General features: G+C 41.8%; 9 protein-coding genes, 2 long non-coding RNA genes and 1 pseudogene across 45 annotated transcripts; 7 read left to right on the top strand and 5 right to left on the bottom strand.

Moving 5' to 3' along the window:
• Nucleotides 1-30,471: 30,471 nt before the first annotated feature.
• GJA8 (gap junction protein alpha 8) lies at nt 30,472-31,799 on the top strand. Its single transcript, XM_008528211.2, has one exon. The coding sequence runs from the start codon at nt 30,472-30,474 to the stop codon at nt 31,795-31,797; it is 1,326 nt and encodes a 441-aa protein (XP_008526433.2). The 3' UTR covers nt 31,798-31,799.
• Nucleotides 31,800-48,078: 16,279 nt separating this feature from the next.
• GPR89A (G protein-coupled receptor 89A) lies at nt 48,079-100,311 on the top strand. Of its 6 annotated transcripts, none has more exons than XM_008528212.2 (14): nt 48,079-48,345; nt 56,514-56,573; nt 57,568-57,671; nt 62,114-62,220; nt 62,651-62,752; nt 69,552-69,672; nt 70,946-71,026; nt 79,440-79,549; nt 81,446-81,534; nt 82,445-82,537; nt 96,651-96,746; nt 98,434-98,523; nt 99,465-99,530; nt 99,674-100,311. In XM_008528212.2, exons 1-14 carry the CDS (start codon nt 48,304-48,306, stop codon nt 99,878-99,880), a joined length of 1,368 nt encoding a protein of 455 aa, XP_008526434.1. In that variant the 5' UTR covers nt 48,079-48,303; the 3' UTR covers nt 99,881-100,311. The 6 variants fall into 6 exon arrangements, 4 of the variants coding, with proteins under 4 accessions (XP_008526434.1, XP_008526435.1, XP_008526436.1 ...); XR_011536655.1 differs by having other exon boundaries at nt 48,090-48,345; nt 99,417-99,530; XR_011536654.1 differs by having other exon boundaries at nt 48,090-48,345; nt 99,357-99,530.
• A 429-nt stretch (nt 100,312-100,740) lies between these two features.
• On the bottom strand, nt 100,741-149,410 carry PDZK1 (PDZ domain containing 1). Of its 14 annotated transcripts, none has more exons than XM_008528218.2 (10): nt 132,634-132,987; nt 132,080-132,163; nt 115,431-115,642; nt 114,434-114,683; nt 112,538-112,674; nt 111,284-111,479; nt 108,710-108,906; nt 103,685-103,906; nt 102,735-103,025; nt 100,741-101,400 (listed from the first exon to the last, which is right to left on the bottom strand). In XM_008528218.2, the coding sequence occupies exons 3-10, from the start codon at nt 115,638-115,640 to the stop codon at nt 101,347-101,349; spliced, it is 1,557 nt and encodes a 518-aa protein (XP_008526440.1). In that variant the 5' UTR covers nt 115,641-115,642; nt 132,080-132,163; nt 132,634-132,987; the 3' UTR covers nt 100,741-101,346. The 14 variants fall into 14 exon arrangements, with proteins under 14 accessions (XP_008526440.1, XP_008526441.1, XP_070463670.1 ...); XM_008528219.2 differs by having other exon boundaries at nt 132,769-132,927; XM_070607569.1 differs by having other exon boundaries at nt 115,431-115,668; nt 132,769-132,908.
• On the top strand, nt 146,685-164,940 carry CD160 (CD160 molecule). 2 transcript variants are annotated; one of them, XM_008528217.2, is made up of 5 exons: nt 146,685-146,962; nt 156,594-156,738; nt 157,433-157,759; nt 161,941-162,078; nt 164,252-164,940. In XM_008528217.2, exons 2-5 carry the CDS (start codon nt 156,657-156,659, stop codon nt 164,257-164,259), a joined length of 555 nt encoding a protein of 184 aa, XP_008526439.1. In that variant the 5' UTR covers nt 146,685-146,962; nt 156,594-156,656; the 3' UTR covers nt 164,260-164,940. The 2 variants fall into 2 exon arrangements, with proteins under 2 accessions (XP_008526439.1, XP_070463691.1); XM_070607590.1 differs by having other exon boundaries at nt 146,827-146,962; nt 156,594-156,735.
• A 931-nt stretch (nt 164,941-165,871) lies between these two features.
• Nucleotides 165,872-239,466, bottom strand: RNF115 (ring finger protein 115). Its single transcript, XM_008528230.2, has 9 exons — nt 239,123-239,466; nt 219,006-219,064; nt 214,735-214,792; nt 206,030-206,241; nt 177,511-177,582; nt 176,248-176,320; nt 175,213-175,306; nt 173,016-173,131; nt 165,872-172,313 (listed from the first exon to the last, which is right to left on the bottom strand). Exons 1-9 carry the CDS (start codon nt 239,222-239,224, stop codon nt 172,182-172,184), a joined length of 918 nt encoding a protein of 305 aa, XP_008526452.2. The 5' UTR covers nt 239,225-239,466; the 3' UTR covers nt 165,872-172,181.
• Nucleotides 178,883-185,884, top strand: LOC139081509 (uncharacterized). The gene is made up of 3 exons (XR_011536657.1): nt 178,883-178,941; nt 181,546-181,683; nt 185,719-185,884. It is a non-coding gene; the product is annotated as an uncharacterized lncRNA (long non-coding RNA).
• On the bottom strand, nt 188,904-199,035 carry LOC103556236 (large ribosomal subunit protein eL15-like; annotated as a pseudogene).
• Nucleotides 238,515-252,603, top strand: POLR3C (RNA polymerase III subunit C). Of its 5 annotated transcripts, none has more exons than XM_008528227.2 (15): nt 238,515-239,002; nt 240,756-240,922; nt 241,464-241,719; nt 241,830-242,015; nt 243,082-243,170; nt 246,425-246,529; nt 246,660-246,752; nt 247,679-247,759; nt 248,006-248,057; nt 248,683-248,743; nt 249,196-249,346; nt 250,076-250,177; nt 250,306-250,355; nt 250,784-250,933; nt 252,434-252,603. In XM_008528227.2, the coding sequence occupies exons 1-15, from the start codon at nt 238,903-238,905 to the stop codon at nt 252,513-252,515; spliced, it is 1,725 nt and encodes a 574-aa protein (XP_008526449.1). In that variant the 5' UTR covers nt 238,515-238,902; the 3' UTR covers nt 252,516-252,603. The 5 variants fall into 5 exon arrangements, with proteins under 5 accessions (XP_008526449.1, XP_008526450.1, XP_070463667.1 ...); XM_008528228.2 differs by lacking the exon at nt 252,434-252,603 and adding an exon at nt 251,054-251,759 and having other exon boundaries at nt 238,539-239,002; XM_070607566.1 differs by lacking the exon at nt 238,515-239,002 and adding an exon at nt 239,127-239,987.
• Nucleotides 252,604-254,179: 1,576 nt separating this feature from the next.
• Nucleotides 254,180-257,567, top strand: NUDT17 (nudix hydrolase 17). Of its 4 annotated transcripts, XM_070607588.1 has the most exons (8): nt 254,180-254,544; nt 254,746-254,929; nt 255,162-255,187; nt 255,336-255,428; nt 255,679-255,777; nt 256,008-256,137; nt 256,744-256,900; nt 257,011-257,567. In XM_070607588.1, the coding sequence occupies exons 1-8, from the start codon at nt 254,353-254,355 to the stop codon at nt 257,114-257,116; spliced, it is 987 nt and encodes a 328-aa protein (XP_070463689.1). In that variant the 5' UTR covers nt 254,180-254,352; the 3' UTR covers nt 257,117-257,567. The 4 variants fall into 4 exon arrangements, with proteins under 4 accessions (XP_070463689.1, XP_070463688.1, XP_070463686.1 ...); XM_070607585.1 differs by lacking the exon at nt 256,008-256,137 and having other exon boundaries at nt 254,209-254,544; nt 256,751-256,900; XM_070607586.1 differs by lacking the exon at nt 255,336-255,428 and having other exon boundaries at nt 254,211-254,544.
• A 266-nt stretch (nt 257,568-257,833) lies between these two features.
• Nucleotides 257,834-266,244, bottom strand: PIAS3 (protein inhibitor of activated STAT 3). The gene is given in 15 exon segments (XM_070607565.1): nt 257,834-258,283; nt 258,286-258,300; nt 258,850-258,887; nt 259,070-259,203; nt 259,371-259,539; nt 259,620-259,753; nt 261,078-261,238; nt 261,371-261,444; nt 262,008-262,113; nt 262,331-262,465; nt 262,972-263,062; nt 263,312-263,362; nt 263,585-263,669; nt 263,829-264,246; nt 266,101-266,244. Coding segments are annotated over 15 exon segments (1,887 nt in total). The 5' UTR covers nt 266,125-266,244; the 3' UTR covers nt 257,834-258,031.
• Nucleotides 266,245-270,915: 4,671 nt separating this feature from the next.
• On the bottom strand, nt 270,916-287,817 carry ANKRD35 (ankyrin repeat domain 35). Of its 8 annotated transcripts, none has more exons than XM_070607560.1 (15): nt 287,412-287,786; nt 282,080-282,179; nt 281,432-281,562; nt 280,559-280,647; nt 280,150-280,214; nt 279,265-279,322; nt 279,002-279,072; nt 278,627-278,733; nt 277,828-278,012; nt 277,154-277,191; nt 274,964-276,982; nt 272,655-272,744; nt 272,346-272,411; nt 271,663-271,763; nt 270,916-271,122 (listed from the first exon to the last, which is right to left on the bottom strand). In XM_070607560.1, exons 8-14 carry the CDS (start codon nt 278,713-278,715, stop codon nt 271,701-271,703), a joined length of 2,550 nt encoding a protein of 849 aa, XP_070463661.1. In that variant the 5' UTR covers nt 278,716-278,733; nt 279,002-279,072; nt 279,265-279,322; nt 280,150-280,214; nt 280,559-280,647; nt 281,432-281,562; nt 282,080-282,179; nt 287,412-287,786; the 3' UTR covers nt 270,916-271,122; nt 271,663-271,700. The 8 variants fall into 8 exon arrangements, with proteins under 8 accessions (XP_070463661.1, XP_070463663.1, XP_070463659.1 ...); XM_070607562.1 differs by having other exon boundaries at nt 281,428-281,562; nt 282,080-282,292; nt 287,412-287,536; XM_070607558.1 differs by having other exon boundaries at nt 282,080-282,292; nt 287,412-287,536.
• Nucleotides 271,116-280,015, top strand: LOC139081510 (uncharacterized). 2 transcript variants are annotated; one of them, XR_011536659.1, is made up of 4 exons: nt 271,116-272,513; nt 272,623-272,818; nt 273,108-273,311; nt 279,760-280,015. It is a non-coding gene; the product is annotated as an uncharacterized lncRNA (long non-coding RNA). The 2 variants fall into 2 exon arrangements; XR_011536658.1 differs by having other exon boundaries at nt 272,377-272,513; nt 273,163-273,311.
• Nucleotides 287,818-288,358: the final 541 nt, after the last annotated feature.

Here is a 288,358-nt window from a genome sequence, read left to right as displayed (position 1 = left end):
CTGCTCACTGTCCCCAAACATGTATCAAGCCCCGTCTCACTCCAATCCTTCCTTCTCTTCTCCTTCCACATATTCCCTTCTCTTCCTTTCTGATTAGCAAGTTCTTCCCCATGGGTCCTTGACCCAGAGCATCTCAGCCAGAGTTACCATCTCTCACTTTTGAATTCCAACAGCATTTCCTGTCTAAGTCAGTGCTTCCTGATCTATGTCACAGGATAAAAGATGATAATATTTGTATGGCACCCTGGGATAAATACATGGAGCTGATCTCAGCCAGGGCAACTAGCCCAGGGACTCCAGATGCCTATAGGACAAGGGGGATCAATACCCTAGGCACGCCTGCAAACTATTCAAAGTCACTGCACACAGGAGTGGTGATCCAGCTCATGTTTACAGACTGCCTGACTCTGTTCCAGAGCATTCTGCAAGCCAGAACTGGGATGGAGGTATATATATGAAAGCCCTTGCCTTTGAAGAGCCTCTACACTAATTGAAGAAACAGAAGATGCCTGCATGGATAAATAATATACACATACCATCATTTTTAAGCTCTTTGTGTAACAGAAAGAACATGGGCTTTGGCATCAAAGATATATGGTGGTTCAAACTCTGGCTTTTCCATGTACTCACTGTATGAACATAGACAAGGTAATATCGCCTCTCTGCACTCACTTTTCCCATCTGTAACATAGGGATAATGCCTATCCTCATGTGGTTGTGTTTTTAAATCATCTTTAGTGCCGTATAATTTACACATAACAAAGTTTACCCATTAAAAGCATACAATTCACTAAGTTCCCACTGAGGTAGAAACTAGTGTATAGCCATGTAATTACCGCTGCAATCAAGATATAGAACATTTCTATCACCCCAAAAAGTTCCTCCATCCTCTTTACAGTCAATGCTCCCACCCCCAACCCCCAACCCAGCATTACCTGTCCCCTGGCAACTGTGGACCTGATTTCCATTACAATAATTATGCCTTTTCTAGTTTTTCATATAAATGGAATCATGCAATCACAGTCCTTTATGCCTGGTGTCTTTAACTTAGGATGATGCTTTTGAAATTCATTTACGTTGTGTGTATCTGTAGTTTGTTCCTTTTTATTGTTGAATAGAATTCTGTTGTATGGGTATACCACAATTTGTTTATTCATTCTCCTGTTAATGGACACTTGAGTTGTTTATAGTTTTTGGCTTTTATGAATAAAGCTGCAATGAACCTTCTTGCACAAGCCTGTTTGCAGACATGATTTTGTTTCTCTTGGGTTAATACCTAAGAGTTAAATTGGGAGTTATAGAGTAGGTGTATATTTAACCTTTTACAAAACTTCCAAACACTACCTCAAAGTGGTTTTACCATTTGGCGCTCCCACCACCAATGTGTGGAAGTTCAAATCAATTTCTCTTGCGACTTCTTCCTTGAGACATGAGTTACTTATAAATATGTTGTTTAATTTCCAAATATTTGGAGATTTTTCTAGATACCTTATTGTTATTGATTTCTAATTTAATTTTATTGTAGTCAGAGAATATACTCTATATGTAAGATGTTAATCTTTTGAAAGTATTGAGAGTTATTTTATGACCTAGCATATGGTCCAAGTTGGTGACTGCTCCCTGTGCACTTGAAAAGAATGTTTACTCTGCTGTTATAGGATGGAATGTTCTATAAATATCAGTTAACTCAAGTTGTTGATTGTGTTGTCCAAAGCTTTTGATCCTTACTGATTTTTTTATTTACTTGTTCTATAAATTACTTAGGGAAAGTTATTCAAATGTCCTGCTATAGTTGGATATTTGTCTACTGGATGTTTTTCCACTTTTGTTCTGTCACATTTTGCTTCCAATACTAGATGCATTTATATTTAGGATTGTTGTGTCTTCCCGATGAATTGACTCTTTTATCATTGTGAAGTGCCCCTCTTTATGTCTGAAAATACTCCCTGACTTAAAGTCTACTGATATTGATATAGCCACACCAAGTTGCTTATATCTATTATTTAATCGTATCTTTTTTCCATCCTTTGATGATGAACCTATATGTATGTTCTTTGTATTTAAACTGCATCTATTCTAGATATCATATACTTGAGTCTTGATCTTTTTATCCCATCTGAAAAAATCTATCTTTTAAATAAAGTATTTAGTCCATATTCATTTAATGTAATTATTGAGATCATTGAGTTTAAGTCTACCATATTGCTATTTCTTTTCTACTTTTCCCGTCTGGATTTTTCCCCCTCTTTTTCTTCTTTCCTGCCCTTTAGTTTTTTAGACTAACTGAACTTTTTCGGTATTTCATTTTATTTCCTCTGTTGACTTTTAAGCTATATCTCTTTGGGTATTTTTTTCTTAGTAGTTGCTCTAGATATTACCATAGGCATCCTTAACTATCATAGTCTACTTAGAACTAATATTTTACCACTTCACATGAAATGCAAGGATCTTACAACACTATACTTCCATTTACTCCCCACCCTTTGTGCTATTATTGTCATATATTATACTCCTATCTATAACATATACCCCACGATATATTCCTGTTAGTTTTGTCTTAAGTGGACACATCTGTTAAAGAAATTAAGAAAAGAAATAAGACAGTGTTCTATATTTACCTACATTTTTATGCTCTTCATTCATTCCTGTTGATCTGAATTTTCATCAGGTATCATTTTCCTTCAGCCTAATAACTACCATGAGCATTTCTTGTAATGTAGGTCTGCTGGCAACAAATTCTCTTAGCTTTTGTTTATCTGAAAATGCTTTATTCCACCTCATAATTTAGGTATATTGTCACAGAATATTGAATTCTAGGTTGACAGGTTTTGTTTTTCTTTCCATCTATTGCATACGTCATTCCATTTTCTTCTAGCCTCCGTTATTTCTTTTGAGAAGTCAGCTCTAATTTGTTTCTTTTTCCCCTGTATATAATTTGCTCCCTCCCCACGTCTTACTGCTTTTAAGATTTTCTCTTTATTTTTGATTTCTAGCAGCTTGACTATAATTTCCTGAACAGGCATTGAATTGATGAACATTGAAATTGGATCAGTGTGTTGAGATTGCAGATTAAGTCTCTTGAAACATTTCATATTATATTTTGGTCTACTTCACATTTTCCCAGCTAAAGAAGGCAATAAAAACCTTGGAGAATATTGAGATTAAATATCCAGAATAAGGAGGTAGAAAAATAAAGCCACGAGCGAAGGTTAAAAAATTATTATACTAGAAGATAAGAAATCTGGAGGGACTCATGAAGAGAAAATACCCCGATATCTAACAATAATTAAGTCAGTCTTTTAGCGCCACCTAAATAAAATTCATTTTAATGACCACAGTTGTTTAATAATGAAACAGGCTGCCTCAAAGAAGTCAGTTACCTGTCATTGCAGTATTCAAATAGCAGCAATAAGATTCCTCATCAGGATGCTGGAGAAGATGGTCTCGCCTTAGGTACGAGGATGGGCTAGCCAACATCTATGTTTTCATCAAACTCTGATGTTCTATAATTCAATTTCAGAATTTGGGGTTTCTCTTTCATTTATTCATTTATTCAACAAAAACCCAATGCCCATTATGTGTCAAGTGCTAAGGATACCATAGTGAGCAAAATAGACATGGTTCCTGTCCTTGAGGAATTTACCCATCTAGCAAAGTGATGAGAAGAAATAAATCTGGCTCTAGCATAAGGGATTTAGATTCGCTCTAAGAAAGGGAATGCTCAGTTGTTAAACACGGAAGTTTTGTAATTTGTATTCCTTTCCTATAAATCTTTTAAAATAGAATAGATTCTCATCTATCTGGGATGTTTTAAAATATAATCAAGGAATGTTTGTAGACAGAGGAAGGAACTACATACTCACTTGAAATCTTTTCTGCTTTGGTGAACCAATTATCATCTGAGCACATTTGGGAATATATTATGTCAATACTTAGAACATTTCATTCAAAATCTCCATGCTACTTCTCAATTTCAATTAAGCAGATCTCTTTCTCACTCTATTTAAAAGGGAAACTGAGGTGAAGCATGATGAAATGATTGTCCAGAACCAAAAGCCAAACTTAGAAAAGAATACACTTTCTTACCATTGATATTTATTCAATATCTACTGTGTGCTATACATGCACTGACCTAGGTGCCTTAAGCATATTACATTATTTATTCCTTCCAACAACACTCAGGGCTATTATTATTCACATTTTAAAATGAGAAAACTAAAGCCCAGAGAGTAAATCTAACTTGCTAGTAAGCAGCAAGATCGGGGATCAGGCCCAGATCGATCTGATTTTAAAGGCTCTGCTCTTAACCACTGTACTGAACTGTGAGCATACACAAAGTATATGTAGTGATTGGGTTTGTAAGTAATTCCCTAGATTCTGCTGGCCGGGAAACATCCATGACATGCTCTCTCACTCAGTGAAGACGCATCTTGCCCCAGAACATGGAGGATCCTAGCTATACAGGTTAGAGAAGAGAATGGCAGGATTCTGGGCCTTCAGGGCCAAGGAGCATGTCCCCAAATGACAGAGCTGCAGCGCTGCTGATGAGGAGATGGACACTACTGCTGATTAAAGTCTTCTTTCTGACTGGGTCCAGCCTCCTCCCAGGGCTGTGAGGCGATACATGAAGTCCCTGACCAGGGTGAGGCTGATTTGCTTTCTGATGCCAGGATCACCCTGTGATTTCCTGGGGAAGAGCTTTTTCCACCTGTTAATTGGATATTAAAGGGTTATCCCTCTCTCTACTTCTATAGGACACCATTGACGTGATTACGTTTATCATACTCTTCAAAATGTCCTGGAGGAGACATTCTATAGGAGAAGGCAGAGGTGGCAATCCCTCAGAAGTCAGATACCAAAGCACTGCCGTGTCCATCAAGAAGCCTTCCGTAATCCAGGTTGTGTTCTGTTATTACATTTAATCTTGTGCTGGTTGTAATATAGTTATTAGTGTACATTTCCCAGCCACTTTACTAAAGTGCACGTCCTGGTGAAGCAGCCTTTGGAAACAGATGCACCTGGGTTCAAATCCAGGCTCTGTCACTTACTACTTCTGCTTGGAATTGGACAAGTTGCTGAATTTCCCTGAACCTCCTTTTCCTTATATTAAATTTCAGTTAATAATGTCCCCCATTGGAGAGTAATCCTTAGGACTAAAAGAGATGACACATTTAAGTCACCTGGCAGTTAATAGGCATTTGGCCTAGGTTTCTTTCCACCTGGAGAGCAGGGACCATATCCTTGTCATTTTTGCATCCCTCCAAGTGCCTAACTTAGCATCTTGAACTTGCAAGATATTCAGTCACTGTTTGCTGAATGAGGAAAGTGCTCTGGACTTGCATTGAAAAGACGTGAGTTTTAAATCAGACTTACTGGCTGTGTAACCATGAGCCAAATGCTTCTCCTTGATGGACCTCAATTTCCTTACTTATAAGATAGAGTTGGTAACACTTACCTCACCTGGTTGTTGTGAGGACACAGTAAGCATCACTGTGCCAAGCACAATTGTTCTCAACTCTGATTATCACATTAGAATTAGAATGTGAGGGCTTTTGAAAAAGACTAACACCCAGCCCCCCCTAGGTCATTAAAAAATCTCTGGAGATGGGGTCTGAGCAGTGTATAAATTTCCACAGGAGTTTCTAGTGGACAATGAAGACTGAGGATCACTAGTCTAGCTCAGTGCTTGACACACAGCAAGCACCTAACAAGTGTTCTTCCTTCCAGGTGGAAGTGATGATGAAGGGAGCAACTTCCCAGGGGAAGGACTCCCTATCCAAAATCATTCTACACATATCCTATCGCTTAGAAATTCATTTTTTAAGTTATTTTTAAAATAGAAATACTGTTAGGATGGTTATATTTATACATATTAACAATTTAAGCTGGAAGAACTCTAAAAAGCATCTAGTTCAAACCTCTCATTTTGTAGATGAGGAAACTGAGACCCAGAGAGAGGAAATGATTTTCTCTGTGTCACATAGTAGCAAGAACACAAGTCTGCAGACCCCCAGACAGCTGTTGTTACACTGGATAATGGCATTTTCCTCAAGCTACTAAGTAACAGAAAGCAATGAAGAGGCAAGACTCAGTCACTCAACACATGAAGACACCTTGTGCAAGATACTATGTTAAGTGCTATGGTGCCAAGGATAAGTAAAGCAGGGATCCTACCCCAATGGAGAGATTGTGCATTTCCTGAAAAGAAGATACAGAAAGGGAAGTGGTAGGATTCTGACTTCTCTTTCCCTATCGTATTGCCTTGGGTCTGTGGAGGCAAACCAATCACTGGATCATGAAAAACCATCCTCATGCTACCCTGGCACCTAACCTAAAGCAAGTTGTCATTCTTGTTGTTTATTCTTAACACAATATGAGCATTATAAGCCAAGTACTGCACAGACCAACCTTTTACTGCTGAGCTCAATAAAGACTGACCACATGAGAAGTATCTGGAAAATTCGTTTGAAATTGGCATCATTGAGACTTCCAGCTGTGGCAGACTAACTTGTTACAGTCCAATTTTCCTTCCAAGAAGAGCTAGAAAGTCTGGATAAGATATTTGAAAGAAAAACATCAATTTGAAGGTTAAGAGAGCTACCAAGGCATCAAATGCTTGAGGACAAGGATGTTTGACAAGGGAGAGGTGAGCAGAACATTCAGCTTCACTCTTCTCCTAGACGTTTGTTGATTCAGCAGAAGTGTCAGTGAGGCTGGGAAGCTGAGAAGAGTTGTGGGCAGCCTTAAATATTAGAGAAACAAGAATTGGGGTCAGAGTCCACAAGGAGGAGCAGCTCTGGTAACGCCCTGAGCTTTCACTTAGGACCTCTGAAAGGCTAGCCTTAGGAGTAAACGTGAACTAGAAATAGATCAGCCCTTATAAAGGGTACATTTTAGTTCTCAATGAACTCAATCACAGATTGGATTGAGATAATTTGCCTCTAGACTGATGGCTTACTAGAAGCAAATGTATGTATTCTCTGAAGCAAAACAATGTTACTAAGAGCTTCAAATTCTCCCTATGATATTTTATACACAATGTCTAGCAGTCAAACAAAAGTTGCTGGTGCATCAGGAGACAAGACCAAATGTCCGAAAAACAAGAGGAGCAAAAACAGAAAATCAAGGCAGACTCATGGGAGCTTCAGATCTTGACATTATCAAACTGAAATAACTGTAAATAATATGCCCAAAAAATAGAATTAAGATGGAAAACTTTCTCCAGAGAACTGGAATCTCTTTTTAAATGAATCAAATAGAAATTCTAAAACTGAAAGCAATACAATAAATTAAATTAAGAATTCATTGGAGAGGTTTGACAGTACTTTAGACGCAGCTGAAAAGTGGATTTATAAACTGGAAAAAAGATAGGTCAATAGAAAGTAACCAGACAGAGAGAGAGAAAGACACACAGAGAGAGAAATAGAGAAAAGAGCATGAGACATATGGGACATGGTAAAAGGTCTTACAGACATGTAATTTAAGTACTGAAGGAAGTGAGAGAGTGAATGGGGAAGAAGCACTATTTGAAGAGATAGCAGCTGAGAATTTTCCAAAACTGGTTAAAGGTATCAAGCCACATACTGAATCTCTATGAACCCAAGCAACATAAATACAGGGGAAACCCCCACAACGCGACACGCTATAGCTAAACTGCTGAAAACTAAGAAAGTATCTGGGGCAGGAGGCGAGAGAAGGGGCTTGGAATCACATTACCTACAAAGGGGCAAAATAAGACTGACAGAAGACTTCCCAACAGAAACTATAGAAACCAGAAGGCAATGACATATTTAAGGTGCTGAAGGGAAATAACTGTTAGTCTAGAATTCTGTAACCAATAAAAAAAAAATCCATCATCAAAAATGAAGTTTAAATTAATACACTTCCAAACAAAAACAGAAAATTCATCAAAGGTAGGCTAACACCAAGAAAAATACTAAAGTCAGTTTTTTAGGAAGAAAGAAATTCATTCTGAATGGAAGATTGGAGATGCAAAAATGAAAAGAAGCAACAGAAATGGTAAATATGTGGGTGATTCTAAAAGAATATTCTATACATTGATAGTCTCATGTAGAGAAACCCCAGTTCCCAAAGCTTCTTGCCTGGTAGAGGCAAAATGACTATAGTCGGCCAGGAGATCATTGTAAACACTTCCACATTTCTCAACCTTCACTTTTGTGCTGGCTTCCCTTTTTAAGCCACACATAATTTACCCTCTAACCATTAATACTAAGTTTCATTATTATTTGTTAGATTAGTCCACCTTTGACCAGGATTTGTATCTGTTATGATGACTCTGTCCAATACATCCGAACATGCTTTCTCCAACACATTATATACAAATGGCTGTACAATCTTTTCCAACATAATTTGATGAACTCTGTGGCACCAGAATCTAATGATATATATTCAAAAATTAAAGGTCTGCTGTCTCCTTCATCACCATTTATTTCCTGCTCCTGCCATTACCCATGTTGGATGCTCTGGTACATTTTGCTCTATTTCAGCACCAGTTATGCCATCCTGAGTCACAACCACAGCCATTTCCAGTTTCACCCAAATGCGAGCATTCCTTTAGGCTAGAATTAGGCACAGTTTTGACTATGGAATTTAGGCGAAACTAGTATATATGCCATGCAACTCTTTCACTTTTTAAATCTAGACTTCCTAGTAGGTCATTGTACATCATGACTAGTCCATACTGTAGATACCCAAGATTTAGTGGGACTAAACAGTGATCCCTTTTATTGGTTATTTATACATTTTGTTGTCTGACTTTCCAAGAAGTTCAAGTCACTGCTTGGTGATGTTGAGTGAGACAAATTATATTTATTCATTCATTCAACAAACACTTTTTGAGCACCTAATACAGTAAAACTCCTGCAATGGCAATGAGTTAGAGGTAAGACAATCGGAGATTGGCTCGTATCCTACATCCAGCCCCCATTCTCAAATGTGGCAGTATAACTTGCTTATTATTTGAGGAAGAGAGAGGGAATGTGAGAGGGAGGAGAAGACAGGATGGGAAAGAATTAGGGAAATTGTAGACACATTTGTCTTTGGAAGCAGAGAAGTAGAAGGTGAATCCCAGCATCCTCAGTATCTTCTGGACTTATCTGCTTTAATTGTGCCACCAAATGGGTACCACTAGCCAGGAGATTTCCAGAATCATTGCTTTTGCCCTAGAAATTCCAACAATAGGACCCAAAAGTGTCCCTATCAATATTTAAGCTAGAATAGATAACTGCTACCAAGAGTTGCCACAACACAGCCAGGTGGTGATAAATTTAGATGGGGACTCTCTGCTAACTAGCTGTGCCATCCAGCCCCAGTTATTTCACTGACCCAATTAATTTGACCCCTCATTTTTTGTTAGTAAATTTTTGAATACTACTTAATCAAGGATTAGCAAGATTTTATTAATATTAAGCTTAGTTAATATGCCTTCAAGGAACTTACATTTTATGGGATGAGCCTACCAAGTTAACTAGTAATTATCATGCAATTTAATAAATTCCATAATAGAGGTATGGGTAGGACGGAATCATCCCAACCAAACTGAGGATAATTAATTGTTTTTCTTTTTTTATGTTTTTCAAGAGACTAGTGGGATGATCTTTGTTGTAAACACTTTTAGACTATGAACAGATTGTCAAGAATGATGGATTTTAGATCTTTGTTGGACCAACAGATAAGTGTGTTGAAACAAATACTACAAATGGATCAACAACCATCCTCTATTGCAGCACAATTTTCTTTCATTGATTATATTCAGTGTTATCAGTATTGTGGTTATTATTTCAGTTGTTCTGAAGTTAAAGTTAGAGCCACATTAAGTTCATTCTTAAACTAAGCTAATTAACTCCCAAGCCGGCATAAACACAAACTCCATTTGACTATGCTAGTGGAAAAAAGACCAGTTTAAAGAGGTTATGAAAATCATTAAACTTAAAAGTACCATGAAGGAGAAAAAAGATCCCTTTGAGACCAAAGCTTTTATATTTCCAAGAATAGAAGTAAAGGCAACAGGCAAAATCATACAATTAGAAGTTTAACGTTTCATAAGGCAGCAGAGCGGACTCAGAAAAGGCTGTCCAAGGTTGGTTTCTTACGGACAGTACAAGATGAAGGAAGATTGGAGATCAAAACCCCTGGACGCTAATCTTCTCAATGTTCTTACCTTGCTCTCTCTGCACGCTTCTTCTACTGCTTCTACTTCCAATCTACTTTAGCAGTCAGCCAACAGCAGCCAACTGGTCTGGTTATAAAGGAATTTCCCACCCCAGGAATTGCTACAATAGGGTTTCAAAAATGCAATTTATAAGCAAAAATTTACAGCAGGAAACATGAAAGGAACTGGGTTATGCATAAACCATGAGACATATCTGCCGGAGCCCTCTTCCTTAAAAGGTTGGATCTAAAAAATTATACAGGGAGCCATAAAGAGGACAGAGTTAGCATGAATGGCCCCCAAAGCTTCACATTACCAAGACTAAGGGACAAGGGCGAGGAGAGGACTTTGGTGTCTCTCTAAACAGAAATAACTCCAGCTTGGTAACGAGCCACGTGTCCTTTTCTCTGTGATCCTCTGGGATCATACCTTGCCAGGTATGTATCTCAGTTTCTCCTATCCAAGCCCTCTCCTAACTGATTATATTTTATCTCTCGCTTTAAAGGGTATGTGAAAGTACAGGATCTTCCACTCCCATCTCAGAGCAGACATCTTATTTCCTAGCCTTTCAATCCAGGGCCCGCCAAAGAAAACATGCTGACCTTAAACGATGTGAGATCTGCTCCCACTAATTGGTTAAAACTCAGTTATAGACCCTTTACTCCCCTCCCCTCCTTGTTTCTTTATCAAAAGAAAGCAAATAATGTTACAGGAGTCTTGAACTCCAGCTGCTATCTCTATCTCTGCGTTCTCCAAAGGACGGCTACCACGTAATGGAAAAAACACAAGCTTTAAAGTTCAGGGAGGCCTGGGTATAAATCCTGATTCTGTGCCACTTCTTAGCACCATGACCTTGGACAAGTGAATTAATATATTTAACTTTCATTCCCCATCTATAAAATGGGAATAAAAGAGCTACTTTATAGAACTTCAATGATGATTCAATGAAATGATGTATGTAAATGTGCAAGCTATATCAAATGGATGAAATAAGCGCTAACTATCAGAAAAGAGACTCTTCAATTTCAGGTATACTGCATAATGTTTTCATGTTGCATAATAGCATTGACCTTCACATGCGTGTGTGTCTAGCTCAGGATATGATTGGTAAATGAGAACCACTTTGTGCCGGTCCCTGATAGCATGAGAAACGGACAGTAGCAGACCTTCCTGCTTATAGTTTTGACCAAGAAGTTGCTGTACTTTTATTTCTTGTCATATTTCCAACCAAAATGGATGATGAATGAATGGAGCTGAAGCAATCACTCTGCTCCAGCAATTGACAGAACCATTTCTCAATCTATTCCCACTCACCTCTGGGGCCTTTCCCACTTACCATGGAGAGTTTGGAGAAGGAAGTTGGTCTCCTTCGAGAGAGAAAGTTCTGGCAGAAACAGTAGCCCAGGCTTTGGGCAGAAGCAACCTTGTGCTCATTCAGAAACTAATCACAAATCCAGACGAAGCATGCGGTAGGGGGTTGCTCCATCATTTAGTTAGCACTTCACAGCTTTCAAAGGGCTTTCATATTTCTAACCCTTTGAGAAGGCCAGCTCTTCATTGTACGCATATTTCACTCTGTAAGTCTCCTTCACTGAGACAATATTAATTAAAGAATTACTTATGTGAATTATTTGTTCAATGTCTATCTCCAGGAGAATGGGGACCATGTCTGATTAGTGTGGCATTGTATTTCCAGTTCCTAGCCCAATGCCTAGCACAGAGTAGGTATTCAATAAATATTTGTTGAATAAAAAGATGTTACAGCACTCATGTGCCTGTAGCTCTCTAATAAAATATTCTTAACTGAGCTAACAAGTTTAGTTGGAAAATTAATCTACTGCCAAAACAAACATCATGACATTTTCCAAAACCAAAATAAATGTCTTTTTGGATAATCCAGTCTACTGCTCCATAGATAATCAGAAAAGGACTACAGACACCCCTAACTCTCATGCTAATGAATCATTATCTCATTTAAGAAGTCAGGAGAGTATTTTCTTCCCAATTCCATTTCATCAGTTTTACTTAAACAATTGTCAGCCCTAATAGGTTGTTTCTCCAGATTAATTCTTCTCACTTTTTTAGAAAGATTGATGGCACGTCCCCCTCACTCTGATCTTTCTATTCTTCAAGATTCTCCTCCTAGAAGATAGCAAGATATTTTAGAGATTGTCTTATCAACCTGGCCCAGGACCTAGAAATCATCCTAAAATTCATAATATATATTTTGAAAGTTTCAGATTTTTCTGGATTGCTCTTTCCTGATTCCTACTCACAGTTTTGTTTTGTTTTTTTTTTTTACTTAAAATTTTCTTTTTGGAGACTCTAAAAATAAATAAATGATCAGGGAGGTGTGATAGAAGCCCTGAGATGTGCTTTATTCCTGGCCTTACCCTAGATGCACTGTGGCTGCACCCGAGGCTGCCAACACAGTGGAATGACATGTCAAACACACTGTCCATGACCTGTCCTGTCAGGCAGTGCCAAAAGCTGCTTTGATTAACTTTTATTTTTAAACACAACTGGGGCGTGGGTGGACAGATCCTGCCTTTGTGAGCTCTGGACGGGGCACAGAATCTGTCTCTTTCATCTATTTCTCCACCTGCAAATTGGTATGACAATAAAATCTTTCTCTCCACATTGATATACAGTAAAACACAAACTATACAAGACCTGCTGAAAAAGTGCCACGCAAGCACCTCAAAATGATCTGTTTTCGGACTCCTTGTAGCATATCTTGCATCTCTAACGAGCCTCCCTCAGCCGTGTTCTGAGCCCCTAGCCCAGCATTTACTGCTTGTACAAGCAACAAATACTACAGACTCATCTTAGTGCAAACTAAGTCAAATGAGAAAATAATTCTCCTAAAACACACATCATGGCATTCCAGAGCCAAATGCAGATCACTTTTCGATAATCCAAGCCAGAGCTCCACGGGCAACGAGGGCTGGCCTTCTTTGGGTACTTACTATGTGCCAGGAACTGTTTTCAGGGCTCTACATGCATTAGCTAATCAATCCTAACAAGTACCCTATGACGTAGGTGCTATTATTAAACTGCATTTTATATATAAGAAACTGAGGCACAGAGAGATTAAATGGTTGCTTGATATCACACAGCTACTGAGTGGTAGAGTCCAGATTTGAGCCAGCTGGCTTAGCCGCTACACTCTACTGCATTTCAAGATAACAATAGTGACCATTTATGTGCCAGCCATTGGGCCAAGTACTTTACAGAGATTATCTCATTAAGTCCCCATGACAATCACCCCCATCTACAGATGATAAAACTGAGACTTAAAGAGTTAATTTGCCAAATATCACATAGCTAATAAGCGGTAAGTTCAGAGCCTGGCTGTCTGATTATAGAATCTGAGAGCAAAGAAAATACTAAACCATGTTGAGAAAGCCAACAATGAACTCCAACTACAGTCTTCCACGTAAGACCCCTTCATCCTTTAGAAGGACATGAAAATGTGCTTACTGGATCTAACGGGGAGAGAAATTCCTCTGATGTGGCAGGCTCTAACACTGACTTTTTATCAATAAGTAGGCTTTTAGAAGGCAAGCCCAAGGGTAGGCAGCTCACAGCAGAGCAGGCCCCCTTCCAACCACCTTCCATGGTCCCAGGAGCTCCACTAACTCTCTCCCCAGCAACAGGGTCTTCCTATAGCATGCAGGTAGATGAGTTGAATTCACACAATCTCAGCCATAACTCTTCGAATGGGCTTCCGTTACCCTAACCAGAATGGCCCCAGAATGCTCATCTCCTGTGCCTCTAATCTCCGAGGTCAGGGTCTGCCATCTGCTGAAGTTTACCCTTTACTTTGCCATCACGTGAACCAACACTATCCAATTTACTTTTGCCCTTTCGTGATCAAATATTGCCCCTGGTGCAATCAGGGATACAGCAGAGTTGTGTGGGACCAGGGAAAACAGGGGCAGGCCTGGGAGAGGGAAGGAGAATGTAGCAGAGAATGTGGAGACTCTCAGGTTTGGCAGTTTGGGGTCTTGGGGACCGTGAGAGACAGGGCGAATATTTCAGTGATGAATGGGGCTAGTGAGTAGGAAGAGAAGGAAGACGAGAATGGAGGACATCCTCTGGGGCATCGCTCCACCAGTGTAATGATTATTAAATGGAATGAGAGGAGGGCACCAGAAGGCCCCCCAGGAAATGTGGTCATACAGTAAACAGTCCTCCAAATTAAGGACCAGGTCTTGCCGCTTTGCATTTCTCATCCTCTCAGCCCCTCTCATCTAGACCATGCTCGTCTATTCCTGTGTGATAAAGAGAGTTCACTTGACTCCATTGCAGACCTGGAATTGGCCTCTGCTCAGTCTCTGAAGATATCCTAAAAACTGTACATGGAGCAAAAGAGAGACAGCATCGCCCCCTAGTGATGCAAGACCTATCTCCATGGTGTTCTGGAAGCTTTCCTGGACTGCCCAGGCAGAGTCACACTGTTGGAATGGAAATGGTTTCCTTACAACCTCTGACTGTTAAATGACTTATGTTTTGTCAGAATGGCGAGGTCTCCACACGTCATCACCCTGCTCTCCCTACCCTCCCAGCCAATTTCCCACACGTATGAGCCAGACTTGCCCGCAATGTCTATTTTGAAGACAGTTTGCCCCTGCAAGAAAACTCATGGTTTGCAGATCACAGATCAGGACAGGGGAGGAAAATAGAGTTCTGATCTCTTTGTTTCTATTTCGGTCCATTCTGCCAAGTTGAAGCAGACTGATTTTCATTTGTCTTAAATCCAAGAGGGGGGAAAATCCTCTCAAACCAAACACCATCACAAATGTACCCCTAAGGAATAATGAATTACCTTTTTAGGCAAAGAAAGGCCCAAGGAATCATAGCCAAGGCTGGGGTGGGTGAAGAAGGCAGGGAATGAATTTTGTTGACTGAGTAAACGTTTGGGCCTTGAGCTCAAAAGCCAGGACAGAAGCATCGAGCTCTGGGTGCCCAGGTCGGCACTGTCCCCACTGAGCTGTGCTGCCTGCTTTCTCTGGAAACCTAGGCAGACAAACAATCTTCATTCTGCACTGTCTCTCTGGGACTGTCTGAGGCTTTGCCACCACACTGGGGTCACCCCCACCCCAGCACTTCCTCTGCCTCTGGTAAGAGGAGGTAAGAGGTAGGTGGCCGCCAGAGGGTGGTCAGGGCGTGGCTGAAGCAGCCCCTCTATCAGAGTGCAGAGTCTGGAGTCCAGACCCATCCTGGCCAGCACAGAAGCAGGGAGAGAGAGAGGCAAAAGGAGCCAGCCTGTTTCCATAGATACGGATTTCAGTTGCATTTTCTGACAACCATGCCAGGCTGCCTGGAGAGCATTGTTTGGATGCCTGGGGACCCACTCAGAAGGAAAATGAAGTAAGAATGAATTCAAAAAAACACTCTTCTCTATCCTTTGCAAGCTCTGAGACATCAGGTAAAATGGGATTTGCTACCAGGATTGTCCCCTGTGCAGTTTGGGGGAGAAGGTCAAATGCCTCAGTGGGTCCCCAGGGGGCGCATCTGAAGTCCTGTAACTGTGGTAATGTCAGGAGGGTTACAAATCCCTCCTCAGGGGCTTCCGCACCCTCCCTGTTACATGCCTAGAGTCCCTTAATGCCTGTGAGAGTGTGACCTGGCTTGACCTGTTTTGGTTGACTGTCTGGTACCTACAGAGAGGCTGGCCTTGGCAAGTCATGTCAGAAGCACAAAAGTTGAGGGAAATCCCAGCTTCCTCAGTAGCCACAGGAAGTACAGAACCCTGAGGGAGCAAGTCTTCAAGAAAAGGGCAGGCCCTTTCCCAGTGTTACCCTGGAGGGTGGGATGGGGCATGAATTGACCAGAGACCTTCAAACCAGGCTTTTTCAGTTCTTTATAACCTCGCAGGCATAAGCAGTAAAGCCCCAGCTTCAGGGGGCAGATGATTGGACACTGTGGTGCCATTCTTATAGGAAAGACTCAGGACAAGGCAACAGGAAGCCGACATACCACCTCGAAAGTCTGACCCAGAACACCTCGGCAGAGCAAGTCTGCCGCTTAGTAAGCTGTCAGGGTCAGGGAGTGCAGAGATTCCATTGCTGTTTTCAGTAGGGAAGCAAATCTCCCAGTTTTTTGAAGGCCTTATGCCCTACAAGTTCAGAGACCAAAGGCTGACAGCTTTGCGGTCAGCTCTCTTGGTTCCCAACACAGTGCTGGCTCAGGACTGATTCCGGTGTCTCAAATCACAAGGAACCAGAGCCACCTTCCTGCTTCCCTGCCCTTTTGTCCCTGCAGCTTTCTCCTCCTGGGATGACGTGGGCTGTTCCACCTGTATCTGCTCATCCAAGAAAAGTCACCTTCACTAACCCCAACGGCCCTGTCCTACCCTTCTCAGGGACCCTCAGTGGACATTCTCAGATATCTTCCTGACCCGAAAGAGGAAGAAAACAGAGAAAGAGAAGACTATATATATGTGCAATTTCTGGCAGGGTCCTTGCCTTTCGGTGCAGCCTGAGCAGCTCTAGACTCTCAACCCCAGGTCCCTAAAGGTCATAGTCAAAATGATTCTTAGAAGGAGGCCACTTCGGGGGCTTCTCTTACAGCTGCCGTAAGGTTGAAGGAGCTACAATCCCCCACCCCCTGGTGACCTCTCGTGAAGGCTGCCACTGGGACTTTGAGAGGAGAGGGCTCACCCTGGTCTCCTGTGGTAGGCTCAGCCCGGAGCCTGGGAAGGATGCCCCTTACTCCCAGACTCAAACCATCCACTTCCTGAAACACTCTTTTCTCTTTTCAACTTCTACATCTTCATCTCCTGCCATCTCATCTACCCTTCTCTCTATTCATGACTCGTTCATTTATTCATTTAACAAAAACACATTGAGTTCTTTCATTTGCCCAGACTTCCTAAAATAGCTATGAGTAAGACACATTCCCTGTACTCAGAAATCTCATAGACTAGTAGGGGAGACAGACACATAAACGAACTATTAAAATCCAGTTTATGTTAAACTATCAAACTCCTGGAGAAGGTAAAGCCCAAACTGAGCCTCAATGGATGAGTCAGAGTTAGGGGAGGGAGGTTCAGAGCAGAGGGGACAGCATCGACAAAAGCATGGAGGCAAGAATCAGAGTGATGTCCTGGGGAACTCAGGAGATTGTGACACTGGGGGTCAAGTACAAAGCTATGAGTGTCAAGAGATGGGTGGAGGAACAGCAGGCTTTAGATGGCAGAGGGTCCTGTGCGCCGTGCTAAAGGCCTCAAGCTTCCTCCTGCAGTGTTTTTCGAGCCTAGATTCCTGGAGGTGCAGGGCTCCTCTCTGGTGCCTGAGAGGCAGGACTAGGCTCCCCTTGCCTTCAGCCTGAGTGACTTGTTTTATATACACTCAATTCCAGAGTAAGGTTTAACTTGAAATAAAAACGTTGAACAATACCTCTGTGCATAGTGAACTACAGAAGGGTTTCAAGTACGGGAAAGACACAGTCAAGTTTGTATTTCAGAAAGACCACCTGGCTGCTGGTCCCCACTTCCAGCCATTCCTCAGGGCAGTCTATTGCCTAAGAAAAGCTCTGACGGTAATAAATGATTTGCAGCAAAAATGAAGGCTTCTTCATTGCACCTGTTGCTGAAGTTATTTCATTCAGAGAAAAGAACATGAAGTGAGGATCTCCTTTCCCCCGTGCTCTGACTTCAGAGCCATCTTAGCCAGCTGGCTGTGTTGATGACGCCATCTAGTGGTATAAGTGCAGCATGACCCCAAAAGGAACCAAGCTCGCTTGGCAAAGAACCTTTTGTGTCACATTGATTTGTAAAATTCTATATTCTCTTATTTAACCCTCAAAACAACTCAGCAAGGTATGTCTCATTGTTTATCTATGTTACAGATCGGGAAACTTAGAGATGGACAGGAAACAATATTTGTTTTGAGTCTTCTTTGGACTAGGAACCGTGTTAGATGATTTTCATGAGATTGGCATTGTCCCTTCTTCAAAGATGATGAAACTGAAGTCCTTGGTGACTGAGACCAACCAGATTGAGCCATAAACAGTGAAGTTTTCCTGCTGCCAGAACCATGTTCTTCCCGATGAATCTGGTCAGATTCAATCCCCTTACTTAAGTCAAAAAGAAAGTAAGTGGTAAAGGACTGGGAAAGAGACAGGCTTTTTTGGAATTTGGGGTAACTGGCCCGGACTACAGCTATTTTCTTTGTCACAAAGAAAATGCAAAGGCAAAAAGAAAAAAATCTCCTCCCCATAAAAGGGTAAAAAATATGCCTCTAAAAAAGAAAATAATAACATTCTTGCTCTCTCTTTCCCCACCCACACATGATATCACAATATAAGTACAAATCAGGCATCCAGAACCATAAAGAGGCAAAACAAAACCACCTACAAGAAGCAAAAGGACACAGATGATCCACAGGTTGGTTTGCTGATTTGCAAATCAGAATAGGCCCTTGAAAATGGTGATGATGATGAAATCTGTTGCCAAATGCACCAAGATGATGAATAAAATTTACGTAATTCCCCTATTAGTAAAATTAAAAGGCCAGTAGGAAAAAGGAGCTAAAAGGAGAAGGAGAAGAGGCAGTATTCATAGTGCTCTGACAATTCAGTTTTTCAAGGATCCAGGCTTAAATGCTAAACTGAAACAGAATCTGCTCCGGCAGATTTTTTTCCTAACTGTTTTCCTGAATTTTAATGAAATGTAGAGGCCTTTCTAAGCCAGGCACAAAGTCAAGAAACAACGAATTTTTAAATGACAGATCTGATTAAATAAAAACATAAATCCTCTATACAGCAAAACACACTAAAATCAAAGTTACAGGTGGTAGTTTGAAAGAAATTTACAACATACAGGACAGAGAAATAATAGGCAAAGTCTATTAAAAGACCTTATAAATCAACAAGGAAAAGGCAAGTAACCCCCAAAAATGGGCAAAGGATATGAGTGGGCAATTCAGAGAAAAAGAAATGCAAATGGCTAGTAAACATGTGATGAGTCATTCCATCTCTCTAGTAATCAGAAAAGTGCAAAGTAAAATAACAGGATACATTCTGCCCATCCTATTGTCAAAAAATGTAAAGATGGACAAAAGCCAGTGATGGTAAGCATATATTATGAAGTGCCCTCTCACAAGCTATGCTGACAGTGTAGTCTGGTGGAGTCTATTTTGACAGTTATTGGTAGCACCTACCAACTTAGAAATCTTACCTATCTTTTGAACAATCAATCTACTTCTAGGAATACATCCTCCAAAAATATTCCTACGTGTGCTCAAAAACATGAATGTACATGTGAATATGACATATGTACATATGAATGTTTATTATAAAAGTTTGCTATAGCAAAAAATCAAAATGGAAGCAGCCTAAATGTCCTTCTGTAGAGAACAGACTGAATAAATTGACAGGATGTCCTGATTATGGACTACTACTGCAGACATTGAAATCGTGTGGTTGATCTGTACGTATACTGCAAAGATACCACAACATATTAAGTGAAAAAAGTAGAAAGGGTCTGGAAGGGCGCACCCGAGACTGTTAAGCATGGTGACAGTGATGATGGGATAGGAAGAAGGGGGAAGGAGAGATCTTTACTTTTTATCCTACGTGCTCCTATATTATTTGATTTATTTTCCATGTGTAAGTATTCGTGCCATACATTTGTAATTTTTAAAATATATGGATATGTGCAAAGTGAATCCATCTATTCAGAAAATATTTGCAGCTCCGTTGGTTTTTCAGAACAAAAAACACACATTTTTTAAACACTCAAGTGTTAACTGATTAACACAAAGTCCAGAGACCCCAGTGCTCTGAAAGGTCAGCACTGTAGGATTGGATCTCATAATTAAAGGAGACAGCATGGGCAGCCAGAGCAAACACAGGCTTTGGAGTTGAGTGGATCTGGTTCCAGGTCTGGCCCTGCCCCCTCTCTTTCTGTGACCGGGAGCAAATTACTTAACCTCACTGAATCTCGATAAGATGGAGATAAAAATGTCTCCCCTCGCTCTCGATGTACACACCATGTATGTAGAAAACTGTTTTCTCCCCTTCTGATTTATGATATTATATATGTAGGGTGGGCTAACACGGCAGCTGAGACTGCAGAGACCTCCACAAAAGTTGTTCGTTTGTGTGTTTCTGGATGGACCCAAAGAAATGTTTCTAGGGTCTTGTCTTGGTGGCAGAGTGTCAGTAAGTGCAGTAAGGTGTGGGGGAGGCCTGTAATACAAAAGTTTTGGGCACGGGAGCCAGGATGACCAGTTTCAGTAGCTGGGGCTTCTTTGAGCAGTGGTTCAAAAATTTTAGCCTGCCTCAGGAGGGCTTATTAAAACAGTTGGCTGGTCTCCATCCCCAGAGTTTCTGATTCAGTAGGTCTGGGGTAGGGCTTGAGAGTTTGCATTCCTAGCAAGTTCCCAGGCAATGCTGATACTGCTGGTCTGGGGAACCACAGCTTGAGACCCACTGACCTAGAGCGTCAATAAATGCTCCCACCCCGGTGAATTTTAGGCTACAGAAGCCTCTTTCCCTTCCCCCTTCTGAGTTCTCTCTGTACCTCCCCAGGCACCTAGAATGCCAGGGCACTCCCTAGTCTTGCCCCTAGCCAATGGCCAGTTTCTGCAGGCTGTGCTTCTCTAAGGCAAGGGGGCAGCTGAGGAGAACCCAAGATTTCTAGTGGGGAGTGGGGAGGAGTCGGGGAGACATGCCTAGACCCAGCCCTAGCCTGGGTCCTGCCTGCTCTGTGCACTCAGCACAAGGACGGGAAATGTGCCCCCCTTCTGCCTAAGCAGATTGGGAAAGATAACCTCGTTAGCAGGAGAAGCCAGGGCCGAGGGGTCGTGCTCTATAGAATTGGCACAATCTGCTCTCATGCATGAGCTGCTCCATTCAATAGAGAGTGCCCTTGTCCTGACAACTCGTCTGTGCGGGAAATCCTCTCCCCAGTGAAAGTGCCCCTCGTTCCCCTTCCAGCCTACCCTTTGCCCCTCAGGGCACGGGAGCCCTTGAACCTCAGCCAAATGGTTGTGATGAAGAAGAATCTCTGGCCCACAACCAAATTGGCCAGGGACGAGGGACAGAGAGGGCCACAGCTCACCTCCTGGGCCTTTTCAGGTTATGCAAACAAGAAAAACCAGGTATTCATCCCCATGCTGTGAAGCAAAGAACCCTTGATCTCGCTCTGGTCATATCCAGCCCTTCTTCCCAAGAGTGGTAATAGCAGTTACTATTTACCAAATGCTTACTGAATGCCAAGCCCTGAACTCAGTTTCAAGCAATTGTTTTTTTTGCTCACTACAACTCTTTGAGGTAGACACTGGTTCCCATTTTTCACAAGGGAAAACTGAGGCAGAGACAAGGAAAGTCACTTATACGGGGTCAGCTGGCTAGTGGTGATGCTGAGCCAATCTCACTCCAAAGCCTGGCATCAACTGCTTCACTGTTCAGTTTCTACAAGATGAAGGCCCAGGCCCTAAGGCCAGATCTGAGGGTTGGGGCCTGGGACACCAGATTCCCCACAGTCCCCTCTCCTTGAGTAGATGTATGGGAGGCCTCTTTGCACACTCCATGTAGTCACACTTGAACCTGCGCCTTATCCATCTTTGTTTTCCCACTACTCTACCAGGCACACAGTGGCTGCTCAGCAAAAGTCTGTGGTGGAAAGGAAGGGAAAAGTTGCACGTTGGATCCTGGGTATCTCGTTTCCTGGTGTCGTCGGAGTTTCAAAGTCGTGCGGGTGAACAAACCATATGTGGATAAATCATCAAGAGAAAAAAATTCTATTTTCCAACAGTTTTTGTCCTCGCCTGCCCACTGCTTCAGCCTCTCTGGCCTCCCTGCTACTGTGAGACTTGGCCACAGGACATTGTCCTTCCCCCTACGCCCACACGGCTCCCTCTCTCCCTCTGCTTCTTTAGTCTGCTCAAGCCTCACCTTCTCAGCAAGATGTGCATGAGCACCACTCCCTGTACCCACCATACTTTTCCACTTTTGGTTACACCTTCTAAGCTATTATACAATTCACTGGATTATTGTGTCTAATGAGAATCATTGGCCTCCCCTCCTAGACTCTAAGCGCTGCTCTAGCAGGGAGATTTGTTTTATTCACTGATGGTCCCAAACACCTCAAAGGGAAGGAGCTCAACAAACGCTTGTTGAAGGAATCTCCAAGCATTGCCACTACATCAGAGCCAGGCCTGAGATACTCAGAGAAGTGACCCACTTCACCTACAGCCATGGTCCTGGATTTCTCAGAGATCTATTCCCCCCATACACCTCAGCGTCTAGAAGAGAGAGATTCTGCATCTCCTAATTCTAGTCACCACAGGGATTGACTGAGGATGCTCCCCTTGGGCCCCATATATCTGCCTGCCCTTCTACTCATGCTAGTGCTCACCTGGTTCTCTCTAAAGAGCATTGCTGCTTAAGTGGAGTCTATGCCACATACATGGAGGCACCCAGGGTCATGGAAAGTGCTGAGGCCTCAGAGCTGCACCATGACCTCAGGGTGTCATTTCCACCCTGAGTGTTGGTTTCCTCATCTATAAAATGAGGAGACTGGAGCCATGATTTCTTCTGGTCTTTCCCATTTCTGACATTTTCCCTGTGTGAAGGGAGGAGTGTGTGAACTTGGTCAGGGCACACTTAGAAACAAACCAACCCATGACCCCGGGGCATGGGACACAGCCATACTCAGAGGGTATGGAGATCATAGCAAGATAACCAACAGGGATTCAGAACATTGCATGGGTTAGATTGGTAGCCACCACCGTTGTGAAAAGTCCTTTCACAAAACAGGAAAGGCAATTATTATCATCTTATTTCACCTATGAGAAAACCGAGACTTGGAGAGGCTGAGCAAACTGCCCACAAATAGCAAGCAAAAAAGCCACACCCAGAGCCAGGTCTTCTGACAGCAAATCCCAGAATGCTTCCACACAACTGCTTCACCGTTTCCAAAATGCATCCTGGAAAAGAATGCCACCATTATATCATTTAAAATGTCAATAATCTATTCTACATGATCACAGAATATAAAACTGGAAATTGCATTTGAATGTGATTATGTCTCATGTTCTAGAGATTTATTTACATCAAATAAAACAATAGAGCCACTACCAGAAGATATCCCTCTCAAAGACCTGAGAAACTGACTCTAATCCCTGGTAGGAATAAACAACTCATCTCTGAGTGACAGCTAAAATGAGTCTGTCTCCCCATCTCTCCAGTGTCAGTGGAGTAAATAAGCAAAGAAAGTGCTAAGTTAGAAAGTTAGATCTGTCCAACCCTGGGAGCCTATAACTGGTTCAGAGCTATGTTGACATTCCTTGTTTTTCCAGATTCAAATATGTGCTGTACTACATCTCTTACACAATGGTGTCAGGAGATGAGGCCACTCTACCACATGAGCCAAGTTGGACTGGGAAGCCCCGGATGGGAGAAGTCCATTTGAAGAGAAGCTTTGTAGGCGCTGGAATATCTCTGGGAGAGCACAAGCTTCAGGAATCAACAATTACTGAATGTTCTCAAAAGAAAGAATGATTGGGTTTCTTTCCCTCTGTCCTCTGACTTCTTGCCTCATTGACATTGGGGAACAGCCTTGATCAGTTATTTTTAACTGAAGCATTTACCCAGTTAGAGTGGGCCTTCAAACTTGGAAGTTCGAGAGAAATCAGAATTCTGAAACAAATAAGGCTCTGAGCCAGTGCACATTTTAATAAAATTGGAATTTGAGACTCCTACAACTTTGGTACCATCCTCCTTCAAACTGCCACCATCAAAATGCACTATGCCCCTGACGCCAGAAAGGACAGGAAATGTGAGTAGGAAGGAAGCAGGTGCTTAGATTATTTTTTTCTGGTTTACCCTCAAAGTTGCCTTTATTTTGGAATCATACAATGCAGACTTCCTAAACCAATCCCACTTTCAACTATTTTTTGCTCTATTGTTTCCACACATAAACTGGTAGAATAAAATGCCCCAACTTTGGGTTTGGAAAATGTGGTCAAAACAACCATTTTTTATATCAGTGCAATAGTCAGTCCCAGGCAGTGGGAAGGGACTGGGCCTCAGAAAGGCAGAGAACATGCATTCATGCCCTCCACACTAGCTTCCCAAGCATCGCTCCTCATTAAGCCACTCTGGTATTTCATCAGAGAACCTCTTGGTGAGCAAAAACATGGCACCCCATTTCACAGATGGAGGCACTAAAGTCTAAAACTTTAGCTGACATTGCATAATCCCCTTGATTCTGCAGCTCCTCAAAAGTATTTGTAATTATGAGTGAAACAAGATGAGAAATGTATTACCTTGAGAAATGGTGCTAGAATTCTTTGGACTATTAAGACTCCTTTTCAAAGAGGGAGACTGCCCTGCTGAAAGTTATGAGACACAAGAACAAACCACCAATGGAAGATGAAATATCATCTTTTGAAAGGGGCCAACCACTCTCTTTCTGGGGTGGCTTTGGCACAATCTGACTCAAGGCAGAGGGATGCACTCAGGTGTCTCTACATCTGTAAGAGTCTCTAAACTGATGATAAGGCACTGGGAAAATACCTCTGGGCTCATAACCTCTGGAGAGAAGCCAAAGATTTCCTGTTGTAGAGGGCCAGTCTGCTGCTAAAAGAAACTTTTGGAAGCTACAGAAGCCCCATCTAAGCTTTCCCACATCAGCTTTCCCCCACCCTCCTCCCCTCAGTGCCCAACACAGCTCTCCCATTCTCTCTCTGCTATTGTTTTCCAAACATCCCTCTCTTCATAAAAGCTGTCTGGCTGGGAGCTTAAAATATTGCTGGACAGTAAAACCTACCCATCAGGGCCAATCCAGTCATATCTGCTCAGTCGTGCAGCACAGTAGGGGCGGGGTAGGGAAGTGGGAGGTGGGCTTTTAGGTGCCAAAGGAAAGAGGCCAAAGTTGCCATTTTGCTGCTGAGCGCCAAGAGAGAAAGAGAGCACGTATTTCTCCGGGGGACCCTACTGCTGTTGGCAAGTTTTCCTTGGATGATATTAGCTGGTAGGCTTCCCCTCCCCTTCTTTCTCAGCTTAATCTAAGGGCCATATCCAGCCTTCTCCAAAAGAAAAAAGGTTGCTGCTAAAGTTCAGTCTTCGGTTGAGACGGCTGGACTTAGAGTCCAATTCTGAAAACCCTCTTGGAAATAGCCTAAGAGTTGGCAGCAGTTTGGAAGGGAAAGGAATGCAGGAATAGTGGTGATGAGGGAGGGGGTGAACAGAGATGTTCACATTCTAAGTACAACTTGACTTCCTAAGATGTTTTCACTTTTCAGAATGAATTAACATGCCTCCAGGAGTCGCAAGGGACCTAAACCTAGTATTTGACGTTGGGGAAAGAGTTTTGGACCTTTTCACTCAGACTCTGCAATAGGAGTGACAGTGATAACTTTTGAGTACTGTGGGTGTAAGGGAGGCTTCATGCTCAGCATTTTGGATGTTGGAGCATTTAATGGAGCACACGAACAGTCTGGCTAAGGACCGTAAAACTTCCTGGGAGCAGGTTCTGTTGTCAATCTCCGAGAGCTGCTGGTTAAAGTACCTACTCTAGAAACATGAATGGAGGCACATTTACACTTTCTTACCAACCGGAGTGGTAAGTGGCCGTCTAATCCTTTGGGGAACTTGTTAACACAGATGTACGTGTGTTCTGCCTCCTCAAAGCCAGGAGAAAGCTATGCTATACTGGAAACCTCCCTGAGCTTGAAGCCGGAAGACCAAGGCCCACAGCCTGGCTCTGCCCTCACTAGCCAAGCCCCCTTGGGAGACTGACTTAACCTTCCAGTCTGTCTCCCTATCAGGTAATGCGAGCTGATAACGCCTAGGTCACCGGTTCTCAAACTTCTGTCTGTGGACTTGTCAGTTCTGTCCAAGATGAATTTTTCAGCAGCAAAAATGTGACAGCGATATAGGAAACAATGTAGGGAATTTTTCACCCAAGTTAAATGTGTTTGGTTTAAAGGCTTGTCTTTTATTCTGAAATTATATCCTTTCTAGTTTTGTGGTATTAAAATTCCCTTTTATGAAATGACAGTGAAAACAGACTGTAGTCAAGTGATTTAATCAGTTTTTTATTTTCATGTCCTTGCTTGGCAGAATAAGGAGTTGGTAGCCCCATGTTGGTCACCCTATTTTGTTGTTATCACACTAGTCTGTGAAATCCAAGCCTGAGGACCACTGGCCTAGTTCACAGGTTGTTATGAGGACTGAACAAGATATGAGAAAGTGTATGATCTACAAATAGGTAAGGGCTACCCAACCATAAGGTGGTATTTTAATCATTACCTAAAACCATGATCCTCTGGGGGGATGTTCCGGTGGATGGCCTGGGGGTGGAAGCTTGAACTCTATCGGTTTGTTTTCCATCTGTAATAGCCCTGTGCTATAAATTTTCACAAGCAAAAGTAAACAGAGAATTGTCTCTTTAAAGAAGAGAAGAGAAATATTCTTCTTTTGGTTTAGACTTCTCCCTGCTCCATGGAACAGTTTGCTCAGACATACTCTGATCTGACTTATTTTAAATATAATTTTCATTGTTAGATGTCAGGAACCCGAGGCACTTTCCCTTAGCACCTCTAAAAGCTTCTCTCTTTGACAGCATAGTTAGCATAATTCAAAAGCATGGAATTGGAAAGATTTTGTCCTAAGTTACAGTTTCTCTCCTTCTATTATTATAAGAAACTTTGTAATTAGACATTTAAAAAAACCCACTCAAACAACCCAAGCATTGCAGAGTGGGGTGTGGAAGGACATACTCCTGTTTGGCTTCAGTTTGGAAATTACTAACGGAGTGATCAGAAGGGTCTTTGTGTGTCATGAACAGGTGTCATGACACTCATGTGTCAAGAATCATCGGCCTTCCAGTTTATATCTTTGATGTTGTACAAAACGGTGTCTCAAAACAGCTAGTTTTGGATCAATTTACTATCCTTTTTTGGTATTTACCATTTCTTCGCAAGTTCTCAATCTTCCTACTGCTAGATGCAGCAAAGAGGACTGGAGTTCCCTAGACTCGAAGTAATACTGGTATGACATGCACTCAGGGATTGAGAATTTCAGATTTCAAATTACTACTATTGGTCCCACCCACTGGTGTCTATGGACACCTTCACTCTGTGAAGGCCTTTGTTCTGTGTCATGATGGTTCATGGAGGATGAAGACAAAATGGTCCCTGCCCTCCAGGAGCTTTTGATCTTAAAGGCGAGAAACGAGACTGGTAGATATTCAGTGCTGAAAGCTTGTACTTGCCACACACATTCATGTGAGTACATGAGTGAAACACACACAGAAATCCAAAAAGACCAATATGGCCCAGTACAAGTAAGATTGTCAAAACTGAGTTGATATATCAATGGTGTAATACATTAGCAACACTAGATTTAGAGTACATTAAAGCCAGAACTTGATGTTATAGGAGTAAATTACATAAATTGCTGTTTTAACATGAATGTTAGATTGAACTGTTCAATAAGTAACTTGGATTTTCCTGGCTCTGCCACCAATAGGATTTATGCTTGGGCTGCTTGCCTGATTGTGGTGTTTCCCACCTTATCCAGAAGGTGATGGGAATGGCTGCCACTCTACATAGCAAGCACTAGATTTAACTGTGCTTTGAGGAGTGTTAGCAGAAGTATAACTAGATACATACAACTGGGATTCTGAACTGCTGGTTCTGAGTAGAGAACCCTCCATTCTCAAATCTCCATTCCTACATAGAACTCTTCCCAATACTGAAGTCATGACTGAAGATGTCACAGTTGCTCCCAGCTTCCCAGAAGGAGAGAAGGTTTGATGCCTTACCTCATTGGGAGTTTCTGGGGCTCCAAGAGGAGCAACACCCTCCACTCTCCAACAAGAAGCAGACAACTGTTGTGCATACCCTGAGAGCATAAGATGGGCATTACTCATGCCTGAAATCAGCGTCTGCCACGACGTACTGTCTGGTCAGGCTCCAAACCACAGTTTGGAAGGAACTTTTGAGATGCCATTTTGTTTATCCTCTCCTAGGGATGAAAATCACACCCAATTTTTTTTTTAAGATTTTTTTATTTCTTCATTTTTCTCCCAAAGCCCCCCAGTAGATAGTTGTGTATTTTTTTCAGTTGTGGGTCCTTCTAGTTGTGGCATGTGGGATGTCGCCTCAGCATGGCTTGATGAGTGGTGCCATGTCTGCGCCCAGGATTCAAACTGGCAAAACCCTGGGTTGCCGAAGCAGAGCGCGCGAACTTAACCACTCGGCTACAGGGCCGGCCCCTACACCAAATTTAAGATATCACTTTTCATCACTCATTCAAATATTTAACAAATATCACTGTCATTAAAAGCAATGAGCATATTCCTTTGGTCCCACGAGCTTCTGATCCTATAAGGTAGAGGATAGCTGAAAGAAACCCAGAGCAGCATCTCTAGGTCTAAGGGCAGTGATGAGAAACTTCACAACTCTAGAGATGCTCAAGCTGGAGGAACATCTGCCCTTGGTTGAGGTGGAAGTTTTGATCATAATCCTTCATAGGTTACCAGTTTGCACCACAGTTTTGCACTGGATGAATGTCCCAGTTTGCACACATCACCCCTGTCAGTTCAATCCCATGTCCATTAGTCATTGGTGTTGCTAGGGGCATTATATACTATCATGTCCAATGGCATTTTTTTTTTCTATAGACCAATTTTTAGCTCTATTAAAACAGCCACATGTTACAGACCCTAAAACCTTTTCATTCTGTGGAACACTAAAAATGTCTCAGTGGACCTTCCTCACTCTGTAACATGACTCCTTCCCAAAGCACTCTCCCCATTCTTTGGATTTGAAAGAGTAATAATTTTTTTAAAATACCACTCTCAGGGCCAGCCCTGGGACCAACCAATTAGGTTTGTGTGCTCCACTTCAGCGGCCCAGGATTTCACCAGGTTGGATCCTGGGCACAGACCTAGCACTGCTCATCAAGCCATGCTGAGGTGGTGCCCCACATAGCAGAACTAGAAGGACCCACGACTAGAATATACAACTATGTACAGGGGGACTTTGGGGAGAAGGAAAAAAAGAGAGGAAGATTGGCAGCAGATGTTAGCTCAGGGCCAATCTTTAAAAAAAAATACTGCTCTCAATTTGTAAAACTATTAAGAATAGTTTCCAGGGGCTGGCCCAGGGATGCAGCAGTTAAGTTCGCACGTTCCACTTCGGCAGCCCAGGGTTCACTGGCCCAGATCCCGGGTGCAGACATGGCACTGCTTGGCAAGCCACCCTGTGGTAGGCGTCCCACATATAAAGTAGAGGAAGATGGGCATGGATGTTAGCTCAGGGCCAGTCTTCCTCAGCAAAAAGAGGAGGATTGGCAGCCAATGTTAGCTCAGGGCTAATCTTCCTCAAAAAAAAAAAAAAAGACTAGTTTCCAGATTTTAGCCTAGAGAAGAGAAGACATAAATTAAGAGTACAAGAGTTGCAGAATTGTGTAGCTCCGAGGGCAGGCAATGTATCTCAATGGTGTAGTGGAAAGAACCCAGCCTTTGGGATCAGGCGGACAGAACTGCCTGCTTTTAAGCTCTCTGATCTTACACATTTATATAACCTCTCTGAGCCTCAGTTTTCTCGTGTGTTGGAATCCAATTACTTAAACACTTCGAGCTGGCTCTGCAACAGGCATTGAGTATATAGCAGTAAATAAAAGAGACACGGTCCATCCTCATGAAGATTACAGTCCAGCAGAATCAAATTAAATGAAATAATGTAATATCAAAGGTCTGTCACAAAGTAGAAATTCAAAAAATGTTATTTCCTTCCACTTCTCTTCAAATATACAATCATTATATATCCCAACACAGTCAAAAGTAAGAAGGCTACAGACAGTTTTCTACATAGAAGAATTTTGTTGGTGCCCAGCCCCCACGGAATTGGGTATTCTCTCAGCATTATACCTTGTAAACCTTGGTTCAGCTTGTGGTCTTGATTCAAGGCCGTGTAACCCCATGGTTTCTATTTATGGTCAACAATGAATCCTTATTCCTAGTGGAGTTCAAGGAATTACACACGTATTGCCTCATTTATTCTTTTAGTCCACTTGTGAAGTGAGAACAGGTATTACCATTAAACTCATTTTACAAATGAGGAAGCCAACGGAAACAAAATTCTTTTATGCCTCTTTTGTCCCCTAGTCGTAGTCTGCACAGAGGAAGCACTCAATAGATGCTGCTTACACGCTGACTGTGGCGGCAACTCAGAAAGGAGAGGCACCCCAAGAGTTAGCAGAGAGACTGACTCGGGGTTGCACTGTGGTCGCTCAGCTTTTGCCTTCTCCCTCCTCCAGGTGGGTGAGAAATGGGCGACTGGAGTTTCCTGGGGAACATCTTGGAGGAGGTGAATGAGCACTCCACGGTCATCGGCAGAGTCTGGCTCACTGTGCTTTTCATCTTCCGGATCCTCATCCTTGGCACGGCCGCAGAGTTTGTGTGGGGGGATGAGCAGTCCGACTTCGTGTGCAACACTCAGCAGCCTGGCTGCGAGAACGTCTGCTACGACGAGGCCTTCCCCATCTCGCACATCCGCCTGTGGGTGCTGCAGATCATCTTCGTCTCCACCCCGTCCCTGGTGTACGTGGGACACGCCGTGCACCACGTCCGCATGGAGGAGAAGCGGAAGGAGCGCGAAGCAGAGGAGTTGGGCCAGCAGCCCCCGGGCAACGGCGAGAGGGCGCCGCCTGCCGCAGACCAGTGCAGCATCAAGAAGGGCGGCGGCGGCAGCAAAGGCACCAAGAAGTTCCGGCTGGAGGGGACTCTGCTGAGGACCTACATCTGCCACATCGTCTTCAAGACCCTCTTCGAGGTGGGCTTCATAGTGGGCCACTACTTCCTGTACGGTTTCCGGATCCTGCCCCTCTATCGCTGCAGCCGGTGGCCCTGCCCCAACGTGGTAGACTGTTTCGTGTCACGGCCCACGGAGAAAACCATCTTCATTCTGTTCATGTTGTCTGTGGCCTCTGTGTCCCTCTTCCTCAATATTCTGGAGATAAGTCACCTGGGCTTGAAGAAAATCCGATCTGCCTTGAAGGAGCCGGCAGAGCAGCCGCTGGGGGAGGTTCCTGAGAAATCCCTCCACTCCATTGCTGTCTCCTCCATCCAGAAAGCCAAGGGCTACCAGCTCCTCGAAGAAGAGAAAATCGTGTCCCACTATTTCCCTCTGGCTGAGGTCGGGATGGTGGAGACCAGCCCACTTTCTGCCAAGCCTTTCAGTCAGTTCGAGGAGAAGATGGGCACAGGGCCCCTAGGGGACCTGTCCAGGGCTTACCAAGAGACACTGCCTTCCTATGCTCAGGTGGGAGCACAGGAGGTGGAGGGAGAGGGGGAGGAGCAGCCTGTGGAGGAGGCAGCGGAACCAGAGGCAGGAGAGAAGAGTCAGGAAGCAGAGAAAGTGAGCACAGAAGGGCAGGAGACCACGGCAGTGCTGGAGGGGGAGAAAGTGGAGACCCCGAAGGTGGGGAAGGAAGCTGAGAAAGAAGAGCTGCAGGCCGAGAAGGTATCAAAGCAGGAGCTGCCGGCTGAGAAGGCACCTTCTCTGTGTCCAGAGCTGAGCGGGGATGACACTCGACCCCTGAGCAGGCTGAGCAAAGCCAGCAGTCGGGCCAGGTCAGATGATCTAACCATATGAAGTGGTGCTAAAGAAAGAAAGAAAAGAAAACACCCAAGCTAACACAGCCCAAGATGAAACATAAAGATGCCAACATGATTTGAGTCTTCTGTCCCCCTTCACACACACCCCTACCCCCACCCCTGGTTGGACAGGCACTGCAGTGGAACAGTGCATGCTGGACAACTAGGAGGCTGCCTTTCCCATATATAAGGGCTATCAAGATAAACCCATTGTCCCATCAAAGTTCCCAGTCTCATATGACTGACTACCCTGCCCCTCTACCCCAACAGCTATGAGGAACTCAGCTTTCATCCCCATTTCTTCTCAGAAATCCTTCCAGTCAGAATTGCGGCTTCCTCATAGCTTTTTACCAGTCTTGTCTCAAGCTCACTAATTTAGCCAGACTTTATCACCCAGCACTTCCCTAGCCAACTCCATGTGACCCTATATCAGGGGTCCCAAACTCAGATGCCTAAAGGATGCAGGCAGGTGATTTAAATTGGTGAAGTGGGCCTGTTCTAATGCCGTGGAAGAGCCAGGACTATGAAAATTGGAAAGCGGAGGGCAGATGCTGCTCAGTTCCAGGCAGTGATTACTGGGCAGTGTTACTGGCCATCTGATTTTTCAAGAAAAGCAAGAAATCCAAACTTTTAAGTGAAATTTCCAACATTTTTAATGTTACCAATCAAATTTTAAATATGCCATGTGTGCAAGCCAAATTTAACCTGTGGGACACCAGTTTGCAAGGTCACTTACACTAGTGAGCCCAGCTTTCCTATGGAATTGGTCATATTGTTTATGGCCTCAACTTGTTTCTGTGGTTTCCAAACCTTATTTCACAATTTTGGGGTGTTTGGTTTAAATCATCAGTCCAAGGGATACTCAGAATTCTCACTGGCTATTCTTTTGGGTCACTGTAGCCCCTGGGTTCTGATGCAATTACATCCTTTATATTGGTGGGAATTCTGACCCTAGCAACATGAAGGAAGGAGAGCAAGACCCCATACCTCTCCCTAAACTGAAAAGGCTTTGAGGCCTGGTCACAGTTTTCTTCCCTGAAGCAAAGAAGGTCCTTTTCTTTCCTTTCCTGTTCCAACATCAGTGCTCAGCCTGAAATCTATACCTCCTTTCTTCGGGGGCTGGGAGCAAACCCAGTTCTGAGCTGGAGGATACCTACCCACTGGCCTGTCTTGAGGAGAGTCAGCTCTCAGGCCCTGCTCAAGCACAAGACATGTACAAGGACCATGAGACTGGCATTAGGGGGAACCTCTTACAAAGTGGGAGCTCAAGCAGCTAGAGTCCCAAAGTTTGGTCCCAGGCCAGGCTTTGTCCCTAGAAGGGACACAGAGGCTGAAGGGGACAAGAGGGATCTTGAAGGTCTCCTACCCTATATCCCCACAGCCAATAATCCTCAAACATAGAGTCCAGTCAGAGGAAATCCTCAGGTACAAGTACATATTTCACACAGGGAGCAATTTTACCTAGAGCCATGCAGTTCCCAGAACAGAGGGAGAAATTGATAACCACTATGTTTCATCTGTACCAAACCTGTGCTTCATGGGCTGCGGTGCCAAGGCTAAGGCAGGAGCAATAGAAACCAAGTTGACATGGCAGGAATCTGGACAGGATACCACCAGGGGACCCTAAAAGAGGTACCTAGAAAAACTGCCTTTATTCTATCTTCCCCCAACAAGCACCATCCCAAAGTATGAAAATCCCCTGTGCTGCCCTCTTTACCACCCTTCCTTTTAAGACATTCATTCTAGCTATGCTTTTCCAGAGCAAAGCCTCCTCCAAAACTATTCCTCCCCTGTGACACTATTCCCATTCCTTGGTGCCCCCTTCTAAAGCAAAGTGGTCTAAAAGTTAAATTCATCCTAAGTTATGATTGATAATTACTCTAGGGAAAATTTACATGTTAAAAGAGAAAGCCTAAAATATATTTTACCTACGTTAATCTAAAGTGACAAACTTTCGGTGAAGGAATGTATCATGCAATGGACGGTTGAATAGAAGAGGTATACTTATCCTGTAGACACTTGAGTGTCTGGCTACTGCTTGAATCCTCCCTTTGCAGTCAAAGCTGTTCCACACATACCTTCTTCTGTGTAATGAGAGAAGGAACAAGATCCCAGGCCTGAGAACCAGTAACTGCATCATTGCACTCCCCTCAATGGCTGCACAATTGCTCCTGAAGACCCATTTTAAGAAGATATAAACTCAGAGCCTGAGGATAGCTTGATCATTACCAGAATAAAATGTTTATCTCAGTGAGGACCTAACCCCAAAAAGAAAAGAGAAAGAAAACTATGTCCTGTTCTAATTGAAAACTGCTGGTGCTGTCTGGACCCGGTTGCAGAGGTGTAGGTGAAGGCTGCTGGTCTCCCTGTCTCAGCTGGGGCGTAAGTGGTGAGTGTGTTTCCTTAGACGAGGCAGCACCCTGCTTCAATGTCTGTACCTACCCTCCTGCCATGGAAGCTGCCATTTCCCTTCTTAGTCTTCCCAGGGAAAGAGGAAGCCTATTTTGAAAGAAACAAACACAGGCATCAAGGGACCAGGATTTTTCTTCTACTTCTGCCATCTAGTTACTGTCGTCCCTTAACCTCTCTGTACCTCAGTTTTCTGTCTACAAACTAGGGTGGCATTTGCCACCAACCTACCTCCAAGGGTATCATAAGGATGGAGTTGGCTGCTGAGACTGGAGCCTGCTGAGTGGTGCCACTCCCTGAAAGATTCCTCCAACAGCAGGGAGACTGGGAAGAAGGGCAGGTGGGTGGTTTCCATCTGACCCTCCCAACCTGCCTTGCAGTTAGCTGGTGAGTTTCAGTGTGGAATAGACACTCTGGAGATCAGTTTTCTCAGAGAAGACTCAGAATAGAATTTTGATCCCATATGTTTAGTAGGAACCTGAGGCTCTGTGACCTTGAGAAATGACTGGAAACAGATTAGCAATTACTTCCATCCTCTGGAAAATGTCCCTTTGTGCCCCATCTTAAGCTGCCACACAACTGCTTCCAGGTTCCATCCACAGGCAGCTGTGCATCTGTGGAGGCCCTTACTCTATAGAACTGGATCCCTCAGTGTCTGTTTTGAGGCAAATAATTATGCCTGAGACAGGATTACAATCCTCCCTGGGCTTCATTAGGCCCAGCTTTAACTCCTACTCCTGGTCATTCCCTTGTTAGATTAAACCTTCAGGGCCCACAGACCTACCAACACAAAGCAGCGTTGAACAGCAGGACATCCAAAGTGCAGCTCCCTCCAGAGGAAAAGTGCTCATCGCTTAAGAGCAGTTATACACCTCCATCAAGGGAGATCTGTGACGAAGAGGGACACAGTTACTGAGAGTTCAATTAGAAAGTTTCAAGCCTGGCTCTGTGGCCCCTGGGCCTAGCACCTGGGGCATTATAAAAAGGCCTAACTGCTTTCCACCGTGACTTTGTTACTTGCCAAACAGGTGTGCTTGCAACACAGAATTGGACAAATATTCCTGAAGGTCATTGTGACCTGGGGATCAGATTTTCCCACAAAGAACACTGAAGTTCAAGTCAGAACTGTTGGCTGCACCTTGTTAACTCTGAGGACCCCAAGATGTCACTGACACACTCCAAAGATAGTTTTCCTTAAGTTAATTGGGGAGCAACAAGTTCTGACCCTTCTTTACAAGGTGGATCAAGAGAATTGATACCCATAAAACACCATGAGCATACTAGAAGAGATAAGTGGGTTTTGAAAAAAAAACACCTCACTAATTTGCAAATAAAAGACAAGGGAGGAAGGCCTTATCCAGATTTGTCAGGAGTTCTTATTGTAAAATGTATGCTGAAGCAATGACAGTCACCACTTTCAAATACTGAACAGATTGCTAACTAAGATACTGCTAAGAAGTGAGCCAATAAGTAAAGGGAAGGAATTAAACAAGGTGGGGGGAGTCAATATTTCTGTAGTCATGAATTCCTAAGAACTATACTACAGAAAAAAAATCTTTAATCATGCAAGAATCCCTTGCTGAAAGTGGTGCTGCCGATACTCAGCTTCCTAGGGCTCGTGTATAGAGATGCGCCAGCCCCTGAGGCAGTCTCTGACTTGTGGCAGAAGGGAGTCAGTCCATGGATAGTGAAAGAGCTGCATGCTGGAACTCTTCAATCCAAGCCATGTGGAAGGCCTGGGACAAGGCTAGTGCACACAGCTGCTCTTCATGAGTTCCTGAGGAGGGTGATCAGGGCATGCTCAAGTGAGAGTGAACGTACCACCCAAGCAGCATCTCTCACCCCACTACCTCCTCCCTTCTCCTTCCCTTGACCCTGAATTATCCCTCTATGCATAATGCGTGCAAATGATTGCACAACCCAAGTTAGCAAATTTTAGAAGAAAAAGGTTTGCCTGGTTGGATGGAAAACTCCCCTGGGCATAAATACGACCTGTAAAATGAAGTAAGTGTGTGCCTAGAAGTGATAGTGAAATAGATAGGGAGATTTTTCTTTCTTGTAATTATTGTATTATAACTAAATATGTAATTGGGGTAGGAAGGAGAAAAAGGAAACAAAATTCTAGATTCAGTAGTTAGATAAGAGGAAAGAAAGATTTTTGTGAAAGACAAGTCACTCTCCACTGCCCTAGACATTGGAGCTCCCAAAGCCAGCAGAGAGTGGCATTTGGCTGTGGCAGTGGCCACCAAGGTAGCAGTTGAATATACTGTAGGCTCCAGCCCCACTGCCTTCAGGAAGTTCTCCAGGGCAAACAAAGAGAATTCTGGAAGAATTCATAAAGGTTCCTGGAGGGAAAAGCAGATGATTTCATTGTGTTTTTATGCAAATTCTTCCTTCTGCGAGACACGATTAGTAGAGACTCAGCTAAGAAGCACATTTACAACAAACTTCAAGGGGAAATCTCTGACAGAGGAGAGTGGCATTATTGGGAGTGTGTCCTGAATTCTCCAACCCTCCATGTCCTTATGTTAGAGCTAATAGTCACATGTTAGACTATTACAAAACAAATAAAACTAACTTGACTTTTTGCCATCTTTGTTTTGTCTTTTGACCTGTCAGCCAAGCTAGATTGTGAAGAGACTACCCCAGTTTGTGGTTCTTCTTCCTTTGGAATTAAGGGGCTGAAGAACAAGAGGCCTGGGGTATGGTGTGGGGGGCAGTGGTATGCTAGTGAACGTTTAACAAGCAGCTCTCTCCGGGGTAGAGAGGTACTGGTTTGTAGTGTTTGGCAATTTCCTTGCTGTAAATTCTCCCATTGTCACCAATTTCGAGCTACCAACATAATGTCACTGAACACAGAGATGAGAAGAGATGTACAGTAGCACAACATTATAAAATATTTCCACCATGCCATAGATAGAAACAACCTCAACAGCATAGATAATAGTAAAATAATTAAGAAGTGATGAGCTTTGAGTATTTATTACGTTTGTGTTTCACATTTTTTATTTTAAGTTTATGTAACTTAATTGTTAATAATGACTGTACTTAAAAAATTGCTCACAAAATTCCAGGAAATTTGGCAAATGACTCTTATGAGCCAGCATAAGCTAGCTCCAGCATACCCCTGGGTGGAAACATGAAAACTCTCCTTATCAATCAAGAATTGGTCCATTTCTTTCTTCCCTTTCTCTACAGAAACCTCAGGAAAAGTCAAAAGTATACTTGTCTGACCTTATAGGAAGAAGCAAAAGAATAGGATTCGTTCTCTTCTGTGTCATTGTAGAATTGTAGAATTGTAGAAAGAGTTAAAGTTACTCCTTACAGATAAAAATAAATAGATAAAATAAAATTAGCCAAAATAAAATTAGTCAAAATCTGCTTGGGATTTATCATGTCACGTCTCTGTTTAAAATCCTTCAATGGCTCTTTGTTTCTTACCCAATAAATTCTAAATTGCCCAACATGGCTTACAAAGCCTTTATAACTGACTTCAACCCACCTAGATAGGACGTCTGTTTTTACCTGCCCAGAATCTAGTCTCCTTTCTTTTATAATAATGTCTCGATTTTATCTAGGGGAAACATCCTTCCTCAACTGAATATAGTCTTGGTGGGACTCTTAGTAATGTTTACCTGACTTTCCCTGGTCAAGAGTCAGGTTTTTTTTTTTTTTTACTCAAATGGGCCAGTCATGCACTGTCTCCCTGGAATGAAACTCTTGAGTAGAGTAACAGAGAGACTGAACTTGGTTGGAATTCATTCATCTGGACAGGAGCCCCTGAAGAGACTTACAATTAGTTCCTGCATACCTGGATTTCTGGGGCACACTTGGTTCCTCCTTTTTTCAGATCCTGGTTCGTCAGCCTTCCTTCGGTTTGCTGAGCTATCCCAGTGTTCCCACCTTTATTTATTTATTTTTAAGATTTTATTTTTCCTTCTTCTCCCCAAAGCCCCCCAGTACATAGTTGTATATATTTTAGTTGTGGGTCCTTCTAGTTGTGGCACATGGGACGCCGCCTCAGCATGGCCTGATGAGCAGTGCTAGGTCCACGCCCAGAATTCGAACTGGTAAAACCCTGGGCTGCCAAAGCAGAGCGTGCAAACTTAACCACTTCGCCATGGAGCTGGCCCCCCCACCCCTTTTTTTTTAGTTTAACATAGCCAAAATTATCTCTATTGTTTGCAAGCCCCCAACTGATATACCACCTTCATAGGCTCATCTCACACATCCATCCACAAGCATGTGCCCCAGGCTTGGGGAGCCATGGGCCGATCCCCAACATGGGCAGGCCTGGCATACAGTGATGAATGAATTCCATGTTGTTTCAGGAATCTGCCGTGTCCTGCCTTTTTTCCTGTGGTCAGCTCCTTCTCATCCTTCAGGATGCAACTCAACTGTCTCCTTCTTTATGAAATTTCACAAGCTTCCCAAGACAAAGTTAGTTGCTCCCTCCTTTGTGATCCCTCAGTACTTGTGTGCACTTCTATCATAGCACTTATCAAATTGTTTTATTTCTTGCTTTTCTCCCATCCCTAAAGTTGCATGCAACTTTAGGATAGAGATTTCATCCTATATATCTCTGAATATTCAGTACTTAGCACAGCACCTGGAACATAGTAATGTTTGGTGAATGAATGAACGAGTACTGAGACATCTCCCAGGGCAGGAAGAGATAATTGGCCAGCACTCCCAGCACCAGAGAAGGCTGACACTACACAGGAATACATCTGAGGAAGAGGTTCCCTGAAGGTCCCAGGAGTTTCAGGCTTGAAGGCAAGCTGGCTTGCTTTGTCATGAATAATGGAAGAAAAAGAGATTTTCATATGAATTGCTGGGCATCATCACCCAGAGCAACCTTGGAAGCCATGTGTTGGAGATGGCAGTCAGAGTTTTTGAATGACTGTAGATCAGCGGACACCCCTACCCCTACAAATTCCCACTAATTAGATTTTTGGCCTTTACATGAAATAAGAAATAAACTTCTAGTGTATTAATCCTCTGAGATAATCCAAGCTTTATCTGTTATAGGATCTAGCATTATCTTATCTATTTACAGAAATTGAGGTTAGATGTAGTTATCACAAAAACTTAAAATATGTGGCTCTGGCGGAACAGCTGAAGAGTGAGTAATGAAGAAATGAAAATCAAAGGCTACAAGGATAGAGCCCCAGGCTATGCCATGCAAATATTTAGTAAAAATGTCGCCTGTGATGATTTGTGTATTAGTTATCTATTGCTGTGTAAAAACTCAATCCAAAACTTAGTGGATTAAAACAACAATGAGCATGCATTATCTCTCGTGGTTTCCGTGGATTAGGAAATCTGGAGGAGCTTGGGATCTCTCATGAGGCTGCAGTCAGATACTGACAGCTTGCAGTTACAGAGTCTTGACTAGAATGGTAGGATCCACCCAGTCATAAGGCTACATGACTAGCAAGTTGGTGCTGTTGGTTTCTCCCCCACTTGGGCCTCTCCATGAGTTTGCTTCCAGGTCCTCATGAGCTGGTGGCTGGTTTCCCCCAGAGCAAATGATACAAGACATCAAGGCAGAAATTTCAATGTCTTTCATGACCTAACCTTAGAAGTCACATACCATCACTTTCATCCTATTTTATTGGTCACTTTCCCTCAGACTGCTCCAACTACTGTGGAGAGAATAAACTAGAGAAGAACGTGATTTAAGGTAAAGACATCTATTTGGGCTCCTTTTTTTTGTTTTAATGATTTCCTTGAATCTGCTCCAAATGCTTCTTGGAAGTAGGCAGGATTTAAACAACAAATGATAATTATGATACAAATTCCAGATTGTTGTACAATTGCCACTATCAAGGAAGCCCTCAGCCAAGAATAATGTCTGGTCATGATTCCTTTGGCCAGGATGGAGTTTTGGCTTCTTTTTGTTTTTCCTCTAGCTTCTGTTTTCCTCTAACACTCAGCTTTTCTGAAAACAGTTCAGTTTTTCTAATTCATCGAAGTTTTCCAGTTGCATTTTTCTATCTTTCTCATTTGCTACAGTTATCACCTCTACACTGGCTAGATCTGTAAATTGAAGAAAGAATGAGGCACCTCCAGAATTGAGTTAGACTAATAAAATCAACAGAAAATGGATGAGATCCAATAAATGTAAGTGAACTGAACCAAGAGAATATAATGTAACAAAAAATGCTCAATCACACCTTTAAGGCAGACATAATGACAAGGGGTGTTCTTATGGTATGACCATAAATATGGACATCTGTAATGTCCCTCAGATCAGAACCTCAACTTTCTCCAATTTCTCTTTTCATGATTGTATCAGAGTGAAGCAATAATTTCTAGGACAACTCTATATCTTTCTTGAATTACAGACTAGTTGTCTTCTCTTTAAATATTTTTTAGATACTTACTTATCCAGTAGTCAAAGACCCTTCTTTTGACTTTTTAAAAATCCTGTTGACCTAATTACCGTCTCTAGTTAGGTCCTACACATATACCCTGACAGATAAGACTCTCATCTTTACAGATGAGTAACAGACAAGGAAAATAACAACAGAGACTGGAGTCTATGAAAGGTTTCAGAGATGTGAGAAGAAAACAATGGACATCAAAAGTAGAAGCACAGAATAATTTCAAAAGATATTTACTTAGAAAAATAAAGTAAGCATAAAATCTGTTTTGTGCTCTCGAAAAAAATTTGAAGAAAACATGAATTCTGTAAAATAAGAGATGAAATGCAAGGTAATAAGATAATAGACTGAGTTGGAAAAGGAGCTGGCAGAGTTAGCAAACAATGTCACAGCAGAATTTTAGAAGAATAAAGAGTAGAATTAGCAACATATAAACCCAAATGAGTTTTGTAAAGAATCAACATCAGAAATTCCTCCCAGAATGTCAAGAGGCAGAACAAACAAATGAAATTATCATAGAGGAGATAATAGATATGGAAAGAAGGCAATAGAAATCAATCACATAGATATGGGTGTTCCCGAAGGAAAGTCAGGACAACTGAACCACAAGCGTGAAAGATATAATGGGAGGAAATTCCTCGAGCTGATAAAAGACCTGAAACTGCAAATTGGAAGGAATTCACCATGTACCAGAAAAAAAAAAATCTAGATAAATTTTGATTCAAGTATAAAGACGTAATCCTACAATTTTAGAAATATAAGAAAACAACCTCTGCTATGGTTTGTGTACTGCTAATGAACAATTATATTTTCACATTCTTGTCCACTTGTGAACACAGGGTGGGATCACAGCCTGTCCATAGGAGGTGAAGTTTTCTGTGAAGAGAATGGCTATTTCAATGTCAAATCCTGAAAAGAGAAAGATTCTAGGATGAAAAAAGAGCACTTGGAAGGTGAGCCTTAAATAGGAAGAAAAGGGCATTCTTTTCTCTGTCTGAGCCTTGTCTCTTAAGCCTGAATTCCAGAGTCCCAGTGTGCTCAACAGCTTCCAAAAGATAAGGGACCGATAGCATCTGCCATATGAAGGCAAGTCAGGAACTAAGGGAGTTAGTGAGTTGGTACGTGTCAAGATCGTAGAACAGTACCTGGCACATAATAAGTGCTTTGTAAGTATTAGCTACTAGCTATCATCGCCATCATAAATATTATTCTATGTGATGTAATTACTGTCATTTAGCGTAGTCTTGTTATTAAACGATGTGCCTTAGACTCAGCTGGGATACAGAGATTTAAGGGAAGGATTTGAGCACTTGGTCTGGAGGGGTAGAGAGGAGAGATTCTTCCTCCCTCTCAGATGCCACTGTTGGTCATGGGGATTAGTAATAGCTCTAAAGGAAAAGAGAAGCTAGGCAGAGGACAAGAAACCAAAAACTCATGGCTCTCAATTTCATCCATCTCTCTCAATATGGAGTTAGTCCCTCTGTGCCAACTGTGATGAACAGGATGTTTATTGTTACCTACAAAGGAAAAAATATCAGGCTGGCTTCATACTTCTCCATAACATATTAAATTTCAGAGGAGAATAGCTCATCTGTAGAATATTGAGAACGAAAAGTTTAAGCCAAGAACTCCACAACAAGCCAAATTTCATTCATGAGTGAAGGCAATTGAAAGGCATTCCCAAGTATACAAAAACTCAAAATATCTGCAAACTTTTCTTTAAAGAAAAATTTATTTCATGATCCACTCAATCCAAAAGAGAAAGAATTTTTAAAAAGATCTCAAGAAGGCAAAGTATAAAAAAGGCTGGCAATGAATACTGAAGACATTAAGCATAAAATGAATTAAACTTAACTGTAGTAAGTAGAGTTATGAAACAGAATACAAATGTCGTAAATAATTCTTAACACACTGTAATTTTTTTAAGGCTTAAAATCCCAGATTATACCAACATAAACTTGGGAACTGTGTGAGGTGGAAGAAGTAAGGGAGAAAGAGAACTATGAGGACGTGGAAGTGCCCTGAGATACTGAACTTACAAAGAGATTATTTTATTCTCTATGTCAGTAGTTAGAAAAATATAGGGTTGCACGTGTTATTTTAAAACAAAATGTATGCCTTGCAAAGTACTAGGAAAAAAATTAAGGAACACTCAGTCCACATAGCAAAAAAAAAAAAAAAAAAAAACAGAAAAAATGAAAAATTAAAATCAGACTTGCAAAATAGGAGCGTAGAATCATTAAACCAAAAAAAAATTTTATTTTTATTGATATAAAATATAATGTGCAACAAAGACATAATGTGAATCATTTGCACTGAAAAATAAGGCATCAGATTATATGAAGCCTTCAGAAATACAAGGAGATATGGACAGAAAAATAATAGTAGTAAGAGACTTTAATATGCCTCCTTCAGTCCTTGACAAACAAATAGAACACAAAAATATAGAGGACCCAAGTATGATTTACAAGTCTGACTTAATGGACATGTAATGGAAAGTTAAAATGAAATATTTCCTATGTCTTGGCATTTCAGTCAAGGCCACAGAACCAAGGACAATGGATACTCAGTGCCTACATATTCTGAAGAGTAGAATGAAGAGCAAACAATTCAGAGTTGCTATATAGAAAAAAAGGGGTCCCCAAAACATTCTTGCAGACCCTTAGTCCACCATTTACCTCCAGATTATTCAAGAGAAAGATAAGGTTTGACTGAAAGCATTCTTTGAAGAGAGCTGTCAGACTAGAATCAAGTGCTATGATGTTTCCCCTCAGGTCCCCTCCAAGTGAGGAGCTCAAGCAAAACCTCTGAGATTTTCTGGGAAGCATTCGCTAGGAGGGAGGCCTGTTCTCTTATTAGTCATTAGCCACCTGCTAATCTCCAGAAGTTCTCAGACCCACCTCAGGCTGCCACTGGAGCCACAGTCCCGCTTCAGGCTGCTGCTGGAACCAACCTTGGAAGAGCTGGATGTGTGTCTCCAGATTTGCTGGGTCACAGACATAGTGACTGCCCCTTGCCCAGGGAAACTTAAAGACTTAGATAAATGTGTCTTGAAGGCCAAATTTTTCATCACAATATTATTATAGCAGAAAAGTTTTTGAAAAGAAGACTGGTTAAATAAATCATGGCATAATCATATGATGGAATACTACTGAGTCAATGAAAAAGTTGTAAAATCTTTGGTATGAGAAAATGTTCATGATATATTTCTAAGTGAAAAAGTATATAACAAAATATTATGCTACTTGTATCCATTTTTGAGAAAATAAAAAAGTATATATACATGGGTGTGGGTGTGTAACAGAGTAACCAAGAATAAGAATGAATACCCCAGAGTTTGGAAATACACCAGTATAGAGTTCCTTTGTGAACATCCTACCAAAGTCATGGCGGTAAATCAGAACCAGGGTATAAAGGCAGGAGCTTCTCTAATACGAGGGGATGTTCCCACTGTTAGTCATCCCAAGAAGAGGTTAGGCCTAAAGAAGGAAATGGTGGAGAGGTAGAGAGAACTTTCTGGCTAGCCTAGGACCAGAGGGCAGGAGACCCAAATTTAAATGTGGAGAAGTTCAGAACAGTTCTTATGGTAAGAGTATTCACACCTTTTACTTTTATTTATGAATTTCAATTTATATATTCAATTCTAAATTTCCTCTCTATGTATTCTTCCCTTTTACTCACAAATTACATGGATCAAATTAATTATGTATGATAATTATATTAATAAGAATCCCCAAATTAGTTTTAATAAATGGAAAAATGTTTTAATGTTATATATTTTAAATAATGCCTCTGAGTCTTTCCAAATTTGGGATATACAGTCATCAGTCTTTTTAGTCCAATTTGAATAATTGGTGACAAGAAATTTTAAACATACATTTAAACTGATTGATGATGAAAGGAAACTGAATGTAAATTCATAATAATAGATAAAAATAATTACATACTAACTATAAAGTACTTATTTTTCCAAGGGCTTTAAGTGTATTACTTATTTAATCCTTGTAATAACTTTATGAGATAAGCTACTATCACTATCCCCATGAGGAAAATAAGGTACAGAGAGTTAAGTAACTTGCACAGGGGCGCACAGCTGTTTGATGCTTCTGCATTCCTGAGGAACACGGCCTCAAGGACAACCAAGCTCTTGATTCAGAGTTATCTCTAACTCGTCTGAACCAACCAAGGCCCTGGACAGGGCATCCTAGGTCCATATCAGGTCAGTGCCAAGGTCAACATATCCAACATGAGGCTGTGTAAGAGGAAGGAACTAAAGTGCACAGCCAAGAAGGTCTGGAAGAGTGGAGAACAAGTAGGGAAGAGGTTCAAATTAGAGTCAAGGAAGATGAGGCTAGGGGAATTTTTGAGCCACAGCACAAGTGGTTGTTAGGCTGTGCTCAGGCTATAGAGTGAGCATGCCTAGCGAACAAAACCAAACACAGAGCGTAGCTAGCACCACTCTGGCTCCAGTTCCCCTTTCTCCAAGCAAATCAGAGCTGACCTTTCCCCATGTGAAGGCCCTTACTCATTCTAGGAAGACTTTGAGGTGGGAAGCAGATTCTCACAACCAGTCCACTAGTTCTCTTAGTGTGTATAAGAATCTCCTTGGAAGCTGTTAACAATGCAGATTCCTGGGGCTGGCCCAGTGGCGCAGTAGTTAAGTTCGCACATTCTGCTTTGCCGGCCCAGGGTTGGCTGGTTCAGATCCTGGGCGTGGACATGGCACTGCTTGGCAAGCCATGCTGTGGTAGGCGTCCCACACATAAAGTGGAGGAAGATGGGCATGGATGTTAGCTCAGGGCAAGTCTTCCTCAGCAAAAAGAGGAGGATTGGCAGCAGATGTTAGCTCAGGGCTAATCTTCCTCAAAAAAAAATATGCAGATTCCTTGGAGCCACCCTCAGAAATCTCGAGTCCACTGGTCTGCCTTAGGGCCTATGAATCTACATTTTAAACCAGCTTCCCAAGCTGTTAGAGAACCATGCTTCGAGAAAACTGTACCTATACACTCTCTAGGCACCAAGTATAGAAGCTGTCCAAGGGACCACTGGGAGGCAAGTGCCTCCTCTCTGAATATTTGGGTTTCCTGGCCAGCTTACCTTAGTGGTTTACTGGAGTACACGGTGGGGTTCAAAGTCTCAGTGAACCTGGATAGCAAAGCAAGCTACATGATAGGATGGCTATATGTTGAAGGAGGCAACTGGAGTAGGATGCCATGGAATTAGTGATGTTTTATGTCTCAAAAGATCCCAAATTTATGACTGCATGTAAATCTACTCCTGTATCACAATAAAAGGTTTAGAAAGAAAGTCCCTAACAGAAGTCATCTAGCCACTGACATGGGCAGGTGCTAGGTGAATCCATGGAGAAGTGGTACTAGGGTGTTTTCCAGAGATCCACGGTTAGTGTCAACTCCTGGGCTCAGTCTTTTGTATGAATTTGGAGGAAGAGGGGAATATCACTAGCTGTCAGGATGTGGATGGTACTGGAAGTTGTGAGAAGATAGGAAGTATCAACACTGTCGTTGCTATGAAAAAGAGTGCAGTAAACTGGTGTGAGCAAACACCAGTCAAAGGGACATAGATTAATCTTCTTGTCAGTAGACTCTTTAACAGCAGATCCATCTGGCTGTCAATCTCCAGGTGAATGGTAAACAACAGCCAGTAGTTATGAACATGAAATATTTTGAAAAGCACCCTTGAAAAATGTGACACAAACTGGGAGCTCAGTCAGAGCCCAGGTGGCTTGACAGTTCACGGAGGTATAAGCAGAAGATCTCACTGTTGAACAGGACAGCAGCAGCTGGAGTGGATTGAGAATACAGTACCATGGGTAGGGGTGGGAAGACAAGACATTTTGGTATCAGAGTCCACCACCACCAGGAAAGAGACCTGCTTTGAGAGGAGAGTCATTGGAGATTAATCTAGTGAGAAGGTTTCTAGAGACATCCTGCAATCAAAAGCAGGGTATAGCATTTCCTTGGGTCACCCAGTCCTGTCCTTGATCTAAATACAGGTAGTAGAGTAGGGGGAATCCTGAACAGTGTCATTCAAAGCTTTGCACAGGCCAGGGGCCAGTAGGGATTGTATACCTTTCTTTGCTTTGCCAGGTTCACTAAGACCTTGATCCCTACCATGCACCCTAGTAAGCCACCAAGGTAAACTGTTTGCCTTGACAGGTTCTCCCAGCATTCTGCACCAGCACACAGCCTTGTATCTCAGATGAGATTCTAACTCATCATGTGTAGGTAGATGCCTGTAGGTGCATATCTTGTAGGCGTCTACCTGCTTCCCTGATAGATGTAGCCAGGGACACAAAGTTCTCTGGTTTAAGAATCTCCTGCAGTAGAGCTGCCCCCCTGCTCCCTGGCATTCTGGATCAGAGAATGGACATTTTGATAGGTAGTTTGGGCTGATGAGTATGGTAGAGCTCAATTCTAAGAAAGAGAGACAGCTTCCCTCGTGTGTAACAACTTTGTGAGTCTCAGTTACTCAGATTGCAGTAGTCTAAGCACTCGGGCCCTGGATGCCAGGTTTCCTCAAGGCTGTGCTTGACTGCAGCCCCTCCCACCCAGGGTGATTGCCCCCAGCTGGAGCCAGCTTCTAAGACTATGAGACCACAGGGACTACAAGCACAAACTAGAGCCCTGGTGGGAAAGGATAAGCCCTACAGCAGTGCATTAAGCCTTCAGGAAAGGAGTATGGAATGGATGAAGCAGTGATTCAATCTACATTTGAGCAACTGCAACATGGGGAGGGGGAACTATTTCCTAAAATAACTCATTTTCAGACTCTTAAAGAATTATTCCTTGTTGTGAATTAAATCCATCTTCCTAACTTCTAGTCCTTTGTCCTACAAATATCTCTTGGGGCCATATCAATTCTACCCATTCTTTCAAATGAAGATAGCTATCCTGTTCCTGAGTCTTCTTTCTTCAGTTCCTTTCATTGGTTCTCATCTGGTGACTCTCCTCTGAGCAAGCTCCAGTACGTCTATGTGCCTCCTAAAAATGTGGTGCAAATAGTGCAGTTCTCTAGGCGAGGTCTAAAGGATACTAAGTATAATGCGATTCCCACTCCCCTACTATAGCTGGTGTGCTTTTTTTAACATCAGAAATTTACTTGATTAGCTATATTTGCTCAAATCTCACCTCCCTTTCCACTCTTCCCTCACCTTGTGCAGTTGTTTGTGGAGCCGAGTATAAGTTGTAACATTTAGAACACAATGCCTGACCTCTGGTGTAACTCATAATAATCATTATTATTAACTTCATCTTACTAGGTATGACCATTACAAAATGGAATTCCCACTTAAGATATCAGCTCAGGTCCCTTATAAATGGAAATGCTACCTCGCATTACATCTGCTTTTGGATTTTCAGACCACATTATCGCATCCTGTCCCTTTGAGCTAGGCCGCCTCTAATTAAGCCCCGCCCCCAGAACGGCCTCTCCCTGGCCCCGCCTCCGCGGCCGCAGCTCCCAGGCGCCTCGCGTCCTCCCCGCCCCCTCTAGCCCGAGGCGGGAAGTGCTGGATGTAGTCGCTGATTGGCTGGCTGTGGCGCAGCTTAATGGCGTCGGGCTGGCGATCCGCGGTACCTGCCGTGGCTCCCGGGCGGAGGCTGCCTGTGTGAGGGGTCCGGTGGCCCTAGCGTGCCTCGGCCTCGAGGAGTGAGAAGCGGAGGCACGAGCCCTCCCGATACTTCGCCATGAGTTTCCTGATCGACTCCAGCATCATGATTACCTCCCAGGTGAGCCACTGCCTCCCGTCCCGGGACCCCTCAGCCTCCCTTTCTCGAATCGTCCTCGCGGGGCCTCAGCGATGCGGGCTGGCCCGGGATCTTGCTCTCCTTGCCCGCGGCTTGCACCCGCCTCATCGGCACCCAGAGCTCATCGGTACCGGAGGGTGTGGGATTTGCTGTGTCCGCTACCCTCCACCTTTGGTGTGGGGAGGCGTCCTGCGGAGGTCCGCGCCCCGACCCAGCCTCCATCCCCCCGCTTTCCGGTCCACTTTGGAAGGGGTCAGGTGGCCTCAGCACTCGCAGCCGGTGTCGCGAGAAGGGAGCGGGCCCCGAAGCTTCTGCTGTGCGCTGCTGACCCATGGATTGGGGAAGACTGGTTCCGGGCGCGGGGTGCGCGGCACGCCAATTAGGGCTGGCTCCCGAGGACACGTGGGGGCTTTGCTGGTTACTTGTCAAATCCTGAATCCGGGTGCGGAGGAATTTACCGCCGTCACTTCAGAGATCTTCAAAGTACTGTCAGGTTTCGTTTGTGTACTGACACCTCATCCTTTAACCTCCGTTTGCTGCCCACGCTTTTCGGATCTTTTTCTGACCCTCCTTCCTTCCCGATTGGCCACCATTCATTCGTACGGTCAACCACCTCATCGACCATTATATGAAGCTTTGAGGGTACAAACATAAATAAGACACTGACTGTCCCTGCTCTATAGACGCTTCGTCTAGTGAGCCCCTTGCTTTTACCGTGTCATTTGTTGTTACTCTATTTTATTTTTTTAATGGCATTTATCATAGCACAGATATCATTTATGCATTTGTTTATGAATTCATTTTGGGGGATTCTGTGTTGTTCATAGCTGTGTCCTCCCTTCAAATGCAAGCACCTAATAAATATTTGTTGGCCAACTGTTAATATTTGTAGAAGCTCCGACTACCTAATTATTGATCCCCCCATTTTTCCAATTATTTAAAGTTTTTCATAATTGTTCCTTTTTTTTCAAATGGTGAATGATAGAAATGGTTCCCTTTTTGGGGATTCAAAGTACTAAATCTTTGGTTTTTGATCCAGTTTTCGTGTTGCTTCATCCTAATGCTTCTGTCCATAGAGTAGAACATTGTCCTTGTCTCTTGAAAAACTTTTATTACAACAGTTAAGAAAGTATGAAACAAGGAACACCCTAATACGATAACGTTTTTCATTTACCATCCTTTGCATAGTCTTCATAATTGTTGTTTTTATTGGCTGCATAATTTTCAAATGTATCAATGTACCAAAATCTGGACATGTAATTCTCTTGCTTAAAACTTTTCTAAGTCTTCTTGTTGCCCTTGGTGATAGCTCAGGATTATTTTTAGGCCTAGTACCAACTCAGGAAGAATGACAATATTTAAGCAGCATTTTTTTCATGCAGAATAAAATGTCGGTAAGTTGGCATTGCACTGTAGCCTCTAAGATTTTCAACACATATATTTGATCGATAAGTTGAACCAAAAGAGTGGCTTTCTAATCTTTTATGCCTTATAATCGTATAATACTTTAACTTTCACACATGCATTCACATGCAATATTAAATTTCATTCTCAAACCTGCTCTTTACAAATGGGGAACCAGGACCCAAAGAATCCTTTGCATGGAATGTCCTTTGTCCAAATATTTATGTCATCATCATCGTTTAGGTATCTGTAAAAATCTCACTTGAAAGAGGCTTTACCTGACTCCTTACCCCCAGTCAAAGTAGCCCCCCATTCCAGCCACTGTCTGTCTTATTTCTCTGTTTTATTTGCTTCTTGGCATCTATCACTATTGTTTATTTGTGTGTTGTCAGCTATACACTCCATGAGGTCCAGGATGTTCTCTTATTCTCTGGTATATTCCCCAGCATCTAGATCAGTTGCTGGCACATAGTAGAGGCCTAGTAAATATTTATTTTATAAAAAGCACCTCTTTAGAGAAGTGTGGTTACCTTGAAAACAACACCTCCCCCTCATTTTTCCCGTTTTGTATGAACTGAAAGATTTATTTGAAATGAAATCTGAAATCCAAGGTCATGTATTGAAGATGGTCAGCCTCAGGCAACATTTGGTGTCTTGATTGCTCACCATGCCACAGGATAAAGTTAAATCCTTACTGTGGCTTATAGAATCCCTTATGATTAGACCCTGCTCTAACCGCTTCAGCCTTGGCTCTCACCATGTCCTCACTTCACTTTATACTATAGCCTTATTAAACTTCTTTTAGTTCCTTAACCTGGCTGCGCTATCTTGCCTCCAGATTTCCACATAGTCCATTCTCTCATTCTGGACTTTTCTTCCCTTACCCCTCCACTTCTTTCTCCTGGCTAACTCCTATTCAGCCTTCAGAGCTCAGCAGGACATCCAAGAAGCCTCTCCCAGACTGGACTAAATGTCCCTACACATGCTTCCATAATACCTTTTGCCCACTTCCCTTATAACAACACTATCCATTGTTTCGTAATTTCTTGTCTATTTCCTCCATAGATTATAAACTCCTTGAGAGCAATGTCCATGCTCTTTTGTTCACCATTCTATCCTAGGACCTATTAGGCACTAATAAATATTTGTTAAATGAATAAAAGGGTAAATAAATGATCCCAAAAGAGTCTTTTCCAGTCAGTTCATTAATAACTGTCCTGCCAATGGCTGTCTTTTTTTTTCATCAGTAACTAATTTTCAGTGTAGAAGTAATTTTTGTAAAAAGCAGCTGAATGAAGTGAATGAAATGAAGAGCCTTCTATACAGTCATAAGACTTGTCAGTTCCAAAGTGCACTCTAAGTCCCAAGGTCAACACTGCACACTTTTAAAAATATTAATTCTCTTTTTTGAGTAAGAAGTTGTGCACCTTCTATTTTATTTGCCACACTGTTCAAAATTGCTTTTTTCTTCCACATGCTTTATAGATCCTCTGTAACTTGCCAGAATTTATATTTATCTTGGACTTAATGAATTCTCCAGTTATTTTTTTTTCATATGAGTTGTATGAAAGTCTTTTTAAATCTGTCAGTGTGAAAGGAGCCCACAATGAAAGATTAAAAGTATGTGTCTCTTTCTCTTTTTTATCCATTTCCCATCTCCTCATATAGACTAATCATTTTCGCTTGTTTTCTTTTCCTTGTCTAAAGTCTCATTTCAGGGTGATCTTGGTGATAGATATTATTTTCCTTTTTATCATCCATCTCCACCATACACACCACTCCCAGTCCTAAATGTCCAGCGTCTCCAACTTCAGTCACAGCTTCATAAGTCATGTAAACATGATCTCTAAACTCTGAATTTAAATGTCTCCACTGGTAGTGATTCATAATAGCCAAAGGGTCTCCTAGGTAGTCTAGGGGTGTTTTCTCTCGATCTGTTCATCCCTTTCCTTTCTACTCCATCCGAATTCATGGATCCAAGCTACTTTCTCATACCTTCTTATTTCTTTATCTACATACAGAAGTCCACACTTGTATCACTGCCATAGTTTGTCCACTACTAATTCAGGGGCCTGAGGCTGCTGTAGAAAACCACACAACTGTGCGCATTGCCGACGCCATCAGTTTATGGACACCCTCAGCTCATTGAATATTTCTTTTTCTTGACTGGAATCAGCTACTTGTTGTGTTCCCCTCATAATTTCTCTGGGCCTTTATTGTTCTTCTCAAAGCCCCTTTTTCTATCCTCACCTCTCTTACTCTTAGCAAATAACCTTGCTGCTCGTGTTTAAGGCCATCCTCTCCACCTTTGACTTTGATCTTGGAGCAGCTTATTGTGAAGTGGTTAAAAGTGCAAGCTTTGGAGTCAGTCACACAGACTTCAGATTGAATCCTGATTCTGACTCTTACTTTAAGTGGATTAACTTCTGTAAGCCTCAGCTTTCTCTGAAACCAGGACAATCAAGCCTACCTTATCAGATTTTTATGATTTAATGACATTACAACTCTAACCACTTAGAGCTCCTAAACTATAGTCAATGGTCGGTCAATAAAGGGTAGCTGCTGCTAATAATAATAAAATACTAACATTATCAACTCGTCTTCCAGTGTCCCATCAGTTCTTCTCATGTTTGTTTATCCCCTTACACTACTGCTTTCTTCCCCTTGGCCCATAAACTTTCCCTTTGCCCCACATTCTTCTCTGGGCTATCTAATATTTTCTCTTTCTCATCTTGGCTCTCCCTAGGGTAGTTTGTGCTTGTTGTCTCTGCTGCTTCACTCCCCATTCACCCCCAACTCACTACAGTCTGGTTCCTGCCTCCATCATCACACTGTTTAAACTGTTTTCCTTAAGGTCAGAATTGACCTCTGAGTTACCAAATCCTGTGAACATTTTTCAGTCCTGGTTTTATTGTTCCTCTCTGCTTCATTAAACATTCCTTTAAACTTTATTGCCTTGGTTTCATAATACCATACTCTCCCAGTGTCTCTTATTTCTCTGATCATTCCTTCTCTGTCTCCTTCCTGGTCTCTTCCCATTCCTAACCTCTAGTGTTTTCTTCTTGGCATATTGGTCTCTTCACTCTACATGCTATTCCTGGGTGATCTCATGTCCTTTGGTTGTTTTAACTCTTAGATGTATCTCAGCCTTGCCTTCACCATCTGGCTTTTATCTTGCCCTGGATGGCTCTCAGGCACTTAGCATGTCTAAAAGTGAACTCGTCATCTTCCTATCCACCACCCCCATTCCCAAATCTTTTCTTCCTCCAATATTCTTTACATAAATTGGGTGGCCTCACTCTTCATCCTGTATTCCAAACTAGTCATCTTTGATTCCCCCCTGCTGATTTTACCTTCTGAGTACTCAAACCTGTAGCTTCCTGTCCAACCACCAGTCTTTTTTTTTTTTAAGTAATTTTATTGGGGTTGTAATGATTTATAAAATTGTGTAATTTGGGGTGTACATTATTGTTTATCAATTCCTGAATATACTTCATCATGCTCACCCGGAGTAGTCTAATTTTTACCCATCACCATACATATGTGTGCCTTTGTCCCTTTCGCCCACCCCCAACCGCTTTCCTCTCTGGTAACAACTAATCTGTTCTCTTTATCCATGCATTTGTTATCTTCCACATATGAGTGAAATCCTCCAGTATTTGTCATTCTTTGTCTGGCTTATTTCCCTTAACATCACACCCTTCAGGTCCATCCATGTTGTTGCAAATGGGACAATTTTGTCTTTTTTATGCCTGAGTAGTATTCCATTGTATATCTGTACCACGTCTTCTTTATCTATTCATCTGTAGAAGGGCACTTGGGTTGTTTCCGCATCCTGGCTATTGTAAATTGTGCTGCAATGAACATAGGGGTACATAAGTCTCTCTGGATCATTGATTTCAAGTTCTTTGGATAAATAGCCAGTGGTGGGATAGCTAGATCATACAGTATTTCTATTTTTAATTTTTTGAGAAATCTACGTATTGTTCTCCATAGTGGCTGCACCAATTTGCATTCCTACCCGCAGTGTATGAGGGTTCTGTTTTCTCCACAACCTCTCCAACATTTGTTGTTTTTTGTCTTGGTAATTATAACCACTCTGACCTGTGTAAGGTGATATCTCATTGTAGTTTTGATTTGGATTTCCCTAATAATTAGTGATGTTGAGCATCTTTTCGTGTGTCTGTTGGCCATCTGTATACCCTCCTTGGAAAAATGTCTGTTCGTTTTCTCTGCTCATTTTTAGATCAGGTTTTTTGTGGAGTTTTTTGTTGAGTTGTATGTGTTCTTTATATATTTTGGAGATCAACCCCTTGTCTGATAAATGATTTGTGAATATTTTCTCCCAGTTGGTCAACCACCAGTGTCTTAATTCAGGCCTTTGTCACCTTTCATGTGGACTGCTGCAACAGCCTCTTATCATGTTTCTCCTTCTACCCTGTTGTTTCTTTCAAATGCACCTTCCACATAGCCGCCATAGTACTCTATATAAAATAAACCTGGCCATGTCTTTTCTCTTCTTAAATGACTCCTCATCACCTACAGACTGCAATCAAAGTTCCTTAGGATGGCCTTGAGGTCTCTCGGTCATTGGTCCTCTGCACCTCCTCTCTAGCCTCATTTTTAACCACTTCCTTCTTTGAATCTTATCTTCAAGCAGCACCAAACCAAGTGTAGTTCCTAGTATATACCATGCTATTTCTTACCTCTGTGCCTTTACTTATGCTCTTTGCTGTCTGGAAAGAAAGTCCTGTCGTCCTACCTCCAACCCCTATCTTTTACCTAACTAATTCTTTTTCATCCTTTAAGAGAGTGGTTTGTTAATATTTTAGGGTAGTGGAAACCTCTGAGTATGTGGTGAATACCTGGGAACCACTCTCTAGAAAAATGCATATAATCCCAGAATTTGTACATGATATCAGGTTTCAACCCCAAGATTAAAACCTCCTTCAGCTAAGTTATTATCTTCTCCAGAAAATCTGTCCTAACCCCCTACAGATTGGTTTGGTCTCTCTCTTTCATATTCTTTTACAATATCATGTGCATATCTCTATCATTGCCTGTCCCATATTATGTTATAAGTATTTAGTGTCTTCACTGCTATACTTTGAGCTCCTTGAGAGTGATGACTATCTTATTCATCTTTGTATTCCCAGCACCTAACACAGCACATTGAAATTATTACCAAAAAATTGAGATTGAATATTCCTGAAGAATAAACCGTCTTTGCCTATGGACCATTCATCCATTCAGCAAACATTTATGAAGAGCCTACTGTGTGCCAGGCATTGTGCTGGGTGCTGAGGATACAAAGATTGACGAGAGAAACATGATCCTTATCCTCACAGAACTTACAATCTGATGTCTAAAAAAATGTATGTATTTAGATGAGACATTAAAAAACTGTATGGTAAGTGTTTTGTTAAGGGAAATCCTATATATAGGATTATATAAAAAGAGCAGTTTATCTTTATTTAGGAGGTGAGAGAAGGCCTTCAGAGGTAGTAATAATTAAGTTAAGATCTGTAGGTTAAGTAGGGAGGGGACTGCAGAGAAGCTCCTGTCAGAGGACAACATCTGCAAAGGTCTTGATATGAAAGAATGCTGTGTCTAAAGAACCAAAGGCGGTTCCATGTGGCTGAAAATATGAGTTTGGTGGGTAGGCAGGACACAGCAAGAGGAGGAGGCGTCTCTGCTAAATCATGCTCAAGAGCCCACACTTGCTCCTAAAGTCCATGGGAAGGCATACGAGAATTTTATTCTTGGATAAAGTTCCTAGCCATTATAAGAAAAAAAGAGGAATTGTATCTGAGTATGTGTGTATATAGAGAAGGTTCTATTTACCAATGAAAAACAAACCAGCTTTAGAACACTGAACAGAGCTGTCGTGTGGCTACTGTCTCTGATGCCAGCTTGAACCAAAACTGACAAAGTGGGATCCAGCAATCTCTTGGCCTTACACTGAGATGGAAACCACTCAATATGGATTAGGCAGGATAGTGGAGAGCTAAGAAAGCTCCATAAAGGAAAACATATAAAAAATATGTCTTCCTACTACTTTCCTTCTTTTTCTTTAAATCTTAACTCCTTTCCCATGAAGTTGTTTTGTTTTGTATTTTTAACTACTTGCAAACGGGGATCATCTGTAAGAAGCAAGTTTCACTGGCTCCTTTTTTATTTGCTAACTTCTCTGGCTTATAAAATGATTTTTTAAGATTACAGGAAAAAATATATACTTTAATTTTCCTCTAACTTAAAACACATTCTAGTGACCAGCCTAGTGGTGTAGTGGTTAAGTTCACACACTCCACTTCTGCGTCCCAGAATTCACAGGTTCGGATCCTGGGCGCGGACCTACACACCACTCATCAAGCAAGCCATGCTGAGGCAGCATCCCACAAACAAAACAGAGGAAGATTGCCACGGATGTTAGCTCAGGGCCAGTTTTTCTCAAGCAAAAAGAAGAAGATTGGCAATAGATGTTAGCTCAGGCCAATCTTCCTCACCAAAAAAACAACTGCCCCCAACATACATTCTAAAACACAGATAATTTCAAAAATTGAAGAGCATTTCAACCTCTACTCCCAGAGCATCTACTCCTAATGTTGAAGACTCTGATAAGTAGATCTTATGTTTAATCTCTGAAATAACTTGTCTGGTTAGCAGACCTTTTATCATAAACTGGTCTGTATAAGGTATTTCTCAAAGATTGTATATATTGACCTTCTGTCTCCTTTCTCCTCCAGATACTTTTCTTTGGATTTGGGTGGCTTTTCTTCATGCGCCAACTATTTAAGGACTACGAGGTGAGAAGGGAGGATTTGAATTTTGCTAATACTGTATGAATTTAGATTGTTTTAAAATGGAGCAAGAAAAATATCTCCATTAAGGAAAGGCCATCTTCACTTCCAAGATAGGAAGTTTTTGCCAAAAGAGCATGATATAATTCTTAAATTGGAAAATATGATTTGGTTTAGTTGGGTTCTTTTTCAAAAAAGGTAAGTCGCGTCTATAGACCAGAAGGCAAGAGCCAGAAATGTCATGCCTGAGTCATGTCAGGATACACACCAGAGCGGATAGTTATTCTTTGGGACAGAGTTTAACATATAATGTCTCATAAATGTGCCCATTCATTTGGGTACCTGACCTTCAATGTTAACAACCAATCTTACATCCTAAGTTAATACCAAAATCCTAAGGCTGGTCTGGTTCTTATCTTAAGCCTTGAATTCAGAAAAACACCAGCCTGGACTGGACATTTCCTAATTAATCCTCCTCATTTAGTAATAAGCTCAATGGTTATAAACTATTTGAGTCATTTCTAGGATGTTCTCCATTAAACCTCCCCAGGGAGTTTAAGTTGTTGTCTGAAAAAGCCTGGGACTCTAGAGATTCTGTTCTGCTCAATACATTAAGGTCCGCCAAGGGAGGTTCCAGAACTGGTCCAAGGTCTGCAGAGTATTAAAGAGACCCTTTTAGCACTAACCTATATATATATAAACCTGTCAGTTTTTTGTCAGTGTGCGTCAGGAGTTCTAAGTGCTGCTCTGACCCTGTCACTTCATCTTCTTTTGCTTTAATTCTCCATCCACAAGAGGATGATGGTAATAGTGACCCGTGATTCAGAACACCAGTTACTTTCATCTGTCTCTTTAGCTCCAGGCAAGTTACTGTTGTGGCCCTGCTTCCAATGACTTAAGAATTTCTTCAAGATTAGTTTTCTGGCTTGTAACTGGAAGATTATCAATTCAATACTTCAAACAAGGAAATGACTTTTGGTCTCTATTTGGTTTTTAACAGGTACGTCAGTATGTCGTACAGGTGATCTTCTCTGTGACATTTGCATTTTCTTGTACCATGTTTGAGCTCATCATCTTTGAAATCTTAGGAGTATTGAATAGCAGGTAAGTAAGGGTGCTAATTTGCTGTCCTCTGGAATAGACTTATTATGTGACTTTTTTTATGGTAGAAGACTTACCTGGATCTCATAGCTGAAAAAAATCCACCATGTGATTAGTTTAGTCTCAGTAACTGTAATAATTACAGCAAATATGGTTCCCAGACCCTAGTAATTGGTTTGACAAAGATTGTGAAATAGAAAAAACAAGTCCAACCGTTGGCCCAAAGAACTAATTGACAGTGAGGCTATGGGAGCCTGGGTCTCAGGCTTCACTCCTAGAAGTTTCATTTTTCTCAGGCTTCTCTCTGACTGAGTCTTAGTAATAGCCCTTCACATTGTTCTGCTGATTGAAAAATTTCTTCCTGAAAAGATCAGAATTCCTCAGAGCTAGTTAAGGGCTTCCGTGAAGACTGAACTCCAGTTCTTACTAGTTTAGTTACCTTTGTTGATTTCACAGGCGTGGTCAAGTCTGATTGCACTTAGTGTTCTTCAAAGGATTTTTTAAAAGCAACTCCTGTCTGCCTCCAAGTAACAGACCTTTTAGTTTATTAGACAATCTGTCCAAAATATTTCCTGTTTCTTAAACTTCAAGCTTGAGTTTTTTTAGGCCAATGTTTGTGTGTAGAGTACATCAGCTATTCTTTGTAAATTTTTGTTATACTTTTTTATCGCTGCATGGAAAAATCTTCTAATAATAAAATGGCATTTGACTCTGTAGTTAGGAATCAGTGCTGAGCTAAGCTGTATGGTCGTTATAGACCTCTGACACTTGAGGCTTATAGAGATTATATTCTCAGATTCCTTTTTTGAGAATCAGACTTGATAATTATGGTCTCTTGGTAGATAAATTAAGAACTTGCAGTATGATAAAGGAGGAATATGTTCTGAGTCTCCTACTTTTAAACTTGTCCTTTAATCCAAACCTTTCTTGGTTGAACTGGATATAGATTGTATGACTATGGAGAATAGGCAGGTGTTATTTTACATGCTAGTTAATAATTTTATTATCACAACCTGAAAGTTTCACTGCAGAGGTCAGCAAACTTAGCTGTAAAGGGCCACATAGTATTTTAGGCTTTGTGGGCCATACAGTTTCTATTGCAACTACAGTCGTGCATTTCTTAATGATGGGGATAAGTTCTGAGAAGAGCATTGTTAGGTGATTTCATTGTGCAAACATCAGAGTGTATTTACCCGAACCTGGATGGTATAGCCTGCTACACACCTAGACTATGTGGTATAATAAGCTTATGAGACCACTGTTGTATATGCAGTCCATCACTGACTGAAAGGTCATTATGAGGCAGGTGACACAACTCTGCTGTTGTAAAGCGAAAGCAACCATAGGCAATATGTAAACAAGTGGGTGTGGCTGTGTTCCAGTCAAACTTCCTTTGTAAAAGGTGGCTGGCTGACCATAGTTTGCTGACGCTGATCTAAATAGTGATAGAAAGGACTATGACTCAGATATTCTAAAACCAAAATTTACTGCTTTTGGTAGATGATGTCCCCCAACTTTTAACTCATTTATAATTCATAATCCCATATAGTAAGACGCATCACTCAGTTACTTTGATGTCTATTTCTTAAGTGGTTTATCTTAAAGAGTGTAGGAAGAGGCATTGCTAAAATCTGGTTCTTCTTTGGGTGGCTTTTTGGGGATTGGTTGTGTGTAGGCTGAGATGTGTCTTCTACGCTTATTTTTTTCATACTAACATCTGGCCCTACTGTGTAACAGAAATATGGACCTTGATCATGTATTTTATCTGTGCATTGACTGCATTCCGAATAGTTTTCAAAGGAGAGTCTTGGCCCTGACCAAGAGTATCCTTTTGACTGACCTTTGAGCAGAAGTGGAATGGCCTCCAATTCGAATATATAATCTTGTTAGGATCCTTAATTTCCTCAGGAGAATGTCACTTTATCCTTGGCTCAAAAGACAATTAAAATACATGATTTGCTTTTAATTGGCAATGGATTACACTTGTCATTTCAAACCCACAGCCTCCCAATATCATTCAGAAGCTTAGCTAAAGTACTAAGTGTGATTACCTGGAGGATGTGCCGCTTGTTTGTTTCCTCTAGATGCTCCAACGTGGGTTAGTCCAAATGAGCAAAAACTGTCTGTATATCTAGACTAGATAGCATTGGCTCTCTGCACTGTAGCCTGTACTGAATGGCTCTTTGTTTTATGATTCCTGCCACCTATACTAAGCGGGAAACAATAAGAAACAGCTCTCTGAAACTCGCGGACGTTTCTCTTGAAAGGATGTTGTTGAGGATATTAATTGCCTTCACATTTTGTTCTTTATGAAATCTTTGGAGAAATTTCATTATGATCTTGGGAGTAATTCAGTAATAATAAATCAGTAATAATTATGCTTCCTTTAATCGGTTTGTTTTTACTATAGACAGTATGATTTATCTAACTGATCAAATTTTCTATTTCATATTGACCATTAGAAAACTTACAGCTAAATTTATTACCCACCTATAGCAAGTTTCTAGAACTCTATGGTGTGTATTTTCATAATAGCCATCGGGCCTGGCCTGATATTTTACCTATCTTTAACCATTGTTTTTCCTTTCCTTCACATTTCCTTATAGTTTATTTCGTCATCCTCTTTTTTATATATCCTCATAAGCCACCTAACCACTTAACCTTTTTGAAACAAGCCCTAAGTATAAGTAAGTTTAAAATCAGTAAATACGAAGAACACCATCAAGAAAGTAAACAGGAGCCAGCCCCGTGGCCAAGTGGTTAAGTTCGCGCATTCTTGCTTTGGTGGCCCGGGGTTTCGCTAGTTGGGATCCCAGGCATGAGCAGACATACCCCTGCTCATCAGGCCATGCTGAGGTGGCATCCCACATAGCACAACCAGGGGCACTCACAACGGGAAAATCCAACTATGTACCAAAGGGCTTTGGGGAGAAGAAGGAAAAAAAAGAAAATTGGCAACAAATGGTAGCTCAGGTGCCAATCTTAGAAAAAACACTAAACAGATATCCTAAGAATGGGAGAAAATTTTCGTAAATCACATGTCTGATAAGAAACTTTTTTCTAGGATATATATAGAACTCTTACAATTCAATAATAAAAGGACAAATAACACAATTGAAAAATGGACAAAGGATCTATATAGGCATTTCTCCAAATAAGATGTACAAACGGCCAATAAGTGCATGAAAAGATTCTCAACATCATTAGCCATCAGGGAAATGCAAATCAAAACCACAATGTGATACCACTTGACACCCACTAGGATGACTACAATCAAAAGGACAATAACAAGTGTTGGCAAAGCTGTGGGAAAATTTACAACCCTCATGCATTGCTGAAGAGAATATAAAATGGTGTAGCCACTTTGGAAAATAGTGGCAGTCTCAGAAAATTAAATATAGAATTATCGTATGATGCAGCAATCCACTCCTAGGTATATACCTAAACAGAAGTGAAATTACATGTCCACACAAAGACTTGTACGTGAATGTTCATAGCATCACCATTTGTAATAGCTAAAAAGTGAGACAACCCAAATGTCCACCAACTGATGAATGGATAAGCAAAGTGTGGTCTCTCCATACAATGGAATGAATATTGTTCAGCCATAAAAAGGAATGAAGTATTGATAGATGCTACGTGGATGAACCTTGAAAGCATGCTAAATGAAAGAAGCTGGTCACAAATGACAGCATATTATAGGATTCCATTTGTATTAAATGTCCAGAATAGGCACATCCATAGAGACAGAAAATATATTGGTGGTTCCCTGGGGCTGGGGAGGTTGGAAGGAAAGGAAAGCATCTGCTAATGGGTACAGGGTTTCATTATGGAGTGATGAAAATGTTCTAAAATTGATTGTGGTGATGGTTGCACAACTCTGAATATACTAAAGACCATTGAATTATACACTTTAAGTGGGTGAATTATATCTCAATAAAATTGTTATAAAAAATCCTAAAAATATCTTAATCAATAAATAAAATATTTTTATATGTAATAATAAAGTAGTCATGCAAATCAAGTGTTTAATTATATTGAGGGTACAAAAGAAGTATTTCTGAGTCTTTATAGCATATATTCTATTAACATTTATTTTTTTAATTCTTATATTGGAATAAGACTCCCAGTGGTGAATAAACAATAGTTATCCTGCCAGTAATAGTATATGTTGATATATGTTACTTATTATATGTTGCCTATGAATATAACTAGAGCATTAACATTTTCATTTTAATAAGTGAAATTCTTAGAAGGTTAAGATGGTCCTATATACCTTTCAGAACTTTATATTTTTTAATCTCTATAAATGAGCAGATGGTAACTATTAGATGGGATATAGTCAGTATTGAATTCAAAGAGCAAGAGATCTGTTGGAAGACTGAAGAGAATGAAGGCTGCTGCCCTCTTCCCCTCCTGCTGATATTCTTTGGCATTTATTTCAGCTCCCGCTATTTTCACTGGAAAATGAACCTGTGTGTAATTCTGCTGATCTTGGTTTTCATGGTGCCTTTTTACATTGGCTATTTTATTGTGAGCAACATCCGACTATGTGAGTATTTTAGCCTCTCATGTCAGCACGCAGATTGAGATGAGTACTCTTGGGAATTGAGGCTGTGGACAGCTTCATTTCTACGTTACTTTCAGTAGCTGTTGTTTAGGGCCACCTCACACAGCATCTTAAAAAGGTTGGCACAAAATAAATGTTGAATGAATGATTAGATTATTTGTCCTGCTACAGCTTTATTTCTGTTTCTATTATAGTGTCTCCCTTAACTCAACCCACATCTTAGTTTCAGCCGAATTTCTCTTATAGTAGTAAGGATACTTTCTCTAAAAATTATATTGTTCCATTCCATTATTGTATTGTTCCAAGTGCAAAAGCCAGCCAAATATTACTTAGCATGATTCCATATCTTTAAGCAGAGCAAGCTCTTTACATATATCTCTTTAACCTTACAGTCTTGTCTCCTCTTTCTCAGTGCATAAGCAGCGACTGCTTTTTTCCTGTCTCTTATGGTTGACTTTTATGTATTTCTTCTGGAAACTAGGAGATCCATTTCCCATTCTCAGCCCAAAACATGGTAAGTGTATATATGATGGGGAGGGAGATAGTGTTGTTTAAAATTTTCTAATTTTTAAAAAAAAATTTTTTTTTGAACTTCTGATTTGGGGGCTGGCCCCATGGCCGAGTGGTTAATTTCGCACACTCTGCTTCGCCAGCCCAGGGTTTTGCCAGTTCGGATCCTGGGCGCAGACCTAGCATCACTGATCAAGCCGTGGTGAGGCAGTGCCCACACAGCAGAACTAGAAGGACCTACAACTAGAATATACAACTATACTGGGCTTTGGGAAGAAGAGAAAAAAAAAAGAGGAAAATTGGCAACAGATATTAGCTCAGGGCCAATCTTTAAAAAACAACAACAACACTTTTGATTGTGAGAAATATTGCAAATTATTTCTCTAAAATTTTTCTGGTTTTGAACCGAATTTTCCCTTTATCCTAGGAGGTATCAAATGCTGGTATTGGAACAAACGTCTATCATTTTAGATTAGGAGGGGTTTTTTTGTTTTTTGTTGTTGTTGTTTTTGTGTGTGTGAGGAAGATTGGCCCTGAGCTAAGACCTGTTTCCAATCCTCTTTTTGCTTGAAGAAGGTTGTTGAGCTAACATTTGTGCCAATCTTCCTCTCTTTTATGTGGGATGCCCCCACAGCGTGGCTTGATGAGCAGTCCTAGGTCTGCACCTGCGATCCGGGCCTACCAACCTCAGGCTGCCAAAGCAGAGCATGTGAACTTAACCACTATGCCACTGGGCTGGCCCCTAGAGCAGGAGTTTTTGACCTTAGGTTACTGAATGATCTTTAAGGGAGTAAGGGATGGAGAAGTATGTCCTTAACTTAAATCTCCTGATAATGTATGCAGAATCTTAGGAATATATTTGTATGTGTATGAGGAGGTGAGATTTTCATAAGCTTTTATCAGATTCTAAAAGGGATCTATGACCCAAAAGGTAAATGGCCACTGTTCAAGTGATGATAAAGATTGTCTTTAGGGAGTGTATGTATTTTGGGAAAGAGCAGTGACATAAAACACTCACAATTAGTAGATAAAGAAAAGCTTTCTAGGAAACAGTGTCTCTCCTCACACAAAAAAAGTTCATTTTAAATACAAGAACAGGTCCTGGACAGAGCCCTAATTTCTGTGCTAAAAACAATGAACAAAAATTCTTCAGCTAACAAATCCTTCCAGAACTACTTTAGAAATATATATACGAATCTATCTAAAATATATTAGAGAGCTCACCTGTATTAAATATACTGGAGCTTTCAACTGGAGCTTTTTTAAAAAAATATACATCTATTCATTTCAGTCTCCTGCAGTATCTATCATGGTTCTCATGGCAGAAAACAGAGTCTACTCTAACTAGTTTAAGGCAGAAAGTCATTTATTACAGGGTATGTGTTAGGGAGTTTATGGAATTTCTAGGAAAGCAGAGACGTCAAGCTTAAATGCTGCATAGTGTAGAGAAACAGCCAATCATAGCACAGCACTAAACTGGAAAAAGACCCACTGAAGTTGTCACCCGCTACTGAGGAACTGTGATCAGGGACCAGACAGTAGAACCAGTGCTCCAGCTGCTGTAGCTCCGAGGTGCTGTCACCACTCCCACATTATTCACCTGTGCATTTCATGGGCATGTGAATTTGATACAACCTAGGTAACGTTCAGAACCTTAGCTTCAAGGAAATCTGGGAAAGACCTTTTGGGTTTCCAGATTCTTTAGTATAAGAAGACATGCTACAAAGGGATTGGAATGAATGCTGAATGAACCAGTGTCTAGAATCTGCCATACCTCCCATGCATCCCTCCTGTCTGCTCATTGCCTATAGCAGGACTCGGCGGGGGAGAGGTTATGAGACTCCTGCAGAAGGGGCAGAGGAAATGTGCAATTTTAAAAGTATATGCAACATATACAGTTGTTTACAACTGTAAATTTTTTAAACTAGCTATTTTGAAATTTCAGATAACATTAAAAGAAGGCCAAAAAAGTTAAGGAACACTAGCCTACCAAAAACATTGAAACTCTTAGAGTGGCATACACGACCTTCCATGGCCTGTAGAGTGGCAATAGCTCTCTCTCTCTCTCTGTCTGCCCTCCAGTCCTACCAAATTACTTGAAGTTTCTAGAGCTGTTCTGTCAGCCTGGACAATCCTTCACCCCTTGTCTACTAGCAACTATCTATTTATTCTTTCAAGATTCAACTCTTGTCAGTTCCTCTAAGAAAATTTTCCTGGCCATCATTAGGAGATATTAATTGCTCCCACCTCAATAGACTTATATCATCTATAAAATTTATAATTATTTATTTCTTTTTCTGACTTCCTCATTAACCTGTGAGTTCCCTGAGGTCAGAAACTACATCTTATTTATCTTTATATCCCTAATGCCTAGCATGGAACCTAGCACATAAGTATTTAAGACATGTTTATTGAATCAGTGAATGAAAAAAAAAAATTTAAGTTTCTCCAAGGTGGTAGGAATGTGGCACTCTGGATAGGAATTTAGGATTTGCTAATAGGATCAGCATGCCCATGTTAGTGTAGGGAAAGATTTGGAGTAGAGAGGCCCTGATAATAGAACTCTTGTATAAACTATTTCAGATAAACCCACAGAGAGACAAATTTGTTTGTGATATTAGAAATGAGGGACAAGAATTATGAAAGGACCCCAGGGCTGCTTACAGTGATAGCACAAGCTCACATGCGGTCCAAAGACATGACTCTGATGCATTTCTCCGGCTTTCTCCTCGTGAGCGGTCAGCTCACGTGACCAATGTGGCCACACCATGTCCAAGGGGAGATGAAGACCATCACATCTCTTGTACTTTCATCCATCCCTTTTTCTAAATTCTATGGGAATATCCTGAAGAAGACACTGAAGGGAAGAGCTAGGGAGATAGTTTCAGTTTTAGTCTTTCCTTTGTGCTCCACTAAGTAAGCATTTTGGTTTTATGCCTGAACATTCAGTAGTCTAATTAATTTGACCCTCTAAGAGAAGTAAGTAGGAAGAAAAGTTTAGACAATGGCTGAGAAGCAGGCAGCCTTACGCTGCCTTCTTAGAGCCTTCCCAGGACTGTCCCAACAACCAGTGTGGTTCATTGTTGTGGAGACCACCAAAAAACCATAAGACTCAATCCTTACCTATAACAGAAAAAATGTCTGTAAAAGTACTCCTTGCGCAGTGCCTGAACCAGGAAGGTTGGAAGACATTCTATAGTGGGAGAGTAGGAGAGACTAAGAAAGCATGTGAGGCTATGTGAGCAAATGGCAGTGGTGAGATCGTCTTCTGCAAGTCCCTTTATCCATCTGACTTCCCACTTGTTAGCTGAAAATAGGAATAATGATGACTGACCTGCCCTTCATAGAAGTGCTGAGATTAAGTAGATAGTATCTACAAAGATCTTCAAACCAGAAAAAGATATTCAATAAAGGGACACCACCTTAAAAGGGATAAAAATAGAGGGGACATTTTTCCTGTGTTTTATATTTAATAATCTGTATTAATCCCCTGGGTTTTTTTTATGTTACTGGGGGATAATTCTGTACCCATAGTCGGCAAACATTTGTTGAACACCTTCCACATGCCAGACGGTAAGGAAAGCAAAGATCAATGAGACATGGTTCCTTCCTGTAGAGAGGATGGAAATTCAAGAGCTATGTGGAGAGGAGAATCAACAGAATTTGGATGAGAATTTATTCATTCATTTAACAGTCCACTAATGTTTATTGAGCACCTGTCTATATTAAATGCTAGAGATACAACTCTGAGCAAAACAAACTTGGTTTCTGTCTTCCTGAAACTTGCAGTCTGGCAGGAGGAACTAAACAGTAAAGAGGTAAATATATAAACAAATAATTGCTAATTGTGATCATTGTCATCAAGGAGCACACAGCTTTCTATGATAGAGAATAATGCAGATAAGAATACTAAATTTAATGCAAGTGACTCCTCAACCTTTCTGAAGGATAGGACCAAAGCTAGACCCAGAAGGCACAAGAGATATCATGTAAAGCCCTGAGGTAAAAATGACTGTGGTGTTTTCACGGCGAGTAAGAGAGAGTATGGAGACTAGTGGGATAGGTTTTTTATTTTGGTGACTAGATAGTAGATGTCATTTTCTAAAGTAGGCAGTGCGCAAGAAGGAAGATCATTTGAGCTTGGGCTATGCTGAATTAGGGTTGTCTATGCACATCCATGTGATGTCCAGTAGGCAATTGGATGCATAAGTCAGGAACTTAGGAGAAAGGTATGGATTTATCAGTCTTCGTGGAGATAACTGCAGGCATCTAAAAAATTAGACATCATCAGCTAAATGCCATTAGATGAAGCTTGGGAAATGGGCAAGATCACCCAAGGAGAATGTATATATAGACTGAAATGAAAGAGAGAATTCTGGCCCATGTAAAGGGAAGAAAGACCAAGAAAAAGCAACTAGAGAAGTAAAAGAGAACACCAAGGGAAATGGTGGCGGTGTGAAAGCCAAGAAAGGAAAATAATTTTAAATAAGAATGACTCAATGTCATAAAAGATCAAATAAAACAAAGATTGGAAAATGTCACTGAATTCTGCAACCAGAAGAAAATTCACAGCCGTGTTAGAGAAATGGTTAAGAGCCCAGGCTCTGGAGCTAGACTGCTTGGTTTGAATCCTGACTCTGCCACTTATTAGCTGTGTGACCTTGACTGAGTTACTTAACCTCTCTGTGTCTCCATTTCCTCATCTGTAAAATGAGGTTTTCAGTAATATCTACCTTATAGGGTTGTCATGAGGATTAAATGAATTAATACATGTAGAATGCTTAGAACAGTGCCTGGTACGTAACAGATGCTTAATGAATGTTACCTACTATGTTGCCATTACGATTATTAGAGAAGTTTCATTGAGTGTAGAAGAATGGAATGGAACCTGAATTCCAGTCAGTTGAGGAATAAATGGAGGTGAAGAAAAGGTGACAACAAGTGTAAACTTCTTTCAAGAAGCTTGGCTGTTAAGGGAGAGATAGAGAGGATTGGTAACTAAAGGTAAACTCAAGGCCAAGAACGGACTTTTCTTTAGGAAAGAGACTTGAAATTGAAGGCAAAGAACCAGCCAAGAAAGAAAGATTGAAGATATGAGAGAGTGGACAAGATTCTGGAGGAGGTGGAAGGGGAATGTAATCTAAAGCACAAGTAGAGAAGTCTTAGCTTCGGACAGCATCTTGTTCTGAGGGGGACAAGTTGGGAGGATGGTTGCAGATGTAAATATTTATAGTAGAGTGGAGGTATTTTATGTCTAATATCTTATTTCTTACATGATAAAGGCGTTAGCTGAGGAGAACAAGGATTGGAAAAATGGATTAGAGTATCTGCCGAGGGGAGTGGGGAGAGGTGGCTGACCAAGGGCAAGAAAAGGATGCCTCGGTAGTGTTGTGGGCTCTCTTAAGACTGGAGACCATAAATCTGTAATGGCACCAATATCCATATGCGTTCTAGCAATTTTAGGCAGCTCAGGCGTGTGCACAGGAAAGGCAGAGTGTTAGATTGATCCAGAGTTGGGAGTTTGCAGGATCAGTGCTTCAGAAGGAGGAGAGCAGGGGACTGAGTCCTGGTGAGAGGAGTTGAAGTAAGCAAGCCGGGAGTCCAGGCTCAGTGAAGAGGGCAGTGGAAGGCAGGGGAAGCAAAAGAAGAGAGACCAGAGGTCACAGTGAGCTCTAAAATAGTGTAGTGGAAATAAAAGAGCAGGGGGACTGGAATATTGAAATTTTCTGTTTCAAAGCTAACAGAATTCCTGAATGGCAGTTCTGGCTTTTGGCCATGGGAGTGGATGGCTAAAGTGGAATCTATCCTAGAAATAGAAAGTGAAAACAAATTAAAACTAGTTTTTTCCGGCGATGTCAGACTTCCTGAGTTACTGTTCAGCATTGTTCTCTCTCAGGTCTCCCAAATATGTCAACAGCAGCATTTATTTTAACTACTGAGTTGATTTTCACCATTCTCAAATAATAGGAAACAATTGATAATTAGAATACAACCAATAATCTAAAACTCATGTCTTTGCCTTTGAATTACTCATTCATCTGTAAATTCAGCCCATTTATTAGACGCATTTTGTATTGATTGGTGGCAAAAATAAATAAGACATAAGCTAAAGAGCTTATGACCTAATGGGGAAATACATATATCGAAGGTAACTAGCACAAAGTGTTACCTGCTCTTTATACTTTTCCCGCAGATTTACTTCTCTAATTTTTTTTCCAAAGCTTTTACTAAAAGTACTTTACTTTGTTAGAATTTACTGTCAATAAGTGTAAACAGTCAATAAGTGTTATTTACAATTATTGTTATTATTTACTATTACCATATCCAATAATAGAGACGATTCTGGAAATATATAGGATAGGAGGAAAATCAATAGATTTTATATATTTATTATAAAAAATCTACACATTAGGGGCCAGCCTGGTGGTGCAGCAGTTAAGTGCGCATGTTCCGCTTCAGCGGCCTGGGGTTCGCCAGTTCACATCCCGGGTACGGACATGGCACCACTTGGCACGCCATGCTGTGGTAGGTGTCCCACATATAAAGTAGAGGACGATGGGCATGGATGTTAGCTCAGGGCCAGTCTTCCTCATCAAAATAAGAGGAGGATTGGCAGCAGATGTTAGCTTAGGGCTGATCCTCCTCAAAAAAACCCCAAAAACTACACATTAATAACTAAAATATGGCTGACATAACTTAGGTATATGTAATGGTTGATGTTTTCAGGGCTGTTTCATTTTGCGGTGCCGAGGAAAGCCATTTTAGCTATATCACGTGGCGTTAACGTGCTTTGATGTTTTTAGGGATCTTGTCCATAGAGCAGCTCATCAGCCGGGTAGGAGTGATTGGGGTGACTCTCATGGCTCTACTTTCTGGATTTGGTGCTGTCAACTGCCCGTACACTTATATGTCCTACTTCCTCAGGTAATGAGAACTTTGTCTCTTTTCTATTTTTGCTATTACTTCTTGAGTACATATGTCATATCATGCCACCATCATTACTTCTTGAATATTAGATCTATGACACTGCCTTTTTATTCTTTTTTGTCATTGATACACAAATCTTTATTTCAATTTGCTTTAAAATACCAGTATTTGTGTATAAGTATGTATGTATTCAGCCAGCCCTGGTGGCTGCCTTTTTATTCTTTTCCTCTTTCCTTATGGGCATTGACCTAGGAGTCTTTTTATTTTTTTTATTTTTTTATTTTGAGGAAGATTAGCCCTGAGGTAACTACTGCCAATCCTCCTCTTTTTGCTGAGGAAGACTGGCCCTGAGCTAACATCCATGCCCATCTTCCCCTACTTTATATGTGGGACGCCTACCACGGCATGGCGTGCCAAGTGGTGCCATGTCCGCACCCAGGATCCGAACTGGCGAACCCCAGGCTGCCGAGAAGAGGAACATGCGAACTTAACTGCTGTGCCACCGGGCTAGCCCCCCTAGGAGTCTTTTTAAATAAGTCTTATCACTTATTGCTTGCCCTTATTATTTGTCCTGAATTCATTTATTTCTTTTTCTTTTTTTTTTTTTTAAGATTTTATTTTTCCTTTTTCTCCCGAAAGCCCCCCAGTACATAGTTGTGTATTTTTAGTTGTGGGTCCTTCTAGTTGTGCTATGTGGGATGCTGCCTCAGCATGGCCTGATAAGCAGTGCCGTGTCTGGGCCCAGGATTCGAACCGGCGAAACCCTGGGCCACCGCACTGGAGCGAGCAAACTTAACCACTTGGCCTTGGGGCCAGCCCCTGAATTCACTTATTTTTAAAATGGCAATTTCAGTCTGACCTTCTCCACCTCCTCCTCCTCTCTACCTTTAAAAGGCACATTTCTAGTGGACAGCAATGTGAGCTAATCCCAACTTCACCAAATCAGTTTCTCCCAAAAGTAGAACAGTAAAAGACAATGCCAAGTTAAAAGCGTGCTTACACATATATCATAAATGTCACTGGGTCAAAGGTAAGAAAAACTATAAGGGAGCTGGTTCCCTTCCACTGCCCTGAGACCCCAAGAAGTATTAGCTATAAAAAAAACAGCAAAAGCATTTTTGCTTATTGCAGTCATTTTAATATTCTCTAGAAAAAGACAAGTCCTTCAATTACTGGGTACCATTTGAGGTTTATGTATTTCTCCAGCTGCCTTGTGTTATGCCCAAGGATGGGACCCCAAAACATTGCTAACAGTTTATGCTTATTATAGGAATGTGACTGACACAGATATTCTAGCCCTGGAACGGCGACTGCTCCAAACCATGGATATGATCATAAGCAAAAAGAAAAGGTAAGATAGCAGCACATTAAAAAACTTGTACTGTCAGAATTTCTCAATAAGAAAATTTGACTACGAGTTGGTGCTAATAGGGAATTTCATCTTATTTATTTTTGTTACAAGTTAAGGTACCATCAGAGACTTAGTATCTAGTCTTGTGTGAAAGAAAATTTTCAAGTTCAACCTTATTTCCTGGCTTTAGATAAATTATCTTGAAATAAATTGTTAGGATAAATTTTATATTTGAAGGTATTCTATATTGGGTGTTTTAAAAGTCTCTTGTTCTGCCTTTTTACGAACTTTTCGTGCCTCATTTCCATCTTTCAACTTCCTTTTCTCCAACTACTTTAAAAATCTTTCAAGTCTTCTAGGTATTGTTGTTGTATTTATTATTTTAAAAGTCCTTTTAATTGTGTGGTTTCAAAGTGGCATCGCTAGAAACCTATATCACGGTGGATAAAAGCATAAGCTCTAGACTCAGACTGTCGGAATTTGAGTCCTTGGCCTACAACTCCCAGTATGACCTTGAAGTAATTACTTTATCTTGTTATGTCTTGGTTTCCTCATCTGTAAAATGTAAATAATAATAATAATGAGCTGACATGTAGAGCTTTTAGAACAGTGAACCATACATAGCTAAGGAAAACTGTTGAACTTATTAATAATCTCCAGGACAGTCATTTGGTTTTAATGCTTTGCCTTCATTTAGTCGTTCATATATTCATTCACTTAATAATTAAAGAAAGCATAGTTTAGGGGCTGGCCCCGTGGCTGAGTGGTTAAGTTCGCGCGCTCTGCTGCAGGCGGCCCAGTGTTTCGTTAGTTCGAATCCTGGGCGCGGACAGGGCACTGCTCGTCGGACCACGCTGAGGCAGCGTCCCACATGCCACAACTAGAAGAACCCACAACGAAGAATACACAACTATGTACCGGGGGGCTTTGGGGAGAAAAAGGGAAAAATAAAATCTTTAAAAAAAAAAAAATTAATAAAAAAAAAAAGAAAGCGTACTTTATTCTAGGAACTGTACTAAATGCTGAACAGCACACAGAGTAGAAAGATGACAAAATAATCAATTTCTACCTTCATGAAGCTTATTAATCAACTGTCTTTATTAACGTTATTACTACCCATATAAAAATGATGACAGGTTTTAAATTGCATGAGTGTTTTTTGCATTTCATATTTTTTCCTTTAACATTTATCTATAGTAAGACCCATAGTCAAGTCAAAGAAGGCTTAATGTAAGAGATAACAATAGACATTAAAATGATAAAGAGGCCCAGATTCGCCAATTAATTATTTGTCTGCATTTCTCTACGTCTTTACTAGGGTATTGGAAGCAGATACACGTATATACATTTATTTACTTTTATATGTTTTGTTTACATTCATTCTATACAGTGTATTTTACATGAATGAATATGAATGCTGATTTTTAAAATACAACAATAAGAGCAACATTATTCAATATTGAAAAATACTTATATAGGAATAATACTATGTCGATTCCTAAGATCATTCTCCCTTTTACTATATTTCTTTTATTCCTATGGAGAGATAAATATAAAATCATGACTCATGGCAAGTGTGGATGTGCACTCGCAAGCGCTTTCATCACTAGTCATGGTTAGGAATTGGCCCTGATCTATACACGCACCCTGTAGATCTTGTCTAGACAGGATCTGGGATAGTTTGTGGTCTTGCAGTACATCTTATTAATTTGAGTGGCTTTCAGAAGAATCTGCCTCCCAACTTGACCTAATTATCACAGTCCTTTACCCAGTGGAGCTAACAGGGCGGATAGACAACACATGACAACACTGGGGCTTTTGGGATTCATACAATGCCGTTACTATTTACCAAAATATAGAAAAACTGTTTTTACAAACACTCATAGTTGGGGAGGAGTAGTGGCCAGAAAACCATCTTTTGATTTAACAGCAAAGGGCCATAGTGAGATGACATACAAAAAAAATAACATCTGTTATGTCCAAAAAGTTAATGGTTGAAAATGGGGGCAGGAAAGAGGCACACTGTCTTCTCACTTGGAACACTGAATAGAAGTTGAGGTTTATAGTGTTTGGAAGATGTTTGTCAAAAACCTAGTTCAGATAGTATGAACATGCTGGTTTAGTGATCAAAGCCTTTTAGCTTTTTGCTGTTTGAGAGAATTAAGTGACCTGTTATTTTGTTTTGTTTTTCTGTTGACTTAGATATCAAAGCTTTTGTTTTGGTAATCTTTGATATAGCTGAAATATAGTCTCTGTTCACAAATAATGTTAGTGTAATTTTGAAATTATGGTTTGTAGAAGATAGAAAATATAGCTATGCAACTACACCATGGTATGTTGAAAAGAATTTGAACATAGACAGTCACTTTACAGTAAACTTGTTAAGTGATCTTGAGCAAATACTAGACTGTCTCAGTTTCCTCATTCGTAGAATGACAGGATAGACTAAAGGGTTTCTTGGATCCCTTTCAACCCACAAATTCTGAATATATAATTTTTCACACAGCTTGTGACATACCAGAAAAAACTAGAGGACTATAACATGTAAAAGTGAAATGCAAGCTATTACTATGAGGAAAAGATCTTAACCTCTACCCTTGAGTTAGGTTTTTTCCAGGCTCTCTTTTGAAAATTTGTAGGGATAGAGAAAAAAATTAATTCCTTGGTGAAATTTCAGCACCAGCCACAGTTGCTCTCAAACCATAATAGAGGAAACTTCCAGGAATGGCACTGTGAAGAGTTCAAGCAATTCCATCTACAGAAAATCATAAAAACTGGAAAAATTATTAAAATAAATATTTAAAGTCCCTGGAAAATGAACAGAGATGGGTAGAAATTTGAGAAGACTATCAGATAACTGCATGTTTTGGCTTTCTTGCCTGAGGGTGCTCTTCAACCACTGCCTACCCTCCCAGCACCCACTGAACAGTACAGATGGATGGAGTTCAAATCTGCAGAGTAACTGGAAGTTTAAAGGAAAAATTTTGGAAGCAAGAGAGATGCAGAAAGACTAAGATCAAGAATCTCAGTCCACATCCCTGTGTCATTGCTAAACTGTGCACGCACAGAGGAAATACCAGAGAGCCTGAGAAAAAGTAGGCAGAAACTACAAGAGGATCTACCCTTGAAAGACAGAATTGCCAGTTAATGAGATTTGCAAGTTTGTCGTGGCTTTGATTGAGTGCATTGCCTGAACTGTTTCTAAGTTATGCATATAGCTTGGATGACAGAAAGTGAAATTCTTGAGGTGTCAGGAGATGGAACTCAGCACTGGCAAAGCAGTTAAAAATTTAGGAGGGATCCCTAGAAACAAAGGGACCACAGAGAGGGTAAGCCCTGAAATCTGACTATAAAATCTGTCCAGATTCTTTCTTGCCCACTAACGTGCTCAGGGGAGACCACCAGAGAGTCAGACTAGAAAAAGGGAAGCTGGAAACTAAAAGGCTAAGTGGACATTAATTGCTGTACACAGTAGGTATCACACTTTCACAGTTTGAGACCTGGTAAGTTAACTGCTTTCTAGAACAAAAAAAAAGCAACAACAGTCCTTGGAAAAGTAAAACAGATTCCAAAGTCACTACAACATATCTACAATGTTAAGTTTTCAACCAAAGCTTACTAGACATACAAAGAAACAGGACCATGTGACCTGTATTCAAGAAAAAGCAGTTAATAGACACTTAACTCCAAGTGTGCCCAGATAATAGATTTAGCAAACAGACTTGAAAGCAGCTATTATAAATATGTTCAGAGAAATGAAAGAAAGCATAATATTAATTAGTGAACAGATATGGAATCCCAAAAGAGAAGAGGAAACTATATTTTAAAAAGGAAGCAAAAAGAAATTCAAAAACTGAAAACTATAATAACTGAAATGAAAATTTTTACTAGGTAGTCTTAGCAGAATTGAGATGGCAGAAGAAAGAATCAGTGAACTTGAAGATAGATCAATAGAAATTATTCAGTCTGATTGAAGAAAAATGAACAAAATCTTGATTTGAAACAGTATCAAGCAGTCCAACATACTTATAGTTGCAGCCCTAGAAGAAAGAGAAAGGGGCAAAAAAAGTATTTGAAGAAATAATAGCCAAAAACTTCTCAAATCTACATTAATTTACAGATCCAAGAAGCTTAAAGAATCACAAGTAGGATAAACACGTAACTACACCTAGGTTCATATAGTCAAACTGCTAAAAGAAAAAGATAAAGAGAAAATCTTGAAAGGAGCAAGAGAAAAATGATACATACAGGAAAACAATGAAAAAAGTAACAGTTTAACAAAGTTGTAGGATACAAAGTAAACGTACAAAAATTAATTGTATTTCTATTACTAGTAATTAAAAATACAGTATCAATTACAGTCACTCAAAAAAATGAAATAGGTATAAGTCTAACAAAACAAGTGCAGGACTTATATCCTCAAAACTGTAAAATGCTGATAAAAGAAATCAAAAATCTAAATAGCCATACCATGTTTATAGATTGGAAGACTCATCATAGTAAAGATGTTAATTCTCCTCACATTGATATACAGGTTTAATGTAATTCATTTCCATATCCCAGCAGGATTTTTTTTATAGATATACACAAAATTATTCTAAAATTTATTTGGAAAGGCAGAAGTACTAGAAAAGCTAAAACAGTTTTGAAAAAGAATAATATGGAAAGAATCGGTCTGATTTCAAAATTGATTATACAACTATAATGACACTGTGTGGTATTGGCAGAAGTATAGACACATAGATTGATGGAACAAAGTAGAGAACTCAGAAATAGACCAGCACAAATATGCCCAACTAATTTTTTACAAAGACAAAAGCAATTCAGTGGAGGAAAGATAGCTTTTCCACTAATGATGCTGGAGCAATTGGACATCCATAGATTAAAAAAAAAAAGCTAATCTCAATCTGTTTCACACGTTACACAAAAATTAACTCAAACTCTAAAACTTAGGGGAAAAAATTGGAGAAAACTTTTGGGATCTAGGGCTAGGCAAAGAGCACTTAGCCTTGGCACCAAAAGTATAATCCATAAAAGGAAAAATTGGTAAATTGGAGTTAATCAAAACTAAAAATTTTTACTCTGTGAAAGACCCTGCAAAGAGGATGAAAAACAAGTTACAGACTGGGAGAAAATATTTGCAAACCACGTAGCCAAGAATGAGCTAGTATCTAAAATACATTAAAAACTTCCAGAGGCTGGCCCCGTGGCCGAGTGGTTAAGTTTGTGCACTCCACTTTGGCGGCCCAGAGTTTTGCTGGTTCGGATCCTGGGCGGGGACATGGCACTGCTCATCAAACCATGCTGAGGCGGCGTCCCACATGCCACAACTGGAGGGACCCACAACTAAAAAATATATATATACAACTATGTACCAGGGGGCTTTGCGGAGAATAAGGAAAAATAAAATCTTTAAAATATATTAAAAACTTCCAAAACTTAGAGGGGAAAAAAATGAAACAGTCCAGTTGGAAAATGGGCAAAAGACAGTCACAGATATTTCGTTTTAGAGGATATACAGATGGTAATTAAGCACATGAAAAGATGTTTAACATCATTCACCATTAGAGAAATGCAGTTAAAAACACAAGATATCACTATACACATGTTAGAATAGCTAAAATAAAAATGAGTGACAACACCAAATGCTGGTAAGGATGCAGAAAAACTGGATCACTCATACATTGCTGGTTAGGATTTAGAATAGTATAGTAGCTCAGGAACACAGTTTAGCAGTTTCTTAAAAAACTAAACATGCAATTACCACACAACCCAGCAGTTGCACTCCTGGGCATTTATCCCAGAGAAATGAATACAAAAACTTGTACACTGTTCACACAAAAACTTGTACACTGTTTATAGCAGTTTTGTTCACAGTATTCAAAACGGAAATAACCAAGATACCTTTAATGGATGAATGGTTAAAAAAATGTGGTACATCCATACACAGAGTAGTACTGAATAATAGAAAGGAATGAACTGTTGATAGACGTAGCAACCTGGATGAATCTCCAGGAAATTATGTTGAGTTAAAAAAACCAATCTTCAAAGGTTACATACTGTATGATTCTATTTATATAACATTTTTGGAATGACAAAACGGAGGTGGAAAACAGATTCACAGTTGCCAGGGGTTAAAGAGGCGTTAGAGGTGGGAGGAGGGGAGTGGGCTGTACAAGGGCAACACGAGGGATCCTTGTAGTGATGGAAATGTTCCACATCTTGATGTATCCATGTCAATACCCTGGTTGCGATATTGTGCTATACATTTGCAAGATGTTTCCATTGGGGAAAGCTGGGTAAAGGGTACATGGGATCTCTCTGTATTTTTTACAACCACATGTGAATCTACAATTATCTCAAAATAAAATGTTTAGTTAAAAAAGAAAAGTAATTGCTGACTTCCCACCAGCAACAATGGAGACTATAAAACAGTAGAATGGCATATTGAAACCACAGTAGTCATTTTTCAGCCCCTTACTTGCAAGCTACCACCACACTTCAGCCAACTGCGTGTGTTTTTCCCGATTGTGGATTTTTAAATGGCATTCAGCTGATAATGACTAGCTAATTTCTTGTTCTGGACCACCCTTACTATAAAGAGGCAATAGTGATGATGACCATGGTGGTGGTGCTGATGATAGTGAAGAAAAGTTCAAGGTAAAGTCATCTACTTCTCTTTATAGTAGAATATAGGTGGTCCTCACATTCTTTTTTATTCCTTTTCACCACATCTCGGGAAGTTTGATATTGTTACCTTTTCTTTTTAAAATACATGAATTTTTATATTTTTCATCTGCAACTTATTTGATAAGAGCAAAATTGGTTTAGAGTTAATTGATAAAATTGAAAGTGAAAGTGAGTTGTTTAAAACAACGCCCTGCTTGTCTGTGTGCGGCCAGCTGTCACTTCTTCTAGTGCCTATACCTCTCTGCCTGTTATGGGGCCAGATACAGTGTCAGTCACCTTTATGCATTCAACAAATGCCACTCCACAGCCAGTCATTGTGTTTGTTGTACTGTAGACATTGGAACTAAGAACCATAGAAATGGGCTTCTGTGCTCTCTCCCCACTGCCCCTCCTTTAATCCAGCGTGGTAAACTCAAGTGAACTTTAAATGAGTGGGGTGGAACCTCTTCCTTCTTCATGTACTTGTTCCAGCTTTCCCAACAATAAACATGGGAAAACTAAGGGTTATGAGCCTTGCCAGGTCAAAATTTCCCGAGGTCTGAGCCTCTTCTTGCTTATTAATTACATCTTCCAAAAATGCTGAGTTAGGGTGAATGTGTGTAGTTAAAGGAAAAGGCAGAAAGAGCTAAAACTTGGAGATATTCAATTCTCTCAGTATCCAGGCAAAGGTCATTTTGAGGAGGAAACATTTAAGTCAACATGGCCAACATACCTAGTGTTCTTAATTGTTAATATCATTTTAGCCAGGGGCTTAAAGAATTTAGCCCTCAGAAATACCATTTGGTGTTTGGTACTATTGGTACCATTTACATTGTTCCCAACCATAAATACCAATGCTGTTTCTTCCTCCTTACCACTTCTATCTCTTGTCACGCAAAAGTATCCACCTTGAGTTAAATTTTTCTTTAGTCCTACTACTTTGTTTTTATTCGACTCGTCCGGGTTTATTTTAAGCCTGTAGGCTTTGGCCCATTATTTTCTTCAAGTAACCATTTGTGCACAAATGATCTTATGTTTCCTCACAAGGACCCTGTTCTTAATACCTTTGTGGTGGGCTGGAAGAGGCCAGCAGCTACCACTCAGGTAGTGGGTCCTCCACAGACTGAGAGGGCAAGAGGAAGGAATAGTAAGTTTCCTGTTGATTTATTCAGTAGTAGGGGTGGGACTGGAGTTAGAAGGAGAATGATATTTTAGAAGAACCAGGTTTATCTGATTTTTCTGTTTTGCTTTTTTTTCTTTTGTCTGCTTTTGAAAAGGAAGGAAAAAAACATTTATTGAGTTTCTACACTATGCCTGGTCCTTTGGCTAGGTATATTAGCTATTATTTTGTCCTTAAATGATAGGGGTAATAATTATTAATATACATATAACACTTTGTAGTGGACAACTTGAGTTCTTATATATTATTTCACTGATCTTCACAACCATCCAGAGATGAGGAAATGGAAATTCTAAGGTCTCGCACCTTCTAAGTGGCAGAGCCAGTCCTCGAATTTATTGCCTACTGTAAATCCTGTGCGCCTTCACCTAGGCCACATTGCTTCTAGGGGGGTATAGTTTCCCTTCAGTTGTAAGCAGTGGAAAAGTGGGACACCAGAATTTTCTTCCATCCCTGAACAGCTCAGCAAATGAAAGGGGCAGTTATGAAACTGGAAGGTGGATGAAGATGGACTATGAGGGTCCATGCTTCCTTGCTGAGGTTTTATATTTTCTTTCATTTCAGGATGGCAATGACACGAAGAACTATGTTCCAGAAGGGGGAGGTGCATAACAAACCATCAGGATTCTGGGGAATGATAAAGAGTGTTACCACTTCAGCACCAGGAAGTGAAAGTATCCTTTATTCCTCTGCTTGATTCTTTTTCTCAACTCTGGACCAAGGTCAGAAGAATAAAGTAGTATTGGGATAGTGTCTTCTAAGGTACCTGACTGCAACCGAGTCCAGCTTCCAGCTGGCCAGGGCAAGGCTTAGGAAATACAGTGTATAGAGTCATCTTTCCAACACCCATAGAAGGTCATAAAATCATAAAAACCATTGTCTTTGAGCTGAAGGCGTCCTCACAAGTCAGTCTTTCCATTTTACAGATGAGAAAATAGACCCAGAGAAGTTAAATCACACAGTGGTTTGTGGCAAAGGTAGGACCAGAACTGTGGCCTCCTCTTCTTAGTTCTTTCCACTACACTATTATATTTCCCAACTCAGAAAAACCATCACAAGACATAATGGCTCTCTAAAATGAATGGTTTGAATATATGATTTTTCTAAAGAAATCAGTATTCCTAAACAAATTTTAAGCAGCTTTGTATCTCCAGTGACTCGGGTTTGAAGAATCAAAGAGGTTAGGCTAATGGATTGTTCGTGGCCCAGCTGGTTGTGGTGTTAAACTAATTTCCACACTGAGTAGCCAAATCTCTTTGTGGCTACCAGGCTATAAAGTCAAAACTTTGGGGGACTAGGAGTGAGGTAGCATTTTCCTGCTTCCTTTTCTGGCCTGAGAAAGTACAAATTCCCTTTTGCTTCAATTGGAGGAAAAGGATATAATCTATTCTTGCTGTAAATTATGACATATCTTTCTGGTGTCAAATGCAGGTAAGAATTAGACCATAGGAGAGGAAAGAAAGGTAGGACGACCATGGGAGAGGAAAAAAAAGGATTACTTTACATTCATGTAGTCAAGAAACATTTATTTCACGTCTCTTATTTCTAGGCAGATTGCTGAGGGATAAAACTATGAAGGGTATAGCCTCTCTCCTCATGGAACTTACCATCTAATCATGGGAGAGGCAGATGTTTAACTAGTTAAACCCTGTCGTTTGGTGGCCCAGACCATGCCAGTAGCAGCCACTACTGAGGAAGGAACTGAGGGAGTTGTTTGGGTAATAGTGGGAAAAGTCACAGAAAAAAAAGTAAGTTTTTGTTACTTAAAAGTCCATAAGAGGGAAAGTTTAGGTTTAAGCTATCTTAGTGACAATAAGTCAAGTCAACAGAAGTATCAGGATTATTTAACCTCTCTGAATCCCTGTTTCCTAAACGGAGAGAATAATAACACAGCCTCACTGAGTTCTTGGTAAGGGGCATAGCGTAATGGAAAGAGCAGACCTTGGAGTAAGGCAGATCTAACTTTGCATCCACGCCTATTAGCTGTGTGACTTTGAGCAAGTTATTTAACTCTCTGAGCTTTACTTCCCTTATCTGCAAAATGGATAACACCTATCTCATGGAATTGTTGTGAGAATAATAGAAGATAATGTCTGAAAAGAACTAAAGAAGGTAATGTCTGTAGATCCCAGGCTGTATTAGAACTCAGTAAATATCAGTTCCCTTTGCTAACATTGTTTTTATTCAGATAATGGAGGAGAAGGGTATGCTATATTATAGGAGCTTTTCACTATTTAACCATTTGAGATTTCGAAGATTACATTTGACTTAAATCTAACTAGATAAATAAAGCAAAAAATAAACAAAACCATCTGTTTGAGCTTCTTGAGCTAGTGAGAAGCTGAGTGGCAGGTATCTGCGGTGAAGCTCTTAGGGGAGCAGCTTTTACACTCCTGTGTCAGAGTTTGGAAAATTACTCTGAAGTAGTACTGCTGGCTATGGAACAGGAAATTGAAAATATAGGCAGTTCCGAGGATCTCCTGTAGGAGAAAACAAAAGCATATGCTTTCTTCATTGCTATTTCTTGAAACTTCTATGTGATTTAAACCTTGATACCCGTTTTGTGCCAGATCTTACTCTTATTCAACAGGAAGTGGATGCTTTGGAAGAACTAAGCAGGCAGCTTTTTCTGGAAACAACTGATCTATATGCTACTAAGGTACAGAGCAAGGAAACCGAAGTGTGGTTTTTACCAGTATAATTGAAGAGAGAACAAAACTAAATGGCTTTTTAGTGTCCTGTGGCCAAGCAGTGCAAGACATTCCTCGTAGCTTCAGTATGAGCCATGAAGCATTAGGAGTCTGCACTTTTCATGGCATTGCTCCTACCACTAGGAAAATCCTCAATGGAACACCCTCAATAATAGAAATTGGTGGGATAGTCAGAAGAGACTTTTTAACATCTAGGAAGGTGGCATCACCACTTCCTACTGACCCAGCATCAAGAGGCTGACTCCTGTTTTTATTCCCTTACCAGTTACTTATATTGGAAGAGCAATAGATACCTATCTGCCATGGTCTAGCCCTATTTTAAAAGATCCAGATCAAGAAGTGATCTAACTACAAGAAGTAACTTTCCTATTTAATTAAAATGCAATATAATTTAAATAGGCAAAGTTTATTAGTTAAGGTTGCAACTGTTTTAATCCTTTTTGAGGATAACTTCACAGGTGTAGCCACGAAGGGTAGAGGTTAACCCAGGCTTTGGAGACAGATAGACCTGAGCCTAACCTCCCCTACTCACGAGCTGTGTGACCTTGGGCAAGTTATTTAATTTCTCTAAGCCTCAGTTTTCTCATCTGTAAAATTAAGATAATAGAACATATCTCATAAGACTGTTAGGAAGATTAAAGTAGATAATGCGTGTAAAGTGTTTATTCCAGTTTCAGGCTTAAAGTAAACATTCAGTAAATGTTGCCCACTGCTACTACTGTTATTTTGATATTATTGTTACCATGTGTGGTTTTTTGACTCAGCCTGAACCTTGATTCATAGAGGCAGGAATGTTTTTGTTGAGTGTGAATTTGCATTTGCTCAGACTGACCATGTTTTGTGTTTGTTTTCCCTCAGGAGAGAATAGAATACTCCAAAACTTTCAAGGGGAAATATTTTAATTTTCTTGGTTACTTTTTCTCTATTTACTGTGTTTGGAAAATTTTCATGGTAAGTATATTATTTCTAACTGTCAGAGTTTAGGTGATTTTTACGGGGTGATGGCAGAGAAAACTGGGTTTGGTTGAGGCATTGAACTAAATTCCAACTCCAATTGAGTCAGCAGAGAATGTGATCTCTCACATCTCTAAGCCTTGCTCTTTTCCCCTCTCCTTTTGAGGTCACCTGGAAAAGGGAGGTTGCATTTTTTCTTCTGTCAGAAATCGTTAATAAGGTCTTAGATTATGAAATATATGAAGTGAATATAAAGGTTTCTTATTTCATACTCTGCCTTCCATATTACTCATGAATGTATGACTAAGTTCAACTCTTACTTCAGCTCAGAACAGAAACCACCTGTCCTTTTTAATAGTCTGTATATACTTAAAAAATTAAGTCCAAAGTAAATTCTAAAATGTATTTCTATAGATAAATTCACTTTCTCTGCTTATAGCTGTTATTCTTTTGTGCCTCTCCCGTAATGGCCTATTCTTTGTGTGCATGTTATGTACATTATTCATCTTTACTTGTGACTCATCTGTAGGTATTAATGGATTTCAGGGTGATTATAGAAAAGGCTGATTTGACTTTCTGGTTTGGTGACTCTCCTGCTGGGGCTGTGTTTGCACAAAGAGGAGCTTTGTCAGCTTGTTAGTTAATTTTGATCAATGTAGATGAATGGAGGATTCTGGATTGAATGGATCTAATGTTATAATAAATTGATGTCAGTACCCATTCAGATGACATTTTTAAATCTTGATTCACAGTGGGAGAGGATGAATAAAGATAGGCAAAGTTTATTAGTTAAGGTTGCAACTGTTTTAATCCTTTTTGAGGATAATTAGCTCAGCTACTAAAAGGTTTTTCCTGAGATGCAGCCTTTAGGGCTTTAGCCTTCGTGTTTACAACCATCACCACAGTCAAGATAGAGAGCATATCCATCCATCATTTCCCGAAGTCTCCTCATACCCCTTTGCAGTGCCTTTCTCCCACACCCCCAGTCCCCAGGCAACCACCAAGTACTGTCATTATACATTAGTTTCTGTTTTCTAGAATTTTATATAAATGGAGTCTTACGGTATGTACCCTCTGTCTGGTTTCTTTTACTCAACATAATTATTTTAAGTTTCATCCATGTTATTGTGTGTATCACTAGTTTATTTCTTTTCATTTCTGAGTCTCAGTGTTCCATTGTATGGATGTGCCACAATTTCTCTTTTCACCTACTGCTGGATGTTTGTTTGTTTCCAGTTTGGGGATATTACAAATAAAGCTGCTATGAACATTTGCATACAAGTTTGTATATGGACATATGCTCTCTTTTCTCTTGGGAGAAAACAGGTGTGGAATGGCTGGGTCGTATGGTAGTTGTATTTTTAATTTTTGGAGAAATGGTCAAACTTTTCTAAAGAAGTTGTGCCACTTTATATTCCCACCTGCAGGGTATGAGAGTTTGTTAACTCCACATCCTTGCCAACACTTCAATGGCTGGTCTTTTTAACTTTAGGCATTCTAATAGGTATGAGATGGTAGTGAATTTAATTTGCATTTCCCTAATGGCTAATGATGTTGGACAACTTTTCATGTGCTCATTTGCCACCTGTTTATGCTCTTTGGTGATATATCTATTCAAACCTTTTACTAATTTTTTAATTAGCCTGTTTTCCTTTTATTAGATTTTGAGTGTTTTTTAATATATTCTGGAAATCCTTTATCAAATATGTGATTTTCAAATATTTTCTCCCAGTCAGTGGCTTGGCTTTTCATTCTTTTAGCAGTATCTTTCAAAGAAGGTGTTCTTTCAGAGTTCTTTGATGAAGTCTAATTTATCTTTTTTTTCTGTTATGGGTTAAAGTTTTAGTTTGGTATCTAAGAAATCTTTGCCTAACCCAAGGTCACTTTTTTGCATGTCTTCTAGAAGTTTTACATTTAGGACTATGAGCCATCTTGCATTAATTTTCTAATATAATGTTGGAGTATGGATCCAGGGTCATTTTTTTGCATATAGATATCCAATTGTTCTAGCACCATTTGTTGAAAAGATTATCCTTTCTCCATGGAATTGACTCTGCAATTTTGTCAATAACTAACTGATCATATATATGTGGGTCTGTTTCTGTGCTCTGTGTCCCTCTCTATTGATTATTATATTTGCCTTTATTTATGCTAATGCCACACTGTCTTGATCATTGTAGCTTTAAAGTCTTGAAATCAGATAGTGTGAATTCTCCAACTTTATCCTTCTTTTTTCACACTTGTTTTGGCTATTCTATGTCATTTGCAATTCCATATGAATTTTAGAATCAGCTTATTAATGCCTACAAAAACACCTGCTGGAATTTGTATTAGAATGTCACTGAATCATCAGATCAATTTGAAGATGTGACATCTTAACAATATTGAGTCTTCCAGTCCGTGAACACAGTATAACTCTTCATTTGTTTAGATCTTTAGTTTCTCTCAGCAGTGTTTTATAGTTTGTAGTGTACAGATCTTTCACATCTTTTGTCAGATTTTGCTCTTAAGTATTTAATACTTTTTGATGCTTTTATAAGTGGGATTGTTTTTATAATCTAAGTTTCTGAGTGTTGCAGGTATATAGATATAAAATTTATTCTTGCATATTGATTTTGTATTCTACAACCTTGCTAAACTCCCTTATTGGTTCTAGAAGCTTTTTATAGATTTCATAGGATTTTCTACATAGTCAGATCTCTGCAAATATAGTTTTACTTCTTCCTTTCCAATCTGGATGTCTTTTATTTCTTCTCTCCCCTTCCTTTCCATTCCTTCCCCCTCTATTCTCTTCCCTTCCCTTTCCCTCTCATCCCGTCCCATCTTTCTTCTTTACTTCTTCTCCTCCAGTCTTACTGCACTGACAAACGCAAAATTAAATATAAATGGTAAGAGCAGTCATCCTGATCTTGTTTCTGATCTTAGGGGGAAAGCATCCAGTCTTATTCCATTAAGTATGATATTAGCTGTTGGCTTTTCCTAGACACCCTTGTCAAGCTGAGGAAGTACCTTCTATTCATAGTTTGTTGAGTGTTTTTAATCATGAAAATGTGTTTGATTTTGACAAATGCTTTTTCTGCATCTATTGAGATGATCATATGGTTTTTCTTTTTTAGTCTGCTAATATAGCAAATTCCATTGATAGGTTGTTTGGAGTTTTTTTAATGCTTTTTGGTGAGAAAGATTGGCCCTGAGCTAACGTCTGTTGCCAATCTTCCTCTTTTTTTTTCTCCTCCCCAAAGTCCCAGTACGTAGTTGTATATCTTAGTCGTAGGTCATTCTAGTTCTTCCTTGTGGGATGCTGCCACAGCATGGCTTGATGAGCAGTGTGAGTCTGCACGCAGGATCCAAACCAGCGAACCCTGGGCTGCCAAAGTGGAGCACGTGAACTTGACCATTCAGCCACAAGGCTGGCCCCCTACATTGATAAATTTTGAATAGTAAATTGACATTGCATTCCTGCAGTAAACCTTACTTGGCCATGGTGTATTATCATTTTTATATTTTGTTGGATTTCATTTGCTGAGATTTTGTTAAGTTTTGCATCTACATTTATGTGGAATATCGGAGGATAGTTTTCTTTTCTTGTAGTACCTTTGCTTGGTTTTGTGGTCAGAGTAATGCTAACCTCAGAGAATAAGTTGAGAAGTATTCCTTCCTCTTCCAATTAGTGGAGGAGTTTGTATGGAATTATTATTATTTCTTTCTTAAATGTTTGGTAGAATTTACCAGTGAAGCCATCTGGGCCTGGAGGTGTTTTTGCAGGAAGATTTTTTTAACTACAAATTTAATTCCTTTAACAGATATAAGGTTTATTCAGGTTATCTATTCCTTCTTGAGTGAGCTTTTGCAGTTTGTGTCTGTCAAGGAATTTGTCCATTTTTATTGAAGTCAAATTTTTAGTATAAGATTGCTCATAATATTCCCTTATTATCCTTTTAATATCTGTAAAATCTGTCATGATGTCGCCCCTCTCAATTCTCTTTTTGTATAACCGCTTTATTGAGATATAATTCACCTGCAGTAAACTTCACTCATACAGTCTACAGTTCAGTGGTTTTTATTAAATTCACAGAGTTTTCTTCCATCACCAAAATCAAATTTTTCACTCCAAAAAACAATCCCATATCCATTAGCAGTCATTCCTTCTTTCCCCCATTCCCCCTCCCCCAGCCTTAGGCAACCACTAATCTGCTTTCTGTCTCTATAAATTTCCGTTCTGGACATTTGATATAAATGGAATCATACAATATGTGGTCTTTTGTGATTGGCTACTTAGCATAATATTTTCAAGATTTCTGTATGTTGTAGCATCTATCAGTACTTCGTTCCTCTTTATGGCTGAATAATATTCATTCCATTATATGGATATGCCAGATTTTATTTATCCCTTCTTCAATTGATGGACATTTAGGTTGTTTCTACTTTTTGGTCGTTATAAATAATGGTGTCGTGAACATTCATGTATGAGTTTTTATACAGACATATGTTTTTATTTCTCTTAGGTATATACCTATAGGAGTAGAATTGGTGGATCATATGTAAACTATCTGTTTAACCTTTTGACGAACTGCCAAACTACCAGCCTGTTTTCCAAAGCAGTTACACGAGTTTACATTCCCGCCAGCAGTGTGTGATGCTTCCAATTTCTCCACAGCCTCACTAACACTTCTTATCTGTCTTATTGATTATAGCCATCCTAATTAACGTGAAGTGGTATCTCTCTCATTCTTGATATTGGTAATTTTGTCTTTTTTTTCTAATCAGTCTAGATAGAAGTTTATCAATTTTATTGAACTTTTCGAAGAACCAGCTTTCAGATTAATTTATTTTCTCTGTTGATTTTCTGCTTTCTAGCTGATTGATTTTTCCTGTGATCTTCATTATTTCTCTTCTGCTTATTTTGGATCTTCTTTTTCTAATTTCTTTAAGTGGAAGCTAAGATCATTGATTTGAAACCTTTTTTTTTTTTTAAAGATTTTATTTTTTTCCTTTTTCTCCCCAAAGCCCCCCCGTACATAGTTGTATATTCTTTGTTGTGGGTCCTTCTAGTTGTGGCATGTGGGATGCTGCCTCAGCGTGGTTTGATGAGCCAGTGCCATGTCCACGCCCAGGATTCGAACCAATGAAACACTAGGCCGCCTGCAGCGGAGCGCGCGAACTTAACCACTCGGCCACGGGGCCAGCCCCGAAACCTTTTTTGATACAGATGTTTTAATGCTATAAATTTCTTGCTAAGTGCTATTTTAGTTCCCTCTCATGAAATGCAATTTTTTTTTTTGAGGAAGATTACCCCTGTGCTAACATCCACTGCTAATCCTCCTCTTTATGCTGAGGAAGATTGGCCCTGAGCTAACATCTTCCTCCATTTTATGTGTAGGACACCTGCTAAAACATGGCTTGATAAGCAGTGCATAGGTCCATGCCCAGCATCTAAACCACAAACCCCGGGCCACCAAAGCATAATGCACAAATTTAACCGCTGTACCACTGGGCCGGCCCCACGAAATACGATTTTTTTAATTCAGTTCAGAATACTTTCTAATTTCCCTTTTGATTTCTTCTTTGACTCATGGGTTATTTAGAAGTATGTTATAAAATATTTGGGGATCTTTTAAATACCATTCTATAATTGATTTCTAATTCTGTGTGATCTGGAAACATACTTTGTATGGTTTGAATCTTTTTTTTTGTTGCGGTCGTAGGAGTTTATAACATTGTGAAATTTCAGTTGTACATTATTGTCAGTCACCATATATATATGTGCCCCTTTACTCCTTATGCCCACTCCCCAACCTCCTTCCCCTCTAGTAACCACTAATTTGTTCTCTTTGTTCATGTCTTTGTTTATCTTCCACATATGGATGAAATCATATGGTGTTTGTCTTTCTTTGTCTGGCTTATTTTACTTAACATAATACTCTCAAGGATCATCCATATTGTTGCAAATGGGACCATTTTGTCCTTTTTATGGATGAATAGTATTCCATTTTATATATATACAGCACATCTTCTTTATGCATTCATCAGTTGATAGGCACTTGGGTTGCTTCCACGTCTTGGCTATTGTGAATAATGCTGCAGTGAACATAGGGGTGCATAAGTCTCTTTGAATTGTTGATTTCAAGTTCTTTGGCTAAATACCCAGTAGTTGGATAGCTGGGTCATATAGTATTTCTATTTTTAATTTTTTTATTTGAGCTCATAATAGTTTACATCATTGTGAAATTTCACTTGTACATTATTTCTTGTCTGTCACCACATAGGTGGTCCCCTTCACCCCCTGTGCGTACCCCCTACCCTGCTTCCCTTGGTAACCACTGAACTGTTTTCTTTGTCCATGTGCTTGTTTATATTCCACATGTGAGTGAAATCATCTGATGTTTGTTTTTCTCAGTCTGGCTTATTTCGCTAATCATAATTCCCTCCAGGTCTTTCCATGTTGTTGCAAATGGGATGAATTTGTCTTTTTTTCTGGCTGAGTATTATTCTGTTGTATATATATACCACATCTTCTTTATCTAATCATCAGTCAATGGGCACTCAGATAGTTTCCATGTCTTGGCTATTGTGAATAGTGCTGCAGTGAACATAGGGGTACATAGGTCACTTTGGATTGTTGTTTTCAAGTTGTTTGGGTAGATACCCAGTAGTGAGATAGCTGGGTCATATGGTAGTTCTATTTTTAGTTTTTTGAGGAATCTCCATACTGTTTTCCATAGTGGCTGCACCAGTTTGCATTCCCACCAGCAGTGTATGAGAGTTCCCTTCTCTCCACACCCTCTCTAACATTTGTTATTTTTTTTTCCCTAAACATTAGCGCCTGGGCTAATAACTGTTGCCAATCTTTTTTGGTTTTTTTTCTGCTTTATCTCCCCAAACTCCTCCTGTACACAGTTGTATATCTTAGTTGCAGGTCCTTCTAGTTGTGGAATGTGGGACGTCGCCTCAACGTGGCCTGACGAGCAGTGCCATGTCCGCACCCAGGATCCGAACCCTGGGCCGCTGCAGCGAAGCGCGAGAACTTAACCACCCAGCCATGGAGCGGCCCCACATTTGTTATTTTTAATCCTAGTGATTATAGCCTTTTTAACAAGCGTAAGGTAGTATCTTAGTATAGTTTTGATGTGTATTTCCCTGATGATTAGTGGTGTTGAGCATCTTTTCATGTGTTTATTGGCTATCTGTATGTTTTCTTTGGAAAAATGTCTGTTCATGTCCTCTGCCCATTTGTTGATTGGGCTCTTTGTTTTTTTGTTGTTCAGTTGTGTGAGTTCCTTATATATTGTGGAGATTAACCCCTTATCGGATAAATGATTTGCAAAAATTTTCTCCCAATTGGTGGGTTGTCTTTGGTTTTGATCCTAGTTTCTTTTGCCTTGCAGAAGCTCTTTAGTCTGATGAACTCCCACTTGTTTGTTTTTTCTTTTGTTTCCCTTATCTGAGAAGACATGGTATTTGAAAAGATCCTTTTAAGTTCAATGTCAAAGAGTGTACTACCTATGTTTCTTTTCCAGGAGTTTTATGGTTTCAGGACTTATCTTCAAGTCTTTGATCCATTTTGAGTTTATTTTGTGTATGATGTGAGATAATGATCTACTTTCATTCTTTTGCATGTAGCTGTCCAGGTTTCCCAACACCATTTATTGAAGAAGTCACTGTCTTTTCTCTGTTGTATGTTCTTGGCACCTTTGTTGAAGATTAGCTGTCCATAGATGTGTGGTTTTATTTCTGGGCTTTCAGTTCTGTTCCATTGATCTGTGTGTCTGTTTTTGTACCAGTACCATGCTGTTTTGATTGCTATAGCTTTGTAGTATATTTTGAAGTCAGGCTTGTAATGCCTCCAGCTTTGTTCTTTTCTCTCAGTATTGCTGTATCTATTTGGGGTTTTTTGTTGCCCCTTATGAATTTCAGGATTCTTTGTTCTATTTCTGTGAAGAATTTCATTGGGATTCTGATTCAGATTGTATTAAATCTGTAAACTGCTTTAGGTAGTATGGACATTTTAATGATATTTATTCTTCCAATCCATGTGCATGGAATATCTTTCCATTTTTTTATGTCATCATCAATTTCTTTCAATAATGTTTTATAGTTTTCATTGTATAGGTCTTTCATCTCCTTGGTTAAGTTTATTCCTAGATATTTTATTCTTTTTGTTGTGATTGTAAATGGGATTGTATTCTTGAGTTCTCTTTCTGTTAGTTTGTTATTAGAGTATAGAAATGCAACTGATTTTTGTAAGTTGATTCTGTACCCTTCACCTTTGCTGTAGTTGTTGATTATTTCTAATAGTTTTCCAATGGATTCTTTAGGGTTTTCTATATATAAAATCATGTCATCTGCAAACACTGAGAGTTTCGCTTCTTCACTGCCAATTTGGATACCTTTTATTTCTTTTTCTTGCCTAATTGCTCTGACCAAAACCTCCGGTACTATGTTGAATAAGAGTGGTGAGAATGGGCAACCTTGTCTTGTTTCTGTTCTCAGAGGGGTGGCTTTCAGTTTCTCCCTATTGAGCATGATTTTGTCTGTGGGCTTGTCACATGTGGCCTTTATTATGTTGAGGTACTTTCCTTTTATACCCATTTTATAGAGAGTTTTTATCATAAATGGATGTTGGATCTTGTCAAATGCTTTCTCTGCATCTATTGAGATGATCATATGTTTTTATTCCTCATTTTGTTAATGTGGTGTGTCACATTGATTGATTTGTGGATATTGAAACATCCCTGCTTCCCTGGTATAAATCCCACTTGATCATGGTGTATGATCCTTTTAATGTGTTGCTGTATCTGGTTTGCCAATATTTTGTTGAGGATTTTTGCATCTATGTTCATCAGTGATACTGGCCTGTAATTTTCCTTCTTTGTGTTGTCCTTGTCTGGCTTTGAGATGAGGGTGATGTTGGCCTCACAGAATGTGTTAGAAAGTGTTCCGTCGTCTTCAATTTTTTGGAATAGTTGAGAAGGATAGGTATTAAATCTTCTTTGAATGTTTGGTAGAATTCTCCAGAGAAGCCATCTGGTCCTGGACTTTTATTTTTGGGGAGGTTTTTTATCACTGTTTCAATCTCTTTAGTTGTGATTGTTCTATTCAGGTTCTCTATTTCTTCTTGATTCAGTTTTGGGAGGTTGTATGATTCTAAGAATTTATCCATTTTTCTAAGTTGTACAATTTGTTGACATGGTTTTTCATAGTATTCTCTTATAATCCTTTGTGTTTCTGTGGTGTCTGTTGTAATTTCTCCTCTTTCATTTCTAATTTTATTTACTTGAGCCTTTTCTCTTCTTTTCTTAGTGAGTCTGGCTAAGGGTTTGTCAACTTTGTCTGTCTTCTCAAAGAACCAGCTCTTAGTTTCATTGCTCCTTTCTAACTGTTTTTGTTTTTGTTTCTTTGGTTTCTATTTCATTTATTTCTGCTCTGATTTTTATTACTTCCCTGCTTCTGCTGACTTTGGGCTTTGTTCTTCTTTTTCTAATTTTGTTAGGTGTAGTTCGAGATTGCTTATTTGAGATTTTTCTTATTTGTTAAGGTGGGCCTGTATTGCTATGAATTTCCCCCTTAGGACTGCTTTTGCTGCATCCCATATGAGTTGGTATGGTGTATTTTCATTTGTCTCCAGATATTTTTTTATTTCTCCTTTAATTTCTTCAGTGATCCATTGGTTGTTCAGTAGCCTGTTGTTTAGTCTCCAAATATTTGTCACTGTCCCAGTTTTTTTCTTGTAGTTGATTTCTAGTTTCATAGCGTTATGGTCGGAAAAGATGCTTGATATGATTTCAGTCTTCTTAAATTTATTGAGGCTTGCCTTGTTTTCCAACATATGGTCTGTCTTTGAGAATATCCTAAGTGCACTTGAGAAGAATATGTATTCTGCTGTTTTCGGATGGAGTGTTCTGTATATATCTCTTAAGTCCATCTGGACTAGTTTTTTGTTTAATTCTACAGTTTCCTTGTTGACCTTCTGTCTGGATGACCTATCCATTGATGTAAGTGGGGTGTTAAGGTCTCCTACTATTGTTGTGTTGCTCTTAATTTCTCCCTTTAAGTCTGTTAACAGTTGCTTTATGTACTTTGGTGCTCCTGTCTTAGGGGCATATATATTTATAAGTGTTATGTTCTCTTGGTGGAGTGTCCCTTTTATCATTATATACTGCCCCTCTTTGTCTCTCATGGCCTTTTTTATCTTGAAGTCTACTTTGTCTGATATGAGTATGGCAACACTTGCTTTCTTTTGTTTGCCGTTAGCTTGGAGTATCATCTTCCTTCACTTCACTCTGAGTGTGGGTTTGTCTTTAGAGCCGAGATGTGTTTGTGGAGACAACATATTGTTGGGTCTTGTTTTTTAATCCATCCACCCATTTTGTGTCTTTTGATTGCAGAATTCAATCCAATTACATTTAGACTAATTATTGCTATATGAGGGGTCAATACTGCCATTTTATCACTTGTTTTCTGGTTGTTCTGTATTTCCCTTGTTTCTTGTCCCATATATTTCTGACTGCCAATTCAGTTTGGTAGTTCTCTATGATGGTTTACTCAGTTTTCTCTTTATTTATCATTTGTGTCTCTGTTTTGGTTTTTTGTTTAGTGGTTACTGTGAGGTTTGTATAAAAGATCTCGTAGATGAGATAGTCCATTTTCTGATAGCTTCTTATTCCCTTGATCTAGGCAAGTCCCATTCCTTTCCTCTTCCCCATCTAAGTTGTTGTTGTCACAACTTACTCCGTTTTGTGTTATGAGTTGTGGTTAAAAAGAAGTGATTATAGTTATTTTTTATGTTTTCCTTCCCTTTATCTTTAATGTTATAAGTGTTTGCTAACCTGTTCTGATAAAAAGCTGCAATTTTCTGATTTTGTCTGCCTGTTTATCTCCTTGCTCAAGACTTTGTAAACCCTTTCCTTTTTTCTTCAGGTATGAGGGCCTTCTTGATCGTTGCTTGACGGGGTAGGAGGGCTGTCTTGTGGTGATGAACTCCATCAGTTTCTGTTTATCTGGGAAAGTTTTTATTTCTCCATAATATCTGAAGGATATTTTTGCTGGATAGAGTATTCTTGGCTGAAAGTGCTTTGTCTTTCACAATTTTGAACATATCATTCCATTCTCCTCTAGCCTATAAGATTTCTGCTGAGAAATTTACTGAAAGCCTGATAGGGGTTCCTTTGTACATCCTTTTCTTCTGCCTTGCTGCCCTTAGTATTTTTTTCTTTGTTATTGACTTATGCCAGTTTTTCTTGGAGAAGGTCTTTTTACATTGATGTAATTAGGATTTCTATTGGCTTCATTTAAGTTCTCAGCTATTATTTCTTTGAACAAGCTCTCTGCTCCTTTCTCCCTTTCTTCTCCCTGTGGAATACCATAGTCCTTATGTTGCATTTCCTAATTGAGTCAGATATTTCTTGGGGAATTTCTTCATTTCTTTTTAGTCTTAGTTCTCTCTCCTCCTCTATCTGAAGCATTTCCATATTTCTGTCCTCTAAATTGCTAATTCTGTCTTCCATAATATCAGCTCTGTTATTTAAGGACTCTAGATTTTTCTTTATCTCATTCATTGTTTTTCATCTCCAACATTTCTGATTTGTTTTTTATACTTTCAATCTCTTTTGTGAAGAATTCCCTCTGTTCTTTAATTTTTTTCCTGATTTCATTGAACTGTCTGAGTTTTCTTGTAACCCACTGAGTGTCTTTATGATAGCTGTTGTGAATTCTCTGTCATTTTTATTGTAAACTGCTGTGACTCCAGGATTGATTTCTGAGTGCTTGACATTTTCCTTCTGGTCTGGAGTTTAATATTCCTCTTCATACTATTTGATGGGGTGGATTTGTGCTGTCACATAGTGGTAGTATTAGGTGCAGATTCCACCTTCTGCCACTGAGGGGGTGGGCAGGTGTTGTGTATTCTAAGCCTGTCACAATCCCTGGCGGCTGTGCCTGTTCTTTGGAAGATGTGCTGACAGGGTCCATCTGCGTTTGCCCACTGGCTGCTGCTGCTTTACACAGGTAGGTGTGCAGGTGCTCTGACAGGGGTCCATTGCTTTGCCCCATTGGCCAAGCTGGTGTGCCAGGTGGGTATACAGGCACTTTCTTTCACGTACATGATCCCAGAGGCACTCCCACTCTACGCTCACTGTCTGCCCTCCTGGGCTACTCAGCTGGTGAAGATGTCCCCGCAGTTGCTTAGCCTCCTCTGTGTGGGGTGTTCCCACAGGCTGGGAGGCAACTCCCAGAGCAAAGGCATTCTCGCAGAGGGCTGCCCTTTCCCCCGTCTCCTCTCAGAGCCACACACAGTCCTGCGCCTAGATTGCTGCTAATTGGAGAGGGACAGGAGAGCCCCTTACCTCCTTCCACTGCCTCCCGGGGGGTCCAGCACCTCCACCTTCAGACAAATGGCTGTGTGGATCTCTCAGATATCTTTTGTGTTGTATGAATGTCTGTTGTTTTATGAATGTTCTTAGTGGGGAGAGTCTCAGGGTAGAGCCCACTCCGCCATGATGCTGCCATCCTGATTTGAATCTTTTTAAATTTATTGAGACTTGTTTTCTGACCCAGAATATGGTCAACTATGGGTAATGTTCCATGTGCACTTGTGTAGAATGTGTATTCTGCTCTTCTTGGCAGGAATGTTCTCTAAATGTCAAATAGGTCAAGTTGGTTGATAATATTGTTAACGTTTTCTATATCCTTACTGATTTTCTGCCTGCTTATCAATTAATGAGAGAAGGGTGTTGAAATTTCCAACTATTGCTGTGGGTTTGTCTATTGCTTTTTTTTTTTTTTCAGATCTATCAGTTTTTACTTCATATATGTTAAAGCTCTGTTATTAGGTACATTTAGGGTCATTATGTACCCTTTGTTGAAATGATCCTTTTATCATTATGAAATAACCCTTTTAATCCCTGGTAATATTTTTTGCTATGAAATCTGTTTTGTCTGATATTAATATAGACATTCCAGCTTTCTTTTGATTAGTATTAGCCTAATATATCTTTTTCTATTCTTTTACTTTTAACCTATTTGTATCTTTATGTTTAAAGTGGGTTTCTTGTAAGCAACATGTAGTTGGGTCTGGCTTTTTTATACAGTCTGACAGTCTCTGCCATTTAATTGGCATGGTTAGACTAGGAGTTAGCCATCTGCAACCCACAGGCCAAATCCAGCCACCACCTGCTTTTGTAAATAAAGTTTTGGAACACAGCCAAGCCCATTCGTCTATATATTATCTGTAGCTACTAGCACACTGCAGTGGCAGAGTTTCCCAATCCCTGGTTTAGACCATTTACATTTAACATAATTACTGATATGGTTGGGTTTAAAACAACGGTGTTGCTATTTGCTTTTTGTTTGTCCCATCTGTGCTTTCTTCTCTTATTCCTTATTTTTTTTTTGCCACCTTTTAGATTAATTGGGTATCTTTCATAATTCCATTTAATCTCCTTTGTTGGCTTGTTAGCTATAACTCTTTTTGTTATTTTAGTGATTGCTCTTAGAGCATTCAGAAATAACCACAGGGAATGACTTTGGAATTCCTTGATTCTCTTGCTCTGACTTCATCTATCAGAATATTACCTTTCTGGCTCCTGATAAATTAATGTGTATATGTCATAGCCTTCTTCCCCTTGACTCTTTACAGAAAAGATTGGGTAGATAGGGACTTTTGTTTACCTATATGTGAATGGCCAAGATGGATTTCTTATATATGATTTGGATTGAGAGTAGAATTGCATTTTTAGGAACATCCACCTATAAGATATGTTGTGGTGATTAATTCATTATTTTAAATCATTTTTTTTAAAGATTCACACCTGAGATAGCAACTGTTGCCAGTCTTCTTTTTTTTTTTCCTACTTTTTTCTCCCCAAATCCCCCCAGTACATAGTTGCATATTTTAGTTGTCGGTCCTTCTAGTTGTGGCATGTGGGACGCCACCTCAGCATGGCCTGACTAGCGGTGCTATGTCCTCATCCAGGATTTGAACTGGTGAAACTCTGGCTGCCAAAGCGGAGCACCTGAACTTAACCACTTGGCCACGGGGCCAGCCCCTAAATCACTTTTTGAAATAGTAAGTGATTACTGATATGCTCTAAGGTGAAGGTCTGTGTTTCTGCAGGCAACCATCAATATCGTTTTTGACCGAGTTGGGAAAACTGATCCCGTCACAAGAGGCATTGAGATCACTGTGAATTATCTTGGGATCCAATTTGATGTAAGAGTTGTATCAAGATTCTGGTTATGTTTCTTTCTATTTTATCTCCTATACATTACAATTGTTAAGATTCCACTTCCTTACTATAGGTACTTAATTATGCTTTTGTTCTTCCCACTCTCCTCTGTATGTTTTGACGTATTCATATGCCAAATTTGTAAAGAGCATAAAACCATAAGTCATGACTGGTACTTATTTTTGTCGTGGATGCTGATTATTTCTACAGTTCTTCCTCTGCTTCTCTGTAGCCAGCTACCACTCACCAGTTTCTCCCTACCAAATATTCAGATGCTTTTCTCTGGGATATTTGATGAGATCTTCAAACACACAACTCACCTTTGACTCCTCTGGTAGAAAATTAACTACTAATTAGTGTTCCATGTTAGAACTGAAATGATTTCTGCTGTAAAAAATTATCTTTATCATTTAATTAATGTGGACTTTGAGCTAAAGATGGTAACTGTAACCTGTGCACAAATTTTTTTTAATCATCTCTCTACTGTTTTATAATACCACTGTCGTCAAACACACTCTTGTCCAATTTAAGTTTAATGTCTTTTTTTATAGAATAGTTTATTTTCCAGGTGTATATATATGGCCAGTGATTCTGGCTGATTAGCACTTTGGTAATAGGACCAATGTCATGTTCTTAGTCCCATGGGGGCCAGTTAGCTGTGCTGTGATTCTAGCCACAGACTGCATGCTACCACCCAGACATCCATCTCAGCTGGACATGCCTCTGGTAGGTAGAGAAAATAAAAATGAACCTGAGCAAATTGAGCTCCAGGCCTTGAGAAACAGCTCAAAGCACACGTTTTTTTGATGACAGATCAATAGTGTATCCTTTTTCATGTAAAGGAGCATAGTATCTATCCTTCAAGTGGTATATAAATTATACTCTAAAGGATGCTTCACTCTTGTTGCATATATGTTTTCCTCTTTTAAATTTTTTACTGGGCTGAATTTTTAGAAATGCTCTTTCTTACCAGAGGTTTCTGAGGCTATTAGTTACTGCATATATATATATATATTCTATCTATAATTCATCTATATACTCCATATTTCTTAATTCTGAATAACATCTTTTAGATGTTAGTAATAACAGCTCTCCCTCAGACACTTCTCAGACCTGAATCAAGCACAGGGTCCCAAAGCTGCCTCTCACTATGAAACAGTCTCACAGGAGAAGAAGGTATCAGCATGTGGTTCAAATGAAGGCCATCTATTCCCTAGACCATAGCTGAGAATGTTATATGTTCTTTTATTATAAAAAGAAAAATTCCTTAAAGTTGTAGGTGATCAGAGGACTATTATTCGCAAATATTAAAAATAAGCAAGCTGCTATTTAGTTTTATTTTAATTCATGTTTTTCACCGAGTACATTGAAGCTGTATTAGCTTTTCTGATTTATTAGTGTTACTTTCATCCCTTCACTACACTTGCTTTTTTCTGTCCTTGAGTCTTGATTAGGTCTGCTAATTAAGATACTCACTGCAGTCTTCCTATTGATGTTTTAGTTGCCACTTAACACGGTTTCCTCCTTCCCTAAAAACTTTTTAAAAATCAGTTAGGGCATAATGAACTTCTCTCTCACAGTCACATAAGTGATCAGTATGCATCTTCTTAGCCTTCACATCTCTTTAAACAGAGATTTAACAGATATCTTTTTTTCTTATTATGGTGGCAGGTGAAGTTTTGGTCCCAACACATTTCCTTCATTCTGGTTGGAATAATCATTGTCACATCAATCAGAGGATTGCTGATCACTCTTACCAAGGTATGTTGTATCACAGAGTTAACAAGTACTTATTATTTGTTTAATTACATGTGGCACCATAAGATAATTTTACCTAAGATTTCTGCCTTCTGGAGATCTTAAACAGCAGTCACAAATATTTAAAAGACAGATATTTATACAACAGAATAAAAAAAAGTTAAATACATAAATTGATGATGATCTATTTACATCATATACCAATCAGATAAGTACATTTACCAAAGGTCATAGAATGAGATCATGGTCTGTTGTGTTCACTGATATGGCCCCAGCATGAGAACAGAACCTGGCACATGGTGGGTTCTCAGCAGATATTTGGAATGAATGAATGGGATAGCTATTTGAGGTTAGAAAAATAACTATAAGAGTCACTTGTAAGGAGGATACAGAAGTAGGAGAAGCAGAATGTTCAGCTGTTTTTTCTGATCAACATAGGAAGGCTTCCTGGAAGTAGACGGTGAGTCCTCACTGGTAGAAAAGGTAGGAATTTCAAGGTCCAAGAGTTGTTTGAATGAAAGGAGAGAAGAGGTTGGGAGGAGAAAAGAAGGGATCTCCAAGCATCTAGCACAATTTTGGAAAGAGCTCAGGAGCCTAATAACAATTTCAAGGGCTTGTAGTGGCCTGGAGTAATCTGTTTCAATATTTTATAGCGATGTTAAAGTCATATGTATCACGTAGTTTCTGAAAAGTTTGATAGCCATCAGAATCCTTTCATGTTATAATGTAGTACTTAAAACCACCAATTATCCCTATGGGAAAACTATAACTGGATCCTTTTTTGGCAGTCTCGGTCTCTTCATTATAGCCTTAACCATATAAATTGTTCTATACAGGATTGTGGCATGGAAGAGACAATGAAATGTTAACCTTGCTGCTTAATGTTCTTGACACAGGAATCTAGCAGTACTGCATAAGTTCATCTCTCCTGTCTTTCTTGACAGTTCTTTTATGCCATCTCTAGCAGTAAGTCCTCCAATGTCATTGTCCTGCTATTAGCACAGATAATGGTAAGTTTAATGAATTAGCTTTATGTTTACAGCCGTAAAATACCAGAAATGTGTTTTATACTTTTACGTATTTTAACGTTTTCCTTTGACCTGTCCCTCACTGCATTCAAAGTGACTTGTAGATTAATTTGTTTGACTTACAGGGCATGTACTTTGTGTCCTCTGTACTGCTGATCCGAATGAGCATGCCTCTAGAATACCGCACCATAATCACCGAAGTCCTTGGAGAGCTGCAGTTCAACTTCTATCACCGTTGGTTTGATGTGATCTTCCTTGTCAGTGCTCTTTCCAGCATACTGTTCCTCTATCTGGCTCACAAACAGGCACCAGAGAAGCATATGGCACCTTGAAGCCGTGCCTGTTACAGACTGCTATAGGCTAGTGGTTTCAGGATTTGTATATAAAAGGGAAAAAATGGAGGGGACCAGGGCCTAACATTTTTAAACAAAGAAAATGCTGTGGTAGCATGTTCAGCCTCCAGCTTACACCTTCCTCATCAGATGATGATCATGAGTAGCATCAGCTAGAATGTGAGAGAGCAAAGTAACTCAAGCTAGTACTTAGCCAAGAGCATCCTGTGTAGGTTTGAGGCTGGTGCGGTGTGGGAGAGGCGGGTGGAAAAGTCACAAGAAACTAGGAGGGAAAACACGCTGGAACTCTAGGGTAAGAGAAGTGTAAGGTAGCTGGGTGAAACACTTGGAATTTCTTAGTCAAGGTTCACATGGAGAAGGTTATGGCTTTCCCTTGAGATTGTCTGTCATTAAAATCAGAGATTGTAACACTTTGGCCTTAACTTCATTTTATCAAGGATAGCTCAGTATTATGCTTGTGTGATCTAATGTGAGTTGGTGTCCCACCCCCGCTCCCCCAACCCCAGCCCCATTAAAACAACCAAGAGGTTATCTGTTCTTTTCTGGGGAAGGGGTGGTGTGCGACTGAAATAGATCCTACCAACAGAGACTTCAAGTAAGTCATTTTTATTGATTTCCTTTTAACTTAGCATTATTTAAGACTTAACTTAGTATTATTAAGTATTATTACATTCAATTCAGTGATGTCTCATTTTTGTCTTTCCATCTGCCCCTCATGCTGTGGGGTAAAACAATGAATAACTGTTAACTAGAAAAAGTCACTTTCCCATCCTGGAACTCAATTTCTTCATCTGTAAAAAGAAGATGTTGAAAATTTTACAGAATACTCGGAAATGCAATTTAAGAAAACCCTGAATTTTATTACCAGAAAGTCTCTTTTTATTAGTAAGATCTTTTTCTGAATTTTATTGTGTTTTGGGTTTCTAGAGGCAAAATGAAGGTTAAAGCATAAAAAGTTTACGAAAAACAAAAGCACGATTAAGGTTTATGTCAGCTAACAAAGAAGTTTCGAGCATACTCAAAAGGGATTTATCATGGTATTTATTTTAGCAACTGCAATAGTCTTATAAAAGCATAATTTTAATAGGCTTATTTGCTCAGATACTTTAATTAGCAGCTCTCACATATACAGATTTATGAATCATCTTTGGTGCTCAAGGAGCCTATGGAAGTAAGAAATATCATCATACAGAGAAATATAGTTAAGTTGAAGCTTGAAAGAGATCACATGAAAAGAATCTGGCTCCTGCCTTAACTTTTCCTAAGTTGACCATAAATAAGCCATCTGCAATAGCTGCCCCTAAGACAATCACACATAATGAACTGGCTTCCAGAGGAGTTGTCTTCTAACAGAGACGGTAAACGGGTGGCAGCTCATTCCTTGGGAAAAGATTCCTATTAAATACCCAGAAACAGCTATCAGCCAAAGCCATTATTTGCTCTCATCACATCACTGTATCTTCAGAATTGGAAGAAGAATGAGAAGCTGTACTGTCAGCCTGTGCAAAAGAAAACAAAGGATCCATAAGTGGTAGAGTGTGAACATTAGGAGATGGACAGTCTATTCTAGAGTTGCATGACTTAATTCAGGGGGCACAGTCACTCACTAGAGGCCAGATGACCTGCATTCTACACTTGCTTTTGTTTTCAGCTTGCTGTTTGACACTAACAAGTTTCTTGATGTCTGTATATATTTCTTTTCTATAAAGCCAGCATAGTACTATAGTTGACTTCCTGTAGAAATGATAGAGAATTTTTAAAGACAACTAACTAGAATACTTTCTTTGTGAAGCAGTCCAGAGTAGAAGGTCAGTGGCTACTGTGTGTGCTATGGTCTGATGTTTGTTGTTGTTCTTAGTGCCATTGGGTCGATTCTGACTACTAGTGACCCTGTGTACAACAGAGCAGAAGCCTGCACGGTCTTTTTGCACCATCCTTTCACTTTCCGCCATATCACACAATGCTCTGCTGCTATTCATAGGGTTTTGGTGGCCAGTTTTTCAGAAGTGGGTGGCCAGGTCCTTCTTCCTAGGCTGTCTTAGTCTGGAAGCGTCACTGAAACTTGTCCACCATGTTGACCCTGCTGGTATTTGAAATACTAGTGGCATAGTTTTCAGCATCACAGCAACACGCAGCTGCCACAGTATGACAACTGACAGACGGGTGGTATGGTTCCCTAACCAGGATACAAACCTGGGCCATGGCAGTGAGAGCACTGAATCTTAAACACTAGAATTTATACATAGAACCAGAACCAGAACCAGAATTTGTACATAGATAGTTTGATTCAGGTTCTTCTGGTGGTCCCCATTATAATTTTGATAAACTTCTTACTTTTTTTTTTTCTGAGGAAGTTTAGCCCTGAGCTAACTACTGCCAATCGTCCTCTTTTTGCTGAGGAAGACTGGCCCTGAGCTAACATCCATGCCCATCTTCCTCTACTTTATATGTGGGACGCCTACCACAGCACGGCTTGACAATCAGCGCCATGTCCGTACCCAGGATCCGAACCAGCAAACCCCAGGCCGCAGAAGCAGAATGTGCGCACTTAACTGCTGCACCACCAGACTGGCCCCCTAAACTTCTTACTTTTACTTCTTGATCTATCAACTCTAGACAGTGACTGTCAACTCCATGCTATGAAAACTAAGAATTTTGTTATCCTTATGCTACTTCTTCTCCCCATGATAACTTGATTTGCTAGTTATCCTTACATTGTGATTTTCTAGTATTTTAGGAAATCTGTCATAAACGTAGACATGAGGTGCACTTATTAAGGACTTTAGTATACTCTGGTAAGTTAGATCACTGAGAGAAATGTGTGACCACTCACTCGTTCTTTTGCCATGTGCAAGTCCTGCTCTGACTCCACCAGGGTTCCTTCTTTGGAATTGGGGGGGGCATCCAGTGGATCAGCCATGGAGGAAACAATAGGGATTTTCTTAGCCTGGAAATAATTGTAGGCCTTTTGTCCACAAACTAAGAGTGTGACATTCTTTCCACTGCTCTGGATTCTATCCACCACTTTCTCATAGGGTTCATCCAGCACATTAACCCCATCCACTTCAATGATGATATCCTCATCCTCCAGCCCAGCGAGGTCAGCAGGGCTGCCCTTCTGTACCTGTGAACAGAGAGGTTCTGAGTTATCACTTCCAAACACGAATAAGGGAATGTTAGACTAGTTTCCCTTTAAAGGAGAGATGAGGAATTTGAGATTTTATTCTTAACCGTGTTATTTCTTCTTGAGGTACAGAAGTTAAGAAAGGTGCTCTAATGCTTTTCTGCTTATGAAAGCAACAACTTCCATACTCAAATAAGTAGTGTTACAGTGGTTGAACATCATATATTATGTCTTCTGGGTTGAAGGCCTTAGATTTCATAAGTTCCCTTGAGAGCTCTAGGGATAGTCTTCTCACTGTCAGTCCCCACAGGGTAGGGGCATGAGGCCAAATGCACAGAGCAAACAAGTATCACTCCCAGTCAGAGTGGATAGTGACTGTCAACTAGAGTCATGTCAACTCACTGTGTTTATTTGATTTCAAAGTATCTAAAGGGAAAATTAGGTGAAACAGCTGTCTAAGAAACAAAAGATATGAGCTTAGGATGTACTAGTAGCTATCTAAAGGGTAAGGGACCACAAAAGCATTTATTTGAACCCAAGTGGGACCCTCAGTGTAGGCCTTCAATGTCACCTTTTTACTAAGCCATCAATAGGTGGGAAAAATTGACTCTCCTAATTGTGGCTGTGTTCATTGGGCTGCTGGAACCAGATTACCATACCTCTTTAATGAATGGTCCTGGCCGGCCCCGAATGGCATTTAAGTGAAAGCCATAGCCATTTTCACCTTTAACCAGCCTGCAGAGCTTAGGCTTATGATCTACTTCCTCTGTACTATCCAGACTCGAGACCTCCAGAGGAGCAGGAGGAGGAGCTGGAGCCTCCTTGACAGAACTATTAGGCAGTTCTTGACTTTGATAGTAGAGAAACGGAGAAAAATGAGCCTTTTGGAAGAAAAGGGAGAAAAACATTAAGTATGAGTAGTTACACATTATTAAACGTGCTAGTTTAATTTACAAGGTGTCATACAAGTTCTGCTCTTCTAGATACGTCTGATTGTGGGCTGTAATATTTCTCTACTACCCCAACCACAAAAGGTATAAAGGAAGATTCAGCTTGGTTATGGAGTAATGTATATAAACATGTAAATAAATGCACATAAGCAGGTAAGTGCACACATTCCACTTCGGCGGCCCGGGGTTTGCCAGTTCAGATCCTGGGTGCAGATGTGTCACTGCGTGACAAGCCATGCTGTGGCAGGTGTTCCACATAGAAAGTAGAGGAAGATGGGCACAGAGGTTAGCTCAGGGCCAGTCTTCCTCAGCAAAAAGAGGAGGATTGGCAGCAGATGTTAGCTCAGGGCTAATCTTCCTCAAAAATAAATAAATAATAAATGCACATATATGTAAAATAAAAGCAGTACAGAATGTTGTACAAAAATGAGTCTAACCGAATTGCTAGTTTTTTCTGACTCCATGATACTGAGCAAGTCACTGAACAACCAGAGGCCATCTCCCTGTTGGGAGATTACACACATTGAGTGACTTGACTAGTATCTCATGCAAAATAGGCTCCTGTGTCCCTTCCCCTTCCGTAAGGTGGGCTTCAGAGCTCCCTAAACACATTAGAGAGAGTGAAACACAGTACTATTTTTATCACTCTCTGAAGTACACACAGTAAGTAATTAGGGGGAAGGGGGTGGGGGTGGTGGCTATCAGATGGTTACGTATGGGAACAAAAGTTAATTCCAATCATTTGCTACTTGCTTTTCCCACTCCCCCTCCAGTCCTGCTCTCTGTTGTACTCAATTTATTTTACTATTTATTGTTATAACCGTTAGCTGACACTTCTGTTATGCCAAACTTCTGACCATCTTTAAATACTTGTAATCCGTCTCAACTCCCAGACCATCCATGTAAAGAAGGATGGTCTTAAATATAGGAGAGGCAGAGAACAGGAAACAGGTGACTCATGTTTTTGTTATAGATTTAAGAGTTTAGCTGGCTATGGGTTTTAGTTGAGAGGGTTAAAAAGGTAGGTTGGGTATGGTAAGATCCTGGATTAGGAGTTAAATTGCTGCCCTTAAGTGTCCAGGATATTTGTTAGGCAATGAGTAGAAAATCAAGCAATCGAAGGTGAGTACAATGTGTGCTCTGTGCCAAATCATACTGTTCAGCAGCCTGGCTAAAATTAGATTTGGGGTCGTCTGGTTATCATCTACCTTACTAACCACAAGACCACATCTTCCTTTCTAAACGAGAATAGCACCAGCACAGAACCTCCTCGTTACCCAATTCAACTACCTTCAGCCCTTTCAGTGATATACTTGTAAATGTGCCTCATTTCTTTCTCTCTTTAAAATGTGGAAAATTATCAAAGTGACTCATTACATGCAAAAATACCTCTGACAGCACTACCCAAGCAAATCAACTGTATCTGACAGTCGCAGCCAATCTTGAGGCAAAGTACAATAACATTAGACACTTAATGAAATATTTGGGTGTCTAGTATGTGCCAGGAACTGTTACAGGTGTTTGTTTTATTCCCTGACAGATCTCAAAGATCCAACCCCTCCCTCCATGGGAACTGACCTATGGGAACTTACTTGGTAGGGGCAGAGGGGAGTTGAGGGAGGAAGAAGACACAGCAGGCATCTTTTTAGATCGAAGTTCTCTTTCATATTAACCAAAACATAAAAATTATAGTTAAATCATTCTGTCATAAGATTAGGAGTTGGAAAGGACTCAATGCCACAATCCCCTTTACAGCAGTCAGAGCAGTGACCCAACTTCTGTTTGACCTTTTTCACCAGCCGAGAGCTCACGGCTCTGCAGAAATGGCTCATGTTCTTGGCAGCTTCAGTTGTGCTTAAGCCAAAAGCTAGCCCCCGATAGCTTCTCTATTTGGTCAAGCCATGTCCCATAGAACATCTCAAAAATGAGTCTACTCCTTCTCACATGTAATAACCTTTCAAATTCTTTTATTTATATATATGTGTGTGTGTCACATTTTTTTAAATCCATTCATCTGTCAGTGGACACTTGGGTTGATTCTATCTTTTGGCTATTGTGACTTAATTTGAGGCCAAACATATGGTCTATCCTGGAGAGTGTATCGTGTTCACTTGAGAAGAATGTGCAGTCTGTTCTTGGGTAGAGTGTGCTGTGCATGTCTGCTAGATCTAGTGGTTTGATTGTGTTGTGTGATTCAAGTCCTCTACTTCCTTCCTCCTCTTCTGTCTGGTGGTTCTAGCCGTTATTGAGAGTGGCATATTGGAGTCTCCACCCATTACTGTAGAACTGTCTATTTCTCTCTTCAATTGTGTCAGTTTTTCTTTCATATATTTTTCCGACTTTATTGAGGTATAATTGACAAATAAAATTATATATATTCAAGGTGTACAACATGATTTGATATACACACACATTGTGAAATGATTACCACAATCAAGTTCGTTAACACATCCATCAGCTAACATAGTTACCACTTAGCCTTTCAAATTCTTTTTTTTTTTTAAGGTGCATAAGTGTGGTCTTTTTTATTTTATTTTATTTTATTTTATTTTATTTTTTTGGTGTGGGAGATTGGCCTTGAGCTAACATGTGTTGCCAATCTTCCTCTTTTTGCTTGAGGAATATGGTCCCTGAGCTAACATCCAGGCCAATCTTCCTCTACTTTCTATATGGGATGCTGCCACAGCATGGCTTGATGAGAAGTGTGTAGGTTCACACCCAGGATCTGAGCCTATGAACCCCAGGCCACCAAAGCAGAGCACACGAACTTAACCACTACACCACCAGGGCAGCCTCTCAAATTCTTAAAGATGTTCTTTCTTCCCCCAAATCTATGCTTATTCAAGCTAAGTACTCACATGGTGTCTTCCAAAACCTCTGCCTTGCTTACCTTTCCTGTCACTGCCCTTCCTAAAGTGAGGTTCTCAGAACGGAGCACAATATTAATTTAGCAAACAGAACATTTATATGTGCCAAGCATTATTCTGAATGCTCTAAATACTAACTCATTTAACCCTCATAGTTACCCTTCACAGTAGTTACCCATATCTTACAACAGAGGAAACTGAGGCACAAAGAAGGTACCTTGCCCAAGATTACATTTTCTAGTAATCGCAAGTATGGTCTGACCAACTCAGTGCAGTAATACGATTGTCTGCAAAAGCCAAGTGTAAATTAATGTAACTTTAAATTTGCCTTTTTTGGATGGGGGCAGCTACTTAGAGTATCATCAAGTTTCTTGACTTTTTCTGTTGTCGTCAAATCAGGTCTCACATTTAGTATTCATACAGTTGTTTTTAAGTTAATGTACTCCTTAAAGTTTTTTCCTGTTTAAACTTAAACTTATTAGTTTTTATTATTCTTTCTACCCTAAGATATTTTAAATATTAATTATACTCTCTAGTAAATTAATTATCCATCAGCACATTAAGTCATCTGTGTGATTAGGTATGTTAAATATGTTTTCCATGTCTCCATCCAAATTTGGTAATAAATTAGCTTGGATAGGAACAAGTGGCATGCCATTAGAGATGTCTGTTCAGGTTGACATTGTTCCAATAGCAAGTATTCTTTAGGTATGGTTCCTCAGCTAACTAAAAACCCATTAATTTTTCTGTCGTCCAGTTCACTCTTTAATCTTCTTTACACAAATACCTTGAAACATCTAATCAAAATGTTGTGCTGAGAGGGAGTTTGGTATAATGAATTGAGTCTAAGAACTTGGGTTCGAATTCTGGCTTCAGTCTTTACTTAAGCGGGGTGACTTCAGCAAATCACTTAATCTCTCTGACCTTCAGAGTCCTAATCTATGGGGCCAGCCCAGTGGCGTAGTGGTTAAGTTTGCCTGCTCCACTTCAGTGGCTGGGGTTCGCAGGTTTGGATCCCAGGCGTGGACCTACACACTGCTCATCAAGCCATGCTGTGGTGGCATCCCACATACAAAATAGAGGAAGATTGGCAATAGATGTTAGCTCAAGGCCAATCTTCCTCACCAAAAAATAAATAAATAAAAAATAAAAAGAAGCAAATACCACTACCACCTCCCATAATATTGCTCCCTCTGTATCATTTATATACCACTGGATGTTTCTCTTATTGTATATCACATAGAACACTTTGTTCATCTTTGTGACCAACACTTAGCAAGGCAGATGGTATGTAGAAGGCCTTCAAATGTCTGTTAGGTTAGATTCAACCTCAGTTCTTGTGATAAAAGTATTATAAAAACCTTAAAATATGCACGTAATAACTGTTATGATTAGGAGTTGTTGAGAGGAAATAATGTTAGTTTGACACAACCTGGTTTTGGTGAATCTGTGTATCTACCCCCTTGCTAAGGGTTTATAAACTGTTTAGTAATCCTTCTAGGCTTTTACATGAGATTGATGGAAATTACTAGTCTGTCGTTTAAAATTCAGTTGTTGCCTATTTGGTAAAGTTAAGGCTACATCTGCCTTTTTCCAGGCTGCTGTTCTCCATAGATTTTTTCCAAATTATCAAAAGTAATTCTGCAGTTATATTTGCAAATTCTTTCAAAGTCTCAAATCTAAGAGCTTAATTATGTACCACTTGGCATTCTCTCATCACTGCCAATTTGAGCTTCTCTTCAGCCTTAATGCTGATCATTATGCCCCTTCAAGTTTGAAGATCAAAGTGGTAACTTAACCAAAGTTTGGTGGCATGAGTGAATGGATCCAACCTGAGTACGTGAATATGTGACTTTGTACCACTTACCAGTCTGTATATGTTGTCTGTCTCCTTGTCCACCACCAGCAGTGAGGTCTGCTCCCCACCCTTTCTGATCATCTCCACCACGCTGTCATGATCCAGGGACTCCACAGACTCGCCATTGACAGCAACTACCAGGTCATTGTGCTTCAAGCCAGCCTCCTCTGCTGGACTTCCGGAATCTATATCCTTGATGATTTGACCTACCCACCCCCACCAAAAAATAAATAAAATTATCAGAAAGCCCCCTAAAAAAACAAACTGGGATTTCTGGTGGAGTCAAGACCCTGACACAATAGATATAAAAGGCATGCTGAGCACAGCTGCTGTCCCTCCTCCTGGCATCCCAGCCTATAAATATCCTACCCTGCTTTTTTCCGTGCTCAGAACTCACTTCGGGAATAAATCCAACCGTTAACAATGAAAGAGTCTTTCAAAAAGGATCATGTTGATACTAAAGGTATCTGCCAATTCGATCTCGACAAATAAGCATGCTAAGCATTAAAGGTCAGCAAGTTCCCAGGAAGTCAGTGGGCATACTTGTATCTGTACATCTTATCTAGAAGCTAAGCCATAAAAAACGGGGAAGGGAAGAATGAAGAACAAAACCAAAGAATTCAGACCCTAGGGAACCCGCACTGGTATTGTAGCAATTGGTTTTGTTCAATTATGAATATGTTTATGTATGCGTGCCTCAAGGATATGTCTTTGGCCTTCTTCTCCTGACTTAACCTACCTTCACCAGATGCCTCCAGATCTCTCATGCTTTTTTTGTCCCTCACACTGTTTTAACAAGCTCCAGTTTCACTTTTCTAGCTAGCTGCTGGACACCTCCAACCGGATATCGCATAGGTCCCTCAAATGTAATGTATTCAAACCAAAAGTCATCTTTGCCCATCTCCCGCATCCCAAGCCTCTCCTCTTAGTCACTTGTTATTGGAGTGCTGTCTCTCCCCTCAGTGAGTGACACTTAGCAACTGAGTCGTCCTCAGCATCCATTCCCCATATCTAATCAACTAAGTCCTTCGATGCTGCCTTGATATTTGACACATCTCCTTTTCTCTAGTCCCACCTTTCCTTTACCCTAAATGCAGTTTGTATTAGTTCCTGCCTAGAATTCTACCTAAACTACTACACCACCTTCCCAGTTGCTCTCCTTGTCCCTAATCCTTGCCTTCTCCAATACAGATCTGCCTTCAGATTCATCTGGATGCAGTGTCTGACCAAGTCACTCCCCAGTGCAACAGCATGAGCATGGGTTTTGGAACTAAACAGACCTGAGTTTGACCCCAGTTATACCACAGCTGTCTGACCTTATGTAATTACTGTGTCTTCTCCAATCCCTCAATTTCAGCAATTCTTCTTCCAGAATTATGAGGAGTAATTGAGATGTGTAAAGCACCCGAAGACACTGTAGGCTTAATTTTTTCTTCTCTCTCACACTGCTCCAAAAGCTTTGTAACTCTGCATTGGCTATGGAACTAAGTCCAAACTCCCTAACCTGGCATTAAAGGCCCTTCATCATTTCTTTCCCATCCACCTTTCTAACTGGGTGTCCTTGTGCCACACACTAGACACTGATCAAACTGTGTCTGTGTTTCCTGCTTTGGTTGCACAAATCCTATCTTCCTGGGATGGCCTTCCTTGTGCCCACTCCATCTACTTGTCCAAATTCTATTCATATGATAAAGCCTGAACTCAAGTGCCCCCTCCACTATGAGGCCTTCCAGTTCCTTTTTAGTGAGAAAAGCTTGCTCCAACCTTGAATTCCCACAGGACTCATCTACCCCTGTATTAAGGTGCTTCTCACCATCTACCTTCAGTTATGGACATAATGTGACTTAGCTCCTTTACTAGATAGGGGGCTCCTTGATTGAAGAATTCCTGTCTGATTCACTTGATATTCTCAAAGGCCCCGAGGATGTTTTTACATAATATGAACCAAGTTAGTATTTGATGAATTAATGTGAACATATATAATGAAAAGAAAATAGCAACTTCCGGGTAAATAACAATTTGCATGGCCTGAAGCTACATTCTTTTATATATTCATCTTCTCTAGGAGGACCTTGGTTCTTTCCTTGTTGAGTTATAAGGAATCAGAAAGACCTCTGAGTCTGTTTGAGTCCCAGATCCAACCCACACCTCCGCCTCGGATCTAGTGGTGTGCTGAGCTGGCTCCTTCTAGTTAATGAGAACCAATTCTGTGCAGTGCTTACAGATTTGCATTCTGTGACATCATGTTGTTAGCTTGAAATCAGACATGGTGAGAGTATTTATACCACAAAAGTCAACAGATGCCAAAAATTAGGGCTGTTTTCTTTTTTCCAGAGATCCAATTTACCAGCATACTACTGCCCAGATCCCAAATTCTGCCTTATCATTCTGCTCTGGAAACCTTGGGATGCCCATCATCAGGCCCCATGTGACATGGAAACTGACCCAGCTGTGCTTCCTAGATGCTTACTATGCCCCTCATGCATCTGGTGCAGAGTTGGGGGATCTAATGGAACTCAAGCCAGACTAGGATGAAGAACTAGATGGTCACGCTGCCAAGTCCTCTGCTCTCCAGTGCCTTACCTTTCTGTTCTGCGCCTGCCCTCAGATAGAAACCATAACCATTGCTTCCCTTCTTCATCTCCACAACCCGGGGCTGGTGTGGTAGCAATTTCAAACTGGCTGTTTCTCTCTTGAATTTTATCTTCTGCTCATTATGGCGCTTGTCAGTTTCTTTGTCCACCAGCAGGAACATGACACGGCTTCCTGACTTCTTCACCTGCAACAGCACACACAGGTGAAGACCAACATAGTCTCCAAGAATGATGCTGGGAAATAGGAGAGTTTCTATATAGAGGCACAGTATCTAGATTCAACAGCAAATATGGGATGTAAGGCCGGAGTTTAAGCTGTTACACGATCTCCTACCACCTCACTGGTATTTATCTACCTGCACTTCCACAGTTATTGTTTTCCCTTTGTGAAGTATGACCTCACCCACACAGAGGCTAACTGAACCCAAATGAGAGCTGGAGTCTAGAAAACCCAGAAAGGTACTTAGGTGAAGGCTCGAAAAGGAGTTTGGAAAAGAAAAGAACATAAAGGTCTACTTGGAAAGATCATTCTACCAAGAGAAGATAAGGTTGGTCACTTTTCAAGGTTCCATATGACCTCAAAGGAAAACCTCAGAGAATTTTCCGTGTGTCGTGCAACCATGTAGGACATCAGATTTGAGGTACAGGCCTTCCAGTACTCCCCATGTGTGGTTCTATATTCACTGCCACATTGGTTATCTTCCGGCTTGTATTTAAAACATTTTAGTAACAGTGGCTCAACAGTGAACTTCATATAAATTCAGAGGGGTCTCCCAATCAAACATAAATAAGATCCAAAAGATAAAGTTAATGGGTGTTGCCTGGTGGCATAGTGGTTAAGTTAGTATGCTCTGCTTCTGACGGCCTGGGGTTTGCAGGTTCGCATCTCGGGTGTGGACCTACACACTGCTCATCAAGCCGTGTGGCAGCGTCCCACATACGAAAAATAGAGGAAGATTGGCACAGATGTTAGCTCAGGGCCAATCTTCCTCACCAAAGGAAAAAAAAAAAAGATAGTTCTTTAGAACACTTCTTCAAGATAATGTGAAACTAGCAAGGCCTTACTCCAAAACCCTATGGTAACACTGCTTACATGACTAGTGAGTCTGTTCGCTCTTAATACAAAGGAGCAACTTACCACTTTTATATTCCTGCCATCATAAACTACCACTCTTGTCTTCCTCTCACTTCCATTAAGAGTAGAGTGAAAGTAAGGTAAGAAAAGCACCCCTTTGGGATATACCTTTTCAACCACTTCCTCATGACTGGCATCTTCTACATTCTCTCCATTCACTTCAATCAAGTGATCATCATCCAGGACACCAGCTTTCATAGCCACACTTTGAGGTATAATATCGGTCATATACACTCCCTTTTTACCTGAAAGAGAGCCAGAGGTGGACAAGTGTTTCAATTCCATTACACAGGAAGTCCAACAGTAAAGGGTTTTCTCCCAATAATGTAAAATTAGAATTTCCAATTTTAGGGGTAACTCAAACAGACTTTGGCTTCTGATCTAGAACAACAATTTTAGCTTCTAGCACAAAGTTTGACAGCCATTACTCAGTTGGTTTTTGTTGATTTGAATAGAATTTCTGAGCCCAACTAAATTCAAGGAAGGAATCTCAGGTGGCTCTGGCCTCTTGAACCAGAAAGCACCCAACTCTGCTCGTGCTGCGTCACCCTGTTAGTCTCCCTTCCTTTCTTTGTAGAGTTAGGAGGCATCCACTCCATTCTGTCTTTAATTGGTACTATCACCAACCCTCACACACCGATGGAGTCAATAAATCTCACCGATGGAGGCTAACGAGGACAGAGGCACAGGAGGGAGATGAAAGCATACACACTTACGATCAGTCTGGGGTGGGCTTGTGCTGGTGTAGTTGGCATGATTTAGGTGCTTCTTAAAGAAATGCTGTCAATTCTTGCAAGATATTAATATTTCAGTCTAGCAAAGGGCTGCTGTATAGTGACTAGATAAATCATTTGTAAGGAATAACAGTAACTTAAACTCTGCTTTCTTAAACATTTAACATTTCTCCTGTTACTTTGCTATATAATTTTCATGAAGGAAACATTCTCTTCATAAAGCTAACCTAAACCATTCACATGTACAGTAGCACAAGACCAAATGAATAGAATCTGAATTACTTTCTTTTTTTACCATTTTACTGATAACGGCCTTCTCAGAAATGCCAAGCTTCCTTTGACCATCTACGTCATTGTATTTGATAACTGACAAACTTGAGAAATACTTTTTATAGCTAGTTTACATCTCTTGCTACAGGTTAAATGAGCCTTGGAAACAATTTTATGTTTTCCAATGGTCTGCTCTTTATCACTTAACCAAATTATGACCTACCCCCAGTGCCTCTCCAGTACCAGAAAGAACACGGGAGGGGCAACATTGGAGGTAGAACCAGCAGACTAACACAGCTTCCGTGGTTCCAGCATCGGTCCCAGAGAAACCATTACAGAACCGTGGTCAACTGAGCACAAGTCAGCCTGCACCTCTGAAATTCTACAAACAGAACTTCGTCTTCCTGGTGGGGTCGGGGTTTTTCAAATCACTATGTACCTCTCAGCTGGAGGTCAGAACAGTTAAGGCTTGGCCACAGCTGAGAATAGTATTTAAATGTCAAGAGGGTGGGGAGTTTTACAGCGTCCTCAGCAACTATGACAGTGTCCGACACATCAGTAGGTGCTCAAGAATTTGTTAAATAAATGAATGGCACCTGAGTACTCTGAGAGATGAAAAGAGATATCCTTCTTACTCAAAGTAGCTAGAATGAAGAGCCTCCTTTTTCTCACCCCTTATTCCTCAAGATCCCGTCCACCCTCACCTTAAGGAAGCTACAAAAGAATAGCAAAGAAGCATCAACCCTCTAACCATCTGGCCTCAAAGGCTCAGCCTAACAAACACTGGCGAACAGGAATGTCCAGTGCCCCACATGCCCATGCTGCTGTCCTGTCCTGATTCCCGGTTACACAATTGTGCAGGGCCAGGGAGGCAGGGAGAGAGAAAGAAGCTGCTGTTGGATATCCATAGCAACTGAAAAGTTAGTCAAAGAAGACATTAACCGATAACAATATCTTTCTTCTGGAAAGCTGGTTGTCCATACCCCACCCTCAAGCTCACCTTGGACAGTTTTCAGAGAGAAGCCATAGCTGCTCCCCTCCTTCACCAGGTAGCAGAGCCGTGGCTGGGTCCAAGTCTGTGCTTCTCCATTCATCACAGGGGGCAATTTCTTATCATTCAAACTTGGTTCCTTCTGACTTTGACCCAACTCTTTCAAGTCTACCTGTTTTTTCATGGCTTTCTCGTAGGAATCCCCATCTAGAACTAGTAAAGTCACTGAATTCCCACTCTTTCTGACCAGATCCACAACCTAGGAGGAAGAAAGAAAAAGGTAACTTTAGCCAATAACCCTCTATCAACCACCATAGGGGATGCTCATTATCTGGCTCTGGAGGTTCTCATAGCTGACGGCCGACATGCAAATAGTCAGCAGATAGTCCCCCAGCCATCTCTGCCCCAATCCTCCCGATATCTAGGTGCAGATTAGTCTGGGCCCCTAGCACTGTTGGAACCTAGAGCATGGCCCAACCCCAGTTCAGGGGACCCATAGAAGGACTTGTCCCTTCTAGGGATGACTGCTGCCCTCCAGGACAACAGGTCCTCCTGGGTCTATGGAGAAGGCATGGTGTAGTGAAAAGAACACCCACTCGGAGGCAGGCAGAGTTGGCATAAGGTCAGACACTCCCATATGTTCACTGCATGAACTATTAGCAAGCAATGTTATCTGAGCCTCCATCTCCTCACCTATAAGATGGTAATATATACCTCATGGGTTGTGATGAGGATTTAACAAAATAATGACTATGAAATTGCCTAGCATAGTCTCATAGCAAACATGCAATGCATATTAGAGCTGACACCATTCAAATCTGGGAATAATTTTACAGTTCTTGGTTAGTTGTAGGAAACTTGATTAGCCAGCAGAAAGTACAGCTATAAATATGTCCTGCCTTGCCAGTGGCAGCCAGAAAAGCTCCAATGACCCCAAAAGCTATAATCAGCAGAGATGTAGGGGCTAAAGAGATATTGGAAGAAGAATCTCAAATGTCCCATCCACCTGCATATGCTCTTCCTTGTCCACAAAGATGCCATTGATCCTAAGAACTCTGTCTCCATCCTGGAGGCCAGCCTTCTCTGCCGGGCTACCCTTCTCAATCACCCGAACCAGGTGGCCATCAGTGTCCTTCTCAATTCGCAGGAAGAAGCCATAGCTTTGTCCTTCTTGTTTGGACAGCGTACATTCTCGGGGGTTGAAAGTGGAGGCCATTTCTGTGATGAAAAACAAGTGGATAAACCTGTGGGAAAGGAAATCTAATTGGAGTGAGAACGCTGTCCTCCATCTCCTGTAATTCTATTCTTCCAGTCACACCAAATCTAGACCTGTGGGTGGCAACATTGGGGTGTAGGAGGCCACCTCCCAGTGGCCCACTTGCTGAGATTTCCAAATCTATTTCACCAACAATGACCTTTTTACTTGAGTTTCAGACTCATGTACTCAGCTGGGTACTGGACACGGATGCTTCAACTTCAATAGCTTCAAAACCAAATTTCTCTTTGTCCCTTGACCTAAAGGAATTAGGTCCAAATACATGACCTAAAAATTTTAATAAAATACAGGTCCACTTTCATTCAAATATTTGGAGAGCCTGCCAAGTTTTAGGCACTGAGGATAAATCTGTGGACAAGACAGACCCATACTTTGCCTCTCATATCAGGGAGAACATATTTTTACAATAACACGTGGTGAGTGATCTGCAGGGAAGAATAGAGTGATAAGGGAGACTATAACAAGGGTCTGGGGAGTAGGGGATGGGGTGGGAAAAATTAAGAATGGCTTCCTGGAGGAATGACTTTCCCAAGACCTGAAGGATTAGTAAGAGTCAGGTGAGGTAGGACAGGATAAGGAAGACCTCAAACAATTAAAAACAGAGAAATCAGGCCTCGCAACTGGCCCAATACATTGGAGATGTGATAGAAAAGTGACTTTCCAGGACGCTGAAGTTCTAGTCAGAGCTAAGCAGGGATGCAGGATAGAGACAGGATTCTGTGGCCAACTCAGCTCCTCCCTCCCGAAGCAGCTTCCGTTTCCATCCATCCTGCCTCTCCTGTTGCCCCACTGCAGGAGCAACATCCTGGGCCACAGGAGGAGGGCAGGAAGTGTGAAAACCAACAGCTGGGACTTCGGCACCCAATTATTAAGAGGAAGACTCTTGTTAGTGTCCCCAACCCCTCCTGGCTTAAGCTTTTGCTTTCATAGGAGAATAAGAATGGAGGCCAGAACTGCTGATGTAAGGCTGAGGCCCAAGAGCAGAAGACTGGACACGGCTGGTTAAACTGTCTGCAGGGCAAGCCCTTGTCACAGTTCCCTGCCAGTAAATCAGAGAATAAACCGTCTGTCCCTTCCCTCCTGGAGGAACAGGAACAGATGACCACACACGATATGGGGGTGGAGGGTGGAGCAGAGACAATAAAGTGCTCCAGGCTCCCTAGAAGCCATGCCATCGTGATTCGAGATAGCCATCTCTGACCTTCATGCCCAGAGAGATGTCCGGTACCAACCGGGCAGGAAGCCTCCCACTGCCTGATGACTTGGCCTTTTCATGTCTTAGCAGAGTGTGGCAACCACACCACCAGCGGCATGAATGACTAAGCAGCTAAGAAAACAAGAAACAAATAGACAACCTTTCAAGTGACTTCTTACCAACGGCCCAGTGCCTGAGCCCTCCCTACTGAGTATCAAGGGATGAAAAAAGTGAAGCCACAATCACTGTGGTCATTACCCACACCAGGGAGAGTTTAGCAGCTCTGCCATATCATAACCAACCGCCAGGAAGATGCCACTTTGGGAGGAGAGGGGGAAAGCAGGGAGTTAGGGGAGAAGAGGGCATCACCGGAGTGGGGTTTTCCCACATGCAGGGACCTGTGTATGGCCCCTCTGACTCCTTGACCTTTTCCTTCTCTTTTAGCTGATCTTCTAGCTTGCAGGCATCAGTTCTTTTTCCAGCTTGAATCCACATCTATGTGCAAACTTACCTCCAGGTCCCTATCAGCTCTCAATTTCATAGGTCTGAAAAGTGTTGAAGGAAAAATTATAAACCTCATCCAAATCCTACAAAATTCTAAACATGTTCTTACGATCAAAATAAAGACCATTAGCAGCTATGTTTTCATCAAGAGATGAGGCTGTTTGTGAGCAGCACATGAATGCTTATTTCTAAGGCATCCACCCCTAAAATTCAGCGATCTTGCACCCTGTGGTGTCAGCCACGGGATCTTAATCTGTTTCTCTGTAGGGAGAGGATAGAAAGTGAAACCTCCTTGTTAGTAGAACTAGTCTCATGTGTGGGGAGGAGGGAAGAGGTAAAGGTTTCCTGTGTCTCAATAGAGACCCCAAAGCCTATATATACACAAGAAAACACAAATCACTATTTCTGGGCAAAATCTCAAGTTGTTTTTTTGTTTGTTTAAAGTTTTCAAACAGCCAGATGGTAATCACGTAGATCTGTACTGGTATCTTTGAAGCCTCTGGCACTCAAGGTCAGAGTTTCTTTTCACGTCTATGGTTGAAGCCCAGAGGTTTAGAGCCAGTTCACACTGATAGAAATACTGATAGAAATGGCCTGGTCGCATAGTGGTTAACTTTGCGTGCTCTGCTTTGGTGGCCCAGGGTTCCCTGGTTCTTATCCCAGGTGTGGACCTACGCACTGCTTATCAAACCATGCTGTGGCAGGCGTCCAATGTATAAAGCAGAGGAAGATAGGCAGGGATGTTAGCTCAGGGCCAATCTTCCTCAGCAAAAAGAAGAGGATTGGTGGTGGATGTTAGCTCAGAGCTAATCTTCCTCAAAAAAAGAAAGAAAGAAAGAAATGCTACCGTGCTGGTAGGGAAATAGCTACTGTTCCTCCTGCCACCACATCTGCCCTCTCCACAATTCAGCTACTAAAGGATTAATGCTGGTGTCCATCAATTGGTCAGTGCCCATGCCAAACTGATGAAATATTTAACACCTTCAACTGTACCATTGGAGAAAGCTGATCGAAACCCCAAAACCCTGGCCTTACATGGGACCCTTGGGGCTCTAAAATTATTTGTTTCCTCTGCCATCTGCTGAGAGACAATTCAACCTGGAGTCAAGAGGGCTGGGCTCTGGTCCAGCTTCAGTCATGGGGTCTGTCTAGTCCACATCCTGGTGTTTTACTGACCCCTTAATCAGGACTGACATCAGTCACTAGCAAGACTCTGTCACTGCTCCATAGTGAGGATGCCTGGAACTCCAGAACACAGGGCCTAACTAGGACGGATCTTTGTATTTAAGGATGCTGTTTCCTGTTTCTTCAGCCCCCACCCCGATCTTCTGCTTCCTGAGAAAATCTGGAGATTGGACCCCTATGGTGGATAGATATAGCTGGTGAAGGCCTACAGATTTCTATAAAATCATATCAGCAATCATCCGAAGTTAGGGCCCATCAAATCTATAGCAGGCTTTACTCCCCAGTTCAAACAGCCAAAATAAAATACTGGAAACGAAAGAAAGCTATAACCATTTCTGAGCTCTAGGAAAAAAAATCCAATTCGTGGCAACAAAGTTGCTTGTCTGTGGGAAAGAGAACAAAGCACTGGCTGGTGGACAGGAAAGATTCAGGGGTGAGAGTCAAAGCTTATTTTTAACCAATCTTAATTACAGTCATGTGCTGCATACGACACTTTGGTCAACGATGGGCCACAAGTACAACAGTGGTCCCATAAGATTACAATGGAGCTGAAAAATTCCTATCACCTAGTAATGTTACAGCCCTAATAACATCACAGTGCAACACACTGCTCACGTGTTTGTGGTGATGCTTGTGTAAACAAACCTTCAGGTCCTTCAGGAGGTATTCCAGAAGAAGGCATTGTTATCACAGGAGATGATAATTCCATGCATGTTATTGCCACTGAAGACCTTCCAGAGGGAGGAGATGCAGTGGCGGAAGACAGGGATGGTGATAACCATCCTAACCCTGTGTGGGCCTAGGCTAATGTATGTTTGTGCCTTAGTTTTCAACAAAGTTTAAAAGATTAAAAAAATTAAAAATTTTAAAAATAGAAAAAAGCTTATAGAATAAGGATATAAAGAAAGAAAATATTTTTGTACAGCTGTACAACAGTACAGCTGTTTGCGTTTTAAACTGTGTTATTACGAAAGAGTCAAAAAGTTTTAAAAAATTAAAATTTATAAAGTAAAAAGTTATAGTAAGCTAGGGTTAATTTATTATTGAAGAAAGAAAACTAGTTTTATAAGTTTCGTGTAGCCTGAGCGTACAGTGTGTAGAGTCCACGGCAGTGCACGGTGATGTCCCAGGCCTTCACATTCACTCACCCTTCACTCACTGCCTCTCCCAGAGCAGCTCCCGGTCCCGCAAGCTCCATGCCGGGTAAGTGCCCTGTACAGTGTACCAGTTTTTATCTTTTATACCGTATTTTTACTGTACCTTTTCTATGCTTAGATATGTTTAGATATACAAATACCATTGTGTTACAATTGCCTACAGTATTCAGTAGAGTAACAAGTTTTAGCCAGAAGCAACAGGCTATCCCATGTAGCCTAGGTGTGTAGCAGGCTGCACCATCTAGGTTTGTGTAAGTGCGCTCTATGATGCTCACACAACAACGAAATTGCCTATCGATGTATTTCGCAGAATATCCCCATCGCCAAGCGATGTATGACTGTACTAATCATAAACTTAGACCCCACCTTCTTCCTGAAGGATTAGATTATTGCTTCCTGGAGAGAGAATAACATGCCCATGGTCAAGAAGAAAAACTAGGCACATTTTAGAAGTTAAGAAGGCAAGTCAATGACAACAAAGGAGGGTAGGTAGGACCTCTGGATGTGGCCAGAGAAGAACTGAAGCCCCTGGGCTGTTTTCCACAGGAAAGCACTAGCTGGTGGGACCCAGGGGACTCCTCTGAGCCCAAGGCAGACCAAGGTTTATGGGCTCCCAGGTAGCCATCAACATGGGCCCATACATGACTCTGAGTCAACACCCTCCCTCACCAGCAGCTCTCCAAAGAGCCAGAAGTCCGAACCGAGAGCTGCTCCTACGGGGATCATAACCACGTAAGTGAGACCCAAACAGCCAGAAGGTTCAGCTGAGTTGGCAGAGGCCAAGAGGAAGTCTCATTTCCCCTCAGTTTGTGTGTTTGGGACTGCAGGAGTTTCATCAACAGGGCCAGCTGTGGAAAGAGCAACACTCCATTTCAGTCGACCCTGATGTCACTAGGGCTTGTGGTGAAGCGTGCCTGCCCTGTCACCCTGCATGTCAGAAAGGCCTCTATTCATAGACAACTTCTATATGTGGAAATGTCCAATTTAGAATACCAGGGGCATGAATGTTCACAAGCCTACCCAGTGTAGGGGACAGGAGCAGGAGGGAAGGGATCCTAAAACCACTTAGCTCATCAAACACCCATGATCTCCTGAGAAATATTTCACAATCTCAAGGTCAGTGACATCCTGACAAGGACACAAAGCATTTCCCAATTCAAAAGTGAACGTGGGGGGCCAACCCGGTGGCGCAGCGGTTAAGTGCGCACGTTCCACTTCGGCGGCCCAGGGTTCGCAGGTTCGGATCCTGGGTGAGGACATGGCACCACTTGGCACACCATGCTGTGTTAGGCATCCCACGTACAAAGTAGAGGAAGATGGACATGGATGTTAGCTCAGGGCCAGTCTTCTTCAGCAAAAAGAGGAGGATTGGCAGCCGATGTTAGCTCAGGGCTAATCTTCCTCAAAAAAAAAAAGTGAACATGGGATTCTCTGAAATATTTCCTGCTCTAAAACAGAGTTGTCTAACTCCTGTAAGCTTCCAAGTATTCCTTTGTAAAGGAATCCTGAAACTGCTATTCTGAAATTGCTATAGACCGGATAAAACGCAAGTCAGGGGAAAGCAAATTCTTCCCGAGGAACTGTCATTTCTCTTGCTTCCTCAGAAGTAAAGCCAGCAAGAATTATAGGATCTTCACTCATCTCCTCAATCCTGGGAGTGGTCCAGCCATGCCCAAAGGCACCAGCTGGTTTCATCTGAGTGAGCAGATAAGCTTAGTGGAAATAGTGTAAGTCTCTAGGCCATCAGGTGATGCCAGCAATAATTAATCATGTTACCTTCTGAAAACTCGCTATGTGTCAGGCGTGATATATGATCTCATTTAATCCTCACAACCACCTTACAAGTCTGATTCTCAATCCTAGCTGGCCCTCAGAATCACCTATAGATATTTATAAAAACAGATACTTGAGGGGCCAGCCCGGTGGCGCAGCGGTTAAGTGCGCACGTTCTGCTTTGGCGGCGCGGCGTTCACGGTTCAGGTCCCATGTGTGGACAAGTCACCACTTGGCAAGCCATGCTGTGGCAGGTGTCCCACATAGAAAGTAGAAGAAGATTGGCACAGATGTTAGCTCAGGGTCAGTCTTCCTCAGCAAAAAGAGGAGGATTGGCAGCAGATGTTAGCTCAGGGCTAATCTTCCTCCAAAAAAAAAAAAATAGATGCTTGAGCTCCACCTCAGATCTACTGACTCAGAATCTCCAGGCTTGAAACTTGAACATGAACATTTTTAGAATCTCCATCAGTTTAAGAAAGTGGGGCTTAAAGCCACCCTTTGCTGCTCCTCACTCCCCATCTGTCCCCTCAGTCTTGGGATAACACCCTCTGGGTCAGAGAAGAATGTCAAGGTTGGGTGAACTATTAACAGCCAACCTGAGCTCACCTTTCCTCAACTTGAGAAACCAAAGAGGCAGCCTAGTTAGGACAGGCCCTTGGTCACCTATGCAGTCTTCAGGATCCAGCTCTGCCCACGATCAGTGTCTCAGCCAACAGTATAGGAGTGTGTAGCAACCTAAAATCTGGGCCTTGTGCCTTCCTCCCCAAGTTCTAGCGCTGAGCCAGGCAAACCAAGAATCAAGCAGATGGAAACAACTTTTAACAGCTCCCATGGCTCTTTATCCTGTGAATTAAGTCTGAGGGGCCGCTTCCCACCCCCGAGACCTAACTGCCTTAAGAGCTGAGGCCATTCTTCCTCCCTCACCACCTTGTGGCTGGTGTCCGAAGCCGCATTCACATCTGGAGCCCTACCAGTCATCCTGCAAGCCCCTAAGTAAGAATGGTGTTTGCCAGCTCTGCTTCATAATTTCTGGCTCCCTACCAACCTCTTTCCTCCTCAAACAATTCGCTTCTTCAATTAGCACGCTGGAACAGGTGAAGTCTGTTTAGCATCATGAACATATTACCCCAAACCTGATTTCATTTGTTCACGCCACAAATGTTTGCCTAACAGTTACATGAAAAACATGAAGTGGTTTACGGCATAAAGTAAAACACCTTTCTTCTCAAGAAAATTTATAGTTAAATAGGGGTGAAGAAAAAGTTTTAGTACCAAAATAGCTACCACGCCAAGCAGAGTGTAAATGCCGTAAGTCCTACAACATACGACAAGGGAAGCTTCACAAATTAGGTGGGATTTGATTTAGACCTTGATGACAGACGAGTAGGATTTCAGCAGGAACAGAAGTAGGAAGAGAATATTTTAGACACAGAATAGTGTGGACACCAGGCATGGAAGTGCGAAAGTTCTTGGGTATGGTCCAGGAAGAGCTAAAAACCCAATGTGACTAAAGAACAGCCAACAGAAAGGAGCTCATGTTTACCAACTAGACAGTAAAGGCCTTGAATATCAGCCCAAGGGATCTGGACTTAGTTTGGTGGTCAGTTGGCACCACTCAAGGCTTTTAAGCAGAAGAAAGACACAATCAGAGTTGGGCTCCAAGAATGGTAGATGGAATGGGCTGGAGCACAGACACACTGGAGGAAGGCCAGGTAAGAGGCTGTTATAATAATCCTACTCACACACAAGAAAGGGCCTGACCAGTGTGATAGCCATGAGGATAGAATAGAGGTGACAGAGGTGGAGGAACTAGACAGAGGACTAAGTAAAAGATTGCATTAACTCTCTAATCCCATTTCCTCAGATTTCTCAAGGCAGAGATGGCCTCAGACAGGACAGGTGCAACAACACAGATGACCACAATATTTCTTTATACTGACCGTGGCTACTGTCCAAGAGATACAACAGGTCCGCAGCCTCCAAGCAGTGGCAGAGCGCACAGGCACCTGTTACTCTCCTTAATTACTGCTGACTTCATTCACACGTAATTTTGTGGTGGGTTCATGGTCATGAGGAAGGGACCACTGTTGCACAGAGCGGTGCATGCACGGTTAAGTCTTCTGAGGCCGCAGCTCAATCTGAACACAGCTGTGCTTTTGGTTCCTCTCGGTTCTGAGTTGCAAGAAGACTCTAATTCTGTCATCATCTTTACATTCTGTCTGCTTCTCCATAAGGGCGAGTTGTACACCTCCCCGGGATTTATTGCCTTAGCTCTGTTTTTGCCACTAACCACCCTTGATACCTTTCCTACTTCAACCGCTAGACTCTCCTTCTGTTATGGACTGGATTGTGTCCGTCCCAAAATTCATATGTTGAAGCTTTAATCACCAGTGTGACTGTATTTGGACATAGGGCCTTATAAAGAGATAATTAAAATTAAATAAGGTCATAAGGGCATAAGGGCTCTAATCCTCCCTTTATAAGAAGAGGAGGAGACACCAAGAGTGCATGTGCACAGAGAAAAGGCTGTATGAGGATACAGCAAGAAGGCGGCCATCTGCAAGCCAAAGAGAGACCTCAGGAGAAACCAAACCTGCTGACACCTTAATCTTGAACTTCCAGCCTCTAGAACTGTGAAGAAATAAATTTCTGTCGTTTAAGCCACCCAATCTGTAATATTTTGTTATGGCAGCTAGGAGACTAATACATCTTCCGAGTAATGCTGCCCACTTGGGCTGGGTGTTGGAAAGGGACGGGGTCAAAGAAAACCAAGTTCATGCCTTGGTGACTGGCAGAAAAGTGATATCATTAAAAGATAGTGTAGTCATGAGGAATGAGATGGCAAAGTCAGTTTGAGATGGGTTTAAATGAGAGGACTTGGCAGAACATCCTGCCGGGGGATAGAAGCGTGGGCCTGGCGCTCAGGAGATGATGGACTAGAGTCTGCATGGCCATGCTAGATGAAGCCCATGAGTGAGAATATGCAAGGAAGAGGGCCAAGGGTAAAGCCGTGGGTAATACCTAAATCTAGGCGACAAGAAGATTAAGCAGAAAAGGAATAATCAGAGGGCCAAGATTTTACACTGTAGTCAAAACTAAAAGAAAGATTTCAAGGTAAGATATTTAAGAATGCCAAATGATGCCAGGAGGTAAAGAGAATAAAAACAGAAAATGCCACTAAGTTTAGAAATGGAAGTCCAGGACAGATAAGGGAGTAAGACACAAGTCAACGGTAAATAACAGAGGCAATGAATACAGATACATCTTGGAACAGATAAATGAGAGAGTTGGGATAGCAGCTTGAGTTACTTTGCTCCATCAAAGTGGAGGCGATGGATGGTTTTATTTTTAATTTTAAGAAATTGTCAGCATGTTTGTATATCAAGGGATGATATGGAGAGGGTAGGAAATGGGTATAGCCTTGAGATGGAATACCTCTTCTGCTGGGGCAGGAGAGAAGTGGAAGAAATGAGAGAAAGAGCAAAATAAGATTGCTTACCTCAGCTTCAAACTCTCCTGCAAAGTAGTTGACACAAACCAGGAACTTTGAGAATATGGACCAAAATACCCACTGGGCTCCAACTGAAATCAATGAAGCTGGCCAGGAGAGGACTGTGGATTAGCTGCTATTCAGCACCAGAAGACAGCTGCTATGAGGAAATAATAGCCCGGTGTGCTGGATCTTCTGCTTTCTCAAGAGAACCTGGAAATCTAGATTTATGCAAAATGTCCCCATTTAAAAAAACTGACAGCTATTTCAATCTTTCAAGAAACGCCATGTAAACCAAACAGAATTGAGCCCCTGGGCTGGCAGTTTGTAACCTCTGGCAAAAAGGATTTCCGATAGCCATAGCATTGTTTCACTACAATGAGACAACAAGTTGAATAAAAATTTCTAAGAAACGACTTAAGTTAAAAAAATTATATGTATAATATAATCTATATATTATCTATATAATAGAAGTCATGAATTTGTAGCAGACCAGTCAGCATGATTTCTCCTGGCTTTCTCTCACCATAATGTACATCAAGACTAGAAGGAGAGGGCCAGCCCCGTGGCCAAGTGGTTAGGTTCGCGCTCTCTGCTTCGCCAGCCCAGGGTTTTGCCAGTTTGGATCCTAGGCGCAGACATGGCACCGCTCCTCAGGCCACACTGAGGTGCCATCTCACATACCACAACTAGAGGGACCCACAACTAGAAATACACAACTCTGTACCAGGGGGCTTTGGGGAGAAAAGGGAAAAATAAAACCTTTAAAAAAAAAAAAAAAAGAATAGAAGGAGAAAGTAGTAACTTTTACCCCAAGTTGGGGGTGACATGTTTAAAAAACAGAAGGCTAGGAGGTGAGGATTTCTGTAGTTGCAATAAGCACAGGGCTGAATGTTAGACCGTGGAGCCAATGTGAATTGGCAGGTAAGAGAAGCCAGAAGGGCAGGATTAGAAAGATGAAATGTGTCAAAGCCTGGATCAATAGGATGAATGGAGAGAGAGAAGAGGAAGAGATGGAAGGAGCAGTTTCAAAAATTAAGGGATTGACATAGGAAAAGTCATCTGAAAAGATCTTTAGAACAGAGTAGTTTCCAGTAATGAAAAGTCTAAAGCAGCCATATAGGTATGTGGCTGATGTGAAGGGAATTTGTATTTTCATTTCCATCTTCCCCCAGTATTCTAGTCTGGCTACAGTACATTAGAAAGAACAAGGGTTTTAAAGTAAAACACAATTTTAATCCCGGCACCACCATTTGCTAGTTGTGAGAATGTGGGTGACTTCCTTAATTGTGAGCTGAAGATAGAAGTACACCTAGAACAGGAAATGCACATGGGCGCAGTGAAGACTGCCTAAGACAGACATGTGAAGCATCTCAGCTCGGCATCCAGAGCAGAGAAGCCCAATCCAGGCACATCATCTGCCCTGTCCTCTGGCGGGAGTCCTGATGCCGCCGGAATCCCACTTTCTGTGAGAACTTTTGAGCAGTGTTCCTGATTTTCTTTTTGTAGCAGACAAGAAGAGATCAAGTGATGGACTAGGGATGGGCAGGCATCCAGATTATCAGGTCAGGGAGTCTCTATCTCCTTACTCCAGACCATCTCTGCAAAGTTAGTTTTAGCTGCTGAAAACTCAGGGCTGAAGATTTTGTTACTCATGAAATAAAGCTCATATAATGAACTCAGATTTTCCTGAACCGAGAAATGCCCTGTAAGTCTGGAAGCCAGGGAATTACAAAAATAGAATCAAATGCCATGTATCAAAGAGGTATAGGATTCCAGGGAACTTTTACAAAACTTTAAGACTAAGCTGGTCAGAAAGCCCCAGCACCTGGAGCAGATGAGCTCTAAAGGTGTAAGCACGAGGTATACCAGCAAAGGGACCTAAGGAACAGACAAGGGTGGAGATGATGGAATGAGGGAAGTATTACCTTATATATATACCTTAAATATCTCACCCAGGTATGGATCATGGTTGGCAGGGAGTAACTGGTGAACAGGCTCACTCACCAGACAGCATCACCGAATTTCCAAAAGATGAAAGAAAGGATGTGGGATACACGGCATTCTACTTGGAGGTGGAAAACAGAAGGGGGCTGTCATCAGTGACAGCCAGGTACAATGGCTACCGTCAGGAAAGAAAGAGCCCAGGTACTGTCTTCTTTGCCTATCTCCCAAAGACCAGGATGTAGTAGGATTATTCTATAAATACGGTAATCTACAATCATTAGTAAAGAGTATTCTGCACCCACCACCACCTTATCTAGTAGTCATTAGGAATCAGTGATGCAGTCGATATCAACTACAAAGAAAACACAGCCTCTCCCAACAAGGTGCTTATGTAACCAACACCTGAGCCGTGAAAAAACTAAGCAGCAAAAACTTAGCAAGACAGCAGGTGAATAATGTTTAACCCTGGTAACTGCAACTATGGAAGGATATTTGATTATATAACCTAGGAGGTAACCATGGAGTAAACATTTCTATTTATTTGAGGCACGAAGGGAAGAGAGGGCAGAAGCTCTCAGGTAATATTCAACCTGAATGTTATTCACTTTGCACTGAACTCCATGCTGGTCTATAACATACTCTGAACCTCAGCAAGCAGAAAGCAATATTTCCGAGAAGTTTGAGCAGGCACATCCACACATCGTGCCCTTGGGAGAAGTGCTGCTCCTCTAGCATTTGCGTGCATCTGTGTAATGAGTAAGACAGATCATTAGACTTTTGTTGGAAAAATATATTTGGTGAAGACTGGTGATGTCAAGTCAGCAACTGAAGACAGACCGAGAATTCCCTACAGCCATCAGCCCTGCCCTGTGCCAAGCGTGTCCGCCTTCTTTCAGAGTCTGCCTCAGAGCCTCAACACACGCCATTTTTTCCAACAGCGTAAAGAAATCCTCTTGTATCTCAGCTGATATTGACAGATGTTTCGAGCAAGGAAGAGAGAAAAGGCATTCAATTTCATCCTTCTTCAAGAATATTTCACCTTGAGCAGGTCCAATATCTCTGCTGCAGATAGTATATTTAAGGCCACCTGGATTCCTCCTTTGGAAAGCAAGACTTGTGGAAATTCAAACACTCAGGTGTATTAACGTTAAATAATTAGCATCAAAAATAGAAGGATAAACAGGGCCTCAAAATATGTATTTGCTAACTATACTCCCCCACTGTGATCGTACTGTTTGGTCTTAGCCAGCAATAGATTTCAAATGAGGGAAATTAATGAAATGCATTCCACTGAGAATTACATGGAGCAGAGTGATCATAGACCTAGGGAGTAATCCTGATTTCTCATTTATGATAAAAATGGAATCTGCTTATCTCGAAGTTCATTTGGCCTGCTGGTACTAAATACCGTCCTCCCTACCCCCAGCCACCATGAGCGATACTTTGTCCTATATGGCAGGACTCTGGGCTGGAGTTCAAGGTCTTTCACACTTTGCTTGCTTATCTAAGAGTTCTACAAGTTGGGAGAGAGATGGATCAGTGTTGTGTGGAAACAGATGTTCTCAGAGAAAGAACACCTGTGTGCTGCTGATAGAAATGGTGCCTGAAAATAGCCAAACCATCCTGAAGGTTAGCTGGAACAAGGGAATCCCCCCAAATTGGCAGCCTGTTTTACAAGACCCTTCAAACTTGCATTTCTACCCACTCTCTTCTTCCGTATGTACCAGAGTCCTCCTGTCTCCACTCTTTCCCAGTCTCTGCCTGGAGACAAACTTATCGATCTTGCTTTCACCACATCAGTCTCTAAAAAATTGTTGAAGAAACAGAATTCCAGACTCCTTGCTCAAGCTTCGATGCTCAGCATATTCCAGCCCTACCTCATTCCCCTTTGCTCCTCAGTAGGCACCAAACAGACCCCTGTGTGCTCACACACCTAGCCTGCCCTTTGCTCAAGCTCTGCCTGGAATACCTTCCTCACTCTGATTACTTATTCATAGTAGGTCCCAAGGAAACATTTTTTCCAAGTGAATGAATTCAAGACCTACCCATTTACAAAGCTCAGTTCAAATTTTAGACTATATACAAATCTTTTCCTGACCACCACAGTCTGAAGGTATCACTCCATCCTCTGAAATTCAAATGTCATTTATATAATCAACAAGTTATGTTTAGTACTGACTGTGGGGCAGGTGTGGAGGCTCAACCCAGATTAGACACTGTCCTGCCCTCAAAGAGCGCAGGGTGCAGCAGGGAAAGTTACGAACACAACTTCTTCTGAACATGGCATGGGTGCTGGAATATTGGAAAGAAATGTATTGTTGTTGTTATCCATATTATTGAGTCCTACTAGCCTTCAGGTATTTGCCTAGGTACCTTTTATAAGTCCTCATTTAATCTTAAAGGTCCATTTTACAAGGAAAAAGAAACCCTCTGAAAAGTTAAGTTGGTTTCCCATGGCTATTTGGATAAGAAACAGAGCCTGAATTCAAACCTAGTTGAGTCTTTCATCATCCCCCCAGGCTCCCGGCCATAAGGAGTATGCCATGTTAGGGAACACAAACAGTTAGACTGGGAGAAGGAAGACCTCCCAGGCAAAAGGAACAGCACAGGTATGTTCAGGAATGGTGAATGGTGCAGAAAGCCCAGAGAATAAGTGTATGTTGAAGGGAGAAGGTCAGGTTAGACTGTGAAGCACCTTCAGCTCAGCCCTTTGGATTACAGAAGAGCTCCAGTGTTCACGTTATGTGAGGCTTGGAGCCTCAGAAGCTGGAAGCCATCTCAGACCAAGAGCAAACCCTCCGTAGCAGCCATCGAGTAGGCTACTTGTCAAAACTCCTTGTCACTGCCTGGGTTCTTTCCTTCCCTGGGGTTATGCCCATTGCAAAGCAGTCTGATGATCATCAGAACAGTAGCACTTAAGATGTGCTAGGTACTACACGCAGTCTCACATCCAATCGTCGTAACATTAGGAACGAGGTTTTACTATGCTTACTTGACCGATGAGGAAATAGACTCAGAGAGTAAGAATACGTCTGCTCTGGAATGCAGGTTTCCAATTTCCATACCGACGTTCTCAATCACTTGGCCATGATACCCACCGGGAAAAGAGATTAAGGAAATCTGAGCAGAACCTCATGAAGGGCCAAGGAAAGGAAGTGCTGAGATCTGGAGGAAAACATGTCTAGCTCTAACTTTCTACTCTCATCAAATTCCTTTGCAACAAATATGAAAATCATTCAACCAAGATGTGACCAGAGATGCTCATTCCCACATGATCAGACCTGGACCTCAGGCCACCTGAGAGAGTACCAGCGTTCTGCAGCCTCCTCTGCGTAAGAGCAGCTCTCAAAACATCCTGATTCTATTCTTGCAGCTCTTGCCCTGCCACACTAAATTCCATTTATCCAAATAGCTAAGCATCTACTCTATGCCAGGTGTTGTGCTCGGAGCTGGGATTATAGCAGGTAACACAAAGGACAAGATCCCTCTCTCTTAAAGGTAAACATCTGGCAAAGGTGACAAATAAAAAGTAAACAAGATGATTTCTGATAATAAAGGCTATGAATGATGAGATATAGTGGTGGGGTCGGGGGCAGGCTGATTTAGGAAGACCTTCCTAGGGAGGTAACATTTGAATTCATACCCAAATGACAAAGAGGAGCCAGCCTTCAAAACTACAGGATCCGCCTTATACCTGGTGGGCTGAAAAGGACATTAGCAATCATCTAGTCTTAACTCCTTATTTACAGGTGAGTAAAGAGAAGCCCAATGACTTGAAAAGACTGGGACAAGGTGTCCCCTCTGACTCCAAGGCTGTTTCCTCCCACTTTTCCATGGAGCCTTTGGATACTCACATTTGAATGTAAGCACCTTACACCTGTGCTTTTAATCCCCTCAAACACATCATATTTGTAATTTTATTTTCAGTACAGCCTTGGGGAAAAGGTGAGAGGCCTTCATCTGATAGATGATGAAAGTGAGACTCCAGTTGGCTAAGTGACTTGTCTAATAGTCTGTCACTAACAACTACATCAAAATTCAGGTTCTTTGTACTCTAGTCTTATGTTCTTTCCCCTGGATGAGAAGGAACTGTCTAGCCAGTGGTCCATGAACATTAGACATCATTACTAGCAACTTCACAGTTTATGCTGCAAAGAACATACAAAAGAGTCAAAGATGAGAACAATTTACTTAGTCATAACACACAAACTCAAAGTCCCTAAGTTATTTGCTGTAGGAAAGAACATGTGACCAGGTGACTAGACAGCCGTAGTCTGAGACAATCAGCCCTTGTTACTTCTGAATACAGACTGCGAGCTCATCAGTGCAACATTGTGGGAGGGCTGAGGAGGACTGTGTTCTTCTCGAGGAGCCAGCCCAGACCAGGGGTCTCCTGAGCTGATGAGTCCACAGATGAAAGTCACATTAAGTCCCTTGACTCTTCGGTTTAGAAAGTAAGCTACTAGTCGTTCCCAAACCTGCCTGCACACCAGAATCATCTGAGGGAGTGTTAGAAAAACAAAGATTTTTCAGACCCACACAAGACCCAAAGAATTAGAAACTCCAAAGGGTAGATCCTGGAGATCTATATTTTAAAATTCAGCCAGCCTAGAAATCCACTGGTTTTTCCTTACTTCTTAGTGCTATAACTTGATGAAAAGAGGAGAGATGGCTGCTCTTATCATCCAGCGGGAAAGTTAAATTAGGTCGTATCCTTTAAGGGCTGCTTCCGGAAGAAAATCTCTAATACCCAGAGCCCCGGCCCAGTGGGAAGTTCCTGTGAGTGTCTCCCTGGTAACCTGTGAAGTCTGTTGTGTCACTCCCTTTGGCTGCACATCAAGCCCCCATGCAACCCTGGGGAAGCTTTTTCTGACGCTCAGTTTACCAATGTCTTTGTGAAGCAGACCCCGAACTGCAGGGGACGGGCGTTGCAAGCAGAGACGATCTCAGAGTGTGGACAATCCCTCACCCCCACCAGCACCAAAGGGCCTGGCTCCTTCCCCATGAGCCTCTCTTCAGCCCTGGACAGCCAGCTACTGCTTGGAAAAGGAAAAAGGAGAAGAAACAAGGTAGTTAAGGCACAGGTGGCCAGCTCTCTCAGTCAGGGGGATGCAGAGTCTGTTCTCACCTGGATCTGGGAGGAAGAGGAGCTGCTCCGTTCACTCAGGAATTTTCTCTCTGCTAGTGAGCTCTAGTCTTGGAACTCCCTGGACTTTGAACAAATATTGATTTAAAAGCTGATGTATTTAACAGGGACTTGTGGTCTGAGTTCAAGTGACCTCTGTCCTGCTTTCTGCCAGCTGGGTGGGCCCTGAGCTGGGCAAACCTGAAAAACCCTCAACAAACCCAATGCTCTGACCCACCTGTCTAACTGTGCAAGATGTTGCTGCTCGCCTGCCCCTCCCAGAGAAGAAGAGGGGAGAGAAGAGGGAAGAACAGGCAGGGAGGAGATGCCTTTGCCTTCCTCCATTCTTTCCCTTCAGCAAATACCTTGGTCACACTCAACCAACACCCAACTGGTTAAGAGCCTCCACTGTCCCCATCCCAAGGTCAGGGCTGAGGGTCATCACCCGAGCATCCTCATGAGCTGAGATTGTCTTTGGAAGCAGTAACCTGTGTAACCCTCACCCAGTAGAAGGCCAGCAATGGAGCAAAGCCCCTCATGTACCCATCCTTCCTCACCTCCGCCTGGGGAGTTCTTCCTAGCATGCTCCCTCGGAGTTCAGCATAAAGCCCCTGCTCTTATTTCCCAGGTTCCCTTCCTCTTCTTGTATATTCTCTCTTCTCTGTCTCTCTCTTTTTTCCTCTCTGTCTCACCTGAGTGCTGTTTCTATTCTCCAACCTACGGACAATTGTCCTCCCCTTCCACACACTCAGAGCCTCTCAGGCAAGCTCAGCAGGGAAGGTGGAAGGCATTTCCACAGGCTCCTCAGCCCGGCTGCCTTGGCAGTGGAGTGGTGCCCTCCTCCACCCCTCGTCCCAGCCAAGAGCAGCAATTGATGTCTATCAGCAGCACCCACAATACGTAAACATAGCACTGGGCTTCTCACCAACCTGGATCCTCAGCCCACACTGGAAATTAGGGCAAGAGATTGCCCCAGGCAGTGAAGCAAAGAGACCACAGGCTGAGGACAGGGTGGCCTCACCCTCTTCCACCCACACTGGAAGGGCCATGCGTCTTCCCTAGGTCTTGGCTTTCCCCAGCAAAGGTATAGCCCAAGCCACAGGGTAAACGGTCGAAAGTGACAAACATCTGAGCAGCTAATTCAAATCAGGTCATCTCCACCTCGAAGCTATGCCCCCTGGGCCGCCTGTATACCTTCTGAAGCATAAGGGTAGAGTGGGGAAGTCTGGGTTTAAGACCAGAACACCTAGGTTCAAATTCTGACTCTGCCACTTCCCAGGTGTTGGATCTAGAGTAATTTATTTTAACTCTGAGTCTCACTTGCCTTTATCACCCGTAAATAGTTGTTATAGTGTTTTTAGAAATTTTTGTTTGTTTGTTTGTTTTCAGTTTTTTGGAGGAAGATTAGACCTGTGCTAACTGCTGCCAATCGTCCTCTTTTTGCTGAGGAAGGCTGGCCCTGAGCTAACATCCATGCCCATCTTCCTCTACTTTATATGTGGGACACCTGCCACAGCATGGCTTTTGCCAAGCGGTGCCATGTCCTCGCCCAGGATCCGAACCGGCGAACCCCAGACTGCCGAGAAGCAGAATGTGCGCGCTTAACCACTGCGCCACTGGGCTGGCCCTAGAAATTTTTTTATATTGAGTCAAAATATCTCTGACTTCTGCCCGTAAGTCCTAATGCTTCCCTCTAGAGCTGTTCTCCAGAGCAGCCCTTCACATAGTTGAAGGCTGTTCTATCCCCCATAAGCCTTCCTTGGTATTCAGTGAATGCCCCGCATTCTGTAAGGTGGTCTGCCTAGGCCATGACTTCAAAACTTCTTGCCCTGGACCCCAGCTGATTGGTCAGTGTCCCTCTTAAAATCACGGGTCTAAAGGGGAAACTTCAAGGTGAGGGAATTATTCTGTATCTTGAGTGTGGAGGTGGCTGTGCAATTGTCTACAATTACCAAAGTTCATCAAGCAATCACCTAAAATAGATTAATTGTATTCCATGTAAATAATCTTAATTTTTAAATTAAGGAGTCTAAGTCAGTAAATTTATTCTTCAAACTTCTAAAATAAAAAAAGTTGGATGGTAAAAAAAAAAATCTCCCTCACTGTAGAGCTTACACTCAGTCCCCATTTAAAAGGCTTCTCAGCCACAACTAGAAGGACCCACAACTAAAATAGACAACTGTGTACTTGAGGGATTTGGAGACAAAAAGCAGAAAAATAAAAAAAAAGGAAAAAAAGAAGGTTGGCAACAGTTGTTAGCTCAAGTGCCAATCTTTACCAAAAAAATAAATAAATAAAATAAAAGGCTTCTCAGACTCGCCCTTCATCCCAGCACCAATGGAACAAATAGCCACAAGCCTTCACACTGGAAAGAGAAGAGGCCTTAACATGCAGAGACAGTGTTGGTTCAAAATTGAATAGAAATGAGCAATTGCTTTTTTAAAAAAATGACAAAACTCTTTCCCAGTGAAATTCATATCAAAGCTCAATCTCAAGTTCCTGTGCCTGATGCACCTGAAGCCCATCACTGAGATGTCGTTGCTTGGAGATGAAGGAAGGTTTATTCAAATTAGCCAAAATGAGCAGGTGGGAGGATAGGTTCTCTCAAATCCACCTTAACAAGAGAAGAAAGCCTGGGGTTTTATAGAGCTAAGGGGCTTAGCACGAGGAGTTTTGGAGAAACAAAGGGGAAATTCGTGTTTCTTTCCTTCTAGATAAGCCCTTGGACAATCTGACTTCTAGGTGTCAACAGGAGCTCAAGGCTGGTTTCAGGTGATCGTAACTTCCTTGAAGGCATTCTTTTTCTTCTATATAACAAGCTCATAAATCTTTGTGACCATTGAGTCACCCCTCAGGTTAAACAAGAAAACAGCAAATTGACAAGATTAACTTCTTTTCACCTGTGCCTGTGTTGGGAACCAAGCTCAAAAGGTAATTATGTTCTTATTGAATATTTACAGTAACCCTCAGGTACCAGCTTCAGAATGTTGAGCTGAATGGGATTTGCCCTCATTGAAATTTGGATTAAAAAAAATCTCCTGCCTGGGGGCTGGTGTAGTGGTTAAGCTGGCGAGCTCCACTTCAGCAGCCCAAGGTTCACAGGTTCGGATCCTGGGCACAGACCCAGCACTGCTCATTAAGTCATGCTGTGGTGGCATCCCACAAAAAATAGAGTAAGATTGGCAGGGACGTTAGCTCAGTGACAATCTTCCTCAAGCAAAAACAGTAAGATTGGCAACAGGTGTTAGCTCTGGGCCAATCTTCCTCACCAGAAATAAAACAAAACAAAAAAACCCCTCATGCCTATAAGTGAATCTAATTAATGCAAAGCAGAGTAAATATTTTTGTTGATTACTTAGATATAGACATTAGTGAGAAGGGAAAATAACATTGTTTATTATGTTCCTGGTAACCCTTTATATCCATTATTCTGTTTAACCCTCAGCATGACCCTATGAGATGATACCCCATTTTACAGGTAAGAAAGGGATAATTATTCTGCCCAAGATAACCTGGCTCAGAAGGATCAAGGAGCCCCTCTGTCTCCTTAGGTGGTGTTTTGTCTCTACAATAAGGCCTTCCACTATCCAGGGAAAAAATGTGATCTCCTTCCCTAGAGGTATTCAAGCAGAGCTGGTGATGGTCTGTATCACGTCCTGCAGAAAGATGTCCTGCATTGTTAGGGAGGTGAGAGTAGGTAATTTCTTGGGTCCTTTCCAGTTCTAAGATTCTGTGATCCTAAATACCATGGGTCCTAAGGCACCCCTGCCCGTGAGGGCGTGTGGTATGAGTCCTGGTGCGTGTGTAGAGGGAGTGCAGGTAAGAGGTATGAGCATGGGCTTTGGTATCAAAGAGCTATTGAACCCCAGATACGCCATTAATAAGTTTTGCATGTTTTTATTGTGAGCTCAAGTTTGTCTGGGCTTTGTCTGTGGGAACCCTTGACAGCCTGGTGGAGAGTTTTCTTTTGTTTTTGTCAGGCAGCACCTCTCCATATGCCTGGAATGATGAGGAGATGCACTAACCACCTGGGGCCAATTCATGTAGGTTACTCGCCTTGGTGTTTCTAGAAAACAATTAATGTTAGTTACAACCCCGACCCCCCTAAAGGCAGAGCTATGGTTGGGAATTTGCAAGAGAAAACTCTTTTTTTCTTCCCAGAGTGCAGGCCAAGACAGACAGTTTCTTTGTTATCCCTGATATGTTTTTACCTGTTCTATTTTTTCCACAAATACATCCTTCTTCATCATATTTATATGTTATGTTTATGGATTATTTTCTGTTTCTCCCACACCAGAATATAAGTCCCCCAGAAGCAGTGATTCTTATTTTTTTGTCGCCGTGTCCCACGTGCCTCGAATATAAGCCTAGCTTATAGAAAGCTTTCAAAAAATGTTACTGAATGAATGAGTGAATAAATGAATCTCCTTTTGCCAGCAAGACTGGTTTTTAGCCCACCTTTCACTGGGAATGTAGCCTTTTGAGGGTTCAGCTCTATGCAGGGTCTCAGTTCCTAGGTCTTACCTCCTGTCCCAAAGTGACCCTGTGAAAACGAACTGCTTGGTTACTGGTTTTCAGCTTTCTCTTCACTTATGGACCTGAGAGATTTCTTTCCTTTCCTCCAAGTTCAATTATTTGAAAAAAAATGTTTGATATATTTTACCTGGTATTTCTATGAACTTTGTATAGGGAGGGTTTTCAGATTATCTAGTCTGCTATGTTTCCAGAAATGGTTCTACCATTTAGCAGCTATTTTGCCTCTCAAAGTTCCAGTTTTTTTGTGTGTGAGGAAGATTGGCCTTGAGCTAACATCTGTTGCCAATCTTCCTCTTTTTTGCTTGAGGAGGATTGTCACTAAGCTAACATCTGTGCCAACCTTCCTCTATTTTATGTGGGATGCCACCACAGTGTGGCTTGATGAGTGGTGCCATGTCTGCACCCAGGATCCGGACCTGCGAACCCTGAGCCACTGATCGGACCACGTGAACTTAACCACTATGCCACTGGGCTGGCCCCATCGAAGCTCCAGCTTTTTCATCTGTAAAACATAGGTAATACTAACGACCTTGTAGGATTTCTTGGAGACTTAAGTAAGAAGACATTTGTAGATCACCCAGAACCTCGTAAATGCTCAGTGCTTAATAACATTATTATTATCGTTTTTGCAAGTTACGCCTTCTTAATTCAAGGGCACACATTGTACATGGAAATTAACGGGCTAGAAGTACACAGTGGGTGACTCAGGAGTTTGGGATGTTTGGGGCATTGTGGATGGCATTGTGGGTGGCATGCTTGCCCACTTACATCACAGCGTTTGTGCAACTGGTCAAAAACAGAAAACTGGAAAGACTTCCCGATGCTTCCCAACACTTTTCCCACCACATCACAAAACAAACTGATAAGAGTTGTATAGTTCCCTGGAGTAAACAGATGAGGCTTTTCAAGGCTGCAGTGACCTACCTGGGCCAGCTGCCCCAAGCTCTGCCCAGACTCCCCAAATGTTGAAGGGTCAGTATTCCAGCATACTCATAGAAAACTATAAAACATCACTGAGAGCAACTGAAGAAAACTTAAGTAAATGAAGATTATACCATATTCATAGATTGAAACTTCAACACTATAAAGATGTTCATTTTCTCCAAACTGATGTACAGATTAATATATTTCCAGTTGAACTTCCATGGGGTTTGTTTGTTTATTTGTGGGTTTGTTTGTTTAGTGGAGCTTAAGATAGTTCTGAAAAGTTAGAATCAGAAAGCTGTAGTGGGTAACAAGACAGTAGAATGACAGTAATTACTACAATATGACATGGGCACAAGATAGACAAATGGACCAATGGAACAGACTACAGAGCCCCCAAACAGACCAATACAAATAAACACAATTGATTTATGACAAAGAACAGAGAGAAAGGCTTTTCTTTTTCAGTACATTGTTCTGGTGTATTCCTTTTGGGTCTGGTTTACTTCATTCAATATGACATTTGTGAGATGTATCCCTGTTGCTGTGTGTAGCTATGGTTCATCTGTGTTCATCTGGGGATTCCACTTATATATTGCCCAAATATCAGGCAGAATTTTGGGTGACGCTTGCTTAGGGGGTAACACACTATCCTGACTTTGGGGATTCTGGAAAGATTCAAGCTCTTGAGCTATATGGTGGTTACACAGGTGTTTATGACTGAATATTTTAGTTTTATACACTTTTCAGTATATATACTACATCTGACAATTAATAAAGTTAAGAAAGAAATTTTTAAAGCTATGATATGTGTATAGCATGCTGGGGTAAACAGAAGAAGCTCTTCAAGGCTGGAAGTGACCCACCTGAGGTTTCAGTTGCCCTTGGCCCTTCCTGGCCCATCCAAAAGTGGAAAGGACCAATATCTTGGCATTCCAATAACCTATTTATGCCATACCTGAGCATCCTGGTCAGGAAACTTTGATCTCTCCACTTCAATTTTTTTTTTTTAAAGATTTTATTTTTCCTTTTTCTCCCCAAAGCCCCCAGTACATAGTTGTATATTTTTAGTTGTGGGTCCTTCTAGTTGTGGCATGTGGGACGCCACCTCAGCATGGCCTGATGGTCCTCGCCCAGGATCCGAACCAGCAAAACCCTGGGCCACTGAAGCAGAGCACGCGAACTTAACCACACGGCCACGGGGCCGGCCCCATGGTTTTTGGTGTTTTTTTTATTGTGATAAAACATACACGCCAGTTCATCAAACCACGCTGAGGCAGCGTCCTACATGCCACAACTAAAAGGACCCACAACGAAGAATATACAACTATGTCCTGGGGGGCTTTGGGGAGAAAAAGGAAAAAATAAAATCTTTAAAAAAAAAAAAAACATACACGCCAGCCCTGGTAATCTAGTGGTCAAGATGTGGTGGTTCCCAGTCAGGGAACCACACCACCCATCTGTTGGTTGTCATACTGTGATGTGATGCTGAAAGCTATGCCACTGGTATTTCAAATACCAGCAGGGTCACCCAAGGTGGACAGGTTTCAATGGAGCTTACAGACTAGGAAGAAGATCGAGCCACCCACTTCCAAAAAAACTGGCCATGGAAACTCTATGAGTTGCAGCAGAGCATTGTCTGACATAGTGACCGGAAGGAGAGAGGATGGTGCAAAAAGACCAGGCAGGGTTCAGCTCTGCTGTGCACAGGGTCACCAGGAGTAAGGATCGACTCAATGGCACTCACAACAACAAAGGCACACGTAACATAAAATTTGCCAGTTTAACCATTTCGAGTGTACAATTCAGTGGCATTATGCACAGTCACAGTGTTGTGCAACCATCACTGCCATCCATGTCCAGAACTTTTTCATCTTCCCAAAATGAAACTCTATACCCATTAAACAACAACTCCCATTTTCTCCTGCCCCTAGGCCCTGGCAACTGCTATTCTATTCTCCGTCTCCATGAATTGGACTACTCTAGGTACCACGTGTAGGTGGAATCACACAGTATTTCTCTTTTTGTGACTGGCTTATTTCACTTAGCAAATGTCTTCAAGGTTCATCCATGTTGTAACATGTGTCAGAATTTCCTTTCTTTTAAAGGCTGAATAATATTCTATTGTATGTATATACTACATTTTATTCACCCATTCATCTAGCAATGAATGGGCTGCTTCCACCCTTTTGGCTATTGTGAATAATGCTACTATGAACATGGGTGTACAAATATCTGTTTGAGTCCCTGCTTTCAGTTCTTTTGGGTAGATACCCAGAAGTGGAATTGCTGGATCATATGGTAGTTCTATGTTTAATTTTTTTGAGGGCCCACCATACTATTTTCCACAGAATCTGCACCATTTTACATTCCCACTAACAACACATAAGGATTCCAATTTCTCCACATCCTCATCAACACTTGCTATTTTCTCTTTATTTGATAATAGTCATCCTAATGGGTGTGAGGTGACATCTCATTGTGGTTTTGTTCTGCCTTTCTCTGATGATTAGTGATGCTGAGCATCTTTTCATGTGCTTATTGAGCATTTGTGTATCTTCTTTGGAGAAATTCTATTCAAGTCCTTTTTAATCAGTTGTTTGGGGTTTTTTTCTTGTTGAGTTGTACCACCTCAATTTTTTGACTATGAAACAAAGACATGGGAGGTAAAATGACTTAGCCAAGGTCACCCCAAGATTATGGCAGAGCCATGGCTAAAACCCTGCACTTTTATTTCCAAGGCCTATAAGCTTTCTACTACCCCAGTCTACCTGGCTCAGTACAGTTCCAGCCTCTACCCTTTGCATTTGAGATCCATCCCTGATATCCTTATATTTTCACTCCAACTGCAGATCTGATTATCCCAATATTATCTTGTCTTTTTAGTAGCTCATTAACTTGCCTAGAGCCTGGCATTTCAAGCTCCAGTGGTTTTCTATCGCTGTCCTGAGTCAATGTTTATGACAGTCCCTTTATTACTCTCGCTTCATCCACCACCTGAAGAAGCAATCCGGGTACTCTGCATACCTTTGGAGGAATTTATTAGGCCAGGGTCCAGATGCAGAACTGAGATATATGTTTTACAGCAGTGTGAGCAGATGAGCAAGAGGAGGGGCAAAGCCACTCTCCTCTGCCGTATCACACATTGTGGCCCCACGTGATTGCTGATCTGAACTGTGGAGTTTTTTTCAGCAACCACAGGGCAGGTCAGGAGAGGCCTGAGGACCCCTGAGAGCTGTGAATTATTAACACTTGCAAGCTGGCTGCAAAAAATACCTTAGTAGTCATTCCCTCCCTCTTCCTTTTCCCAGCGGAGGGTTCAGAATACAAAATCCTTTTGTATCAAAAGAAAAACTGAGGCGCAGAGCAAGAACAATCCACGTCCTGGGTTCCTGCATGTACCAAAGTCTGGGCGCTCTCAGAGTATGGATTAGGGTCTGTGTTTGCCTCTCTCTGAGAGACAGAGAGACAAAGGACCAGTGGTCTTTAGGAAGTTGGAACCCTGTCTTAAAGAGCCAGCTTCTCAGGGCCCCTAGAGGGACCAGCCTGGGAATGGAGAACAGCAAGGAAAGTGCCAGGGATCTCAAAGCCACAGCACCTGCCTGACTCCACTTCCCACAGAGAGACTGGGTACCATCCTGTCCACGGGTAAAGGGCCAGTGAGAGAGAATGAAGACTAGGAACAGTCTAGTGGGTCCAAGTCTGTGGCATGATTTAAAAGACATCCCTGCCTCCAAGTATTGCCTCCATCAGAATGGGTCCAGTGCCCCCTGATATTCTAGTTTGGAGAGTAAACTAATCCATGCGCACTGTGATTTTCCCCATTGCTTAGAATTCCAACATGCCAGAAAAAAAGCACTGCCTGCCTTCACTATCTGCTGAAGAAGGTACATTTTCTTCTTAGAAGCCCAAGTCAGGATGCGGCTGGTCCAGTGTGATTTGCCTGAAGGTGGAGTGCAGCCTCTGGGCCCCGCCAGCTACAGGGGTGCCTGCAATTCCACCCTCAGCAGCATGTCCTTTGCTAAATGTTATCTTTTCCTTTCCCCTCGATCATACTGGAAATATCCTGGAGAGCAAAGTATTAAATCCCTTCTTCAAAGAATTAGGCACCAGGAAGGCCTGGGATTCCTGGTGGCTGTCAGAAGGCTGAGGAAATGCAGATGTCGCAAAATCCGGGAGGTGTTTCCTCAACTCCTTTGGCCAAAGACAGAGCTTGGCAGAGTGTGAGAGAGGAGCTCGGTTCTGGGATTCACATGGCTATGGCTTGCGGGGCACCTCTCAGGAGGCAATAAGCTGAGGAAAATGGGGGATCTGCAGCTACAAGGCCATGTGCTGTGTGACTTTGGCATCCAGGAGGCAGTGTGGTCCTGAGTTGGAGAGAGGAGACCTCTTCCTATTTGTTCACACAGCACAGTGTGGATTTGTGCTGGTGGCAGGGGGTCACCCCAGACCAGAGGACAGACAGAGCTGTGACTGCAGCCATTTCTGCTATCAGGCTGGTCTGTCCTGTAGAAACAGGTTATCCCTGTACAAACCAGTGTGCAGAGCAGATGGCAGTGTTTGGGCTGCTGAGCCAGCAGCCCTGCGGGCCTGGTCTCCGGTCAGCAGGAGGCCTGGCTGCAAAGGAACCTGGTGTCCTCTGTGACCAGGGAGGGACAAGACAGACTCTCCGGGACACCACAGTGACTTGAGCAGACAGATTTCTCTGCCTCCTATCTAAAAAGACAGAGCTTGAAGACAGTATCCTTGCTCAGCCAGTCACTACAGACTGGAAATTAGAAATGCAACTGAGAGAGGCGTTCTTTCCAGGACCTGCCCTGTTATCCTGATACTCAAACCCCTGAAGCTGCCACTCTGTCTCCACAACAAAACAGTGCTGACTTCCTGCTCACATGACATAACCAAGTACTCTGGGCAAGAGGCCAGTGGGGACGGTGGCTGGGGGTGGGGATTGAAATGCCTACACAGCTTTGCTCTAAGTGCCCTCTGGCCCTGAGGTTTGGTTTCCTTCCAGAAGACTGTCAGCTGTGCCAGAGGAGTCAGTTCACTCTTCTCCAGGGGAGATGCTGGGTCTCTCATCAGGCCCGTGGAGCCAGGAGGGGCTGAGGCCAAGGCAGAAAAGGGTACTAGACCCCTCTTCTCTGTCAGCCTCTGAGGTGCTTCCTTCCAGTCACCTGGGCTGCTGACTGTTAGGCCAGTCACAAAGCAAATGTAAGCCCCAAATCAGACCAAGGATCAGAGGTGCTCTCCACAACTAACACCCCACAAGCTCACAGTAAGAGCCATGTGTGGATGTAGCCAGTGACAAATAGAAATGGCAGGCAATAGGATATATTGGAGTATATGAGGAAGCCATCTGGTGTAAACCTAATTTAGCCTGACTTTGTTTTTTCCAAAAGGGCCTGACAGTGGCCATTGAGTGTGCCTTGTACATCTGCTTTAAATATTTACTATGGCAAGAACAAATGGCCTTAAGATAAAGGTGCAACTTCCCCCTACATTGGTATTTCCGTAAGGATAAGCATCTTTCCTTAGGCTAGGAACTGATTGCTGTGCTCACCTTTGGCCACCCAGCTCACCTGTGACCACCCAGCTCAAGACAACAGACCTGCCACCCTGCTGTGTTCACTGAGACAGCAGACCTACCTGCTGTGTCCATCAATCGCTGGGCCAACAGAGCAGTCTCACGACTGTTGTAAAAGGGACATTTCAATCATACGTGAAACATCCTCTTTGGGGGTATATAACCACTCCGTGCACCCCACTTCTTTGGTGCCCTTTCTTCCTACAGGCCATGGTCCTCACATTTTAGCTCAGAATAAACTCACCCAAATTTTCATTTATAGATTCATTATGGATTATCTTCATCGACACCAGACAAGCTTCAAGGGGAAGTGTGACAGAATAGTAAAATTTTCTCTCTACATGCAGATGTGGCCTCTGGCATACTCATTACCTAAAAGTCCGCTATGATTGAGTAAAATGTGGAAATTAGTCACAAAAGCTAAAATGATCTTTGGCTTCAGCGAACAGATGAGGTTCTGACTATGCTGAGGTCTGAGCCCCACACACACTTGACAAGGGAGCTTGACAAGCTAGTCTTTGTTCAGAGGAGAGGGACAAGGATTGAAACTGTGCCGTAAGGAATAGTTGGGAGGAACTCGGGATATTTAGCTCATTGAGGAGAAATGTTAGTGAGAACGATTCACTTTCTTCAGAGATTTGACAGACTCCCACGTAGAAAGGAAACTAAGCACGGATAACAGCCCACATCTACTGGGTCCTTACCATGTGCCAAGCACAGTGCTAATTGTTTTACATACATCTTCTCATTTAATCTAAACGTCAGTCCTTGGATGTAAGTGCTGTTATTATTCCCATTCTACAGATGAGGAAAATTCAGAAAAGTTGAGACACTTGCCCCAGGTCACATAGTAAGTGGTGGAGTCAGGAGATGAACCCAGATGGTCTGACTCCTGTACCTGGGACTTCACCACCATCCAGAGACAAGCTCTGTGTGGAGCCCCCAACAGAATTAGGAGCAACGGTTGGCAGTTAAAGGGAGGCAAGTAGAGGCAACATGAGGAAGAATTTTTAAACAGCTGAAAGTGTTCAACAGAGAATGTTGGGTGAGAACAAGCTACACACCACGAGAGAGATGAAGGCTGAGGGCGCAAGAGGTATTACATAGAACAGCTTGCAAGGGGCATTCCAGCAGCAGCAGCACCTGCGAACTTGTTAGGTGTACAGATTCTTGGACCCCACCGCACCCCTGCTGAATCCAAAACTCTGTGGCTGGGCCTGGCCATCTGTATTTTAATAAGCCGTCCTGGTGATTCTGATACTCACTCAAATCTGAGAACCACTGGCATAGAAGTTTCTGCACCCTGCCGGGTACTGGACTAGATGACTGCTTTAGTTCCTTCCATTTCTTTTCTTTCTTTCGTTTTTCTTTTTTGAGGAAGATTAGTCCTGAGCTAACATCTGCTGCCAATCCTCCTCTTTTTGCTGAGGAAGACTGGCCCTAAGCTAACATCCATGCCCATCTTCCTCTACTTTATACGTGGGACGCCTGCCACAGTTCCTTCCATTTCTAAGGCCTCACAATTCTACAGAAGTAAGATAAAAAATATGACTTAACATTTAACCAGATTTTCTTTTCATGTTGATCACTTACTAGTAATATCTTGAAAACAATGTATCAGTTGCTAAATTGTGTAATTGGACTCAGGAACGTTAGACATTGAAAGGCCAACAGGATAAATATTTGAGAGGCTGTAGGCGAGGGCCTGCCCCTCAGGCCCCCACCAGGATGCAGCCTACATTCTAGCCACCTCATTTGCTCCCTTGGTTTCCAAACAAGCCGGGTACGTCCCCACTCCTTGTTTGTTCAAAATGTTCCTACAGCTGAAAAACACCTACCCCTGCCTTTGAAATCCTACTTCTTTAAAATTTCTATTCAAATGTCACTTTGTCCACGAAAGTGCCTAACACTATCTAGTACACAGGCAGTCTCCCTTTCTTCCTCCCTTCTCTCCTTTCTGACTTTCCTCTCAGTTCTGGAGGACTTACAGCACTTGGCACATTCTGCTTCATCTCACAGGGATGGGACCTTTCCCAACAGAGCGTGCTTTCCTTGAGAGCGGGATGGTCCTCAGTCACATCGACCTGACAGTGCCTAACGCAAGATAACGTTCAGTGAGGAGTGATCAGAAGCAGCATTTTAAGAAAACTACGTATGCAACTGTTTGCAGGATGGACAGACACTGCACGACTGGCAAGAAGCAAGCCTTCTGTGATTCAATTTCAAGCCCTGAGGTCTTTGCAGAACTTTGAGGTTTCTGCAATAACCTATGTGAATACATGTGTCTGCTGGTGCCAACTGGCCCCACTTACACGCATCTATAGCCCTGTTATCTTGTGTTCGTAATTATCATTGTTGTATAGCCCCTGGAGGATGAGAAATGCTGAATGCCCTCGTAGCCAACTTTCCAAGTATCCCACAGAGAGAAGTATGAACAAATCTTCACTTTAGGGAACAGAGAGGCCATAAATTTGACCACTACTGTAGGGACAGCAAATAAGGATACTGGGTTACCAGATACCAGGCTCAGTTTAAAGGTTTATGCCTGTGGGGCCAGATGTCCTGTGGGCTGAGGTGGACTGGTCCTGTGACCAGGATGGTGGTGAGAGACTAGTAGATGGGATGAAAGACCCTCCTCCCCAACATCGGTTTCTATCCCTCAGGCTCCTGAAATTGCCTCATTCTGTTGTAAAAGCTGAACAATTTGGTGGAATAAGGAGATGATCCTGATATCTGGCTCATCTAACAACATTTAGGACAATGGCTTCAGTGGGGCCACCTGAAAGGACCTCAAGCCCCAGAGCACCTTACCGTTTTAAAGACCATGGAATACCATAACAAAAGGGATTCCTGTCCATACAATGGCGAGAGTGACTCTAAATGAGTCATGAAAACTTTCCCCCAAACCCACTTCTTATGACACCCCTTGGACTCCTGGGTAGCCCAGCACTGGTTGGAAATCATGACAGAAGTTTGCTCCAGAACCATGGGGCTTCCTGTTGTGCTGGGTCCTCTCTGGCACAGATCCTGTCCCAGCCTTGCGAAGATTAGAACCCAAAGCTTCTAATTCTCAGACCAATGCTCTTTGCACCAAAGTGCACAATCCTAGAATTTAGGAATACTCATTGCATCTCCTCAGCCATCAATGACCAAGGAAGAACAGAACAGAACAGAACAGAACAGAAATGGGTGAGGGGGTCATACGTGAGGAAATAAGGTCAGTCATCCAACCATTTTGGCTGCCCCCACTCCCACTAGCCTCCCTTGATAACTCCCTGCCCTTCCTCCCCTTCAGCCTGGAGCAGCTCTGTTCTCTGTCCTACTCCTAAGCAAAACTTTCTCTCAGGAAAAGACTTGGCACCTTTCTTTATACCTGAGGGCACATTCTGTTCTTATACCTCCCAGTTACTCTATTACCAGTCTCATCTTTACTATGAATTATCAGGTGAAACATCTTTGTCCCTCAAGGTGAAGAAAACAATTTCAAGGAGTGGTTTTTCTCAGCACTTTCAGCACCTTAGCCTATTTCTAACACATACACACAAAGGAAGAGGAAAACGAGACAGCAGCAGAGGAGGAGGTGGAGGAGAGAAAGGAGAAAAAAATTCACAGTGGGGGTGGAGGAGAGAGAGACAGGAAGACCCCCAACTGCTAAAAGAAAAACCCCAATTCTGTGGTTTTCAAAGACCATACATCTCAGTAATGAAGGCATGAACAATGACGGAAGTGGGAGATGGGGTTTCAACAAGAATAAATAACAAGTTAAGGACTGAGAGCTCATTCGAAGTGCTTTCACCAGAGCCCCCAGCCTGAGAGCAGGAAAGAAGAACTTCTGTCCTGAGGTAAAGAGGGCCCCTGGGGACCTGGGGTTGGGACCAGGGATGGGACAGTTGACAAAACTGCTCAGGCAAGGATAGGCTTCCAGTGAGGTCCCTGAGAAACCCCATTTCTTGAAGGGATATGCCCTTTACCCTCAGGAGCCTGGGAAAAAGAAATGTCACATGTGCCAGCTGGGCCGACATGCTGGCCCTTCCCCAACACACCTTCAGGGACATGGGCCCCTGTGGCTCTTTCCTCAGATGGGAAAGAACCACACTGTGTGTTCACAGGAGGGAAATCCAGGTGAACTCCTTGAAGTAGCCATACCTGACAGAGCCTAAATCCCTTATGCTGTTCTAAATCCTCCAGGCTACTTTCTTTTGTTCAGGGCTCATGGGGGATGAATGACAAAGGGTCATTCATATCAATAAAAAGGAGATAGTTACTGGAGGAGAGTTAGCAAGATTTGGATCACCTCTTTATTTAACCCCTCAAAGCCTGAACTGGGGCAAACCACTGTGCTCCCTTGAGCTTGGAGCTGGCCTTGTGAGGCACCTCTGGGGGAAGTTCACATCCCAGATGAATGTGCTGAGGGTGACAAAAACAAGGGAGGCTTCAGGCCACCGGCATGATTTTGTCGGAGTAAACCTGGGAATTCCAGGGTGAAAATAATGGTTTAGAGATAGTTTTCCCCAAGTTCCAGAGCTATGCTCTTTAGTGGGAAGACCTTTCACCTAGGAATCAGAAGACCTGGTTGCTTCAGTCTCCCTAGTTTCAAAATGAGGAACCTGTTCTGCAAGCATTCTTAACCGGGGGTCCAGGGATTCATTCATGGGATTTGTGAATCTGGGGGAAACATTACATCTTTATTTGCACCAATCTCTAATCGAAAGTTAGCATTTGCTTCCATTACGAATGTAGGCAACAAACCACAATAGAATTTGCCAACAATAGAAATCAGATATTTTCAAATGTCATTACAGTTCTTACAGATTTCTCAAAACGTCATTTACACTCATCACTGCTATGAATTACGATAGTTTTTAGGCCAATGCTAGATCTAAAGAAGTACATATACTGCTCTATCACACATGCTTCTAATGTGCGGACAACTGTTTTGATATAATTTGTTTCCTCTGTTATCCTATATATTTTATTTTATTAATTTTTAAATGTTATTCTGAGAAGGGGATCCACAGGCTTCACCAGACGACCAAAAGTGTCTACGGCGCATCTATGTCAAGGCTGAGAGGGCCTTGAAGGTTGTTGAGAGAGACCAGAGCCAGAAGTCTGAAAAGCAGACAAATACTCCAAGGGCCTCCTGACCACACCTCTGTTTCTTACAAGGCTGTTTCTACTTTAAGTAAAGTTGGGGCTGTAGTGATTGATGTGATTCCGTCTCTGGGCCCGGGCATCTTTCTTGGTTTTGTGGGAGATCTGCAATTAGAGGTATTTGTGGAGCTGACTGCTAACCTTCTAGCTCCTCTCAAAAGTTATATTTGGGCTTTGGCAGCAGAGAGAATGGCCAATCCTTACAATCTCGTCCCCACCAGTGACAGTTCCCACTTGCTAGAAAACCTTGGGCTCAGCTTCATGTGTCATTTAATCGTCACAACGTTCGCATGAGGGAACTTTAAACACAAGAGAAATGTGAGGCTGAGCAAGCTTAATAACGTGCCCGAGCTTACACGAAGCTTGCATTTGAATCCAGAACTCCACGTGCCTCCCACTTTAAAAAGTCGGGGACAGGAGGGCATGTACTGTCGGCTGCCATCTCTCCATCCTGACAGTCCAAGGCCATGGGCAGCCAACGTAGTTCAGAAACCCCTGGAAGACTGAAAAGTGAGGATGCCAACCTAATCTGCACCCTCATCCTTGCCGGCTTTGGCGCTCGCCACTTTCATGAGGAAGATGAGAACTGCCCCTGGCATGTGGTGGACCCAAAAAGTCCCCAGACTTCCCTCTCCGACCACCTCCTCCCGACTATTAGTCTATTAAGGCCCAGTTGCAGCTCTAGTAGAGTCCGCGTCCCCAGGACCCACCAGACCCAATCTTGCACTTCCCACACCTCCGCTACTAGTTTAGGTTTTCCCCGGCTAGCCCGCATGCCGGACCCCGCGCTCCCGCGCCTCCCCAGGCCAAACGCTGGGCTGATGAACTCGGGACGCGTGGAGGGGCATCTCTGGCTTCAACCGGAAGGCAGCGCCCTCTAGCGGCCAGAGTGCAAAAGCAGCGGTTCCCGCTCTGGGGTGCCCTGCCTGCATCACATTAGGGTGCTCCGCATCCCGAGCACCAAGGTCACCTATTCCAAGAGCATCATTTCTCCATGGCCTCTGCCTGCCCCCAGCCCTCGGGAACGGCCTACGACAGACTTACACACTCTGCCTCAGCTCGCCCCCCAGGCACCGCGAAGCCCAGCCACTCCTGCATCAGCGCCTGCGAGCCGGCCAGCCTGTCTGAGAGCTGAGCCCGAGAGAGCCCGCTCTCTTCTTGGAAGCAGTCCCTACCCCGCCTCCCTCCCATCCCGCTGCATCAGTCCCTCAGGAAATGCGCCTGGAGAAGGGACATGACCTCGACATCTCACAGACAGCTAGTGCAGAGCCAAGACTGGAAACCAAATCTCCCCAGCCCACTTCCCACCTTACGTCACCACCATATGCGTCAGGCATCAGCTCCCGAAAGTCAGCAAACATCTCTCAAGACCTAATTCCATTGCCATCTTGCATTCTTTCCAGATCCCTCACTCAGAATTTCTCCTTCCCTATTCCTTGATATACTTTATGACATTATCGTTGTTACCACAGCCCTCCATGTGTTGCAGCTTTTCCTGAATGTATGGTGAGTGTGAGAAGAGAAAGAAAGGAAAGGAAACTCCAAGAGAAAGACCCCTAACTTGAGGGTTAGCATCCTAGCTCCCCCACGTAGAAATTGTAATTTTGTACTAGTCACAATGCTTCTCAAATCCTTCATAGGCTTAGTACAAAAGACATATTTTTAAATAACCATACTAACTCAGTGTTTTATAAGAACTAAACACCATCATGTATGTGGATGTGATTGGGACACTGAGATGTGCCTCAGTTATGAGGAACCATAAAAATAATCATGGCCAGCATTTACTGAGCCCTTCCTCTATGCTAGGTGCTGGAGTAAACAGTTTACTCAGGTTACTTATTTAACCTGCACAACAACGCTGGGAAGAGAGTATTATCACCACTTTATAGATCAATAAGCTAATTTTCAGAGAGATTAAAAAACTTGCCCAATAGTACACAGCTAGCAAATGTCAAAGTCAGATTACAGACCTGTCCCTCTGACTCTAGAGGCTGCACTGAACTACCGGGACAGTCTGCCTCTGCTGTCGTAGTAGTTTCTCTGTGCCCTACGGTGCCTGACACAGTTGCTCAGTGTTCGTCAAATATATCCGTTTATTCAGTGCCTGCCCCAGGAGCCTGAGGAACTTGCCCATGTCACACAACTAGTAAGTTCTGCGACCAGGACATGGACACAAGCACTGTGGCTCCGGAGTCTATGCTTTTAACCCCAATCCTGGGCTGAATGAATAATCGCAATCCTTTTTTTATCCTTTTCAAATCAGACGATGCTTTGTAGCTAGACACAAAGCATGTCACCAAACTTTCAACGTTTTGTTTCAAGAGTCAGTGGGACATTCTGGAGGAGACAGTACAGCAGGACGGTGTGACAACACAGGAGAGGGAGCAAGAGGTCAAGGCTAGAGCAGCAGTGGCGGGCACAGACTACTGGGCTGCTGCTGGGATTTTTATTAGGATTGTGACAAATTAATAGGTAAATATAGGAAAAATGAACAAATGTCTCTATCTAGATTTTCTTTTATGTTCCTTAATAGCACTTTATAATTTTTATCCTATATGTCCTAATAGAAATCTTGTCACATTTTAAATTCTTGGGCATTTTATGAGCATTTCATTTGTTGCTATAATGAATGGGATTTTCTTCTTCTATCATATGTTCTGACAAGTATCTAGGAAAGTGTGTCTAGGAAAATTAATCATTTTATAAGTGAATACCTTATTAAATTTTATTTATGCTATGTATTTATACATTAATTTATTATTATTTTATATAATTGTGATTACATAATATTCCAAACTATGGATATGCCATAATTTATTCAACAATTCTTTGACCAATGGGTCTTTCCTTTTTTCTAATTTATTTGTATTATAAACACTACTGCAGTGAATATTCTTGTATGTGTATTCCAGCACACACATGCTTTTATTTCTGTAAGATAGAGCCAAAGGTACAGGGTATATTTTACCTAGAGTGAATGATTGTGACTATTTCCTCATACCCTTACCAGAATTGGATTTATCTTTTTTCTCATTTTTGTTCATCTATTGGGTCATAATTCTGAACTCTGAATTTTTAAAAATTTGCACTTTCCTGACTGCTAGTAAGACTGAACAACTTTTCATTGCATTTCCTCCTTTGTGAACTGCCTATTCAATGCTCCACCTTTCATTGTTTCTAATATTCTTAACTAATTCTCTCGGGTTTTCCAGATGGAAGTTACATTATGTATAAATAGTAATTTTTTTTGGAGGAAGATCAGCCCTGAGCTAACATCTGCCACCAATCCTCTTTTTGCTGAGGAAGACTGGCCCTGAGCTAACATCTCTGCCCATCTTTCTCTATTTTATGTGGGACGCCTGCCACAGCATGGCTTGACAAGCGGTGCATAGGTCCCCACCCAGCATCCAAAACCAGTGAACCCCCAGCCGCCGAGGCGGAACATGGGAACTTAACCACTGTGTCACCAGCAGGCCCCTATAAATAGTAATTTTGCCTCAAGATTTCCAATATTTATATCCTTTACTTTATTCTCTTCTCTAAATGCAATGGCTAACATTTCCAGAACAATGCAAAATAATAGAGGTAATAGGAAGCATCTGTGCCTTGCTTCTAATTTTAATAGAAATGATCTTATATTTTACCTTTAAATATGATGCTAGAATTTTATGAGATATATATTTCTCTATTAGGTTGAACAACATTCATCTATTACCATTTTCCTTAGGGGTTTAGTAGGAATGAATGTAAGATTTTGTCAGAATATTGATTTTCTTCTTTGATCTATTAACGTATTAATTAATATTAGTATATTTCCTAATATCAAATCATCCAAGAATTTCTAAAATTAATCCTACCCCATTTGTCATTATATTTTTAATATCCTGCTGGATTGGCTTGTTAATATTTTATTTAGTATTTTCACATAAGTATTCATAAGTGAGATTGGTCTGTAGTCCTCTTTTTGCTTTCTTTTAAGGTTTTGACATTAGTAAAAGCAAATGAAATTTCATTCTTTTTCTATGCTGTCAATTTAAATGGCATCAGAATCATCTTGAAAAATTTCCTTATAAACTATCCAAAGTAGTGCTTTCTGGGAAGATAGTATCAAACAATTTTCTCAATTTCTTTCAGGGTTATTTGGCCTTTCAGGTTTTCTCGTTTTTGAGTCAATTTTTATCATTTGTATTTTCACAGAAATTTATTTCAACCAGCTTTTCTAAGTTTCTAGCATAGAGTGATACAAAAATATCCCTTATAACTTTTAGTTCCACTTATATTTATGATTATTTCTCCTTTCCTATTTCTAATTTTCACTTTCTTCCTTTTTCCCTTTATTCAACTAGTTTATTTGATTTTTATTCTATTGTGGTTTTCCCCCATAGGGCCATGAGCTGGAATTTAAAGGATGATTAAGAGTTTATCAGGCAGAGAAAGAAAGGAAGACATCTCCAGAAGAGTAAACAACATGGGCAGACATTTGCAGCTGTAAGATAGCTCGGGTATTCAGTGAATTAGATCTTGGTTCGGCTGTGACATAGTGATGAGGGTGGGAAGGTGAGCACTTGACTATGAAGGAATCCCACCAGGGAGTATTCCACTGTCACCTCATCTTTGCAGCATGCCCTCAAGATCCAAAGGCCTGATGGGAAAATCTCATTAGTCTAACCCCAGCTTTCAGAGGGCGGGAAGAAGGTGTATCTGGTCCTTTGGGCTCCTGAAGAGAGAATCAGGGCTCTGCCTTTTATCAGCACTCACAGGAAAGTAATGAGGGGGAGAAAGGAAGGTGGGGCTAGTTCCCTGACAGATACCACTGGGTAGCCAGAAGAATGACAAATACCCACTGCATGGAGTCACTGAAATCTTTTAAATGGGGGACATGCCAAATTTAGATTTGTGCTGTTGAGGGTTTGTTTTTGCAATATTTTGAAGTAGGCAGCCTCCTCACTTTACAGATGAGGAAACAGAGGACAGAGGAGGACCTGAGACAAGCCCAAAGAAACAGAGACATCAAGAGTTGGAAAGAGTGTCACCCAGGTTTTCTGGATTTAGGAAAATCTAGGGAATACTCTGGAGGAAAAAAAAATCCTCCCCTGATGGGGCTGGCCCAGTGGCATAGTAGTTAAGTTCACGTGCTCTGCTTCGGCAATCTGGAGTTCGCAGTTTCGGGTCCCGGGTGCAGACCTACACACTGCTCATCAAGCCATGTTGTGGCAGGTGTCCCATATGCAAAGTAGAGGAAGATTGGCAACAGATGTTAGCCCCATCCAATCTTCCTCACACACACACACACATCCTTCCCTGAAAAGAGAGGATAATAACATCTGTGAAGACTAAATGATTCAAGGTATATAAAGTGACTGACATACAATAGCCCCCTATAATTATAGGATTTCTCTTTCCTTGTCCTCCATTTCATTTCTAAAAATTATTTTTCTTTCATAGGTTATGTTTTTGCAATATACTCTTTTATTTAAAAAAATTTAAATTAAAAGTAATACATCCACAAGGTAAAATAAATCAAACAAAAGATTATGCAATGAAAAAAAATGCTTCTTACAGTTACCTCCCCCTCTACCCGCAGTAACCCCCCCATCTAAAGTTCACCACTTTCAATATTTTCCATTTAATCCCCCGATGGCTAGGGTTATAATTTTTAATTATATACCTTTATTTCTTGATACTTCAAAGAGTATCTAATGACACCACCCCATCAGTAACTGAATACCCTACACCACCTCCTGCTTTCCAATATTTCTGAGTGATATTTAATGTTTTAGTCCTTCTAGTGCTCATCTTCATAAATTTAAATAGAATACTTAAATCTTTACTGTTTTGTCAATTTTACATGATATTTTACCCTCTTCTGAAAACTGAGAAAACCACAGACTTCTTTCCTCCTCTCCTTTGACTCTAATTCATCTAATTTTTGTAAGTTACTTTTTAAATTTCTATATTGTCAAGGATTATAACATTTATTTGTTTTATAACGCTAATTAAGTGATCCATGTTATGCCTCTAGTTTCATTCCATAAATTAAAAACCAATATGGAACACTAACAATATTACAATTATGTAAATATTATTTATAATTAAATGAAGCAGTATGATTATATTCAAGGAAAGAGAAATATAATCTTACAATATTAAATCTGTGCTTCTTATAAGAGAATGTTACCAGTGTCAAGGTCAAAGGACTCCTTTTTCATTTCTTTCCAGATGTCTTCCATTCTCCAGCTCATATTCGATGGCTGGGGTTTCTTCCAGCTTACTGTCATAATACATTGTCTTCCTTTTTGCTGTCTAGTACCTCCTTGAGTAATTTTTTTCATAAGTGGTCGGTAGGTGGTAAACTTTCTCAGATCTCTGTGTTCTCAATTTTATATACATGGTATCATAGTGTGGGTGCATATATATATATACATATATATGATTTTTTCTTTATATGTTATCTTTTTAAATGAATCATTTGATATGTACAAAAGTATGTTACATATCTAAAAATATAGAACATAGAAATATAATTAACATCTATGAGCCCACTGCACAACTACAGAACTAGAATATAACCAAAAGCATCCTCTACCTATGCATTCCTCCCCTACACCATCCTGCTGACAAAGTAAGAATGACAGGTGAAAAAGAAGCAACTTATGGAAAATATAATTTTTTAATGTATCTTTCTGTTTTTGACATCTATGCTAATTTCATTATGGCAGAGAATGTGGTCTTTATGATACTGATTCTTTAAGACTTGCATTATTGGCTAGTTTGTTAGTGCCATGGAGTCAATTCCAACTTCTAGGGACCCTGTGTACAGCAGAGCAGAACCCTGCCCAGTCTTTTTTGTGCCATCCTCTCACCTTCTCTATCAGATAGTGCTTCGCTGCTATTCACAGGGTTTTCACGGCCAATTTATAAACTACAAAAGTGTTTAAATATATTTTAAAAACATCTACATGGAGAATTTTTTAAAATAAAAATGTATTTATTTTATATACATAGCTCTGCAATTTGCTTTGTTTGACATAATGGCATATTATGGACATCCCTTCAGGCCCATATTTATAGAACTAACTCATTCTTTTTAATAATACATATAATAGTCTATTATGTGGATGAATCAAAATTTATTCAACCGGGGCCGACCTGGTGGTGCAGCGGTTAAGTTCACACGTTCCACTTCTCGGCGGCCCGGGGTTCACTGGTTCGGATCCCGGGTGCGGACATGGCACTGCTTGGCAAACCATGCTGTGGTAGGCGTCCCACATATAAAGTAGAGGAAGATTGGCATGGATGTTAGCTCAGGGCCAGGCTTTCTTAGCAAAAAGAAGAGGACTGGCAATAGTTAGCTCAGGGCTAATCTTCCTCAAAAAAAAAAATTTATTCAACCATTTCCGTGTTGGTAAAAATTTAGGTGTTTTCTTTGTCTTGGTTTTTGTTCAGAGTTTTTTGATATGGTGATAATTTTTATTAGCTAGAATTATAAGATATAAATATAAAAAGTAAAACAATAAAAATTTTGGAAGAAAATTATAACCTCAGCCTGAGAGAAACTTTCTTAAACAATACAGGAAATATAGATGACTTAAAAGAAAAGATAGATGTATTAAACTTAACTGAACACAAAGGTAAACTTTCCTTATGGAAAAAGACAAAGAGACAACCAAATGGGAGGAAATGTTTGTTTAAAAAAAAAGCTGGGTTAATATCTCTAATATAGAGAAAGCTTCTAAAAGTTGATTTAAAAAAAATATGCAGAGAATATGAACAGGCAATTCATAGAAGAGAAAATACTAATGACCACCACATATATGAAGAGGTCCTCACCCTCACTAGTCATGGAAACGCAAAATAAAACAACAGTGAGATCTAATTTTTCACCCATCAGATTGGCAAAAATGTAAAAGACAGATAATGCCTAGTGCTGGCAAGTGCATGAGAAAATGTACATTATCAAGCATTCTTGTTGAACATCTGAATCTCAACCACCTTTTCGGAGAGCAATATGATAATAATAGTACAAAAAAAATAATAACAGTAGAAAAAAATTTTAACATTGACATTCTTTGATCCAGCAACCCAACGTAATTTAGAAAAAAAAATAATCTGAAAATATAGGCTTTCGTGTCGCCCTATGTTTCTTCTCTTTTTGTCCCTCTCATCTCTACATCTCACTTGATTTACTATCTTACCTCCCAGCCAGCTGGACTCTCACGCCCGAGCCCTCTTCCACCTCCATCAGACTCTAGTGCCTGGAACAAGTAAATGGTCTTGGGGCCCTGGAAGGCCTGACTAGGCATCCCCCTGTGCTTTCAGGAAAGTGAGGCCAAGGACATCAGCAGAGCCAACATTTGCTTCGAGTTCCTGGAGCCGCTGACAATGTGCAGGACACTGATGGCACCTGGCGGAGGCTGCTTTGCCCTGGCCATTCTGCTGGCAATTGTGAACATCCAGCTTGGTGGTGAGAACAGTCCATCCCTAGATCCCCAGGGCGGAGACACTCATCAGGGAAAATCCTGGACTCATGAGGAGGGATGGATCCCGTAGTTTTTTTCTGGTGGGGAAGGAAAGGACCCACTCTTCTTGACACTAATGAAAGGGTGAAAAATATAGTTTCTTCTTCTTTTTTGTCAGAACTAATACTAATGCCCTCCCCATCTGACATCCTCCCTCTGCTATGTGTTGCTAAGAGCCTGGTAATATGGCCCTCAATCTAAGATTCCTTCAGGCTCTTACACATTATATGTTTATGAAATCTGAGTTTGAGATCCAGATACTACAATATTTGTCAACTCCGGCAAACCCATTTAAGCGCCAGTGCCTCCGTTTGTTAATCTATTAAATGGGGACACTAATACCTGTCTCCAGGGCTGTATCTAGGATTAGATGTATACAAAAGCACTTTAATAGTTAAAGCCCCTTTAGAAGTTCTAGTTGGAGAGTAGAAGTAAAATAGAGACCATTTCTGAATTAATGTATAGCTGGGGTTGCAGGTCTCCTTCAGATATGGGTACAGCCTGTAGACTACTCTTCTAAGAGAGGGTATTTCATGTCTATGGGGCAGCCCCCATCTCTGCCTCAACATTTCTATGTAAGAGTTTAACTTACCATGTATACCCGGCCTCCCATGGCTAATTCTTCCCTTCCCATTCCAGGATGCATGCACATCCTCAGCTCAGTTTCCCAGGAAGAAAAGCGACTAAGCTTAATCTGTACTGTGTGGTCTAAGAAAGAAGAGGCTGAGGGGGTTATAGTGTTTTTGTGCAAGGACAGGGGTTCAGACTGTTCCCCTGAGACCAGCCTGGAGCAACTGAGACTTAAACGGTATTCTGGGACAGATGGTGTCAGTGAAATATCATCTCAGTTGGTGTTTACCATAAACCAAACCACGCCGACAGATAGTGGGACCTACCAGTGTTGTGCCAGAAGCCAGAAGTCAGATATCCACCTTCAGGGGCATTTTCTCTCCGTTTCAGTCACAGGTGAGCTCCTGATATCCCTAACACCACCAGGTGGGACAGTAAGCAGGGTCCACAGCTGGAGACAGAAGTAGTTATTTCAGGTCCTGGACAGTCTCCTCGGGAAGAGTCCTTCCCATTATTCAGTCCTTTTCCATCACTTCTACTGGCAAATCCTGCCTTTCGTCAAAGCATGTATACAAAGGTAATCTCATTTTGTCTTTAATTTAAAAAATCTTACTGATGCAGCCATCTCTCTTTATTGACACTGAGACTGAGTCACAAGGAGGTAAAGCAACTTGTCCAATGCCACTCACTGACCACAGTGGCAGTAAAAGCAGACAGAGGTCTAGAAATATAGGCCTCTTGATTCTCAATTCAGAGCTCTCTCAGAGACGTAGCTGTATTTCTAAACGCAGGCACCGAGCCTTCAGGCTGGGACAGAGATGGATTTGAAATAAAATGGATGGTTGTCTTAAAGAGCATTTAGTTGTGAGAAACAGAAACCCACTCAAGCAGCCATAGATTAAAGGAGAAAAAATAACAAAGCAAGAAGCTGGCCCTTATGAGTTCAAGTTTCTGGAGTAAGAAACCAGAAAGCCAACAGAACCCAAAACAGTTACTATCTCAGTCTCTCAGGAGCAGCAAGGCTTCACATCTCTATGTATCTCCTTCATTTCATGCACACTCCCCTGCTCTGTTACTACTTTGTCACAGCCTAAAATGGCCACTCAGGCCTCAGCGTTATATATATGACTTCCTTATATGCCCAGCTGAGAATGACTGTTTCCATATTCCCAGACAATGGAGCAAGCCTTCAAAACTGAAAATTATGTTCTACCTAGAATTCTATACCCGACCAAACGACCAATCAAATGTGAGGGAAAAACAGACACTGTCAGACATGCAATGACAAAAAAATTCATCTTCCACGTGGTCTTTCATTTCTACCAAATGTGCTTCAGTAAAACAAGAAAGTGAATTAGTAGAGTATATAAAACGGGATCCAAGAAATAAGGAATCTAGTAGAGAAAGGGGACGAGGAAATTCTAGAATAATAAAGGGCCAAAAAGAGCATTGTTCAGAAGACAGCAAGAGAAAGAGGGTGCCGGAAGGAAGATCTCTAGGGGGTGAAAATGGAATTGATCGATCATCTTTCTGAAAGCCTACATCAGATCTGATGAAGGACTACAGATATGGACGTGGAAAACTCTACCAGTTTTTAAAAAATCGGGTGATCGTGTCTTCAGGGAAAACACTAAATTTTACGAAAGGAAACATGATCATAGCACACAACTTGGCTCTGTAATATGTGACATTTACAGAATGCAAATTATGTAAACATTAATTTAACTAAAATTTGTGATATAATGATTTTTGAAAGATGCAGAGGAGGGAAGTGACTAGAGGTTTAAGAGAACCATATCCTCATCCTGTATATCAGAAAGTCAATACAGTCACGTGCCACGTAACAACATTTCAGTCAACAACAGAGCACATATATGACAGTGGTCCCATAAGGTTAATGCCATATAGCCTAGGTGTGTCGTAGGCTGTATCATCTAGGTTTGTGTAAGTGCACTCTATGATGTTTGCACAACAATGAAATCGCCTAACAATGTATTCTCAGAACATATTCCCATCATTAAGTGACACATGACTGTAAATAATGTCTAAACTTCATCATCAAGAAGTAGTAACATGAGCATATTATTTAGGAATATGATGAAACATCTCAAAGAGTTGACCATGGTGGTCTCTGAGGAATAAGCCTAGGAGGATAAAAGGAACTGCTAGCAGTCTTTATGAACTTGCAAATACTATCTGCCTTTTTTTGTGTGTGTGAGGAAGATTGGCCTTGAGATAACATCTGTTGCCAATCCTCTTTTTGCTTGACAAAGACTGTCCCTGAGCTAACATCTGTGCCACTTTTTCTCTCTCTTGTAGGTGGGATGCCACCACAGCATGGCTTGATGAGCAGTATGTAGGTCCGCGCCTAGGATCCAAACCTGCGAACCCTGGGCCGCCAAAGCAGAGCACGCAAACTTAACCACTACACCACCAGGCCAGCTCCGTACTATCTTACTTTTGAACTTAAAGAAAAGTAGATATAAATTACACCCCTCCCCCCAAAGAAAACCTGGCCCGGAGCCTTTTAATAGATGTTTTCATCATCTCCTATGGTTACTAACCAGTTAATCCAAATTTTCTACTTCAGTCTGGGTTGATTTATATTTTCTTCCTTGCTTCCTGGTGTCTTCCCATCTGACCCAGCTACAGCATTCAGCAGTTCCATTCTCTCCCTTAGCAAACTCGCATCTCTATTGGCTTAGGTACTCTTTTCTACGTTTCTGGCTGTTCTTTTCTCTCTTCTGCACCTATTTCCTCCTCCCACCTCTCAAACATGAGAATTCATTCCCCAAGACTCACTCTTCATCTCTTCAATCTTTTCTTGCCACTCTCTCCCAAGTTCTCACCCACCCTTGTGACTTAGATGTACATCTCCTTGCAACTGACCCACAGATCAACTTCTCCAGCCCTAACCTCTTTCCTAAGTTTCAACTAAACATTTCCACTGACAACGGGACTCCTAGCTCCTGAATACCCTACCATCTCCTCAAACGCAAACTCAAACCTATCCTCCTGAGACCCTGTTTCTATCCATGATTTATGGTCAAAACTTTGGTCCCTCCTTTTTTCTCTTCCTCCATCCAGTTACTAAGTACTACTAGTTCTTTCCCACATTCACTCCTTTCTTTCCAAAGGTGTTTTCCACGTCTTCATCATCTCACACTTAAAATATGTGCAATAGTCTCCTAACTGGTAAGCCCCTTGAGATCCAAGCGAGTCTTACCCATCTTTCTATCTCCCACACCTACCTCAGGGCCTGACACTGAGCTATTACCTAATACATGGTCCGTGAACTCTAAATACTCTGTCTGCCTCCAATACACACTGCCACCAGACACCTTTCTAAAATGCTAATTTGCACATACCACCATTCAAAGAATTTTAATGTCTTTTCACTGCCTATGGGACAAAGTCTAAATTACTTTAGCCTGGCACTGGAGGTTCTAAATAATTTCATTCTATTATTTATGTGAATACTCTCTTCCAGTTAACTTCACTAGTGGAAACTCCTCATTCATCTAACAAATATTTATTGTGCATCCCAAGCACAGTGCTAAGCCTTGGAGAATAGATGGGGGTACAACAAAGTCCTTATAATCTAGTGTTCATGTTCTTTAATACATCCTACGCGTTTCTACTTGTTCTCCCTAAGAAAGAATGCCTTTCTCATCCTCTCAGCATGTTTAAGTCTTAGAGTCAGCACATATGGATGCTCGCCAGACGTGGACGTAAAGTTCCTTTTCGAAGGTGAAACTAATAAAACCAGACAGGTAACAGACAGTACCAATAAACAATGTCTACCATTTACTTAGTGCTTACTATGTGCCAGGCAGTGTGCTGAGTGATACATTATTTCATTTAACCTTCCTTGCCTTTTGAGGAAGGTACTATTCTTGTCATGTGACAACTCAGGCTCAAAGGTAAAATTTGTGTAAGTTCACTTAACTAGTAAATGGTGGCTAAAAATCCAGATCTAGGGGATGGCCCCATGGCCAACTGGTTAAGTAGGCACGCTCTGCTTCAGCAGCCCAGGGTTTCGCCAGTTCAGATCCTGGGCGCAGACACGGCACACCTTGTTAAGCCATGCTGTGGCACCATGCTACACAGCACAACCAGAAGGGCCTACAACTAGAATATACAACTATGTACTGGGGGATTTGGGGAGAAGAAAAAAAAAATCCAGATCTATTCCAAAGCCCAAGCTTTTAACTTAGGCGAAACTGCTTGACCCACTCCAGAAGATGGGTTTTAACTGAGATTTGGGAACACCAAGTCCAAGGCGATTAAGCTATTTTTGCTGTGTCTCTGGTAAGACTTTATATTTAGAGTTCCTTTAAGGTAGGCTTATTTGTATCCCAGGTGTGACACACAGTAGATTCTAGTGTATTTATTTATTGCTGCTTAAGTACATCATCGTCATCACCCACAAATGTTAAAAAAATACATATTTGGGCAGTAAATTATGCTAAGAAGTATCCTTGGAGATCATAAAAAGATGTTCTGAGATGATGCAAAAAGAGCCATTAATGATTTCTGAAACCCTCCCCTGATCCACTGATTCTCTTTTGAACCAGAGACAGGGAACTACACAGTGACAGGACTGAAACAAGGAGGACACCGTGAGTTCAGCCATAGTAAAGGCGCGTTCAATTCAGGCCTCCTGCAAGAAAAGGTCTGGGTGATGCTGGTCACCAGCCTGGTGGCCCTTCAAGGTATGTTCAGAAGAGCCTTAAGCACCCCAAGCAATGAGGGTGCTATTCCTTTTACATCTTGGTTATTCTCTAGGAGAGGGGAGGAAAGGAAGCCCAGAATGGGAGAGGAAAATGCTCTTTAAGCCTTGGCTGTCCACAGGAAAACATTAAACCAATATGACGGCTCAAAGGGTCTAAAGACTTCATTTTAACTAGGGGAAGATGGATGAACCAGACTTCCCATTGGGTAGGTCAGACCTATTAGGAAAGAAGGCCTGTGGGAGAGGCAAGTAAATACACCTGCCTCTACTCACTGGCTTAACAGAGGGCTACAAGTTGAGGCAACAGATGTTTGGCTATTATGAGAAGATGGAGGCGGCAAGAGACAGACTTAGTCTGGAGGTGGATTTTCAACGATGCAGCTCCTCAGCAAAGGCTGATGGACAAATTGAGTATATTAAACACTTGTAGCTGAATCCTCTGAGCATCATTTATTAATATGGATCAGCACTTTCCCTATAAGAAAAAGAATGGAACTTGCAATGATTTGCCATTACGTTTTTGCATTATCAGTAATTGATGCAGGTTTTTGCCTATCCCCGGCATTCTTAATTCCATTTTACTTAGGTTTCCCTCAAATCAGTAACTACCACTGTTTGAGTGCCACCAGAATGTAAGCTCTTTAAAGGCTGGGACTTTGTCTTGTTTACCCCAACAAAAAAACAGGCCTAGGCACACAGCAGGCTCTTACTAAATTTGTTTAAAGAATTTCTGTGATGGTTTAGGCTTTGCATGTGGTGATTCTCACCTCAAACAACCCTTCCAGGTTCTCTGATTACCATCAGGAAACAGGCACAAAGAGGTTAAATGTCGCCCAGTTCAGAGGAGTTAATACTGTCCTTCTCCCTCTAAAACCTTGTGCTCTCAATAATTATCTATTACATGCTAAGCACCTTCTCTCTCGACTCCTTCAACACCCTCCCCACTCTGAGACTGCTTCCTCCCATTTCCAGAAACAGGACCACCTAATCCTCCCTTATTCCAGCTCCTTTACTGAAAACTATCAAAAGAAAACAGAGAACTTGTCTGTGATCCCTGGCAAGGACCTCCCAATGTAAGCCAGTTTTCAGGAGGAAACTGATGAACATCAAGCAGCCTGACCTTGCAGACATTATTCTTTATTGAATTTGAATTCCGTCAGATGACTAGGCTACTCTGTTAGAACAATAAATTTTACTTTTTCATACAGAAAAAACTCAAAGAGGAAATCTAGTCATACAATCCACTACTACTTACTACCCTTGACTCCCAAGTTATGCTAGAGCAAAACATCTCTAAGCTCTTTTCCCCTTTCCAGTCAGCTGAAAAGAATGAACTTTTCATAGATCACTCCTTTTCTCTTTTTTTTTTGAGGAAGATTAGCCTTGAGCTAACTACTGCCAGTCCTCCTCTTTTTGTTGAGGAAGCCTGGCCCTGAGCTAACATCGTGCCCATCTTCCTCTACTTTATATGTAGGATGCCTACCACAACATGGCGTGCCAAGCAGTGCCATGTCCGCACCTGGGATCCGAACCAGGGAACCCTGGGCCGCCGAGAAGTGGAATGTGCGAACTTAACTGCTGCGCCACTGGGCCGGCCCCAATCACTCCTTTTCTTTATCCTCTTACCTCAACTCAAGGTTTAGCAGAATTATGGAAGAGGTAATGTTCAGTAGAACAAAAGTGCACATGTCTTCTCAGGCCTAGAGGGATCAAGTAGATCAAGTTATTATACTTTCATGTGACGAAAAGGATGAGGGAGTTCCCTGGATCTCTGTGCCTGAAGCTAATATTTCAGTGAGGATCCCTGTGCTATCACGGTGCCAACCATTCACATTGCTACACATGGAAAACTTACCTTGAACTCTTTGAGTAGCATCCATTTCCTATTTGATTGTCCTACCTTCCAGCAGGGAGAGACCAAAGTTTGGCTCTCTCCCCACTTCCACCAGGATCAGTTAGATTTCCTAAAGATCACAACTGCAACTTTAGCAATAAGACACAACACATACAATACATTCCTTCTTTCCTTTTCCCTTCCCTTTCTAGTCATGAGGGCCTATCAAACACACATCCCAGGGCGAATTACACCGGGCATTTTGTTGCTATTCTCAGTTGTGTGGCAGAAATACAAACTTTCCTTTTTCTTTCCACAGCTCTTTAAGCCTTGTGGCAGAAGAAACTTTTTTTAAAAAGTTACAGCAAGATAAATCTGATTCTCTTTAGTTTGGTATCTTTCATATTACAATACATACAGAGAAGAAAAAAACAGGGCACAGGGGAAGAGATGCTAAATATGCCAAGAATCTGGAGAATCTAAGGTGGGGCAAATGAGTGTATTCCTTGACCTCCCCTCCTCACTGCCAGAGCAAACCTGCCTTTCTTCCCACCTGTCACCAGCAAATAAAAAGAAGACCTTTCACAAAAGCGGCTGGTGTACAGTTCTCACTCAAATATTGGATAAGTAGGTGTGTTTTTGTATCCCAGAAGAACTTGTCCTCCCTCCTTTCCAAAACAGTAAAATAAACAAGCAAGTTAAACAAAATAAGGACACAATTTTTTGGAAGAAATTTTTATTTAACATTGTAAAGAGAAGAAAGAGGAAACAAGCAAAGATAGGTAGGAGAGGAAAGGAAGAGAGTCAGACCCAGTGACTGACCTAGCATGAAAATAAGGAAACCAAGAGACCTTGGTGTTCAAGAGCATCCACACAGCAGTGCTGGAGGAAGAGGAAGATTTGTGCAGACCAGGTGCACCACAGATCATAACTGTCTAACTTCAACTAAGTACCTGTCAACCTCTTTGGTCATTTCTCTTTCTTTTTAAATAAATGCCCAAAGCAGTATCTGCAGCCTAGTCTTTTCTCCTAAATCCATAAATCCTCTTTTTCTTTGAACAGATGACCTCTTATGATAGTTAAGCAGAGGAGAGGGGACAGGATATTCCCAATAGGAAGAACTGCATAAATAAAGAGGTAGGAACACAGACAATTTAACTGGAGCTAAATGGTAAGCCACCAAAAAGAGACACCTTACCTGTGGATCCTTGGCCAGGATCTACCAATTGTGGGAGCTAAGTCTGGTGGGAACAGAGAAAGAAAAAGCTGAAAGAGATGGGTAAGACCTTTATTAGTGATGGTCTTGAACCTCAAACTCAAAGGATTTTGGATTTTGTGTCTTATGGAGGTAAAGACACTAGACATGGAGTTAAAAGACCTGCCTGGGTTCAAACTCTGACTCTGCCACATGCCAGCTATGCGTTGTTGGGTAAATGAAGTTTTAAGATGCTATTTCTGTTTATGTATCTGTAAACTGGGATACTGCCTACCTTATCTTCTGTTTCCATAGGATTGCTCTGAAGATCAAATAAGAGTCTGGAATTTTTAAACCCAGAGCCATTTGAATTTTGACTCCAGAGTCTCCAAGGCTTTCTCCACTATATTATGTTAACTTTAATCTTTCTCTATTTTATATATGTTAGTTTTGTGTTTCAAACTAAATTTTAGCTCACATGGGTGGAGATGTCTTCTTGCTTTTTACTATTCAAAGAATCTTCTGAAACTACTCAACATTATAACCACTGGAAGTCTCACAAAGAAGCCACGTCCAAGTATAGAAAAGGTTCCACCCATTATGCTATACTAATTATAGTCCTCACGTAAAAATCTGCAGAAGAGACACATTTGCTGTCCAAGTTTATCAAGACATTCAAGAGCATTAGACTGTTAGCTCTGACTTGAACCAAGCAGAATAAACAAAGCAAAAATAAGTCAAAGGTCCCACTTCTAAAGAATTTATTTATTCTGCTTATCTCAAGAACTGGTTAAACATAAATCTGAAATACTTTCATCTTGGCTTTCAAAACGTATTGATACCACTGATTTCAAATAACCCTACAAATTTCCATGAATAGACATTTTTGCATGAATAGACAGTTTTTGGACAAACAACTTAACCTCAATCTATATGGTGATTCATAACCCATGGATTTTGAACCTCTATGAGGCCATGGAATTATTACAAGGAATCTGTATAAGCATTATCTCCAGTCTGAATGAATATCTTACAAATATGTATACACTGTATTTCAACTGGATGTAGATTCTGGTGTGACAAAGTCAAATTGATTTAAAAGCATTACTGAAATCACAGCAGCTTTTTGATATATCTTTTCATCAAAAGATACTAAAAGTACAAATATTATCTTATTGAGAGACAGTCATAATTTTTGGACCTTAAAAATGGAATATCTTACCAGAAAAGATAAAAAACCACAAGCCTACATATGCCATGATTCACAGATATAAATGTACTAGCCAAGGAGCAGCCTGGTGGCGCAGCAGTTAAGTTTGCATGTTCCGCTTCGGCAGCCCGGGGTTCACCAGTTCAGATCCTGGGTGCGGACCTACACACCACTTGATGAGCCAGGCTGTGGCAGGTGTCCCACATATAAAGTAGAGGAAGATGGGCATGGATGTTAGGTCAGGGCCAGTCTTCCTCAGCAAAAAAAAGGAGGATTGGGAGCAGATGTCAGCTCAGGGCTAATCTTCCTCAAAAAATAAAAAATAAAAAAATAAGTGTACTAGCCGAAAGAGGAAAAGGCAACATATAGATACAGACTCCACTTCCGTGGACGCCATCTAAGTGTAATTTGGCAAAACATAAAAGTTTATATGTATAAGATCTCAGAGTTGAATGCCTATAATTCTACTTGTCTGGCAGGTGAGAGATCAAAACCTCATAACGTCCTTTGGATCAGACAAGGGCTGTATTTTAATGCTGGAAAATATCTCCAGTTGTACACACTGTATTCTATACATTTTATTTTAAACCCTTGGAGCAGCCCTGTGGTTCTCAGCCTGAGTGCTGACAGGCTGACATTACTGCGAGCTAACACGTCCCCCACAGGAGAGACACTTACGATGTTTACCCTATCAAATCTTTTCCCCAACTCCCTGCATCAGAACTTATGTGAGATTCCTTCTGGAAACTCTCTCCTGCTAGTCCCTTCTAACTCCCAACTCACTACTGGTTTATTCTTGTGAACAGCACTCTCATCTTCCCACCTCTCTACTGCAGAGGCCAAAGCTCTTCCCCTAACATCCAATTATCTGTTCACCAGCCCTGCTCCTTCTCCTCCTAAAATCTGTCTTCCCTCACAGATATCAGTGGCCTGCCTAGATCAGCTCTAACAACCTACTCTGAAGTGCTCTTCACCTTCCAAAACCCGAGAGGCTGTTTTGTTGTTTAAAACAGGCATAGACTATGATTCTCTCCTGATTAGTTTTTGTTAAGACTGATATATTTAATTAATATTCCGTGGGGAAACAGCACTTGGACACCAGGGGGAAAGAAAGTGAAGCATGCAGAAGGTTGTGAAGAAGTCAATTTGGTATCAATAATTTATCAAGAAAATTTTTTTAAAAAACAGGTAATTGTATTTGAGTTCAACTAATTATAAAGAAGCAATGGATGATGAATACCCTGTCCTCAAAGCCATTTATACTCAACCCTCAGAAATGACTAGGCTTTTACCTCCAGTGAATCTCCTTGCCACACACCATATAACAAGGGACCTGCCCAAGCCAACAGCATCCCGTAACAGAGAACTACGGAAACAGAAGGGTCTGAAGTATTCCCAATGAGAGGATGAGACTGTGAGGCTCCAGCCCTCTGCTGTACCTCAGTGTCCACCATATCCAGTGCCCCCCATATCCTTTCTTCCTCTAGTGTGAAATGTGTGTGTGTGTGTATGTGAATAGAGACATATATATACACACACACACGTATGAATGTGCAGTACAAAAACATAAACAAGGAATTTTCCTCCTAATAACTATTTAATCAAAGTGAGACTTGTTAGAGAAAAAAACAAATTCTTCCCCCCAAATCTTCCCTCAAACTTGAGAATAATTATTGGACCAGTACTGTTCAAGGCAAACATCTAATAAGCACTTGGCTCAATTGTTATGCAGCAAATGTTGACAACTAAAATTTGTAATAAACTAGGAAACGATTTAATTTATACCCATTTTCAGATCCTCTGCCTAGAGTAATTCCCATTTTTTTTTAAAGATTGGCAGCTGAGCTAACATCTGATGCCAATCTTTTTTTCATTCTTCTTCTCTCCAAAACCGCCCAGTACATAGCTGTATATTCTAGTTGTACGTCCTTCTGGTTGTGCTGTGTGGACGCCACCTCAGCACGGCCTGATGAGCGGTGCCATGTCTGCACCCAGGATCCAAACCGGTGAAACCCCAGGCCGCCAAAGTGGAGTGCGTGAACTTAACTACTTGGCCACGGGGCCGGCCCCAGTAATTCCTTTTTCTTATAAATTAAAAAACTATTGTAAGGAAAGAGTCAAGAAGTTACAGCAACAGGGACAAAATGTCATTCTGGATTCTCTATATTTCTCAACTCTTCAGAGAACTGGCAACAGGAACTTTGAGGGAAAATTACTTTTTAATGCCAGGATTATCCCTGCTCCCAGCTCCCAATTCGTTAGCTTAGAAACTTTAAAGATGTTGGAGATAACAGCTAAATGTTCGCCACTCCCTTTCCACCCAACTGCCCAGTTCTGAACTAACACATATGAAGACAAGTTAGACTAACCCATCTGGAGATGACCCAAGAAGCAATCATCACGTGGAGGCCAGCGAGGAGTTGCCCTATAACCTCTCTACTTCCAACCTCTACCAATCTCTAGGAAGTCTCTCCTAATTACGTGCTAACAAAATAGTTTTCTTCCCTCTTATTTCAAATTATAACAGACAAGAGGAAGATAAAGAAGACATATGAATAAAAAAACAATCTGTTCAGCTCTGCATGGAACTCAAAGGGTAGGCTATTTAATATGAACGCAAAGGCCTCAAGTCTAAGGGCTCCAGATCTGAAATTGCAACAGTTGTCTCTTCTCTTTGACAATCACAGAAAGCTGAATCATCTCTCCCTTGACTCCTATTAAGGCTCCAGGGTCCTGAGTCTGTAAGCCTTCCAGCTGTAAACAAATGAACACCTGAAAAGTCCAGGTTATGTGGCCCTCCATCTTGGGTATTATATCTAAACTGTGTCTGAAACATTTAAGAGCAAGGCATTCCTAGAAATAAACTCTTAACCCCAACCATGTTCTGGTAGTAGACCAATGAATCTGCAATGTTTCTTCTAGAATGGGAGGCATCTCAGATTTCCAGGTTAATCTAGGTTGAAGAGGAAAAACAGATATGATGCACACAGAAAACTGGTCCTCATCCCATATACATTTCTTCTACTGTTTAACCCTAGTACTGAGGTCTCTAACCAAGACAGACATTTCTCATAGAGACACAATGTTCACTTGGCAAAACTTTAGTGGGATAAGAATCACTCGGCTATGTGCATTTCTATTTTTCTTCCTTGTGATGATTAATTTTATGTGTCAACTTGACTGGGCCATGGGACACCCAGATATTTGGTTGAACATTATTCTGGATGTGTCTGTGAGGGTATTTTTGGATAAGATTAATATCTGAATCAGAAGACTGAGTAAACAGATTGACCTCTCTAATATGGGTGGGCCTCATCCAATCAGTTGAAGGTCTGAACAAAACAAAATGGCTGACACTACTGCTAGCAAAAGGGAACTCCTCCTGCCTGACTGCATGAGTTGGGACATCAGTCCTTTGCTGCCCTTGAATTCAAACTGAAACATCAGCTCTTCTTGGGTCTCGAGCCTTCCAGCTTTTGGAGGCCTTTGGAATTGGACTGGAACTACACCACTAGCTCTTCTGGCTGGCTGACTACAGATCTTGGGACTTCTTAGCCCCAACAATCACACGAGCCAATTCCTCCTAATAAATCTCTTTATATATATATGTGTGTACACACACACCCTTAGCCCCAATAATCACACGAGCCAATTCCTTATAATAAACCTCTTTATAGATATGTACACACACACACACACACCCTATTGGTTCTGTTTCTCTACAGACCCCTGATGAGTACACTCCTTAACCTAAGTTAACCTGGAAGTCTGACATGCCTCCTATTCTAGGAAGAAACACTACAGATTCATGAAGTGGGAGGGGTCCAGGAAACAGAAATGAGCCTGATATCCTCTATCAGAGCAAAAAAAGTGAAGAAAATTTTGAAAAACTTAGAATGATGCTATTTGCTGTTCTGTGTATTGAAAAGGTAAATCTCTATCTAGGGCTTTGTTTCCATGCCTTTGTGAAGCTACTACATCCTTTCTAGTTCTCTAGTTGTAAGCAAAAATACAACTGCCTGTCCTAGCCTCTCCGGACAGTGACAGGCAGACGAAAATTTCCAGGCTGTCATAATTTTTCTGACACTGCTCATACTGTTCTACTTGAAAACTGCAATGTGCTCCAACTTCAGCAGCCTTTCTCCATCTAAGTAGTGGCCGCCAAAGACACATAATATACCTCTCACCCTCCCAGCCTTTTCACCCTCCCATTTAAAACCAATGTGTGTTTTTGGGCTACATTTCAATAGCCATGGTAAATAGCTCACATTCTCCAAAGAAACAATCTCTACAGAGGTATAACATGAGAGGCATATGAGAAAACATCTTTTATTCCCTCTGGGCCCAAACTGAATCATACGTTATGGTCACAACTTTTAGAGGCAGGCTATTAATTCAGCAAGCCACTCTCCCACTTTCTCTTTTCCCACTTCTACTCCTTCATCCTCTCACCGAAGTACAAAGATATTTCTAACCCTCTTTCCTCAGCCTCCCAAATCAGTGTACGAAAGTCAACAAAAACTGAGGAAAGACTCCTAGCCAAGAAAGATACTCACCAGCAAGTGGGCTTCTTGTTCTAATCATTCCAAACTATGAAAGGCAGATGTGACAATACAAACGGTGTCCCTCTGTCACCCTTTTTGGCACACCAACAGTGGTTACGTATCCCCATCATTTCCTTTTGAGACTCTGAAGTTCCAATGACATATTTGATCTTCATTTATTCAAGTTTAAACACTTATATGCTCCAAAGAGCATGTGCATGAGATACTGTTAGGCAGAAAAAGTAAGGCCTATCTCTCCTAGGCCAAGCTGTTTTGGGCATGATCACAATAATCAGTTTGATTCCAAATATACTCAGAACCAAGCAGAACAGAAAGGTTTCAGAGATGATAAAAGGAGTTAAAAAATTAAAATGAGACAATGTAAAATCTCAATTCCTGAAGACTAATGAAATACTAAAAACAGTGAATTGGCTGTAGAAGCAGTAATGAAGTAATTCTATTTCCGTGAGGGACATTATTATAAGGTCCCCAGGACAAAAGACAGTAAACAATGAGTTGGGAACCATTAAAAAACCTCAGAACCAAAGATTCAAATATCTGTCCTTCTGTGCCTGTATGCTGCCCAACTCATTCCCAAAGAGGAACCAGACTTGGATCCCTACCAACATAAAACTCCTAAGAACATGTCATGTTGGTTTCTCTGGAAACTGCCATCTTGTGAAGTAGTCTTTAAAAACTAAAATGAGAAAACCAAAGACTACAATAATAAGCCACTTTCTCCTTCCAACTGTGATTTTTCTTTGATTTGCTCTCTGAGGATTCAAGACAAAACAAAATCATTAGCCTAAGATTCCTGAATTAATCTGACCTCACTTCTTGGCTAATGTGGCCAAGAGCAGATGCTTTTGTACAATTAAAACAGAAGGACTTTATATCAGCAGGACTTTAGGGCTCTGGTTTCACTGTATTTACTATAAAATACACTAACAGTAAGGTGGAGATTGGAGAAGGAGATGGAAACATCCATTACAAGGTAACATGACAGATAGCAGGACCCTAGCTAGACTAAGCAACTGATTCTATTCTGGTGGGGGGAAACCCACATAATTAAGTTTCATACTTTTAAAATTATCACTCTGAATTCAGGAATAAGAGGCATTTGGTTGTAGATACAATTCCATCTGTAGATACTAACTTTAGAGAAGAAAAACACTCATTGCATTAATATTACGGTTGGGGCTTCTTATGTGGTTCCTAAATGTACCTACTATCTTTTGATACAATTTACAGCTGTGGTGAGAAGACTACCACAGCCCTGGCTCAGATGTGGTCTTTAGCTTCAGAAAGTCCATCGGTCATGTAGCTGGCTGTCACTGCTAAATCTGTTGCTTGCAGAGGCCTCAGAGCTCTGGGTTTGCCGAGTAGAGTCCTCACCATTTAAGCTCTTCCTACATACAGGACATGTGTCATGCTGAAACAGAAAGATATCAGTTCATGTAAACAGCCTGACCTGAGAAGTTGGAGGTACAGAACACTTAGAAACCCCGACAGTTGGCAGGCAAAAAACCAAAAAGGGCATACATTCTCACACAGGGCACACTGAGCTCCAAGGTGCACCACCAGGACATCTCCCAAAAAGAACTTTAAACAGAACTCAGAGAGAGAGTTCTAGGCCAGCAACTTAACAATAGCTAACACATATCACCAAACAGAATTAACCAGAATCAGTGACCTGAGATGGTCTACAGCAGGAGTCAGCAAACTTTCTCTGTAAAGGGACAGCTAGTAAATATTTTAGGCTTTGCCGGCCAGACCGCCTATGTCGCAACTACTCAATTCTGCTAACATAGCACAAAAGCAGCCATAGACTATTTGTATACAAATGAGCATACTTGTGTTCCAATAAAACTTCATTTACAAAAACAGATGACAGGCCACAGTGAACTTTGAGCTTTGGTTTGCTAAACCCTGGTCAGAGAAGTTCCAAACAGATAGTAATCTAAAAACCAGTAATGGTACTACTAGGAGTTAGCCAGGGACTAAAACCTGATCTGCTTGGCTCTCCATTAACTGTTAAATACACGCTTACTCTGAACTACCACCACCCCCACCACCCCACGAAGATGTGACAGGCAGAGATACCCCATCACAGATGACAGCTGTCTATACTCACCAGCTCTAACCACGGCACAATACAACTGCTGTGGAAGAAGTGGTTGCAGGGTAACTGCCGGACTTCCTCTTCAACTGTGTAATCTTCTTTGCATACTGGACACTCTAAACCCATATCTGTTGGAGGAAACAATGACTTTTAAAGTAAAGAAGCAAAAAGAAGGAAGAAAAAAACTTGTCCAATGTCTCTAACAACCAAAGGACATATGCATAAAGAACAGACACAGAGCACATCCAAGGAGAGGCAGATTGGAAGCATGAATTTGATTTCTGAATGGAGGTGGAGGTGGTGGTAGATGGGGATATGAAAAGGAGGACTGAGGAATGAGTCTATTCCAACACAGTCTAGATGGGAACTATATAAGGCCTACTTTTCAACGTAAAGAGTTGGAAAAAATAAACTGGGGCTTAGATTATCTGTCAAGTAAAACAAGAAAAACATCTTCTCAAATGTAGCTTTCTGGCAGTTTGCACTTAGCAAACACTGGCGATCTGTCCACCACAACAAGGCACTCATCTCAGCAATCTTAGCAGTCCCAGTCAGTGTCTCAAGCCACTTTTCCCCTACTATTTTCCACATCACGCATCTTCTTTCAGCATAGTTGGCCTCAAGCCCTCTGTACAAGTGGTTAATTAAAAGCTGTGCCAGAAGGTGGAGCTGCAGAATTGCAAAACCCAAGGGTAGTTCAGGCTACAAGTCCAGAGACAGGAAGCCCTGTTCTCTGAGAGGAAATGGCTACAAACTACATTGTGAGTACCTGGCAACAAACTCTGAGTTTCCCAAGTCTAGCTAATAATACCAGCTAGTCTCTCTCTCCAGTGGCTGAGGTATGCTACATGCCCCACAGCACTCAAGGCATTTGGAGAAGGACTACCACTTAATAGATTCACTCCTTCCTTCCATTCCTACCACGTTTGCCCTAATTCTAGCTTTTACTTCTTATGCCTAGTCTACTGCAGCAGCCTCTGAGGTGGTATCCCTGACTCCAAGCCTCCAATCCTCCAAATATATACTATGCTTTGCCACCAGCTAATTTGCCCTAATACTAGCTTCATAGCAATCTCCAGCTCATCCCCACTTCGATTCTTAGCTGGCACCTCAAAATCAACAAATTCAAAATTAAAAACCTCACATCACCTTCCTACCCAAACCAAGACCCACTCACAATTACTCCATCTCTGATGATGGCAGCACCACCGCTGTAGTTACAAAACTGCAAAATCTTAGTCATCTTTGACCCTCTCCCCTCCTTCATCCCATTATGCAATCAGTCATGAAAGCCCTTCTTCAAAATGATCTTCTGAATCTACCCTTTCCTTTCTGTTAGCATTGTCACCATCACCAGAACCCCACTTGGATGCTGCAACAGCCCCCTAAATCCATTCTTGCCTTTTCCTGCTTCCAATTTCCTTTACACACTACCTCCAAACTAATCTCCCCTAAAAATAACTTAAATTTCCTCATTCCTGGATTTGGGGACCTACAAAACTTAACTAGTACCTAAAATATCCAGCCCTAACTACTCTGTCCATTTTGAGATCCCCTTTAACAATGCCCCTTCCTTCCTATCCAGTTATACTTCCCACTACTCCCCAAACCAGATTCTATTTCAAGTCTAGTAACACTCTCCTTATACCTGATTCAGACACCATGTCCATGCTAACATTCATACATTGCTTCATACTTTTCCTTAAACAGAATTTGTGGAGAAGGAAACTCTCAGTCCAAAATAATGTCCCTTATCACTAAATTCCTTCAGTGATTACAAATAAAATAATATCTATGTCTAATGTACCTAACTGTATCTGACACAGAGAAGATGTGAAACAAATCCCAACCTCCAAGTTTTTTCTCTCCTTTCTTCCCCAAAGTCAGTAGCACCTGTTCAACATTATTTTCTCTACTGTTGTTTGTTTGGTGAGTTTTGCTTCTCCTAGTAAGTTCTTCAAGAAATCAAATTTTATATGTCTCTGTACCTCTTTATTTCCTGCATGGCATCTAGAAAAGGAACACAGTAATTGCTCAGGAAATACCTGTTGACTAACCTAATGAAGCAGTAGGTACCTTCTATATCGGGCATCCGGAGAGGAATTTTTAGGAGTGCTTTAGCTTCCCTTGAAGATCCTCAGTATAGAAAGGTGCTGGGATTGTGAACAGAGATCAGAAGGTGACAGAGTAAATACGAACATGAACCTACCAACTTGTTCCTGAGTTACTGTCACTGTTGGAAGAGATGTGATCTTTTCCTTGTCAGCTGGGGGAGGCCCTGTATTTTCCAGTTGTCCTAAAAGCTACAAAAAAAGAAAAAGGAAAAGAAGAAAAAGCGGCAGACATCTCACTATCGCTGGGGAGGGAGCTGCTCCAACTGAGAAAAAACAGAGCTGGGATTAGAAACGTTAGTTGCTCTTTCTTCTGCAAGGCTGTGAGAGGCTTGGGTTTCCTCTTTCCTGCTGCAAGAACACTTACAATTGCTTTACAATTTCAGAGTGACATTAGTACAAGCCTACAGACTCTTCATTGAAAGGCTCACCTTTGGGCATAAAGCAACTTCAGAGGCAGCAAAAGGGTTGCAATGTCATGAAAAAAACTACAGCTTAATAAAAAGTAATATTTAACTGATCCAAAAACTTCATTTTTGGTGGAAAATTTTGGAAAAGGGTGGAAGTATGGAAAATAGCATAAGGTAAGCCAGGAATTAGGTAAATTACTGCTTACAAGAAGACTTGGATATAAACGACATGCTTTCTATTCTCAGCAATCCACAGGGTAATGAAAAACCAATTAAAATAAAATAAACATACACAAGTGGAAGCAACTATACATGGCATAAGAATACCTTTTTCTCTGCTTCCTTCTCCTACTTTGCTCCATCTAGAAGAAATTCCTGCTTCAACATGTGAGGATACCCTCCTTTTTTGTGAAGTACTTGTTAAAAAGGATCCTCACAGGACTGAACAAGAGGCCAAAAACACAAAATGCTGTTTGTTATGGAAGTCTTTTCTTTCTATGGACATAAATCCATCTTCTAGAAAGCCCCTAGGACCTATAAAGTACATGGATGCTGTGCTAAACCCGTAAACCATTTATCCCTTTAGTAAAATGGAAACCGACAAGCTCAAAATATTAGGGAAAGCAGAGTGACCGCCATTTCAGAAAGTAGCAGAAGGAAAGCAGAAAGCCTGTGGAACCAGGAGACACACTGAACAGACACCCTCAAAAGGCAGCTCCTCACCTGGGTTACAATGGCATCAAGCCCTGTCTGACCCCAGGCATAGTCCCCAGGGTTGGAGTGCAGCATCCCGCTCCTATACATGAGATGAGATAGACAGACAGCATTAGATGGAGTGACCAGGCTCTGTCTTACACCACAGAAAAAACTGGAGGAGGAATCCTGCTCTCTCTCAGAACTGGAAAGTCACTAGTTCTCTAGAATCAACTGGCAAAGAATTTCTCAATATTTTCAAGGTCAAACAGATTAGCCAGAGGTAGTCTCTCATCCTCTAGGAATTTTTACTTAACTGAATGGAACGTAAAATGTGAAGCTACCTAAAATACCACAATGTGCCAAAGCAAAAAGAGTGACTCATGGCCTGTTGGTTAAGAAGTTTGTCTTCTCTGTGCCCACTTACATTAAACATAGATGGAGCTGCTTTTTAAGGAGAATTTTCCCTTCATGGCTGGCCAAAATCTACAGCAGACTTGCCTCAGTCTAAGAGGCTGCCCATAGTACTAGACAATGAGGAGCTTTCAAGTAAAGCAGCAGCCATAGCAGTCTCTCTGAATCACAACTTAGAGCAATTACCAAAGGGAGTTGGCAGCATCTCTTTTTGGAGTGGCTAGGGCACTGCCCTGGATGAAGGACGTCCAGACTCTCTGGCTGGAACATGTTTAAAGAAACTAGAGGTTGGAAAATAGGGTAATGGTGTAGAAGGACTGAGGTCCCTCTGAGCAAAGAGGCCTTCCAGGGCAGAGTCAGAAGGGGCAAATAATTGTACAAACAAGAGGAAATTCCTTTTTAATCCCTATCGTACGTAAGTGTCACTCTGATACTGAATTATACCCTCTTGTTTCTTCTGAAAAAACTTCTTATTTTTAAAAAAGAAAGTTAAATATGTTTGAAATTTCAGAAACTCTTAAGGAATGAAATCTTCCCATATGATCTAGAGGAAAAACCCACACATCAGATACCAAGCCTGGCAGGGATCATCTCATTCTCCATCTCAACACAAGCCACAGATCAGAATATGAACAAAATCAGACACATCCAGTGCCGAGACATCCTGGGGGACCAGAATATCCCTCATGAGCCTGAACAATAAAAAATAAGTTCTGATTAAGTTTGGGATCAGCAATTAATAGCAGTCTAACAGCCTGCCAATCACATCTATATACTCACCTATGCAGCTCTTTCTTTTCTTCACTATGGTACAGAAACTTTAGTACCTAAAATGATGCTACTCCAGCAGAGTAAGACAGAAGGCATTTAGTTACTTACCAGGTAAAAGGGTGTGGGGATCCAGGAATTGCAGAATTTGCAAAGAATCCTGCAAAGATCTGTTGTATTATTCTGTTGGAGGAGAAAATATTAGATAAGACAACAGACGAACGAAAGTACTTTACAGATATCCATGCCTGACCAATCATCAACTCCTGTCCCAAACCACAATGGCTTTTCACTGACCATTATACAATAGATAGCACCAGAAATCAGCCTGCTACCTGGTACAGTGCTATCTTGCTATTATGGCTATCTTCCTGAGCTCTGTTTTCTTATGGATTAACAGATTTTGTGAATTAGGCTGGAAAGGGATCTGATTGTATGGTGTAGTTTTCAAACTATGTTCCTTGGATCCTTGGCAGTAATATGAAGAGAGGCTGGAAGTGATGCTATGCCAGTGGGATTCTGGGCCTATCTCCTTATAACAAGGGTAGTTCCATTCTTATGTGTTTTACACACGGGGTTTTTATGTAAGAGACTTATTTAAAGAGTCCTTTTTCTTTCGAGAATAATTCCGTTTTACAAACACATATCAACATGCTGTATTAGCCCTCAAAATGTGTTTCAAATGCTTATAACACAAACACATGCAAACACACACATGCTTTACACTTGACATTCTGAACACTTAAGATGGTACATCTACCCAGTCCTTTATCCTAATGAGTTGGTCTTTGTTACCCAAAGAGATATGGGGTAATATCTCAGCAAAAGAAAAACATTAAAGGAATTTTCCTCTAGATCTCCCATTTTCTGAATGATACGCACTTTCTTTTCTTTTTTCCCCCAGCTTTACTGAGATATAATTGACAAGATAGGTACTTTTAACCCCCAGCTCCCACTTTATCTATTAGGCCAGTCAATATAACAATGGCAGTAGCCAATACCAGACTCTCACCATTCCTAAAGTTCAACAATAGCTAACAATACTGTGTGTTTCTTTTAAAATATGTCCACGGGACCGGCCCCATGGCCAAGCAGTTAAGTTCACATACTCCACTTCGGCGGCCCAGGGTTTTGCCAGTTCGGATCTTGGGCGCAGACATGGCACCACTCATCAAGCCATGCTGAGGTGGCATCCCACATAGCACAACCAGAAGGACCTACAACTAGAATAAACTAGAATATACAGCTATGTATTGGGAGGGCTTTATGAAGAAGAAGAAGGAAAAAAAAGAAGATTGGCAACAGATGTTAGCTCAAGTGCCAATCTTAAAAAAAAAAATGTCCACAAATTATCATAAAATAATAATAATAACTTCCTCCCTCAAGTATAGGCTGGACTTAGTGACTGATTTCTTAACAACAGAATATGGTTAGATAATCTGTGACTTCCAAGACTAGGTCATAAAAGGCACTGTGGCTTCCTCTTTACACCCTCTCTTGGATCACTTTCTCTGGGAGAGTGCCATGTCAAGAAGTCCTGTGGTAAGTCCCACATGATATGGAACAGAGGCCTCCTGCCAACAGCCACAACAAACTTGCCAGAATAGGAGTAAGCCCCAACTGATCCTTTACATGACTGCAGCAATGGCCGATGTCTTGACTATAAACTTGTAAGACCCTGGGCCAGAAGCACTGAGCTAAGCTGCTCCTCAACTCCTGACCCACTAAACCTGTGAAACAATAAATGTTTGTTGTTTTAAGCCATTAAGCTCTGGGATAATTTTCCACACAACGATAGATTACTAATACAAATTTTGATATCTGGAATTGAGTGCTGCTGTAACAAAAACCTAAAATGTGGAAGTAGCTTTGGAACCCAAGAGAGGTCAGAGGCTGGGAGGACTTTGAGGAAGGTGTCAGTGAACGTTTGAAGAACCTTGAAGAAACATAGAGAGGCATGATGGTCCCTGAGGAAGTTATGGGTGAGAGCTTCAGTGAAAGTGAGAAAAATCTTACTGGAAACTGGAGTAAAAGGGATCCTTGTTATATAGTGGCAAAAGTTGTTGCCTGCCATAATGTGGAAACTAGAAGTTGTGGCTCATGAACTGGGTGATAATTCAGCTAACAAGATTTTCAGACAGGAGCACTAAAGATGCCTCTTGGCTTCTTCTTGCTGCTTACATTAAAAAGCAAGAGAGGGATAAATTAAAGGAAAGATAGTTAAACAAAAAGGAGTTAAGACTAGATAATTCTGAAAATTCTCAGCCTCTCCAAATGATACGAAAATTAAGAAAGGGCTTCCAAGCAAAGAACAAATCCAGGACATTGCCAAAAGAAAACGGTTAAAGATAAGCCAAGACTGTGGCTATAACAATTCTTTGTTAAGACCTCAGAAAGATCTAGTGGTGCCTAGAGAACTATTCAGTTAAACAATTGGGCTTCTAAGAAGCTTAAGGGTATTAGTATTAGGTTCCTAGAGCTGCCATAACAAATTCCCACAAACTAGGTAGTTAAAACAACAAGAATTTTTCCCACAGCTCTGGAGGTCAGAAGCCTGAAATCAAAATGTTGCTAGGGCCTTCTGGAGACTCTGATGGAGAATCTGTTCCATGCCTCTCTCCTAGCTTCCAGTGGCTGCTAGCAATCCGTGCTGTTCCTTAGCTTGTAGACATATTACTCCAATCTCTGCCTCAGTCTTCACATGCCTGTCTTCCTTGTGTTTTCTGTGACCAAATTTCTCTCTTCTTAAAAGAATACCAGGGGCCAGCCTGGTGGCACAGTGGTTAAATGCACATGTTCTGCTTCGGCAGCCCGCGGTTCGCTGGTCGGTTCGCAGGTGCGGACATGGCACCACTTGGCAAGCCATGCTGTGGCAGGTGTCCCACATATAAAGTGAAGGAAGATGGGCACGGATGTTAGCTCAGGGTCAGCCTTCCTCAGCTAAAAGAGGAGGATTGGCAGCAGATGTTAGCTCAGGGCTAATCTTTCTCAAAAAAAGAATACCAGCCATTGGATTAGGGCCCACTCTAACCTAATATGATCTCATCTTGATTACATCTGTAAAGACCTCATTTCCAAATAAGGTCACATTCACAGGTACTGGGGGTTAGGACTTGAACTTCTCTTTTTTGGGGATATATTTCTACCCACTACAAGTATTGTCCCTCAGCAATTCCAGCAGAAGCCCAAAGTAGAAAACAGATTATCTAGAAGAGATCTGTGGGTGTGGTTTTTGCTAATGGCATGAATCTCAATAAGATTCATAGGAGACTTATCTTACAAATAAAATTAAGTTTTAAAAAGAAACAGAGCCAGCTTAAACTGAAAGGTATACAGGTGGTACTAAATGAGAAGGGGCCTTCGGGCTCTCAAAATTCTACTGCCAAGAAGCAGGCTAAGAAAACTATGCAGCTACAAATTCGGACTACTTTTCATGGAAAAGAAAGGATGACTCACAGGGTGGAATCAAGAGCCTAGAGGGAAGAAACAAGAGCCACAGAGAAGCATTCCTGGGCAGAAATAGAACCAAGTCCTAATCAAGGAATCTCCAACATTTATCCAGACAAACATGAGAACTGCTATGAATCAGTGACTTCTCTGTGCTTCCCATTTTCTTTCTTTTTGAACAGGAATCTCTATACCTGTTTATTATATGTCTTTCCCATCACTGTATGTTAGGTGGGTGAGGGGCAGAAAACTTATCTCCTTAGTTTACAGGTCTTCATATCAAAAGGAATTGTACTTGAGGAACTATACTCAAGGAGCCTCATCCACACTTAGAGGTAATTAAATGACAACAACCTGGATTTCAAGTTGATGCTGTAAAGGGAAAAGACTATCGGTGGCTCTTGGGAGGAAGTGAGTCTATTTTGCACGTGGGAAAAATGGAAGGAATTTGTGGCCAGAGGGTGAACCGTGGTAGTTTTAAAATATGTCTACAAATCCTTTAATACTTCCCCCTTCAAGAGGTGGAGCTTAATTCTCCTTCCCTTGAATGTGGGCTAAAGTTAGTAACTCATTTCTTACAGATAAAATAAAATGTATGGCTGCAATGACAGTGTTTACCTTCTGCGATCAGGATATAAAGGGCATTATGGTTTCTTTCCTTCTTCCTTTCTCTCTCTCGGATCACTTATTCTGGGGAAGCCAAATGCCAAGCCATAGGGACACTCAAGGAGCCCCATGGAGAGCCACACATGGTGAGGAACTGAGGCCTCCTGCCAAAAGTCATGTGAGTGACCCAACTTGGAAGTGGATCCTTCAATCCCAGTTAAGTGGTCAGAGGTTAGTGCCGCCTAAATAGCTAAGATAAATACACCCAATGGTCAACACAGGTTAGCATAAGGGAAGCCACCTTACAGAGGGGAAGTATCTTGGGGCTATAACAAAATACCCACTTTTCCTTATTAGCAATGCTCTAGTTTGCACGTAGCTTAGAGAAGTACACATCTGCTTGCTCTGCTATTTTCATAGCCTTGGCTTATACACAGACCTCCCTATTCCAATGAGGCAATAAAACTTGGTTCTTTCAGCTTTTCCAGGGACGTAACGACCTTTGGGAAAAAACCTCTGCTGGTATCTGTCGCTGGTGAAGAGAGACAGGGATGCTCTGTAGTCTCAAGGACTACAACTCCAGATGGTCAACATCCTGAGACGCCCCCTCCCTTTTTCAGCCCATTTGCCCTATAAAACTGCTTCAAAATTCTGTAGTTTTAAGATGGTCTTTAGGACACAAGTCCACCATCTTCCCCCTTGCTGGCAAGCTGTAATAAAAAGACCCTTTCTCTCTTACAACCTTGCCTCCTGACTGTTGGCTTGTCTTACAGCGAGTGGAAGACTCCCTTTGGTGGTTACAAGATCACTGCAGCCAAAGCTGTTATTTTGAGTATAACCTCATGAAACCCTTTACCAGAACCACCTAGCTAAGCTGCTCCTAAACTCCTGACCCTCAGAAACTGGGAGATAGTAAATGTTTGCTGTTGTAAACTGATAAGATTCTGGGGTAATCTGTCACACAGCAATAAATAACATATATTGTTAAAAAGAAACAACAGGACCAAAGTGGAGTCACTTATGCCAAGCCCCACCAAGACTTAATATCTAACCTAAATGCAGTTTCAGCCTCTCCCAGGAGAGGACTTTTAAACCAATCTGTCTGGAATTTCCTGATCAACACTAGTGAGGTAATCTGCCTGATAAGACCCCCTGCCTTCCCCTAGAGGAAGGTGAACTTGCCTGAAATAATCCACTCTTTTAACTTGTCCCACCCTCTTTCTGCCTATAAAAATCTTCCATTTGTACAACTCCTCAGAGCTCCTTTCTGCTTGCTAGATGGGATGCTGCCCAAATCACGAATTGCTGAATAAAGCCAATTAGATCTTTAAGTTTACGTGGAATTTTTCTTAACAGTACCCTCCTTTGCTTGCCAGTAACTAGAACAGTAAATTATCACATGCTTGAACTAACCAATAAGTAAATGGTAATAATCAAGTCTGAGAGAGAGCCTACTTCCTTGAAGCTCTAAAGCTGACCCTATACAAAGGCTTGCAGTAGCCAGGGAAACCTCAGCTGATCAGCTGCTGATTCCCCTTTCTCAGCTGCTTTTTCTCAGGAAATCAGATGTTAGCCCCATGTCTTTGCAACAATAACACAGAGACTGCTCAGAGTGGCCCCAATAAGTACATGAGCTGTTGTTAGGAGATTATCTTCAGTTGATACATACATACTTACACTGATTTCTTTATTGTTGTTGCTAAATACATAAAATCCTTTCTCGATAAAGTAATAACAGGTAGCTAAAATGGGAGAGGTGGGAAGAAAGGAGGGTGGTATAATTTTAACAATCCATAGAAGAGAAATCAATCCACAGGGTCTTGAAGGGAAGACACAGATAAGAGTCTTCAGGTAAGAAGGGGGTCTTGAGGGAAAGATACAGATAAGACCAGATAAGAGTCTGCACCTAATTTCCAGAGCTGTACTCTCACTAAGTTTTCCTCCTAGGTCCCTGGCTGTCCCTTCTCAGTTTCCTCTGCTTATTCCTCCTTATCTCCCAAACTTCTTATCAATGAGGGCCCAGGGTTCAATTCTTTGAACTTTCTTCTATTCTCTTTCTTGACTGCTTTGGCAATTTCATCCAGTTTTATCATTTTAAATGCTACAAATAGGCCACAACTTCCAAATTTCATCTCCAGCTAACACCTCTGCCTATTCGACATCACCATCTGAATGTGTAATAAGCACCTCAAACTTATGATGTCCAAAACTGAACTCTTAAACCTTCTCCCCTAAACCTGTTCCTCTCAGCTGGTGGTGGCTCCATTTTTCTAGTTGCTTAGGCCAAAAGACCTTAGTGTCACCATAATTCTTCTCTCTGTTATACCTCATATCCAGTCTCAGCAAATCCTATCATGCCCATCGTCAAACTATATCTGGAATCCAACCATGTTTCATTACCCTCATCGAAACCACTGGCACCTCTAGCTTAGATTAATCCAACAGTCTCTTAAATGGTTTCTCTGCTTCTGCCCTTGCCCTTGTGCCCCTTGCAGTCCTCCCATTCTGTTCTCCACACAGCAGTTAGAATGATTATTTTAAGACATAAGTTAAACCATGTCATTCCTCTATCCTAAACTCCCCACTGGATTTCCACTGCACTCAGAATAAAAGCCCTTACAATAACAGCCTACCAGTCTGATCTGATGATCTGATACTCACCTCCCCAGTCCCACCCTCAGCAACTTCTCTGTGACCTCATTTCCTACTATTCCTCTCACTTACTCGGCTCCACACAGGCCTCTCCTTGCTGGCACATTCCTGGCTCATTCCATCACTTCAAGCACTTCACATCTATTCAAATACCTTTTCAATAAGGCCTTTGCTGACTGCACTTTTTGAAAGTTCACTTCCCCAATACTGCATTTCCCTTACCTGCCTTTTTTTCCCATAGCATTTACTATTGATTAACACTCTATTGATTTAAGTTATTTTGTTTGTCTGTCTTTCCCCATTAGTACTTAACCTCTGCAAAGAACAATCATTGACTGTTTTGTTCACTAACATATAGAACAGCACCTGGCACAGTAATATACAAATGTTTGTTGAATGAAAAAATCCCATGTGGGGCCCAATCAAAATATATATTGTAAGATATATACAATCTATTACAATAAAAAAGGAGATTATAAAATAGGTATAGTATGATTCTTTTTCAATCATATACATGTAGGTATCATATAAAAAGGTCTACAAGATTATGCATCAAGGTGTAACTGTTGCTATTTCTGGGTTATGTTGTCTTTTTAATCCATATCAATATATACTTATGTTGGTTCTTTTTTTTTAAATAAGAAAAAAAAGTTAACCAAAAAACGTCAATTCTCAAAATTTGAGTTGTGATCGGTAGTTAGAAAACTATGGTCCCAGAACCTAGGGTTAACCTCAAGAGACCATAGTCTTAAGATAGGAATTCTTAGAAGTAATGCACCCTACAAAGCAATTCAGAGACAGTTTACTGCTAAGATCAAAGGACTTTCCTTTGTATAACGAGAAAGGAGGCTAAAACACCAGGCTAAAATGTAACAATAAAAAAAGTTAAAAAAGTACAACACATTAAAATAAAGATAAGTCTTAATGCAGTAAGTGTAAACTAATAGGTGGTAATCTCTATGAAGTCTGGAAAGCATGAATGTGTTAGTTAATCTAACACAGTCAAAGAAAAAGAACTGACAAATAATATTTTACCATGCTAAAAAAAATTCTTTAAGGTAAAATACGAGTAATGCCCTAGACTTATCACAATCTGCATGAAATTTCTCCTAACGATTATGAAGTTTCCTTTGTTGATTCTATACATACCAAATAACCATCTGATTGCTTTTGATTTCTTGATATCTGGGAAATTCAAAGATGGTATTACGTTACAACCCGAAAAGAGTTTTCCAGTCACTGAAACAGAATACCCCCAAGTGTAAATGAATAAATTAGTCTTCTCATACAGGTCAGATTCATTTAAGGTTAGATAAAATGAGCTAATCTATTCAGGACCTGATTACCTGGATAAACTATCATTTGAAAGATGCAGATTAGAGGATAGAGCACACAACTTAGGCACACTCAATAAAAATTTGAATGAATGAACAATGTAAGACTCACCCCTCTTTATATTAGCAAAACGGTTTCACTCATGCCAATGAAAAAGCCAAAGGAAATATATCTCATTTCAGGGGAACTCCTTAGGCTGGTGTGAGGAACACATTAATAATCCCATAAAGGCTAATCTCTGACATCTGATTACTTAAAAGACAAGTATTCTCTCTACAGTGCAATCAGTGGAATGAAGAGGAGCCTGAGACATTGTCCATGGAAACCACCAATTGAAAGCCTGACAAGCAGAATAAAAAGTTACACTGCTTCTCAAATCAACAGGACAAAGTGTCAAGAAGCCAAGATGAAATTTAATAAATAAAAAAAACTATCAAATATAAAACTGTAACGTGCTTTCAAAACACTGGGTAACATTACAATGACAACTACTATAAAGCAGTACATGTGGAACAATCTGGGCAGACCTGCAAAGGAGGCAGAGTAATATGCTCCAACGATATGTTGTGTTCCATTTACACTTACATGAAAGAAAAAAGAAACAACTGAAAACTTTCAAGTTCTACTTATCGACACACTGGTATGTGTGCCTTAGAAGGAAGTTTCCAAGAAAGTTAGGGAAATGCTTAAGTCTTTTTTTAAAAAATTTGGGAAGGCTATATGATACTGTTAACTTTTTTCAAGTATTTTTTAAAATTTATAATTCCACCAAATACAAATATCTTTATTTTTGCAATATTCTGGCTCCAACATTTAACTGGCTTTATATCCTTAGGCAATTTACCTGACCTCTCTACGCCTCAGTTTCTACTGTAAAATGGAGATATTCACAGTAACTTCGCCACAGGGTATAGTGAAGATTAAACAAATTAACATCTGTAAAGCACTCAGACTGGTGCCTTGCACAAACTCTTAGCTACTATTACTACTAATTCACATGTTCCATACATCTCTTAGAAACAATCACTATTATCCGTTTATTCAACACAAATATATTCAGTATCTACTATAAAACAGACACTATGCTAGAAGCTGGGAATACAGAGATGAGTAAAACACCGCCCTAGACCACTAACCCCTGAAGTAACTGAAAAGGTTGGAACAGATCTGGTCCCCCAAAATATGCCAGGCTCAGATGGAATTACACGTAACTTTTATCAAACCTTTAAGGAATAGGTAATTCCTATGTTATTTAAACTATTTCCAAGTATAACAAAGCAGGAAGATTTCCCAGCTCATTTTATGAAACGAACATAACCCAAAGGAAAATTACCAGTCCCCTTATGAACAGATGCAAAACTCCTAAAAAAGATGAGGAATAAATCAACTCCAATAGTGTATTAAGAGATTAACGCTCCTTGACAAAGCAGTTTTTATTCAAAGTGTGCATAATGGGTTCAACATTAGAAAATCTATGAGTTAATAAAAAGCATTAATTGTTTAAAGGAGAAAAAACATTTTTGATAGGGCTGCAAAGAACATTTGATAAAATCACTAGTCATTCTTAATTAAAACTCCCTAATAAATTAGCAATAAAATAAATCTTTCTTAATGTGATAGTGCATATGTTAGGAATCAAAAGCAAACATGCTTAACAAAGAAACACTAATTCACTCCCAATGAAGTCAGAAAAAAGACACGGATGCATACTACTAGACAACTTTGTTTTGATAATAGTGCAACAGGTAAGTAAAAATAATGAGACATAAACACAGGGGAAAAATACAATCAATGTTTATTGATATGACTGATAATCTAGAAAACTTAGAATAAAATGAAAAACTATCAGAGCTAATAAAGGAATTCAAGTAAGTAGCAAGGTGATGGATAACAAAAAGCTTTCCAGTAATAATCAGTTAAAAAAGTAAATGAAACTATAAAATTTTACTAAATGACATCAAAAAAAACAAAGAGAGGCACAATGCGAAGTTGGCCTAGATGCGAAATTTCAATATTATAAAAAGTGCCAACTGTCTCCAAATTAATATATAAATCCAATGCATTTCTAATCAAAATCCCAAAGGGATGGGAGAGGAAAAAGAGATTGACAAATTGCACCTAAAAACCATTTGGAAGGGTAAATGTAAGAGAAGCATCAAGAAATTTTTGGAAAAGAATAATGAAGTGGACTTTCACTACTAGGTATCAAATCATACTATAAAATTATGGAAAGTTAACCAGTAAGGTACAGACATAGGAACACACAAATAAAGATCAACAGAGATCTAAACAGAGAATCCAGAGACAGATGAGTATGAAAATGTGTATATAATAAAGATGATATTTCAAATCAGATGGATTATTCAGTAAATTATGTTGCAAATAATTAGATACTCATATTGGGAAAAAAAGATAAATCCTTAACTTAAAAAATGCACAAGAATAACAACTGCCACCCACCAGCAGTGTGGGCAGAAAATCCAAACAGAGCCAGAGACCCTCCATGAACGCTGACAGATGGACATATCCTCTGGGATGAATACTCTAATGTTCTTGTAAACTTGGAGATACCACTAGCTGTTTTTCACTTTACATAGGGAGAGCTATCTAATAATGAGGCTGACACAGGAAAGTAGATTCAAGAGAGACAGACAGATGAAGATAACACATTGGTTGACCATCTAGATCCATCTAAGAACTTCTAATTTATGTCACTGATTCTCAATATTGCCCCTACACAGGGATCTAGAAATCCAAGGAGACAGTTTTGCTAGTTACAGTAAGTGGGGAGATACCATCCACATTTAGTAGGTAAGAAAGAACAGTGTTGGCCACTCTGCAATAAATGGGAAGATGACCAGGCCCAACAAAGAACTGTCCTGCCTGGACATGCACTTGGAGAAAAACTGTCTTTAATTAACTGAGCCTAAACTCCATTGAGTTTACTTAAACATAAAGTATTTTCTGGGGCCGGCCCGGTGGCGCAGCAGTTAAGGGCACACGTTCCGCTTCTTGGCACCCTGGGATTCACCGGTTCGGATCCCGGGTGCGGACTTGGCACCACTTGGCAAAAACGATGCTGTGGTAGGCATCCCACATACAAAGCAAAGGAAGATAGGCATGGATGTTAGCTCTGGGCCAGTCTTCCTCAGCAAAAAGAGGAGGATTGGCAGTAGTTAGCTCAGGGTAATCTTCCTCAAAAAAAAAAAAAAAAATTTAAAGTATTTTCTACTTGGTTTTAATACATATTGAATTTTTATACATATGAATTTAATACATATTGAATAGACGCAGGAATGCATCTATTGTGAAAAATCGAGGAAAAATTATACATTCCCTCTCCCAAACTTTCCCAAAAGCTCTTTATCATTTTGAAAAATCATAACCCTACAGTAATGATGCTTGTGGTAATGAGCTGTCAATATAACACTCTTGCATCATCTGCATTTGTAACTATTACATTCTTTTTTTTTAGTTTAATAGATATTTATTTGTTCATTCAGTTGAACAACCTCTACACACAACCAAAATAAATGGTTTAAGATTTCTTTTCTTTTGAGAAGAAAGGAATTTAGGTCTCAAGAGGTTTTATGGGCCTCTTTATGTTTTCTGGAAATCATTTAACCGAGCCTTTTGAGACCTCTAAAGAAAACAGGAGAAAATTTGTTTCAAGAAAACCAGTAATTAGATTAAAATCAAACTACCCATTCTTAAGTCAGCAAAGCCAGAATTGGAAAGAACTGGGGCAATTTTTCTTCACATTTCCTACATGCTCAACTTTACCCTGGGAAACAGAAGTCTAGTCTACTGGAAGACATGGCGCAAACAGAATAAATTCAACAGAATATGGTGGTATGCTTTTAAGGAGGGTACAATTGATGGCCTGCTACGTTTGTGGAATCTTAAGGATTCTGAGGGTAGGCTGGCCAGGGATGAGAAAAATCACAGCAGACAACACATAAGGTCAGACTTGTATTGACACCAACTACATGACTTTTCTCAGTAGCCTTATGGGAGTGGATAAAGTGGGCTGACCCAAGATGACCTGTAAAACTGACTGGATTGAGCAATGATATATTTGTAAGTAAAGCCAACCACATTTTTCCCCGTAAGGTGGCTAGACGGTTCACAATGGTCACAAATTAGCATTACAGATAAAGTATTTAAAATCTGGATTAAAGCTGACTTTAATTTTTTATCCTCAAACACTTGAAAGGCATTTATCTGATGGCCACCAGCTTCCCAACTCCAGTATTAATTACTAGCTTACAAACCTTCTCATATACCTAATGTTCAATTTCAAATAGTTTCAGTACACACCAGTGTAAATAACACTACTGACTACTTGGCACAAAATTCAAAATTCCACAGATCCCATGGAGCCATGGGATTGAACTAGGAGCCTTCATCTTTTACGTGAACTTCAACGGTACTGTGGAGGATTAAGGCAATTTTGTTTAGGTTAACCAGGATTTGTTTCATTTGCAAGAGAACCCTCTTGCAATAGGTCTACTCAATTCTCCTAAAAAAGGTGGCATTCTTTTAGACTTTTCTCTTTTCAGAAACAGCAATACATAAATGGAATACTGGATTAAATCTAAAAATGAGGGATCTAGGCAGCTTTCATTATTTTTCCACACATGATCATGACAAGAGGTTAGGATATCCTCCTCTCATCCTATTTTCCAAGCAAAACACAATTTTAAAAGTTTCTCTTTGCCAAACTCCAAAAAACCAGCCACTTGAGAGTAAACCAGCAGAGCATTGCACCACCTCAATAAAACTGTGGGTTTCATCACATGCACCAACAAATCTACAGGGCTAGTTTCTGCACTCCCCTTTTAAAGAGTTTATTTTACACCTATTATACCACATAGCATTTTAAATGTTGATATATAACTCCCTAAAAAGATAAAGCCAAGACAAAAGCATTTGTTAGAAACAAGATACCCCATCACTTAGTCTTCAAACATTACTGTACCTTAACTTTCATAATTTGACTATGCATTCATGAAACAATCTGGAGACTAGTTTTAACAGACAAAGAACACTTTTAAGCAGACATGACTGCCCTAAATTGTTTATTAGGTAAGAATTTTACAAACATTACTTATATTAGTGCTAACATTGAAGCCAGAGAGTACTGTACCTTCTCCACGCTGCACAGTGAAACCCACCAACAGTCTGGTGGAACTTGGGGCCCTTTCCAAGGCCTCGGCTCTTGCGGCTGCAGATGTCAGCCCTTACATCTTCCTGTGCTTGTGGATTGGTTTGGTGAGCCACAGTGTGGCAGGATTTCCTCTGAGAGTGTTATGGAATGGATCAATGAGAATAACCTCAAAAAATTTGTACATGGAATCTTCACCAACCCAGTAAGAATTCAAGACTCAGAGCCCCACAGGGGCATCCAGACTGCTCCTCAGAAACATACTGAAGGCTTCAAGCAAACTTTAGCTGGTTAACACCGTGATGGACAGGCTTGCTGTAGGTTGCACTTGTAGGAACTAGGCATTTGCGGCCACCATGGTGCACACGAATCCAACATATGACATAACTTTGCATGGCCTTGTATACCAGTCTATGCTCTTTATCAGGCCCTGTGCAGCATAGAGAGCTCGCAGTAGTGCTAGCAGGGCACCCTGAGAAGATAGCACATTACACCAGACTGCTTCTTCCTCCAAAGCTCCTGGATGTATTTGTAAACACCCACCTTGGCTTATTTGATGAGGGAAAGGCACAACCACATTCCTAACGATTCTACATGCAGAGGCAAGCATCTGATATTTCATTTTGTCTCCCAGAACAGTCACAGCCAAGCACTTACAAATTAAAACATACACTTTTTTATATATTACTTTCCTTTTATTTCTCCTTTTTATTAGTCGGAGAATAACAACATATGTGCACTTTTTAAAATTCTGCTTTATAGGTTGTATTATCAATGAATTTCAAATCAGGAGAGTAAAACGGGACATTATAAGATATTTGTTATAAAGGGGAGACATTGGGTCTGATATAGCCAAGAACCATTTCAGTTATATGAACCAACACATTCTAATTTTTTTCTTAAGTTACATTAAATTGGATTTCTACCACTTGTAACCAAGAGTTCTGACTAATACAACCAAAAAGCACTAGATAAAGAGAGTACCAGAAGAAAATATATGAATGAATTTTTAAAATCTTGGATAAGGAGAGTCTTTTTAAGCACAGCGTGAAATCTAAAAGATTGAAAGCTCTGATGTCCTAAAAACTAAAAATATCTACACAGTAAAGGTTACCAAGGACAAGACAAAGGACAGACTGTAAAGAAATTTATATTTGCAATACAGATAAAAGATTAGTATCATAAGTCTTGCGTCACTTGATCAGGATGCGTTCTGAGAAATGTGTCGATAGGTGATTTTCTCACTGTGCAAACATCATAGAGTGCACTTACACAAACCTAGATGGTATAGCTTACTACACACCTAGGCTATATGATACTAATCTCGTGGGGACCACTGTTACATATGTAGTTTGTCACTGACCAAAACGTCACTATGCAGGATACAACTGTACTACATAGAGAGAAAACTCCTACAAAATAATTTTTTAATTCCACAATAGGAAAACTGGGTAAAGGATATTAATAAAAAATTCATAGAACAAATATAAATATCCAATAAATATATGAAAATAAGTTTAATCAAGTGAAAATCAAAGAGACAAATTAAAACAAAAGTAACTTTCATGTTTTTGTCTATCAGATTAGCAAAGATAAAAACTGATAACACCTAGTTTGATAAAGATGTATGGCACACTTTCAAATATTGTTGGTGAGAATATAATAGTTACAGACTTTCAGAAGGGCAATTTAACAATATCAATTTTTAAATGGTCATACCCTTTGACCCAGTACTTTCTCACTTAGAATTTTATCCTACAGAAGAAACATTTCCACAGATGTTCACCCTCGGGTGAGATAAAGCAGTTGGTGGCAGACCAGCATTAAAACCTAGAACAACTTAGAATATCCAGCTACTTAGAAAATCCAGATAACTGGTTTGAAGATTCTAGAGAGGGAATAACCTTGGAGGAAGTAGCTGGTGTCTATAACTGCATTTGTTGTGCCAGGCAAGAGCAGAAGACTGAAAATCCTGTGCAAAGCTTCAATGGAAGGCCACTGTGAGGGAAACAGCAAATCCAGATCTTTTGGCAAAGACTCAGGAGGCCTTAGTGCAAAGCAATTTTCCCATCAGAATATTTACCAAATCTGGGACTATATAAAGGATCCAATCAAATACAAGTAGAACCCTCTGAAAAATAGAGCAGAGTTTTGCAGCCATCTCATGAGACCAAGATTAGAATTCAGGACCCATTGGAGGAAGGGCCCCACAGAATATATCAGGCTCTAAACTGAAACCTCTGGAAACCAGGGGTGAATCCTAAATAGGCTATCCTTATCAGGGCTGCAACCCAGTCTTGACTTGATACAGCCCCTAACAGAACCAAATTGATCATCCACCATTCTATATGCCTAGCAAGAAAAGAATGAACTCTCTAGAAAAAAACATTGTCTAGAGCCTTTAATAATTTTTACACAAACTATCTATATCCAACCAAAAATTACCAGACACACCAAATACCAAGAGGAAAAGACAGACAACAGAAACAGACCCAGACGTGATCCAGACACTGGAGTTAGCAAAAAAAAGGCTTTAAATTAACTGACTAATATGTTCAAGTAAAGATGGAGAATTTCACCAAAGAACCTGAATCCATATAGTAACCAAACTGAAATCTTAGAAATGAAAAATAATACATCTGAAATTAGTAATTCATTTGACAGGTTTAGCAGTTTAGATACAGCAGAAGACAAGATTAATGATACTGAAGGTGAGTCAACAGAAAATATCCAAACTGAAGTACAAAGAAAAAAGAATGGAAAATATGGAAAGAGTTTCACAGACATACAAAAATATATAAGCATCATTCAATATAATATAGTTTCTAAGGATAAAAAATAAAATCTAAAATATCTCCAATGTCCATCATTAGGGAATTGTCTAAATTAATTATTGTATATTCATAAAATGGAATTCTATTCATGTGTTTAAATGTGACAGATCTGGCAGATCTACAAGCAATGACAAGGAAAGATGAACAAGATACATTGCTACATGAAGAAAATTAGATATGAAAATTATCTAATTAGATAGTGAAAATTAGATGCTATCTGTACCCTCACGGAACTCTGAGGAAAAATACAACAGGTATACACAGGTACACAAAACGGTATTTTTTAATTTTCCATATAAATTTGGCAAAAAATTTTTTTAATACATTTTTACATATCTCTAATGGTCGGCTACTTTCTTGCCAAGCTAGAAAGAAAATCTTAGGGCAGTATTTTCCAAGGTAGGTGTACCGCCATGAGGTGATTTTACATAACAGGGATATTTTAGAAACAAAGTCAGTGATTATATATTTGTTGTAATTCAAGAGCCTGCCACATTTCTTAAGTCATAGACACCAAGAAGATGACATCACTGAGGACTTGGAGAGATGGAGAAGCCAGAATCTCAAAATCTCTCCACAATATTCAACGGCCTGAGGAAATTAACAGTAACTCCTATGCTCATCCCACACCCCACCACTGTTGTTTGGGCAACAACTGGAATCCAATTTAACGCAGCAGAGGTGACAAAATGTAAAATTAAGAGCAGCAAAAGTTATGTTCAAAAGGAAACGTGTGAATTCATTGACATAAAATTGTAGAAAATGTTTCTTTCATTAAGTCAATCAGTCAATAAATATTTCAGGATGTACTATATGCCAGGCATTATGTTAGGTTCTAGAGGCTAAGGGTCCCTGCCTTCTTGGAACTCACAGTCTAGTGGGGAAAAGAGATACATTAAAATAACCACACAAAAAATAAAACTGCTTCTGTGATTAGGGCTAAAACATAGCACACCAAGCTCTATGAGGATATACACAGGGACCTGGTAAGAGTGTCAGGAAAGGCTTCCCAGAGAAGGTAATATCCAAGCATTGATATCCAAGAGATAGGTCTGAGTTAACCTGAGCGGGGAGGGTCAAGGCTAGAGGCAGAACACTCTAGCAATCCAGACAGATAAAACCAAAATGTGCAAAGGCCTGCAGTTGAAGGGAACAGAGCAACTGTGGGAGACTAAAAGGTCAGTATGGCTAGGATGGAGAGAGTAAGGGGAGAAGAGGTGTGGAGTGAAGTCGGAGAAGCAGGCAGGAGACTACATTAGGGAACAAATGACACTATGATTTTATCACTGTTTATTTTAAATTTAAAATTTTTATTTTGTTTTTAAATTTAATAATGTTGTTTCATTCTTAATGTATTTATTTTTATGGTTACTTTCTACTAATGGCAAACGTTTTTCCGGCTACATAAACTATAAGAATTAAAAGAGGTATTCAGCTGCAAATAACAAATATCCGACTAAGAATGACTTAAACTGCAAGGATATCTATTTTCCTTAACTAACAAATGGTCTGGAGGCAAACAGTCCCAAGTTTGGTATAGCAACTCAATGAAAGATGACTCTTTCCATCTTTCTACTCTGCCATCATCAGCATATCAGCCATGTCTCCCATACACGGTTGCAAGACGGCTGCAGCTCCAAGAATCATATCCTTACACAGGAAGTAAAGAGCTAGGATTCTCCTCAGGTATCTCTATTATAAGATAGGTTAATTAATAATAAAATTTTTCGGGGCTGGCCCCGTGGCCCAGTGGTTAAGTTCACGCGCTCCGCTGCAGGCGGCCCAGTGTCTTGTTGGTTCGAATCCTGGGCGCGGACATGGCACTGCTCATCAAACCACGCTGAGGCAGCGTCCCACATGCCACAACTAGAAGGACCCACAATGAAGAATATACAGTTATGTACTGGGGGGCTTTGGGGAGAAAAAGGAAAAATAAAATAAAATTAAAAAATAAATAAGTAATAAAATTTTTCTTTTAATAAAAGGAATTTATATTGTTTTTAAGCATTCATACAGTACAAAGAACAAATTAGGGTAATTCTCATTCTTACTTAGTAAGAAAAAATTTTCATGAAAGTATTTCCATTAAAGGAACCTCAGCAGAAACTGTATTTGTTCATTAGGCCAGAAATTATCAGCTAATAATCAGAGAAACATACCCTGATCACTTTACACTGATGCCCCTACTCTCTTATTCATTTAAGGGATGTGAACAAGGACAGCTACCTAAAATGTTTAGACCCAATTACTCTGGCCAAACTCGGATTATTTGAGCATCAAAATGAATAATGATTAAAACAAAATCCATGAGTCTATGCTAAAATAAATAAATAAGTGAACAGACAGATAAGGGGGGCAGGGAGAAAAGAAAAACTCTTGTGTACAGAAGATTGTCTAACATCTGTAGATGGAATCACAGAAATAGAAAACCGTTATTTTGCAGCCATTATAGTAATAACTCAGGCAAGAATCATCAATGGATGCTAATATCATTATGTAAAAAACTATTATGGAACCAGCTATTCACTCAATCTCCAAGTATCACCCCAGATTATTTATTAATTACAATGGAGAAATGGTACCTTTATAAGAAAAATTTGGCAGAAACTGCCTAAACCAAATGGTCAAATTTAACAATACCCACGATGGAACAAGCTGACATCACATGCCCTGTCACTGAGAAGGGAACATCACGGATTTGGTATTCTTTGCCAGATATTTAATCTGAACGAAGAAACAATTAGACAAATCCAAATTAATGGACTTTTTGCAAAAACAAAAACAAAAACACTAGCCTTCACTCTTAAAACTAAGGGAAGGTCATTTGTGAATTTTCCAGCTGACAGCACGAACTAGACCCCAGCCACCAGCTAGTATTAACCACCAGGCATGAAAGCAAATAAGCCCACAGATGATTCCAGCCCTCAGGCTTTAAGTCTTCTAGCTGTGGTCCCAGACATCATACAGCAGAGACAACCTATCTCCCCATACCCTATCAAAATTCCTGACCCAAAAAAACTGAGATAATACATGATTATTACTGTTTCAAGTGATCAAGTTTTAGAGTAATTTGTTATGCAACAACAGATAACTAATAGACCCTAATAAGGCAAAATCTCAACTTTCCTCAATAGTACGTACCTCAAAGGATTGTTGGGAATATTAAACAGACTAATGGATGTCAAGTCTGGCAAAGTATGCTTCATAAATGCTAGCTAGTATTAATATAGCTTCAATTTACACAGTTTGAACTATGAGAGAGGAATGCATAAGGTGCTCTGGGGGAACAGGAAGGGCATTGGATACAATCCTGGGGGGGTCATGGAAGGCTTCCTAAATTCACTGAAGGACTGATTTAATTGGGTTAAAAAAGCAGTAGAGGTATTTCTGCCAGAGAAAACAGATTAAGCAATGATATAGAAGCATGAAACAGCATGGTATATGTGGAGAACTAGAAGTTTTGTATTGGTGGAATAAAAGAAAAAAGCAGAAAGAATTAGATAACAAGCCCGCAGAGTTTGGGAGGATTACAAACATAGAAGGCCTTGTATATGAAGTTATGGACCCTACGACAATGGATTTTAAGCAAGGAAATGACACAGATTTGAAAATTTGGGTAGATAATCCCATAAGGGTAATACAGGAGTAAATTTAAGAATGGTAAAGCTTTGAAGGAGGAAGAAGAGCCAAGAGGCTAATGCAACAGTGCAGGCAAGCAAGAAAAGATATGGATGTGAACTAAGCGAGAAATGGCTGGACAAAATAGGAATTGAGAAATAGGAAATAAAAATCAGAAAGACCTGGGTTAGTCTTGGTAGCCTAGTGGTTAAGTTTGGCACGCTCTACTTCAGCGGCCCGGGTTCGGTTCCCAGGCGCAGACCTACACCACTTGTCTGTCGGTGGACATGCTGTGGTGGCAGCTCACATACAAAAAATAAAAAGGAAGACTGGCAACAGATGTTAGCTCACAGCAAAACTTCCTCAGGAAAAAATAAATCAGAAAGACTTAATGACTGATTGGATGTGTGCATATGGGAGGCTTATGTGAGACCAAGAGAAGATTCTACGTTAACGCCTAGGTTTCTACACTGGGTAGAGAGTTTCAATCAAACTCAGAAATCAGAAATAAAGAAAAAGGATCAGGTTTGGAAGAAAAAAACTTAGTTTCCATCTTGGCAAGTCTGGAGTATCTATGGAACATCCAGATGGAAATGTGTAACAAGAGGTTATAGATTCAAGTCTTAAATTAGGAGGAAAGATCAAAATAGAAATATAAATCTGGGAGTCTTTAGTACATAGGTTATTATTAGAACTGTGAGAAAACTTGAGAAAGGCCAGAGAGAGCTTATAGAGCAGTGGTTCTCAACCAGGGACAATTTTGCCCCCCAGAGGACATATGGCAATATCAGGAGACATTTTTGGCTGTCATAACTGGAGGGGGGGGGGGGGTAGGGGTAGTTTCCGCATGTAGTAGGTAGAGGCCAGGGCGTTGCTAAACATTCTATGATGTAACAGAGAGCCCACTCAGCAAAGAATTATCCAGCCCACAACGTCAGTAGGCTTGAAGTTAAGAAATCCTCTTGTAAGTAAGAGGAAAAACAGAATGAAGGAAACACCTTGAGAAAACAAATATTTAGGAAGTATCTATGAGAAGGAACAGCCAGAGAAGAGGTAAATCAAGAAAATGTACTGTCATGGAAGTCAGAGAAATAGAGAATTTCAAGAGGGAAGAAAAAGACCAAAAATGTTGAATCCAGTGAACTTGACCCATGGAACAGATTTTATAGTATCCACTGGTTCAGCAACTAGGTCGCCAGGGATTTTAGTGAAAGGAGAACCAGACCAGAGTGGTAGAGGAATAAAGAGAGATGAGAAAGTGCACAAAGTAAACAGAGACATCTCTTAAGAAATTTTATTGAAAAGGGAAGGAAAGAGATTGGGCAATAACTAAAGCAGTGGTTCTCAACTCTGGCTACAATCAGAACAACTTCAGGATCTTTTAAAATTACCAATGACTCAATCTCAACTAATTAAATCAGACTAATTAAATAAGAATCCCTGAGGACAGAGTCTAGGTATCAGTATTTTTAAAAATATCCTCATTGACAGTAATGTACAGCCAGAATTAACAACCACAGAACAAAAGGGCGGCTGGGGCCAGGGGGCAGTGAAGGAGGAGAAGGGAGCAGGGAGAATAAAATGGATGAAACAAAATCCCAGAAAAAATAGGTAAGGAATGGGTCAGGAACATGGGCTGATGGGGCTGCTTTGAAAAGAAGAAAGGCCACCTCATCTCAGGAGACTGGAAGGAGACAAAATATTGATGTGAGAAGTTAGACACAGGGATTTGGGGAGTTCAGGCCTAGGGCCCTAATTTTCATGATAAAGAATACGAGTCAGCTGCTGAGAATCAGCTACTGGGTAGGACATTTGAAGAGTAAAATTTGGTGAAAGTTCAAAATATTTGCTGAGAGGAATGCAAAATAAAAGACTAACCAAAAGCATTGACAGTCTAATGGAGAGCAAATGCACTTTACCATTTGCAGGGGCACCAATGGGCACATTTATGGTTTTCCTCCAGTAGTACTTAGCCATCCCCTTGTGAAGGAGCAAGGAAAAGTGGACCACAGCACTGATTCAAAATCGCCAGTTCAGTGAGTGGGAGGGGAAAAGAAGGCACACAGAAGGTAAAAGTTTAGATGAACAGTAGCTGAGGAGTTCGACAAGGGGGCCCAAACCAGGTAGAGAAGGGAAAGTAATCTACATGCAGTTTAACTGGCACAGGACACAGCAGATTTACCCCTGAGCACCACAAGCTATTAAAACAGTCTAAGATTTCATCGGCTTTTGTCCTAGATAATCCCATTAAATCGAGTTTCCCATATCCTATATTTGTCCTAAGAAGGAATGCTTGCAACTAACTTTGAAGTTCACAGACCATAAGATGAACATAATGCACAAACAGGTATTTCTTTGATAAAGTACAGTAAAATGTTAACGGTAAAGACTAGAAGGTATCTGTGTGAGAGGGACGGTAGGCTCTGGAACAGCAGTGTCCAATAGGACTTTCTGATGATGGAAATGTTCTATAATCTGTGCTGTGAAACATGCTATACCAGCTATCTGTGGCTACTGAGCCCTTGAAATGTAGCTAGTGTGACTGAGGAATTTTGAGTTTTAACAACTTTTTTTATTGAGGTATAACTGACATATAACATTACATTACTTTCAGGTGTACAACATAATGATTCGATATTTGTATATATGGCAAAGTGATCACAATAAGTTAACATCCATCACCATACATAATTATAATTTTTTTCTTGTGATGAGAATTTTTTTTTTGGAGGAAGATCAGCCCTGAGCTAACATCTGCCACCAATACTCTACTCTTTTCACTGAGGAAGATTGGCCCTGAGCTAACATCCGTGCCCATCTTCCTCTACTTTATATGTGGGACACCTGCCACAGCATGGCTTGACAAGCAGTGCATAGGTCTGCCTCTGGGATCTGAGCTGGAGAACCCTGGGCCACTGAAGCAGAGCGTGCAAACTTAACTGCTACGCAGGCCCCATGATGAGAACTTTTAAGATCTACTCTTTCAGCAACTTTGAAATATACGATACAGTATTATTAACTATAGTCATCATGCTGTACATTATATCCCCATGACTTATTTATTTTATAACTGGAAGTTTGTACCTTTTGACCTCCTTCACCCATGTTTCATGCACTCCAACCTCCCCATTTCTGGCAAGCACCAATCTGTTCTCTGTATCTATAAGCTTGTTTTTTTTTGAGATTCCACATGTAAGTGAGATTACACGGTATTTGTTCTTCTCTGACTTCTTTCATTTACCATAATGCCCTCAAGGTCCATCTATGTTGTCACAAATACTAAGATTTAGTTCTTTTTTATGGCTTAATCATATTCCACTGTGTATATATATATATATATACACACACACACACACTACATTTTCTTTATTCATCTATCAGTAGACACTTACGTTGTTTCCATGTCTGAAGTTTCATTAACTTTTAATTAATTTAAATTGATATAACCACATGTGGCTAGTGACTGCCGTATCAGATAGCGTAGTGGTAGATTCATAAATCCCTGGGTCCAAGTCCTGGATCCACCACCAATCCAAGTTACTTTATCTCTCTGACTCTTGGCATATTCTTGTATAAAATGAGAATAGAAATAGCACCTACTAATTCATATGGATTAAATGAGACAAGCAAATTAAGGATGAAGCACAATCCTGCGCATACGGCAAAGATTTTTAAAAAATTAACGTTTATTATTCCTACTAAAGGGAATCCACAAGATCAAGAGCTACCATGTGTTTTGCTGACCATTCTATCCCCAGGGTCTAGTATATGCACCCCAGCATAAAAGACATTCAATAAACATTTTTTGCTGAATGTTCTTGCAGTCACAAGACTCTACATTTATTCCTAAGCCCACTGCTCCAGTCTGTTGAGGTCTTTTTGAATCATAATATCATTCAATGTATTTTATATTCCTTTCAGTATCTTCTGAAATTCTGATAAACATATCACCTATATATTAATCTGAGACATTAATAAAAATGGTAACCAGAGACCTATATCATTAGTTTTATCATTCTTTAATTTATCATCATTCATTAACTGGTACTAATTGAAAACAGACATTCAATTCAGCTTCATTTTCACTCTGTCAATTTATCTCCATCTTGTCCACAAAGGTAGTAAGTATGAGAGCCTTTTTATAAAGATTAGATTATGCTAAGAAGGAAAGATAAAGAGAGAATACTCAGGGAAGTAAGAAAAAAGCAGAGAATAACCTACAAAGGAGCCCCTATCAGACTTTCAGCGGATTTCTCTACAGAAACCTTACAAGCCAGGAGAGAATGGAGTGACATATTCAAAGCTTTAAAAGATAAAAATCTTCAGCCAAGAATACTCTATCCAGCAAGAATTTCCTTCAGATATGAGGGAGAAATTAAATCTTTTCCAAACAAAAGTTAAGGGAATTTGTAACTAAAAGCCCTCCACTACAAGAAATCCTCAAGAAGGCTCTCATACCTGAAAAAAGAAAAAAGGGAGAAAGGGGTCACAATCCACAGACTAGGGAGACCGATGGATAGAACCAGAACAGGATAGCAAATATTCAACTACAGCATTAGGGTAAAGGTAAGGAAACTACCAAAGCAAGGACGATCTTATCACTCTAACTACAAATTCATAACACAAGTTGGAATAAGAAATGACAATAATTATTTAGGAGGGGAAGAGCAAAGGGTCTAAATCAGTATTGGTCAAGTAAGTAAGAGACCACCAGAGAATAGACTATATTATACATGAAATTCTAAATACAAACTTCAAGGTAGACACTAAAACACAGAACAGAGTCACAAATCATAAATAAGGAAAAATCTAAGAAACCCAGCATAAGAAATTGCAGTATTAAAAGGGTAGGCTAAAGCACACAGGAAAAGAAACTCAGGAAATCCAGATAATAAGCAACAGATTGACAGCATTAAGTCCACATGCATCAATAATCACTCTCAATGTAAACGGATTGAACTCTCCAATAAAAAGACACAGAGTGGCAAAATGGATTAAAGAATAAGATCCAACAATTTGTTGCCTCCAAGAAACACACCTCAGACCCAAGAACAAACACAGGCTCAGGGTGAAGGGGTGGAGGACAATACTTCAAGCTAATAGCAAGAAAAAAAAGGGAGGTGTTGCAATTCTTATATCAGACAAAGCGGATTTCAAAATAAGACAGGTAAAGAGAGAGACAGAGGGATCAAATATATATAATGATCAAAGAGACACTTCATCAAGAAGAAATAATGCTTATAAATATCTATGCACCCAACACAGGAGCACCAAGATTCATAAAGCAACTATTAACAGACCTAAAAGAAGATGTTAAAAACAACACAATAATAGTAGGGGACCTCAACACCCCACTCACATCAATGGACAGATCATCCAGACAGAAAATCAACAAGGAAATAATGGAGCTGAATGAAAAACTAAAACAATTGGACTTAATAGACATATATAGATCACTGCACCCTGAAAGAGCTGAATACACATTCTTCTCAAGTGCACGTGGAACATTCTCAAGGACAGACCATATGTTGGGAAACAATGCAAGCCTCTACAAATTTAAAAAAATTGAAATAATAACAAGCATCTTCTCCGATCATAATGCTATACGGCTAGAAATTAATTACAAGAAAAACGCTGACAAAGGCACAAAGATGTGGAGACTAAACAACACACTACTGAACAAGCAATGGATCATTGAAGAAATTAAAGAAGAAATCAAAAAATACCAGGAAACAAATGAAAATGATAGCATGCCATACCAACTCATATGGGATACAGCAAAAGCTGTATTAAGAGGAAAATTCATCGCAATACAGGCACATCTTAACAAACAAGAAAAATCCCAAATAAGCAATCTTAAACTACACCTAACTGAACTAGGGAAAAAAGAACAAATAAAGCCCAAAGTCAGCAGAAGGAGAGAAATAATAAAAATCAGAGCAGAAATAAATACTATTGAAACGAAAAAGGCAGTAGAAAGGATCAATGAAACAAAGAGCTGGTTTTTTGAGAAGATAAATAAAATTGACAAACCACTAACCAGACTTACAAAGAAAAGAAGGGAGAAAGCTCAAATAAACAAAATCAGAAATGAGCGAGGAGAAATAACAACAGACTCTGCAGAAATACAACAGATTATAAGAGAATACTACGAAAAACTATATGCCAACAGAATGGATAACCTAGAGGAAATGGATAAATTCTTGGACTCCTACAATCTCCCAAAGCTCACTCAAGAAGAGGCAGACAATTTGAACAGACCAATCACAAGGAAAGAGATTGAAACAGCAATCAAAAACATCTCAAAGAATAAAACCCCAGGACCAGACGGCTTTCCTGGGGAATTCCACCAAACTTTCAGCGAGGATTTAATACCTATCCTTTTCAAGCTATTCCAAAAAATTAGGGAAGATGGAACACTTCCTAACACATTCTATGAGGCCAACATCACGCTGATACCAAAGCCTGACAAGGACACCACAAAAAAAGAGAACTACAGGCCAATATCACTGATGAACACAGATGCAAAAATTCTAAACAAAATTTTGGCCACCAGAATTCAGCAATTCATCAAAAGGATCATCCATCATGATCAGGTGGGATTCATACCAGGGACACAGGGATGGTTCAACATCCACAAATCAATCAACGTGATACACCACATCAACAAACAGAGGAATAAAAACCACATGATCATCTCAATAGATGGAGAGAAGGCATTTGACAAGATCCAACAGCCATTTATGATAAAAACTCTGAACAAAATGGGCATAGAAGGAAACTACCTCAACATAATAAAGGCCATATATGACAAACCCATAGCCAACATCACACTCAATGGGCAACAACTGAACGCCATCACCCTGAAAACAGGAATGAGACAAGGATGGCCTCTATCACCACTCTTATTCAACATAGTACTGGAGGTCCTGGCCAGAGCAATCGGGCAAGAAAAAGGAATAAAAGGAATCCAAATAGGGAGGGAAGAAGTGAAACTCTTGCTGTTTGCAGACGACATGATCTTATATATAGAAAACCCCAAAGAATCCATTGGCAAACTCTTAGAAGTAATCAACAACTACAGCAAAGTTGCAGGGTATAAAATCAATTTGCATAAATCAGTAGCGTTTCTATATTCTAATAACAAACTAACAGCAAAAGAACTCAAGAACACAATACCATTCACAATCGCAACAAAAAGAATAAAATACCTTGGGGTAAATTTAACTAAGGAAGCGAAGGACCTATATAATGAAAATTACAAGGCCTTTCTGAGAGAATTGGATGACAACATAAGGAGATGGAAAGACATTCCATGTTCATGGATTGCAAGAATAAACATAGCTAAAATGTCTGTTCTACCTAAAGCAATCTACAGATTCAATACCATCCCAATCAGAATCCCAATGACATTCTTTACAGAATTAGAACAAAGAATCCTAAAATTCCTATGGGGCAACAAAAGACCCCGAATTTCTAAAGCAATCCTGAGAAAAAAGAACAAAACAGGAGGCATCACAATCCCTGACTTCAAAACATACTACAAAGCTACAGTAATCAAAACAGCATGGTACTGGTACAAAAACAGGTGCACCGATCAATGGAACAGAATTGAAAGCCCAGAAATAAAACCACACATCTATGGACAGCTTATCTTCGACAAAGGAGCTGAGGGCATACAACAGAGAAAAGACAGTCTTTTCAACAAAAGGTGCTGGGAAAACTGGAAAGCCACATGGAAAAGAATGAAAATGGACCATTCTTTTTCACCATTCACCAAAATAAACTCAAAATGGATCAAAGACCTAAAGGTGAGACCTGAAACCATAAGGCTTCTGGAAGAAAACGTAGGCAGTACACTCTTTGACATCAGTATTAAAAGGATCTTTTCGGACACCATGCCTTCTCAGAGAAGGGAAACAATAGAAAGAATAAACAAATAGGACTTCATCAGACTAAAGAGCTTCCTCAAGGCAAATGAAAACAGGATTGAAACAAAAAAACAACCCACTAACTGGGAAAAAATATTTGCAAGTCATATATCTGACAAAGGCTTAATATCCATAATATATAAAGAACTCTCACTACTCAACAACAAAAAATCAAACAACCCGATCAAAAAATGGGCTGGAGACATGAACAGACATTTCTCCAAAGATGATATACGGATGGCCAATAGGCACATGAAAAGATGTTCATCATCGCTGATCATGAGGAAAATGCAAATCAAAACTACACTGAGATATCACCTTACACCCATTAGAATGACAAAAATATCTAAATCTAATAGTAACAAATGTTGGAGAGGTTGCGGAGAGAATGGAACCCTCATGCACTGATGGTGGGAATGCAAACTGGTGCAGCCACTATGGAAAACAGTATGGAGATTCCTCAAAAAACTAAAAATAGAACTACCATACGATCCAGCCCTCCCACTACTGGGTATTTATCCAAAGAGCTTGAAGTCAGCAATCCCAAAAGTCCTGTGCACCTCAATGTTCACTGCAGCATTATTTACAATAGCCAAGACATGGAAGCAACCTAAGTGCCCATCAACAGACAAATGGATAAAGAAGATGTGGTACATATATACAATGGAATACTACTCAGCTGCAAAACAGAACAAAATCATTCCATTTGCAATAACATGGATGGACCTTGAGGGAATTATGTTAAGTGAAATAAGCCAGCTAGAGAAGGATAATCTGTGTATGACTCCACTTATATGAGGAATTTAAAAATGTGGACTAAGAACAGTTTAGTGGATACCAGGGGAAAGGTGGGGTGGGGGGTGGGCACAAAGGGTGAAGTGGTGCACCTACAACACGAATGACAAACATTAATGTACAACCGAAATTTCACAAGATTGTAACCTATCATTAACTCAATGAAAAAAAAAATTAGATTATGCTAATATGTCTTTCATTGAAACTACTCTTAAAGAGAACTTAAAAAATAACTTTGTACTCACCCTTCAATAGCTGGGGATCTATCAGGACGAGTACTTCCTCGTGATCTGTATCTCCGAGTCACTGGCAGCCGTGGAGGCCGACTTGGTCCCCAGAAGTCAGTGTGAGTTTGGTGACTCCTCTCATTGGCTCTATTATCTTGGTCCAGTGGATTACTACTTAGAAATGGTCTAAAATCTTGGAAAAACATCGCGTGGTCCAAATGGTCCCAGAGCTAGCAAAAACAGGAAATAAACCATGTTACTCGTTTCAAGAACAGGGGAAAGAGGAAACAGAAGAAATACTGCAAAAAGAGAGGAATAACTTTTAACACTTCAAAATTCAACAGCTCCAAACTTAAAAGTATATGTCTCCCCAATTGCATGGAGGAGAAAAGAGAAGTCTTTAAAGTACATGCATGGGGGAAAAAAACTCACATATTGAGAAACTTAATTTCCTTCATATAGAAACAACAAGCCAACAGCCTTAACAATGAGCTCATATCCACATGCCTTTGACCAGTTTTCCCTTCTGAAATAAAAACATGAGCCAAAGGTGATCACAGAGTTGTACAACCATAATCTATCATTTAGATCAACCTGTGAGAACCTTGTGTTTTGCCACAACTAAGATTTAAATAAAATGGATATATTTACACACTTGTAAAAAAGCAACACCATGGGGCTGGCCCGGTGGCACAGCGGTTAAGTGCCCATTTTCCACTTCTCGGCAGCCCGGGGTTCACCAGTTCAGATTCCGGGAGAGAACACAGCACCGCTTGGCAAAAGCCATGCTGTGGTAGGCGTCCCACGTATAAAGTAGAGGAAGATGGGCATGGATGTTAGCTCAGGGCCAGGCTTCCTCAGCAAAAAGAGGAGGATTGGCAGTAGTTAGCTCAGGGCTAATCTTGCTCAAAAAAACAAAAAATTAGGGAGTTTGTTTAGGTTTGTCAATATTATGTTATTTTTTGGTTAATTTTTCCAGTTTACAATTTGCTTCTTGATTTTCAAAGATGTTTCCTCCTTTTTAATTAAAAAATAAACAATAAATGCATTATTATAAACATGCAAACACAGTAGAATATAAATATAAACTGCAATAGGGCCAGCCCCGTGGTGTAGTGGTTAAGGTTTGTGTGTTCTGCTGCAGTGGCCCAGGGTTCGCAAGTTCAGATCCCAGGCGTGGACCTAGGACCACTTATCAAGCCAAACTGTGGTGGCATCCCACATAAAACAAAGGAGGATTGGCACAGATGTTAACTCAGCGACATCTTCCTCAAACAAAAAGAGGAAGATTGGCAATGAATGTTAGTTCAGGGCCAATCTTCCTCACAAAAAAGAAAAAGAAAAAAAAAAAATATATATATATATATAAAGTGCAATATGGTCTCTACCCACTCAGTGGTGACCCCCACCCCTAATTCTACTCCCCTACCTAGAGGCTAATTTGGTGTGTAGAATTCCAGATCTTTAAATATCTGTGTGTATACACACACAAACTAGGTTTTGTAAAAAAAATACGTACATACACCCATTCATTCATTCAACAAATACTTGTTGAGCATGTACTATGTCCCACCCAATCACTTTCTGGGAATTGTTAAGATACAGCAGTGAACAAAATGTTAGGAACAAAGTACTCTGCCCTAATGAATTTCATTTTCAAGTGGCAAGAGAGAGACACTCTTCCTCCCTCCAAAAAAAGGGGAAAGGAAGGGCTGGCCCGGTAACGTAGTGGTTAAGTTTGTGCGCTCTGCTTCGGCCACCCGGGGTTCACTGGTTTGAATTCCGGGCGTGGACCTATGCACTGCTTATCAAGCCATTTTGTGGCAGGTGTCCCACACATACAGTGGAGGAAGATGGGCACGGATATTAGCTCACAGCTAATCTTTCTCAATAAATAAATAAACAACAAAAAAAAAACCCCAGACTTTTAAAAAAGGGGGTGCAGGAAACTGTATATGTTAGAAAGGGATAAATGCTATGGAGAAAAAAAGGGCTGACATTGACTCAGAACATAAAGTCATATCATTCTTCTCAACAGCAGCATAGCACGAATGTTTTATATTTTATATAATCTTTAACATTTTTTATTATAATATATAGTATGTGATACATGAGAAATAACCTAAGTAAATGAGGTATAAGAAAATAAAACAAATACCCATGTAATGATCTCTTAGCCCACATTACCAAAGCCACTGAAATCCTCATGTGTGCCTCCTCCCCCAATGTCCGGAAGTAACCATTATCCTCAATTTTTTTATCATTTCCTTGTTTTTCTTTGCAGTTTTACTACAAATGTACACATCCCTAAATAAAATGTATCTTATAAATTATGAAAGTACCTTACATGTTGATGTACTCATTTTCACACACACTTTATGCCATACATTTTAAAAATCTCTTCTCCTCTCAATACATATCTGGATTGTTTACAGTTTTTTGCTATTACAGTCAGTGTGAACATTCTTACATACGTCTTCTGCTGCAGAGATAGAGGAGTTTCTCTAATAGTGGTCTGTACAACTTTATATGGTCTACACATCTTCAACTTTACTAGGTAATGCCAAATTGTTTTCCAAAGTGGTTGTACTGATTTACAGATCCACAAAGAGTGTTTAAGACTTTCCACTGTACCAAATCCTGGCAAGCACTTGGTATCATAGGACTTTTGTCGTTGTTTTTACCAGTCTGCTGGATAGAAAATATCTCATTGTGATGTTTTTGTTGTTGTTTTTTGGTCTTGGTATATAAGAATCAATAGGAGTTATTTAAAATGCACGTTCTTTGGCCCTACTCCAGAAAGCCCAAAAGACTCACTTTAGCATTTCTTATATGGAAGGTCTGTTAGTAATGAACTCCCTTAGCTATTATTTATCTGGGAATGTCTTAATTTCTCCTTCATTCTTGAAGGATAGTTTTGCTGGACTTAGAATTCTTGGCTGGCAGTTTTTTCTTTCAGCACTTTAAATATGTCTTCCCACTGCCTTCTAGCCTTCAATACGAACCCAACCTTGAATTCTTAGGACAAACACAATGTGGCTTATGATACATTGCTGGATTCTATTTCAGGCGTTTTGGGTGAACTTCATGTTCATGAGTGAATTGGCCTGTAAATTTCCTTTTGTGTACTATCTTAGTCTGGTTTTGGTATCACGTTTTATTAGCCTCATAAAATGCAGTGGGAAGCATTCCTTCTCTTTCATATGAACATTCTGTAGCACAGAAATAGAATTACTGGGTATAAGCATTTTAAATTTTGCCAGACAGTACCAAACTACCCTCTGAAGGGCTATACCAATTTAAACTCCTACCAGAGTACAGGAGCTTACATTCTCCCATACTCTTGCCAGCATTGTTAAAAAAATTTTTAATTCTAATATCTAATCTGAAGAGCAAAAAATAATATACACACTAAAAACATCAATAAGATTTCTCTAAATACTAGTGAAATAAAGCACCTTTTCATTTTAACTGCCATTTGTACATTTTATCATATCAGACTTACTTTCCTCTGCTTTCTAGTGACACCCTCCATCTGTTAGAGATCATGGGTTTCTAGTCGGAAAAGTGGTCTACAACAAAACTCCAAAGTAAATGCAACATTTAAAAATGCAAAACTATACCTGCCTTCAATAAGTGAAAAAGTATAAGCAGCATCCTCATTGTTCTCCATCATCCATCTCACTTAGGTAAACCATACTCGAAGAAATCTACGATTCCCTTACTGTATGAATAAAGTTCCACAATGTTTGCTCACAGAAAAGAACTCTCAGTGTAATCATTATTTTCATTATAAATGATGTGAAAAGTATGGGGCCAGCCTGGTGGTGCAGTGGTTAAGTGCACACGTTTCCCTTAGCGGCCCAGGGTTCGCTGGTTTGGATGCCGGGTGCAGACATGGCACCGCTTGACAAGCCATGCTGTGGTAGGCGTCCCACATATAAAGTAGAGGAAGATGGGCATGGATGTTAGCTCAGGGCCAGTCTTCCTCAGCAAAAAGAGGAGGATTGGTGGCAGATGTTAGCTCAGGGCTAATCTTCCTCAAAAAAATAAAATAAAATAACAATAATAATGTAAAAAGTAGGGGCTGGCTCTGTGGCCAAGTGGTTGGGTTCGCACACTCTGCTTTGGCGGCCCCAGGTTTCACCAGTTCAGATCCTGGGCGCGGACATGGCACTGCTCGTCTAGCCATGCTGAGGCGGCGTCCCACGTAGCACAACCAGAAGCACTCACAACTAGAATATACAACTATGTACGGGGGGGCTTTGGGGAGAAGAAAAATAAATAGAAGACTGGCAACAGATGTTAGCGCAGGTGCCAATCTTTTAAAAAAAATTTTTTTAATGACAATAATGTAAAAAGTAAATATTTGAAAATTTTGACTAGAAGAAAAATCAAGCACCAAGATAATAATATCAATAATCTGCACTGATAATTACATAAATTATCACATCTAACATATGTAAAAATTCTGAAGGAACTCAATCTTAGAAGCAGCTTCAACATCGGCATGAGGCATTTTGCTACTTGTCTGGAAACTGCAAATTAGTGCAAAAGAATAGTAACTAACAGTCAATGTATTTGTCCCAGAACAATAGTGCACTCTGACCATAGAAAACAGGATAAAAAAGCACACCACACAAATTTATACCAAATCAACACTAAGGATCAGAATAGCTTCAGGTCATTCGCTTCTGAGCGAACTTAGACAAGCACAAGAGAAAAAAACAGCTCATACAACAAAACTGGGTATTCAGGGCATGACTTACATAAGGAGAAACAAACAGAGAACACCACCACAAACTTTCGGTGAAACATTGAAAAGAATCACAGAGACAGTTTATTTGACATGTTTTGTCTTGAAAAACTGAAAATGTTACTTTGACTGGAGATAAAGACAAGACTTCTGAAAATATGTGGGCTGAAATACTTATTTATTTCAATATAAAAAATAGGATAGACAATATCTTCCATTTAGCTGAACTTGCTATAAGCTAACCACAATCACATCAGCACCTCTTAAAATACTACCGTCTATCCCTCAAAAAGTTAAACAGTTACCATATACCCAGTAATTTCACTCCTAGTTATATATCCAAGAGAACGGAAAAAATATGTTCACACAAAAATCTGTACACAAATATTCACAGCAGCATTATGCATAAGAGCTAAAAAGTGTATACCACCCAAATGTCCATCAACTAAGTGGATACACAAAATGTAGTGTCCATACAATAAAATACTATGCAGCCATAAAAAAGAATGAAATACTGATACATGCTACAACATGGATGAACCTTGAAAACATTATGGAATATGGGAGATTTTTCATTTTTAAAAAAATCTCCTAATGTTGTTATAATATCTTTCAGGACAAAACTTGAAATATACGGAGAAAGGGAGATCTTAGAATAGTAGGACACTTAAACATCTTTTTTATTGCCATTATAATACTGAATGTGTACTAAAACAAACTTTATTTTAAAAAAAAATAAATCAGACTGCTCAGAGCACCCTGCCCTCTTGTGCAGACCTGGGAGCTCTTTTTCCAGAAAGCCATCTATCTTATTTTCTGCTAATTTGAGGCAGCAGCCACAGCCACCCCTGCACTGAAGTGGTCCATTCAGGTAAACTGAGACTCTCAGATCAGATGTCTCACTGGCACCAGGTCATGGTGAAAAGCTTTCAAGTAATCAATGAAACTCTCAGGTAGCCATGGGCTCAATTCCCCCAGGTTATCATCAGGGACCTCAGTATAGCAATGGCCAATCTAACCTCTCTAAAAACTGCTGGCAACATTTTTAGATTCACTCTCCACTGACCCTCACACACTACTCAAACATAGCTCCCATTTAACTGGCAACTGTCCTCCCACCCTCACTCCATTTTCATCCACTCTCTCTCTACATCCCAGATCCACTTAAAAAGAAATCAACACTGATTTTGTTAGAAATTTTGCTTGGACTAAGCCTGGTCTAATATACGTAGAACTTTAGCAACTCGGCTATTAGTAAATATTAATTATAGAAATAACCTCTTCATTGTACAAGCAACTCTGGCTGAAGAGAAATAGAGCAAAATTGAACATAAGCGCTAAAATTACCAAGTAAAATATAAAAAAGAATAAATTTGGTTTCTATATATAATTTTCTACGTTTTTCCTCCAGGGACATGGGTCTAAAACCTTATAGCCTGTGAATATTATCTTGAAATAGTTTTTCTCACCTCTTTGCTTATCTAAATTCCCCATTCCCTATAAGTGTCCAGTACTTGAAGCCTTGTTTTACCTTCTCCGTGAAATCTTAATAATGGCTAAAATTTATCCAGCACTCACTATGTAGCAGGCATATTGGCCTATAAGCCTGGCATGTATCAACTCATTTAACCCTCACAACAACTCTATGAGGTAGGTGTATTTTCCCCAATTTACAGACAAGGAAACAGAGGTACAGAGAGATTCTAAGTAAACTTGCCCAGGTTACATAGCCGTAAGTGGTAGACTCAGGATTTGAACTCAGGCAATCCAGTTCCAGGCATACAACTACGTCATTTGACCTCTCTTCCTGTAGACTTTAGTCTTCCCAAAGATTGCAGCCCACAGAATCTCCCCCTTCTACTATGCTTGTGATATACACCCCACAATAAGTCTATTATACTCTCTGTGCACTTTTTCTTGTTTCCTTATTTGTTTCATGTGTGTCTGCACTTGCTCCCCAACTAAATTATAAGTTCCTTGCAGGCAAGGCAATCAGGACATTTGCTTCTTGCTCCTACTTCTGAAAGAGTGCTGTGTATAAAAGCATTTGATATGTAATCCTTAGCTGATTTTTTAAAATTCCTGGCAACTTCTACAATATACAGATTTCTATAAAGACAGATTTTTTCTATTTTTCAAATGCAAAATATCACTTAAAAAGGAGAAAACGGAAATATTCAGGCATGATGACAGGGGAATTCTATAGAGGGAAAACTAAGCATCATCATGCCCTTGCTAAAAACCCTACGGAACATGAAGTCACAGGCTATGATTCAGCAAAACTACTTTAACACCTGAAGGATAGCTCACGCCATCAGTGTCAGATTTAGCATTACTAAAGTTAGGAAACTGACTACATATATTTATTTTTCTTCTTAATGCATCTCCTCCTAGTGAGTCATATCTATAAAACTGACAGACTACTTCCACTTCCTAAGAGAGAACTAACCCTTAAGGAAAGTCAGATAAAGTTTCTTCTGCATATGCATAACCATTAAGTGACAAATCTGTGTTATCAGGAATAGCACACACAGGGGAAAAACAGGGACTAAAATCAGAAAGGCTTCCAGGCCTGGCAAGCGGAATAAATTTTAAATAATGTTTTTCAATCCAACAAAATAAGAAAATAAAAATGGGAGTTCAAAGACATGAGATGTCTTGAACCACACGCTAATCAATCCATGTAACGAGGGAGTTGAGAGTTAAAAAAAAACTTAATACTGGTTATTAAAAAGTACTACCACAGAACCTAAGTAAAAGAAAATGCCCTTAACAAAACAAGACTATTACCCAAACACTTCATCAAGTTTCTTGACTGTAAATCTAACAACATAAAAATCTGGAGGGCTACAGATCTTAAGATAATTTTCAGAGGATAAAAGAGAGAGGTTTACAGTTTTATGGGCTTCTTATTGAATACCAATTTTTAAATACACTGCTAATACAGTTTTAGTTTACACACAAGCAAATACCAAAAAATTGTGCACTCTAGGCACTTGAGCTATCTCTGGAAAAGGCTAACATGATCCTGAGACACAAAGAAATTCTGATTATGGGATTTAACTCTTGTTTTTCGTTTTTGTTTTTGTTTTTGTTTTTTAGCATCCCTTAGCTTTCTACAGCCAAGCAAGTTCCGTGGCAACAGAAGCAAAAGCAAACCCATGTTTTCTGTAAGGCTGAGCCGGTCTGTCCTTTATGGGCTATAGTCTTTAAATGATTAAAAACAAAGCGTATCTAATGCTACTGAATTGTACACTCAAAAATGGTTAAAAAAAATTAAGAGATTTTAAGTCAATGGATAAAATGAAAAAAGAAAACTACTCTGAATTTAACATAAAATGATATTCAAAAACGCAGACTAATGCCTTATTTTCAAATCACAGTTAAGACTATTTCCCCCCCAAAAATATGGATGCTACATTACATAAAGAACTAGAAATTAAGTATAGGTCCGATCCTGAGCTCTGAAAGGCAAGTAAATATCATCCTTAATCTGAGCCCCTAATTCCAATTATACCTAACCACCATGATCATCACAGGTAATCTCTAGAAACCGGTACCTCTATGTCAAGTTGAAGACTGTGCTTCATTGTGAGTTCAATTACAACTCATTCTTGGCCTGCTCTTTACTTGGCTGTCATGCCACTAAACAGAGTCAGCAACACTGTTATTTCAAAAACAACACAAGCTTTTTATTCTCACACCATATACACAATAAAGAAGCCGAAAACACCAACAAGTTGAAAACAGCACAGCTCAAGGCTATAACTCTCTCCTCATTAAGGGTTTATCAAAGGTAGCATGCCAAAGCCCCAGCTACTGAAAACACAAATCTTTCTAAGGTCTACTCTTGCCCACATTTTTCTTATGCACTCTAATATGGTACCGTGCTGGGAAGTGAAAATCTGTCACGATTTTAACATCCACCCACTACCTAAAGGATCCCTACAGCCAAAGGAAAACTCACCTCTGCAAAATGTGTTGATGTGCTATTGTCTAGCCGGCTGCCGCCACCACCTAAAAAACTGAAGAGAAAAAGGAATGAGTAGTGACTCTATTCCCAGGAACAAGCTTCCCTCCCAGAAGCTAAATATAGAATGGTACACTGAGAACAAAGCCCAGTAAGGAAAAATAACTCATCCCAACATGCCACCTACAAAGGAAATTATGAAGAACTGGTATGTGGACTAATCTTTGAAAAATATTGTAACAAATTACAAAATCAAGGATAAATCAAGTGGGGGGAAGTGGTGTACCCACAACATGACTAACAAAAATGTACAACTGAAGTCTCACAAGCTTGTAATCTATCATAACATTAATAAAAAAAAAAAAATTCAAAAAAAAAAAAAAAAGGATAAATCAAGTGAAAAACGGAGAGAGGTATTACCATAGAGAAGAAGGACCCACGGCCAGCAATGCAACTGAAATTTGACCCAGCAAAAGAAGAAAAACATTTATTCTCAAATAGGTTAAGAAATAGGGGCCAGCCCCATGGCCGAGCGGTTAAGTTCGAGCGCTCTGCATCAGTGGGCCAGGGTTTCACCGGTTGAATCCTGGGCACAGACATGGCACAGCTCATCGGGTCATGCTGAGGTGGCATCCCACATGCCACAACTAGAAGGACCCACAACTAAAATATACAACTATGTATCGGGGGCTTTAGGAAGAAAAAAGGAAAAAATAAAATCTTAAAAAAAAAAGAAATAAAACAAGATTCTCAAAATAATGTTTCAGGGGGGCCGGCCCCATGGCCGAGTGGTTGAGTTTGTGTGCTCCGCTTTGGTGGCCCAGGGTTTGGCCACCCTGGATCCTGGGCACAACATGGCACCGTTCGTCAGGCCATGCTGAGGCGGCATCCCACGTGTCACAACTAGAAAGACCCACATCTAAAAATGCACAACTATGTACCGGGGGGCTTTGGGGAGAAAAAAGAAAACTAAAATGTTTAAAAAATAAATAAATAAATAAATAATGTTTCAGGGGCCAGCCCTGTGGCCGAGTGGTTAAGTTCTCGCACTCTGCTTCAGGGGCCCAGGGTTTCGTCAGTTCGGATCCTGGGCGCCAACATGGCACCGCTCATCAGGCGATGCTGAGGTGGCATCCCACATAGCACAACCAGAGGCACTCACAACTAGAATATACAACTATGTACTGGGGGGCTTTCGGGAGAAGAAGAAGGAAAAAAACAAAAAGATGATGATTGGCAACAATTGTTAGCTCCGGCGCCAATCTTTTAAAAAGAAAATTTTCACTAAAAAACCATTCAACCACCAGCTGAACACAACATTTGAGACTTGGGAATGATTAAATGGAGTAATGCAAGGGGTCTTGCACTGTATTTAACACGTTAGAAGAGGGCTCAATAAATATTTTTTCTTCTTCTGATAGTTTACCCTATTCTTTCATTATCCTACACATCCTTCAGGGCCCACCTCAAATGCTACCTCCTCCATTAAGTCTTTTCTGAACTCACCAACCAAGTGAGAGTCCACTACACCCCTCTGCACTTTGACTTTTGATTCTAAATTCGACGTTGCATTATAAATATCTAGAATCTGTCTCCTCCATACAGAAATTTATAAATTCAGGGGGTAAAGATTGCATTTAATAATACCACAAATATGTGTAGAGTGTCAGGTATTATACAGAGCACTCATCACTTCTGAAAACCCTGTAATACCATATCCTATAATGAGTATGTTCAATATATTTTATAACTCAAAAATAAAAGTTGTTGAATTACTATCACATGTATAAACAATAAAATAGCTATCTATTCCCAAAGACCAGGGAGGAATATTAGATCTTATTGTCCCCATGAAATTTGCAAAAATGAGAAGAAACTGGCTAACACTTTGGGGGAAAGGAGGTAGAAAGAATCAAGAACTGGACACCACTTTTACTTTAAGAGACAGACTTAAGCACACAAACATGTACACACACTCACCCCAAAGATATAAAGTCCACAAACTACTACAAACAGCTTTCATTTTCAGAATTACAACACCAATCCAGGCATTGCACTGAGTTCATTGAGGAAACAAACACACCCTGGTTAGTCTGGAACCAAAAGCAAAAGAGCAAAGCTAATGCCATTCTCTATGTAATTATCCTCAGGCCTTATTCTCTGATTAGAAACCACTTAACACCTGTATTTGTTTCATAAGTTAAAAACGCTTTTGTAAAAAACACTTCAAATGTGGAACAAGCCAAAAGTCCCTGTACGTCTATGCTACATAAATAAATAATTGAACTACCACTGTGTACTCATTTCATTGCTCTAACCTACACGGGCTTCCAGGCTCTTTTCTGCCTTTTCTACATGGTTTCAGGGATTCAACTATCCTTGGTAATTAAAGCTATCAACTCTATCTTTTGGGGATTCTGCTCCCCCTGAAACTCCCTCGGGATTCCCTTTCCTTAAAATTCTGTTGTATTTTAAGTGACAGGACTAACCATAAAGAAGGGATAATAAAAACAACCCCATTGTTCTGAGAAATGCTACAAAGCTTAAGAAAACTTACAAGCTACCCCTCTAGATGAATGTCTAAGTAGCAAACAGGGGCCCATTATCCAATATTTACATGTAAGGACTTCCTCTCATTAATTTTTACCAACCACTACTTACCACTCTAATTGCTAAGCAGTCAAATCAGGAAATGTTTATGAACTTTATAGAAGAAAATACCATGCTACCTCTAAGATGCTGAGTCTAAGAAAAATATTTCTTCAAGCATTTAAAACACTATCTTTCCACAGACATAATCTTTGCCTTTGAGTATTTGCTACCAATAGCATCTGTACAGGACAACCTTTGACCTACAAAGGCACAAACAAAAGAATTAAGTCAAGGGAGAGCAGAATCCATAGAAGTCACTGTTCCCTGCTAGAAAAGATTCGTCCTGCAGTTAATCACTGTCCTCATTTATAACTGTACTTTGTATACAGGGCTAAAGACACCAGGATTACTATTTAAAAACTTAGAAAAAAATAAGCCCATTAAGTGCCCCTCAATTACCAATATGCTCTTTATTTAACACGTGCAGAGCAGAAGTGCTTGAAATAAGCATTTGATGCAATTATAATAGCACAAATAAAAAGCTATCCCAAGTTAGCATGCCATCCACACAAAATTGCTAATTTTGCTGTCATGCTAATCTTACAGGTTTAGAGTTGGTATTGTGTTATTTAAAACCAAGATTATTAGGATTAACATTTATGTGTTTGTACCAAACTAGATCCCATGCCATATACTACCCCAGAAGCTTCAGTTCACTTATACATAGAATCACCAATCATTAATAAAGTTAAACTGATAGTACATACTGTAAAATGTGTAGTTTTTCCTGGGTGTGGAAGGGACCTTCAACTTTAGATTCTGCCAACAGCAACAGTAAAGGAATTATATACTGCCATCAAAATCCACAAAGTCACTCGAAGATTAAAAGAAGCTTCAGATTACAGATTTTTGTATCCAGTTAGTACTTCTTCAATTGTCTAACCAATGTTTAACCAGATAGCCACAAAAGAACAAATGTGCCATCGCATTTAGCCAAAAAAGGCCATCCTATCAATGCTGTTCTACTTACTAAATTTTTATAGTTTTATTCATGTTAACCAAGATGTAATATATAATACCATCACTTGCAGAAATATCTTGCCTTTTTATACCTTTAGTAAGACCAAAGAGAGCCAACTTCAAGCATTATAAACCCAAATATTAATATTACAGTGGCAAGATGGCCTAAGTTTGACAGCAATAATCCTAATAAGAACAAGGGATCCTCAAAGCACAGTAATAACTCAATTTCCCCAACTAGAACAGCCTGTTTACCTTATTAGATATCTTTGAGAAGTCACTCCCCAGCCCAACAAAGAGGTATAACAGCAATTTACCTTCAGGCAAGAGAGTGGTCACTAAAAACCAGCAGATAATCTAAGAGCACCCCAAAGTCTCAGAAAATAAACGAAAACTTACCAGATTTACCCTGATTTGGATATAGAAGTTTCCAAGGAACGCCACACACAATGAGAAGCAGTGGATCTCATCACACTCACTATCACATCACTTTCGAAATTTTCCCATTTTTCTTCCCCTTCCCTCTGCCACTTTTCTTCTCTCTCTCTCAGCAGAGAATACAAGTTATAGAACAAATTCCTTTCTATTCAGTCAATGCTGAGAGAAAATAATTTTGACAATCGAAAGCCTGATTTATTCACGAACTTGTACAGTACCTGGAATCGTCTGTCACTTCTTCAATAAAGCCAGAATCACATCTGGGACAAATATATTCCTATAAAGAAAGGAAGAAATAAATAAAAGTCTTTCATTAGAAACCTAATTATGTAGTTTCAGAACAACATGCAGTACCCAAGCTAACAGTGTATGTACTTGCTGACTCCCAGGATAGTTTTCTCTATTATATTACAGCAAATAAAAAATTTCATAAGATGTCTGCAGAACGGCTTCATAAATGGTTCCCACTGAGAGCTAAAAGGGAGAATGCAAAAGTTTTTTCTTTTTCTTTTTCTTTGGGTAGATTTTCTTTTCTTTTTCTTTTTTTGGTGAGGATGATTGGCCCTGAACAAACATCTGTTGCCCATCTTCCTCTTTTTGCTTGAGGAAGATTGTCCCTGAGCTAACACCCATTTTGTATATGGGACACTACCACAGCATGGCTTGATGAGCAGTGTGTAGGTCTATGCCTGGGACTGAACCTGTGAACTCCAGGCCTCCACAGCAAAGCACGCAAACTTAACCACTATGCCCCCAGGCCGGCCCCTTGATTTTCTTTTTAACTGGAATGAATTTATTATCTAATTTTCTCTTCAAATCTAATGAAAAAGCTCCACTAGATCTATCAGAGCAGTCAAAGATTATAATATGATGGGTATAGAAACTGTGTTTTGGGGCTGGCCCAGTGGTGCAGCGGTTAAGTTCGCACGTTCCACTTCTCGGCAGCCTGGGGTTCATCGGTTCGGATGCCAGGTGTGGGCATGGCACCACTTGGCACACCATGCTGCGGCAGGCGTCCCACATATAAAGTAGAAGAACATGGGCACGGATGTTAGCTCAGGGCCAGTCTTCCTAAGCAAAAAGAGGAGAACTGGTAGTAGTTAGCTCAGGGCCAATCTTCCTCAGGAAAAAAAAAGAAACTGTGTTTTTTTTACTATGTACAAATAGGGGACATAAACTGAATCAAAGCATAAATCAATTTGTAGACTAGGAACTTACAATGAAGTTTTACAATATTTCTAATCTGTGGTTTCATTACCAATGGTTCCAAATAAAATTTAATATTCTCAGATATTCTACAAAAATGTTGATTCAAATAACCAGAACAATTCCATTAAGTCAGCTTCTATTTCCTTCAGTACCATGAATCTTTCTTTTAAATAAATAATATCAAACTTTGGGGCTGATAAGAAAGAATACACTTTAGAGACTTCCTTATCATAGTTTTAAAAAATATATTTTAACTACCTATTAAAACAGACTGGGAAAGACATTTTCAACTATTTTCTTGCTCCCTATATTTTCTAACCATAAACTTTGTCTTATCAGAAGGTGATGTAAGCTGTATTTGGCTATCCAAACAAAGACAGTCAGAATGGTAATTCAAACATTCAAATGCCTTCTTAAAAGATAGAAAGAAAAAAAGACCAATCCCTCTGTCAAGGAGATTAGTTTGGTAAGGAAACAGTCAATCCAAGAAACAGTAAAATTTAATAAAGTAATCACTATAATCAATGAACCTTGGGAATATAAACAAATGCCAAAGTTTGCCTGAGGGAATCAGAGAAGGCTTTGTCTGAAACAGGTACATAAAATATTAGTCTGCTTGCTCAATGAAAAAGGAAATTATGGGTTAAGGATCATAACAACAGAATATAGCATGCATGGAGGCTGGAGGGGAGTGGCATGATGAGTGTCAATAAGCAGGCTGGGACCAGATTATGGAAAACTTCAGATCAGAAGCTCCAACCTTTATTCTCTATTACACACACAAAAGAGAAACACTCATAATAGGCATACTGTGAAATAAAATAATCTGAAGACCATACACATCCCTGAGCCCCTCCGTCGGCTACTTCATCCTCTACCCTCCCAAGTAGCATTAACTCCATCCCTTTCTCTCCCACTAAGAAAGTTTACCTGAATGCAAGTGACATTGACTTTAGAAAGTTAACCTTAAATCTATTCTAACGTCTAAAGTTAAAAAGGAAAAAAACAATCAACTACAAAATGCTATAATTTGTCACAATCACAGCACTGTGCCCTCTTCTTTCTTCCCTCTCCCTCTCTCACTCATTCCCACTGCTTTAAATATCCCCTATACACAACACCTCTCAAATGTCTCTCCAACCCAGACTACTCTTCTGAACTCCAGATTCATTGATCTGCATGTGTATTCTCTCTCACACTTACACACACACACACACACCCTCCCTCCCTACCTCAAAAGGTAGCATACCAGTTTATTCATATGGGAAACCTGAGAGTCATTCCTGACACCTCCCTCACCGTTATCTTCCACATCCAACAATCAATCCTGCCACTCCTACCTGGAAGACATTTCTCAACTCTATTCCTTGCCCCACTAGCACATAATCCTAAGCCAAGCCAGCACTGGCTCTAGATACTAAATACTTTCCCTCTTAAGTGTTGTCCTGTTTCTCTTCTAGCCTTTTCCTATCTATTCTACATACCGAAGTCAGAACGATCTTTTTTAAAACATAAAATGGACCCCATCATTCCCCAGCTTAAAACCTTTCAACTATTTCCCAAAACACTTAGAATAAAATCAAACCCTTAAACATGAGCTACAGGGCCCTGATTCAGTTGGTCTTTGTTCAACTTGCCAACTTCATTTCAGCTTACTCTCTCCCTCTCTCAGTGCATTCCAGCCACAGGGCCTTCTTTCAATCCTTCCAACTCATTAAGCTCATCCCTGCCTCTAAGCTTTCATACATACTGCTCCTTAACTGAAACACCAGACCCCTAACTTTTTGCATGGCAAGGGACTTCAATCCTGTAGGTCTCCATTTCAATGTCACGTCAGAAAGTCCTTCTTTCATCACCCAATCTAACATGGCTTCCTCTTACTTTCTTCTACAGCACCCTGTTCATTCCTTTATAGCACTTATCACAATTTCTAATTATATATTTGTTTAACGCTTTTCTTAATGTCTGTCTCCAACCAGTAAATTCTAAGTTTCATAACGGCAGAGTCCAGATCAGTTTTGTTTACTGCTATCTGTCTAGGACAAACAGGTGTTCAATAAATATTTACTGAATAAATGAACATGAAATTACTTGCCACACACCTCACAACTAGGAGTCAAAGTATCAAAATCTGATACTATCAGAGAATAGGTAGAGTGGAAGCAAAGAACTAAAAGAGCCGGAAACTTAAGAAGTTGTAGCCTGATCATGGGATAGAGGAGGCTGGGATTTCAGAGGCAGAACAGTTCTGGATCATCACAAGTTCCAAGACAGAGCTATGGGAGTAGGTGGCTAAAGTGGAGTTGGGGTGAAGGTCTTTAGGGTTAAAGCGTCATCTACATTGACATTGAACTTCCAAAATGATGTTTAGAATTGTGGTTGAGAGAAAATAATTCCAAAAGTCAAATATCATAACTGGGAAGACAAAAAAGACTGAAGCAAGAATCACACAGAGAAATGTACAAGTCCTCTCTTCACGATCCTATGCACGGTTCTAGGAACCAGGCTGTCAGCCACTATAGCTCCTTCACAAAACACGACACTTCTGAGGTATAAACAAAATTGTACAAGTACTATGGGTTCTTCCTGTCACTAGGTACGCCTTCCATTTACAAGCACAATCAAATCTTTCTAGATAATTCTATGTTGATTACAGGGAAGAGAACTAAAAATTCTTTCCAAATGCTCCGTGAATTATTCTGGATAAAAGTAGCAAATTATAAAACAAACAAACCTCAGCCATGGACTATCCCTCCTGCAATCAACATTACAGGAAATACAGAGAATTTTTCAGAATTCACAAGCTCGTCATTCTCTAATCATCAAAGTAAAAAATGCACACTTATCTCTTACATACTGCAGTAGTCTGATCTCAGAACAAAGGTTTGATCTCAGAGAAGTCTCACTTCCATTCTCTTAGGGGCATGAAAACCCCAAAATAACATTCTGAAGATGTTACAGTTCCAGTTTCTAGGTTTTCTTTCCCAAGGCCTGATAGCACTCCACTTACTACGGCCATTTTTCTTCTGGATTCACACCAGACACTGCTTTTTCCCTGATTTCCAGCTACACTAAGGATGCCACTCCTTCACTCTAAAGACTCAAAAATTTTATCAATTGCTTCAAACTAATCTGGACACAGGATGTTGAGTAAGGGTAGAGATGAATGAAATAAGATTGGCTATGAGTTAATAATTATTGAAGCTGAGTACATGTGGGTTTCTTATACTCTTCTCTCTACTTTTGATAGGTTTGAAATTTTCTATGATAAAGTTTTTTGTTTTAAGTTACAACAGGCTGAGAAACATAGTCTAGCGAGGAAAATGTTAACCAAACCATGTACTGAACAAACTGTGACCCAAAGGAAAATTAGACCAGAAATAATTATTTTAGAGAATTGAGGGAGAGAGGTACTTACACATATGAACCAACTATGATGTGGGTGACACTGTGCTATTCCTCTTAACCATTCTGTGAGGTGAATATCGTTATTTCTGTTTTACAGATAAGAACGTGAAGTAAGCTGTCTGCAGCAGATTTCATTTTCCAAAGATAGCCCCAACAAAATCTCCTAACCCACACGCTCTTCTACAATGTGACCTTCCACTCCACCTCCTTTGAATCTGGGGGGGCCTGTGACTTCTTTAACTGATAGAACACTGGGCCAGTTCCGGACAAAGCCCTTAACTACCTGACAGATTCTGCTTCCTGACTTTCAGAGCCCTAAGCAGCCATATATTTTCAGGCTACTCTGCTGGACAGAGAAGCCACATGAGGAGCAGTGAGACATCAGACAATGATTGGATTGTACGAGGGAAAAACCACCTTGGAGGTCCAGCCCAGTAGAGCCTTCAGATGGCTCCATCTCCAGGCACTATCTGACCACAACTGCAAGAAAGATCCCAAGTGAGAACTGACCAGCTGAACTCTGTAAACCCACAGAAATATCAGAGATGATAAATTATTGTTTTAAGCCACTAAATTCTGGGTGATTTACTAGGCAGTAACAGAAAACCAGAACATTGCCCAAGGGATGGAAAACAGCTTTGAATCTTGATCTTTCTTGAATTCAAAACTTCCTATCTTTTCATTACACCACGTTGATTGAAAATAACTATGCTTTTAGAGAAACGAATAGGAAGTATAATTTGCTGAGGATTGAATGGAAAAGTTTACAGCAAGGCTAAAGGACGCCTTGGGAAATTCAGGAGCCATTCAGCCCCCTCCCTCCCTTATAGGGGAGCATTGCCCTGATGAAAACACAATCCAGCTTCAATCTTACAAGTTCAGAAATCTAATTTAGCAGACCAGGACACCTGTCTTGTAGAGGAAGATTCACATAAAACCAAATTCAGAGGCCATATATATAAAACCCAAAATGCCAATTTACTTAATTTCAATAAAAAAAGAGTTGTCGGGTCCGGCCCTGTCATGTGGTGGTGAAGTTCAGCACATCTGCTTCAGCAGCCCAGGGTTTGTGGGTTCGGATCCCAGGCACGGACCTACACCGCTTGTCAGCCACACTGTGGCAGTGACCAACATAAAAAGTAGAGGAAAACTGGGGCTGGCCCCGTGGCCGAGTGGTTAAGTTCACGCGCTCCGCTGCAGGCGGCCCAGTGTTTCGTTAGTTCGAATCCTGGGCGCGGACATGGCACTGCTCATCAGACCACGCTGAGGCAGCGTCCCACATGCCACAACTAGAAGAACCCACAACGAAGAATACACAACTATGTACCGGGGGGCTTTGGGGAGAAAAAGGAAAAAAAAATAAAATAAAATCTTTAAAAAAAAAAAAAAGTAGAGGAAAACTGGCACAGATGCTAGCTCAGGGCTAACCTTCCTCAAGCAAAAAATGAGGAAGACTGGAGACAGATGTTAGTTCAGAGTGAATCTTCCTCAGGAAAAAAAAAAAGTAAAGTTACCAACTGGCCCATTTACAAGATTCAGCACAGTCTTTCTCAATAAGCAAATCTACCTGAAAAGCACCATGGCTCAGAGGAAAGAGTTTTGGAATCACAGACTAAATTCCAACCTCAAGTTGCTACTTATTACATATGAGGTCTTGGGGAACTCACATTTCCTTTCTGAGACTCAATTTCCCCATCTGTAAAATGGAGATGCTTGCTTCTCTGCTGCATTATTGTAAAGATGAAGATGTTTGCAAAATACCTAACTCAGTGACTGGCACATTAGATAGTCGATATTTAATAAACATAACTATTATAGTTATTCCAGATTAGAATCACTTGCTAAATAAGCAGAGAATCAGAGCAATAAGACAAGCAGATATATAGCTTACGTCATCATGCTAGGATAGCCTAATATATCCATCCCCACTGTAAGCATAAACCAGATCCTCAAAATCAAGGACCTGGGACTCCTCCCCGCCTGGGCAGTACCAGGAAGAGCACAGCTTGTGTTTGCCTCTGACTCCTCTTCTATTCTTTCACTGCTGACCCACAATTCCCACACCCTCTTCTAACAAACAAGTTCTTTCTCCAGATAGAATATAATACAATTACTTAGCTATATTTTCTTAATTACAATCACAATTTAGTCATGCCCCACACTGAGATTACAACCAGAGTGGATTTTAAGTGTTTATCTCTTGGGTCACTTCTAAAGATGGCTAACTTTACATTTTAATTTTTCCTAACTTTTTTCAGAAGTAATCTTAACTTCAATTTGGGGGAACATCCATAAATTAAGGAGAATTTGTAAAAGGGTCAATCGGAGACCAAACACAGTCTCTGCCTCTACCCTCCTCCCACACCCAGGCCTTGGCCTTAGTATCGTCCTGATATATTCAGACACAGAGTTTTGAATTTTAAGCGTAAGTGGTTTATGACTGGGGGGAGGGGGAAGGGCTAATCAAGGATAACAAATTAAGAGCCCATTATTTGTCTGGCACTATGGAAATCTCTCCTCTGCTTAAATCATTAAATCTTCACACCACCTCCCCCTCCTCAAATACTGCCAACGTATACAGTCTCCACAGTCACAAAGCCTTATAGAAAAAAATCATTAGGTCATTTCTATCATCCTATCTGTAAAAGAGAAGTATAACAAACCTAAGTTACTTACCCAGAATCACTGAAAATAGGAACACAGTTGTTTCCACCAAACTAGGCTGCTTTCCCCCTAGGGACTATGAGTTTATTGCGTACAACTCTAGTGAAGATAATCACTAGCAGGTACACTTGAATGAACTGCTTCAGATGCTCCACTGCCTGTTTCATCCAAAAATACCCACAAGCAGAAATATTTTTCACCACTAATACTCTGAATCAGGAAGAACTCCCGAAGTATAGCTTCGCCCTGATGTTTGCCCACTTAGAACAACACAAGAGGACACAAAGCACTTGGAATACAGGAGAGAAAGAAAAAGAAAAAACATATTTAAAATATTTCATATTTTATATAAATATAAAATAATTAAATATTTCTATTTACTAAAAATGTTTAATGCATTATTTTCTTTTCCTTCTTATATTTCAAGGGATCAATTATCATAAAATGTGAGGTCTTGGCAGAACCACGAGCTACAAGCCAGGACCTATTTACATTAAGTTTCACAGTGCGAACTTTACAAACTCTCGAACTTTATGAAAATTTGTATCCAATATTTTATTCACTATATGAAATATAATATAAAGACTTACTATTTATTTCCTAATTCCACAGCTTTGCTTTTCTACATGTTCACTATCAACGTGTGGTTTTTTTTTTTAATTTTAAAGACTATTTTCTATCTCGTCGGACAGAGTCAAAATCTAAGATCACAATATTTAGTCATATCCTCTTATTCATATTCTCTTTGAGTATCACACAGCAAAACTGTTTAGAAACTCCTAATTAGAAGGATTAGAAACAAACTGAAACACATCATAGCTCCTGGGCCAGAACCAACCACACCCTGAATTCCACGACAACTCACATCTCTAGGTCAAAGACCCTGCTCTTTTCTACAGACTTTTTCCATAATCCCCTATGATTATCTCTTTTCAAGCCAGGTTACACTTCCACCATTTTCAAAAGCATCAAGTGAACCCTAAAACATAAGCAATAGAGCTTCTAAGTTCTGTTCCCAGTTCTACCATTACTTCATGATCTTTGTCAAGACCTGTTTCTCCATCTGTAAAACTAGAGCACAAATGCTTTCCTCATTTACTTGTCTCTGCAAAGTCTCCTTCAGGAAAACAAGACAGTAGTTGTCTCACTCGTTCACATGGCCAACTACTCACTTAAAAGGATGAGAAAAGTTTTCAGTTTAAGCACTTTGAAATTAGTTCTCTGAACTCAAGAAATCTTAAGTGATTGTCCCCCTGGCTAGTAATCAGAAAGAAAACTAGTTTACAAAAAAAAAGGAAACATTAGGCCACAGTTGTAGTATTACAGAAAGATACCTATACAATTTAAAAACTACATGAAGAGCTGTGATTCAGTTCCAGGCCAATAAAACTGCCTTGATTTATGGTCTCACTCCCTAAGAATAGTAACATTCACAACCTTCATCATTTTGTTCCTTCATTCCAGGCCATGCAACATTGACATTATCAGGGACTCCAAAGAGAAGTGTATAATCAACCGGTTTTCTTTAGCTCATTGTGTAACAAGGCAGAAAATCAGGTCACGGGACAAAGCGTTACTTAATATAAGCTTGATGAGATGGACAAGAAGCCAAATTTTCTAAGGAAAAAATAGACTAAGCTACAAGAATTATCAGAGAAAAAGTTAACCTCATACAGCACAATATAGCCAGACAAGATTTAGTTATAGTGTTCTTTGCTTGCTCACACTAAAGGCAGCAAGAAGAGGAACTAACCCAGCAGCACAGACACAAAACAGTAAATACCTAAAAAGTTCGCTTGAGCTCTGATATGTACCACCGCAGTCTGGAGGAAAAATTTATCTCCTCACATTCAGCTTAGGCCGATAGAATCTTCTTACATAAACTGACAACATTAATTCACTCAGCAAATATATTCTAAACTCTAATTCCAAGCACTGTGCAGAAAGAAAACCATGCTTGGTGGGGAAAGAAAAATAACCTGAAATTAAAAATCACTGAAATCATGCACAAAGTGTACATTCTAGTAAAAATCACACTTAGGGAAGTAAAGACACACAAAACAAACTTCTCTGAATTTTCTAATCTTAAATTCTTAGTCTCAAAATAAGAACTGAGCAATGCTTCAGAACAGCCTGAGTGATTAAGAGCAATCAATCTGAAATTAAACAAAACTGGACTGGAAACACAGAATAACAAACCAGTGGCACGATGCTGAGCAAGTCGCTTCATCAACGAAATAATGCCTGGAACATAATAAGTTTTCAATAAATTGTAGATTCTAATAAATTCCTCCAAGCAGTTTGAATGTGGAGCTTTTCTCAAACCATGTTCCACAAGATATCAACCAGTGGTCTGTTAAGAAAAAAAAAACCAGATCTGGAAAAGGCTGGATTAAACATTATAACTAAGCATATTGCTTTACTGAATGATTTTTCAGAACCATTAATACGCTATTCTGTGTCATAACAAGGAAGAGGAGGGATAGAGACAGGGAGAAGACTTAGTATGCAGCCTTTTACCATGATTCTGAACTCCTAGTAAAATTCCTGAAACACAGTTTGAGAAACACTGATTTAGACTACTGATTTCCAGACTTTTAGATTCCGCAAAGTACTTCAATTTTAACATTAAAAAAATTAGGAAGCCACAAAGGATTGTCAACTTTTTTATTTTGCCATGTAAAAACATTGTTTTTAAATCATTACCTACTATCATCATTTCATTTTAAAACCAAAAAGACAGGAATAAACAACAGACCCTTAGATTAAATTAAGTAATGGACTTTTACATAAAATAATTTAGTGCTGTCCTCCTTTCTACCATGTCCCCAGGGAGCAATCCCAGAACCTCTGAGGTAGACCTCTTCATCAAAATACAAATAATACTTGGAATTCTAGTATGGACTTTCCATCAGTGAGATAAGAGAACTTTACAACTATGATCTAGTTCACTTTAGGGACATACAGGTCAGGAAAGATCACATACAAAATGGTTGATAAAAACAGCCACAGATTATTACAAAGTAAGAAAATGAGTTAACTGAATAGAACTTTAAGAATAAAAGAAACAAAGAGTGGTATTTATAATATGGTGTTGAAAAGGAAATTATCCCTGGGTAAATTTACCTGTCATTAAATCCCAAGTCTTCAAAAAAATAAGCTTTTAATTTATTCAATCAACATCACCAGCATTAAGAATGTATTGCTTTGGGGGCCGGCCCAGTGATGCAGTGGTTAAGTGCGCATGTTCCACTTCTCGGCAGCCTGGGGTTCGCTGGTTTGTATCCCAGGTGCAGATATGGCACCACCTGGCACGCCATGCTGTGGTAGGTGTCCCACATATAAAGTAGAGGAAGATGGGCATGGATGTTAGCTCAGGGCCAGTCTTCTCAGCAAAAAGAGGAGGATTGGCAGCAGATTTTAGCTCAGGGCTAATCTTCCTCAAAAAAAAAAAAAAAAAAGAATGTACTGCTTTGTTTGACTTAACAAAGGAAAACCTTAGCATTGCTTTGCATCATGACGTCCTCTATCCTAACATGTTTAAGATTGTTCAATATCGTAAAAGGAGAGAATACAGTTTTGTAACTCTTGTAGGAAATTCATTTCAAAAGTAAAATTTAAATCCCAGTAAGAATAACTAGAAGATACCACATGATCTTCTATGTGGAAAAACTACAGAACAAAATTCCCTTACACAAAATCCAAAAACATCCAAAAGCTCAAATCACTAAACCATGGACAGGAATAAACACAACCTCCTCATTTTACAGATGAGGAAAACTAAGGCCCTTGAAAGATTCAATAATTTGTTTAAAAGTTAAAACTTTTCCCCCTCAACAGTGCTATAGCACTATTTATATATAATTAATAAAATAAATAAAACCATCTATAGAAAGGGCTGATAACAGTTGTAAAATGAAGTCTAATGGTTAGTTCTATAGGTTGCAGCCAGTTTCTTTATTCTGAAAGCCTTTTCCTACCATTTTTAAACACAGGTCAGACCTAAAATAGGCAAAAGGGCATTTGCTCTAATCTTCAGGTAGCTACATTATTTTACAGTGATTAAAGAGAAAGTAAAAAGGGGGCAAAAATATTTGAATCCTCAGTCCCAACTCATTTTGCCAACATTTATGAATCTCTTTACTTCTTCCTAAACATAGCCCAAGAACTAGAACAGCTCCTGAAATATAGTAGGCACCAATAAATAGTTACTGAATGAATGTAAATAGACTGTTATTACTGCATGATCTAATGTCTATTATTTTAATGTTATTATCAAACACAAACCAATTTCAAAGTGCTAAACTTTGCAAATACAGAATGTATGTGTATGTCCTCGAAGAAAATATCCAGACTCAATCAAACTCAGGAATAGAAACAGATATACTTCTGGAACCCTTTTATAACGCTAGTGTTGCAGGATGAGACAGACCTATGTACACTGCTACCCTTATTAAAAATCTTGCAAACTCTGAATCTGCTCATTGAATACTGATTGTATGTTACACCAGAAAGCTAGTATAATATTAAAACAAGTCTCCCTCATTGAATCAGCACCCACACTTGTTAGAGAATAATAAACCAATAATTTTAGTGATTAGTAAAACAACGTTGAAAAATTTAGGAGATTAAACATTCTTATGATTCTAACTTGTTAATATTACATTCAACCACTTTTTAACTTAAAACATGCAAATTAACAGTGAAAGCTAATTTGCCTTTTACATGTTATTAAAAAAAACAGCAAATGTACCATTATAAATGGTTTTCATACTACACCAGCAATCAAAATAACTAATGTTTTGGAACCGACAAGCTTAAGGTACAAAATTTCCATTCCTCAACCTAACTTGTCTTAACTAGGAACACTAATGCCTCTAAACATTCAGTAGTGAAAGTATTACAAGATCAGAACCTAATAACTGGCACTATAAACTAAAATCAGGGAACCAATAGCTTAACAAGTTTGAGAATAAAGTATCTCAGATTACCAGTTAAATTACAGAAGATTCACTAGAAGCAGCTAAACCCCATTCAACAAATTCAGTTACAAATGATTACTGAAATAACTGCTTAAAAAGCCATTCAGCTGTTCGTCTGGAGGGCAGGTAACTACAGGAAGCTCCTCTATTTATAAGCTGTCAGACTTAGAAACAAAGCCGTATTCAAAAACAAGAGACTCAACTCTGCCTACACCAATGGTAAGTGGTCCATCAGACCACTGCTCTGAGCCAAGCTTCTATTCATTAGACTACAAGTCTGTGCTCCGTTTTAAGGTGTATTATGAACACTAGTAGCCCCACGATTTTCAACATGTACAAAAGCAAAAAGTGACAAGAAAAAGCCTCCAACTATAATTCCTCCATTCAACGAATATTTATTGAATGAATACTATATACCAGGCATTTTTCTAAACACTGATGAAAAAGGAAGCAGCAATAAGAGCAGTGAGGAAATGAGAAACTCAAAGGCATATAGGAGGAACTGCCCAAAGGAAAAGTAAATCAAATCTAAAGGACAAAGACCGACTCTTGCAATAAGTGAAAAGTACTGCACTAAAGTCATGAATAATAAGCAGGAGAAAAGAAGCGTGAATAAGGACAAGAGAATCATCTAGGGGACATTTTGGGTATCTGCTGAAGTATTTTGCTTGTCACGGTGATTAAGAAATGCTACTGATACTTAACCGGCAGAGGCCAGGAAAGCACAGGAAACTTCAGCACAAAGAAGTGTCTCTAATCTCAAACTTTGTAGGGATAGTTAAGTAGGTAAAAAAAATCTCTATAATTATCAAAGCCTAGGACTTAAGTCTATTCTACATATAAACATCAAGGCTTTCTGCATAAATTTAATACGTACTAAATGTCCAGAAAAACAATTACTGAATAAAGTGAGAGAAAATTATACTTTACTTGGACCTTTACCAAGAATTGTTCATCACTCTGGTGCTTTGCCTCTCATGGTATTTAAGCTGCAAATATCCTTATAGCAGTCTACTTGAGTAACTGTTTGTTATGCCTATGTTTGGTGCCAATATCTACTACTTTATATATATCTTACTATTATGGATAACTGAGTATTTACAGATTGAAATGTAATTACTTTGTCATGAATTATTTTCTTTATATTTATCCTTTATCTTACAGCTAGAGAAATTTTTTTCACTGTTTTTATGTAGGGAAGTTGTATTACCTGTGAATTTCATTTCACTACAGGGAGTATTCAAAATATTTATTATAAAAAGGGGGCACCGGGTCTAACAGGTTTGAGAGACACCAAGCTAGAAGATCAACATCACTGTAGGATAACTGCAGGTCTCAGTTCATCCAGAAAATGGCAGAAAAGGGCAGGTAACTATGGTATTCTTTCTTTCTTCTAAAACGTAAATTTTAAGCATGGTGAAAAGCAAACATAGTGAAACCTTTATCGGAAGATAGTTCTCCAGGTGTAAAGTCTGTTCAAATCTGCACAATATCAAAGTGAGTGGCAAAGAAGTGAATATGATATACCTTGTCTACTAAGAACTTCCCTAAGACATTTGTTGAAATCACCAAGGACAGAGATTACCTATCTTAACAGATTTTCAAGAAAAACAAAACTAACTGGCCTATTTTGGGCAAAGAGGCTGGGTAATCTATTTAACACAGAAGAAAAGTGTGCCTGGTTTATAATCACCAGAGCCAATACACTTCTATTTGATATCCATTCATCTGGAGACTTCTAAACTGCTAACAACTGAACTTTAAAAAGAAGATTAAAAAAATCTTTCAGAATCTAACCTAAACTTCTGTATGTGAAACTGTAAGAACTACCTAAAATGTTTCTATGGTAAAGGCCCTCTCTCTCTACAAATAAGGATTGCTCATTCCTACACTACCTGTCAGTCAAAGATTGCATAGCTCCATTTCTCTGAATGCTCACTCAAGCTTCCAATAGGTACACCTCAGTATCATTTTACAGTAGGTTATACTAAGGTAAACTGAGAGGGTCAGATGACTCAGCTCCAGTCACACGAAGAATTAGTATTAGAACACATTGGTAACTTCAATTCACTCCTTCGACCAGTAGTTTCAAGAAGCTAAAAGTTTAAGCACAAAATATCCTGAACTCATGAAAGTTCTAATGACTATAAGAGAAACAGAAAGTAAAACTTGATTAATGCTAAGATGAGCTATAGAAAAACTAAAATTAGGTTTGTTGTCTGCTTTTTGCTTTGTTTTCAAACTGGAATTTCCAGCTATCTTACTAAGTTACACAAGGTGTTACAACCTCAATTAATTCCCAACTGACAAAAAATTTGGATGCTCTTCTTTTAGAAGTTGCCCTACAATGTGTAACTTGAGAGGAGAGATCCAATTCCTCTGGTCTCAGTAACCACAAGGAGTGAAAGTGACCCCAACAGATACTGCTAGAATGGAATAGCAACTACCAACAACTATTCTAAACAATCCCTCCCCAAGACAGCTTTGGCTAAAATTATATGGTCTCAATTATCTTACTGAAAATTCTCATCAGGATCCCCAAATCAGAAATCAAAGCTACACCAGAACAAAACCTTAAGCACCACCAACATAAAAAGACAATGACTATCCTTTTACCCTTCCACACCAGGGTTCCTCAACCTCAGCACTCTTGACATTTTCGACCCAATAATTCTTCATTGTGGGGGCTGTCCCGTGCACTGTAGCATATTTAGCAGCAACCCTGTCCTCTACCCACTAGATACCAGAAACAACCCTCCCCCAGTTGTCACAACCAAAAATGTCTACAGACATTGTGAAATGTCCTCCTGGGGAGCAAAATTACTCCTGGCTGAGAACCACTGCTCTATACTATCTCCTTTATGGCTCATTATTAAGCTGTGGAGAGATGAAAAAGAAGTTGGCATCCACAGGTTTCTTATTCTTAGACCCGTTCTAATTTGACTATAGAGAATAAAAAGCAATCCACACCTTCTTTCCTCTTCTAATAAGATGGCTGTCTGAAAGACTTTAGCATCTTCTCCCTGAACATAAGTAAAGGTCATAAAAAGCCAACTAAACATAAAGAAACACAGTGTTAGCATCCAATTGGTACTTCCCCCCAAAATACAAGGAATTTCGTCTGCAGTGAGTTTAATTTTAAGACTTTATTCTTCCTCATACTGAAAAAGTCCCACAGATTTCCCCAATATATACATGTTGATTTATCAGTAGAATTTTAAGACCAGAACTAGCCTTCCACCCATAAGAATATATATTTCTTATTTCTAGATCCTCACAGGGAGTATATTTACTGACACTGTATGTTCACACTTCATGTGGAGCACCTGCATTTTGTACCACTGAGCCTTTTAGATAAGGATCTCACAGCACTAAAGCCACTACTTTCTAAATTAATTATTGGGTATTCAATATGTCATATCACTTACTCATTCAAGAAATATTTAATAAGTAACTGCTATACAGCACCAGATAGATGCTAAATAATCAAGGAGACTTTTCAGCCACTAAGTCACCAGTAGCAGAATTTAAGATAATCTAATAATTAAAACCTCTCACCCCCAGCTCAAATCACTGAATTCCTTGCCCCAGTTCAACAACACTACTAACACTACTTAGACACCGCTCTGGGATCTTTCTGGGAGTCATGCAACTTAAAAAGCAAGGTCAGTGAGCTTAGAGTTTTAAGAGTCACAAAGTCTTTAAGAAATCTACTTTTAGGGGCTGGCCCAGTGGTGCAGTGGTTAAGTGCGCACATTCTGCTTTGGCGGCCCAGGGTTGGCCGGTTCAAATCCAGGTACTAACAATGGCACCACTTGGCAAGCCATGCTGTGGTAGGCATCCCACATAGAAAAGTAGACGAAGATGGGCACAGATGTTAGCTCAGGGCCAGTCTTCCTCAGCAAAAAGAGGATTGGTGGCAGATGTCAGCTCAGGGCTAGTCTTCCTCAAAAAAAATAACAAAAGAAATAAAGAAATCTACTGTTTAGCTACTCTTACATTAGGGTCATTAGAAAGTTTTCCTGTATTAGAGCCAATACAAGTACAGCAAATGATAATGACTTGTGGAGCACCTGGTAAAGAGCCAAACTAGATAAACATTACTTATTGATAAGGATGACATTTTATTAGATCAAAGAAGGTGATAAAATAAGGAGATGAGAGAGAAAGAGAAGTCCGCTAGTTCCTTCAAGCAGAGCCTCAGAGGGGAGCAACACACTGGTAGTCCTTAATTAGACAGGTCTCTTGTCTGGATTTGAGTACTCTGATCTCCATAAAACACTTAAGAACCATCCGAGTCTCAGTGATACCAAAAGTAGTTTACGCTGCATATGATTTATCTCACCTGCTTAATGATGACTCTACCAGACTCCACCTCATAAAGTAATATACCCTGGCCTTGATTTAAAAGACACAGAATGACACCTTTACACTCCATAACACAGCCCTCTGTGGTACTACCCAGTCATTCCTCAATGTAGCACAGTTAACTCCATCAGTCTTGACTTCACGTTGTCTCTCAATAGGATAGTCAGGTGACGTAAAAGCTTCTGCTGCTATGAAAATAACTTTAAGTTACTTAAGTATTTCTTCTATCATCTCATGACCAAAAAATATACTATGCCATTTTACCTAATCATACATAAACTTGAATCTCTGGGATTTCAGACCATATAATCAAAATCTCTTATTTTAAAGCCCAAGTTTAGTAGTCACTAAATTTTACTAAAATTAATTTCATTGTAAATAGAAAAACACTCTCAATAAGAGAAAGTAATTTATAAATCGATATCCACTTCTAGAATACAGACTCTTTTTTGAAGCCTAACAGGTAACAGCACCACTGAATAATATATTTTAATTTTAAAATTCCCCTATGGCTTCCCCTCATTTTCTTAATATCTACTTTCTAAATGAAACTTTTGTTCTCTTATCTGGGGGGATCCAAACCAAAGACACACAAAGCTAGGATGAATAGATGAGGATTAGCAATAAGGAGTGTTATTTCACCGAATTAATTCAACGAAATGTGGCTTAACCTATATAGCATTACACATATTTCAATTTCTCTCAGAAATTATAGCCAAAACTATTTCTTCTGATACAGACACTGAAGTTAACTGGGTCTGTGAATCTTTCAGACTAGCAGGACTGACAAGACAAATGATAAAACGTAAGAGTAGTTTCAGGGCTGAATATTGGGTAAACTATTGCTATTGCCTGCACACACTTCCAAATGTATCAAGAAGTGCTATATCCTAGAGACTGGGGAAGGACACAAAGCAAGAGTTGTGAAAACCTTGCAACCTGGTCCCCCTGAACACAATCATAACTCTGCTATGTGGTGAATAAACTGGCAAGCGATGACATGGCTCTGAAGCAGTCCTTCCCACTATTTGGGTGAAGGAACCTACCCAACAACAGCTCATTAAAAGCTGACGTAAAACTCAATACGCAGCCTCAGGTGTTCACAGAGGACAGCACTCAAGGGTGATGGTTCTTATGATCCATTAAGTCAAAACAAAGAAAAACTTCATTCACAATAAGCTGACTCTAGCTATCCTCAGAAACACATCCAGGTTTCCCATAACGTTCGTCCAGTTGAAGAAACAATGCATGCCTAATATATGCTGAGTAATTATAGTGAAGGAATCTCAAATTTATATAAAAAATTTTTTAAAAACTTTTCAATCTTGTCCTATATATATATGAAAATCATACTACTGACTTAGCAGCGTTTGACTTGGTTTTCCAGTAGCAGAGACAGATTGGCATTGAACCAGCCACTTACTCAGCTCGTCATTCTTACTACCAACATTTTCAAGATAACAGTCTGGGGTTAAGGATATAGAATGGCCATGAAACTCACTGGCTCACCTACAAATCAAAACTAAACCCGTGACCACACTGTACCTTTTCCTAAAAATGCATAACAATGACAATTTACTAAATATTTCTCCCTTCTTCCTCAACTCAGTCTTCCTTTTCTACCTGAGTCTATGCTATCCTCCTCAATCTGAATTCCACCTATGTTGCAGAACTCAATTCATCTCTCACTCTCTCCCTGACCTCATCAATGTTACCATATCCCCCCTCTCTGAATTCAAAAGCACATATTATCCAGCCTCATTCACCTTACACTGTTACTTTTTCCATGTTTGTCTTGTCTTTCCAACAAAACTGTGAGGTCCTTAAGGGCAGGAACCACATATTCCTCAGAATTGCTGCCAGAGCATCCAGAGGAGAGCCTTGCATGTATGTATAAGTACTCAATTACATTTAATTGTGTTAGGCCTCAATTTACAAATCAGGCATTATGGACAACAAATCAGCCTAAAAAGATCAATAACTTCTCCTCCAGCTATCAAACCAAGGCTTAGAAAAACACCCAAAAAGTCTTTCAAATTATCCCTTTTCAAGAGCACTTTGAAGTGAGGACTTAAGCGGTAAAAAGAAAAGTTATAAGTTGTGGAAAGTTAGACTGTTTTCTCACTCTTTAAGGCAAGGAGGGAACAGCGACTTAATCAGAAGAGCACACAATGTTCAACAAGGCATCGCATTCAACAACTTGTCACAGGTCACACACATACTGGCTGAATTCCAGACTCCCTCTCTGTGGGGAGAGTGAGTTCTGGAGGCTCCGATGTCCACTGGAAAAAAAAAAAAAAAAACAAGGCACCTGCTCTTCCCAGCACTGAAATATGGCAAAAAGCACACAAACACAGCCAAATTAGCAAGCAAAAACTAAGCGCCCTGTGGATGAAACTATGAGTACAAAATTGGAGGTAGGGCAAATAGAAAGAAAAGAAAATGTTATAAAAGCCTGTAAAAAGGACAACTTTGAGGTGAAAAGGCTCAAAATATCCATTAGGCACTTATTCACACAACTCCATTTGTGTGTCTAAGAAATAAGATATAGACACACACTTTAGTAGGCTCTCTCTCTCATAGTTTACCTGAGACAGTCTAAGTATAGAGCTAAGTTATTATGAAGCTACCTTGGCAAGATTGAACCTGATTACTTCCAAGGAAAAGAACAACCATAACTAATTTTAAAGATGGGTGGCCAAAAGTAGGATTACCGTTCACCCCAGTGGGTCTCCCTGCAGCAGTTATAACCCAACACAAAACAGCGTCTGGGTTTGGGGTGCTGTAGCTGGCTAGCACGCTGCAGAAGTGCTTTCTTCACAACTACAGGACTACCTGTCTAGGGGCTACCAGACAATCTGGCAGAAACTGGTGAAAACCATTTTATGTCAGAGGATGCAGTCCCCAGCATTGTGTCCTGGATCTTTTTATTAAGCGATGAGACAAAATGGGGGAGGGCGGCGGGGAAGGGAGGTGGTGCTAAAGACGCTGGCAGCATGACAACAAAAATAACCAAGTTGAAACAATATGTCCCGCCTTCTTCCTAAAGCCATTTCCTTCAATAGTGATAGGGAGGCAGGCAGCCTGCAAGTCATTATACACTGCCGTTTTCACTTTCACAAGAACCCTGGAAACCAGTGAAGAGCAAAATCCCCTCTCTGCCCCAGTTTACCTTCCAACCCTCTCTCTTTCGTGCTTTCTTCCTTCCTTCCCTACAGACAACCGAACAGCGACAATTCTCAGCAATCCGCTATTTTGCTTCACTGAGGATGGGGGAGGGGGAGGATCTAGTGAAAAGTGGAAAAGCAAATAGAGAAGCAACAGCGGAAAGAGTATCGAGTAGGGGAAAGAGAGGTCATAGTGAGGAGACAGGGTGAAGAAGAGTGTAAGAAAATCGAGGGGAGAGTCATCGGAGGAGAACTTGCTAAGGAAAACAAACAGATGGAGGGGGGCAGGTAATGAGGGGAGAGGGAGCGAGGGGCAGATGGAGCAACCGAGGGGGAAAACAGGCTGGACGGAAGTTACGGAGCCAGGGCCGGGACGCCCGGGCTTTGGGGCCAGCGACCGGAGACCAAGAGCAGCAGGTATGTGGGAGACCGATGTGAGGGGAATCAAGGCTGTGCGGGAAGCTGAGGACCCATTCCAGGACACCGGGGCGAGGAATCCACGCCGATGCCCCGGCGCAGATGACACGGGGCTCTTACCGGCAGTTTGGGGCTGACCTCGCCCTTGCAAAAGTGGCAGAAAAACCGGTGCGCGGCGACAGCGGCGCCTGCGCCCGCCCCGGCCGCCGAAGCCTCCGCCATTTTTCTCTTCCGCCGCAGCTGGCCGAGAGGGCAGCGGCCCGTCCCTCGCCAGGCCGCTACCTCCCGGCTGCGGTCGCCGCCTCTGCCGCCGCCGCCGCCGCCGCCGCCGCTTCCTCAGTGGGGCCGGCCGCTCCGGAGCCCGCGTCGGTCACGTGAGTCCGCCGGGCCCAGAAAGGCTGCGGCGCCGACTGCGACCCTAAGGCCCGCCTCCCAGCACCAAAGAGGCGCAGGCAAGAGAGTCCGCCCTCCGGCTCCTCAAACAGCCCCTCGCCGGTCCTCCAACCTTCCAGCGAGAAGAAAGAAAGAGCGCCCCCGGAAACCACCGAAACTCTAAGGGTAGAGCGGTACACATTTTTCCGTTTTCTCGGTGATCCTCGGTGTCCATCCTCCCGCGAGAAAGGGCCGTGGGCTCCCCCTCTGCCTGGGCGGCTAGCAGGAGCCCCGCGAAGCCGCCGGCCTTGGGGACTCGGCGGCGTTACACTGCATTGACCCGGAGGTTAGTAGAAACTGGTGTCTGAACGAGGCGGCCCTGTCTCTGGATCAAGGGACCAAGTCCGGAACCGGAACCTGCGTGAAGGGAGTGAAGAGCCAGGAGCCAAGATCCTTGGAAATCCTTTTCGATGATGGCAAAGGGTCTGGGGATGCTTCCCCAAAGACATGTGGATGGGGATGCTGAGGCTGAGAGACAAAGACTTGGCTTCTGAGGAATTCAGAGAAACAAATGAACAAACCAATGTTTGGTAGCACTTGGGATGATAAGGAAGTAATTATATAGTCAACTAGATCTGTTTGTGTCTACTTTGTCGAGTAGAAATGTCAAAATTAAATACTGCCCTGCAAACAACATACTTCATCTCCTATTTGAAACACCCTGTTGAGAAGCTCTCCTGTACCTCTTAATTTCTTTTCCTAAATTGTCATTTCCTTTATGGACTGGGAATGACACGGCCTGTTCACTCCCAATGGGCTGTGAACAGTGGCCTTAGTTCTTCCAAACAATGAAGTGTAGAATCTAAAATCTGTGACAGATCGCTAAACCATCTCCACCCAATCTTTAAAAAAATTAGACATAACTCCGTAAAGATAAATTTGGTGTATAGTCTTTTTTCTATACATACATGTTTTTCTTTTTTTTTCACAATAATTGAATTTTCCTCAACATTTTCCGTTATAACCCGCATCTTTCACTTAATGAACAATTTTCTATGGTAATATATATATTTCATTTTAAATGGCATAGTATTCCATCGTATGGGTATACCATAATTTACTGAATTAATTCCTTATTGCTAGAAATTAGGTTGTTTCTAGTATATCAGTATTCTAAAGAGAACTACAGTGACATATTTTTATTATTTCCTTGGAACACAGTATTCAAAATGAAATTATTAGGTCGAAGGTATGCAAGATTTTAAGGCTTTCGATATGTAATGCCAATTTGCCCTCCAGAAAGTACATGAATTAACACTCACCAGCTGTGCTCCCAACATAAAAAGAAACTTTCTATCATACAATCTTTTTTTTCTCTTAGCTCTGAGACTGCTCAGTACAATGACTCAAGCAGAAATTAAACTGTGTTCTTTGTTGCTGCAAGAGCATTTTGGAGAGATTGTAGAAAAAATTGGAGTCCACCTAATCAGAACTGGCAGCCAGCCACTAAGAGTAATTGCCCATGACACAGGAACATCACTGGATCAGGTATGTTTGGATGACGTTAATTTGCTTTCATTTCATTAATTTCTTTTACCTACCTTTGAATATTGTTACTTCCCACCCCACAAAATGGAAAAGGGAGAAAGCCTGCCCTTAGGACCAGAACAGTGTTATTTGGGGGGAAAGAGGATGAGACGTAGGCCCCAAGGTTCTGCTTCTCAGAGCATTCTAGGTTCATCATGGCTTCTTAGACAAATCTTTGCTCTTCCTATGCCATACCTCATTTATTTGTATTGAGTCTATTAATCTCAGTACTACTTTTAAGGAATGAGAATAATAGAGGGGAAGTAAACTGTACTTTGGAAGATAAAGATCAGAGGAAATATGAGCATCATAGCAAGGAATCTTCCTGATTTCTTCCATTGAGATGTGATTCTTATTAGCTATTCCAATGGAGGGAGAGAAGCAGCACAGAGATTCGTATCTAGCCATCTCCTGATGCTTAGTAAACTGTTGGACAAAAATTGCCAGCAATAATGAGCAGTGGCTTCAGATCTTTCCTCTCTTTCTTTTGGGTCCTATCTAGGTAAAAAAAGCCCTTTGTGTCCTCATCCAACATAACCTGGTGATATATCAAGTGCACAAACGTGGTGTGGTGGAGTATGAAGCCCAGTGCAGCCGGGTGTTGCGTATGCTTCGGTATCCCCGGTACATCTATACTGCCAAGACACTGTACAGTGACACTGGGGAGCTGATTGTTGAGGAGCTACTGTTGAATGGCAAAATGACAATGTCAGCTGTTGTGAAGAAAGTGGCAGACCGGCTCACAGAGACTATGGAGGGTCAGTACTGTATCCACTGCTGTTAGCAAAAGCATAGATTGGCTGGCTGCAGGAGTGGACCCTCAGTGATCTTAGGCCATCTTACCTGCCTCTTTCCTCCTGTTGTACAGATGGCAAGACCATGGACTATGCTGAGGTGTCAAACACATTTGTGCGACTAGCAGACACACACTTCGTGCAGCGCTGCCCCTTCGTGCCTGCCACTGAGAATTCAGACCCTGGGCCACCGCCACCTGCCCCCACTCTTGTCATCAATGAAAAGGACATGTACCTGGTTCCTAAACTGAGCTTGATAGGTAAGGAATTTTGAGCCCTGGACTGTGACTTGACCTAATTGTCGATTCTTCCTCAGTGACTGTTGAATGAGTCAATCAATTGAGCTGTTAGCAAGGATTTACTCTGTGCCAGATACTGTGGTGTAAAATGATTAAAAAAAACCTCAGTCTCTGCCCTTGTGGGACTTAAGTCCAGTATAGGAGACTTACATTAATCAAATAACCACATAGATATATAACTAAAAACTGTGATACGTACTATGAAGGAAAACTATGAGGTATTATGAACATATATAACGCGACCAGATTTATCTGGGGGTTTCAGGTACATGCTTCTTTGAAAGTGTGGCATTTGAGCTAAGATTTAAAGCAGAAGTAGGAACCAACCAGTGAGGTAAAGTATGAAGAGGTACAGAGGATAAGCATTTTTTAGCAAAGGAAATAGTATGTAGTGAGAAAAAAAAATAGGATATTTGAGGAAGTAAAAGAAGGTCAGTATAGTTAAAGCACGGTGAGCAAAGGAAAGCGAGCCATGAGGTAAGGTTAGGGAGACAGGCTGGGGCGAGATCAAATAAGGCCTTGTAGAGCATCTGTTCTTTATCCTCAAGGCAAAGGAAAACCACTAAAGGATTTTAAAGGAAGTAACATGATCTAATTTGCATTTTTAAAAGATTTTTCTTTCTGAAGAAAGGATGGGGCAAAGGTAAATGTAGACAAACCAGTGAAAAATTAGCTATAGAAGGGGCGAGAGAGACGGAGGTATCAGGAATGACATCTGCGTGACTGACTTGCATATGTGGGAGGATGATGGTGCCATTCACTGTGAAAGGAAGCATTGGAGCATGAGCAGTTTAAGGGAGAAAGACTGACTTTCTTTTTGAACGTGTTGATTTTCAGATGACTTCATCATTAATTTCTTTGTAGCTCTTCAGTCTCCTCAGCAACTCTAACCTAGAGGCAGCTATGGATGTCTTTGGGATGGAGAGACTATTCAGTCTCATAGGAGAGACTATTCAGCTCTTATATTCAGTGATTTCCTGTCATCATGTGAGGTGTAGCCTAACTGTTCAGCTGTTTTATTTGGCAGGGAAAGGTAAAAGGAGGAGATCATCTGACGAAGATGCTACCGGAGAGCCCAAGGCCAAGAGACCAAAACATACAGCAGATAACAAAGAGGTAATCGGGCTTCTTGATTAGGAGTCACCCTGATGAAAGCCAGAAAGAGGATTAAGATCACAAGCCCTGAGAGAGCTTAAAGGTTCCTGGATTGAAAAGTAGTAGGATTATGAGCTTCATTAAATATTGGCCAGGAATAGACTAACAAAGAGTGAATTGCTGTCCCCCTTCCTAGGCTTAACTTACTGCAGTCATTGGACAGAGGTAACATCTTATACAAAAAAAGGGCCTAGAAAAAGTTTAAGTCATTCAGTATGGCTGAGACCACCATAGAGACCCATGGTGGCCAGTGGTGACAAATGAGTCTAGAAAAATATATACAGGCCTGAGCTCTTATATTCAAATGCCTTCTCAGCATCTCTGTGAAGATATTAATAAGCACCTCAAAATTAGTATGGCCAAAACAGAATAATTTCCACCTCTCAAATATCTACTCCCTGCTAAGCTTTTCTCATCTGACTGAAGGACACCACCCAGGCCAGCCACATAGGACACCACCATTTGCTTAGGCCAAAATCCTGGGGCTGGCCCGGTGGCGCAGCGGTTATGTTCGCCCATTCCGCTTCTCAGCGGCCCGGGTTTCGCTGGTTCAGATCCCAGGTGCGGACATGGCACCACTTGGCAAGCCCTGCTGTGGTGGGCGTCCCGCATATAAAGTAGAGGAAGATGGGCACGGATGCTAGCTCAGGGCCAGGCTTCCTCAGCAAAAAGAGGAGGACTGGCAGTAGTTAGCTCAGGGCTAGTCTTCCTCAAAAAAAAAAAAATCCTAGGAACCATCCAATCTCACAGTAAAACCTGTCAGCCCAATTTCCAAAATGACCTCAAATCCCACTATTTCTCACCTCTTCCACTATCACCCTAGTCTGAACCACTGTCATGTCTAGTCAACACTTTGCCACCACTCTCCTAAATGGTCTCTCTAACTGCATTCTTATCTTCTTAAGAGCCAAAATTACTTTCTCAGTTGTTTTTTCAAAAAATCCCAACACATCACTGATTTAGACTCCTTTAATAACTTCCCATTACTCTTAGAAGAAACCCAAACCCTTACTATGGATTATTAAGCCTTACATGAGCTGATTTTAACGTGATCTGCTGGAGACAAGGCTCTCCAACCTCAGCTCTTTCCACTCTCCCTTTTGTTCACTATGTTCCAGCTTTTATCTTTCTTTTTGTGCCTCAAACATGTCCTATTCTTTCCATTCTTCAGGCTTCTGTCCTTAGTGAACAATTCCTTCTGCTTCAAATGCTTTCCCCTCAGATGTTCATGTAGTTGCCTTGTTTTGATCACTGAGATCTCAGCTCAAATGCTATTTTCTTAGAGCTCACTCACCATTGCCCACCCTCTGCTCCAGTCTCTACATTTTCCCATTTCATCTTCAGAGCATTTATAAGTAGCTGAAATTATTTATTTGTATACTTGTTTGTCTTTGTACTCTCAGTAGAGTATAAACTCCTTGAGGGCAGTATCTTGTACCTGAAATATAGCAAGACATCAATAAGTATTTCTTGATTGACTAAGAGGTTAGGACTTTATCCTGAAGGCAAGGGGGAGTCATTGATGGAATTTTAGGCAGGGGAATGAAGTGGCTCAGATTTCCATTTTAGAAAGATTACTATAGTACAATGCTTCATAACTTGTACAATTCCATGGATAGATTTCAGAGGGTCCACCTCTAATTGTGCGATGTGCATTTTTCTTTAGAGCACTCTATAGCTTTCTTCAGATTCTTCAAGAGAACTTGTGACCCAAAAAGATAAATAAGCACTGCTCTATGAGAAATGGGGAGAGCAATACAAAAGGAACAAGATTAAAAGCAGAAAACCCAGTTACCCTTTTTATAGCACCCACTTTATTAAAAAGAAAAATGAAAACCAGTTAGAAGGCTATTTTAGTAATCCAGGTGAGCCATGATTAGAGCCTGAAATAAGATAATGACAGGATAAAAAAAGTAGACATCTGATAAATACAAAAAGAATAGATAGAACTTGGTATTTGGATGGTAGATGAGGGAGAGCAAGCGGTTAGGGATCATACTCAAGTTTCTAGCTTAAGAAATCTGGTTGGTTATAGTGTAGTTAGCTGAAAACCTTTAAAAAGAACAATTTGGGGGAACAGGTGGAAGTGTCAAATAGGTAGTTGAGTCTATGCATCTGGAGCTTAATAGAGAGTTCTGGAATTAAGTAATAGATTTGGAAGTGAATCAATAGTTAAAGCCTTGAGAGCAGATAAAATCACCTAGGTAGAATATGTAGAATAAAAAGAAAAGAGGCTATGGACAGAACCCTAAGGAACACCAGTTTTTATAGGTGGGATCTGGAAAAGGAATCTGTGGAGACTGAGGAAGGGTAGGCAGAATGGTTAGAAGGAACAGCAAGAAAGAATGGTGTCATAAAATCCAAAGGGCCACATTGAGTTAAGAAGGAGAAAATGTCCAACCATGTCATACGCTTCAGAAAGATCAAATAAGATCAGAACTGGAAAATATTCTTTGAACTTAGCAATAAGGAGATCCCCAGGGACCTTGGCATTTCAGTATAATGGTGGAAATGGACTGAGTAAATCTGTGGATGGAGGAACAGCTGGGATCGCCAACTCTGAGAAGCTCAGCTATGACAGAAAGGAAAAGGAGTGAAGGCATAGGGTTGAAGGAGAATTCTTTTAGAGTAGAAGAGATTTGGACAAAGTAAAGGCTGATGGGAAGAAGGTAGTAAAGAAAGAGAGACTGAAGATTTAGAAGTGGAGTGAAAATTGATTGAGCTGGGTCCCTGAGAATGCAGGAGAGGGTGAGATCGAGCACACCAGGATGGGCATTAACCCTAGGTAAAAGGAGGAACATTTTCCATTGTGATAAAATTGGATAAAAATACAAATTTTAAAATAAGTAAGAAATGTGGTGGGGATGTGTGCACAAAGTTGAATGAGTTCTGGCATAATGGCTCCTATTTTCTCTCTGAAATAAGAGGCAAGGTCATTGGCTGAGAGTGAGAAGGGCTGGGTAAGTGGGAGATTTGAGGATACTGGCGGAGTTAAAAATCAGAGAGAAAGATCAGAGGTAAGCTTAGAGTTTGAAGCTGGGGATTGTGAATTTGTCCTTGTCAGGGCACTGATCCACGTGACTGAATGATTTTTCTCCAACCAATTTAGCTGCTACTGTATAGGAAAAAAAATGGTGAACAGTGAAATACAAGCTCCTCACCAGAAAACAATACTGTGTCTAAATGTTTCTGTCTAATCCTTTTCTCCTCCTCAGCCCATTCCAGATGATGGGATTTATTGGCAGGCCAACCTTGACAGATTCCACCAGCACTTCCGTGACCAAGGCATTGTCAGTGCAGTTGCCAACAGGATGGACCAGGTAATATCTAAGTGGGTGGGACAGTGGCCATAGGAACATTCACTTATTTGCCAGATGTGGCCATTGGCGTATAGCCAGAGCCAGCGCAGCAAGAGTGAATTCTGAATTCCAGTTCACTTTTCAAACCCAGACCAGCAGCGAGATTGTGCGGACCATGCTCCGGATGAGTGAGATTACCACTCCCTCCAATGCCCCCTTCACCCAGCCATTGTCTTCCAATGAGGTGAGTTTCAAGTTTTTGTACTAGTTTTCTGACAAGACTCTTGGATATTAGAACCTATTTTGGGACCGGCCCAGTGGCGCAGCAGTTAAATGTGCACGTTCTGCTTTGGTGGTCTGGGGTCCACCGGTTCGGATCCTGGGTGCGGACATGGCACTGCTCATCAGGCCATGCTGTGGCACGCGTCCCACATATAAAGTAGAGGAAGATGGGCATGGATGTTAGCTCAGGGCCAGTCTTCCTCAGCAAAAACAGGAGGATTGGCAGGTGTTAGCTCAGGGCTGAGCTTCCTCAAAAAAAAACAAAAAAGAACCTAATTATTATACATAGAGCCTGAGATTAGGTTGAGGTCTGAGCCTTGAAACAGTTTTTGTTGTTTGAGGTGGGATGCGGATTATCTGTAGGTGGTAGGTACTGAAATATGTGGTCTCTTAGGATCCAGCCTTTAAAAACCTAAACCAATCCCTTAGAGTATAAGCTATTTTCCTAATTGTTCTAAGAATCCACTATTTGGAATCTGACAGCCTTGGTGCTCAGGACATTATTTGGCCCCTTTTTTTTTCTTTTTGAGGAAGATTAGCCCTGAGCTCACATCTGCTGCCAATCCTCCTCTTTTTGCTGAGGAAGACTGGCCCTGAGCTAACATCCATGCCCATCTTCCTCTAGTTTATATGTGGGATGCCTACCACAGCATGGCTTGACAAGCCGTGCCATGTCCACACCCAGGATCCGAACCGGCGAACCCTGGGCCACCGAGAAGCGGAACGTGCGAACTTAACTGCTGCACCACCGGGCCGGCCCCCACGATGCTGCTATATTTTTGGACATTTTTATACCTGTGATATCTAAAATTAAAACATATTTATTTCAGTAATGTCAGCAATTCTAAGATCCCAAACCCATTTTCACTGTCTCTTTTTGCTCCATAGATCTTCAGATCCTTGCCTGTTGGCTATAACATCTCTAAGCAGGTTCTTGATCAGTATCTCACTCTGCTGGCAGATGATCCAGTAAGTCTGTTTTTGCTTTTTTTTCTTTTCCTTTTTTCTGCTGTGGTTATTATTTCTTTCTGCCACTGATACCTGGTAACATTCTCCTGTAGCCTCATTCTCTACGTAGCCAGCTCAGACAATTTCTCTACCATCATCTGATAGGAGGGCTACCTGCTGCAGACTCTTGGCCAGATTTGCTCCTTTGGAAACAGAATCACTGAACTTTCCATTCAGTTAACACTCTCTCTCTCTCTTTTTTAATAGCTTGAGTTTGTTGGAAAGTCTGGCGACAGTGGTGGAGGAATGTATGTCATCAGTATCCTTACCAGTTATTTCCTTACAGTTAGGCGGCCTTAATTATGAAACAGAATAGTGACTTATAAAAGAAAAGATTTTATAACATTTAGTGTACTAAATAAGTTAGAAAATTGAACCAATACATTGATTATAAAGAAGGAAAAAAAACTTTTAATTAATCAAATTTTAGTTAAGCAAAATCTTGACTTAAATACCCTAGTTAGTTAAGATTTTGAAATACTTACCATAAATGAGGCCAATGTGAAAAACAAAATAGTATTTAAATTTTAAATTAGAGACTTAGGAATAAAACTAAGATCACAGGGGCCAGCCCCATGGCCAAGTGGTTAAGTTCACGCGCTCCACTTCAGTGGCCCAGGGCTCACCAGTTCGGATCCTGGGCGCGGACATACACACCACTCACCAAGCCATGCTGTGGCAGCATTCCATGTAGAGGAACTAGAATGACTTACAACTAGGATATACAACCATGTACTGGGGCTTTAGGGAGAAAAAAAAGAGAAAGATTGGCAACAGATGTTAGTTCAGGGCCAATCTTCCTCACCAAATCATTAAAAAAAAAAACTAAGATCACAATGACCAGGCCAAAACATTACTGAGTGACCTTAATCCTCTACATAAAGACCTGCATAAGGCTCTAGGATCCCTAGCCACAGCCACTCTGGAGTCTGTCGTACAGGAGAGGTAAGGGGGTCACCCTGAGTGGGGTTGGAGTCAGACACTTCCTTTCCATGCCCCATTTGAACAAGTACTTTGATCATTATATAAGCAACCAGTATAGGCACATCTTGGCATATCTTGCCCCATTTTTCCACTAGACTGCTATGGATCCCATCTACTACTACTCTTCACCCTTAATACACTACTGCTTAATTCCCAATTATGTAATTAACCTGCTTTCCTAAAGTTTTTACATACAAATGCAGGAACTGAAGCAATCAAGTGCGTCAGCAGTTGGAGACTACCTTATGATTAGCAGTACCATCATCAGTCTGTGGAATTGTGAAAGAATTCTCTGATCCCTATTCCTCTCTGGCCCTGGCTCCACACCTGGAAATGGAGCAACCACCATCTGTGATCAAGAGCTAAAGCTAATCTATGTTGGCATGTCATTTGCTTTCTTCATTCCTTTCCAGATTTGGGTCTCGCTGTGCCAGAATATTCCGTTTAGTTTTGCAAAAGAAACACCTGGAGCAGAAGCAGGTAGAAGACTTTGCAATGATTCCAGCAAAGGAGGCAAAGGATATGCTTTATAAGATGCTCTCAGAAAATTTCATATCACTCCAGGTAACCAATGCTGTAATAATCGCCAGTCAAGCTAGAAACTCCTGAGACAAACATCCTGAACCCCAAGCAAACTCTGTATCCATCTCTGAGACAAAGAAAGAGATTAACAAAGACCTAGCAGTTGACGGATAATCATAGAGCTTTAACTAGCCTAGTAAAGAAGGGGGCACAGCCAAGAAGTCACCCCAGAATCACCCTACCCTTTTTTCTTTAGTTCCTAGTCCCTGTGATTTGTCCTTTCCTTGAGCCTTAAATTTACGATAGATTAAATGTATCAACAGCATCTAATGGGTCCTTGCTAGGTGCAGAGCCACATAGTATACCCTATGAAAAAATAGATAGAATGTATTTTGGAGTCAGAAGCACAACTCTGCCTCTTACCCAGTTACATTGAGCAAATTACCCACCGTCATTTTTATATCTATAAAGTGATGATGGCTGGTAGTAATAAAGATAATATGGTTTGTTGTAAAGATCAAATACAATCTACCTGGCTCTTAAGAGTTGCTCAGTAAATGTTAGTTGCCTACTCTTTCTTCCTCCCTCAGGATGCTGAAAGTCAAATGGAAAAAACAGGGCAGCCCAGCTCTCCCTGTGGCTGATTATGCCATAAACACAGATGTATAAGTGAAAGAGAGGGCTGAGTAGCTCTGGATGGAACACCTGTTTACTTTGCCAGTTCTGAAGAACAGTATAATTTCTCTTACTTTTCTTTCTGTGGACAAATAGGAAATTCCCAAAACGCCAGACCATGCTCCATCCAGGACCTTCTATTTATATACTGTGAACATCCTGTCAGCTGCCCGAATGTTGCTGCACAGGTGCTACAAGGTAACTCCTGGACTTTCTCCCCATTCCCTCCACACAAACAAGTCTCACCCTCTTGCCCCATTTAGCCATTTTCCCTGAGCTACTTAATAGAACTATGTGCATTTCTTGTCTTTCTTCTCTCCTCTCAGAGCATAGCCAACTTGATAGAAAGGAGGCAATTCGAAACCAAAGAGAATAAGTGAGTAGCATTTTTAGTTGAGTAATTATATTTTTCAAGGTCAAAGGCTTGAGAGGAAATTTCCTATGGAAATGAAAACCAATGGAAACAATAACCAGTCTAGTTGCATTGAATTATTGGCTTAGGTTGGCATAAATCATGCATTAATCTATACTTTTCTAATATACCCCGAGTGAAATAATTTTGTAGATTAAATTTATGAGAAATCTACAAACTGGCACCAAACTTTAAGTGTAAATGAGAGGCAATAAGTTTCAGAAGTGAAGTCACATTTCTAATTTAAGTTTGTAGAAAATGTCCTTAGGGGGTGACATTATCCACCTTGACCAGGACAATGGTGAAGGGGGGGTGGGTTATGCCCCAGGACTAAAGGGTAAAAGAATCTCCAAGGCTAGAGGACATGCCTTAGAGTTGTGTTTGTCTAACAGACGCCTACTAGAAAAGTCTCAGAGGGTAGAAGCCATCATTGCATCCATGCAGGCTACGGGTGCAGAGGAGGCACAGCTACAAGAAATAGAGGAGATGATCACAGCCCCTGAACGCCAGCAACTAGAGACCCTGAAACGTAATGTCAACAAGTAAGCATCAGAAACTTCAAACCCGTGTTTCAAAATACCTTCCAGACAAATCTGCCTCGACTTCCTGCTGCCCCTCCAACTTAACAAGAACAAACCTAAACTCATTATCTTCTTCCCCAGGTCAATTAACAGAATGTAATCCAGCTATTTTCCTAAACTAAGAACTCTGAAGACATCCTCAGCTTCTCTTCCCTCACCACACACACACTCTTGTTCACTAAGGCTGTTGATTTTACTTCAGTAAGTGTCTCAAGTGTGGCCCATTCATCTTGGTCCTCATGCAGGCCTCCATCACCTCTTTCCTAGACCTTTGCAATCACCACCCCTTTCAAACCATCTCTTATAATGCTCTCAAAGTTAGTCTCTATAAAATGATTAATAATTTCACTCTCCTATTTTAAATGCTTTAATGACCCCTTTTATTTACAGTAAAAAAAAAACCAGACTCCTTGGTGTGACTTATAGGGCCTTTCACAATCTCCATAGCAGCCTATCTTTCCGTCTTCATTTCTTTCACTCTTCACCATTGACCTTAATAGGTATTCCTTTGAATCTGTAGATGAATTTGGGGAGTATTGCCATCTTAACAGTATTAAATCTTCCATCCCATGAACAAAGGAGGTCCTTCCATTTATATAGGTCTTCTTTAATTTCTTTCAGTGATGTTTTGTGATTTTCCATATTCAAGTCTTGCACTTCTTTTGTTAAATTTATTCCTAAGTATTTTATTCTTTTTTGATGCCATTTTAATGTTTTCCTCATTTCATTTTTGGATTGTTCATTGCTGGTTTATAGAAATAAAACTGGTTTTTGTGTTTTGATTTTATATCCTGCAACTTTGCAAATTCGTTTATTAGCTCCAGCAGGTTTTTTGTGGATCCTTTGAGATTTTTCTACATATAGAATCATGTCATCTGTGAATAGAAATAGCTTCACTTCTTCCTTTTCAATCTGGATGCCAGGTCTTTTTCTTGCCTAGTTGCCCTGGCTAGAACCACCAGTAAAAGGTTGAGTGGAAGTAAAAAGCAGACATCCTTGTCTTCTTCCTGATCTTAGGCAGAAAGCTTTCAGTCTTTCACTATTAAGTATGAGGTTAGCTGTGCATTTGTCATAGATGGCTTATATCAGTTTGAGGAAGTTCCCTTCTATTCCTAACCATTACACTAAGCCTCTGCCACTCTCAGCTCCTACTTTAAAACACCATAGGTCCTTTTACACCTGTGCCTTTAACATGCGCTATTCTTTCACTTACTTGCAAGTTAGACTGTAACTTCTCCCAGGACAGAGACTATATCTCTTGAATCCTCAGCAATTTCCACAGTGCCTGGCACTTACAAGATGCTCAGTAATGAGAGAATGATGTATTGGTTCTCCTGCTTTCCACCCATTACTCTCAAGGGTAACCAAGCAATTCTCTATGGCCACACCCAGCCCCAGCCTATAATCTGAAATATGCTAATTAATGTTCAGTTGGGCAAATGCTTTCACTTTTTCACTCAGGTTGGATGCCAGTGAGATTCAGGTGGATGAAACCATCTTCCTACTGGAGTCATACATTGAGAGCACTATGAAGAGACAATGATGCAGAAGAAGAGTCTTCCTCAAAAGATCTGGGGGTAGATTAGAAGGAAAAATAAAGGAGGTGCATAGATGCATTCTTTGCAGTGGAATAAGTTGCAGATTTTTGTACTGAAACCCTCTCCCTATCACTACCACTCAGAATACAGCAGAAAGAGTTTGACATTTTTTAAAGTTTGCTGATCCTGTTTTAAACCCTTCACTATATTTTCCCCTCATCAAATCTTAACAGGTGAAAAAACCTTAAATCAATCATCTATCAGATGCATCACTTCCCATCAAGAACAGCCAAGCCTGTATTTGAACATCCCTGGCAACAGAAGAGACTTCTTCCTGAGCAGTTCACTCCACTTTCAAAAGGCTACATCTGTTCTTTATTTTGTCAAGCTGTAATCTTACACACACACACACACACACTCAATGTAGAGAATGTGAAAGACTACCACAGAGAGAGGATAAAAGCTATTTTCAGGGCCAGCAGGTGGATTGGCCCAAGCAGTCACACTAGAATCTATGGATAGAAGCCACATTTGCCAAGGCCACACTTCTAGCACAGCTGAAATTATGTACGTAAAACACTTAGCACAATGCTTGGCATATGGTAAGCACTCAATAAATCATTGCCTTCCTCTTCCCCATGGTTCCTTACAGTGGCAATCCTAAGTTCCCTCTCTCAGTACCATAGATAGATGATTGATCTAGTTGATGTAATTTGTCCCAGTAGCTTCAGTTCATTTAAAGCAGATAGTTTTATAATCTCTTCAGTTTGCTCTCACCAATTAGTTCTAATTCATTAAACATTTGAGTGCCAATTAATTGCCAGCCACTGTACTACATATAATAAACAAAGATAAAAAGATATCTCTGCCTTCAAGCCACTCACCATCATTTCAGGCCTTTGGGATACAAATAAGCCTTGAGCATACAGCCTAGTGGGAGGAGACAACTAAGTACAAGGATGTACTGGGGGGCTAGCATGGAAAAGGGTCAGGCAGGAAAGGGAGCACAGAGAAAGTGACACTTAATCTGTATTTTGAAGGATGAGGATTTGCCAGGTGGAAGAGGAAAATGATCCCAGAGGGAAGCAGAGCCTGGTTCTTGGGGGAACTGCAGATAGGATATGACTAGGAAACAGGGCATAAGACCTGCTAGAATTGAGGCTGGAGAGATAGACAGTAGCAAGCACTGGTGGGTCTTTGCTATGCGGTGCTAAGTATCTCGTCTTATGCTGAGAGCAAGGGGAAGCAAAATGATCAGATTTATGTTTTAGGTCACTCTGGCAGCACTGTAGAGAATGAATTGGTAAGGGCAGGACTATTTGGCGATTTGCAATAATATTTCAGGCAGAATATGAGGAAAGCTTGAACTAGGGCAATGGAGGCTGGAGAGTAAGACATGGATTTGAGGAAGTTTAAGAAGGTAAACTGCACTTGGTTGCCATTTAAGTAAGAAGAAAGAAAGAGGAGGTGTGAAAAACGTTTCCTGGGTATCTGGCTAGGAGACAGATTAATTCTAGGTGATACCTGAAACGGATAGGTGTTATAGCAGAGCTATGGACGGGTGCTTAGAGTTCAGCACATGGCTCGTGGGAAGTGACGAGTCTGGGATCATTGCCCTAAACAGAAGAGATGGGAAGAAGAGAGGAGCTCAGGATTTAGAGGTATTCTCCTTTGTCATTTATTAACATTACACCCACGGATCATCCCCAAGTGTTAACACCTAAATTTCCCGGGGACGTTTGGGAAGCCTGGCAATCCCAATCCCGCGGAACAGTCCAAGGGCAGGCGCCGCTGGGCCACCAGAGGGCGCCAGGCGGGCCACAGCTACCCGAGAGCCGCGCTATGGCGGCCGCGCGAGTGTTGCTGCTCCTGTCCGGGCGCCCGGAGTCGGTGAGCTTCGCGCAGAGTGTGTGTGGCCTCCTGGGCGCCAGGTCAGGGCTTGGGCCGTGGCCCATGCACTGCAGCTTGAAACAAGGACGGCTCGTCCTCTCGGCTAGGCCATTCCCAGGCGCCTCGTTCAGACTTCCGCTCCAGGTCGGGAAAAGAGGGAACCTGGCGTGGGTACAGAAGGGCCGAAGGCGGGGACTAGGATCCGGTGGGAACTGGCGGCGAGAGGCCTGACGGCCTGGCCAATCGCCCACCCGGCTTCCTCCCCCATCGCGCGCGACATCGCACAACTTTTGAATACCCCGCCCCGCTTGTGAAGCCTTACCCCAAACGGCTTCCTCTCGCCAGCGACCCCCTTTCTGCCCCTTTGCGGCCCTGGATCAGCAGCCCTGGGCTTCAGGGGCGGAGCTGCCCACGAATCGGGGTGTGGATCTGGGTGTGGCCGTCATTCTGCAGTCCAGCGACCAGACTGTCTTGTTGACCCGAAGGACCCGCACCCTCAGCATTTCTCCCAACCTCTGGGTACCCCCAGGTGAGCACCCTGAGAACAAGGCCCCAAGTCCAGGGAAGAAACTTGTCCTTCACTCAACAATGCTATTCCCAGTCTTAGGACAGAGAAGTAGGCCTAGAAATGTGGTATGTCCCATAATCACTAGGGGCTGCAACTGCATTTTTGCCCACTGGAGAAAGAGCAGTATAAATATTGAGTGGGGTCCATGGCCAAGAACACCACCATTCACCTATTGGTTCCACTGTTGTTGCAGGTGGACATGTGGAACTTGATGAAGAGGTAACCAGTCAGCTGACCCAACCGGCACACTGTCCTGAACCAAGACACCTGTCTGGGACCATTTTGGGTGTAGGCTGAGGGAGGGGCAAACAAAGTAGTTGGAGGAGTCAGGAATTGGCCTCTCTGACTTGCCCTCTCTCTCTCCCAGCTGTTGGACGGAGGGCTTCGAGATCTTTGGGAGGAAAGTGGACTACAGCTGCCCCAGGGCCAGTTCTCTTGGGTTCCTCTGGGTTTATGGGAGGTGAGACAGGGACCTGGGAGAGGTCCCTTCCTATTTAACCAAGAACTTCTAACAACAACTTCTAACCCACCAGAGCCCATAGAACAGTCCTACTTGCCAGGGGAAACAATGGAGTGTGGGCGGTCTGGAGTCCCTGAACCTACAATCCTCACCCTGTCCCTCCCACACCATCTCTACCCTCCACTTCAGCTGTTTTTAGTCTCAAAAAGAGACAGGAAGTTCTCACTTTTGCTGTTTTCCTCTCTCTTAGACTGCCTACCCTCCTAGGCTGAGCTGGGGTCTCCCGAAATACCATCACATCATTCTCTATCTACTTGTGATCTCCCAGGAGTCACAGCAGCAGCTGCAGGTAGGGCTGGCAGTAGAGCAGGGAAATCGGGGCTCAGGAGGCCAAGGCAGACTGGTTCTGACTGTGACTAAGGGGGGGGGAGGGGAGGTCAGAGAGAACCAAGACATCCAATAGCCTCTCCCCCTGCCCCTGCCCCAAGTCTCTCTCCATTCTACCTGAGGGTGGGCTGTGATCAAGAACAGGCCTCCCGAGAGAGGCCGTGACTAAGGGATCAACATGTTTGGCCCCAGGCCCGGATCCAACCAAACCCAAGTGAGGTGAGTGCCCTTATGTGGCTGAGACCAGATGTAGCAGCTGCAGTGGCTGCCACAGAGGATGGGACAGAGACACCCAGACATCTCCCTCAGGACCTACCACCCTCTGTCCCATAAGTAAGAGTTTCTCCCTGACCGTCCAACACACCAACACATACACAGTGAAAAGCTCAGCTTCTATCCCTCCTCGGGGGAGGATTTTGTGTTGTGGGAGAGATCCAGGGAGTGAGCTGGTCAACTGATAATGAAGAGAGCACTTGAGATCAAAGACCCTGTCTGTCAAACTCCAAGGGTTCCTGCTCCAACTGGCTACAACTGAAGACCTGGGGTTGAGTCCCACTCTCCCATAGGGACAAGTCATTTAAGCCTCCTTGAGCCTGTTTCCTTTCTATAAAATCAAGTTAACAGGGGCTGGCACAGTGACATAGTGGTTAAGTTCATGTGCTCCACTTCAGTGGCCTGGGGTTCAGGGGTTGGATCCCAGGTGCGGACCTAGCACTGCTCGTCAAGCCATGCTGTAGCAGTGTCCCACATACAAAGTGGAGGAGGCCTGGCACAGGTGTTACCTCAGGGACAATCTTCCTCACCAAAAAAAATAAATAAATAAATGAAGTTAACACCCACCCACCCTGCTCCTCTGGTGGCTGGGAGGATTAGATGACCTAATGGATATGGAAGTGGGCTAAGGCACAGCCTAGACAAGAGTTGTCACTATGCAGTGCAGTGGAACTAGAGGATGGAGGAGCTCGACCTCTGGCCTTGCCCATGTCCACACTGCTGCGGACGACCCCAAGCACAGCAGAAAGCAAAGAGAGGGTCAGCACTGGGACCAAGTTTGCCCTCAGGCTCTGGCTCCAACATCTGGGCAGGTAAGGGTGAGGACTTGAGGGCTCCATAGCCTTGGGCTGAATGCTCTAGTGTTTTTATGTGCATGGGGAAGGGGAAGGAAGAAAGAATAACTGCTCTCGAAAATCCTCAGTGTGACAGCCCTACCATGTGCAAGTGGAGCTCACGTGGATCCAGGGCCAGCAAAGGAAGAACGGAACATGGACCCTCTCCCCTCAAACCAGGGATCTGGAAAGTGAAGTGCATAATCCCCTCCCCAGCCCACCTCTGTGACACTCACAAAACATTCACAACCTTTATTATGGGTAAGAACTTTGCTACAACTTTGGGAATAAAAAGTAAAATTACAACATAGGTCCTAGGCCCTGGAGAAGCCTGAAAAAGGAGATTGGGGAGAGCACAAAGGTCCTCCCACCTCCCAGGACAGGTGCAGAATGAGCCAGACCTAACCACGGAAGCCCTAGAAGCCCAGGGCCTGGTCGGCATAAGAAACACTGTGAACTTAAATATATAAATAGAGAGAGACCCAGGCAATATGCCAGACCCTGGCAATCAGGGCTGAGGCCTTATCTCCCCCTCAGTCATACTGGGAAGTAGGAGGCAGGGGAAGCCATCTTTGGAGTATTTTGGTTTTTCTTGTTTATATACAAAAAATCTGCAACCCAAAATAGAGTTCTCTGTCCGTGTGTCTGTCTGCCTCAGTTTCTGTGTCTGTTTGGCCAAAGAGAATAGAATGGACATGAAAAGACGATGTGGGGAAGGAACAGAGCCATGGGTTTGGGGAATGAGGAGAGAGAGCTTCTGGGGGGACAAGAGAAGGGCCCCTTCCCCACAAGGCTCTAGACAGTCAAGGGTGAGGATTCAGCCCTTCCCCCAACTCACATCTCATCCCATTTACCTCCCACTGTCTAAGTTAACATACCCAAAGGAATGTGCCATCTAAAGAACCCCAAATGTCCTTAAAAAGAGGTTAAATATTAACCCTTTGGGTGCTGGCCTTGTCAGGCAGAGATGAGGCCAAAAACAAGTGTCCATGAAGGTCTTTCTGGCCTTTGGCCAAAGCCCCCTGAGGGGTCAGAGTGGCCAAGGGTCCAGACTCCACAGCATACTTGCTGAGTGTTGGGAGGCAGTGAGGGTTCCATAATCCAGGGAACTCAGTCCAGGGAAATGATGTCTGACCGACAGCCAGTCAAAGAGGGACCTGAGGGCAGGGGTCCTCCATGTCCATCCCTCAAGGGCCCCCCAGGGGCCACAATGCTACTGACACGGCCAGGAGGGGGTGCTGGAGTGGTGCTGCGGTGAGAGCTCCCCAATGTGGGGGCTAGTGGGCCCAGGAAGTGGGAAGGGGTCCCTCGGTACTGGAAGAAGTGGCCAAGGGCATCCTGTTCGTCTAGTGAGGTGATGACGAGGAGGGACCATAGTGCTGGGAGGAATCAAGGGCAGAGTTTAAGATTTTATCCTGACTTTACCCGCCTCCCAATCACTTATCTCAGAAATATATGGGCTAAATCAACCCCACTGGACCCCAAGGTATTCTCTGAGAAGCAGGAGAGCCTCTTTCTGACTCATCCCCCTAATTCCCCACATGCCACCCCTATTCCCTGCCTTGAGACAGCCCTTCCAGCTTGCTAGGTTCTTGGCTTTGTGGGCGTCTGAAATGTGTAGAATGTCCAGTTAGGGCAGGCATGGTGCCCAAGTGCACATGGTTATGGAGAGGTGAGCAGGCAGGGGCAGAACTACACTAAAAACTCTGGAGACAGAATAGCAACGGGGGATTGAGGAAGACATGGGTGAGAGTCCGAGGAAGTACCAGTGGGGCCTATGACAGAAATAAACTGGCTGCACCCCCCTTCCCTCATGGAGAAGCAGATTTAGGTCCTAGGGAAAATGAGAGAGGGAGGGGGCCCATCAGTGCCTATGAAGGAAGCTTCAGAGATCTGAGATCTTCATGGGAAGAGAAGGGACCACTTACCTGACTCTCAGTCTGAAGGAAGGAAAATAAATCTAAACCTGGTAGGAAAAGAAAAATTAAAATCAACCTCCTGCACCCCTGCTCCACCAAAAAAGCAAAGAAGTTCCTTGGATTATGGTCCTTTGCAAGACAGCCAGAAAGCTTTGAAAAGGAGCAGGGGTTCTGATCTGGTTTGGGGAAGATGTGGCAGTACTGGCCCCACCTGTGATCAGTGTCATACCTTGGATATCGGCCCCTAGTGGGAAGGCAGGTGGGTACTCATGTAGTGGGAGACTGGACAGGAAATCGCCACCCAACGTGCCCATAGCAGGGCTCCGTAGCACGGAAGATGGCTGGTGACCAGACGTGAGAACTCTGTGAAGGGAGAGAAGCAGCTGGGGCAGCCAGCAAACCACAGATGCCCTCACTCAGCTCAGCCCCCTAAGTACCCTCTCTGCCCCAGGGTTTGCCTAGTGATCAGAAAGCATTTCTGACTTCTTCCTCCATCCTTTCTGCTATAGACTCAGCCTATTTCCTCATACCCTTTGCTTCCAGGTAAGGCTGGGATGGCAGCTGAGGTGACAGGACAGTGCTTCTTGGCTGGGGGCAGGTCCTCCTCATCTGATGAGCTTTCTATCGTCAAGTCAATAACTTCAACCTTCTTCTTATTCTCTGACGGATTGCCCTCTTGGACTGGGCTGTATTGGAGGCCTGTGGGTGGTAAGAAGACTGTGTCTCAGAGAAGAGGCCATCCAAGTCTTAGCTCAGCTGGGGGACAGGGGATCACTCACCATCCAGCCCATACCCTGGCGGGGGGCAAACCTCAGATGCCTCCTTCTTGGGTTTCATTGGGCACCAGGATCCATCTTCCATGAACTGGATCTCATCACAATCCGAGCAGGAATTAAGAATCTCCATGAATAAACTGGGGGAGGAAAGAGATGGGAATTCACAGGGCTGGGAAATGACTGAAACAGTAGCCAGGGAGTTCTGAGACTCACCTTCCTGAACCTCAGTTTCCTTACCTCTAAAATAGGGATATTATCCACCCTATTGACCTCTCTGCGTTGTTCCTGGAACTAAATAAAATAAGCTATGTAAAAGAGCTTTGCAGGGGCCAGCCCCATGGCCAAGGGGTTAAGTTCACGCACTCCACTTCAGTGGCCCAGGGTTTTGCTGGTTTGAGTCCTGGGCACGGACATGGCGCCACTCGCCAGGCCATGCTGGGGTGGCGTCCCACATACCACAACTAGAAGGACCCATAACTAAAATATACAACTATGTACTGGGGGGGATTTGGTAAGAAAAAGCACACACACACAAAAAAAAAAGATTGGCAACAGTTGTTAGCTCAGGTGCCAATCTTTAAAAAAAACAAAAAAAGCTTTGCAAACTTTAAATGCTAAGTTTTAAAATAAATAACATTCTAAACACTTGATTCATGTAGTACTAGAGACAAGACACTAAGAAGCAAAGATAAAGAACTCCATAAACCATCTCAAAAAGGGCACTGAGGGGGCCAGCCCAGTGGCCAAGTGGTTAAGTTTGCGCACTCAGCTTCGGTGGCCCAGGGTTTCGCCGGTTTGGATCCTGGGCACAGACATGGCGCCACTCATCAGGCCATGTTGGGATGGCATCCCATATAGCACAACCAGAGACACTCACAACTAGAATATTCAACTATGTACCAGGGGGCTTTGGGGAGAAGAAGAGGAGAAAAAATAGGGCACTGGGAACAGGAACCATAATATAGGCTCTGGATGGGGGTTAGGACCAGCTAGATCAGCACATCCAGGCCCTCAAAAGAACTTCACTGCTATGCTCTGTGAGAAGTCAGGCAGCTGTTATAGACAATATATTATAACAGTTTGATACTTTAGCTCTGCCACTTACTAACAACGTAACTTTGAGCAAGATAATCTCTCTAGGTTTCAGTTTCCTCATCTGTAATGGTAGTACGTATCTCATAGGGTTATGATGAGGATTCAATGACATAAGGCACGCAAAGTGCTCAGTACGATGCCTAGTATGTAGTAAGTCCTCTATGTTGGAAATATATATATAATCTATCCCATTTATAATATATATTATATATATAAAAAATATATAAAAGGGATAGATGGATTAAGAGTTGAGGTTCATGGGAGGGGAAGTATGCTCTCTCTCTGTAGCCATAGAGACAGAGAGGGGTGGGGGTGGTCTCAGTGGATGTCCTAGGTAAGAAGAAGCAGAATGCATAACGGCCCTACCCATCAATGATAAGAGATTCATAGGGAGCCTTCTTATCACACACAGGACATGTCCACGTTGGCTTCTTCTCATTCATCTGTAGGTAAAGGGCAGCATCGAAGCTCTGCAGGTGGGCGCAGGTGAGGGCACGACAAGGGACAGTCAGGCGCATCTTGCCTAGCTAAGAGAGATGAGTTCTCTGGTCAGGTCCCCACATCCCAGAGAGCCTCACTCTAGCAGCCCTAAGAACTCTCATCTGAGTCCAAAGGTTCAACCCAACCCTCCTTCCCCTTCTCTTCTCCCTTGTACACACCGGGCACATGAGTGACACCCGGAGACTCGTAGTTGCCACCTCACTGTCCGGGTCAGCAGTCAATTTCTCCTTGACTGAAACAAGAATGAGGCCAGAGCCATGGGATCAGCAAGGCTGAAGAGGAAGCCCAGGAGATGGTGAGGACAGAACCAAACAGCTCTGGCTGAGAGGCAGCTGGGTAGAGAGACTTTGGGGACCAGTGGGATGTCACATGGGGGTGGTCTGGGATCTGAATTATGAAGGCTGGGGAAGGAGGGGGATTTCCCCATCCCTGAAGATGCTTAAATATAGCTAGGTGACACTTTGGCAGAGATGACATAGAGGAAATTGAAGCGTCATGAGAGGGTTAGATTAGATGATCCTTAAGACTCTTTCCAGTCTGGAGAACCCACATTCCAGCAGGGCTGGAGTCAGGGTCTCTGAGGTGCAAAGCAGATGTATAACTGGGAATGCAAGGGTGTCTCAGTGCCTGGGGGTGGTCCCACTTCTCAACCACAAAGATTGGTAGGGGGATAGGGGAAGGGTTGGGGTTCATGTGAGAGGTGAGGTAAGTTGTCACAAGACTATGAGTTTGACTGAAAAGACTGGAGGGCCAGAAAGACTTGGATCCAGATCAGAGGAGCAGGATGTTACTCACTCAGTGCCCGGGAGTGGTCTGGGTTCCGGATACCCTTTGCTCTGAGTTTTTGTAGAAGGGTCCCTGCAGTCAACTGCCTCACCAGGTACACAGATAAGGAGTAATTCTACTTGGAGGTGTGGGGAGAAAGTTAGCCTCTGCTTTCACACCATCACCCTCCCCCATGACCCCCACTCCCCACTTTGTCCCATGAGAACTAGAGACAGCAGGTTAAAGTAGACAGACCCATAAAGAGGAAAACATTTCCCCAACCCAGAACACTCGATGATTCCCCATCACTCCCTGCAGGGTTCTCCAAGGCTCCCTGCCTCAGCCATGCTCACCCGTCCAAACTCAGATGACCAGTTGACCACAATGGTGTTGGGAACAGTGGCTGAGAGTCGAGCCAGGGGTGTGATGTTGATGGGGCGGCTGGGCCTCTTGGGCTCAGCCCCATTCTTAGTAGGAGGAAGGTAACCCTGGGGAAGGGAGGGACTGGTCAAGACCTCTTGTCTCCAGTCACTCACTCCCTGGAGGGAAGGTCAGCTTACTCACTGACCAAGGAGATGGGAGCCCATTCAGTGACCCACAAAACTGGGGCAATATCTAGGATTGTGTGTGGGGTTTATTCCTGGGGGAAAAGGAGCGCTTATTCATTGACTAAGGAAATAGGAACCCATTCACTGAGTTCCTAAGGAGGAAGCATAGGGATGCCCCACTTCTTCCAATTCTCAGCTCTGGGGTCATCACTTCTAAGAAGTCTTCCCTGAACCTTTGTGTAGAACTAATGTCCCTCCTCTGGGTTCTGACAGAACCCTCGTTCAGCCCTATCTTAAAACTCTAGATTAGAATGATCCAGTCAGTAAATTGAGCACCTACTGTGTACCAGGCACTGTGCTGGGCATGTTTCTTTCATCAAAAGTCTGTAGTTAACACTTAGTAACTAAAACAGGGAAGGGGTTACTGTCAGAAGAAGAATATTTACCGGCAGGGGGCACAGTTTCCCATTGACCTTGACAAAGAGATTTGGGGGAAAATAATCTTCCTGAGGGCAGCTGGTCTCACAGAGACAGAACCTGGTAAAAGGTGAGAGAAGATGAAAGAGTAGGAGGCAGTTTCTTGAGTTGAATCTGGTAGAGAGGCAGGGAACCTCAGAAAATTAGTCTTGGATATCTGTAGCCCTCAGCCCTCGGCATCCAACAACAGTCCCAGGGCTGGGGTGGATGCAGCAGAGCAGGGCTGTCTCCCAAGAGCATCTGTCATACCCTTATTTCATTCAACCCCCAATGGGAGCCCAGCAGGGCAGGAAGGGAGGAGCAACTCACCTTAGCTGCACCTGTATGGTATAATCGCATTTGGCTCCTGGCAGAACCTCCCTATAACAAGGAGGGAGAGGGAAAGATATCAGTATGTCTGGAGGGCCGGGGTGAACAGACAGACACAGAAAGTTAGATGTCCAGAGGACAGAGAAGAGGCATACAAGAGACAACGCAAGTATAGGAGGATGGAGGGAGGAGAGCAGGGCGGAAAAGAAAGTCAGAGAGCAGACTCCAAGGGTAACCCCCTAGGGATGGTCAGGAGGACTGACAGAGATGTACCTTGATGTGAGAATCTGCTGCACTTGCTGGGGTGTGAGAGCAAAGGTAAAGTGCGCTTCCTCAAACCGCTGGCTAGAAGTGGATGCTGAGGACACAAGGCGGCAGTTATTCCCAAGCCCATGCTCAGGCAGCCACAGAAGGTACCCCCATCCCAGGTTGCTGATCCCACAGGACTAAAGCCTAAGAAAGGCTTAGGGAAGGTGCATAGAGTCCAGGAAGGCTGAAGGACCACAAAGAGTCGTACCAAGGGTGGTGGGCCGGATGAGCTCCCCGTAGACTTCATAAAAGGGCAATGGTTTCATGGTGACATCAGGGTGCACAGGCTGGGGCAGAGGGGGGTGCATGTCCACTTCACGCTTGGGACCCAGTAGAGTGCCAGGGGCCAAGAGGGCTGGGGGAATGGGAGCTAGAGGACCAGGGGAGCCTACAGGAGGGGTGCCAGGGGGCAGAGAGAGCAGGGAGAGATCAGAGGGCCCCAGGGGCTTCCTGGGAAAGCGTCGGCGGTAAAGCTCTTTGATCTTCATCTGGACGCTGGGGGCACAGCTGGACTTGAGGAGGTGCAGGGCCTTGGCCAGGAGCTCGTGCTTCCGTCCACTCTTGTTCCGGCCAGCAAAGCCAAGGAGCACCTGGAGCTCAGACACCCGGAAACTCATCACCATGTGCTGCAGAGAACAGAGAAGCTTGAGAATCCTACCTTGCCTGTCCTGCCAAGGATGCTGAGACTGAGCTACCAGGTGGGCAGTGCCTCTTTCCCTCCAGCACTGATCAGAAAGATGCTTTGCAGCCAGTGGATTACCACCAGACAGCTGACCTGGTCAAACGGACATCTCAGTCTCACTTTAGCAAACTCAGGTCAACCTCACCACTACCCCCCAGAGCTTGAGCAACCCTATCTCCCCATGCCTGAAAGTTGACCAGGTGGGGGCAAGGGGCAGGCTGCAGACAGCAAACCATCCTCAGGCACAGCTCTGAGTCCACTACAGCCTCCTACCTCCATCCCTGCCTCAAGTCTGGACTCTTATCTCGTCTCCTGCTCTTTCTCAGACTCTCAGACCCATCCCAGTCTCCTGAAAAGAGGATAGAAGACAGGGGAAAGGAAGGGGAAAAGAAGAGTCAGACCAGACAGCCCCAGAGGGAAGAAAGGGGCTAGCCCACCCCTCCCAATACTCAATCTACCTCAGCTATTTTCCCGAAGCCTCTGGAGCTTTTGTGGCCAGGGTTTCCAGGGCAGGGTTCAATGCTCCTAACTCCCCCAAATCCTTTCTCAATGTCATTTACATAATCACCCCAGTCTTATTTTTCTGGGAGGGAAACAAGACCAAAACTTGAGGCGAGGGAGAGGGTCAACAGTAAATCGCCAAGTCCAGCTATCCTTCCTTCTACTCTATCTGCTTCTTTCCTACATAGAGAAAATAAGTGATCCTCCCCCTCCACTGGGGTAGAAGAGGAGAGAGCAGAGCTCTAAACAGAGGCCCTGGGATGCGGCCCTTGAGCCAGCATGCATAATCTCGAGCTCTCCTAAAGGCAACTGGCCCAGTGACTGGACCTCAACCTGCCCAGGACTATGGCTCCATTTAAAAGGGCGGAACAAAGCCAGGAGGCAGAGAGGTGAACCCAAAGTTTTAGGAAATGTCCTATGAGATGTCCTCGGATATGGTCACCCTCAAGGCTCTGTGTGGTAGTGGGAGGGCAGGCACAAAAGCTCTCTCCTTAAAGAACTTCCCTCTGTGAATCTCTAGGAGACCCTGCCATGGGTAGGCCTTGTTAGCCCTCCACAGTTCTTCCCCTCATAGGAAGCTTTGGGCCCCCTTTGAGGAATGTGATGAAAACTTGCTCCTCTGCCTTTCTCCCCATCTTTATTCCCTCTGTCCTGTCTTTATTTCTCTATTAGCTTTGCCAAGAACTTCCCTTCTTTCTACTCTCTGTCTCTGCCCAAAGACTCACTAAAAGAGGATTTTCCTCTCAACCTCCAGGATGCTCCTGCCCCACCCCTCCATCTATCTGCCCGCACAGCCCCGCCCCCTAGATCTCAGGCGCCTACTGGTACTTCCCAAGGCTCGGATCCCAATAGCAGCCCCAAAGCCTCTATCCTCAGCTGCATTTCCCCAGGAGCCTCCCGTACATCTGCCCCTCAGTCTCATCCCTACATCTGCCCCCCTACTGTTGCATCTCTTGGTCCCCTACGCCTCTTCAGAGCCTTTCCCCCTGGCCCTACCCCTACATCTGCCCCCACTACCAAATCCGACTTCCACCCGGTGTCCCCGCCCCCTGCGCCTCGGCCCCCAACAGCTGCAATTCCCCTCGGCCCCACCCCTACATCTGCCCCGCGGCCCCGCCCCCGGAGCCTCGCCGCAGCCCCTTCCTCGCCCACAGCCACTTCTTTCCCATCTCCAGCAGCCCGTCCCCGCCACGTCTCCAGCCCGCACCCGAGCCCTCAGCACCCAGTCTCAGTCGCTTCCGTGAATCGGCGTACCACCGGGCTCAAGCCAGATGGGGATGGGGGAGGGGGCCGGTACCTTTAATTCGCCCAGTTCCGCCATCTTGAGACATCGCAGGAGTCGGAGCCCGAGCCCGAGCTCAGGCCCAGGGACCGGCGCACAACTCTCCACCCCGGCGCCGGCCGCAAATGCCGCCTGCTCCGCCCCGTCCGGCCCCCTACACCTCCCCTTCCCGGCCCCGCCCGCTTGGTTTCGGACAAGCCCCAGCCTCAGCCCCTCCCTCTACAGCCGGACCCAGCCCGTGTACGTCTTTGGCCGGTATGCAAGACCCGTATACCCGGAGGGAGGGTATGGCCCGAAAGATCGCGCGGTCCCCCGGGGTAACCGAGAGGAGGCGGACCCGAAGTGCCTGGGGGAGGGGGACTTTGCCACGCCAGAGTTGGGAGGGGATGAGCTTTTAGGGAGCCAAAGAAACTTGAAATATGGAGGGAAAGTATTGAGAACTGCTAAATCTTAGAGAAATGGGGGAGGGGGGTAGCGAAGTTGAAGCGAATACCCTCATTTCCCTCTTTACAAGTTTAGCTAAAATCAAAGAGTTCTACCAACTCGGGAAATGGGTGAGATCTGATCCATTTTAGCGAAGCTATGGAGTCGTGAATAGTTCATTTCAAGACGGCTACTCTCAATCCTTCGCCCCCTCCCCCTCCAACTACAATGTAGCTCGTGGTCCGACTGTAGGACTCAAACTCGGCAGCAAAAAAGTTTGGTGCGGAGAGCGGGACTTACCAGCACAGTTGCAGGGAGCGGGGAGGGGGCTCGGGAGGCTCAGAGGGTGGGCTGGGGATGTGGGGGGAAGGGGCCCGGCGCCGCTCCCGCAGTCTGACCCGCAGGAGGTTAGTCCGGCAGCTAGACGCTGCAGCCGGAGCTCCGCCCGGGCGGGAGCTCCGCCCGGCCCAGCGCTCGGGCTGGGGCCGCCCCCTCGTGGGTCAGCCCGCCGGGATCGAGGAGGGGGCGGAGTCTGAGGCGGGAGAGGGAGGGACTCTGAGCACGTCGCTGGAGAGATTAACTCCCCGAGTGAGTGGATCAGGGGAGACGACATCATTCTCACTACCGCTCTGACCCCTTGCGCTGGTGTACGGGCTTGGGGTGGAGGCATACTGCAGATAAGACAGTGTGGACCAGGGATCTGACCGCGTTAAGAGATTCCTGCTTGAAAGGAGCCTTCTCCCTCGGGGAAAGCCTGGGCTGCTAGAATCCAAAGTGTACCTAAGCCCTAACTCTGCCTGTGGTCCCCCACCTCCTACCCCAAATACACAGACCCGTCACCAGAGACCACACACACTTGGTGTAGCTGAAGGTGAACAGAGGGGAGGTTTTCTTACCCAAAGGTGCCCAAAGGCGTCTTTCTGCCCCTCTCTGAACCACCTACTATTCTCCTTCGTCAAAGCCTTGGACCTTCCAGAGGTCCCGTTCTCAACCAGGCTAATCACCCGCGTGCAGGTCCTGTGAAAGCACCAACTTTAGGGCAGTTTACCCAAACTAGGTACTGGAAAAAGGCATAGTATTTGGTAGAGTTGGTTGGGACCTAAATGATAATGTCATTTGTTCAATAAATATCTAAATGCTGTTCAGAGATTGTTAGGTGCTGAAGACATAAGAGCCTTGCAGGACCTCTCAGTCTGGCAGCAGCAGACAAGACAGTTAAACCTGTAATCAGCATACAAAAAGAGTAATAAATAATATGAATCCTCTTATTTAGCTTAAACCTTCGGTATAATCCTTCTTGTGAGACCCCACCCACACCATAAGACTGAAGGTCCCAGCCTGCCAATGTCCCCAGGTACCTGCTGAACTGGACCATGCCCAACTACTTTGTGGATTTTGTCCCTAGGGAAGATGACCACCTTCTCCTGACGCTCAGGTTCTTTCCTTGCTGCTTTGCTGCCAGCACTGGTGGGACCTCAAGCTAAACTCAAGCTCAAGTATTTGGTTCTAAATCCCAAATGATTCCTCCAACATTTGAGTCTTCATCAGGCCCTGAGCTTGGTTTTTTTTGTTCTGTTCAGTCCTCTAGATCAAAAGTTGTTATGGACTGGTTTGTATTTTCTAGAATTTTCAATGGTTTGGAGAGAAGGAGGATAGGGAAGACTGAAAAAAGAGAGATGGGAACTCTGGGAGTGATGGATATGTTCATTATCTTGATTGTGTGATGGTTTTATGGGTGTATACATGTGTCAAAACTTATCAAATTGTACACTTTAAGTATGTGCAGTTTGTATTGTATGTCAATTATACCTCAATAAAGCTATAAAAGGTAAAAGGAAAAAAGAAAGTCAACCTCACATTGATTCCTAGTGATTTCATAAAGGAGGGATCTCCTTTAATAGTCAATTTGAGGCTATAAGTTCTAGCATCCCTACAGAATAGCAAAAAAGTAGGCCCGAAGGTACCTGAATCTGATCTGTGTGCATGCTCCAGGAGGACAAGAACTTTTCTGTGCTGTTCACTCTGTCCCCAGTGCCTGGCACATAGACTCTTTAAATATCAATTTAATAAGTTAATGCTACCAGACAAAGGAGGGAAACTGCAAATCAGGACCAAGTTCCAGGCTGAGGATATTCAAGGACATAGTCTGAACCCCATTGTGGCCCACCAAGCTTCACCTTGGTGCGTATTGTATGCTTTCGCCCATACATTCCTACATTTGAAGCCTGAAGAACGAGGAAGAAGTGAAACAGGAGTAATAAGTCCCTACCGAAGTTCCATTAAACAGCCCGGGAGGAAACGGGGGAACATCAGGACTAGAGTTACTTTGGGAAAGAAAGATTTATTTATGAAATCAAGGAAAATTTCAGGGCTTGGGGCTGTTGAGGTAACAGTTTATGGGGTTTATAGAGGGGGATTGTTTGGGAAGACTAGGCTCTGGGGAAGGTTCCACTCCTGTATTAACATGAACATCCCTGACCATTCCCACAGCTCAGCCATCCTGGGATCAGCTTCCAGGGGCCCTGGAGGGAGCCAAAGCCCTGGCCTCCATTACCAAAGCTGTTTTCTGACTCATACTTGAACTTAGCCAAATGATCTCCCCCTCTCTGGACACTTCTCTTGGCAGTTTCTTCATTATTCCAACCCCACACCCCATATATAATAAGGAATGTAATAGTCCTTTTATATTCTTTGGTAACTCTTAAGAGCAGGGAGGAAAAGAGAAGTTCTGTTCCCCTTAATAGAGATGACTTGGACCTTTTTTTATTTTCTTGAGGAAGATTAGCCCTGAGCTAACACCTGCTGCCAATCCTCCTTTTTGCTGAGGAAGACAGGCTAACATCTGTGCCCATCTTCCTCTACTTTATATGTGGGACGCCTACCACAGCATGGTTTGCCAAGTGGTGCCATGTCCGTAAACCGGCGAACCCTGGGCTGCTGAAGCGGAACATGTGCACTTAACCGCTGCGCCACCGGGCTGGCCCCCTGCTTGGACCTTTTTGATGCTCTTCCTCTAGTAGCTGCACCCCTTCTCCCTGTCTCCATCATCGCCTCCTCTCTCCATTCTCCCAGCCTTAAAGCAGTCCTGTGTGCATCCACACAAACCCCAAAGCTGCCCCTCATCTTCTCTAAGACCTGATCTACGTAGCTGCTCTTTTCCTGGCCAAACCCTGGAGCCAGGCTTTGCAGCCCTTTTGTGGCCCCCTGTCTTCCACAGCAGCCCCTCCCCACTCTTCTCTCAACCCAGTCAGTCTCTTTACTGCCAAACCGCTGTTGGTTGACCCAGCATAACCCAGCAGGGGGCGGGCTGAGAGAAGAAATGGGGAGGGATCAGTATGTGGGCCGCCAAACTGCAATTCCAGATTTTGGAGGAACTCACTGCCTCACTCTCACCTAGCACTCTGGCTAGTGGAGGGGCAGGAAGGGGAGGAGACTCAGGGGAACTGGGGAAGAGAGATACATTTTTTTTAGTCTGAGAACAGAATTAGAGGGAAGAAGCCAACTCTGATATCCCTTCATCCCTTTTCCAGGAATTAGAATTTTCATCCCTCTTTGCACCAGGGGCAAAGAACACTGACCACATGAGACCATGTGCCTCGAATCTGGACACACGGCTTCACACATGATAGTACATTTTAGATTGTACATCCTGAAGAAAATCCAGGTCTCTCAATCTCTCCTTCTTAAAAAAGATAGTGGGACTCAGGAGTCCCAAGGTAGAGAAAAAAGACTAGAGCTGTGCTGGTCAGTATGCGACAGATTTGAGAAAAAGAAAGGAAGAGTGTCAATCCCCGTTTTAACAGAGGGCAGTTTTTCAAACTGTGGGAATGCTGTTTTTCAAACTGGATCTTGACCCATTAATGGATGTATTGTAACTAATATTTTTTTTCTTTTAAAGATTGGCACTTGAGCTAACATCTGTTGCCCATCTTCTTTTTTTTTTTCTTTTCTTTCTTCCCGAAGTCCCCCAGTACATAGTTGTGTATTCTAGTTGTAAGTTCTTCTGGTTGTGCTATGTGGGGCGCCACCTCAGCATGGCCTGATGAGCCATGCCATGTCCACGCCCAGGATCCAAACCGGGGAAACCCTGGGCCGCCAAAGCAGAGCGCGTGAACTTAACCACTCAGCCACGGGGCCGGCCCCAGTAACCAATATTTTTTTGGTGGAGTATAGTAGCCGAGAATAGAATAGAAATAGTAATAGCATAGAAATAGTATACTAGAATAGAAATAGTAAGGGTAAATATTATTTCAGATATGTACTCACAGGATGCAAAATGTATTTCTTAGTATGGATCACAATCAAAGTTTGAAAGCTGCTGACTTATGAGGCAATTTGTGATCAAAAAGAAATGAAAAAGATTCCTTCCGTCACTCCCCTTTAGACAGAAAAAACAACGACACCCAGCACCATCCTGCCTCCTGTTTTATTTTCCATAGAGATGTCTTCCATCCACACCTCCGCTGGTCTCATCCATGCTGATTCTAGGCTTCAGGTTCTCAGGTCTGGGGTCCATAATGTCAGGTGAAGCCCTACCCATACCACCCCTAGTAGCCAACCGCCCACCCACCACAGCCTGATGGAGCCTCTGGCAACAAGGAATGCTCTTGTTCCCTGAAAGAAGAAATTCAAGGATGAAATGCACACACTTCCATATCATCAGTCTCCTCCCACCTATGCCATGATGCTAAAGGGGATCCTTATCTGCCTGCATTGGAGAAGATGACTACCAGCATAGGGGCAGGGAGAAGAATGGGGATGACTACTCTTTGAATGAGTGGTGTGGAAGTGAAAGAGAGATTCTGGAATTTGAAGAGTCCCACTCTAAGAAACAACTTTGCACCACCATCCCACCATCACTCATCTTTCACTCGTATCTCCCTACCTCAGACCTTAGGAGAGTCACTCTGTTCCTCTTTTCAGCCTCCATCCCATAAGTCAGCCCTCTTCAGTCTACCTGCTCACTGATTCCTGACTCCACCCAGTGATTGCCCATATTATGTCTCTCAGTTGACCTCACTTCAAATGCTCTATGTCCCACAGGACTCCCTAGTGTCAGCCACTATATGGGACAAAAGGAGACTCCAGTTCCCATCCTAAGTCTCCTTTCCTAAGTCCTTTCTCCCAAGTTCCTTCCCTCATCCCTCAACTCACAACAGAGAAATCCTGAATCCCTCAGGGCACAGGCTGCCTCAGTCCTCCTGCATGCTGAGGATTCGCAGTAGGATATGGTACACATCTTGTTCCATGTAGCCCTGTTGGTGGCAGGAAAGAAAGAAAAGGAGATGAAGATCATAAAATGGGGAGAGACAGGCAGGGGAGAGGTTCTTTGGTATAGTGGAATGCTATTGATTAACTTTGTGCCCTCACTTACAGTATTTAACTTCTCCATGGCTGTTTCCTAATCTTTACAAGGCAGATAACGATGTCTACTTTTCAGGATTGCTGTGAGAGTTACAACTATGAATATGAAGCAAAGCACCTGGTGCACAATGTGCTTGATTCTTTGTAGTTATTATTATTCCTAATAAAGGAGCAAGCCACCCACCTCTTCTTCCTTGGTGAGGGATAATTTGGTTCAGGAGGAAACTGAGAAAGGACATAAGGGACAGGAAAAGGCCTTACAGTGGATCAGGGAATTGAAAAGGAGGGACACTCTCCCTCCTCACATTTGTGCACAACTTCTCTCAATCCACCTAATGAGATCCAAAGACCTGGCACCAGAGCATCTGAAGTCCAGATTTCTGAGAAATGACAAGTTATCTGCAGGAAGAGAAGGGACCCCAAATGCAATACCCGCTGCCCAGCTCTCTGTCTCTACCTGCCCCCATGCTCACCTGAGCAGCATTCAGCAGATGATTCCTGTAGGTGGAGATGATCTCTTCGTGGTTCTTCTGGGACTCCTGGGAGTGAGCATCAATGGGAGGTTATGTGCCCACCTTCCCACACTCACCCTGATACCCCAAGCATGAGGAGCAATAAAATGAAGTGGTCAGCTGTGCCAGGTAAGCTTGCTTGCCCATCACTGGCCATCGTTTGGCCTGGCCAAGTCCCTGCAGTTCCCAGACTCTCTCTGACATATACATCACTTCCACTGTCCACTCTCTTCTCTAGCAGCATCCATTTCCCTGAGGGCCAAAACATACCTGCAGCTGCTGGGCAAGGCGAGCATTTTCTCCCCGAACTGCTAGGACCTCCTCTGAAAGCTGCTCCAGCTTCTTCAACAATTCCTTGATCTGAGGCCAAAAGGAAAGAAAGGGAAGCAATGAGGCCCAAGTCATTTCCCACTCCAATACCACCCAGGGTCAAGGTCAGTTTCCTATTGTTGGATATTTAATATGTGCCAGATACTTTTATACACATTGTCTTATTTAATACTCAAAACAGTTCTTCTTCTGTTCTGAGAAAAACAATACTTCTCTAAGGGAAATATTATTCACATTTTGTAGATACGGAACCTGAGTTAAGTAATTTGTCAAAATCATACAGCTAGTAAGTGATGAAATCATGATTTGAACCAACATCTCTTTGCATTCATGGTCCATGCTCTTAATTCTATACTGGATTCTGACCTCCTTCTTGTTTTTTTCTTCCCAAAGCCACAGTACATAGTTTATATCCCTAGTTGTAAGTCGTCCTAGTTCTTCCATGTAGGATGCCACCACAGCATGGCGTAGGTCTGTACCCAGGATCAGAACCGGCGAATCCCGGGCTGCCGAAGCGGTGTGCACAAACTTAACCACTACGCAACAGGGCTGGCCCCCTGACCCACTTCTGACTGCTGACCACTGAGGGAAATGGAGGTGAGTTTTTGTGGTTTGCGAGGCTGAGGCACAAATGTGGTTAATGATAACCAGCAGTAATAGGAATGGTGGTAATAGGAATAATAAAAATAGCTACCTTTTATTGAGTACTTAGCATTTGCCAAAATTGTTCTGAATATTTGAAATATAATATCTTATTTAATGTAGACCTCACCACAATCGTTTTATTATTCCCATTTTATAGATGAGAAAACTGAGGCTTAGAGATTTAGAGGCTCTAAGATAACTCGCCCACGATCAATCAGTAAGTTTTGAAACTGAAATCAAATCCAGACAATTTCAGTCCAGAGTCCACTACACTATTTTCTTTTGCCATTTGTCTACTTTCGTCTTCTTTTTCAACACCAACACAAAATTCCTCCTTTCTTTATTAGCTCCACCTCACACTGATTCCTATTCTAACATTTTCTATTTTTATGCACTCTATATTATGTAAAGTGTATACTCTCCATATTTTTTAATCATTCTTAATTTGATCATGTTACAAATTTTAATAAGAAGTCTGAATTCATTCATTTCTTTTTTTTTTTAAAGATTTTATTTTTCCTTTTTCTCCCTAAAGCTTCCCAGTTCATAGTTGTATATTTTTAGTTGTGGGTCCTTCTAGTTGTGGCATGTGGGACTCCGCCTCAGCATGGCCTGATGAGCTGTGCCATGTCCACGCCCAGGATTCGAACCAGGGAAATGCTGGGCCGCTGAAGCAGAGCGCACGAACTTAACCACTCAGCCACGGGGCTGGCCCCCTAAATTCATTCATTTCATAGGTAGTTCTAGAATTACTAAATTTATTTGTAAGTTGACTTTTCAGAATTCATAAAATCCTTCTGCTAGAAACAGGTAGACTTACACTCACTTATTAGGAAGCAATCATTAGGAAACTAAGCTATCTCACAGTGGTTTTCAAACTTTTTTTCTTTGCATTGGAGCCCCCTTTGTCAATGGAAATCTTGTAGAACCTACTCTGATCGACGTGGGAGGGGAAGAAGGGGCTATAGTCTACTTTTCTTAACTCATCAGCCCCTGAGTCACCCCCTCAGAACTCTAGCAAAACCACAGCAACCCACCATATTATCAGACCTCTCCCCAGGCTAATACACTGTTTTAAGTCAAAATGCTAATAAACCGGGGCTGGCCCCGTGGCCAAGTGGTTAAGTTTGCACGCTCCCCTGCTGCAGCGGCGGCCCAGGGTTTCTCCGGTTTGGATCCTGGGCGCCGACATGGCACCACTCATCAGGCCACATTGAGGTGGTATCCCACATGCCACAACTAGAAGGACCTGCAACTAAGATATACAACTATGTACCGGGGGGATATGGGGAGATAAAGCAAAAAAAAAGATGCCAATAAATCATAGTACTCCACTGGTGGTAACCCTGACCACACTGCTTCTGAACCCCGAGTCCCAAATTTTAATAGGTAAACGCCCTTCTCTCTTCTGTTTATATCTTACCTCACCTCCTATCTCAACCCTAAACCCCCTCAGACCCAGGAGAGCATAGTGTGGTCCTTACAAATGATTGGCATTGTGTTTGGGGTATCAATCTGACTAACCAAAGGTAGATTCAGATTAGCAAACCCTAAAACACACAGAAATCTTCCCCATGCTCCCCACAGCCGTCTCGCCTGTTCACCTTGGCCTCCTTGTCCTGGCAAGCCCCAATGAGATGCTCCATCTTCTCTTTCAGCAGCTCCGCTGTTTTCTCAAACTGATCTGAGCGCCCGCGCATCTCACTGGCCTGTCGCTCCTGCTCAGCAGCCCGTGCAGCCAGGTCTCCACTCTTGCGGCGCTCCTCCGCCACAGCCTGCCGAAGCCGACCCATTTCCCTGCACGCTGTGTTATACTTTTCTAGCAGAGCCTTTAGCTCCTGACCCCAAGCCTGGGCCTGGGCCACTAGTGAGCCCCGAGTTTTCTCATGCTGCCGCAAGCTGGCTGCCTCCCGGGCCCTCAGCTCAGCCACTTCCTCTGTGGCTTGGTAAAGCAGCTGCTTCAGCTTCCCGATCTCCTGGCTCTTCCCACTCATTGTGGCCTGAACAGCCCGCAGCTCTTCCTCCAGCTTCCCCAAGTCTTGCTCCAGCGCAGCCACTTGGGGGGATGCTGGGTCCTTTGAGGAGGAGCCTGGCTCTGCACGTGTGGCAGAGGACCCCCGCAGCTGCTGATTTTCCTCCTCCAACCTAGCCAGCACCTGCTGTGCCTCACAGTGCCTGTCCACCAGGGTGCTGATGCAGGCCTGCAGCTCCTCCAAGGGCTCAGCCACTGTGCCTCGTGCGCTCCCCTTGCCCACTAGATCTGGGGGAAGGCAGTCCCACAGCCCTTGGAGGCCACTGCTCTGGGAGGCCAGGCGTTTCCGCAACTTTTCCGTGGCCTCCTTCTCCATTGCCAGTTCATCTGTCAGCAGCCCCACACTCCGCCTCAACTGCTGTAGCTGGACCTGTGCCTCTGGTTTGGGCACGAACTCCCGCTGCAGCCGCTGGCTCAGTGACTGCAGCTCCCTCTGCAACCGCTGCCGCTCCTGCCCCAGCTCTCCCAATTCCTCCAGCAAGTTACTGTTGCTCAGTCTCAGTGCTGATACCTCCTTCTCCAGCTGTCCCTTTGCCAGGCCTCCTCCAGGCATCTGTTCCCCTCCAGGCACCCATAGAGGCTGTCCCTGGGCCCCAAGAACCCTTTTCTCCCTTCCTTCATCCTCTTTGGCGATGGTCCCTAGGCCTGCCTTTGGGGCTCCCTTTCTGGGCTCCTGGGCAGGGGCCTCAGGTTTCATCTGTAGTCCTGCCTTTGCCCAATCCAGCCTCACCAGCACCCGCTCCAGCCTGGCTTCCATCTTCTCCCAGGCAGCTGCTGCAGCCTCAGCCCGGGGTGTCCCCAGAGCTCCCTCCAAGACGGGTCTTGACAAAGCCCCCCGGGCAGCATCCTTTTCTCGCCACACTGCAGCCAGCTCCTCCCTTAGTTGTAGCAGGAGCTGGTTCATGGCTGCTGTGCCCACTGGTTCAGCCTCTGTGCCTATTGGTTCAGCCCTTGGGGTCTGGGGCCTCTCCTTCCGGTCAGCATGCTGCTGGTCAGTATGATCAGGGCCAAGGGACTGTCCACCATTGGTGGTAAGTTGCTGTCCTGTGGTTTTCCCAATGGTATCAGACCTTGGGCTCTGGGGTGGCCCCTGTTCTTCTGTTTGGGACTTCACATGGGCTTCATACTGGATCTCCCCTGGGGCTGAATCCTCTGCCTTCTTGGAGGCTAATACTGGGTTTGCTGTGGCTGCAGCTGTTGCTCGCTGCTGCTTCTTTAGCTCTTGTATGTGCTTAGCCAGCAGGTCCAGGGGACAACCCTGCTCCATGCCATCTCCTCCAGGCCGGAGACTAGTGCCCTGCTCTCCTGGAGCTCCAGGCTCTTGGGATAGAAGGAACCCCAGCTCCTGCACCTGCTCTCGAATCTGGTTCTCCAGGCCCAAGTAAGCTGCAGCTTGAGCTTTACACTCTTCTGTCTTTCGTATCAGCTTCTGCTCCAACTGAGAAACTTTCCTTTGCTCCTCTTCATACTTCCACCTCCACTCATCTGAGCATGGGTCTTCTTCATCCTCCTCTTCTTCCTGCTCCTCCTCAGCCTCCGCTCTCCATGGGCTCTTTGGTGGAGAACCCACCTGAGGCTCAGATGGAAAGGCCTATGTGGATAAAGGAACAGGGAAGTAAAGCCAGGCCGCTAACCTAGCCCCAGAAGGGCCTTTCTTCTCTTAGGCTGTCTCAGTGCCCCAAGGTTCACAACCTGATGTCCCAGTGGGATAGCCTGGGGTGGGACAGAAGCAAAAAGGGGAGGCAGGCACTTAGGGTCTTACCTGAGATGCAAGATCTGGATGTTGAACTAGTCCCTGACCTATGTGAAAAGACATGGGGGAAATGAGAGAGGAGACAAGTCCCATGTACTTCTAGCCCACACTCTGTTTTCAAACTTTCTCTGAGAGGAGTGGCCCCTCAGTGTAATAACGCTTATTACACACTTCCTGGTGCTGGGAGCCCCCCTGTTCAACGGGTCCCTAACTCTCCAGCAGTCTTGGTTCTCTATCCCAGAGGTGTGACAGCTCATTCATTTTGTTCACTCACTCATGTATTATACATGCCATGCACTGTTACAGGCACGAGGACCTCAATGGTGAGCAAAACAGAAATGGCTTGTCCTCTCAGGGGTTTACAGACTAGTAGGGAAGAGTGAGGATTGGCCAGCAAATCACACAAATAGATGTACAATTACAACTCGTAAATGCTAGCAATAGTACTAGCCAGAGTTCCCCTCAGTGAGAGACAAAGCTGCATTAAGGAATTTCATGACCATGCTTTTGGGAATTTGGATTCATCTCATAGTAGCAGCAATAAATAAGTGAGCTCTCAATTAAAGTGACAATTATTTGTCAGAGGGATTACTTCCCTGGGAATGAATGGGATTCTAAGAAGTCTCTTTGGTTCTAAGGCTATTGAGGAGAATCTTGAAGTTACAAAAGGGAATCAGCTTTACCTCCCTGCCGCCGCCGGTTCAGGGCCTGCCGCAGCAGCCTCCACAGCACCTTGTCTTGTGTGCGTAGAGCATAATGCAGAGCATCATGCCCCATGCTGTCCACCGCCCCTGCATCCGCTCCATGGCTCAGGAGCAGTTCAGCCACCTCAGCGCTGCCTTTCTCACAGGCCAGGATCAGAGCCGATCTGTGGGTTGGGACAAACCTGAGCATAGGCTTTCCCCATGGAATCCAGGAGACCTGGTTCCAGAAATTCCATCACCAGGTCAGTTCCCACTCAGTGTGGTCAGGAGAACCACAGACCAACACCAGCCAATTACAAAGCATTAGACCACGCCAGAACTTTTCAAATGTCATTCCTTGGAGCTGCAGCATCAGAAAGCAGGGGGCCAATTGGAAGGGCTCCATTTTCATCTGCTTTATATATTGAGGTTCTGTATAAATTCTTTCTTGGAAAAAAGGATTCCATTGCTTATAAGATAGCTTGAAAACCATAAAATTAAACTAATGGGTTCAGAGGTGCTGATTCTAATTCTGGAGTCATCTATGCTAGGAAGATGGTGGTGGCGGCAGCTGAATAGGAAACTATAAGGAAAGTTTTCTCAACTCCCCAAGAGGAAAATAGTGAAGCAGCAGGCAGAGCTCTTCTAAACCACCACTTGGAAGGAAAGAGGTTCCCAAGAAAACAGAGACCAACCTGCCTTTTTCCGCAATACACACACACACACACACTTTGCCCAGTAGCTCATTTCTAGATTGGTCAGGATCTGGATTTGGGGTGGGAAGATGAGGAAGGCTCACTTGTCATCCTTGTCCGTGACATTAACTCTGGCGCCTCTCTGTAGTAGCTGTGAGCAGATAGCTGTGTGACCACCCAGTGATGCAATCATCAGGGGTGTACGTCCATCCTGCACAGATTGTGGAAGGGGGGTTCATGAGGAGCTGGGGGAACCAGGGGGTTGACACAATCCTACCAACTCCAGAAAAAAACCCAGGTCCTGGGGCTAGATGCTCCTTTTCAGAGGGTTAGAAGCTCTCCAGAAGATAAAGACTTAACCTCTCTGTGAGGAAGAAGAGGAGGAGCAGGGGAAAAGGGAAGAGGAGGTGGTGCTGCACAATCAAGCTCAGAGAGAGCAGCAGCCTCCCTGTGTATGGCGCTGCCCAGCTGACGCTCACCTTATCCAGGACGTCCAGAAAGGCTTCGTGGTCACACAACAGGAGCACACTTGAGGCACAGCCAGAGGAGGCTGGGGAGGGTTAAGGGATGATTGGGTTAAGGGGCAGCAAGAAGGCTATCTAGGCAGACAATGACCCAACATCCCCTCCAACCATTTTAGCAGTCAGCCCTGGCCTGCCTTTCCCACCACATGTTATCCTCCCCTCCCTTCCCACCCTATGGTCCCTGCAGCCCTGTTTCCCACCAGTCCCCTGGTACATGCCTGCCCAGTGCAACGGACTACGATTTTCTGCATCCACAGCATCTTCATTGGCACCATGCTACAAACAGCAACGAAGGGAAGTAGCATGGACATGGCGTTAACATCCTCATCCCTACCCCACGTTGGGTCACCAACTTCCATAGTACCACGGGGAGTGGCAGGAGGATCATGACTCTGGCCAACTACTAGACAAGCCCAATCCATTCCTTGCAGATGACAGGTAGCCTTGAATTTCAGCCCTGGTTCTTAAAACTAGGGCCTAAGAAAAATCAGATTATAGGTAAGTACACAGTTTCAGGAAAATGACACCTGAGTCCATGACTGATACTTTAGGATCATACTGTAATTGGGAAACTTGGAAATGGCCGGGAAGAACAAAAGCAGAACAGCCATCTGCCCAATGGCCTGTTAAACTGTACGTTTTGTACTTTTGGAGACTTATTTATAAGTTGTCCACATATCATTTCGCATGTATATTTCTCTTTGTGCTCCTAGGCTACAAACTCCTCGAAAACAGACAGTACGATTTTGGTTTAATTTGAACAGGACTTCCCTCTTTCCACCTGCCCATCATCCCAGCAGTTAAGTCTCCACAGTGGCGCTGCCAATCGCAGAGCTCAACATATGCAGATTGACTGACTGTCAGTCAGTCCTTGGCAACGCTGCTTTATGACCTGCCCTCAAGGGCAGCATTAAGCATAGTGCCTCACACAGTAGGTGTTAAATAAATGTTTGTGAATTAATGAATAAATGATTACCAGTTCTTTTATTGGGGATGAGTAGGGTATATTTGACCAAATATTATTTGTGACTACAAGATAAAGTTAGAATACTCTGGGTCCACTGAGTCCCTTTGCAGGAGTAGTAACAAGAGGCTGCTCTTACCTGCAGCAGGACCTTGACACACTGTGGCTGGCAGGAGATGGTGGCCAAGTGCAGGGCGGTGCTTCCTGGAAAGAGAAAGGAGGGTAGGGAGGGTGGGTGGCCCCATGAATGCCAATGACTCACAGGGAGGGAGGGCAAGAGATGCACAGATAATCAGAGGGAGATTACAGAGAGAAGTTCTCAGCCACACGGAGCCAGAAATTCCTGTTCCCCAAGTGCCTGGTACCTGTGGTAGAGGTGGGAGTGGGGGTGAGGTATGTAGAGAGGGGAACCCCTGGAAGGATACTGGTCAGAACTTATGAGGAGAGAAGCAGGGGCTATAGTTGGGGTGTCTAGCAGGGCCTAGCACTGACCCTTACTGCTGTTGTGAAGAGAAAAGCAAGCAGCATGGCCCAGTGCTCAGACTTACCATCCTCATTCTTGCTGTTGATGTCAGCCCCATTTGCAAGCAGTATAGTCAGACATTCCGTCAAGCCTTTGGATGCTGCCAGATGAAACCTGCCATAATCAAAGCCGAGAGGCAGAAGGATGAAGGGACCAGGGAATGAGGAGTAGGGGGCTCTTAATAAGCACTACAAGCTATGCTCCCTCACCCCAAAGTCAATCCTAAAAGCAGAGGGGGAAGCTCCCCTAGTCTGACTTTCTGAGAAAGAGAAGGCTATATGGCCTACTGTCATAAAGTCAGAGGAAACTGTAAGCAAAAATGGAAATAAGAGGTGCAGGTCTCGAGCAATCTCAGATTTTGCAGGGATGTCCAGGGAACACATAATTACCTGTTGCTTTGAGACAGGACCCTTAGCAAACTGGAAGGGTCACAGAAAGAGTCAGCCAGAGCAGAGCAGAGGGCTGGGCATTTGAAGGTGGACTTAGGCAGAAACAATGAATAATATCCCCCTTCTCCTTGTCACTCCTTCTAGCCATGTGACTCTCATGGCTACCACTTCATTCCTGATTTCCTAAGCATACACACTGTCCTACTTGTGCAATGAATAAATACTCTATTTTGTGTATGTATCAGTTTTCTGTTTGTTTCATAGGCTTTATGTCCTTTTTAGTCAGTGTTGTCAATCTGGGTTTTGAGGTGGATGTAGCTCAGGGACAATATCTTCTTCCCTCACCTTGTACAGCACTTGATACATAGCAAAGATTTATCAAAAGCCTTGCTAATTAAGACAAAAAGGGCTCTGAAGTTGTAGGCATTCCCTGGTCCTACATCATATTGGGGTTTGGGGCTTTCAAAGGGAACCACATACCAAGGGTGGGCTCAGGAGGACTGACTTACGGGGACTGGCCGTTTGAGTCTAACTTGGTGGGTCGGGCCGACTTCCTGGAGGCCAGGGCAGCCACGCGTCCCACGTCCCCCCGCTGCACTGCCTCCAGCAGCTTCTGATCACGGCGGTTCCATCTCTCCACCTGGTCCAGAGCCACATATGGTATGAATATAGGGGATGGGGGTGGTGTGGAGAAAGAAAAGGGGGAGATGGTTAGGATGCCAAGCAAATGAAAAGAAACATCTCTGTGGTCCTTTCAGTGTTTCACAAGTCACTCAACCTAGATCATTTAGACCTTCTTAGGTGGGTCGGTTAAATAGTCACCAACTCTTATGCCACCAAGAACTACTGCTGGTTATTGCCAGCCCTAGACCAAAAGGTGCTTGGACTACTGAATTAAAAGTCATTTTTGGGGCTGGCCCCGTGGCCGAGTGGTTAAGTCTGTGCACTCCGCTGCAGGCGGCCCAGTGTTTCGTTGGTTCGAATCCTGGGCACGGACATGGCACTGCTCATCAAACCACGCTGAGGCAGCGTCCCACATGCTACAACTAGAAGGACCCACAACGAAGAATATACAACTATGTACTGGGGGGCTTTGGGGAGAAAAAGGAAAAAATAAAATATTTTTTAAAAAAAAAAGTCATTTTTGAGGGGCCAACCTGGTGGCACAGTGGTTAAGTGCGCACATTCCGCTTCGGCAGCCTGGGGTTCGCTGGTTCGGATCCTGGGTGCGGACATGGCACTGCTTGGCACGCCATGCTGTGGTAGGCATCCCACATATAAAGTAGAGGCAGATGGGCGCATCTGTTAGCTCAGGGCCAGTCTTCCTCAGCAAAAAGAGGAGGATTGGCAGCAGTTAGCTCAGGGCTAATCTTCCTCAAAAAAAAAAAAATCATTTTTGAGTACTGAATGCATAGTATTTCAAATGTCTTCTTATCATCATCATGATTATTGTTAGGTGTACCACCTCAGAGCAATCCTAGCCAGGACTCCTTTCCCTTTTGCTCTCTAGGTCTTGCTGCAGCAAACTGAACCAAACCGACCACTCCTGATTGGGTTCACATGGCCTTTCACTTCCTTTTTGTCTTCAGATATTTGAGATATCAAGGCAACTAGCTTCAAGTCACAGCCAGGAGTCCAAATACCTAGCCATACCATCTCTACCCATTGGCTTCGGGCCCCAAAACTGGGAGGAGAAGCACCATCTCTGTTTCTCCTTCTCATATCTAGGCCCTTTAGCTAGTCACTCTGCCCTTTCCATGGCAAAAACAACCAAAAGACAAAGATAGGTCTCTAGCTAGGCTTGAGGAGGCAACAAGAGGTAGCTCCCCTCCCCAACCCTCCACTCCCTCCTCATTTTCCTAGCAGTGAGCAGCTGTCCCAGACAACAGCCACACCTGGGCATGCATTGTTCTATCATTCCAGCTTGACTTTTTCGGGTTGTAGGGTAATTATAATAATTGAAGTATCACAGGGCGTGAAGGAGAGAGCTGGGTAAAAATACCCAGGGCTGAAAGCACAAAAAGCCTGGTTTGATCCAGAGAGGCGAAAGGAAAGGAAGAAGGGATGCAAAAATCTGTGGTATGGTGAAAAGAGCCCTAGGTGAATATTTTTGTCAGCAGGCCTGAGTTCAGGGTCTAGTTCAATGACTTTCTCATCTCTGTGACCTAGAGTAAGCCATTGAACACTTCTAACCTGGTTCCTCATCTATAAAATGTGGGAAATAATAACTACCTCATCGTGTTGTGAGTACTAAATGAGCTAACCTATATAAAATCTCTTTGTAAACTGTAAAGAGCCCTACAAATGTATGCCATCCTTATAACAAAACAGGAAGTGATGAGGGATTGGTGGTAGCATATGGCATTTTATGAGGTGTAATCTCAACAAGAGGCTGTGGGAGGAGGTGGAAAAAAATAGAGTCTATGGAAGCCAAATAACTCATTTTCAAATACTGTTTACATAGGGCAAATTAGTCATCAAAAACAGGAAAGATTTTAAATACTCAAACCATAAAATTATCTAGGATAGATGGATTCTGAGGGATTCTGAGGTAATACTCCTGTTCGGCACTTGTAATTCCTCAGTGTCCTTTCAAGTGCCATTTCAACAGCCTCTCAACATCCCTGGAAAGTAGTTAGGGCTAATATTATTTTATCTATTTGACAGAAGAAGAAACTGAAGCACACTGAGGTTAGATAACTGTCCAGGGTCACACCACAAAACAGTGGTAAAATTGAGAGTAGATCCCAGGCCACCTGATGCCCAATCCACTTCTCACCACCAGACCACACTACTACAGAGCTAGGGAAGAACATTTACTTATTTTCAAATAAACAGTCTAAGACTGCCTCCAGGGCAAAACCACCCACCCTCAGATGCTGCTCCTTATGTGAAGAAGAGTCTCCAAACAGGTTAGTTCTCAAAGGACAAAATAAGCAAAACGACTGCTCCACACACCAACAGACTCTGATGTGTGAGAACACATTACCCCATGTCCCTTGGGGGCCAGGTCACTCTCAGAAAAAGCAGAGAGCTAGTGCTACACCTCCACACAGGACACTGTCATCAGCCAACCTCAACCTGAAGTTCTCTGTTTAAAAGCCTGATTCTAACACTTTCTATCCTTGTGAATTTAGGCATGTAACTTCTCTGAACTTCAGTTTCCGAATGATATAACACCATTTAAAGAAGTTAGCACTATGTCTGTCACAGAGTAGGTGCAATAAATGTTAGCTCCAATCTCCACCTTCCTAGCCTTGCTGGGCATATTTTGGATGTTCCAGGGCTCAGAAGTCTCCATCTGGGGGAGTGGGAGGAAGAGATCTTGCTCATATCAGCCAAAGCATAACAGCCAAGCTGTATACATGGTAAAAGTGCTTCTTAACGATATAGATACTTTTCTTTCCAGCTAAATAGTTCTAAATCCACCCAATTTACCTATCTTGTTTAGATACTAAGAAGAGTTTAGAACAGGTGGAAATTTTTCATGGCCAAACCTCTGCAGAGCTAGGGTGAAGGAGGACAGAGGGATGCTTCCAAATTCCAAGTCCAGTCCATTGCTCGCCCCAGCACCTTGGAAAAGAGGCAATGGATTACCATCACAGCCTCAAAGGAGCAATCGCCAAATTAATCAGCAGACTCAAAAACAAGGGTTAGCTTTGTATTTCTGTAGCCAAGATTAGGGGGCCTTTGTAGAAGTAACTGCAGCCTCTCCTTATCTCTAGCTGTCTGCCTATAAGCATCCTATCAAGACGGAACATACCAACAGGAGAGAGAGAAAGAGTGACTAGCTGTAGGAGAGGGGAGTGGAAACAGAAAGGCTGCCCTGGAGGAACAGGGAGCTGACTCTCAATTTTTATTTATTTATTTATTTGTTTTTTTGAGGAAGATTAGCCCTGAGCTAACTGCTGCCAATCCTCCTCTTTTTTGCTGAAGAAGACTGGCCCTGAGCTAACATTTGTGCCGGTCTTCCTCTACTTTATACATGGGACGCCTACCACAGCATGACTTGCCAAGCGGTGCCATGTCCACACCCGGGATCTGGACCGGCAAACCCCAGACCGCCAAAGCAGAACATGTGCACTTAACCGCTGCGCCACCAGGCCGGCCCTGCCTCTCAAGTTTTTTTAATGTCAGTTGTTTAAAGCTATTTTCTGGTCAACTTCTTACATAGGCAGAGTAAGCTAATATGTAAGACACCCTCAAAGGCATCTTCTACTTGACTAAAATAAAATGAGATTATAGGAGCTGAGTTTTTATTTGTTTGTTTGTTGAACTTCCTATATTCTGATAACTTAGATTAATTTTTAAATGATCACTGATCTTTCAGCCCTTATTTCAATCTGAGGGTGCAGGGCTCTGGCCCTGGACCCAGGTTTGGGAGTAGGATTGGGCAGGGGCAGTCTTCTGGCATGACTGAGAAGCCAGGCTTTGGGAATGGCCAGGAAGATTGTCACATTATTTCTCTGACAAGTGAGTCCAGAATGGTCAGCCACCCAGGAGTGGAGGAATTTACCCTGAGAAGTTTGGAAAAGTTTCATGAGGAAATAATTTGCAGCTGAAACTGGTCTATATTCAAGCTTTTTATGATCCCGTCCTGACTGAGGAAACAGTTTTCTGCCTAGCTAGACAGTTCTAAATGCACCCAGTTTACCTATAATCTTGTTATACTACGAAGAGTTTAGAATGGGTGGAAATTCTTCATGGCCAAATCTCTGTAGAGCTGGGGTGAAGAAGGGCAGAGGGATGCTTTCAAATTCCAACATTCAGCCCATTGCTCACCCCAGCATTTGGAAAGGCAAGCGGTGACCAAGGATCGGAGAATCAGGAAGAATGAAATAGTTTCCCCATTCCTAAGGAGCAGGCAGACTCCACAAACCTGAAAGGGAAGGGCAATGTGGAGGACTTTCGGTAACTAGGGAAGAGTCCATGTGAATAACAAAATCATTATGTGTTAAGACAGAATGTGGGTAGCCCCAGTTTCTGTTACCTATAGTAGTCATTCAGTAAATGCCTTTTGATTGGTTGATCAAGGTGTGGAAACTAAGTAGAGAAGCAAATGTAAGTGGGACAAGGACAGGCTTCAACAGAGTTCTTATTCTTGCCTCATAGCTGGCTTCCAGGCTTCTGTGGCCTGCCCATGCAGAGTGAGCTGAGCATTTCTCATGTTTGCTTATAAATGGCACCACTAAGACAGGTCAGGCTAAGCAGTATTACTATAGGTAGTTGGCTATTACACTTCTAAATAAGCCATAATCCCACTCTCCACAGAGAATTTCATCCCCAGATAAGAGGTCTCCATGTAAGAGATGTTCAGAGAAGAAGAAGCTATACCTTCCCTGAGCCACCACCTTCTGTAATCTTCTTCCTTGTGTTTTGTTCTGGAAGAACACGGAGAGTAGAATGACTTCTACTGTGAACTCTCAGAGTGAATCTACTCTATTTTCTCCTCCTCTCACCATTACCCTTCCCCAATTCAGTCAAAGGAAGCAGAGTACAAGCCCTAAGCAACTAGGTGAGGGTTTAGAATGAAGGAAGATTCTGGGGAGAAGCAGGCGGAAGACCTTGACTGGCCCAAGAACCAGTCTGATGACCAGACACTGCAGTGAACTGGCCAGGGTGGATTCTGCAGGCAACTTACCCAGTTCCTTCGGGAGTAGCCAGGCAACTGTGCCTCCTCTGGCAGTGCCTGTCCGGCTGGCCAGACTGCAAGATTAACCCACAGGGAGCAGGCAGAAGGAGGTTGGGGCAAAACGGGGAAGAGTGGTATTGAACAACCACTGGGCAGAGAGGCAGAGGTTGAAGGGGAGAACAGGAGAAGACTGCAATTGTGAGAACACCACTTGGAAAGAGGTTTGGAATGATGTCTGAGAGCTTGTGGTAATGATTTGACAACGGGAGTGGAAGTGGCAAGAGGTGAGATGGGGCAAGGACAGAGAAGACTATATGAAGAAGGGTTAGGAGAAGGCATGGAGCTGGGAGTACTCGTTTGGCTGACAGAAAGCAGCAAAGATAGGGCCATATGGGAGGGCAGGGCTGTGAGGACAGGCAAGGCTGGAAAATGGGGCCCTCGGGCAGGACTTGGGAGATAGAACTGAGCTTGGGGCTGAGCAGGGGCTGGGGATAGGGCAGATGCTTGGAGGTGATTCAGTACCGGGAAAGAAAGCAGAAGTAGAGGACAGGACCTTGAGGAAGGGGCAGGGGCTATAGAAAACATATCAGAAGTTGGGGATGTAGATACTAGGAGGACAAGAAAAGGCGGAGAGAAAAGACCTTGAGGAGGGCAAAGGTTAGGAAGGCAAGTCAGAGGCTGGGGGACAGGGTCTTGAGGAAGGCGGGGCTGGCGGGCTGCATTGAGGGAACGGAGAAGCTGAAAAGACCCATAAAGAGAAAAGGCGAAGGTGCATGGAGATGGGACTCAGGACTTCTGTCACCACAGGGCTTGGACCCCAACCTCATGGCCATCCGCCCAAACATTTTGGCACCTACCGCCACCTGTGAGCTGGAGCAGGAGAAGATGCGCTGCATGGCCGGGGCCAGGGCCACGGGGGAACGGGGACGCGCGGAGAGCGGGGCCACAGGTTCCCAAACCTATCGGATTCGGCTGCGGCTGTGCGCGAGAGAGCTGTCAAAAGCAAAGCTGGACCCGCCCCGGGATCCGCCCCAGGAGCCGCCCCGCTCAATCAAAGACCAGAACCCGAGGACTGGCCTTAAAACTCCGCCCCTGACCCAGCTCCACTCCGCCGTTGCCGAGGCAAAAAGCCTGCAATCTTCGACTCAAACTTCGCCCTCTCAAACCGAATCCGCCCCCAGCTCCGACCTGCTCTATCGCCGAAGGGACCCGCGGGCTCGGGCTAAAACTCCTCCCCCGGTCCCGCCCCTCCCCACGGTTCCCGGCTGAGGCTCCGCCCTAAACCCCGCCTCAGCCCCGCCTCTCTGAGTGCTGCCGCAGGAGGCGGGCAGGTCCCGGCTTCTCCGAGCGTGCTCTGCTCTTAGCAACTGTTGCATTTAACCACTGGTGCCGGTGCTTTTATTATATCCAGAAACCTTTGGCCAACTTAGTTACCTCTGCTTTCTCCCCCGATTCCCCGGCCAAAAACCCAGGCACAAAAGAGGATTTGAAGAGAGCAGTTTGGAAACGGGAGGAGATTGTTGTGCTGAGCAGAGGACTGAGGGTGGATGATGCGTGACCCGCAGCAACCTGAGAAACAAAACCCGAGGGAAAGGGGATCAAGCTGAATATCCTAACCCACCTCTAAGTTAGAAAAGGGCAGAGGGGAAGAAAAGAATTTTTATTTGAAGCACTCTCCGCCTCTCCGCGAAAACCCGCACAAAACTGCCTTCACTATTTCCACTGCCCTTTAAATTCAGATTCTCGGCAATTCTTGCTTGAACAGTCGGTCGCAGCCAACCGTCTCTCCTTTCTCCTCCCTGCG

Source organism: Equus przewalskii, unplaced genomic scaffold, assembly GCF_037783145.1.
Source record: "Equus przewalskii isolate Varuska unplaced genomic scaffold, EquPr2 ChrUn-12, whole genome shotgun sequence".
Lineage (NCBI taxonomy): Eukaryota > Metazoa > Chordata > Mammalia > Perissodactyla > Equidae > Equus > Equus przewalskii.
Note: the sequence above shows the minus strand (reverse complement) of the source record. Positions and strands in the feature narration are given on the sequence as shown.

What these genes read in the sequence shown, in the direction of transcription:
- GJA8 (XM_008528211.2), top strand. Translation starts at nt 30,472, where the DNA reads ATGGGCGACTGGAGTTTCCTGGGGAACATCTTGGAGGAGGTGAATGAG.
- GPR89A (XM_008528212.2), top strand. Translation starts at nt 48,304, where the DNA reads ATGAGTTTCCTGATCGACTCCAGCATCATGATTACCTCCCAG. An exon ending in AACTATTTAAGGACTACGAG is followed by an intron (nt 56,574 to 57,567) that starts GTGAGAAGGGAG and finishes GGTTTTTAACAG; the next exon opens with GTACGTCAGTATGTCGTACA. An exon ending in CATTCTCAGCCCAAAACATG is followed by an intron (nt 62,753 to 69,551) that starts GTAAGTGTATAT and finishes TGATGTTTTTAG; the next exon opens with GGATCTTGTCCATAGAGCAG.
- PDZK1 (XM_070607576.1), bottom strand. Translation starts at nt 115,640, where the DNA reads ATGGCCTCCACTTTCAACCCCCGAGAATGTACGCTGTCCAAACAAGAA. An exon ending in GGCAGGCGCAGAACAGAAAG is followed by an intron (nt 108,907 to 111,283) that starts GTAAGGCACTGG and finishes GGGGGTGGGTAG; the next exon opens with GTCAAATCATCAAGGATATA. An exon ending in TGCACATGGCAAAAGAACGA is followed by an intron (nt 101,401 to 102,734) that starts GTGAGTGGTCAC and finishes TCTTTTGCACAG; the next exon opens with GCTGACAGTACAGCTTCTCA.
- CD160 (XM_008528217.2), top strand. Translation starts at nt 156,657, where the DNA reads ATGTGCAGGACACTGATGGCACCTGGCGGAGGCTGCTTTGCCCTGGCC. An exon ending in TGTGAACATCCAGCTTGGTG is followed by an intron (nt 156,739 to 157,432) that starts GTGAGAACAGTC and finishes TTCCCATTCCAG; the next exon opens with GATGCATGCACATCCTCAGC. An exon ending in TCTCTCCGTTTCAGTCACAG is followed by an intron (nt 157,760 to 161,940) that starts GTGAGCTCCTGA and finishes CTTTTGAACCAG; the next exon opens with AGACAGGGAACTACACAGTG.
- POLR3C (XM_008528227.2), top strand. Translation starts at nt 238,903, where the DNA reads ATGGAGCAACCGAGGGGGAAAACAGGCTGGACGGAAGTTACGGAGCCA. An exon ending in AAAATTTCATATCACTCCAG is followed by an intron (nt 249,347 to 250,075) that starts GTAACCAATGCT and finishes GTGGACAAATAG; the next exon opens with GAAATTCCCAAAACGCCAGA. An exon ending in TTCGAAACCAAAGAGAATAA is followed by an intron (nt 250,356 to 250,783) that starts GTGAGTAGCATT and finishes TTTGTCTAACAG; the next exon opens with ACGCCTACTAGAAAAGTCTC.
- RNF115 (XM_008528230.2), bottom strand. Translation starts at nt 239,224, where the DNA reads ATGGCGGAGGCTTCGGCGGCCGGGGCGGGCGCAGGCGCCGCTGTCGCC. An exon ending in AGGTCAGCCCCAAACTGCCG is followed by an intron (nt 219,065 to 239,122) that starts GTAAGAGCCCCG and finishes CTTTCTTTATAG; the next exon opens with GAATATATTTGTCCCAGATG. An exon ending in TTGTGCCGTGGTTAGAGCTG is followed by an intron (nt 172,314 to 173,015) that starts GTGAGTATAGAC and finishes TTTCTGTTTCAG; the next exon opens with CATGACACATGTCCTGTATG.
- NUDT17 (XM_070607588.1), top strand. Translation starts at nt 254,353, where the DNA reads ATGGCGGCCGCGCGAGTGTTGCTGCTCCTGTCCGGGCGCCCGGAGTCG. An exon ending in TTCCTCTGGGTTTATGGGAG is followed by an intron (nt 255,429 to 255,678) that starts GTGAGACAGGGA and finishes CCTCTCTCTTAG; the next exon opens with ACTGCCTACCCTCCTAGGCT. An exon ending in AGTCACAGCAGCAGCTGCAG is followed by an intron (nt 255,778 to 256,007) that starts GTAGGGCTGGCA and finishes GTTTGGCCCCAG; the next exon opens with GCCCGGATCCAACCAAACCC.
- ANKRD35 (XM_008528232.2), bottom strand. Translation starts at nt 287,450, where the DNA reads ATGCAGCGCATCTTCTCCTGCTCCAGCTCACAGGTGGCG. An exon ending in TAGTCCGTTGCACTGGGCAG is followed by an intron (nt 279,073 to 279,264) that starts GCATGTACCAGG and finishes AACCCTCCCCAG; the next exon opens with CCTCCTCTGGCTGTGCCTCA. An exon ending in ATCTGCTGAATGCTGCTCAG is followed by an intron (nt 271,764 to 272,345) that starts GTGAGCATGGGG and finishes TGCCACCAACAG; the next exon opens with GGCTACATGGAACAAGATGT.